The following is a 252,753-nucleotide window of genomic DNA, read 5'->3' as shown; positions in this document are numbered from 1 at the left end:
GAACTCGCGTTTTTAATTAAAATAATATTTGATAATAAATATAATTATTAAATTTTAATATAAGGACAATCACGATTTTGTACGATTTCCCCTACATATTGTATGTAGTTACTCATAAGTGTTATATGATAATAATTAATAATATTATGCTATATACCTACATAACAATTATAGTAGGCAAATTTTTTTTTGTTTTTCATTTTTTTGTTATTTTTATTCAAACGTTTAATACATTATTAATTTTTGGTTTAATATTTATTTGGTTAAGAGGTTAAAAACTTAATATTATTCATTATTATATAAATGTTATAATGTAATTATTATTATTTAACTTATATTTTTAAATAGGAAACTATATAGCAATAACAAACAAAATAAAAATATACTAATTTTAAAAAAAATTGATTTTTTTTTTACTTTTATTACACCTGACTGTGTTGAGTACTTGAATGTTGACAATTTTTTACAGTTCATTTTAATATTATGCTTGTTTAACCAAAATCTAATTAAACTGTTTATACTATGTCCTTTAAAAGTATATGATTATATACTTCGTACATAAAAGGTTAGTTCAGATTTTTGTGTATTACATGAGTTTTCCATGTTTTAATTGTTAAATATGAAGACATATTTTTTTGTCATTCAAAAGGTAGTTGGAAAAAAACAATATTGGCTTACATGACCCCCGTCACTCAGGTTTAGTTAACGGCCGCCATTTACATCTCGCGTTTTCAGTATTCTAATGATTTGTTATAAAATGTATAAAATTCAAATAAAAAAAGATATGTAAATTATAAATGTTAGATAAGTATAATAAAGGGTATCATCTATAATATTATGGAGTACTTACCTCAGTTATTCAGTCGCCATTACTGTTTGTAGTACTAAAACAAAAAACATGAACTTTCGATAAATTTTTAGTGATGTGTATGACAATAATTTTTTTGCACTATTATTCATTTAACTATAGGATTTGTGACGGTGAACACAAAATGGTTACAGATCTTCAAAGGGGTCGCTTACAATGTCATTTAAGATTATGTCAAGCATAAAAAAGTGTTGAGACCAATAATTGGATGCAAAGTGCTAAGATAAAATTAAGTTCTATTGTTCACTTAATTTATGATTGGTCCCATGAACTAACATCACTGGAATTTTATAAACTCAAATTTGAAATGACTAATGAGCAAATCGACCGTAGGTAGTAGATTAAATTAATTTTATTAGAGAAGTCATCAGTGTATGGAAACTTTCTTAAGACGGTTCAAAAATATAAGGTACTAGTTCCTTTGATCAGATCAATGAGAGTTATTTGTCAGGCGTAAAAATAATGCAGATCGAGTACTGCCGCAGCAACGAGTATTTGACGGTACCTAGATATATATGTCGTGAGAACAATGATCGTCAAATTCGTTGCATGATTACCCGAATGATCGGAAATACGTTACCTATTACCAATAATTTTTGAACGTAAACAAGTTGAATCAATTATTTTATCTGACTCTTGGCGAACCTAAATCATATTTAAAAAACCGGCCTTTATAATCACTCTTAGTAAACCACAAATTTAACTTTATGGATCTAATAAGTGAAGCTCATACAAATAATATTGAAATAATGTGGGAAAGTACTAAATGAGGCAACAAGAAACAAAGAAAAACTTCTTAAATTCTTATTTAGCAGGTTTTATGTAAAACGAAGTAAATTAAACATTTAAACGGATCACATCCGTTTATTGAAATATCGAAAGATCTAGCAGAATTTTAACCACCTGTATAATTTATTATAAAATATGTTTTTTAGTTCAATAGTGTGATCTATAAATACAGTATAATAAATGCTTTAAATAATTGTTGTACCTTTTTTGTTCATAGTATATACTATATACATTTTATAACAAATTATTAGAACATCGAAAACGCGAAAGATGTAAATGGTGGGCCTCAAGCCGTCAACTAGGTCTAGTTTACGGCCAATACTAAAAAACTTTATGACTGACTATTGTTTAAAAAAAAAATAAGTCATATGTATTATATAGTATAGTAGTTTTATTGTAATATTATTTCATGTAGGTAGGTATCTATTATAAATAGCTATTGCCTATTAGTAACTTTTAAATCAAAAATACCGTAGATCGGTGTGAACTTTACACTGTGAAAAATAAGTTCGTGGCAATAACATCTTAAAATTAATCGGTATATTTTTTAAATTTAACTGTGTAGTAAATAGTAAATACACGTAATGATGTTTTTGGATATTATTTTAATACTCATAAGTCATAAGACTATAACAGAATAGATAATTACAATTCGTTTGTTTCCGTTAATGTGGTTACTTTACTAGAAACTTAATTTATTACAATGAAGTGATTGATACAATTTACAATTTATCCTAGCCACTAGGTATTTAGGATTGCGATTGTCGAGTGATGAGTGGTCCGGTAGGTAACAGTACTATTATTATACTTTAAAATGTTCTAAAATCTATTGATACGTATTACGTACCATTCGGGAAATGTTTTGTTTTTGACTGAACGAGTACTGAGTTGATAGTAGATACCTTAGATACCTACTTAGTATCTAAGAACCAACGGTTGAACTCATGTAGTCGTGTACGTAAGTACGTTCCACGTATATATTTGATATATCCGAATCATTTTTAATTGAAAAATGTATTCAAAGTATCCGACCTTTGTCGCCAATTTATTAACTTATTGTTATCTTACCAGATTTCATTAATTACAGTTTAATAATTATTAGGTATGTAACCTGTTACATATCCCCGGAGGGGGGGCATAATCGACATAATCCAAAATGCAGTGATAATTTTAGGGAGTTATTTTCTTGTTCACAATTATAATACTTGTTACTATTATTTGAATTAATAAGATCTAACTTAGGTCAATGCTTCAAGGTAGATTTATTTTTTTAGGTACAGTTAAGTCAATTATTTAACTTATAGTATCTATTACGTTAGTATAGTTTCCAGTGGCGTAACTACGGGATGGCAATGCCCCGGAGCTTTGGACTTGGTGGGCCCCGGAGGGGCCTTCGACCCTCGTACATACAATTTGTATTATAAAAAATGATGTACAAACATTTTAATTTTATTTTAAAATTCATGAGACATGTACTGTTATTACTTATTAGGATAGGAAAAAAGTGCAAAACAGCCTATTATTGGAAAACAAAAGATGTTTATTTTTTATATTAATATCACGATGTGTATAATGTATATAGAATCTTGAATCTTGAATTATTTTGCGATAAAAATAATAATCGTCGTACCACTCGTACACATAACACATACTATCCAGTATCCACTAACATAGATTAAATATACTAGTATATTTTATCTATGCCACTCATCACTAATGGTAATTGTCAGAACCGTGCCGTTAAGATTTGGCACCCAGGGCAAAATTAAAAGTATTCACCCCTATTTTAGTTATCATTATGCATTTTATTCCTATTTAATTCATATTTTATTTTATAAATATGAATATAAAATTATATTTTTTTTTACAACGTATTTTGAACATAAATTTGATGAAAAACTGAAGTTGATTACAATAGTAATTATTAAACAAAATAATTAGGTATAAAATAATTAAAAATTAATACAAATCACAAATTATACTATATTATACATGTTATATTTACAAACGTATATGATACGTATCATATAGGTTCATAATTTAAGACTTAATTTTCCTAGACTTTTTTGAAGCAAAATCTTCAATCATATCTTCAAAATCAATATTTTTTGTTATTTCATTCTCAATTGACAATATTGCTGAATTGGTTAATCTTTCTTGAGACATGGTTGAACGTAAATACAAAATATGTCTTAATTAATTTCAATTTACAAAAAGAGCGTCCCCCGGAAGCGACGGTAACAGGCATGGTAAGAAACTATATATATGCAGTTATTAAATTTGGTCAAATTGAATCAAGTTCATATTTTTTAATTGCATTTAAAATATTTAAAGCTGTTTTGTTTGAGTCTGGTAGAATTGCTTTTGCTTGATATTTAAAAAATTGGATTTCGTTTATTATTTCCTGGTCAATATCTTCGTTGTATTTGATTGCTAAATCAGCTGCATATTTTTTCAATGTTTCAACTGGTGCTAAAGATAGTGAATGACCAGAAAGGAATTGAAAATCATCAGCAATATTTGATAATTTTTCAAATCTCCATTTCATTTGAACTATAATAATAGTATAAATGTTATTACTTGATTCTAGTCGGCAATGTGTTCAGAAAAAATGTATAATGGTCCAAAATAATTGTAAAACAATAATTTTTCTCATATATTTTATTTATGTATAGTTTAAAATATTATAAAAAAAATTGTTTAACGCCTCTTTAAACCATACGCCCGGGGCACATGCCCCTTAGCCCCCCCCCCCCCGGAACGGCTCTGGTAATCGTACAACGATTATTATTATTGTCGTAATATTAATATTAACATCGTCTTTTTTTCGTTTTGTTCATCTACACGTCATTTTACATTTGATTGTCGAATCTTCTGGACAACTTGCATAGAACAAGTAAGTTTAACTTTTAAGTTATAATGTTTGTTATACCGTGTGTTTAAAAAGTTTGGAAACACTTAAATTATTGTTTAAAAATTGTAATACCTACCTACTATACAGTAATAAAGTGGCTATTTTTTTTTTAACTTTGGTATTATAAATATACGGAGGCCAACATTTTATACTGCCCCGGGGACCCAAATTTATAGTTACGCCACTGATAGGTTCACATAATTTTTTTCAAAAATATCTTATTTATTTTATTATTTATATATATTTATAATTTGTACCAAGAACTATTCACATTATTTTACGATAAGGTGTTATCGACCCAGAAGTCAAAAGTTAATAACAATAGTCAATAATATAAACAATGCAAGATTGTTTGCAATACCTAATTAAACTTACCGTAAACGAAAATTCCTACCGTACTACTTTTAAGTAGGTAAAATAAATTATTTTATAGCAAATAAGTTTCAACATGTTATCTATATAATAGTTTATAAACCATCTCTGGCTCAAAATATTTTTTTGTGTAAAATTATATATCAATGCAATCAAATTTAACACACCCATAATAGTGACTCACTCAACAACTATATAATGTACATACATCAGAATTATAGATACCCACTTACCTATTGTAGGAAATCATTTATAAACTTGTGACCAGAACTTGTATATTGATGTCAGGATTTGATGTAGAACAATTATACAATTATGTGTGATAATTACGGTATAAGTATATTAATTAACGCAGAAATCGTAGTCACAGTTTAAATACGATATTCAATCGAACAAAAGACAATATTTAAAAACTTAATGCGGGAGAGTGGCAAACACAATATCGTCGCGTTGCAAGAACGTGTATAATTAAAAACAGAATAACAATAATAATGCTATGGTATGGCAGTAGAATCAGTAGATAGCTGATAATTTAATAAATATTAATACACCATCTTTTTACTTTTGACCCACCCCCCCACCAAAAAATATAAACTACATCAAATTTTGCTACCAGAATACACCCTCAAAGTTGAAAATGTTATTTCTACATTTTTTATTGCTCCAAGAGAAGGTAATATATTAAATATATACAGAAAAAACATACCTATCATTGTAAAATCAATAGGTACCTACATTTATCGCTCCGCTTAGAATTTATATTTTTAAAAACATTAATATTTGTCTAAATAATATGAATAATTTGTATTTTTTGCTAAAACGTTTATTTTATTTTTATATACCTATGACATAAATTATTTTACTCTGTAAAGAAATTAATTATGATTATGGTTTATATTCACATGAATTAATAACTATGGTAAGTACCTATAAATAATAATTGTAGTTTCTAACAGTTATTTAATTAGTAACATATTAACTTACAGTTTGATAAGTAACTTAATTTATACACTGTTATCTATTCAAATAATCTATTACCATTGATTATAGAATAATCTATTCATTCTATTATATTATCAATGCTATTACCATAGGATAATAATTTGATTTTCATCAATTTGTCACCTATTGGATCCATAATGGGTTACCTATATTATTTTAAACCAATTTGTTATAAGTATTAAATAACAATATAAATTAATGTGCTATAGATATCTACCAATTAAGTACTTAATTAATTAAATTTAGTGTATTGTTAAAGACTACAGCTATACAAAATATTATTAATTTATACATATAAGTTATAACATTTAAGTTAAAAATAAATGAGATTTTTGAAATTGGCTGAAATTACAGTACGTATAGGTATGCTACCTAAGGTAACCTAGGTACATTTAATATCTATCTAGATGTCCACTATATCGAAGTAGACAAGTCTACCTAAATGATAAGTACTATATAAAAATAAAAATAGGTGTTTCTTTAGCACAATATTTTTATTGATTATATTTAAGTACAGAAACAGCATATATACAACTTAGTATTATATTTTACAATTATTCATATTACATGCATCTATTAACCTTCATAGGAGTATCGTACATAATACATCAATGACTAAATATTAAAATAATTTAGATTTTTTATTTTACTAATAATTAATTGTCATAATATTAAAATTATATAACTTTTTGATTGGCTGAATTCCAATTAATTTATAAATGTATGATAGTTATAAAGTATACGTCATAACACTCAAAGTCTCAAATGGGCTTATTTAAAATTGTATACACATTATATCTGTAGTTCTATACATTATTACATATTTACATTAATTTATCTTAACAAGTATTAATTTTATTTTTGTAACCAAGAGTCAAGACTTCAATGAAGAGTTATCATACTTCAATACTTATTATCTCTCTATTAAATTCTGTATACAATATTATTCAGACTATTTTTAATCCTGAAATATTATTTTATTTTGACTGCTTAGAAGAAGAATATTGATACGTACAATTTTATGCTGAAGAATTTTGATTTTTACTTACAAAAAAAAGTAATGTAAAATATTTTAAAATTACTATTTATTTATTTTTTCATTATATTATATTATCATTTACTCATCATAGAAAGTTGGCATTACAAACTATGTTGTTACACATGCTGATAGACGTCTCACAATCAGCTGATTAGGGTTCCACCCATTATTTTTTAAGTCGCGGTCGCTCCATTCACCGCCAGTAGCAGCACTATATGAGTTGTGGCTTTCGGAGTGGTCTTTTAAAGTTTCAATCGAAAAAGGATACGCCCGTGCAGATATTCAAGTGAGTATAATTTTTAATAATTAATTTTCCTACCAAAGTATTTCCTTTCTTTTTATTTCGATTGTACGGCTGTTTATACCAACTCAATGATTATCCATATTTTTGACGTTGCACCCTTAACCTCCCGTTATCAATACTTATCAACCCTTTGATGTTACCCTCCCAGTTTTGACGTCGTTGGCGGCAGCTACGGCCAACACCCTCAGGTTTATACTAACAAAATATTGTAATCTAAAGCTTAATTTTTCCTCAAATCATATTTTAAATATCAAAATATCAAAAATATTTCTCCCAGTTTATTGTCAATCCTAACCTAATTAATGTGGGATCCGCCTTATTTTTGGATAATTATGAATTAACTAAATGGTAATTGTGTTTAATTAAATACACTAATGGTACTGATTCATTTGTTCATAAGATTGTAAACTGTATTTAAAGCATATCTATTTATATTTATAACTACAAATAAAAATTATGTAATTTATTAAAAATATATTTTTTATGTAAATAACAAGAACTTAGATAATGGACTAAATTCATGTTAAAACATTTACAGTGATTTATGGTTTACATCTATAAATTCTTGTTGCTCTATGTATCTTACATAACATTTTCTAAGCTAAACTACAATATTTTTAATTTAAACTATTCCTTTATGCCAGTTCATGTATCACTTGTTACATTGTATGTATATTTATTTTTCTAATAAATTATAATTACATACTTAATTCACATCATTTGCTTATATTTTAATTTCATATACATTATAAAGTATGTGGAATTCTATTGTATCTTGTTGTGGATCATTAGGTAAAACATTTTATTTGTATATAAATATTATTGAATTCACATAAAAAATTGATATTTTATTGAAGAATTTTATTCAACTTAGTATACTTAATATTCTTAATTAGTAAAATATTTAGTACTTTTAATTATGTGTATTTACTTATTGATTATTATTTATTATTTTTAAATCATTTTTTGTTAACTATTTGTATTTTGAACCTCAATTTATAAATATAATTATCTACATTATCTTTTAATTATTATTTTTATTAAATTTTAATTGTACATTAATATTAAATGTTACCAAAAATAAAACAGATTTTTAATATTTTAATATTAAAAATGTATTTGCATAATTATGTTTATATTATAATTTAATAATAGGTTTATTATTATAATTTTATTTATTAAGCAATTTAGGAGTAAATAATTAATCTTAAAACACCTTGTTAGCCCTTCACAACATTCCTACTTACATAAATAATTTAATTTTCAATATTTTCATTGATTTTTATCAAGCATTATAAATATTTGTCTATCTTACTAAACTTTTTCTTTACAATTCAGACAAAAATAGTGCGAAAATGACTTCGTTAAAGACATTTGAGGATGAAGACCATGAAAGTGCATATGGATTTGTGTTTGCTGTGTCTGGACCAGGTTAGTATTATTACTTAATACTTTTGATTAATTGATCTGCATTTTTATGTACATTATTTTTTACTGACTATATCTTATCTTTGTTTTTAGTCGTTACTGCTGAAAAGATGTCTGGTTCAGCTATGTACGAACTGGTTCGTGTAGGTTACTTTCAATTGGTTGGTGAAATTATTCGTTTAGAAGGTGACATGGCTACAATCCAGGTTGGTAATATTAAAATTATTTTATTTTCTAAAACAATTAGATATCTAATTATACAATATATTCTAGGTTTATGAAGATACATCTGGTGTTACTGTTGGTGATCCGGTGTTAAGGACTGGAAAACCACTTTCTGTAGAATTAGGACCTGGCATATTGGGAAGTATATTTGATGGTATTCAACGACCATTAAAAGATATTAATGAGCTCACCCAAAACATCTACATTCCCAAGGGTGTTAATATACCTGCTTTAGGTCGTAATGGTACTTGGGATTACAACCCATCCAACATTAAAATTGGAAGCCATATAACTGGAGGAGACCTCTTTGGACTTGTTCATGAAAATACTCTGGTTAAACATAAGTTAATGTTGCCACCTAAAGCAAAGGGAACAGTTGTATTCCAAGCTGCACCGGGAAACTATAAAGTTGATGTAAATATAATTTATAACTTTATTCTTATGGTAAAAAATTCAGTTATTATTTTGTTTCTTAGGATATTATATTAGAAACAGAATTTGATGGAGAAAAATCATCATTTACAATGTTGCAAGTTTGGCCTGTACGTCAGCCACGCCCAGTTACTGAAAAGTTGCCTGCCAATTATCCACTTCTAACAGGACAACGAGTACTTGATTCTCTATTTCCGTATGTTAAATGTTACCTAAACTTCATATTTTTTTTGTATAATATTTTTGTTGTATCTGTTTAGTTGTGTACAAGGTGGAACAACTGCCATTCCTGGAGCTTTTGGTTGTGGAAAAACTGTTATATCTCAAGCCTTATCTAAATATTCAAACTCTGATGTCATTATTTATGTTGGTTGTGGAGAACGTGGTAATGAAATGGCTGAGGTAAAATTATTTATAAATTAATAAAAAAAAAAGATTAATTCAATACATATAATAATTGTATAATTATTTATTAGGTTTTGGGAGATTTCCCAGAATTGTCTATTGAAGTTGATGGTGTAACTGAATCCATCATGAAGAGAACTGCATTAGTTGCTAATACTTCTAACATGCCTGTAGCTGCTCGAGAAGCTTCAATTTATACTGGTAATAACTTAAATAAATAAAATATCATTATTTAAATCCCATCATAATTGTTTTAACACTTATTTAATGTTATATAAAAACAAAAATATTCTTTTAGGTATTACTTTATCCGAGTACTTTAGAGATATGGGATATAATGTATCTATGATGGCTGATTCAACATCACGTTGGGCTGAAGCCTTGCGTGAAATTTCTGGTCGTCTTGCTGAAATGCCTGCTGATAGGTATATTAAGGAAATATATTTATTTATTTATTTATTTATTTATTTAATGTTAATATTATATATTAGTGGTTATCCTGCATATTTGGGTGCTCGTTTGGCTTCATTCTACGAAAGAGCTGGCCGAGTAAAATGTCTAGGTAATCCTGAACGAGAAGGGTCAGTAAGTATTGTTGGAGCTGTCAGTCCTCCAGGTGGTGACTTCTCTGATCCGGTTACATCAGCTACTTTAGGTATTGTGCAAGTGTTTTGGGGGTTGGATAAGAAATTGGCTCAACGTAAACACTTTCCTTCCATTAATTGGCTTATTTCATACAGGTATTAAAAAAAATTATTAAGTATGTTAAGAATATTTTTGAACAATAGTTGATGATTTTTAGCAAATATACAAGAGCTTTGGACGATTTTTATGACAAGAACTTCCCTGAATTTGTGCCTTTAAGAACTAAAGTTAAGGAGATTTTACAAGAAGAAGAAGATTTATCTGAAATAGTGCAGTTAGTTGGTAAAGCATCACTAGCTGAATCTGACAAAATTACATTAGAAGTTGCTAAACTATTAAAAGATGACTTCTTACAACAAAACAGGTAATTTATTTGACTGACAGTTAAAGTATTCACATATAATTTTGAATATTCTTTCAGTTATTCACCATATGATCGTTTTTGTCCATTTTACAAAACCGTTGGAATGTTACGAAATACTATTGCTTTCTATGACATGGCACGTCATGTTGTTGAGTCAACAGCCCAATCTGAAAACAAGATAACTTGGTCTGTAATCAGGGACAGTATGGGAAATATACTTTACCAATTATCATCCATGAAATTTAAGGTAAAATACATTATTTTTTTTATTACATTAATTATTTTACTAAATGTGTTTAATTAATAGGACCCAGTTAAAGACGGCGAAGCTAAAATCCGTGCCGACTTTGATCAATTATATGATGACATCCAGCAAGCTTTTAGAAATTTGGAGGATTAAAAGTATTTTTCACATTAATATATCGTTATTCAAAAACAAAACAAAAGTTTGTAAAAAAAAAAAAATATATATTATAATGAATTGTTGTTGTTTACTCCAGCTTAAGTAAAATTAGCGCACATCATAGAATGAAACTGTGGTGACGGATGTAAGATTCTTTTTGTTTTTAAACTTGTTGTTTATGTGTGTCACCATCATAAATTTTTTATTCATTTTATTCGTCATTCCATTCTTGTAGATTTCTTTCACAATAAGTGAACTATTATTTTATAATTTAATTTTAATTCGACAATAATCAACCATACCATGTGAATTTTATAAATTCATTTCTGTTTCAATTAATCATTATTTAAAGATATGAATACACTCATTATCATGTAAATATAAATAATTTATTATGAAATTGCCTACTATAATAATAATCTAAAAAATAGTTGAATCTGTGCTATTTTAATTATTTTTATCATTTGGGCAATACAAAAAATTTAAATATTTTGAAATATTACATTTTAAAAACGGTTTCCCGCCATATTAAAAAATAAAATATTAGTAATCTAAATATTCAAGAATACTATTTATATTTTCTTAAAACTCAAATAATTATTGACAATGTATTTTTTTTTGGATAGCCAAATATGGTTTTTCGTCATGAATGATTGTTTTGTTGTTTTTAATTATATTATAATTATATTATAGTCTATGAATTATATTAAATTACGTAGGGGTTTATTCTTATGAAAAAGAATTATAGTGTACTCGGTAAATTTAATATTTGTAAAATATTATTAGGTAATCTGTTATCAATGATAATTAACAAATACATTCCAAATTTATTGTAAAATTGTATTTATTTGTTTAATTTGAATATCCTTTACTTTAAGTAATATCATATTATCTTTCCCAATGAATAAAATTTTGTTTATATTTTAGTATTGATAATTTTTCAAGTATCCAATAACATGAAATTATGTCCTTATTGTTTTCTATTACTAAAAGTACTTAATTTATATGAGTTTTGTAACAACTAACAATAACTAAAAAAATCTCTAATTACCAAATACACTCGGTCACCAACAATTTTTCTACAATTAAAGGTGGTGAAGGAGTAAATAAAAATATGATACATGTATGCATATTTATATGTACGAGTCTACTTTTATATAATACAATTTAAAATAAAATCAGTTACCAAATAAGATGGTCATTTTCTACAGTGAATAAGATAAGCTATAATTATGGTAAAAATTATTTAGATTTTTCCAAAAATAAACAATGAAAATATTCTAGTTTTCCAAATAAATATCTGTTATTTAGAGGTATTAAGGGAGATTTTACTGTATTGTTATATATCAATAAGAATTGAGAAAAAAAGAATTCAACAAAATTAATGTCAAAAAATAGTTACATCATACACAGTATGTCCAGAAAGTAAGTTCCGTTGGGCAATAAAAACATGTAAATGTGTAAATTTTATTATAAATTTTATTTGAATATAAAATACATGTATTACTCTATTTTTCAACATAGTTACCACCATTATTTAAGCACTTATCTGTCGAGTACTAGTTTTGTATCCATCATAGAAGATGCCTGTGATTGTGACGTAAGCTATGCCTTTTCACCTCATCATCTTCGTTGAAATTCTGGCCACCATAAATGATTCATGTGTAAAAAGATGAAAATCACTGGTGCCAAATCTGAACTGTAGGTGATGATTAAATTGTTCCCATGCCACAATGCCATCTAACAAATTGTAAAACAACTTGCAGATTTTGCATGGGAACAATTTAATCATCCACCACAGTCAGATTTGGCACAGTGATTTTCATCTTTTTACACTGAAATCATTTATGGGTGAGAACTAACTGAAATGATGAGTGAAAAAGGCTATTACGTAGTTACAATCGATATCTTTCTATGATGAGATACAAAACTAGTACCTAGATATAAGTGCTTAAATAATGTTATATATGTTGAAAATAGAGTAATACGTATTTTATATTAAATAAATTTACATTTACTATTTTATTGTAGCAACTTACTTTCTGACATACCTAGTAATTACTATAATTATAGAATTAACAAGTATATTATGTTTGTGCAGAAATAATTAGTTTGTAACAACATAATTATTACATAAATACATACAAATAACAGTGAATTAGTCATTAAACTATTGTATTTATGTCAATACAATTTTATTTTTATAGTTAATAATTATATTATTACAAATCTAAAATACATAAAAATAATTTAAGGAAAATAACATTTGAGTATATTCTAAAAATTAATAAGTCATTGATGACATCAATATTCATTGATGTAGATTTATTTTACAGTTATTACTTCTAAGTCATATTATTTTAATTCAAATGTAATAATTTATTGTATTTAATGTATGCTAATTAAATGATAAAAATTAATTTGATCAGACTATAAGCTTCTTCACAATTTCTGAAAACATACTTTGTAAGGTAAAGTAAAAAAAACATATAACTAAAAATAAAATGAAAATTCATTTAAATTGCATAAGTATATTTATTTTATTTGAATTGTAACAAAAACAAATATTAACTAAAATTATTTATTAATAATAGAAATCATTTTCAGTAAAACATATAATAATTGTCAATAGAATAGATACCTTTATTTTATTTTAAAATAAGTATACATATAAATTAAACTGATATTTACTTTTATAAAAGTATAATATATAAATGTAATATTAATACATTTAAAATGACTAGAAACCAAATATTTTAATAATTTATAAGTACATAATATAAGAACTGCTACAATAAAAGGAACCAATAAATAGAATAGTATTATGATAATGGAATGCTTAAAAATATAACACACTAGTGTATTAATATTTAAACTATATCATTTTTTTTTTTTTTTTTGTTACACATACTAGCAACCTATTGTTTTTCTTTACGTTCATTCATATCAATAATAGACAAATTTATACTAGCCACATAACAATGAATTAATGATATTAATGTTTTAACGAGCATTATTGGACTTGAAAACCAGCATAATAACTTAAATAAGCCATGACCTACAACTAAAAAGAAAAAAAAATGTAATAATGTAAGTATAATTTATATTATTATATTTGTATTAGTACTTACTCATTGGTCCTGTAATAAAATGGCACAGATATAATGATGCAAAAAATAGTTCATTTCCAGCACACATAAAAAACAGTATGGGTTTTGATGTATAATACCATTTCATTATCGGATTTCCAGACATATCTACAAATTTATGACTAGTTTTACCTTGCAAAATTGATCTATTAAAAAAAATAAATATAATTATATTAACAGAAAATGTTCTTAAAATTGTGTATGTATTACGAGTGCAAATAGATCCAATGACAAGCGATATCTATAATACAGCTAAGTTGAAACAAAAACATATATTTTGGATAAAAATTAGACAATGCAATACATAAACTCATAGTTCCACAGCGATCGGTCAGTTGATCCAGTATAGCTCCAAACTTAGTACCTAAAAAATTATACACTTACATCATAAGGTACTATTTGAATTATAAAATATATATTTAATAGTTGGCAATAGTAGACTAACTATAAACTGATGGTATTTAAGTTATTAAACTTTGTGGTTTACTCACTTTGGTTAAATGCTCGAGCTGCATGACCATCAAAAGCATCCAATAATGCACTTATTACATAACAACTACATGCAACTTTGTAATTGGTTGGCATAAAGTAAATTGAAACAATAGCTAGAATTATTCTGGCATATCCTACAAAATCAAGTAAAAACCAAATTTACCAACTAATTGTTTGTACATAATTTTAATTTCAAATCTTAATGATACAGGTATAAATATGTTGAATATATATATCCGTATTTTATAGTTATTTATTAAAAAAAAAAAAAAAACTATGTATCTGTATTGTGAATTATGAATTAATTAAAAATTTACTGATAAGAAAGTACCTATTTTAAAATAAATTACCTTTTTAAATTAAAAAGGAATATTTCTCTAATAAATAAAATAGTAAAGTAATCCATTTAATAAATTAATAACTAGAATTTAACACAAAGTCTATGGAATTTATAGATAGGTGTAACACAACACAGTACACCTACTGTGTGACAATGTGGCATTAATATTACTAGTTAGTTTAAATTGATTCAATGTAAACAATAATTTATGGTAACTTACCAATTAAATTTGGCACAAACAAAAAAATATTTTCTTGTTTACCCATTTTAAACTGAAAGTAGATATTTAATATAATATTATTAAAAGTATTACAATTATAAATATTAAAAATTTAAGCTTAAATAAATTTAAAACGCTTTGACAGTTAGATATAAGCAGTCACTATATGATATTAAAAAACTCAATTGTATTGAATCGCAATAAATAGGTGTTAAAGCGAACTACAATAGGTAAAGGCAAACAGTATAGCACGCAAAAGATATTATCGTATTGTAAGTGCAACACTACTGCTGTCTGTTGGCTTATGAGTTGTAAGTAGCCAGTTGGTACTTTAATGCTTGACACTTGTACAACTTCAAACTTGGCAGAGTATTGACGAATAGAAATACACATACACAAAATAATAAATAAATTATATTAATTTTGGTATTGATATAAATATAATAATATGTGATAATGTAACAACATAATAAATATTGATATTGATAACACGGAACAGAAATTACAAACATTTATTATTTAATATTTATTGTTCTATGTTCTATCATGGTTGATCTGTGGAACGAGTAACAATTATGTGTTTATATTTTATATATCACAGTTAAGAAGTTATGTTCCTTAAACTCCGTTAACTCAAAACCGCGAATCTTTTAAATTGTATGGATGAATTTATAATTCCTGTGCACGATATTTTATATATTTACATATTTATTCATTGACGACTTAGACCGCTAAAGTTCGTTTTTTATACAACTTCGTATCTGTACTGCACAGTTGGTATTCCTATTTTATCGGCTGATACACAGTTTGCACCAGCTAATTAAATTCTTGAAAAGTATAATTTGTAATATTTTAGAACCTAAAATGGCTTGTTCATTGTTACTAGTACTGAACTTTAAAGCTAACAATATTATAGTTTATAATCTTACAAAATGATGTGAACTAAATAAACTAGTGACGACATATAAACATAAATAACACTTGAATAGATATAAAATATTCTGACTTTTTATACTTCACCCTTATATGTTTAATGTTTATTCTCAAGGACTATAAAATTATTATATTTTAATAGTTGTAGTAATATTAAGTAGATATCTACGACCTACTTAAACAATATAAACAAATCAATAAACAATAATATAATATTTATATTGTACAATTTTGACAAAAAAATACCAATTTTCATATTACCATTTAATAGATAATTTATTAAATTACTTATATTATAAAATATCTTAATAAATAAAATCTGACGTTTGGTCCCCGTTCAAAATAATTTTTTTTCGTAGTTTAATATTAAATAACGATTTATTATTTAATCACATTTAACATGGCTATTAGTGACCTATTCAATGATGATTGGTAGCCAAGTAGTAACAGATACAATACAAATCTGGGACTCAGATATATTAAGTATACTAGCCACTAGGACTACGTATGTCACTTGATTCCCACTTTTTAATTCCTACCGATACACAAATTACAATAATTAGATAGCACCTAGTGGTTTGTAATTTGTATCTGTTATATAGTCAGTAGTAACATTTCTCACATTACACACTATCGTATCTATTGTCTCATAGATAACAGATATGCATGTGTACTGTGTAGCCTTACTAATTAGTAATTACTATGAGTTTAAGTCATATATTTTATTGATACAGACGTACAATAAATTTAAATGATTTAAGACCGGCAGCAAAAAAGTTGATGACATAATATTTTGGCGGTTGTTTGTATGTTTGAAGTTACGGCCAAAAAAAATTAAAAACATTTTTTTTTTAAATAAAATATTAAAATTTAGTATAAATACTTTAGTGTTATGTTGAATGAATAACTGTTAGAAATAAATAATAATACTTTAAATCGTCAAATATCGAATAAAAATAATTAAACTTTAATTATTACTGTTGCTGTTTTTTAAAAGTCAAATAAATTTTGTATAAAATTGTTATTTCATGGAAAACAAATATCAAAGACAATGTATAAAGATATTTATCATTTTATTTTAATGTTTCTAACTTCTTGTTCAACTGTATTTATGATTTCTCTAAAAAAGTGTTATGAAAATTCTCACGAGGATCGTCTTTCTCAATTAATAATTTTTAAACCTTTTTGTAGTGCCAGCAATTTTAAAAATTTGTCTTTTTAAGGTACTGATTGAAATAATTAAGAAAAATGCCATCGAGTCAACCTTTACCTCCAAAAGAAAATTCCTTATTCAAACGAATTTTAGTAAGTATTATATTACTTTTCAATTAGATAAACATTAAATAAGTTTCATGTTAAAATAAGTATTCTTGTTTTTATCTTTTCTAAATTTTTTTTTTTTATGTTATTATTTTAATATCACTTAATTTTAATTATTCCAGTTGTACTTAATAGTAATAATTTATACCTACTTCATTTATTTTATTTTAGAGATGCTACGAACAGAAACAATATAAAAATGGACTTAAATTTGCAAAACAGATTCTGTCACATCCAAAGTTTTCTGAACATGGAGGTAAATAACTTTTCATGTCAATTAAAACTCAATTAAACATTTTGTATATAATTTATTTAGAAACTTTGGCTATGAAAGGACTTACTTTAAATTTTCTTGGTCGAAAAGATGAAGCTTATGAACATGTTCGACGAGGTCTTCGTAATGATCTCACTTCTCATGTTTGCTGGCATGTTTATGGTCTATTACAGAGATCAGATAAAAAGTTAGTTTAAAATTATTATAGATTATGCACTCTTAAATTCTTAGTAGTATGCAATTTATTATTAAATGTTTTTTTAGGTATGATGAAGCTATTAAATGTTATAGAAATGCATTGAAATGGGAAAAAGACAATATACAAATTTTACGAGATTTATCACTGCTTCAAATTCAAATGAGAGATTTGGAAGGATATCGAGTAAATAATATAATAAATATAATTATTGTATAATGAACAATTCTTTTCAAATAATACTTATTATTTCAAGTTCTATTAACAATTGTTGGAAATATTCTTTTAATTTAACTTCTAATAGAAGTAAAACATTTTTTTTTTTTTAACATTTTTACCATCATTTTTAAAAAATTTTACTTTCTGAAATAACATAGATTTTTAATTTCATTTTCTGAGAAAAAATAGTTTTTGTGGTGTTCCCAATCATAAAAGTCGAAATTCAGACCAATAGTTTATGACTTCATAAGAATTTAAAGTTTAACTAAGTAGAATGGGGAAATTAAATTTAGGTCTATTACTCCACTCACCTAATCTTTAAATACTTAAAATTCATTAACTACACATAATGTACTAAAATACTCCTAAAAATATTCTGCTTCAGAATATGAATTTAAAAATATAAATTGTTCAAAAAGAGTAAAATAAACTTAAAAAATATATCAAAAAAATTATTTTTTAAAAAAGTTAATAGATTTTGAAATTAAGAATAACACTTGATAAAAAAATCACATAGTTTACATATATTTTAGACTTGGTTAATTTTTTTTGGAACATTGATTATTATTTTTTTTTTTTATATATTTGAATTAGGCTTATCAATTATTATTTATTTATATAATTTTTATTAATATTATAAATTAAATGTGTAGTATATGTTATAAATTTAGGATTATATTGGATTGAATCAGTCATGACTATTAAATGTTATATATATTACAGACAATGTGGTCTAGTACTACTCCTGCCTAGGCAATGTAAAATTTTAAACTATGAATTTTTTTTTTTTATTAATCAACTAATATTATTTTTTATTTTTACTTTAAAATATAATTTTATTTATATATCATAATACAACGAATGTTTTAATAGAATAACAAAACAAATTAACAAATATTGTTATTTTATTATAAATAGGTAATGATAACATTAAAATTTATAATAAATATAAAAAATAATAGTAGTTGGTTAAAAAAAAAAAAAATTGTGGTTCACTATTTTACATTGTCCGTAACATATACATTTACATATATAACAATTTAAAATATTTTACTTTTTTTTTTAACATAAATACACAAATTACATTATTTTGACTTGACAACCATAGGACTAAAATTTAATTCGATTAAATAATAGTCATTTCAAATAAAGCCATAATTATAATAAAATGTATACATTTATATGTTTTGTCCATTTTTTATGTTCATATTAAGTATTTGTGAGTTGTAGGAGGCACTAAATAATTATTATTAAAAACATAAGTTTTTATCAAAAAATTACAATCACAGCAATAATTATTAAAAAATAACATTAGAAATATTTTGCGATAAAAATTCAACATTTTAGTAAATTACAAAAAAATAATTTATAATTTTATTAAATGGTTTTATTCAATTTTTATTTTTTTAGCCACATAAATATGATATTAAAAAAAAAAATTAATTTATATTTCTCTTTTGAGTACTGGGAGCTTACAACTTGATGTAGTCCTATAATAGGTTACTTTAATTATTCAGTCCAGAGTGTTATATTTGAGTGTTCACTAAATAGATTAGGTTAGGTTAGGTTAAACATGCTATATATTAAAAAAAAAAGTTAATTTTGCTGCCTTAATTTTTCCATTAGTGTAATAGAATCATTGAAAAAGTTTTCATCAAAATCCATGCAACAAATTTTAATTAATTCTTATGATTTGAAAAGATTGATTTTTCATTAATAATTTCATATTACTTCATGATATATTATTTGCGAATTAATCAAATTTAATGCTATCCATATGTTAGTAATTTATAAAAAAAATTCAATTCTGTGCTTCATATTAGATTCTAAGCCGAGCAATGAATATCTTGTTTTTATCGTAATGTTTTTTTTTTTATTTATATGAATACACAATTAGTTATTAATAAAAGTTTTAATTTTTAAAAATGAGGGTGGTTTTAAATATAAAATATGTATAAAGTAATTATGTGTAGGTCAAGTTTAAAAATTCCTGTTATTTATTTTTACAATCAGGAAAACAAAATTTTAAGGAAAACCGTAAATTGTTGAGTTATCCCAATTTTTGAAGAAATTGATTTTGTAGTTATAACTTATTAGTGAATAAGTGTAAATACTTGTAATTTATACCAAATATTTATATAATCGTTTTTTTTATCTATGATGAAATTTTCAAAATATTTATAGGCATAAGAAATCTTTAGTTTCTTTTAGTATCATTCATATAAATATTGATTAATAATTATTTTCTGGGTAGAAATATTTGAAAATGTAATTTTAATTGCTACGGAAGTATTTTTATATACATTGAAAGTTAAAATGTCAAAATTGCAGAAAATACCAGCAATCTATTTTGTAGTTAAATTTTATAGAAACTTTTTTTTATGTCCAAGTCTTGAAAATTTTATACAAGATTTTTTAAACACAGTTTTTACTGAACCCTATAACCTAAAGAACGTACTAAAAAAATTATTTTTTAAGACTTTTTAAATATAAATTTGACCAAAATTACTAATTAAAATGGCTTTTAACGATATGTTAATTATTTTGTTAAAATTTAGAAACATTTTTCGTAGGAACTTCTCGAAAAAAATTTATTGTATCTTTTATTATTCCAATCATCTTATAAACTTTTATTGACTTTTTATTCATACAACCACTTTTAATTTTTTATATTTACATTAAAATAATTTAAAAAAAATTTCTGACAAGCAAGGGAGAGGAAAGTCCCCCAGCTACCCTTTCTAGGCATCTATAGTTTAAATATATTTTGTGATTAATTATAAAATAATAATATAAGTAAAAAATTTCTAATTTTCAAGTAACAAAAAAACTTTAATTCATAGCTTTTAATGTTTTCTTTATTATATTAATTTATCAAAGATAAGAAACAGTACAATTGTTTGTATTTTGGTTTTCAACTTGTTGATTGCCACATGCCCACTTGTGACCTAAGTGGATATCTTTTATTGTGATGCCATTTAAGTTGCCTGCTGCCCAAGTTAACTTTAACATTAAATGCATATAATTCTTCATGGCTTGAGATAATAGTATTTATATTAAACTATGGCGTAGACAAGAAGAATTTGAACATAAAAAAAAACAATGAAATCCTTCAACTGGTCCTAAAAATATTAATTTTATTAAAATTGAACAACTGAAGCTATTTTTATAAGTGTAAACATTTATGACAGACCACATAAAAATGATAAGGCCTGACACGCGCTGATATGATTTGGATCGCTAGCTGGCAAATGGCAGTCAACATGTTAAGAAACATTTGGTTAATAAAGCTATCTATAATATTGAAAAATTTAATTTATTATATTAACAATATTAATTTTTGTATTTTTGTAAATTATTTAGAACTATAGATTACTTTTGAGTTAAAAACTGTTTGCAAAACATTATATTTATTTGACTTGACTTTGATATTTATTGCTGTATTCTGTTTTGAATAACTTACTTAAAAGTTTTTAACGTATCTTTAATAGTTTTATTTTTTCTAAGGACACAAGATATCAATTGTTCATGTTGCGTCCAACTCAAAGAGCTTCGTGGATAGGATATGCAATGGCATATCATCTATTAAACGATCATGATATGGCTTTGAAAATCTTGGAAACATTTAGAAAAACACAAATGGTTTCTGTAAGTTATTATTTGTATTGAGTCTATGTAAATTAAACGTTTAAGCCATAATAATCAATAAATAAAATAATAATATATTGGAATAATATTATTATTAATTTAATTTATTTATAAATGATTACTATGAATTTTAAATTGTTATAATAAATTACAAGATCATATTTTAAAATGTATTAATGAGTATGCTCAATATTTAATACTTTATTATTTTTATTTTAATCTTTGACTAAATTATAGTAATTTATATAATAAAAATGATAGTGAAATATGAAAAATAGTAGTAATATATTTAATTATTGTATTTAGGCTCCATTTGATTTTGAGTATAGTGAACTTCTTTTGTATCAAAATATGGTTATTCAAGAATCTGGCGGAGTGTTGGATGCCATCAAACATTTAGATATGTATAAAGAAAATATTTTTGATAAATTAACAGTTCTAGAGATTTATGGTAAGTTAATTTCAGTATTTTGCAAAGTTTAATTTATATTAATAGAGAAATTTCATCATTAAAGTTTAAAATATATGACTTATTTTAGGTTCATTATACTTAAAAATTGGAGAATACCATTTAGCTACATTGTGTTATGAAAAATTATTACGAAGAAACCAAGAAAATACACCTTACTATTTAATGATTAAAGAAGCTAAGCAATTGCATAATGATGAATGTGTTTATAATATGCTATGTGGTTATCGAAAAAAGTTTCCTAAAGCACTGGCTCCTAAGCGATTATGTTTAACTTTTGCATCAGGTATATTGATTGTATTAATCATTAAAATATTTTAATAACTGTTATTTATTATATTATTTGTGTTATGTTACATTTAGGAAGTGTATTCCAAACTGAAGTTGATTCTTATTTAAGAGCTGGTTTCCATAAAGGTGTTCCACCATTGTTTGTAGATTTACGGTCATTATATAAAAATAAACAAAAAGTACAAATAATCGAAAGTCTATTAGAATCGTATGTAAATAATTTGACTAAGTTCAACTCATTTGATAGTGAAGGTATGGTATTATTTTTTTTCAGTAAATTGAACAATAATAATCAGTCTATTTTTATTTAAAATAATAATATAAAGTTGAGTTTACTTCTTATCATTGATTATACATATTGTAGTATTTATAATCAATGTTTTTTTTTTAAATAATTAGCTTAAATCTATCAAATTTCACTGATAAGAGTTTAAAGTTCAATTCTTCCCTAAATTAAATAAATAATATTATAATATAGTAATATAATATAATATCATGAAACATATCTTTATGTTTAATCATTTTCATTTGTTTGTTGATTCATTCTTGATTATATATAATATTAAAGCATTTTAAATTATTTCTTTAGATACATCCAATAAAGAACCTGCTTCTGCATTACTATGGGTGTATCACTATTTAGCTCAACACTATGATTACCTTGATGATATACAGAAAGCATTAACTTACATTGATTTGGCAATTGCACACACTCCAACTTTAATTGAACTATTTGTTACAAAAGGAAGAATATTTAAAGTATTATATTTTTATTTTATTTTTGCACTATGGAAAAAAAATTGAATTATTTAACAACTTTTTGTTAATTAGCATGCTGGTGATGCTTATGAGGCATATAAATGGCTAGATGAAGCACAAGGCTTGGACACAGCTGATAGATATATTAATTCAAAATGTGCAAAATACATGTTGCGTGCAAATCTTATTAAAGAAGCAGAAGAAACATGCTCTAAATTCACAAGGGTGAGACATTTATTAATATTTTTGGGTTTATACTTAAACTGTGATGGTTAATACTTTAAATTAATTTTATTAATTAAATTTTTATGTATTATTATTGTAATAACATCTATGACTGGCGTAATTTCAGCAAACAATTCATTGTTATCTTAAACCGTAAAGGTTTCTTAAATATGCTATTTTTAATATTTAGTAATTCATAAATCAAGCCATTTAATTTTATAAAATTAAGCAATCAAGTCCAATCTAACTCAAAGCCTTATCAAATCAAGATATTGTTACTTATACCTCGTGATACATTTGACATTTTGAAAAATAAGAATAAATTAATATGAATTTAAACTTCATCATAAATTTTTATCAGATCTGATCATACATTTTATCGAAAAACTTATATGAATAAACTTCCTGATGAATTTAAGTCATAGAACTTAAAGGATAAAAGTGATTTACCAACAAAATATGTTAAATGTGCTCCTGCAATTGTTTTAAAGGGTCACCATTCCACAAATCGGTTGAATAATTTTTTACATTAAATATTTTTAATAAAAATATGATATAATATTTATTATTTTAACATAAATGTATTTTATAATGCATGATGTAGAATTTGGTTGTGCAGTTTTTAATCTATTTAGAAATGACTTACAAGTTAGAGGAGGTGTTATATTTTCCATAAAATTTAAATAGAATGTGAAAAAATTAGTGTTACTTCAATCAATGGAATTGAACAACTATTTCTAAAATTTAGCTTGCCAAATAATATATTCATTGTTGTATATGTTTATTTATTCCCTCTATGACCGTTGAAAGATACTCTGAGCATTGTAATTTATGTAAATCTATAATTTTAAAGTTTATTGATGGTTATTTTCTTTTTCCCGAAATTCTAATATAGATTGACTTCTTCTCTCACATTGTCTGTCCTGATCTTTCTATAAATATTGACCCTCCCTTGTTCTTATTGTAAAAATTATTCTTAAAAGATTGTACCAAAAAAAAATAAATTATTTTCTTATAGCAAATAATTTTAATCTAAACTCATTTGTTTGAACAATGGAACACATAAGTTAAAAATAATTTAGCTAGTTGTATATTAAATTGCTACATAAACTTTTTAAAGTTAAAACAAGTGTATAATGTTATAATATTTATGATAAGCATCTTAATTATTTGTGTACTTACGTGGATATTATGTTAATGGCTATCTTGTCGTATGCGTTCTACAGTAAATCGCAGTCTACCTGCAATTATGGCACGCTTGTCGTATGCACTTTATTACCCAATTTATCTTTACTATCGTTACTTAATGCTAATAAAGATTATCACTCTCTTTTACTGCATGATATAATTTTTGATTGTGTATTTAGTCATTTGCTGACAGTTCTAAGCTTACACGGTTTTTATTTTCACTTTTCAATATGCTTCCAAAAGAATTATACTATATTTCAAAACGAAGAATCAGCTACTAATTTTTTAATTTCTAAAAATCTTTTAGTAAATGTAGAAAATATATTGTGCGATAAATGTATCTATATATAATCTATAAATTGTAATCATAATCCGTGCTGGCCCAGATAATATTATTATCTTCAAAATTATCTAAACTCCGATGTTTGTCGGAATAAAATAAATCTAAAAATACGGTTTTCAAATATTCCTATAGTTCGACTTATCTGTATAAAATTAATGCTTGTACCTATCACCTGTGTATGTATATATGGTGTAATAAAAATAATAATTACTTATATTACTTACAATAAAAGTGGTAAAAATGGTAATCAAACGGTAGAGCGCATACTGCAGTCGTAATATCACCAGTAGAGCACATACTGCAGTCGTAATATCACCGGTAGAGCGCATACAACAAGATAGCCATGTTAATAACTGATAACTCGGTTGTTCAAAAGGCCATTATCCATCACTTTTCTATTGTTTCATTTTTAAAAATTTATGTGCTTAATTTTATTAATCAATCCAAAAATAAATTAATCTATAGTTATAACAAATGTAATTATTATGTTATTTTCTCTAATATTAATTTTGAACTAAACAGTAAACAAAGTAAATATTTCCCTTTAAAACTCAATAAAAATATTTATGAAATAATTAATTAATTATTTTAGTACCTAAAATTATTATTAGTGAAAAGTTTTTCTCCCAAATTGGTTGATAAAAACCTTAAAAGTGTTATAACAAATAAAAAATTTACTCATATGAAATATACGATTAATGGTATATATTTAGATAATTTTAATTTTTCAAATTTTCAAAATTAATGTAAGCATCTAATATCTGCAACTAATTCAATATGTATCTCTAACATTGAAAGTAATGTTCATTTAAAGTTTTTTGGAAGTATATTAACTTTTTAAAAGAAATAATACAAATATTCCAGATATTGTATCATACAATTAAGTTCTGTCTTCTAACAATGAAGAAAAAGTTCAGTTTTTTATTGATTATTTTTTCAATGTATAAATTTATTCTGTTAAAACAAATTTCACAGTTCTAACTATTGTATCTAATAATATAGTTATCACTCTTAATGTCATAACAATTGTTAGTAAGTAATCAATATGATTTTAGACAAAATAAATCAATATTTACTAATCTAGTCTTATACCAATCTAAAATTATTTTTACTTTTAATGAGAGGTAGCAAGTTAATTTAATTTATACTACTTTTCAGAGAGCATTCAAAAAAGTTAGCCATCAACTCTTATCAGCAAAACTAGAATATTTTTGATTGAATTGCTCATTTTTAAGTTGGATATTTAGTAAATAGTTCTTAAATCATAAAATTGCTTTCTATAGTGTCAATTGATTTTAAAGTACCTGCCAGATTACCACAAAAGTCTCATTAAAGTCCTTTGTTATTCATTTTATTTATAGATAATTTTCTTAGTGTTTTCAACACTCTTATAAATATTCTATTGTGCTAAATTATTTTTGGTTATAAGCGCACAGCATGTTTGTATTTAATCACAGTTAAACATAGAAAAGCTAAATGAATGGAGTATTACAAATGAGTTATTTATAAATGTCAGATCATATTGTTTTTCTGTAAAAGAGAACCAATATTCTTTAACTATTAATTGGATAATTCCATTTTAATAAGAATTAATTTCATGAATGACTTGGGAAAATTTGTTGAGAATAATCTTTCCTTTTCTCGTCATACTAATTTATCTGCTAGTAAAGCTTTCATGATTTGGAATTTTGTAAATAAAAATATAAAAGGTTTTACAAATTTAAATATTTCAAACATTTTTCTCTTAGATCAAAGCTCAAGTTTAGTTTTTAGTTTATTCCCTGAATTATACTGATATCATTAATCTATTTAAAAATATTAACTACAAGTACACTAAATATATCTGTTTTAAATTAAATATAAGTCTATCTATAGATTATATCTACACTCCATTTAACTATATATTATATCTTGTAAATTTGGAAGAAAAGTTAGTGATTTAATATTTTTTTATGACTTACTAAATGGTAATATAGATAACCCAGATTTACTTTCAATGGTTGGCATTCATACTAGTATTTAAAGTTAAAACATTTTTTTATATTCTCTTTTTTTACAACTAATTATAGATTGGCATCATATTGAGTCCTAATGTTAGCAAATTAAATTGCAAATTTGTTAATTTTTCTTTTATATCTCTTGGAGTTTTTTAATTGAATGTTTGTAATACATTAACTAATTGTATTTTTAATTTTAATTATATAGTTTGTCCATATATCATCTAGATTTGATCAATAAAATCTAGTAACTAATGTATTTTATTTCAATTTTTTTTAGAGATTACTCTTATTTTGTAGCTTATGTAAAAATTAAATATGTATATGTATATTTTACAGGAAGGTGTTTCACCTATGGAAAACTTAAATGAGATGCAATGTATGTGGTTTCAAACTGAATGTGCATTGGCTTATCAACGACTTGGAAAATGGGGTGAAAGTTTAAAAAAATGTCACGAAGTTGATAGGGTAAATAATTATTTTTTTATTTTTTTATTTATACAGAAATGTATTTATGATATATTTTAGAGCTTAATTAGTTCCATAAAAGCTTAGTTGAGGTGCTACCTCACTTTCCTAAATAATTAAATTATAACTTATACATAATAACAGTGTTTTTCACTTTTTAGAATTTCATTCTCCTGAATGTCAAATTCCTTGTCAATAAAAAAACATATAGGTATTCAATAAGCTATGCAATATTATATTGCAATATTAAACACTACTATTTATTTAAAACTATTAATAATTTTGATAATATATTTTTCATAATTTTAAGCTTAAATATTTTTCATTTTTAAATTTTTATTTTTCGATTAACATATATTTTTCATTTCATTTTTAAAAGTAGAATAGTTTTTAGAATACTTAAATAAAGTATTATTAATACATATATTTTTTTAATTAAATTATTAAATTAATTGGTTTTCTGATTGTATTTAATTTTACAGCACTTTACTGAGATTATTGATGACCAATTTGACTTTCATACATACTGCATGCGTAAAATGACTTTAAGGTCATATGTGAATTTATTAAGGCTTGAAGACGTATTACGTTCTCATCCATTTTACTTCAGAGTGGCACGATGTGCAATCCAAGTATACTTACATATTCATGATAAACCTCCGACTGATGCATCATCTAGTAATGAATTAGATACAGGTGAGTTTATTTGATGATTAACTAGTTGTTATACTTGACAAATAAATTTATATATTAATTTGGTATAATATTCCTTTTAAGTTTTAGTAACTTATATTGTTATTAAATGCATATGAATATTTCATGAAAATTTTGTTTAAGTAGACTGATATTGAAAAAAAATTTTGTTAATTTTTCTTAGCCAAACTTTTTTATGATATGGTATTTCAAATTTATCGTGAACTTTAATTTATTTAAATTTCAAGAATTTAATGATGAATTGAAATCTATATTTGTACTCTATATTTGGATTGCTTGCTTTGTTAATTGGTATAATAGAAAAGAAAAATTTAAGACTTAATTATTTGAATAAATTAATATGTGTTGATATTTGTCCAATGATATCTGGAAATTAAAGTTTAAGCATGTATTTTAATATATATACTGACCCAATACCATTTGTACTTATATTTAAAAATGAATATTCCATAACCTTTTATCATTTTATTATTTTAATAGTATATAAACATTATAATCTAAGATATCAAAGTTATACTAAACTAGGAGTTTGCTACAAAATGAATTATTAAGAATTTATAAACAAATGATCAGTAGAAAAAAGACTTGCTATACATCAATAGATAACAAAAATAAATTCATTTTATAGATTTTAAGTATTAAAAGTACATAGTATTTTTAAAATACATTTTAATACCTACCGCATACGGTGTAGTTATAATTACAAGAACATCAATATTTAATTTTTGTATGAAACACTTGTATCCGAAAAATAGTTTTAAACTTATTAAATCCATTCAAGTTGTTAATATGTTTTATTTGCAATGTTACTTGCATGTCAGGATAAGGAGCATCATTATAATATAACTGTTAACTATATCTTCAAGAGATGATGTATTTCAATTTTATTTTCATTGTTATATTTTTATATTGACATAAGATTTCAATTTGCTATATTATAAGACGTATTATTTAATTATATACTTATTGTTTCATTAATAAATAATAAAAGTTTCTTATATGTATTCACAAAAATACAAACTGATGTTTGTTTAACTTATAATCTTATTTAGATAATTTTAATTATACATTCTTAGTTCATTAAAACTTATTTTACAACTTGAATTAAACAAAAATTAATAGTAAAATAGTTTCTCATATGTTTTAATTATGACACAATATTAAATTACTACATTGAAGTATACCTTAAACATATTTCAATTCCTATTAACTAAGAAGTGATACAATAATTTACTTTCACTATTACTAATAGATCTATTCCTTAAAGAATAATGTCATTAATCAAAAATAAGAAATGATTTAGTTCTATAATATGTCAAATTAATTAAACACTAATAATATTGTACCTTACATAAGAATTATTTCATATTACACAACGCAGTCTTTTATTTAACAGTATCAAATGTTTGATTGTATCAAATTTATCCACAGTATAAATGGTTCTGTTTTAACTTTTTGCAAATTTTAATGCTCAAATAAATTGTAATATAATTAGTATTAAACTTCTATTTGACATTTCTTTTGTAGTATTGATAGTTATGATTACCCAAATTATATTGTATTGGATGTCCAGTATGAGTTGTTAAAAAGAAAAAATGACTTCCGCTATTTCCAGGTAAGTTGTATGAAACTACACGATTTATTGGTCTTTGTGTTGAAACTATATATTCTGAATCAATATTTTTTATTGGCAGTGGTTGTTTATAGTTGACTTGAACATCATCAACTAAAGATTCTGGTGTCTGTAAGTATATAGATTTCGGTCTTTGAGTAAAATACTCTGTATCATGATTTCTCGTTGGCAACGGTCTTTTAAAATGAAATTGAGTATCATCAATCAGCGAAGTTTGAGGAAATTTAATACGTGGTCTCTTTTCTACTATTTCAATACTTGGATTTTGTTGAAATATTGTTTGTTGATAATTCACTTGCGCTTCTTCAAGGTGTTGGGTGTTAGGTACTTTAATATAGGGTTTTTGTGTGACTAATTCACTATTTGAATATTTTTGTGGCTTATAGTTTACTCGAATACCATCATGTATTGACATTTCTGGAACATTTATATATGGTTTTTGTGTAACCAGTTCTATGTTTGGATTGCTCGATGGATATGATTGCTTGTGGTGTTTGTTATTCATTTTAGTATCACTATAATATGGTGTTTGAGATATCTGCTTGTATAATTGTTGAGTAACATGTTCTGAATTTGGATTCTGTGTTACAAACGAAGAATCTAAATTATAATTAATATTTTCACGTATGGGAGATTGGGTTATTTGCATATGTGGTCTTTTTGTAATTTGTTCTGAATTTGGATTTTCAGTTCTTGAAGGCTGTTTATAGTTCACATTGGTGTCTTTGAATAATGTTGGTAATCTGTATAGTGGTATTTGAGTAATAATTTCAGCATTTAAATTTACTGCTGGTATCGGTTGTTTGTAATTTACTTGGGTATCATCAAAGAGTGATGGTTGATGTACATTTATGTATGGTCTTTGTGTAATTGGTTCTGAATTTAGATTTTTTGATAGTAAGGGTTGTTTATAATTTATTTGAGTGTTGCCTTGTAATGAAGTTTGAACAAAAGGTTTTTTAATTATTTGATCTGTGTTAATATTTTTAGGTGGTAATCGTTGATTATAGTTAATTTCAGCATCAATGGAATATGGATAATTTTCTTTAAAATCATTTGAATTTTGAGATATTATCTCAGCATCAGCATTGATCTGTGGATGGTTTTCTTTAAAGTTTACACTTACATCATCATGTAAAGAAATTTGAGGATAATTGTTTTGAGGTTTGACTGTTGTTATTTCTGAATCTGGCTGTTTAAAGTTAACTAGTCTGTCATTAGTTATTGATATCTTATTACCTTTTTTATTAGTTTGAAATTTTGATTGTGATGTAACTTGGGTTGGTTTCTCAGTTCTAACTTTTTGACCAAAAAGAGCAAAATATTTTTTTGTATTTTCATCTACTAAACTGGCATCATCTTGTGTGAAAAATGCATGATATGGATTATCAGTAGCAATATTGGGTTTTTCTGTTGGATACTCATAATCAATATCTGAGTATTGGTTATTTTGTTGTGCCCAAGATTGATATTTTTGCTTATCCATTTCATTATTGTATTGAGTATGTTTTGGTTTTTCTCCCCATCCTTGATATGAATGTCTTTCTTTTTGATATTCTGTCATTTGCTTTGGTTTATGAATTGGATTTTGAATTTGAGATTTAATATCATACTCTGAAGCGACATAACTATACTCATAATATGGCTTTATTGTAGTAGTCTTTTCATAATTATTTTGGAAATTAAATTGTTGACTTTTTATATTGGAGTCTTCATATTTATTGTGTTCAGCAGGTTTTTCCACATCATATTTATTATTTTCTTCGTAATAATAATATGAATCCGGATGATTTGTTGTATGTCCTACTGGATTTTCTAAGAAAAATTGGTGGCTAGGGAAATTGATTTGTTCATTATTATTTGAATTGTATTTATTACTACTTTCAGTTGTAGTGATAAGAATATTATTTTTGATTTTTAAACCTTCAATATAGTTTGGCTTGATGGATGGTATTGGAACCCATGCATTTTCTATAGTATTATGATTTCCTTTAGGAATTTTAAAGTATGGTTTTTGATTAAATCTTGGAATTGTCTTATTTGTATTTAAATTAATTTTCTTAGCTTTTTCTGACTTTTCTAAAGGACCAAAAAAATTTGGTGGTGGTGGCAAAACTATTCCAGGAACTAATGGACCTGGTGGAACTCTTGTAGAATTTTCCTGAGTATATACAAAATCATATTTTGGTGGATAAAATAATGACTGATCATCTTCATCAAATGTTGAATTTTGAAGTGGTGGGTTTTGAATTGACGGGAATGGAGGAGGAGGGAATGCTGGACTCCAAGTAGAACCATTAATTGATACAAAATCAATAGGTCCGTTGTCTTCTAGTTGTATTGGGAACGGTGGAGGTATTTTAGGGTTTTCTGGTATTTTTACTTGTCTTGGTGGAGCAATATAGTTATCTATGTATGCCCAATTCACTTTTTTATCACTAAAATTCCCTCCTCTTAATACAAGTAAATGATTCTCTGCTAACCATATTTCATCAGGATCTAATCCTCCTAAATTATTGATGTTGTCCTTTGGTACTTCTGGATTTATGTTATAACTTAAAATGCCTGGTTTTGGTGGTATATCATTAAACAGTTCTTTATGTATAAGACCATACTTGCCTTCAAAAATTTGCTGTGCTAGAGTTTTTTCATCATCATTGGCTGAATTTGATTGATCTACATTTGTTCGGGTTTGACCATTCTCTGCTGTTAATAAAATTTCTAACACAGGTTCTGCTACAGTGCTTGTTAATAGTATTATTTTTAATATCACATATGGCAGCAAATACATCTGTAAAGAAAATGTTATAGGTTAAAATTAGGTTATTTATGTAATTTTTTGATTATTTATATGAAACAACAGGAATCACGCACTTATGAGTCTTGAATTAATTGTTTAATTTCACAGTTACATAACATCAAATAACATTAAAAATACATATCATTATTACAATGCATTTTTATGATAATGAAAACCAAGACTTGAAGTATTTTAAAAGGAATCACTTTTACAGTAATATTTTTAAATTCTTAGAATGTTTAGATATAAAACTATTTAAAAATATGTTACTGTATTAATACTTTTTTTGATTTTAATATTTGATTTAATAACCTTTAACATTTTTACTAGCATTTGAAATTGAAATATAAACACTCAAACTCATTTTATGCTTTCAATTTTAATTTAAGTACTAAGATTTTGGATACTGAATTGAGCTAAATAATTAGTTTTACTTATGTTGTTCTACTAATAGATATAACTATTTTATATGCTACAATAAACAGGTCAGTTTTTAAATTTAACAATAATTCAAAGAACACATTATGATAAAATATAAGCTCGTCATTGTTTAACAAAGTCTTGAATACTAAAAGGGCTCAGAATTATTTTTTGAATGCTATTTAAAACAATAGATACTATCAAACATATATCGATTTTCGTCGAGGTGAGTTAACTGTATGTCAAGTGCCAAACACCTTAATTTAAAAATCCTGTCTATAATTTATATTATACTTTTTTTTACTTATTTCATAATTCCAATATACAATATTTTTTTATTTATTGCTACGCCCATATACTACTTCAGGAGAACCCGTAAATACATTGGAATTTTGTAGACAAAAGAGTTTATTATAACTGGTTAACCTTGCTCTGGTACAAGACACGATTTTATTGCTATTTGACCTACAGTAATAATAATCACGTAATTATTCTTGGACAAAATACAGTAACCGACTTTTTACCCGGGATTAAACGAATTTTTAAATATTGTTCTTGTATCTTATCATTTTCAGGACTGTATTATTATGTAAATTGTATAATATGACGCACAAATAATAAATTAGTCATCCACTAAAAATATACATATGGAAGTCCTTTATTAATTACCCGGTTTTCCTATGAATCATGGTAATATTCAACGAGAAAAAACCAATTTTATAAAATGTTGTATAAATGATAGGTACCTACTTTTTGACTCGACATATCAACCAATAGTATTTTGTATTGTAAAATTCAAAATAAAACAAATACACCCTATTTTGTATTTCGGTAAAATTCATAGAAATTATACTTCTATTAATAAATGTTTAATAAAAAATATTCACTTTTTAAACATACATAAATACATCATACATACATATATAAATACATACGTACGTACCTAATCGTATAAATGAATGATTATATAATGTGAAAAATACAATTTCCGTTACAATACTATCCAATTCATATATGGCGTCCTCGTGTGTCCAAATATAATCATTTGTATAATTGTGTCTTTTGTTAAAATACTTATATTACATTTGACATAACGGTATTAATTTATATTTTATTCATTTTTTTTCGTTCGTATTTCTCATGTTGCGTAACGTTTCATTTATTATTGTAACGATAAACGATTTATATATTAGAATGTTAGTTGACCAGTATTTTCGGATGTACTATTTTCCATTTATAGCCACTATTTCACTGGCATAGTGACATAATATAAAATAATATTCTTTGCTTAATTATTTGTTTCATTGAATAATGTGTGCAGGTACACGCATGTTAATTTAAATATAACATAATTTTCTTAGATACTTATAGTTAATGCTAATAGATCTTTAGATTACCGTGTTCAAAAAATACTACATATAAATGTTATATGTATAAATATAATTTAATTGTGATTTTATACTTTTTCAAAGATTAAGAAAAAGTTTTTAAGTAATTACTAATTATATTTTTGATTTCATCTTGTAAGTAACAATAGAATTTTAAAAAAACTTAATGAACGGATTGATCATTGTTTAATAATTTTAACAATTTAATTAATATTGATTAAAGTTAACAATTATAATAATAATCAATAAATAAAAATATTAAAATTACATCGGTATTATTGAAATATCTTTCTTAATCTATTGTTTTTGATTGTTTATTATACTAATTAGTTTCCTATCTGCAATATTAATTTGTATTAATTTAAAGTTGGTAAAAAGAAAAAACGGTTTTTAATATAGTTATAAAGTCCATTATTTATGATATTATCTGTTTTTAATGAAATAAAATAAAATACATTTACTAAATGAGGTTCATAAATGACAAATTTAATCAACCAACATAAATTATAATTACATCATCATAAATATCAATTTACTTAGGTAAATACTAAATTTTAAAACTTAACGTAATTATTGAGTTATTTTATTATTTGTTATTAAAAAAAAAATTATATATATAAATCTTAGTCATTAATAATTGTGGCTTTTCAATTGATAATATCATTAATATTATTAAACAAATTAGTTTTTGTCCTTGTAGATACTTTACACCTTTTCTATTATACACCTCTGTTCGATTGAGTAAAACAAATCATTTAAATCTTTGCATGTAGTGGGCAATATCCTTTTTGTATAACACCTCCTCATTAGATTATTATAAAATACAGAATTAGTCATTTATAGTTATAAATTATAAGATAATGCCTACTCAATCCATATTATGTATAATTTTACCATCTGCATATTAAACCCAATATTGATTACCACAAAACAGTCTGATTATATTATTTTAAAAAGATAAATAGTATCAACGAATCGAACTAATATTGTTAAAGAATAACTATACGTAATTGTGCATAATTATAATTCACATATAAATTATAATACTTTTTATTCATAAGCAGACTTTATAAATTAAAATATAATATGTAATAAATATGCAATCAAATTATTATTTATTTAATCGGTATATAGATATCCAACTCTGTAAGTCAGCAAACTTTATTACTATCATTAACAGAATACTAATCCATCTATTCAAAAACTAAAAAACTTATCACTAAATATCTATACCTATTACGTTTTTAATTAAATCTTCTACCACAACTTTTCATATCCTCTGTTACTAATGTTGCAAAAACACATAAATATTTTATGCTCATCTCCTTAATAATAAAAATCCACTAATGAACGATATATCCTCCTTGTCCATCCCTGGTAATCTCCCTCTAAATGGCTTTATCGTAAATAATATACCTAATCTAACCTTTTGACTGATTAAAATCTTCTCGAACCATAGGCATCATCAATAGATGGTTTCTTTGTTAGCATTATCTAAGCAAACTCCCAAATACTAATTGTAAAAATAAATTTATAGATTATATTTTACTTTTAAAATTAAAAAAAAAAATTATATTAATGTATATTTAGTCAGTTATGCTTATATTTAGATAATTCTTTTTTTTAATTTAGATTAAATAGTGATCAATTAATTTTAGTTAATAATACGTACGGTATTTATTTTCAAATATATAAATAATAATTGAATAAATGTCGTATATCATATAACTTTATAAGGTTTTTATTTATCAAACTACTTATTATTATTACGAATTTAATACAAAAAAATATTACCTAACACATTTAATGTAATATTAAAAAAGAAGAGTACTACAATATAAAATAATTTTAAATATTCATATTTATCTTTGTATGCTGTTTTTAAGACAACTATTTTTAAATCAGATTAATTATAACTAAATTTTCGCTGTACGTACCTTTTAATTTTTTAGATGTATATCCCAAATAAGCAATAATTGAAGTGCCCATTACACAAAAATTGTAAACTTTAACTTCGATTGTAAAACAAACTGATTTTTAAAAACATTCGTCATGCTACATTTACGTGGTGTAGCACGACTTTACAACATAAACTGAACACATGGAGTGCACGCAGAATACTAATACCATAATTCATTCATGTAGTTCTTGCTTTATCGGTAGGAGAAGTACCCTCTGGCCGAGGGAAAGTTAAGCGTTTAATTTTAGGAGATTATAATCCTTGTTTATCTTTTTGGATAATTATTATTTTATTTGAATAAACAAAACTTATAATATATTTGAAAAATCGGCGTTATTAACAAACAATAAAATTTGGATACTTTTTATAACTACCTATAATATTTATTTATATCTTAAAAATTCTTGTTACTCGTTTTTTTTTTAAGTTATATATTTTAATTAATACAATCAAATTGATTTCTTTGTTTATAAAGTAATATTAGATTTTCTTTCTTTAAAAGTATTATTGATGATTTGAAATAGTGAACTTGTGTTGTAATCGTGTAATATAATTTTTATCATAATCCTATGAGGTTATGCATAGCAGTAGTTAGAATAGAGCTGTGAAATAATGAAATTTACATTTGTATAATAAAGCATACAAGATTAAACTTAATTTATATTTGAAGAAAAAGTTAATTTCTGAATCAAAAATGTATTTGATTCGTGACATGATTCCTCTACATATTCATTGATAAAGTATAAATAGGTTTGTGTTTTTATTTTAAACCGATGACTTTAATTTTTTTTTTGTTTGTGTTTAATATAATTTTAGTTGTGGTAGGTAAAATTAAAACTTTTTATAAATAGTTAAAAAATAGCCCTAATTTAGAACTACTGTTAAATATAATTGTCTTATTGTATTTATATATAATGTAGTGGTGTTATAGTCAAAATTGGTCCATACACTAAGTGTAAGCATTCGTTTTGTATTGCAAACACTAAAGTATTATTATTTAATGAATTATTGCATTCGAATTTCGAATTTTCTTTAAAAAAATCTCTTTAAAAAAATATGATCAAGATTTAATTTAAAATTATTGTGTCTTACTAGTACATTTTTTATTAGTGATAAATTTATACTATATTACCTAATATATGTATATAGTTAAATTTTTATTTTTTTACAATTAATATGATCTGTATCGTTAAGTACAATAAGAATATAGGCTTCTACCCTTTCTTAATGTGTCTATAGCAAATATCTGTAGATAACTATCCTAATATTATTAAGTATATTAACACGCTGCATTATAATTTATTTTTTAACATTACAACAGACACATAACTGGCAAAAAAAACCGCAAAACAGGTGTGGTGAAAGTTTTACAAGAGGGCGCGGTAACTTTAAACTAGAGCAACTACCAGAATCGTGCAATGGGCCTCGAGCCATACACGCGACCAGCCTCCTTCTTTTTATTTTATCTGGATACATATCACCTTACAATGGTCAACTTGATTTTCTATATGTAATTGGCAATTTTCATAGTATATTGTAATGACTCGTCACGGGCTACCATTATTTATAATAGACTTAGTATAGTTTTAAACTTCGAATTAATTTTTAGACCAGAGGCGTACTTAGCAATAAACAAACAGGCAGGGAAAAAATGAAATTGTTATGTCTTTTATTTTGTTCTTTATGGGTGTATTAAACTCATTTTTTTGTTTTAAAGGTTACAATACAATTGCAACTTATCAGCTTATTATTTTAATAAAATGTATAAATATAAAGTATAAAGTATATCTCCGCTTGATAATGTATTTTAGATTGACAAATACATATATATTTTTTATTTTTCATTTTTTTTTTACTTAGCGATTATTTAAAAAATATATTTTTAAATATGTTCCATTAAAAAAAAAACTTAACAGGGGAAAGTTTTACATGTTTGATTAATTTATAACATTTTATAACAATTTAAATTTTATTATCTATTTTTTATTTATATATCTATATATATTTGTATAATGCACGATAACTTATGAGCTGTGGTTGTTGACAATATTAAGTATTTTTATGTGATAACTAAAACAATTTTATTGGTGATATTATGTTCAATGTTGTATCTTTTGGTACTGGCTTTTAGCTTACAGTAAGAAATCTCACAATACAATTTATTATATAATTTTTAAAGTAGATACTAAACTAGTATACTTATTATTTATGATAAACAAAGAATATTATGATCGTGCTAAATTTAATGATATTGCCTAGAATTTAGATATACTTCTAACCACTTTCGGATTTACTATGATAACACACCTACAACCCACTTGTGTAACCAACCCAAACCAGGAATTTGTACCCCCATACATTAGTTGTTTATTTTCTTGTTCTATATTTAATTTAGAAAAAAATGTATTTTATCTAATTTAGATATAAATCATCAATTTTATCATCTTATTAATAATATAATAGCATGCTTACGTTTGATTTGTTATCTGTATCTGAATGGTGTAAGCAGCATGTAATTTTAAATAAGTATTGTTCCAAAATAGTATTGACCTATGCCCTATTATAAAATGTAAGTATGATTTATTAATCATTTTACATTGATGATTTTTTTTTTTTAATAGTTAACTGAAACATAATAGCAAGGTATTTTAAATTTTCATTTTGACAATACTTATATCAGTTAGGTATCACTTTATTATAATAAATTAGAAATAAACATGACATATTATAATATTTCACTAATAACATATAATTTAAACATTTTTATAATTGCTTTTATTTTATTTAAAATCTGCCATTTTTTCTACTTGTATTGCATTAATATGATATACATATAGCAAATACTGAGAATAACATGGTATAGGTACTACCTTCTATACAAGCTACACTAACTATTGTAGAAAATATTTTAAACTTGGTTTTTTACTTATTTGTTTATAAATATTATTACCCATATTATTATTTAAATTGTTTGGATAAATATGAATAAGTTTCATAAAACTATGACACCTACCTAGTAGTAACCCGTAGAGCAGTAAAATAAAAAATTATTTTATACAGTAATTATTTATTTTATTACTATTTAACTTGTTTTTTTTTTTTAAATTGGTTAAATCGTGGACGATGGACCTTGTATACTTTTATAGAAAATCATACTCCGTATTATTTATTCTTATTATCGACACATTACATCTATTATCAGATTTAATTTTTTTTTGTAATTATTTAATTATTGTACTGTGGTAGGAGATCAATGAAATATATACCTAAAAATGAGTGATACATTTATCTCTATATAGTATATAGCATTAGATGTGTCCATGAGAAAAAAATTTAATTTTACTAATTGTAAAGTTATAATTAATGGCCATTTAACAAATAACAACTGAAAGTGTTGTTTATGTCCGTTAGTATTAAATATGTCATAATGTCATAAATATTAAAACTGTATAGTTTATTTTACCTAAACTAAATTTGTGTGAATCCTATTTATTCATGTCAACGTTTATTTAGAAGTTCCTCGTCTCTTATAACCCATTATGACGGGCGTCAGTTTCACTTGGAATATTCCCAACGTATATTGACCGCGAAATCTTGAGAAATCCCCTATTGTAATTGCAGGCAACCCAAGTTAATGTTTCTCCTGCGCAACATTTTCTAATTTGAATAAAACAATTTTAACTTTCTGTGCGGACCACCGTCGCGTTGCATTTGAGTGCCTTAGCCATACATATTCAATATTCATTGTTTGATTATGATAATAAAAATAAATACAATTTTGTTGTTTACGTGTGATTTTTCGATACTAGATGATGATGTCAATAATAATAATATTAAAAATACATTAGCGCCGCCGCAGATTTAGAAACAAAATGTCTCGGTCACGAGAAATGCATTAACTTATGGTCAAGGGGGCCGCCACCTTTTATTTATTAATATGACTATTAGACCGGTTTTTTTTTAAATTCATTTTATTATTATTATTATTATTATTGTACTTTTATTTTGTTCACGCGCATCTCGCACACACGTCTAACGTCGCATCGTCCAGCCACCGGCCGATCTCGGCGGCGCTATCGGTTTCGCGTCGTGATTCATCTATTTTAAATCCGTCTGCACGTCGTCACGACCCCGAGAGAGAGAGAGAGAGATAGAAATTAATCCATTAACGCGCACGCCGGACCACCGTATATGTCTTGTATATAATATATACCTGCGACAAGGTAGTACGATCGTTATTATAGATCTCTGGAGACGACGCGTCCTCCGCACTTCGCGTTTTGTCAGTCGTTGCAGTTCTGTTTGGGAAACGGCTAAGACTGACCGTTTAAGCAATAATAATAATTGTAATATGCGTATTTTGGCTGCTTGCGGCCAAGACCCAGTTCTCATACAAAGTCGTTTTTTTTTTATCATTTCTCTCGTCTCTTTATTTTTTTTTAATGACAACACATTTCAGATCTGTTATAAACTATAATATTATATTTATTATATATTATAAACCTGTCGTCGTCAGCGACGGCAGTAGAACAATGACCGCTCCACTAGATAATAATAATAATAATAATACACGGTTTGCAAATCAAAACAATGGACTATGTATATATCTATTACTATATGACTAATGTATACAAGAGAACTACGCGTGCCGCCGCTTAAATTTTTTTATTCTGCTTGTGTTCCCGGGAAACCAGTTATATATTTTATATTATGTATAATGTATACCTATCGTTATTCTCGATTTCGTTTTACAATTTTGTATTCATTTTTTCAGTACGTCTTGTGGGTGTAAGGCACTTTTTCCTTTTTTTTAACCAATAAAGTGATCATGGTCATTTGTACTTATCAAGTATACCTATATTTTCGTTGGTGTTTAAGCATTAGATCTACAATTATGATAATATAACATCATTGTGCCTACGCTCGTATTCGACAAAAAATCTATAAACATCCTATTCGCCTATATTATTATTATAATATTATCGAGGTTAAACGTACGTAAATCTTAGACGTTAATTAATTACTCCAAAATTTTGATTCACACGACATTGACTTGTTGAAGTAATTGACTGTTTTAATTAATGTTTAATTGTAAATAAACCACAAATATTATTATGTGAAAAATATACTTGTATTTAGATTTCTCCTGTGAAAAGACTTTACTTCGTGGTTTTATAGTTGAGAATATACGTATCTACGTGAAATTATAATTTCTTGAAGTTTAATCGACTTGTAGTTAACTCTTTTGGTTAAAGCGTTAAGCATGTTTAACATTATTAAGTGAGTCTCTGTTTTCATTTAGTTATTTTTTTGTTTTGTGTGTGTCTTAAAAAGCACGCTACAATTCAATTGTGTATATTGATGGTTTTTCAATTATTTTAACTTGAATGGGAACAATTGGGCTTGGACAAACGATTTTCAAGGGCTGATCAATAATGTGTATATGATCTCTAAAAACGTCTATAACGGATAATGAAAATTTGTATTAAAAAAACCCTGGACTGTCATTTGTCTATTTTAATGAAATGATAGGTGGGTGGTGGCGAAGGCTATTTGAATGCAGTTCTTGTACTGTTTAAAGTTATAATCTCGCGAAGCCAAAATATTTTAAATAAAATCTTGTTTCTTTTGAGTACTTTATTTCCTGCTGATATTTATAAAAGTTTGTTTATTGGTGTTCAAAAACAAAACTATTTTAGTTGATCCCGCCGTTATAATGATTTTTAAATATGTTTATTTATTTATTTATTTATTTATTGCCAATTTTCATTTAAATAAATACTATAGGTATATTTGTTTATTTAACAAAATACGTTGTCAATTATTAAAATTTATATTAACTGTTTTCCAGTATTTATATACTTGTTAATTGATTCTATTAAACAGTAATATTGAACAGTTTAAACATATTTCTTAAGAAATACAAAAATGTACTGACTAGTGGCTACTATGAATAATTGAGGCTGAGATTTTGAATAAATCTAGCCATATAATAAAAATAAGCAATACAATTTAATGTACTAATTGGTGTTACTAAAATATTTTCAAACATTATTTATATAATAACTTATTACTATTGTAAATGTACTAACTTTATGAGTACTTACTTATAATTTGACCACAGATAAAAATTATTATTACTGTCCTTGGCCTCGAACATAATTTCTAAATTTAAAATAGCTATTTTCGTGTTTTCAATTCGAATAGTTACGTGTTAAACAAAATATTATCTTATGAAGGTATACATTTGAAATTCTTAAAAAAATAATCAGCGAACCTAATCATACATTAGAGCAAAAAAATATAGATCATATTTTCCAATCTACACTTCCATTAACTTTGGACCGAGTTATGTAATTGTAATAATGATATTTCTGTCTGCTCATGTAATACTGCAAGGTCTCTCTTGTGGTTCAATTTCAACATTCTCGGACCAGTTGTTTTCCTGTTTCAATATTGACTTAGATATCAATCAATCTAAGTAATAGACATGGGGTGCTAGATACTCTTATAGGAACCGTCGCATTCAAACTAAAACACGTTACTACGTTAGTATTTTATATTTATTTATTATATAGACTACATTTACATTGTGGTCTACAATTACTTTCCTTATTATTTGAACAATAATCTTATTCTGTAAGCAAATACCATAAATTATTCATAGGCGCACACTCAAATATAAACATGCCTATTTATTTATATAGTTTTTACGTATTTTTTTTAAATTTTCTACTTGGATGAGGATGTAAAATGAACAAGAGTATATCTGTTATAACTTATAGACTAATAACTATATTATAATATATGTCATATCAGTGATGTTACATCATTTTTTATATTTTGACAATAGTAACACTTTTGATTAGATGTTTGACTGTCTATTGTTTCGGTTCACCTATTGCATTCCAATGACGACCTTAGACGTACTTATTTGTAATATTGTGCTGCATACAGGTGTGGCTCGAAGAAAATTAATTTGTAATTTTTCAGGCCAAGGAACCTCCCTAAAGTAATTCCGGCTTATTATAGTAACATTATATCTTTAAATAAATATTTATGTATATTACTCATATAAGTTAGGTGTTTAAAAAATGTATCTTAATTATGAAGTATTTAACTTTTTGTGGTCGTTTTTTTTTTGTATTAACAATATTTTGTATGTATAATGTTCTAGGGAACTTAGCTCCAGGACAATTGAAAAAAATGTTGAATAAGCAAAGAAAAGCGCAACGAAAAGCTCAAGAAGAAAAAGCTCAAGCGTTAGCAGCTCAAGAAAAACGTGATATGCATAAAAATCGACAACAGGTGACTAATACCAGCGATGAGGCTGATGCAATGCCGTTAGATGAACTACTTCCAGAAAAGTTGGAAAGAGTAAGTGTTGCAGATCTTATTCTATTTTTTATAAATATATTAAATATTACACTATTATGCTAATGTAGGTGGAAGACCCTTTGGAACAATCAATTAAGTTCTTAAAACCGCTTCAAGAACTTGCATCAGATAATATTGAAACTCATTTAATGGCATTTGAAATTTATTACAGAAAGGGTATTTTTTTACACATTTGTATTAATTTATTTAAAACTTCATTAATAATTATTGAAAATGTAATTTATCTAGATAAACTTTTGTTGATGTTGCAAAGTATCAAAAGAAGTCATCGTATCTGTCCAGATCATCCAATGTTTCACAGTTGCCTAATAAGATTTATGGAAAAACTATTGAAGCTCGACAATATTCAAGAAGAAATGCAATTGGTGCTTAATAAACAATTAGAACCAATATTGGGTGGAATGTCAGCTGCTGAAATCAATTTGCAGTTCCTCAATGAACACCACAAATCATTGCCAGCTTTAGTTCAGGGTGAATTAAATTAAATATTTGTATTATCATAGTATCATATGTACGTAATTATTAATTATTTTAAATTTTAGGTTTGAAAATGAAGTATAAACTTGATAATAGTTCACAAAAAGAAGTTCTTGACCAAATTACTAAGCTAGACGATTCCCTGGAGGATGTCAATATCCAAGTAAAATTCAATCATTTTGTTCTGTTTTAATTTTTATTAATAATAAACTCTATTTTTTAGACTTGTACTGATATTTTAAATTCATTAATCAATGGTGAATTTGGTGAAGTTGGTGATGTTGCTGAAGAATTTCGTAAAACATGCTATAAACGTTTCCCATTAGCTACTGCTTTCCACACAGATCAAGATCGTTCTCCAATGGCATTCTGGTCCAACACCTATAAAACGTTAAATGAAACGCATGAAAATTGTGTCAGTAACTGATTGAAGCCTGGACGTTAGATCAAAAATGTATTTTTTAATTTTGTTGAAAAGTTTTTTTTCTTATTTGTAATAATAAGTCTTTATTATAACTTTTAATATGGACTTATTATTTTTCTGTAGGAAAAACATTTGTTTTTGCCTTGAGTAACCTGTAAATAGTTGATAATATATTATAATTTCTTTTCTCGAATCTAACATTTCACTAATCAGCATACAGATTACAGTTTTGACTGAATATTTATAATTTATGTTTTTAGTTTTAATTGCTTAATGAAAAAAAAAAAACGCTATTTAACTTCAAACAACCCAAAATGTTTTCTGTGATACACCTTGAAATTTATGCTAATTATTAATTATTTAACTACTTTACAGGTTTGTTAAATATGAACTTGTAAAAGAAACGAAAATTGTAGCTCATTTACTAACCAAAGGTTGATCTCCAATCGTTTAAATTAAAGAAACATATTTATATTGTTAACAGTTAGTATATTATTGTTTACTATTAATTTGACATTAAGTAAATACTTAAAAACTATATAGAATATAAACAGTAATTGATATTCTTTTTTTAAGTAAAAAAAAAAATGTTTGTCAGAAAATCATACGGTGGTAATTGAGCTTAATTTTTATTTTTTTTTTTTTAAAGGAAAAGGTTAAACTTGCGTTTCTTATTGAATAATAAATAACAAAAAAAACAAAACAAAAAAAGCATTTTTATTAATTATTTTGCTGCCTGTGATAGTTAGGTATTTATTTTTATATTATTTACATTTAAAAACATCATAAAATGATAAAAACAATTTTGAAACGTGTTTAATCTGATCTCTTTAGAACAACTCTAACCACTTATGATGATGATACATTTATTCCAGTATCAAATATAGCTTCCCATGATATTCAATATTACTTAAACTAAATATTAAATTGGATAAACAAATAGAAACTAGAGACTAACCTGGGCTTAACATACAAAAAATACAAGAAAACAATCCTAACACTCATCTACACCTTTTTTGCATATTATTATCCTCTTCAATGAATCTAAAATACAAAATTTTAGTATATAAGACAATTATAACTCCTCTCTGGTCATATGTCACTCAAACCTGTGGCCAAACCAAACCTTTGAACACTACACTAATCTAAGTCTTTCAATCAATATGTCTTTGGAAAATCACTGGAGCTCCATGGTACATGACCAACTATGCTCTACATAATGATTTACAATTATCAACAGTTGACGAAGAAGCAATCCGTCGTTACAAAAATTTGTATTCCAAACTACTCTAACTAAAACTCATTAATCTCTCATATGTTATCATTTACATTCCCAGCAACACTGCACAGAGAAAATTTGAAAGAAAATGACCAAGACTAAGTGACGCCTTTAAAAATTAAAAAAAACGGTTCCCCTGTACGGGCTGTATCCGTCGTCTTAATTAGGAGGTGCTATTACTGAACAGATCTTTTTCTCAACCCAACAAGCCAACTTTATATTATATCCAAGCATTATATTATATAAAGCTAAATCTACGGGTTACAGGTTCCTAAATTGCATTGGCTGCACTGCCCAAATGTTTGTTATGGATCATACATAATATAGTAACTTTAATTATTGTTCCGCACCAGTACACAACCAGTGCAACAGTTTCCTATTAAAATAATTTCCAACGTAGAATACGATTGTCCATTACGATTTATTCTTAATATATTTACAAATAATACATATTATGTTAGTCATCTCATTGATATTCATTTATGTCGATGTCCGTAACAGGTAAACGATACGATCTTAATGTATTTACGGTTTTTGAGAGAGAGAGAAAAAATTAAAAAATAAAATTATAATTTATAGTAACAACATATCTCCATAGTTTAATATGTCCTATATACACATACAGTACATGACCACTATCAAGGACGTAAGTTTTATAAAAAAAAATATATATATGAACATAATTATATATACATTTAATATAATAGTATCCCGTTTAGTGGTTATTTCTATTCTAGTTAATTTTAAAATTGACCGTGTCACGCAATTTATTGGGCTTATCGTTTTACCATAATAATTTATATATATAATATATTATGTATATTAACTGTACAGTGTATTTATTATGTCTCATCTATGAACTGCGTGTCTGCGTGTTCATATCGCTCAGATTTCAAACGTTTGATGGTAATTTAAGAGAGAAAATGAAAGTCGGCCGATTCGTTATGATTAACTAACGTGTAATTTATTGAAATAAACTTATTTGATTGCTCCTTTGTAGTTAAAATAAATATACACGTTAATTGTATGGTCAATTAAATGTTGCATACAGGTATACCGTATACCTATAACTAAACTGTAATTGTAAAACGATTAATGTACTGAGTACTGTATATTTTACCTGAAGCAACATTTGATTGTCATGATATACGATTTATAATGTCTTGTATATAATCGACGTAGATACCGAATTCAGAGGCGTTTTAAGAATTTTTCAAGTAGGGCGTTATTTAACCGTGCTGCTGATAATATTTAAAATCTTATTATTATTAACTAACCTACGTGGTTACATGTTACATAATTTGTAAGCTCAAAAGTCAAAGGGGGGGATCAATTTTTATAGATATTCTTATTCTACCCTGTTTAGTTCCATTTACGATCGGTGCTGGTGCCTGGTATCATACTATCATATTCATTATTCATTCATCATTCTATAATATACCTAAATCATAATACATGACGTCATGAATTCATGATGGTATCTTTTTCAAATTGATAAGAATATATAATATAATTGTACATAAATTTATTTTAAACAACATAATAAAAGTTTAATTTAATAATGGGATGGTTACAGCTTACCAGCCTGTATCGCCGATATTCTCAACCATTTAATATTGGATTTTAAATTGACAGTTGACACTAGTTCGGTCGTCAAAAATAGAACCAAACTTTGACAATTGTATAATATAAATAAATACATGCCTATGTTTTAATACTTTTCTTGGAAAAGGACTTTTAAGGAGCGTGTATTAATACCATGTACTCTGTTATGGCGTTTATCAATTGTGCCGAAATGACCTTTTTACCTTTAAGAAATCTATCGATTGCATTGCATATCAACTTTACCAGTTTTTTTTACATATTGATTTTAACGCAAGGAGGTTTAAAAATTCAGTGATTATCTATGTCAGGGACGGTCAAACTTTTTTCGGCCGCAATCTACTAAAAATATACTTTACCTTTGAGGATCGACTTCGATAAAAAAGTTTTTATTATTATTAAGTTAATATACCACCATAATTAATTTTCGTGAGCGCAGCCTAAAAATAAATTCTAGCACGATCGACTGTTTGGCCGCCCCTGATCTATGTGATAATTATGTTGATGAAACATCAAAATTTAATTTAAAAATGTGAGCATCGTCTTCAATCTCTTCAGAAACTAACAGTTGTGAATCGTTCCATTCAAAACTTAACACGCAATTCACCAAAGCACATCCAAATATTTTTGTTTTCCCATGTATTCAATTTAAAAATACAAACTGATTCTTTTATAATAATAAAAGGGCTAATCAGTAATAAAATAAGCAAAAATAAAAATTATAGAATTGAAAAAATATGCAACAAAAAATTTAGACGATTATTTAAATAAAAAATTGATAGATTAACTTATGTAAAATTGGCATCAAACCATACTATTTTAAAAATAAATAAATTTACATCGTGGTTAATTACTTTTTTTTCCATAATATAATATGTCTACGTGTGCAATATTTTTTGTTGTGGACAACTATGTGTTGTTTTTCGAATTTTTTTTATAAAATATATATATATATATATATGGTAAACAGGGTGCGTCCTTATACTATAAATTAAAAAATATACTTTATATAATCAACATTAAAAAATATTCAGTGAGATCAATTTATATAGACAAGTATCGGGCGGGATCAATTTACACAACTATCAGGCATTCAGGTGGAATCTGTAGCCGGCGGAATTGATATTGAAACGTCGGATTTCCTAAATACAGTTTTAGATGAGAATATCTGAATTGGTTTAAAATTTAACAAGATCCCAGATTATAATTTTGTTGGATCAAACATACTTTGTAATTACCTTGTATACAAGAAGTTTGTTATGAAGTGATGTTTAGGAATTTACAATAGGATAAGACAGAACAAATTTTTCTGTTTTGTTATTATCTTAAGTCTGCTGTAGTTTAAAAAAGTCTCTTAAATATTTAGGTACAATTTTTTAGTGCGTATTTTAGATTTACAAGTATTCAGTTTTGGAGAAAAAAAAGAGTTGATTTGTAATGCATACTTATTGTGCTTAGGCATTGATTAAACATACGTATGTATGTATTGATTAAACATATGTATGTTTAATCAATGGCTTAGGTAATAGATTAATATTTAATACCATAGACGTTGGGTGGTCAAATTTTTTGAGGGACTGTAACCCTCTTGGGGTAGACATGTACCGACTCATGGAGGACTTCGTCTGTATTTTGGAAGAGCTATTTTCTGAACTGGGGGATTAGCCTACAATGCCTTCCCTCTAACTACGCCTATACTTAATACATAAATGATGTTCTAAAATTTAATAAAAGATACCTAAAATATAAAACAATCCTTTTTAGTTTATAACCACATTTTTTAAATTTATTGTCAAACAAACTAGCTTGACATAATGACATAACAATGATTGTTAATTAAATTTAGGTATTGCTTGTGGCATTGTGAAATGTGATAACTAGGGCCCGGATTTCAATGTAAAATGCATATTTTTTTGGTTGATCTTACACAATGCATTCCAAATACATAATCCGTTTCATGTAACGAGGGTTTCATAGCAACAAATTTTATATTGCATTTTTTTGCATATTTCGACGTTTTTTCATTTTTAGAGCATTTTTAGCATTTTTGGGTCATTTTGTTGGTTTTTAATGCATATGTGTTCAATATACCATACAAATTTAGCCAATTCAAAATATTATCTAAAAATAAATTATTTGATTCAGTTTTTCTTATTGTTTAATGCAATTCTCAAAATTTAGTAAGTACAATAGGCTTACTTAGAATTTAATTTTTAATATATACGTATTTTGGTATGTTTAGAATGAATAATATTTCTCCAGAACGATCAAAATACATACGAGTCAACATCAACCAAATGTTCAGTTTTTTTTTAATAAAATAATAAAAAATAATTAAATCTTATTTATAAATTACAAATTGTATAAAAAATATATGTCATTTTTAAAGTCATATTTTCATTTTTAAGGTCATTTTTGTAGAAAAATGCATTTTTTAAGGGCATTTTTGTCTATTTTTTAGAGCATATTTGTATGGTTTTAAGTGCATTTAAATACGGGCCCTAGTGATAACTATTTTTTTAAATATTATGATAAAAAAAAATTGATAATAGTTATATTATAGTACCTATACCTATAATGTATAATTTATAATAATATTTATGTTTTATATCTTTTAAATTTGTAAAAAAAAAGTAAAGCAAATTATAATTTATTCAATAAGAAAGAGCATTTTTGGTTACTACATGTGATATAACACTTGTAATTTGACATTATACATCTATAGATGAACGTATACATCTATACGTTGATATTTCATTTGATCATTAATTTAAAAAATAAATAAATTCAACATCTCTGTGAAAACATGTAACATTTATGCAGCCTGTATTAATGTTAAACTCATGCTATGTAAAATGTAAGCTTATAAGTTATAAGTTTATGACTCTGAGTCTCTGAATATATTAGAAAAAAGGTAAGTAAGCGGAGTACCACTTAGCGTTAGCTGTAAATTATGCGTCGACTGGGTCACTATTACAGCCGTGTTAAATTTTTATTTAATAATATATCATAGTAAACGATAAACGATTTTGAGCGGAAACTGTCTATTACCTTATAACACTAAGTGACCTGTTTTTTTTTTTTTTTGATATACTTAGCTATTAAAATAATTTATTTTACTATTAGGATAATAATAAACTGATATAATTTTTTCTGAAAATATTACATTTATTATATTATTTAGAGGCCGTTCTAGTAGAAGTGAAACGTGTACAATGCTCAAGAGATGATGTTAAATTTCATCTCGCTGCCGTGCGGTCGCGTGTAACCATGACTATTGTCCCCAAAGCGGGGGCCAGGGGCTACGCGCAATAGTCTCAGGAAAGATACATTTAGGGATGCTAAAACCAATGTCAAAATCGATATATCCCTATTTCAATATATCAATTTTTACAACATTGATATATTGATATTATTCTCCCTAAAGCAACGATATATATCGATATTGATATAATTAAATTTTTTTTTTATCAAAATAGTTTAATTTTGACAATTTTTTTAAAAAGTATTATAATTGAGTCGAAATGTTTTTTTTTTTTTGCTCTTTTTGTGCTTTTTTTAACTGACGATTTTTTTTCTCTAAAAAAAGGCCTTTTAAAAATACTTTATTATGAGGATTTTTTTTATCTATAAAAGTAAAATTGATGTTATTTGTTATAATGAATTTAAGGAGCTTTTCACTCTAACCTTGCTCCCAAATGTATACTTTATTTTTAACTAAAAGAAAAAAAATATGTTCAAAAAAATATTTTGAAATAAATAACAAATTCCAAATTCCGCAGTAGGAAAACAATGCAGGTTTTCACATAAAACGTGGCTATATAATAAAAAGATTTGTGAGTTAGAAATATGATTTAAATAAGCATATACGTATTAGGTATTTATTATATTAAATTATTTAAATTTATTGTTAAAGAAAAAGTCTAAAAAATAGAGGTTTCTCCATTTTATATCACGGTCTATTAAATATGTGGCGTAACGCGTAAATGAAAATGTCGTCTAGGTAAACAAAAGCTTTAACGACATTGATTCCAGTGAACACTTAATTCATAAAGCGTTAAAATGTATTGATCGTTCAAATCTTAAAAGCCCTTGTCCATAAAATATGAAGTTTTTTAAGTGATCTTCCAACCGTATTAGAACTTAATAATACCCGCTGACCAAATCCCATGTGGTATAATAACGAGAGCCACTTTGCTTGTCCAAAATGTTATTAATTTGGAGTATAATAAATCTATCCCCCTGTTATTTTCTATAGACGACAATATTTAGCACACATACACGATACCTATTGCGATATATATTGCACTTCCGGATTCTCTGATACATCGATAAGTAGCGCATTCTAAGATGAAACTGATAGCTAGATTATTTTGCTTTTTTTAATTATTTTGTTTGTTAATTATTTCTTATCTAGGGGCATAGGAAAGTCTATATATACATATATAAATACATAAATAATGTATTACATATTATCAACTAATTATGATTATAAACCTATCATTTATTGTATTTTTAAAGGCCTTTGGTCATTTAAATAAATATGCTTTAAAAATGTCAATTCGACATATTTTATATAATTGATGAGTACAACTTAATTTGGATAATTTTGTGATTATGATGATTTTGTATTAATTCAAATTTTCAGTTACTTTAAAAAAATTAGAGTGTTTTGTAAATTTAAAAGTTTTGAACTATCGTAAAAACAATTTATTTTATGTTTATAAAATAAATGAAAAATGCACATAAATATTAGAGCGTTATCAACTATATCAATTTATTTTCAATAATTACGTGTAGGTACTTTTGATATTTCTTCAGTCCAAGAAATATTCCATAAAAAATTTAAACAAATATTTGAAGGATTGGAAGGTGTTAATACATATTACATAAATAATAAAATAGTTTATGGTAGAAACAAGGAGTATAGCTATAGCACAATGGGAGACTGAGAAAAGTACACTTCAAATTGCAAGTGAGTGAAATGTAAAATTTAATAAATCAAAATGCAAATTTAGTGAAAATAAAGATTATTTTGCAGGACATGAAGTAACAAGTTTAGGACTTTAGGAGTAAAATCAGACTAAAAAATAATAAAAAAAATAAAAGAATTAACACCACCGAGAATAAATTGGAGCTACAACAAATATTGAGAGTTGTAAATTATGTTGGAAAGTTTTTACCTAATGTAGCATAAATAAGGGATTTAATAAAAAAAAAAAAATTTTTTTTTTTTTAATAGAAAAATCTACATAGTGACGCTTTAGATAAAATAAAATGAATTTTTATTAGTAAGCCAATTTTACAGAATTTTGATAGAAAACTACTCTAAATAGTATCTGGAATGCACCATAAAATGATTTAGGAACAGGCTATTACAAAATAATCCAATTATTTTGCACCCAAATCATTAGCTGATATTCGGAAAAAATATGTTCAAATTGAGAAGAAAGCTCTAAGTAGGTATTGCATTTGGATTTCGTAGATTTCATTAGTACATCTATAGTAGAAACTGACCGTCACCCACGAAAGTCCATGTTTAAAAAATCTCTAGTATTATATCCTTTGAGACTACAAAGGAGTTTAATAAAACTGCAACAGTATAAATTAGTTGTAAAATGAAAATCTGGTAAAGAGCTTTTAACAGCTAATAGATCAAAAAGAATAAAATCAAAAGGTGATAGTATATTTGACGATTGGGAGAAAAGAGAAGTCAAAATAATAATTGAAAAAAAGTATGTTCATCAGTTAGTTAACTACAGATTCAGATGAAGATTTTAATATCTTAAAAAGTAGTGTCATTAAAGATTGATCGGAAAAAATAAAACAATTACATAAGGAAATTAAAAAGTATTGAGATTCTAAAAAATTAATAGCAGTACATGAAGGCGTACTAAACAAAACGAATAGGATAATTTTACTAAAAAATTTTGAATAGGATTCATTTTAATCACATGAGAATTGAGAAATTTAGATAAAGAACTTGCTTTTATTGGTTAGGAATAAATAAAGACATAGAAGAAGTTGTAAATAAATGTTAAATTTGTTAAATGTATAGAAAAACAAACACAAATAAGGTGTTTGAATTTTCTGAAATACTAGATAAACCTCGACAGTTGATAAGAACAGATTTGTTTCATTTTCAAGAAAATAATTATATAATCTTCATGGATTGTTTCTTTAAATGTATAAAACTTGTAATGACACTAAAATTAACTAATCTGAAAACAAGTTATACAATGAAAAATAATTTTTCTATAAGCATAGTATATCAAAAATTATTAGGTCAGACTGGCGTATACTTAATATGCTGTAATGATTAGTACAGTATATTAATTAATGCGTATTATAATATTATGAATAATCTAAATTTAAAATAAAAATATTCTTATTATTCAAACTATTTACTACAACAAACTTGCATAGTTGCACTATTGAAATTCATCGTCATCACCCAAGTACCGAAACCTACATTGACAAGTCACTTTAATATCATCATGTTATATTGCCTATATTAATTTCCTTAAAACACGATCGACTGCAGCTCCCTTAAAAGAGTTACCTAAAGAATAATGGGATTCCATATCAATAAAATATATAAATTGCTATGAAGTACAAACTAATTTGCTTAATTTTGTGATTGTAATGGTTTTGTTATAATTCAAAGTTTCAGACATTTAAAAAAAATTGAGTTTTGTGTATATTTAAAAATTTTGAACTGCGTATGAACAATTTGTTTTATGCTTGTATATTACATGGAAAACACACATAAATATTAGAACGTTATAATCTATATCAATATATCTTCGATAATTATGTCATTTTCGTTGGATCAGGTATTGTTTTTTAGTTTTAAATCACATGCGATTTATAAAAATGCATTGTATTTTAATATAGATAAATATTTTAGTTTTAAGAAATTATAACAATTATAAATATTCATGCATAGACAGGTATAAATAAGCGCTATCAGGTTAAAACAACACAGTAGTCAATAATAATGTTATTTACTAGATAATAAAGACAGTGTGAATAGTGTCTCATTCTTTAAAACATAAGGTGTGGTAGGTTCTTAAAAGAGGGGTACCTACCACGCGAATTGAGTTAATGGAGACATGTCTCAATGTCTCATGAATGTATCATAAATTAATAAATGTACCCATATGGCTGGTTAGGTACATAGACAGTCTATCTCGCATTTCTAAACTATAATTTCTAAAATAACTTTATTGCAAAAAATGATTTATATTAAAGTTGCGAAAAATTATCAATTAATATGGAGAAGTCGTGTGCATGAGGAAAAAAAATTTTTAAAAGTCATGTCATTGAAAAATTAAAAATAAATCTTAATCGATTTGTAAAATGTACCTACGTCAGAATATTCCATGAAACATATTATATAGAGTGTTTCATAAAGTACGCAATTTTTGAACATGGAATAAATCAGCCAAAATCATAAATAATTTCTACGGTTTTGACCTGGACTTTTTTGTGTTTAAAGTTTCAACTGAATTAGTTTTTTCGAATTTCCGTACTAACCTCGGAACTTTTAATACACATGTCCAAAAATTATGCGAAGTATATGGACAGTCACAGATATACACTCACCGTTTTTGTAATGGTTTTCAGTATCAGTATATGTATATATGCTGATGGTAAGTGCCAAGTGGTAACTGAATATCTCCATGACAATTAAGTTCAATAAAAACGAAGTACCTTCTAATCGGAGTGATAATAGATGACAAAAATAATTAAATATGGTTGACAACCTTCAAACAAATAAATCCTACACATTTCGAAAATGGCGCACTTTATGAAACAATCTTTATTAGGAAGTAAAAATTATATGCAAAACGTTAAAGTAACGTGTAAGTTAGTTTATTTTACTTTTTTACGAATACTTAAATAATATTAAAAACTAAATTTTAATATATTTTATGCCATGCACTTTGGTTAGTGTGAGTTTAGCTACATGTTAATTTTATGTGGCTATGTTTATGGGCCTGTGTAAATTTCAGAATAATGATAAATTTTTAAATTTCATAATTCATATATTTATTTTATTTTTTATGTACCTAACCTATTTCATAATATAAAAGTCACCATTATTAAACTATGTTAGACATTAATACAAATGGAACAAAAATAAGATATAATATTCACTTATGTTAAGAATAATTTATAAGCGTTAGAAACAGTGCAAAAGTGATGATTTTCTATCTGAAGTTGGAAAAAACCGAATGAACATTTCTATAGACTCGATACCTACATAATAAATATAGTATTTTGCCATAATTATTTACAGTAAATTAACCATAATACGTCTATCAGGTGGCACGTCATTTAGGTTTAAAGAAAATACTGTCTGTAAATTAAATTCATGCAATTATGCAACTCAATAGTTAGGAATTTTGGATAATATGCTAACATAATATAATAGATAGATAAGTATTTAACAGTAAATGTTGTAGTGGCCGTGTTTGAAAACAAGATACGACGTTTCAAGGTTGTTCCAAATGTGTAAGTGAGTATGTAAGCTATCAATTATGATTGAAATTTCATTTTTTAATCATAGACAAAGTGTTATGCTTACGAATCTCTAAAGGGAAAAAAAACGATACAGAAAAATTACGACGTTTATAATTTTAAAATATGAAATAATTAAATTTTATGGTTTTTAAATAATAATTAATATTTATATAAATATATTTAAACAATATAATATGTATATAATAGCCGAGTTGGTTAATATTTCCAATAATAAGATAAAGTAGTCAAACTTATGAGATACACTATTTTTTAAATTTTAATATTTAATATAGGTACCTCTACTTATACCTTACTAAAATTCAAGAATCATTAAAAACCAACAAGAAACAATAGATAATGTTCTTATCCTTAAGTTTATTTGACTATTCGTTACATCAATCATCAATCATATATCTAGTATACATACTACAAATGCACCATTAGAGTAAGGTAGTATAAATTATAATAAATTTAATAACTATTGATTAAATTATCGAAATTCAAAATCTGCAATAATTAATAAATACAATACATTGATAATATACATACATAAAAACCATAAATTATTCATGATATTTTTCAAGTTTTAAAAATTATCTCGGAATCAAAAAAACTAAAGAAAATATTTTGGGCTAACTTTTTTCTTTCTTAGGTTTAGTTATAAATATCATTGTTAAAACTATAATATATACAGATTAAATTATGTTATGGCCTTATTTAGAGTTAAGATATTATTTATTAACCATGGGCTTTATTGGCATGTCATGTATTAATATATTATCCTTAATAAGACCAGTTTTAGATCTGAATAAGATTGTAAGACTAAAATGTAACAATTTAGGATTAGTAGCTTGCATGTAGTTGGATAAAGATTAACAAATTAGAAAAGTAAATCCTGGATCACACTATTATTGTGTCGTATTGAATTCAACTTCATATATTATAATGGCATAGACGCATAGCGGAAATTTAATTTCACTATGAATGAAAAACTTTAATGGATTTGTTAATTGATCAAGACATTTTTTTAGTAGGATATTCATATATTGATCCTTAGATTTTATGGTTTATGAAATAATTATTTTAATTTGATTAAAATATGGATAAACTTGACAAAGTTTATAATGATTTAAAATTTAATTGAAATTACAGTATTACAATTAAATGATAATTACTAAATATTAACTAAAAGTAGATACTTATACATTTTTAATTATTAAATATAAAAAACAATTATTTCATCAATAGTAAAAAATAATTTTCTATAATAGGATTACTTTATGACTCCACATAGTTTTAATGACAATTAATTTTAGTTACAACTTAAGAATCACAAAGCATTATAATAAATTTGAGACATTTCCTTTTAATTGTTCTTGATCCTGGAGATATTTATTTTTAGAACGTTCCAATTCTTTAACCCTACTTCTTGCATGTTCAAGACGATGCCAAGCCATCTGGAGAACTTTTTGTGATGCATACCCACTATTTTCATATGGCTGACCAGTAGATACTTGAGTCAAGTAATTTATTTGTTCAGTTAGCTTTGATTCAACATTACCTAAACTTTTTAAGAACTGGTGTGATTGGTTCTCTACTTGTTTTAAACTGGATTTTTCCTTACTAAGTTCTAATAATGCTTGACCAGCGCTTTGTAAACATGTTATTATGTCCTTTTCAATTAATTCTAGAGCTTGAATACGTTCCATTGGAGCAGCCATAATGAAATAAAAAACTAAAAAGATAGAAATCGATTTAAGACAAAAATTAAAATGAGTATGATCATAAACTTACTTACTAATATTACAACTTCTTTTAAAATTCAATGTAAAATCAAATATGTTTAAAAATCTTAGTTTGAACTAATCTGATAATTAAACAGTTAATAGTTTGAGAATATAAAATATTGTAATAAATATCGTCGTTAATAATAGCCAAAATGTAATAATTTATAAATTTATTAAGTATATAAATATAATGTAACTTATGTAACTAAGCAAAATATAAAGAATAATTTATTATTTAGTCATACGTTATACTATTGAGTATTGATTATAGAATAGATTATTTAATAATTTACACTATAAACAAATATGAGAAAAGATTATGTTATCACAACATGATATAAAAGACACAAGTTGGGAAATCACAATAAATACCAATATTACCAACAACCAACTCAATTTGATAATAAACATGAAATTTTGCTCGCAACAACTGCCATGTGTAAAACATACAAATTGAATAAAAAAAAATATATTTTCATCAGATAGAAATTTGTTTTTCTCTACAAAATAAAAACTACCATAATTGATAATACTATTTATATAAATTTTGTTTTAAATTAAATGTGTAACGATCGATATAAGCATACGTTATAAAAACTAAGCTTTAAATTTTAATGTTGACATGGGATTTTGGTATGAAGTCAAACATGAAATAAAAATTCAATTTTTAATTTATAATAATTTATAGTATATTATTGTGTAATATAGTTTATACTATAAAGATTTATAACAATTATACTAACATTTTAATTTAATATAATTTATACCAATATTTAAACAAAAGCTTCTTAAACACGTCTCAAATAAAAAAAAAACATATATATTTAGGCTCTTGGTAAATAGTTTATAGCACTTAAGTGTGTATAATGTATACTTTCCATTTAACATAATATAAATAACAATTTATTGAAAATATAATACGATAGCAGGTAATAATAATATGAAAGTAAGCAGATAAAAATGTAATATTAATTATATTATTACTTAAACTACATATTTTCTTGTTTCAGCACTGAAGATGTAAAAGCATATTTTTTCAATTTTCCTTTTCATGATAATAACATGAGATTTATAAGTCTATTTTGCATCATAGTGGATCTAATTCAAGTTTTAATTAATTTCATCTTCGACTTTCGAGAACAATCAATCACTTGCTGTAGATGTTGTAGGAATAGTGCATAAATATTTATATGCTAAAATTCTCAAGTATGTAATTTAAAAGCAATACATTTTACAAATCTACCATTACTATCACCATCAAAAATCAACAGAGCCGCGGTTCAAAAAAAAACTGCTTCGCCACGCTGCTGGATGGAATAATAACAAAATTAGGGTTAACAGAGCTTTAAATGATCAAATTTATTGCCATATTATGTGTTCTAATTTTATATAAAGCCATATAGGTAATAAAATATGGTAACTTTTATCAGTAATGTCATAAGTTGGAGATAAAATAACGAACTATTCAAGTATTTAATATTAAAATTCTAGTTTTTAGATATCTCAGTAGGCAACATATTTTTTTCGGAGTCTGTGCAGCTCGTGTATTTTTATGATATACGTAAATTACGACATTGGATATTTCGATTTCCGGTCGGTTGTACAATTCAAAGATTAGTAATAACTAATATTCTACGATGCAGATATCAGCTTGAGAAGTCAGAAAACAAAAAGCAAAAAAAAGACTGAAAAAGAAACATTTATACACGAAAAAGTGTATGAATTGCAAGCAAAAAAATTCTCGGTTGGACTATGTGTGGAAATTATCTTACAAATGTTTACCAGTTTCTTAATTAAAATTTTTCTTAGTGATATTTTTTTTAAGGATACACATTTTTACCTAGTACTTTATTATTAATTGTTAATAACACATTTTTTAATTATAAACAAAAAACAGCGAAACTAATATTTTTATCCATACCAATACTAAAACAGTGCTAAGACTGAAAAATTGGATGGAAAGTATAGGTACTGATTTTAATAAATAAATTTATTCCATACAAATTATTTATTTATTTATTTATTTATTTATTAATTAATTCACGGAATAAAATTCCTTATTTAGTACAGTACATAACAATAATTCAGTAAAATAAGATGCTAACATATACAAGGTGTGTTATACTTTTAAAAAAAAAAAAAAAAAATAATAATACAGCAGAATTACAGGCACAATAAATATAAACTAAAAATAATTAGGACACAAGTAAAATTACATACAATAAATGCGCACAAATAACACAATATTAAGGTAAACTGAGAAAGGAGGGGTCCTCGTTAGCCAACCGCATCATGCGGTCAATTGGTTTGTTTTTACCGTAATTGGTACAGTGGAGAGGTACAGCAAAAGGAACTCGAGACCTTGTGGCCCGATGAGGAACTTTAAAGTTTACTTGGACGAGCAGTGAAGGGGCGTTTAGGGAACCATCGATTAACTTTTTTAAAAAGGCCAGATTAGCTTTAACGCGCCTATCTGCTAAAGATGTAAGGCCAAGTGCGCGCAATACTGGAGTATAGTCATGAGGAGGATGGACAATTTTTAGCATGTAAGCTGCAGACGACAGAAAGCGCCTTTGTACTCGCTCTAAGTGGCAAGAATCAATTACCACAAATGGGTCCCAGAGCACAGACGCATACTCAAGCATGCTTCGGACTAAAGAGCAGTAGACAGTCTTGAGAGATTTAGACAGCTTGAACTCATTCATGGTGCGCATTACGAAGCCAAGCGATTTGAGGGCTCGGCAGCAGATGGAGTCAATGTGAGGGCGGAAGTTCAGATCGGCAGTGAAAAGAACTCCCAAGTCGCTATTGCTTGCAACTCTATCAATCACTGAACCATTGATAGTGTAAGAATGAACTAATTAATACCTTTTTAAAAAAAAAAAAAATTATACCTCGGCCACAGTTTACATAATATATACAAAATATACCTTGCCACAATTTACAGCGACCCATTTTTTTGAAACGATAAGATAAACATTTTATTTTGTACATATAATAATTATTAATGTAGGTACCTACATATGAGCTAATATTATACTTTTGATGAGAACTGAGAATTACCTAATAATGTAGTTGATAATTATTTGTCAAACATCAAATTTGTTGGATAAAACTTGGGATTTTTTTATCGTATGGAAAAGTGAATCGAAGTTAATGGGGATTTTGATTAATTTTATCAATTTTCTACACCTTAATACTTTCTTAGGTACCAAATACCAACCCATCTACGTATAAAAAAAAGGCTCAAGTGGGGCTTAAGCCCAATCAGCTCTACCCATGCGTATGTCTATGATGCTAAGTATACTATAAATCTAATACATAATGATCATAGTGTCATTCAATATTTTATAGAGAACTAATTCATCTGATTATATAATATTTATCATAACTTAGTTATGGCTTAATATTATTTTGTTACTACATTAATTAAATTAAAACTTTCAATAAAACAAAAATATTTAGAAATAAATAAATATATAATAAATATAACAAGGAATTTATTTGAAATTTCAATATAAATTCGTAAAATTATTAACCAAGAACTATTTTACATTTCTAACTGGAATTTTGTCAAACGTTTTATAAAAAAAATAACAATATAAATATTATTTTATTATGTTAAATATATTTTGTTTTGTCATGAACATATATAAGTCTTAATTAATGCCACTTAGACATTTTGTACAATTCAAAATAAAACATAATGATAACTATCAATAACAATATAACAGTTTCTTAAACTACATAAATTATATAATTATATATATAATTTATATTATAAATACAATATAAATATAGAACACAAGTTATTGCTATGTACAAATCAATAAGATAAACTTAGATAGAATTATACTATTGTACATTTTTTTTTTTAAATTGACTTGTTATCATAGTTTGGAAGCTAGTGTGTAAAATATACCAATAACACCAAAAATAAAATGCATTGGTAGTTTTTAAACTATTACATATTTATAATGAACCTTTCAGTCTCAAAAATAAATAAATAAATAAATAAATAAATAATAGTTATAAATTAATGAATCAGCACAGTCTTAATAAGGTCACTTAACAATGAATTGTAGATTATTTGGTTTAGAGCTTTCCAAATAATTCATTTTTAACAAAATTTATAAATCTAACCTACTTATATACCCATTTCTAGAAAAAAAAAAATCATATGTATAATTTAAAATTTTGAACAACTATTTTTAATTAATAATAAATATTATTAGTAAAACATGAAATTCTAAAAATAAATTATCGTCATTCAAATATACAATAATTATACACAACTTGAAATTTAAAGCAATAAATAAATAACAAGTAAAAAAATATGGCTATTTCGTGAACATTAAAGATTTCAAGTAATAAGGCCAATAAATTATTAATTACATTTGATTATGACCATTATCATTGAAATAAAAATATAAATTAATATGTAAAGTTTTATGAATACAATTAAAATTATTAAACTGAGCAACACGATAAATTGAATTAATATGTATTATTAAAATATGAAAATAGAATGTAATATATATGTGTAGAGTAACAGAAACTAATGAAACTAGATTTATTTGTAAGATAACATTTTAAAATTTTTTCATAGCATAGTGAGGGTCAAAAGTTGGGGTAAGATTGCCGGTGAGAAGGACAGAATTACTCTGTTACCAGTCAAAAGTCAAAATCGTATCAGAAATAATCTGCCCTCCAAACAGACAAACACGTGATTGTTGACCCTTCACTTAGTCTTGAGTATCAGTTTATTTTTAATAATTATTAATAATAATTTATAATAAAATAATTAAATTGGCCTAAAAGATTAATATGATTAAAATAAATTTAAAAAATATAATATATTTGACATTATAAAAGACAATTTGAACATTTTTATTTGATGAATAATTTAAAGTTTCATCCTTTAAAGCTAATAAAAGTCAATATAATTATTGGCAGTGCAAATTTTAAAATTGCTTTATTAATGATTAATTTATTAGTAATAAAAAAATTTTAAGGTAAATTTCACTAGATTAACGTGTACAGCTCAATATGCAAGCCAAGGATGATTGATCAGAGATTCTTTACTACGATCACCATAATCATAAGTTAATTCTTCATCTCGTTTAATATCACATTTTGCGATCAAAACAATTCTAGGTAACCCAGCTACTTCTACAACTTTAGGTACAAGATTACCAAATCTTGAATGATTTACAAGTCTGCCAAGTCTTGAACTTTCAGGTGTTGCATCAATACTACAACATTTAATAGATTATACTATATTAATATGCAATAGAATATAAATAAATTTGACTTAATATCTTACCAGTAATGTGTTGAACCATATTTAAAATAATACATGTAACAACCAGTTGAAGTATCTTGTGAATAAATGGCTTCTCTTTTACGAGCTTCTTGTATATAAATTAATTCTCCAGAATATTCAACAACATACTCACCACGAGCAAAATCTTTACCAGCAATTATGCCTCGACCTTTATTAGGAAATACAGTTATCTGTTAAAACAAAACAAACCATTAAATCATAAATACATTGTTATAAATATTTTATTTTTACTTTTAATCCATCTTCATTTTGGGAGGCAATAGCTTCTTTTAAGGCTATTTGTTTTTCTTCGTTGACTATATTTTTTGTTTTACGAGCACTTCTTCGGATAGGAAAAAATGCAGTGACTTTTTGTTGCTTATTATTAGATGTATCATTTATATGTTTTACATTTAAGCTATAAAAATACATATATATATTTTAATTTATATAATTTATTTTTTATGAGCACTCTTTAATAACCTTGTAATAATTGACGTGTTTAAAAAATATGAAAAAGAATTATAATAAAGAAGAATAAAAGCATCAATAATTTAAAAATATTACATAAATATTTAATAAGAGGGTAGTTTGTATAAAAATAATTAAAATTAATATTGAATTATTATAATACCTTATTTTATGACTACTATTTAATTTTGACGATAGAGGTGACTGATTAAAATCTGCTTCTAAAATAAAATAAATTAAACAATAATATAAATATATAAATATGTAAAACAATGAGGCATGAAGGTTTTACTTGAATTAAATGTAGTATCAGAAACAAGTGGCATATCCTTGATCACTTTTTCATTATTGTCAGATGTCTTCTGATAAAAATAAAATAACAATGTTTACTTAGTAATTAAAGAAATATGCAAAAATAAGATTAATAAAATATAGATAATACTAACCGACACCTTATTATCTATCCAGTCCTTTAAACAATAATTTAGTAGTGATACAGTTAAATACAAATTGAAAAATAATATAATTTGATTTCTACATTATATGCAATAGTAGGAAGAGAAGCAAATTTATTAAAGATAATAACATACAAGAAGAATTATTATTAACGAGTAATTAGTAAATTGCAGTATTTCGAATTGGTTACTTATGATTAGGTCTGGATTCAATACTAAGTGTATCTCAAGGCGCTCTTGGACAATGAATTCCAAGAATTTAATTAATTCTATATAACAGATACGTCAAAGATGAAATATAATTTAACATTTTTTTCTCCATACTTGGGTAATTTCAAATTTTTTTAGGGATTATATGAAAATATTGCACAAGCTTCAGTATAATAGGAAATAACAAAGTATCATACATAGAAATATTTTCAAAATATTTGTTTCAATAGTTTTTAGGTATTTTTTATCCAACAATTATTACATGTGGCCACACCAGAACTTAAAAACTAAGTTTTAAGTTGAAGGTTTATTGCGATTATATTTACTTTAAGTATAACTAGGGTTTATTTATTGTGTGTGAGTAGTCTGATATATTGTTTAGTTAAGTTAAAAAAGTATTAGAAAGGTTTAAAGTTAAATATTTGTGAATTATTGCTTGTTTAGTCACATGTTTAAGAAAAGAGGCTGTTTTAAAGGTATTATGCATTTAAAAAGCACTTGTGATTATTTTTTTAAAGTATTTTTAAATACTTATTTAAATATTTAAATCCATGCTTTATAAACAATTATTGAAAAGCCAGATTATATTAACATCTTTAAAAGTAATTAAAACACTAATTTAAGACAAGTTAAGTGACCTTACAAACATGAGTTAGTTAATCTAAGTATTGTTAAAAAAATTTTTTAATAAATACATAATTATAGAAAAAATACAAGTTTAATTTGAAACAAAGGTAAAGTAATACGCAATAAGTTAATTTTATCAAAAATTAACTTACACTTTTGTAAAAACGCTTAACAGATATTGAGAGAGCATTAACTGTAGATTTTGTTACTTGGTATTCTTCAACAAGATATTCATTTGTCTGAGTTTTATTCTTTTCTATTTCAAACCAATAAAAATAAATAAATGTAAATAAACTAAATTTTAAATATTTAATGTAGAAAACCTACTTTGTGATTGTAGAGAATTCAAATGAGTTTGATCATTCTCAAAGCCACTCTCTTTACTAATTATTTTCATAGATTCAGTTATATTAGATTTTTGTTTCTTTTTATACTGTTCTGTTAAAAAATAAATATATTATACATATGGAGATAATATATATATTTAGAGCTGATAGTGGTGCAGTTTGTGTAAATACTTTTTACTAACTTTAAATTATATGCATTTTGTTGTCATAAGATCTGTGGAATTTAGAATATTTTTTCAGTTGCTTATAAAATAGAATAATTGGAACAATTTTGAACCTCAAGTATTTTGTTTTACATTATAAATGAAACATATATTTGGTTTATTATACATATTATATATAGAGCAATCATTTAATGATTTTATGATTAAATTTCTGAAGGCCCATTTAATTATTATTACTAATTGTTTCAAAAAAAAAAAATTGTGAAAAAAACAATTTTTATATTTTTGTACGAAAAATAAATTTTTCAAATTTCAGACGAATAATAAATTAATTATGACTTACAAGTATTAAAAGTTTAGATGAGCACCCTGTTCTAGTGGAATAACATTTTTCAAGGTATTCCTGTCACCGCATAAAAATTTTTGAAATAATGAATGTACATCGATAAAAGGAATACTCGGTTTAAATAGATGTTTCAACAATATGTGCTAAGACAATGTTTAAATACACAGAATGTTATTTGAACGTTTAAAATTTAACATAATAATTTTACCTTTATTTAGTTGAGGGTTTAAATCATATGGTTTATGATAGTTCATATTTTTAAGCTTCTTTTTAGGTCTGCTGTAATTTTTTTCACAACTTAAAATATTTTTATGTTTGATATCTTTATTATCTATTATATTAAAATTTAAAAAAATTAATCAAAATTTTTTTAATATTATTATAAAATAAAATAAAATAATTGTATCAAAACCTTTATTTTTATTTGTATTAATAGTAATTGTTTCCTTAAAATGCACTGTATCATTTTTGTTGTATAAATGTAAATTTTCTTCATATTGTTTGAATTTATTCTGAATAAATACAACAAGAAAGTTATTAATATTATTAAATTATCATAAGTTAAAAAGTAGCATGCACAATATTTATTATATGTGTATGTACTTACATTATTGTAGAACTTTTTAACACTTATTGAAAGTTTTGTAGGACTTAATGGTTTGATTTCATATAACATTAGGTTATTTTGAATATTTTCCAAAGATTTTTTCTTTTTATTATCTTAAAAAATAAAATATTGTACTTAAAAATTATTTAATGTAAATGTATTGTTATGGTTTACATCTAGTTGTTTTTGTTTATCATACATAACAAATTTATATTTCAAATAATAAAAAATGGAGCAATCAACAATTCTATAAATTTGAATAAGGTATAACAATTTAAAAATCCAGTATGATATTGACAAGTAATATTTATTTTTAGATTGATTAGTATTGAATAATAGATAATATATAAAAACATATAATTAATAATGTTTTAATTATATTATATAACTAATTTGTAGTGTTGTATAATAGACAAAAACAAAGTACAAGATCCTATTATGACTATTGGAAATTCTAACATTTCTTTATAAATTTAATAAACAAATATTTGTTTATATTGAATTAATGTTATAAAAATTATTTTTATTAGAGATAATAATTTGAGTAAATGTAAAAATTGTGCATGTTATATGTATGTGATAATAAATATTTATTAAAAACTATAAGTACAATAATATTTTTTATTTTATTTAATATAGCGGAACAATGTAAGAGGATACAAATATTTTTGTGGAATAAATTTGAAATTGAATTATTACTTTAATAAGATAAGGGATAGAGTAATAAATTAATTTAGGGAATAACTAAAATTGTTGATGTTTGTAATATAACTATTTAATGCCAAAAACATTGTTAAAAAAAAAAATAATAATAATAATAAAAAGACCTATTAATTAAAGAAAGTATAAAATTTGACAAAATGGTAATTACATAAAAATAATCAAATTATATTAGTATGCTAATGCCAAGTTGTATAAATCCATTTTTTAAATATATTTAATAAATGGTTTTATCAAACTATTAAATATTTTTGTTGAGCTACTTGAGTTGCACAAACAGTTCAATAGAAATGTATTGGTTTTAAACACAATATCAAAATATACGTGAAGTTTGAACTTATCACAAGAAAAGTGACGATACACCGTGAATAAGTAAAAACACAAGGTGATAATGTGATAACAAGTTTAATGACTGGCTAAAATTTATAAGCCTAAATTGGGCTATTAGCTTAATTAACTGGTAATCAATAGTTTAATGATTCAATAAAGCTATTGAACATTTAGTGAATGAATAATTTTTAATTCATTCAATAACATGTTAGTGACTTATTAGATAGGTACCTAATGAATGTTTGTGTAACCCAGCATAATAATATTATAATAAAATTAACTGCTATTTACATAAAATACTGATAAATTTTAATATAATTTTTCTTGTAACTATATAAGATTATCGAAGAAATACTATAATGTCAACTTTTAGTCCTTCTCATTCATTTAATTTTGAAGCTACTTCAAAATTAAAATTAGATATTTAGGAAATATAGACAACTTTAAATTGTGGTTAAGTTATTTTTGACAAATAAAAATAGTTATACATTGCTAGTACTTGCCAATGAAAATGATACAAATTTGAATTTGCTTAAAAATATATCAGGTAATATTCCCTAGTCTTATCATAAGATCCTCATTCAAATTAGAATTTAAATTACAAAAATATTTAGTTTTACATTAAAACTGTATTTTAGCTTAAATCCAATAGTCTTAATATTGATATATGTACATATTATATATATATTAATTTTTAAATGAATTCATACTTTTATTATTCAAAATAATTGGAGTAGAATTAATTGCATTTTGATTATCTTTCCTCTTTATATTTTTCCTAAGTTTAACGCAAAGGTTATTTTTCTTGTTGATTTTCTAGAAGAATTAAAAATATTTATGCAATATCATAATTAATAACATTTAATTTGAAATCGGTTATTATTTATCTGTGAAAAAAAATATTAGAAAATATTTATTCAAGTTCATGCAATCTAAGCTACGTAAACTAATATTTTAACTTGTAAGCTTTTAATAAAAATAATTATGTATTCATTATTTATTAGTTACCGGAAAAGATGATCATTTAAAAATTATCATCATTCTCTAGTCATTGTTGATAATTACTGATGATGTTGAGCATTGTTAAATGTTTTAGGTTTGTACCTACATTTCCATATTAATTTAGGCAATGTTGTAAATTAACACTACTTATTGAACACATTATAGATAATCTCAACTAGGTTTTGTGTTATTGATTTCTTGATATTTATTTTTATTGCTCATAATAATAGATCATTGTATATCAAAACTTTATGTATCGTATCATTTCATAGGTTATAACAGTTTATGAAAACAACAGTAGAGACAATGCTGTGTTTAATTAATATTTTCAAAAATGGATTTAAATGAAATACAATTAAAATTCAACAACATAATTTCATTATTAAAAGAAAAAAAACGTAATGATAATAACTTTTTTTCAATCATAACAAATTGAAGAAATAAAGCTATCCACAGCCGAAAAAAAGAAGAGTACTAAAGATTATAGAATCACAAGGTTTTACGAGATGGAACTGTAAAACACCACAATGTAAAATTAATAGTTGTGCTTGTAGCACTTCTACAAAGTTATGTAACTCTAAATGCCATAGCAGTTTAACTTGTAATAAATAATTATTAATTTATTTAATATTTTTGCAATATTTAGTATCATTGGCTTCTTCTATTAGGAACTAACGTAAATTACTAGTCAATTATGATAATTCCTAGCTAAATCAATAATTGTCAACATTAAATGATTATCATCTTTTCTGGTAATACCAAACACTTAATATCATTGATTATAAATATTACCATTTATATACCACAAGATTCATCCAGCATGCTCATCTCTACTATGTTATTCAATGATGTATTTATTCAAAATATTCTTATTTTTAAAAACTTTCATAAACTTAATAATCAATCTTAAAAATTCTTTAGACTTTAATACTGCTAGAGGAGTTAGAGAAGTATTCTGTGACAATCAAATTTATACTTTTTTTTTTTTTTTTTTAATAAGAATCCTTTTTGTACTGTAAATTATTATTTAAATGTTTAGATGAAGGATAATAATCCTGACAAATAGTTTAACAAAAGTATAAAACAGATGTTCATAGTCAGATTTAGTATTTATCTTACTTGGGTAATTTTTATAAATTATATACTATATATAAATAAATAGATCAATAACATTTTCAAAAAACCCATTATCACAAACTTCTTATTCTTAATGTACTAAGTTAATTAATTTAAGTACTTGTTTGAATTTTTATTTCAATACATCAACATTAAATGAAAAATGATCTACTAAATAATATATTACATAAAAGGCTATCATTTGAAAATAGTAAATACAGTTTTTATGTATATTTAAACATTTTAAAAATCAAATTTTATAACTGTTGTATTAAAGAATAAAGGATAAGCATTCTTGAAGAATCACTCTGTATCTAAACTTTGAAAAATGTAATTTACTAAATAATTAATAAATGAGATGATTTCTAACTTTTAGGTACATTTATATTGCGAGTACTTAAAATAGATGTTGATTTAGTTAGTATTAGTATTATTGTAATTGAAAGGCATATTTGAGTGAAAGATTTTGGTAAAATGTTGATAGGACTACCAAATAAATAAAAAATTTATGGTATAAGTCAAATACCAGGAAATCACACATAATTAGGTACTCAAGTTTTAAGAATATAGATAGGGAAGTTTAAATATTAATAATCTAAAACTAGGCAACTTTGAATTTATAATTTTGAAATACATATAAAACAAATTTATAAAAATGAATCAAACTATTATATATTTTTTTATAATCATTAAACTGTGAAAAAATCATTTACTAACAATACACTAATATCTTATATGTCTTTTATCACTATCCCAAAAAACTGTCATGCAGATTAAAACATAAATGGTGTAAAGATCTATTAAATTAGCAAAAGAGAAGTTATTAATAGGTTTTTTCCTTAACATGTTTCTCATGTCATTTTTGATACTGTAAATATTAAATTTACTTATTGTAATAATTTGTATATAGACTGTAAATTGTCTTTAAATAAAAATAATAATAATAATTTGCTTACAAATAATACTTTATTATGAAAAGAAACTCAGACAAATGAATACACTATACCATAGTAAAATATTATAAAATAGTAGATACCTATAGTAAGATTTTGAATGTTGATTAATATTACCAACATTTTTTTAAAGTAAACTACCTACTGAATGTTTTAGGTGTAAATAAAGCATCAATTTTCAAATATTATTTTTAATTTATATGAACAATATTAAATAGTAATTAATTAATCCTTAAATCAATTTAATAAATAATATTAAAATCAAATGTAATTCGAATAAATATTACATTAAAAAAACCTCTATTTAAATAATTTGATTTTTACTTTTATTAATTAATTTATAATTATAAAAATTAATTTATTTATGGGCTTAGTCAAAAACCCTAGAAATATGATTGAACAACCTTTTTATAAAAATATTAGAACATAAGAACAAATTTTTTTATTTATGTATAAATAAATATTTAAAAGATAATTTAATCAAGATATTTTTCCCTATCAATACATATAAAATGGTTAAGTACATTATCAAATAATTATTTTAAAACTGACAATACACGACAAACTTCTGTCATTAATTTTGTTTAAGGTGGTTGAAATTAGATGCGTTTAATACTTATAAATTTTTATATTAAAGATATATTTTAGTTATAAAACAAATAATAAATTAAATACCTTTAATAAGATAAATCAAAAAAACATTAGAGAATCATTATGATTCATGGAAAATATATACTAGCACCAATGTTGTATACTACAATCTAACATGGGGTTAAAAAATATAGTTAGTTTAATATATCAGCCTATCTATGGTAAATAGTCATAAAAAGCAAAAATATTAAAGCTATTTATTATAATATGTAAATCAAAATAGCAAAATATAAATACAAAATAAATTAAAAATCTAGAAAAAATACAGAATCGATATATATATTTTATAGCAAGAATTACGGTACCACACCTTTAAAATAATTAATTAAATTTAAAAATGGCAAACAGAAAAAAAAAACGATACTAACTTTTTTGGTACAATATTTTTTAATTGATCCTTGAGAGCGTTTATTTGATACACTGCTGTTTTGTGAGGACGATTTATTACTTTTTTCTGAAATGATATAATTTTCAGTCAAACCATTAAAAACTTTACATCAGAATAGATTTTGGTAAAAATGCGATCAGTACGTAATACTTACTTTTAACCATTTTGGGGGTGTTTGGCACTTAATGCAAGTACTTAATTATTTAAAACAATTTTAAATCTATCTGACTAACTCATTTACATTACAAGGGGAAAAAATTGTCTAATGATAGTTTTTCAAACTTTATTTTATGGTTTTTTTTTTTTTTTTTTTTTTTGTTTAAAAAATGATCTGAACTACGGAGAAATGGTAGTAAGTAGTAATGCAGTATACAAATTATCTAATGCAAATCAAACGCCATAATGCGATGTTCCATTGGTCGATACCATGTTATCATTTTTTCAGTTAATTTTGACGCATTGCCAACATTGGAATTGCTAACGCCTTTCAAGGCTACGTTCTACGGTGAAAACTGAAAAGTGGAGAGCAAATAAAAATTAATTTTAAAATTCTTGATTAGGCATTTGAACGAGTTTTAAATAATTCATTCAGTTATTTTTTGTGATATTAAGAGATCCCCGATAAAACATTTCCGGGAACGAATATAATTTATATAGTATGATCCAATGATCGCAAGGTTTATCTTTTTCATAGTATCGCGCGAATTGAAATAGAGATAAAAATTAAAAATCATTGGTTTTAATCAGAGGTTCGTTAAGGAGCTCGGGACATTATTTTTTTGGAGATTTCTCGCATCATTCGTAACGTTTCCAAATTGTTTATTGTACAATATATTTAGACGATTTTTCTAGGAGCTCCGAGCCATGCCGTAACACTAAACAGTAAACACACATATTATAAGCATTATATTATATATATACACACACATATATAATATCGTAATATTATTGTGTACGGCTACTATCGGCACCTAGAAACGGGCGTTGTGTTGTTCACAGCATCTGGCAGCCTGCGTTATTTTTCTCTTTCCGGCGAAACTATTGTATTGATTCTAACCTGTATTCTTTTGTCCCACAACCGAATAAGTTGAAGTTTATATTTTTTCCCCGGGAGCCCCCGAAATTTGTAAACACCACCACAACAACAACAATCGCGGTTCTCGCCGTGCAAACGAACGCGACGTGCGCACCGCAATTCGTTTTCCCGGCCTAGTCGCCCGGTACGTACTGTTCGTTGCCCGACATAAAGTTCCCCGTACCGTCCCGGGGCGGTTCCACCAATAAGCTTGCAGCCGGATTTTTTATTATGATCCACTGCGGATAATCAATACTTACCGACGCCGACGCCGCCGAAATCTCGTACTCTGGCCACCCCTCCGTGAACCATTTCCAGCCGTGTCTCCGTGCCCTATGGACCCGTCTGATAAAATGGTTAGTAAACGCTGCCCGTAAACTTGCTGGCCGGCGAGCGTGTACGTTTTGTCCCCAGGTCGGCGGTCAGCAAGAGTTGAGTTTTCGCGCGTACGTATGTAAGCTGTTCCCAGCAACGGCTGTCTAAAGCCAATACGACGCATTCCTCTAGTAGTAATATTATGGTACCTATTTAAAGACTATTTAGTTGCACCTTACAGTAATACCTGCTCGAGTTTTCCAAATCAATTACCATTATCTGTATTATAATTCCATAATTCCATTTCTGTGTTTTCATAGTTCTCTTAAGAATATTTTCTTCAACTGTTAATTCTACACCAAATAGGTTTAGCTATAATACTGAAATGCAACATTGATTTTTTAGGCGTCTAAAGATATGATTGTGAAAACTGAGAAGAATCCAGATTCCGGAAGTGATTTTGATGATGATGATGATCCAGACAAAACTGAAGTTCCGGGTAATTAGATTACATTGCAACAATCCCTGGATGTCCATTTCCTTCATTTAATTTTTTTTTTTATTTATCAATAAAACAATTTCAAAATTTTCTTATTATTATTTTATTTTTTATGAAACTTTTTTATCCCTGTTTGTTTATTGAATTCTGGTATAATATTCTTATCAAAGTAATGATTTTTCTTATAATCAAAAATAAACATTAGTTTATGCTCAACAGACACAAAGTTATAATACATATGATAGCGTTTACACATATTTAAACTTTTACCAAATCTCAAATTATTATAATTGTATAATAAAATAAGTAATAGCTTGATATGCTACTTGCTTAAAAATAAATTATTTTTATCTTATTTTTTATTCAGCAAAAATCACCTTATTTCAGCTCTATTATACTATTATTTATTTGTTATTAAACAACATTGAAACATAGGCATCCTTTCATAATATCTTCTCTAAATAAATAAAATGATTTATAATAACTATAAATAACTCTATTTGATTTAATAAAATTTAAAATATTCAATTCCTTAGTCATTTTATTAGACCCAAAATCACTTATCATTATATTTTATTATTTTTTTGTTACTAGAAGGATTTATTTTTTTCACTTAGAATCTTGTTTTTCAAATACATTTTTAATATTATTTTTGATTCTATTTATTTTTTTCTATTTTCACATACTTTTAAACATTCGCAACAAAAATTTTAGGTAGCTCATCAATAAATGGTTTTCATATTTCAAGTCAAATTGACTTTATTTTACATATGATTTTGATAACTGAAAATAAATACTATTATCTACATAATTTTCTTTTTAGAGCATTTTTTTCATATTTAAATTTAGCAGGCTGTAAATTGATTTGAAGAAGAAAAATTATATTAATATATTTTCTAATTATTAATAATTCTAACATAAATGTTAAGTATTATTTTTTATACTTGTGATTCTATTACACTGTTATTTATGTATTTTATTTTGTAGTTTATATATAAATTCACTTGTAATTAAATTACTAATTATAAAAGTATTGTCAAAAATAATAATTTCTACTAACTTTTTGGAGTATAATAATACAATAAACAAATCAATGTTATTTTTTGAAAAAAATATAATTCTTCATAGAAATTAATCAGTAATGATAAACTTCATATTTTATTAAAAGTATTTAACAATGAAATGAATTGTTAATACTAGACTTGACTTTTGAAACATTATTTTTCTTTTCTTTTTTGCAGTTTAATATTAAATTAAAAATATATTTTATAGGTATATACAATAAATTATTTATTGAATATTAGCAAAACTATTATATTCTTTTAGTCTTTTACATGAAGTTAAAGTAAAATATTTTAATATTTAAAGAAGTTAAAAAATGTATTAATTATAAATGAATATATTACTGTATTATTTTTTATTTTTATGTATTTTAATTTTAATAAGAAAAATAATTATTGGATTTTATTATCAGGTGGTGGAAAAGACTTGGCAACTGCAGCAACTATTAAGTCAACTTTTATAGATGAAAAGCCGCCTAGTACCAGTATTAATACTAATTTAACCAAACCTTTAGAACCAACATCTAAAATGAATGCAAATAATATGGGTAATAATTAGTAATTTAAATATATTTCTGTGTAGAAGATATGTATCATATTCTTATAATAGATTCAGTGTGAAAAAAAAATTAGATGCTTTTAAAATGCTGTAATCACAAATCAACAAAATACAATGTTGCAATATAGTTATGTAAAATAATATGGTTTTTATTTTCGTTACTTTGAAATTTTTACATTTAAATTTATCATATTCATTTTCCTGGCTATCATTAAATGCCAAAAAAAAATTTATACGTTTTATATATTAATAGGATGAAATAATTTTTTTTTTACAAAATATGTTCATTTAAATTTAAATGTAAGCTGTAATCTTGGTGTTGTGATTTTAAATTTGAAGTAAAAGTATTATTATTTCCTGTTAAATTTTAAGTTTGTTTATTATTATTGTTTTTTTTAATACTACATTAAATATTTTTAATAATTGAAATTCATTATATTATAAATTATATAAAACATTGTTTTTAGGTTATCCCAAAAATATAGGTGGTATGAACAATTGGATGGGTGCCATGATGGGAAATCCTTTCATGAATTTGGCACAAGGCTCTTCAAATATGAATAATATGATGTTTCCTCAAAATATGCCTTATCCAGGAATGATGCCTCCTAGTATAAATCAAGCTCAATTTTTACAAGGTATTAACAATTAAAACATATAGGTATTTTATATAAATTATTTTTTTTAATTGTTAATTATATGTTACATGTTTTATTGTAATTATTTACTAGATAAGTAAATCCTTATTTGTTTGAAATATTCTTCTTAAAGGTGATCAATTATCTTTTGTATTTAGGCATGGGTAATGTTGGATCGGCTGGAATGATGGATGGCAATGCTGCTACAAATTTTCTTTTACAAGCTTTAATGAGTAATGGTGGGAATAATGCTGCCTTAATATCACAACTGCTGAGTTCAGGAGGTCCTGCTGCATCAATGCTATTACAAAATATCATGCAACAACCATTTACCCAACAAAGTTTTCCAATGGGACCTAAAAATGTATCTCCATATTGGTTCAATCAAACAATGAATAATAAAGTAATTAATGTTTTTAATGCGATACAGTGTTAAATAGTTAGTACAATAGTTAATAATATTTTTAATAACCATAAATGATAATTTTTTTATTATTATTATTATTATTTTTGCATTTATCATTATATTTATTTATGATTATCTAATAAATTAATCGTTGACATTTTTTTTAAATTTTCTTTGGCTTAGAGTTATTCCTGTTTTATTATAATATTTTTTTTTCATAAATTAAACATTTAAATTGTTAAAATAAATTGAAGGGTCGGCGGGAATAATGTACTATATAGCAATTTATATGTTTTACAACATCAAATAAAAACAAATAACTTATTCTAATTTCTTTTAAATATTATTTAGACAGCACGGAGCACGTTCTTTCAACTTAAAGCATAATTATTTTCATATATAATATAACATATATATAGCTTCATAGCATATTATTCCCACCGACCCTTTAATTGTTTAGTGTTTTTATTTGTCAAGTTATAGATTAGTAATGTAAATATGCAATTATGTATGAAAGCTTAGGAAAAAGTTAAAATTGTCTTAATAAATCAATGATTTTAGTAATTGCTAATCAAAATACTAAGTTTCAACAATATTATTTTGTTAATTATTATAGATGTCTAGTAGTGGACGTACTGGTGAAGATGAAGAAGAAAATGAGGATGAGGATATGGGAGTTGCTGAGACATATGCTGATTATATGCCTTCTAAATGTAAATTTTATAAATTAATTGAATATTAATAATAAAAACAATAATGTTAATAATAAAATTTTTAGTGAAACTTGGTAAAAAACATCCTGATCCAGTAGTAGAAACAGCATCATTGTCAAGTGTTGAACCTGCAGATGTGAAGTATGAATTATCAATACCAGCGGAAACCATAAATTCTGGATCTCTTTCAGCTCTTCAGTTAGAAGCCATCACTTATACATGCCAACAGCATGAACATATTTTACCTGATGGTTCAAGAGCTGGTTTTCTTATTGGAGATGGAGCTGGTGTTGGTAAAGGTCGAACAATTGCAGGTTTAATATTCGAGAACTTTGTAAAAGGTCGCAAGAAAGCCATTTGGGTGTCAGTATCTAATGACTTAAAATTTGATGCTGAACGAGATTTAGCAGATATTGGAACAACAAATATTAAAGTGTATTCTCTAAATAAGGTACATTAATTGTTACTTTTTAAGATTTTTTATGTCCAAAATTTTATTTTAATTTTTGTTGTAGTTTAAATATGCTAAAATTAACTGTCCAACAAATGGTAATGTATCTAGAGGAGTTATATTCTCTACTTATTCAGCTCTCATTGGTGAATCAAGTGGTGGCGGAAAATATAAAAGTCGCTTGAAGCAATTGTTAAATTGGTGTGGTGATGATTTTGATGGAGTTGTATCCTTTAAAAAATTATTTATTTAATGTATACCAAATTAATTAATTTGAATATACTTGTTCCTTAATTTTTAATGTAAGATTGTTTTTGATGAGTGCCACCGAGCAAAAAATCTTTGTCCAACTGGTTCCACAAAACCTACAAAAACCGGATTAACAGTGCTTGAGTTACAAAATAAATTACCCAATGCTCGAGTGGTTTATGCTTCAGCTACTGGTGCTTCAGAACCTCGAAATATGGCTTATATGGTGCGTTTAGGTATGTGGGGTCAAGGTACAACATTTCCAGAGTTTCTTGATTTTATTAATGCAGTTGAAAAACGGTAATTAATTTTTTTTCATAAAAATTAGTTTTAGTATACATTTACTGTTCTGATAATTATAATTTACTTCAGTGGTGTCGGTGCTATGGAAATAGTTGCAATGGATATGAAGCTCAGAGGCATGTATATTGCTAGACAGTTAAGTTTCCATGGAGTGACTTTTAAAATTGATGAAGTGCCATTATCACCAGAGTTTACTAATGTCTATGATAATGCTGTAAAATTGGTAAGTTAAAAATAAATTTCAATTTTATTTGTTCTATAAGTGTTTATTTATTTTATAATCAACACTAAACTATGATTAAATAATGTTCTATATTATTATCTGTCTCAAAAAAAAAAAATAGATGGAATAAAATTTTATTTTTTTAAAGATATTTATAATAATCTATATTAATAGTTATGTATTAAGTAAATTAAATACACATTAAGTCATTAAAAGCACTTTGATGTATGTTTGGGGGGGGGGGGGGGAATTAATTTTGTCTTTTGGCCAATATCTTTTAAATCTTAGAAGAATTTCCTGTATTTATTAAAGAGAAATATTAATAAGTAGAGGTCGGACTTTTATGATTTTACATAATATTTGTTTCTAGTGTATGTAGTTGAATGGGAGTAAGATATCATTACGATTCATAAAAAAAATGCATTTTGCATAAAAAAGCATATTTTGGGGGTTTGAAAATATTCAACTTATTGGAGAATATTTTTATTTTTGTAATATCGGCAAATGAACAATATTCACATTACAATTTCTGGTTTCTAATGAAAATTAATCACAAAATATATTCTCCAGTCAGGACTGGCGAGAACTTTTGTGGGCTCAGAGGCTGATCAATTTCAGGCCCCTTTACTTATAGTTATTTCATATTTGATTAAGATATACATAACACTTTAATATAGTAGTCTAACCGATTAGACAATTACACAGATCGAACTCGCATTGATGCGCGTATGTTTTATTATCTTTGTGCATACTGTTTCGTACTGTGTTGCATATGTGTATAATATAGTAGCTACATGTAGCTGTTTAATTTTGAGTGATTGGACATGAATGTTTACTAAATGTAATTCTAAATTATATAACGTATAATTTGTACAAAAATAATTTTTCTACTCAAAAAATGAGTAAAATTGACCGCCCGGGTCATAGGGCCTGTGCAAGTGTGCCTAAATACGCCTCAGACAACAGGCTCCCCTGGAGGCTCGGGCCCCACCTATCCCATCTTCTTGCCAGCCCTGTCACCAGTAACATTGGTTGACATCAAACAATTCTTGGCATATACCTAAACATTCTTACAAATCGATGTACTAAAATGACACCTAGAAACACATGAAACAATACATTATAATTATTAATTGTTATTGGAAAATTAATTAAATTTAAAACCAAATTATTAATACTTAATAGTTAATAAATAATACATTTAAATTGAATATATCTTTATTTTTTTGATATTGAAAGAATATTTTGTATTTTTAAAGACATAAACCATCATATATCTGGTATTTTGAAAAAAATTAAGAGAATATATTGCCTATTTTAAATGACATAAAAACTTCATATTTTAGGATTTTAAGAAAATATAAATCCGACCTCTATTAATATAACATTTAGGAGATAGGAGAATCCTTGTGATTTGTAAATTAGTTATGTTAACTATTATAATATTGGCAGGCTAGTTATTTAATTCTGGGAATATAAAGATCCTTTTGTAAATTTAGGTTACCTGTACCATGGGTATTGGGCATATCCAGTAATTAGTTGTATAATCGCGTAAAAAGTTTTCTTGCTTGGCCCCAGGTTTGAATGTCATTTGACCAAATAGAAGCTACCGAGCATTTTGTTTTTGAAGCTTAGCTTTGGGAGGCATAGTAATGAAGGCATGAGTTGCATGGTTTTCTTTTGTTTTTGGCATGATCTCTCCAGGTGAGTCGTTAATAATTTTTCCTTGATATTTTACTGCATTTAAATTAAACAAAGTTTTTATATAAAATTAGTGGAAGACATTTTTTTGATACTTAAGTTTACTTAAGTAAATTTAGCTTTATTTCATTTAATTTTCTATTCCTTGGTTGTTCAGAAGAAGATCAAGCCAAGGAAATGTTGAACTAGAGCTAGAAAGGTATTTAAAGTTTTGGGAATATAATAAGTGAACATATTGTATAATAATGGTAGATGACTGCTGCCTTGATTATCTGATAAATTGAGATAGATTTTTCAGGATTTATTTATTAGTATAGATTTTTTTAATTGAGTCATGTTTAGTAGCTATCTGTATTCCGTAGAGATTTTTTTTTAAGACATAGTGATGTTTTAGGATTAGTTGTAGTCTAAATTTAAAGAGTTATTTTTAAAATCAATTTGTTAAATTATTGAATTTATGTTTGTCACCGGGTTATCTTGTTTGTCGCCCTACAAATTTTATCCTACTGTTTTCAGTTATTGAACTTATAATAAAAGTGGAGGTTCCAAGCACTGATAATTTTTAAGATTTAGTGATAGATACATTGAGTTAAATTTAAAAAAAAGTATTGTAATTATTTCCACCTATAATTTTGTACGTAAAATACTTAGTTACTAAAAACTACAAATAAAAAATGTAATAAATTCTTAATATTTATAAAATGTAATTGTTTGTATTTTTCATATTATTAATTCCTATAAAAAAATCAATTTCAAAATAAAAGATCTGTACACAATTCAATTATGTTAAAGAATAATATTGGAATGTTTTTTAATATCTTGCATTTTCAACCATCGACAAGCTTAAGAAATTTTATTTTATTTAAGATAATTATTAACATATTAATTTGTAATGAATAGCAAAATACGTATAGTTGTAAAATTAGAATAGAAAAAAATTGTTCTTCTGTTTAAGTAGTTAGTGTTGATTATGAAAATTTAGTTATATAAAAAATGATAATTTAATAAATATTTGAATATTTCAAGTTTTTTTATCATTAATACTTTTTGAGCAATATTAAAATGACAAAAATTATCTTTAGACAAATTATTATTATATGTTTAAAAATTCTATATCATCAAAATTTGAATTTTAAAATGGCCGTGAAAAAAAATACACCATGTATAAATTTAAAACCCTTCATTTTAAAAAAAAACAGTTTTTTCAAAAATATTTTATTTTTTCATCTTTTCACTCATAAATAAAAATTTTTAATTAATACCCCGAAGAAAACTAAAAAAAATACAAATATACAAATTGGTATGAATACGTTTATCATTTTTTACACGTGTTTTCCAGATTATTTTTATTATTTCTGGAATTGCTTTTTACAAATTTATTCTGTTCAATGTACAAATTAAATCCAATTTTCTACCAGCTAAAACTACCCTATTGTTAAAAATTAAAACTTTTTTTGTATAAAAATATCTATAAACAAAATAATTTTGTTCTGGATCTAATTTATTTATCTATTTATTTTATTAGTAACAGATTTATGGTTTGTTTTGGATTTATTAATATTATACTACTAAAAAATATGGTAATGCTAAAAGTCTCGAGTCCCATTTATATCACATAAAATAAATATTTTTAGTGGGTGGATGCAATGCATATGTTTCAAGAAGCAGCTGAACTAATTGATGCAGAAAATCGGATGAGAAAAACTATGTGGGGTCAGTTTTGGTCATCCCATCAAAGATTTTTTAAATATTTGTGTATTGCAGCAAAAGTTAAACATGCAGTTGAAGTGGCTAGGTATATTATACTGAAAAATGTAGTTATTATTATTATTTTTAATTTTTAATTATTTGAATTTTATAGAGAAGCAATTAAACATGGAAAATGTGTAATTATTGGATTACAATCTACTGGGGAAGCTCGCACTCTTGAACAACTTGAAAAAGATGATGGAGAGTTAACTGATTTTGTATCCACTGCAAAGTAAACAATATATTTTTTTTATGAAACTATATTAAAAGAATCCTCTGGTCATTCTATACCTTAGTTTAATTTTTTGCTATTAAGCTTTTTTTGGACCAATTTTGTCTTATCCAAAGTTTACTTTACTGTGTTAATTTCACATATTAGCTTTTAAAGTGTTGGAAAAAAAATTAAATGGAGATGTTTCCAAAAACTGGACACTTGTTGCATGTTAGCCAACATTACTTCTATTGTTATATTTAATTCCTCGACCGTGCCACCAAAGGTTCTTTTTGTATAATTACATGTTTTTATTTTAGTTAAAAATTATAACTAATATACATTTATATGAATTATTATTTTAGAGGTGTTTTACAATCTTTAGTTGAAAAACATTTTCCTGCACCTGACCGTAATAGAATAAAAAAACTACTAGGAAATGTTGGTATTGAATTAAAACATTCCAAACATCATAATGGTGACTCCCAAGGACCTAGTGGTTCTAGTGGAAATGGAGAAAAAAGAAAATCGGGTATTAATTAGTCTATTTGATTATTAAATATTAATATTTTTATTTCTATAGTTTGCTGAATTAATTTTGATCTTTTTTATTTTAAAATTAGGCCGACAAGCATCTTCAAGACATGTAAAACGTGCCAAAGACTCTAGTGATTCTGATTCTAAATCTGATAATGATGATTCAGATTTTAAAATGTCAGAATCTGAGTCTGAAATTAGTGAAGAGCATAGTGATGATTCTGAAGCAAGTAGCGACTTTAATCCATTTGGTGAAGATGATACTGATAGTGATGGTAAATAATTATTATTATTACTATTGTTACTTTTACATTAATACAATTATAAAGTGAACATTTTACTTTAGAACCTTGGGCTGCGGGTAGAGCAAAAAAACGTAAAAATAAAGTTCCTGCAAAAAAGAAACAAACAGCAAAAGACAAGATTCATCAGATTGTATTAAAATCTAGCATGGCTAATAACAGTCACCAAAAAGATGCTATTGATCGTGCTTGTAGTATGAAAGAAGAATTGATGGAAAGGATTGAAAGATTAGGAGATAAATTACCACCAAATACTCTTGATCAGCTAATTGATGAACTTGGTGGGCCTGAAAATGTTGCTGAAGTAAGTACTTTTAAAAATTATTGTATTGGTTTTCAGTTTTTTAAATTATATTTATGAATAAAATTAGATGACGGGAAGGAAAGGTCGAGTTGTTCAGACAGATGGTGGTATACAGTATGAATCTCGTTCTGAAGTTGATGCCCCTTTGGAAACATTAAATGTTATTGGTAAATATTATTAATTAATTTTTATAAATTAGTGAATAGTTATTTATACAAAGCTAATAAATAGCGAGTTTATACAATTCCACTCCTAAACAGTATATTTAAAATAAAATAAACTTATAAAAGAATTTAATTCATTTTTATCTTGTGATTTCTATATTAATTTAATTTAAATGATAAAATAATTAATTCATAATAGTTATATTTATAAAGTCATAATAATTTGACAAATATCATGAAAAACATTCATCAATTCTAATTTCTTATTAATGTTAATTTGCAATTGATAACAACTGTGATTATATATTTTTCACTAATACCAAAACTTAATTTTAAATCTAAAACTTAGAAAAAGACATTTATGAATATTAGTCATATTTTTATATTGAATCTCTTGATGTATAAAGTTTTACTTGCATACAATAATGAAAATCTTTGGTAGTTTTTCATTTAAATTAAGTTTCTTTTAATATTTAAACTTATCAGGCTTCAAAATAATGCCCATGTCAAGTTCAAGTACTTTTATTTTTAAAACAAATATTTTTTTCTTTCATATTTAAGTACTTGACTTAGTCCTACCTTTTTATAGAAAAAATAAATATTATAACTTTAAATATTCCCACATTTCCATTATAATATTAATCAAAGAAGCAATTCAATTTTTGTCTTCAATATATTTTTAAATGTTCTAGTAATTTTAATTACTTTTATAATTTTGATATTGACTACTTGAAATCATTAATGTTTGAACTTCTGCTACACTAATATATCTATTAATATTTTTTTATTTTAATTAAAATAGAAAAACAAAGGTTTATGGATGGTGAAAAGGATGTAGCTATTATATCAGAAGCTGCCAGTTCTGGTATATCATTACAAAGTGACCGAAGGGCCCGAAATCAACGCCGTAGAGTACACATTACTTTAGAATTACCTTGGAGTGCTGATAGGGCTATTCAGCAATTTGGCCGTTCTCATCGTTCTAATCAAGTTAATGCTCCAGAGTATATTTTTCTAATATCTGATTTAGCTGGAGAAAGACGTTTTGCATCTATAGTAGCCAAGCGATTAGAAAGTCTTGTGAGTGCAAATTAATAAAAACAATATATATTATTTTTGAATTTATTAATTATTTATTGTTGCAATAATTTAGGGTGCTCTTACGCATGGTGATAGAAGAGCAACTGAAACACGAGATTTATCGAAATTTAATATTGATAATAAATATGGCCGAGCTGCTTTAGAAACCACAATGAAAACTATTATTGGTTATGAGAGCCCTATAGTACCACCCCCAGAAGACTATAAAGGACACTTCTTTGAAGGTGATGAATTTTTTAAAAATTATAGTTAATAAATGTAAGCTACTACTTACTTCTTACTAAATGTTAACAAGCACTGGTAATTTAACATTTTGTACTATCTTCAATTGTGTTTGTTATACTCATTTTATGTTTTTATAATTGTTATTTTGTTATTATTCAGGATAATTCTTAAATCAAACAGTACTCATTATTCCAAAATGTATTAAAATTTTGGAAAGTATTTTTCTTCTTATATAATAAACAGACAAAATTAAACAATATTTTTAAAAAAAATTATACATTTAATATTTACTTTTTTTAATGATATATTATACTTAAATCCATATTCTAAAACAAAATATTTCAATACTTATAAATTCAAATGAATAGTCTATTAGTTGATTAGCAGAGTAGATAGGTACTAGGTATTCCCTCACTTATAATGTTAGTCACCTATCTTGCTAACCTAAACTTTAAATAATAATAACTCAAAAACTATTCATCAGATTTTTGATTTTTATGTATCAAAAAATTCTGCTTCAAAATATGAATTTAAAATATATTTTCAAACATTTATAAATTATGAAATAATGAGTATTCAATGATAAAATATCGTCCTGTATGTAGTTTTCATATTTAATTTATTCCAATTATTTTATCAATTTAAAATGTGTTTTAAAATTTTAAAAAATACACAATATTAGAATTTTTTTTTTGACAGCAAATTTAAATTGTTTATCAATTTAATTTAAAGTTATTTATTAATTTTTTTCAATTATTTATTATCCTATTCATATTTAAAATTTATATTACTCTTAAGCTACTATATAGCAGAAGTGAGTTTCTTGTTTTTTATTATTTTAAATGAAATTTGTGTTTTTTTACAGTATCTTACCATGGCTTATATATTTTATACCAAAATATTTTTCACCTACTATGCAAATGTTTTGTAATTGTCCCTAAATATTTGAAGAAAAAAAACAGCATTTAACTTAACTTTATTCAGTTAAAATTAACAACATTGTTTTATTTCTTTAGATGTTGGTGGTGCTCTTGTTGGTGTTGGTATGATTATCAATAATGAAGCAAGTCCTGGTAATTTAACATTAGACAAGGATTACAACAACATAAGCAAGTTCCTAAACCGTATTCTTGGTATGCCAGTTGAGCTTCAAAACAGGCTATTTAAATATTTCACTGATGTACTACATCATATTATTACACAAGCAAAAAAATCTGGTCGTTTTGATTTGGGGATTTTAGGTATGTAATCTTAAGCATTTTACAAAACTTATTTCATGTGAATATTTTTTTTAGATTTGGGTACTGCTGGAGAAAATGTAAAACGAGTAAAAATGTATACGTTCCTTAGAAAACATGCCACTGGTCAAGCTACTACTGAGCTTCATATTGTACATGTTGAAAGAGGTATGAGTTGGGATGAATCTATAGAAAGGTGTAATGAAGCCAAAGCACCTACTGAAGGATATTATCTTTCACATCAGGTAAGAATTGATTTAATATTTTAAAGTATACTATTAATATATAACAAAACATTTAGATAAGAAACAATAAAAGTACTGCTGTACTTGCTTTGTTGGCTGATAATAGTGCTAATAAGAAAGGTGAAACAACAAAAACACCCTCTAAGAAAGATATTATGTTTACTATATTCCGTCCAAACACTGGATTACAGGTAAGAAAAATCTAAATAACTTCACATTTTTATTCAAAAATTGTTTATTTATTAATTGAAATTGAGTTTATTTAAATTTTTTGTCAATCATTGTAACATTCATTATTATTTATTTAGTTAAGACAAGAGTCACTAAGTGAACTAGAAAAGAAATATTTTAAAGTGGAGTCATCTAAAGCAGAAAAACATTGGAAAGAACAGTATGATTCATCTGAAACTGTTTGTTCACATGCTTATTGGTAGTTACATTTTTACATTTATTGATTTATGAATATTTAAATTCAACAGGATTTCTAAAAATATATAATTTTGTTTAGGCGTGGAAACTGTAAACTTGTTACAGTTGGTCAAGATTGTGAAGTAGGTTTGAGGCGCCGTACATATAATGTTTTGTCTGGATCAGTGTTGAGTGTATGGAGTAGAATAGAAAATGTGTTATTAGCTCGTACAGGTTCACATCACAAGATGCAAGTTGTAAGGTTAAAGACTGCAGAAGGATTAAAAATAGTTGGTATGTAATATTGATGTATTTTATTTTTCCAATTTTAAAATATTAATGTGCTTGTATTAAATAAAACTTAATATTTTATTATAGGTACCTTGATACCTAAATCATGCGTCGAAGCTTTAAAACAAGATCTTGGTTCTGATGCAGAAAAAACAGAAGAACATGTTTCTAATTTATAAGTGAAGTGTATAAATTACAATGTTTTAATTGAGATTCTTTCACTTTTAATGGGATTATTATGATCTAATTTTAAGGAAAAATTTAAATTCCTGAATCATAAAATGTCCAGAAAAGTCCTTAATTGAAATTAACCTGTAATTTCTCAATATTTTTTCTGAAATTTGATAGAACTGACGACAACATTTTGTTTATTAAAAATGTTTAATTTTTTATTAAAAAACAAAAAATGAAAAAAAACATAGTCATCCTTGTCAATATTACGATTTACAGATAATTTTTTTATATTTATAATTTATATTATATAATGTGTTCTCTATAATGTGAATGTTTAAAATCCCACCATATAATTTATATTTTCTTTTGTAGTTTATATTTTCCTTGACCTAGTCTCTTTTGTATTTTTATCCTCTAGCACTTTAATATAATACTACTTAAATAACTACTTTAGCGTTTAAAGAAACTTATATTTATTTTCTAAATTGAAAAACTTAATTTCTGATTATAATTAACTATCAGAACAAATTATATTTTGGTGTGACAAACACTTGAATTATAATATATAACAGTATTTTCTATCTCTATGCTTGCAGAATATAACATTTTCTATTTCTTTAGTGTGGTAGACTGGTATTTTATTGATTTATAATATTATTTGTATTTATAAATACTAATAATATTTTATAATTTTAACTGTAAGACATACTAAGTAAATTAATTAATAATTATAATTGTTAATTTATAATTTAACTTTTTAAAGAGTGCAGATACTTGATTTTCAATGTAAATTACATTACGCACATATTTTGTAATGCTAAAGTATAATGAACGGCAATTTTTATAATTTGTTAATTAGAATCGAAAATTAATTAATAAGACTAAATGATGTATTCATCATTAGAATTATATAATTTTAAAATTAGATTTCACAGGATTTTAATTCTTGGGAAATGCTCTCCGATTTTATATATTTTTTGTTACTGAATTTAGAACATAAATTTTAAAGTGTATCATCTCAATAGCATTAAGGTAGTTTGATAATATTGTTAAGGATATTTGTGAGTAATATTGTAAATAACTTTATTATAAGTTAGTTTGTAGGTAAATTTTATGTAGTTCTATAGTATTCCCCTTTTACTTCAAAAGCAATGTGTCTTGTTATGATTTTGATTTTATATAGTTACCTCAACAATGATCAGATGGTATCGTATTTTTAAATATTTTTTTAATTTTATTCCTAATGAATGACTTTTAAGGATTTGCGTTTATTTTTTTTAAATATTTACCTAATATCTAATACATTTCGAAGAATATACTAGTAATTGGTGTAATTTAATAAAACAGTGTAAGAAAAAATATTATCTAGTAATAATTCATCATAATTTTTATTGTTTGAATTTAGTTTTTTTTATAATGTGTAGAAGATATTTATTATTTAAAGATATTAATATGCTTGGAAATACATTAAATGTTGATAAATAATTTTAATTGTAAATTATAACTCAATAGATAAATTTCTTTTACTTACAAACTTGATTGATTGCAACTCAAGAACAGTAAATTATATCTCACATTTAAATGTATTTCTATGTTAACTAATCTTACTTTGTATACATATTAAGAAGTAATTTACAATGAATGCTCATTCGTGAATCTATATAATACATTTGATTTTTAATTCTTGAACAATTGAGAATTTATTTGAATTTAATTCAATGGAAGATTATTGTACATTCAGATAAATGCAGTAAATTAATACACTCATAATTTATTATGCATTTTAAAAAAATTTTTCCACAGTAATTTGTTTTCTTTATGTTATGATACTACTTCATTTTGTTTGCTTTAACATCTTCCTTATATCATACTAACTGCAATAAGGCAGATAAAATTTTTGAAACATTATTTATTACAATTTAAATTTTAAACCCGTTTTTATTTCTTATTTGATAAATTGTAATTTTTTAAGTTTTTATTGAGTGTTGCAGAAGAGGTTAAGTTCATCTTAACATTTTAAATTAACAAAAAAAGTAGGAGCATTTTGAATGGCATTAATAATAAAATGTTATCGAGTAATTGAACGATCATAAATTTAAACATGGCGTGTGCGTATATAATATATTTAGTAAGTATAATATTTTATTCTATACATTAATTTTGTTTATGCTCTATGGGATTGATAACCCATGACGTACATTAAATTATTTTTGATTTGATGTTTAAATGATAAGACTTATTAAACAATAACTGATAAGTTTCTTACATATATGTTTTAAATTCCAGAATCTTCTAGTGTTCTATAAAAGATTTTCGTTCTTGGCATACTTCCAAATAATTTGACTTATATAAAAGTTCGTGCATCTGTTTTTTACCTTTTTAAATTCGAACAAATTGTATTTAATCAGCTTACGTTTAAAACCTATAAGTAGTATAAAATGTCGGGAGACGTTGCAAAAGACTCTAATCTTTTGAAAGAACAAGGCAATACAGCATTCAAGATTGGAGACTGGTTAAATGCTTTGCAATATTACACTTCTGCATTGAACTTACTGAAAGAAAACACTCGGGAGAAATCAATTTTGTACAAAAACCGTGCTGCTGTGTACAATAAATTAGGTGAGTTTGAAAATGCGATCCGTGATTGTAGTGCATCATTGGACATAGTAGCAAATGATCCTAAAGCATTGTTCCGTCGTTGTTGTGCTTACGAACAGCTTGGAAAATATGAAGAAGCCTATATAGATGGTAAACAATGTTTGTCATCTGATCCAACAAATAAAGAAATTCAGCCTGTTTTGTCAAGATTGCATCCAATTGTACAAGAGAAGGTGAGAGAAAATGCTCAACTGTCTAATAAAATTGAAAGCATGTTCAAATATGCTTTTAAAATTGAAGAGAGTTTGGAAAAACGTACTACAGCTATTAAAAATTTATTGGTTTTATCTAAAGAATCAAGTAGTGGAAGTGTTGGTTTGTTAAAATTTGGTATTGTCAGCAAAATTAAAGGTCTCTTAAAGAATGAAAAAAATAATGAAGTACGAATAAATGCTTTAAGAATAATTGGTCAACTGTGCAAAAATGATGAGACTCGTACCAAGCAAGTTTTGGTTGAACTTGGTGTTCCTTGGTTTATAGATGCGTTAAATACTGAAAATCAAAATGAAATAAATGGTGTTACATTTATCATACAAGAAGCACTAAATAGTTTAACAGGCATGTCCAACACATTAGATAGTTCGCCAAATGAAGAAAAATGTGCAAAGAACTCTAAAGAAATAGATGCTATTTTAACTTGCTTAGTCTGTTCTGTGGACCGACATTCTATTAATAAGTTTGCAAGAGATTCCATTATAGAAATATTAACAAGAAATGTTCATTTTAACAATGTCAATTGGGCTGAACGTTTAATTGATATGAACGGATTACAAAGATTGTTGGAAGTAGCTGCTGAACTTACTGAAACCAGATATGAATCAAAAATGGAAATTACTGAATATTCACACACAAACGTTTCAGTCTGCTTATCAAAAATTTATGACAACATGACTTGTGATAAATCTAGAGAGAAATATGTAAGTGCTGTTGATGGGTTCCTGAATAGAATGCTTCTAGATCCAGATATAGAATCTAAAGTCCGAGCTATATCAACCATAACAGTATTACTTATGGGTCCAATAGATGTTGGAAATTCAATTATATCGAGAGATGGTATGTTTTGAATATTTTATTAATTAATTTTACACTATATGTTGGTATACCTATTTCAAGTATTAATATATTTTTTTTTATAGGTATTATTGAAATGATTCTTACAATGGCAACAACAAATGATAAAGTACAGCAAAAAATTGCATGTGAGTGTATTATTGCTGCTACATCAAAGAAAAGTAAGATCACACCAATTGTGAAACAAGGTACTCAAATACTTAAAAATCTATACAAGAGTGGTGATGATGATATACGTATTCGTGCATTGGTTGGCTTATGCAAACTTGGTAGTAGTGGTGGAAGTGATGCTTCTATCCGTCCATTCTCAGAAGGTTCTACTCTTAAATTAGCTGAAGCTTGTCGTAGATTTTTAATACATCCTGATACTAATCCAGATACAAAAAGATGGGCTGTAGAAGGGTTATCTTATTTAACATTAGATGCAGAGGTTAAAGAAAAGTTAATTGAAGATCAAGCAGCATTGGTAGCCATTATGGGATTAGCTAAATCAGAGAAAACATCAGCAATGTATGCTCTTGTGTCAATATTTGTCAATTTGTGTAATGCATATGAAAAACAAGAGGTTATTCCAGAAATGATTGAACTTGCAAAATTCTCCAAATGTCATGTACCTGAAGACCATGAATTAGATGATGTTGATTTTGTAAATAAGAGAATTACGTTGTTGTGTAAATATGGTGTCATCACAGTTCTTGTACAACTGTCCAAAACAGAAAGTTTAAACATCAAAGAACTTATTTCAAGGTTATTCAACTCTATTTGTGTCCTACCTGAAATCAGGGGTGAAGTAGCTAAATTGGGAGGTATAAAGTCGCTCTTGGAACTTGCTCATTCAGGTACATCCAAAGGCAAAAGACAAGCTTCACAAGCTTTAGCTAGAATAGGAATTTCCATCAATCCAGAAGTCTCGTTTAAAGAACAACGTTGTCTAGAATCCATACGGCCATTCCTTAGTTTATTGCATCCAGACTGTACAGCATTAGAGAATTTTGAGGCAATGATGGCACTTTGTAACATGGCGTCTGTGAATGAAAGAATACGAAAAAAGATAATAGATACTGGCGGTCTACCGCTCATTGAGAGTTATTTATTTGAAGAACACCTAATGCTTAGAAGAGCATCTGCCCAATGTTTTACCAATCTTATGATGTCTCATGATGTCATTAAGATAATTGAGGGCGAAAATGATAAACTAAAAATGTTATTTCTGTTATCTGAAGAAGAGGATGAAGATACATCATTAGCTGCTGCTGGTGCAGTTGCAATAGCTGTGTCAAATAGTAAACAATGTTGTCAAAAATTAATGAAGCTTAACAATTGGGAAGAATCTTTGAAGGCTTTATTAGCACATCCTAATAATGCAATGCAGCATAGAGCTTTGGTGATTGCACATAGTTTAATTGGTACAGATAAAGAAATTGCAGAAAAAATTTTTGCCACTGATATTATGGAAATATTAATGGCACTTTCAATAATGGAAGACGAGAAGAAAAAAGAGATAAGAGAAATGGCCAATAAATGTTTAAAACTAGCAGAAAGTTTAAAACTTATAAAAAAAGCTGATTTTGAAGAAGAATAAACTATTGAATTAGATTATTTACATCTTCAAAATCATTTTATTATTAACTAGTACAACTATCTAAAAAGTTTGAAAAACTACTTCACATTAAAAATAAACCTCGGTAGTATTACGACACTAATCTTTTGTTGTTCCCACTAAAAGTACCATCTATATGCATGCTCTACTGCAAAATACTGCCTCTGTGCGTAAGTTGATAACTTATGAACAAAAATGTAGTGTATCACAATGTTCTAACTCATTTAAATATAATTTCAATGTAAAATTGTCTAATTTCCATGATATACTGTGTATAGTATGTCATTACTTCTTTATAAATTAAAATTTAATGATTAATTATAATATGGTTTTATTCATATTTCTTCTTTTAATGTGACTTACTGTACTCTTATATTCTTTGTGAAAAAAATGTTTTGCTTTTGTTATTTTAAAAGTTATAATACAATATTTATTATTGTAATATTTTTATTTGGTCGTGTGAATACTACAAGTATAACTTATTAGAATTAAATAATATTTACAGGGTATTCAACTAGTATAGTTTTGATATATCATTAAATTTTAAAGAAAAGTATTATTTGGTTTATCTTTATATTTATGTTTTAATATATGAAACACTGCTTTCTAGTCATACAAACTTGTTTAATTTTGTTTTATACTTAACATTTATTTTATAAATTGTTTATGAATTTATTAACATGACATTATTTTATAATATTAACATTTATTTATTTATTTATTTTTATTGTATTTAAAAACTATTTTTGTAATGTTCAAGATGTTGAATTAAACTTTTTCTTTATAAATCATTTAACTCTTATTAATTATTGATTAGTATTTTATTTAAATTAATTAATGTTTATTAGTATTATTACTCTTGTCTTGTTTAGTGTATTCTTATAAAAAACCATATTGCTTATTAGCTAATCAAAATTGTTAATAGGTTGTGTTATTTTTATCTTCTAATATATTTTTGAAATGAGTTTTAAATACTTTTAAGTACCAAAGCATATATATACATTATACATATATAAATGTTTTCTGTTAGAACTAAGGATCATAAGCAAAACTGGGTACTGGCCATTAGCTTATAATTATTTACTTTTAACTTAAAATTACTTATTTTTGAAATTTTAAATATTTTGCACTTAGAAAATTGAAAATAGTAATAAAAATTAATAAGAATGTTTAACATTTTTTTGTCTGCGCTGATAATTATTCTTATGGTTGTAAAATTTTAACTTTTAATCAAAGTGTAATGTTAGTTTTATTTCATTATATTTATTGTATTGTATTATAATATGTATCTTCATTCTTAAATATTTCTTTATTAGATATTTGAAGTTTGAACATTAAATCTATTATTACCTAATTTTTAAACATTTATGAACATCATAATCATAATATGATAATTCTATCAAAAATTGTTCAGTATTTCAAGACAATTATGATTGATTTTAAACAAAATAAAATTATAGCAGGCAGATTGACACTATAGTTATCCTTATTCCAAAGACAGTATTTGAAATATAAATATTTATTAAGAATAATTTTGATAACATTTTTTGTAAAGCAGACTAATTGTTAATATTAGTGAATCAAGTTGGGAGTTTGAGATTATAAAAATAAAATTAAGAATATTCATACATTAAAATAGTGGTAAATTTCTTGTGTAACATCAAATTATTCTTTTTTTTACTTTTGTAGATTTGAGAATGGTACCTAAATAACTACAGAAGTCTGTAAATAGGTACCAAGTTGTAAATTATAAAGAAATTGGCATAGTTGTAATTATACCTAATGTTAGGGGACTTCGGGCCCTAGCCTTTTTAAAAATAAATAAACAAAGTAAAGGTCTTAACCCACCACATCTCCCACAAATATATTACTTACATTAATTGTTAATAATTGAACAATTGATCTAATATTTTTAATTTTATAGTGTATGTGATTTGTATATAATATGAATCACAAAAAAATGGTACCTACCTACCTATTAAGGCTTTTTAATAATAATCAATACTCTTTCCATTATAAATTCCCCTGATGATAATTAACCTTTTCTAATCGATAATTATAACAATTTCTTGCAACCAAAATTTCTGATTTTAATTCAAATTCATTTACATTTAATTAAGCTCGAAAGCATAAGAAATCAAAATTTAGTTTATCATAATATTAATATTAAAAATGCAGCTACTATTGGTGGAACTAGGAATTATGAAAGGGGGAGCTAAAATAAAATGTGGAAGTGTAGATTAATAGGAATAACTAAATGGAAGATTTAAAATCATCCCATGAACAAGATGTTTATCATCTACTTTCTGGCCTAGTAGGTTTAAATCTTTTATTTTTTAATGTTTCTATGCCATCATGCTGATCAAAGGTCAAAATTTATATAAATTAAATGAGGCTATTATGTTTATGTGTATTGTGTAATAACTAATAAGTAATAACACTAATAATATTGATTATGGAATAAGGATTCATATTTATCATTTATAATATTTAAGTATAATATCTGGACATTTTTGGTTATCAAAAAATCAAAATATTGTTATCTGCGTTATCAATATCATAAAAAAAAAACAACAGAAAAATATAAATTTCTGAATTACAGCAGATATGATTTTAATCGTGTTAACTGTTAATTGTAAATCAAGGTTTACTAAATACTTGGATTTTTGAAATTATAATTTATCAATAAATAATAACTATGTGTACTTTTACTTAAGTGCTTCTTAAATCATTGTGATATTAAAATTAAAAAATACTTTTGTAAGTATCTACTTAATTATTTTATATAATAACAATATTATAGATTTACACAAAAATAGTCACGTTAAGTTTTCTTTTTATCTTGGTGTTCCGACATTATTTTTGTTTTTTAATTTTTGCATACTCCATTTAAGAATACCACTGCTGGTATAACTGCTTTTGGGTTCTGATAGTTCAGCTGCCCAATAGTTGCTAATTTTTCTGAAGACTCCGGCCTTTGGTTTTGCTGTTGTTGTTGTAGTTGGAATTAGTTCATTATCAGATTCTTGATCTACCAAATTAACTTCGTCGTGATAAATAGTGTTTTGGTCTGCCGTATTTGATTGTTCAATGTTTTCAACATGTCCTTTTTTATTATTCCCCAATGATCCAAAACCAAAACTAGTACCCAAATATTTATCATAAATTTTATTGTGTACAATTTCCTGATCTTCTTTTCCATCACCGTTTTTTATCCTATATCCGCTTCCAAAATGAAATCCGATTCCAACATTTCCAGAAACACCAAATGAATTATGTAGTTCTGTAGAATGGTGGTTTACTGTGGATTGGATTTTAGTTTTAGGATAAAGAACTTTTTCCAACAGTGATTTTGCCACTCTATTTGATTCATTTTGTTCTGGTACAGTTATTGCTAGTATGTTTATAATTGTTGTTGTTTTTAATATCTGTTCAGATATAAAATATAATATATTAATTATACAACTTAATTTACAATAATTCAACAATTTGTTAGAAAGATTTTCGCTTAACAAAAGTAAATCTTAAGCTATGTTTAATTGGTTTAAATAAACATATTTTTTTAAATTTATTTAAATACTTTGATTTCTATAACTCTTTTTCTTCATATTTTAATAGTCTATTTATGTATTATTGTAACATGTTTTGGGAAAAAAATATCTATGAACATATTATATGTATTGTATCTTAAAATAAAAAATATTAAATATTTATTGAATACTATAGATAATGACGTCTTGATAACTTTTAAATATATTAAATTTATATTATTACTGCATAGATTTATTTGTTCAATTATATATACAGATATTATTAATACTTAATGTTCATGTTTTTCAATCTATTTTAATAATATTCAATAGTATATTGTATTAATTTTGGATCACATTCACATAAAACAATGCAGTAATAACATAACATCTAAAAAATAAACATAGATACTGTTTTTGTTATAAATAATCAATATTTTTATTTAAATTTACATAGAATTGTATGTACAGAAATGTTAGAAATTGAAAACCAGAATAGAGTTTATTTTTTCCTAATAGTGATTTAAAAGGAATTGTACAATTCATTGTATCATTTGTAATATTATAAAATATACCTAATATATTTAAAAAGAAAAGTTGTTCAAATTTTTTAGTTTTCACATATTGTTTATAAAAAATTGATTCTATTTTAAATATTGTTAAATATGTACCATATGTAAAAATAGGTATTATTTTTATAAATTATTTAATTTTATGAATACAATTTTAATCTAATCTAGGTCAAGAATAATTAAAGATTTATTATTTATACTTACTAAATAAACTAATAAGATCAATCCCATTTTCAATTTTTATTCGTCTGAAGGTATCTGTTGTAGAAAAACAACTATTGTTATGATGATGTGGGACTACTGAACTGTGTTTTAGTATTGTCTATTATTTAAAAAAAATATTAGAATATTTGAATTAAATATACACTTTCTCTATCCCTCATCCTGGTATTTTAAATGTGGGCTTTTAAAAGGTTGTATGTTATATTTTATCAATGAATTAAGATATATATAATTAAAACCTAATTTGATATGTATATAAATACATATTAAATTTACATTTTAGACTTTAAATTTGTAAAAGCCACTAATAAGTAATTGAGTATAGATGAATATTTATTATCATTTAAAAATTAGTTAATGATAAATGAATCTATTGTTATAATGTGTTATTATAATTTAAAATAATATTTATTTTTAGTGAATATAACTATTTGATATTGAAACATAAAATTTTTGTTTCTCTAAACTTATTTGGTAAATTTACAAATTATTAATTAGGATACCTACTAAAAGTTAGTGTTTTAGGTGAAATTTTTATATGGTTTTAATCAAAGTAATACATTTCATAAAATGTCTCATTATTAATATAGACTTATGATAGTTATAATTTATTTTAAAATAAATAAATAAATCAAATCAACAATATTCAATTATTATAACAGAATTTCAATTTAAGTAATAGAAATCATTACTTTTTTGAAATTAACTATATTTTTATTATTATAATATTAAATAATATAATTGTATTATGTATACTAATAAATAATTTCAAATAAATTAATTTTTTTATTTCAGATATAACAATCCAAACAATGACAAATCAATCCGATGAAAAATCTGAAATAGAAACAGTTGAAGAAGTTGAACCTAAACTTAAATATGTACGTCTCACTAATGATGTTCAAACTATTTTAACCAAAGACGGTGTTAGTTATCTTGCTGCTCATCCCAAATTTTTATGTATTGGTACTAATTGGGGTTCTATTCATTTATTGGATTTTGAAGGTAATATTGTAAATAATCGGCAACTACGTCCACATACAGTAGCAGTTAATCAAATAAGTATAGACAGTCGCGGTGAATTTATTGCTACTTGTTCAGATGATGGTAATGTATTTGTTTATGGTCTCTATACAACAGAAGATTCTCAGGAGATCTCATTAGGCCGTTGTGTTAAATCAGTTGCAATAGACCCGTTATATCATAAATCCGGCAATTATCGGCGTTTTATTACTGGAGATGATCGTCTTATGCTTCACGAGCGAACTTTTCTCGGACGTACAAAGTCTGTGTTTTTGTGTGACGTTGAAGGAGTCGTGCATAATATAAGGTGGCATAATCGTTTTGTAGCATGGGCTTCAAATATAGGTCTCAGAGTGTATGATATAATTTCTCGATGTTCACTAGGTCTCATTAAATGGGATAAAAGAAACAACATAATACCTAGTACTTATAGATGTAACTTGACGTGGAAGGATAGTGGAACATTACTTGTTGGTTGGGTTGATACAGTAAGGATTTGTGGTGTTAAACGTCGACTGCAAAGACTTAAAGACGTTCCCGAGTATATAGTAGAACCATTGTCTATGTTTCGCATAGATTACTTTATTTCTGGTATAGGACCACTTAATCATAATCAATTAGTAATACTATGCTATTCAAAAGAAAAGGATGAAAACGAAAAAGCAATGAGACCACAATTATATGTAGTTGAAGCAAAAGAATCAAAGTATGTTGAATTATGTACTGATAATTTGTCTTTACGTGATTTTCAAGATTTTGGTTGTAACGATTATGCCCTTGAAAGTTTAGTCGTGGAAAATCTATTCGTTATTGTTAGTCCAAAAGATATAGTGGTGGCGAATCCGTGCGATGCGGATGACAGAATTGAATGGCTTATTGAACATAACAAATACGCCGAAGCAATGGAAATAGTAAATTCTAAAAATATAGTTTTAAATCGAAATTCCCGAATATCTGTAGGCAAAAAATTTTTAGACCATTTATTGTTTGTTGAAGAATATGTAGAAGCTGGACAGTTGACTTCTGAACTTTTTGGAAACGATAAAAAACTTTGGCAAGAAGAAATATTTAAATTTGCACAAGTACATCAACTTCGTCAAGTAAGTGCTTACATACCAAGGGGTGAAGTAACTTTAGACCCTCATATTTATGAAATGGTGTTGTATGAGTACTTAAAACTGGAGCCTGAAGGATTTTTAAAAATCGTAAAACAATGGTCACCATCACTGTACAATGTATCTGCTGTTACGAACGCATTAATTGAACATTTAATCGTGAATTCAAGTTCGGAACTATTAGAAGCCTTGGCTATATTATATACTCATTCTGGCAAGTTTGACAAAGCCTTAGGAGCGTATTTGAAACTAAACCACAAGGGTATATTTCAGTTGATTACTAAACGAAATTTGTACCCTCTAATACACAACATGATTGAAGATCTAATGCAGTTGGACTGTGAACAGACAATCAAAATACTTTTGGAGAAGGACACAGTGCCCATTGATGTAGCTGTAGCAAAATTGCAGAACAATCGATTCTACTTGTACACGTATTTGGACGCCCTGGAGAAGAAAGACACGAGAGTGTTGGCCAAACGAAACTTGCACAAAGACTTGGTGTCGCTGTATGCGGCATTTGCACGGGAAAAGTTGTTGCCGTTGTTGAAGCGAAGCAATAATTATTCTATCGCCTTGGCACTGGATGAATGCAAGCGACTTGAGTACTATCCCGAAATGGTGTATTTGCTTGGTCGAATGGGCAACACCAAGGATGCGCTGAACTTAGTCATGTCTCAGCTACAGGACATCGAGCAGGCCATTGAGTTTTGTAAGGACCAAAATGATGTTGACCTGTGGCATGATCTGATCGGTTTGTCTTTGGATCAACCAAATTTTCTAAAAGTGCTTTTGCGGAAGATCGGCACTTACGTGGACCCGCGAATTTTGATCCGCCGGATCGGTAAACGCACGCAGATACCAGGTTTAAAAGACGCGCTCGTCAAGATGATGACCGACTACAATCTGCAAGTGTCCGTGGAAGAGGGATGCACAAAAATCGTCGTGTCCGATTGCTTCGATCTGCACGAACGGCTGTACGACGTCCGGAGGAAAGGTTGTGGTGTAGACGAGCAGCATTTATGCAGCGCTTGCCAAAAGTGCATCGTTGGCCAGGACACTGTGGGAAACGTATTAATATTTTGTTGTCAACACGTGTTCCACGAGCAGTGCATACCCGCTGACGGATTGGAGACGGCGTGCATAATTTGCACGGACAGCCGGACAAAGCAGACGGCATTCCAGTGAGTACCATGTATAAGGGACACGTGAAACGGAACACGTGAGTTAATCACTTTGTATAAGATCTTTCATTTGGATCTGCGACATGTATTATACTTATTACACATTATACTAGTATCGTGAGGTCTATACATGCGCTTTCATTCAGTTATTTTATTGTACGTTTGCGTACTTAGTGGCTACCTATATATGGTAGATAAGTTCGATGGATTTTTAATTATTGTTATACCTTTGTATGCAGATGGTTTATTTTTTTCAAAATATTATATTTAATTAAAATGTTTATATTACCATCATTGATATTCATTATTATATTTTTTGTAATAAACTAAACGTGGGTTTATACAAACAAAACCACAAATATATACCATGACATCAAATTTTTTTTTATGTATTATTAATGTTATATAATTTTGTATACTCAAACGATGGATAAAAAAAAAAATAGAAGCATATCATCTATCATGACGCGACTACACTAGTCAGATTGGCCAAAGTAGTTAGCAAGGTCAGCCACACTTCTATATTGAAGTTCATGTATTAGGAGAGGTAGTGAGCGTGTTTGGTTATATATTACTGCCGACTGGCCAACAGTAAACAATTCAGTGTTTGCCGAGGCCTCGTGGCAGTCGGAAAGTGATTTCTAAATACCCGAACCGTGCAATTCGTACACATTAGATATATAATATTATATATGTATTTTATTTTTAACGTCTTGAGTTTCGATAGTGTTATATTTATCAATATTCTTTGAAAGCTTTGAGTTGCTGTTTTGAAAATATTTCATTCGTTGTTCAAGTCGATTTTAGGTAAGTTTGAATAAAATTATTATTAAAATATAATTTTTAACCATGAATTTGTAGGCTTGTTTATTAATAACTAACGTTTATAAAACATTTATCTTAGAATTTCAATATAATTTATAAAATTAAAGAAAGTACCACGTATGTACATAACATAAATGTAAAGGGTTGAATTGAATATTTATATTAATTAAAAGATATTAACTTAATATTTATAATTAAAATTTAGGTTTTAAAGACTAAATAACTTCAAATTTGTGTTACAAAAATCAAAAAAAATTAAATGGAAAATAATTATGACAGTAATATATCTAAATTCTAAATCCAGTAAAAATAAAAATATTATTAATAATTTTTAATTCTCAAAATAATTTCATCTACGTATTTGTATAAAATACGAGTATAACTTAGTTTAAAAATTAAAATTCATAGTTTTTAATAGCTATCATTTTCTAGTACGTGCGTGTGTTACTGTGTTAAACATGAGGTGTATACCAATCGCTTAAGAAAAACATATTGGTAATCAAGTTTTTATGCGCAAGTGTCCATGTTTGTAATAATTTTCTTTGAAACTAATATTGAATTATATTTTCATGAATATACATAATTAAAAAGTAGTAAAATTATCAACTTAAAATAGGTATTATAGTTTTTATTTTTAAACTATGTTATTTCTTGTAAACTATTGTTATATAGAGCTATACGAATTTCTTTGATTTATTTTAACTTAGGAACTGAGTTTAATTTTCATAGTTGCATGTTAGTAGCTATACCAATAATATACTCATATATAAAAACAAATTAACCATGAAGAATGAATTCCACCATAATTAATATACTTGTGATCCACGATTAATAAATATAAATTATATAGCTAGCTTCTGTAAACTTTATATTTATTTTTGTAGGTACATATTAAAATAACAAGAATAAAATATAACTAATTTACTTTATTATAAGTATGTAATTATGGTTGGAGCATGATTTAATTCAAATCAGTGCTCTGGTTTATTGGTTACAACAGTCGACAACGTTATATATTTTAAGTTAAATAGTTAAAACTATTAAAGTTTAATTTGTAATTCAGGAAATATAAATAAATTTAGAATCTTCAAAGTTAAAATCACTTATTAAAAAAGATTAATTACATTAAAAACCACTGAAGTCAAGTAAATTACCTCACTGAAAAAATATTTTTTCAAAGCAACCGATACTTAATATTTTTACAACAAAAATAAAACAAATCTATCCACATATATAGGTAGTGTGTAAGTAATGATTCTTACAACTGATATACATTTTATATTTGTATCATATGTATATACCTGTGTATCACGCGTACGTTATTTGTCTTTAGTCTTAACTGTCTTGAGTCTGTTCTATAAGTATTTCGTATACTATATAAATATAACTGTAAATTAATTTCTGATGAATGATTCAGTAATTTAAAGATATACGTATATGTATCTGTTAACTATAATAATTTATCAAATATAAATAAATACTCATGACTCATAAAGAAAATTAAACAATACTTTTTATTACATTTTCATTATCACCTTTATTATTTATTGGTATTCCAGGCAAAGGCTATGAAACGACTTTTACACCCTCACACTTAAAAATGCAGGTTACTTGAAAATTCTCCTCCTATATTATATGTTATATAGTAATTCTTTACATGTCTTACCTAATTTTAGTTAATGATTATGTATATGAAGTAAAAACGTGATGTTTATCAATACATTAGTAGGTATCTATTATAATAGTATAATAATATTTACATCAAATTATAGTTTGTCTTGTTTGTATATTTTTATTTTGTAGATAATCAATAGGATTCTCCTATTGTATAATACAATATAAAATAAAATAAAATCGTATGGATGTGAAACTAAAAAGTCGGGTATTAACTTAACCCTAAAATATTGTAGATACCTAAGAACTAAAAACATAAGTACATGACTATTGTGAAATAATATAAGCGTAAAATGTTTGTTTTATAGTCTATTTATGATATATATACACTATGTTATAATTTTCGTGCATTACGATAAGCAGTTAAAAACTTTACACTATTGTAAAATAAAAATATTCATTAACGGTTGTAACTTAGGTAATAAGTACAATATTGTATATTTATAATTTTTTCTCGGAAAAATATTATACGTTTTTATAGGTATCTATATATTACTAGTTGCTACACAAAACCACATGCTTAATATTTAATAATTAAGAAGTTATAATTTCAAAAAAAAAAAAAAAAAATCTAGTCTTTTTAATCAATTGTATAATATATAACAATAGATCATATATAGTGGCGTTGTTCCTAGAGAGATAATCCAAACATGTAAAAAACACGTTAATTACAAAATTTATTTGGATTTCTTGGAAACTGAATTATTCTATATTTTTTCGGGTTTATAGTATTACCATCTTAGATTATATACTCGAAGTCTATAGCCTATACCTACGGATTACACACAAAACTACCTTCGTTTTCCTTATTTGTAATATTTTTAAATTAATATATCTTCGGGGGTTTATTTCATAATACTCATGTATCAAAATATGATAATACATGTTTAATCAGTGGCGTATTTACGGGGGGGGGGGGGGCCGGGTCTCTACCCTCCCCCAGAAAAAAATAATTAAAAAAATCATAATAAATTTGCTACGTGGTATCGAGAAAAATAATATTAATTTATATTATGTGCTTTTAATGTTTGTATTACAATATTTTTAAAAATATCTTGGGTTTAACTATTAATTGACATTTATTTTCATAATAATAGTGAAATATAATATAATATAAATAATATTAATATTAAATCATAACTCGTATGTATTTTATTATAATGTTATAAACTTATATTTAATATTAAGACCCTCTCCCACAAAAAAATTGAAAATACACCACTGTGTTTAATTATGCAGTTATATCCAAATTATTTTTATATAAACAACTATTCATTTACACAATTAAAACTGCTTACATAATAATTTAATGTTGATATTAACAAAATAATTTCGTCTATAAAATCTATTTTGTAGCAACGGTATTATAATTTTTAATGTATTTCGGTGTTTTATTTCTGCCGCAATTTGTATTATTCAAGTTGAATATCAATAACGTATAGACACAAAAAAATATCAGCAACAACAAGGGAATTGTCTTTTTTGTGAAACGACGCGGAGGTGTCGAGGTCGGCTCCATGACCTTTAGATAGTTAATATAGCTATAGTAGTATTATACCTACTTATATTTTATGGTATGTATGTGTGTGTGTGTGCTATCCCATACGTTTTTATCTGTTAGAGTGTTATATGTATATAATATGATACAAAACCTTAAACCTTGAAATTGTGTTAGATATTGAAATCCGCCAACACATGGGTTAATATACTTAAAGCATTATTATTATGAAATTTAGCCGTATTCACTTTTTTTTAAAGTTTTATAGTATTTCAGTAAATAGTGAGTGATTCTTTATTTAAAAAAGTTATTTTTATATCTCAATTTTTTATTTTCCATGATGTTAGTAGTATTAATATACTATAATACCTATATCGTAGTTAGGAAGATAAAATGTAATACACAAATATACCATCGTCCATCATAGAAATAGGAAAAATAGATACAGTTTTTGAGTGTGATATAATATGAAATATTGTTTAAGTGTATAACCTATTGATTATTAATAGTTCCTTAATTGTTTAACAAATTAATTTGAGCAGAGTAATAAGCATACAATTCTTCAATAATTGATTTAATGTAATTAACTAATTAATAAATAATATAAGATTTTAGATTATGAGCATAGCAATTTTTAAATGTTAACTTTAAAAGTAATTGCAGATAAAAATTAAAACTAATTGATTGTTTTGTTGGTTAAAAGATAAAATATCACAGTACTTTTAAAAATAATCTGTGATCAAACAAAAATAAAGTGTAGAAAAACGATAATTTTTACATAAAATTAGTTTTTAATAAAATTTATTTAAATATTGTATATTTTATAAAAAGAAATATCAATGACGTTTTGAAATTTTCTAAATAAATTTTATACTATAGTCCACAAACTAACTATCATTTTGTCGAATACAATGATTTACTATTGAATTTAGTTTAACACATCTATTACAGTGGCTTACTTAATGTAGGTACACTCTAAACTATGTATAATATAGGAGAGCGGTTATATATTTTCTTTTTTTTTTTAAATATTTTCTTTTTTTATATTTGATAAATAAAAACAAACAATTAAATAGGTACTACTTAAATATTATTGATGAATCGAGCGGAAACAAAATTACCATTGAAATAATTAAATGATAAATTCAATTTTGATAAATACCTAAATATTTATGTAATTTATTTAAAATTAAAAACTAACATTATTATCATATTTTTAAGACTAACAATGTGTATTCTTGATATTTTATAATATGAAGTAAATAAAATATTTTGATGAAAATCCATAAGTAATTAATCATGATCTTTTTCTCTACCCACTATAAAACCAATTTAATAAATAATAGTTAATAATTATATTAAAATAGTATTTTAAAATTATGCGTGTTTTTAACTGTGGCTGTGTACCTCTACACGATAAATAGTCGATAAAATACTTTAATTTTCATTTTGAGAATGGTTTTGGACATCAAATTAAATCTAATTTGTACTTCAGAAAGGTCATTAATGAAAAACGAGAAATTTACGTAAATCCATTATTATTATTAAAATAATTGTTTTATAATTTAAACAGTCTCCGCTTAAAAACTTTTTTATCGTAAATGGATTATAATTGAATTAAAAATTAACAAAATCCATTAAAATAATTTTTCTATATCAAGTTCCATTCGACACCTATGTGTATAGAGTATCCATTTTCCTACGTTTCTTAGGATATTTTTATTGATACATTCTAGTGGTTATTAAATCATTAGATATTTAGTTGCAGTAATAACGTAGCCTTAAGCTTTTCCAGATTATCAGATTTTTTTAAAATTAGTAATTAATTCTTTAGGCCGGTATAATTTAATTTAGTTTTTTAAGTTGTTATTTTTTATGAGTGTTAAAATAAAATAACCACAGGTGCATATAAATTTTGTTGTCAATTAGGTGAACATTTTGGCTGTAAATAATATTCGTATTTATAATAAATTACGGTTATTACGGAAATCCTCAAAAAAATAATTGTAAGGTATAAACAAATTTATTGTCTATTGTTAAATTAATAATCAAACTAATAAATATTTAATATCAATTAAATAAATACATAGAAAAAGTATAATACTTAATGTTTATTATACTATTTTAAATTATTTATCACATAATAAGACATAAGTTTACTACCTTTATATTACTTATCGGGGTATCTAGATAGGTAGGTAATAGGTACCTAAATGATATACATAATGTAAGTATCTATACAATTTATTATTTATCAATACTATAATTAATATATACGTGTACAAAAATGGTTCATTTTAGTAAAGCTTTGTTTCATATACATATTAAATCATATAAAATTATTCTTATTTTTTAAATCGACCGTGAAAAAAATACTAAAGAATCTATCAAAAATCGAATAACACATTAACATATTTAAAAATAACATTTTTCTTTAAAAATTAAGTCTTATTATCTAAAGTTAATCTTGTATACAGTTAAAATTTAATAGCCGCTCTAAATAACAGTTTTTGAATTTTAATAATTAGGTATTATCTATCAGAATGTTTCTTTTAATTGTTAATTCAGTTATTTTCATTTGAATTTATCTTTTCGAATTTTCAACAATAATTAAATTTATAAAAAAATCATTGCACACGAAAAACGATTTCGAATGAAAACAACTTATGTGGAATCTTATATTAAATTTTCAATCTTTTTTACTACCTAAGTCTAAACATTTTTTATTTACGCCAAAAAATAATCCAAATTTTAAATTCTGAGATCCTGTTAATGAGTAGTCTTTAATTCATATAATAATAATAATAATAATAAAAACAACTGAGTAAATATATTTAAAATGTAATTTGATAAATACAAAAATAAAAAAAAATGATATTTTTAGTAATAATTTAATATTTCTAGTTTCTGTGATTAATAATTTTTTAATTACTACAGAAAAGCTAAAATCGTTTGACGAGATATCGCTCTTTAACACATGCGTATATCTAATTTCGTTAAAAATTATACTTCAAATGCTTATAAAAAATGTTTGCAAAATTATACGTTATATCAGATTTCCGTTTTGATACTTTTGTAAATAGTAAATTATTATGTTTGTTATTGTTAACCATTATACATAAAGTAGAATCAATAGTAGGTAATTATAGTATTATATATTTATATGAAAATAAACATATTTATTTTTTAATGAAAATTATTTAATTACTATCTAGTTATGACTGATTATTAATATGTAATAGTAGGTATTAGGTAAATATATAATATTATATAGTAGCCTGCAGTAGGTACCTAATATTTATATTTATACAATATTCTTATATCTGTATAATGTTGTAATAGTAAAGGTTGATAGTCATTTTTAACAGTTGCGTAGTTATGTTGATGTTTTAGCCGTTTGGTTTTGGGGGGGGGGGGGGGGGGATAAATATATTGAAATTATCAAACCGAGATATCATATTGAATAACTTTTTTCTATCTCCCCCCTCCCTGTGTCTACGCCCATGATTTTTAACTAATATATAGTTAACTTTTTAAAGATAAAAATTATACATACCAATTACATTATAATATCAATACAGAATACTTTGGATTTTTGTGCGTATTCAATAAATGTTGATAAAAAAATATTTCTTATTTTCATACAATTGTTATAAAGTAATATATTCTATAATTTATTATTTAACACATTGTAGCATTTAATAGTCACGACACACTACGGTATACCTTGGTATATGTGCGATTGAGAAATATTTAATATTCAGTTGGACACAGTACCTAACCACAAAAACTGGGATTTTACGAGAACTTTTCCCGCTATTTCTATTGAATTTAATATAGTATGTTATGTTTTGAACGGAAAATTTTTGTTCAACATCAATTGTTGAAGGATACTCCGAGAAGTTATTAGTATAATTTAAATAAATAAAATGAACAACAAATGAAGAATATAGCTAATTTTATCTTAAGTATTGATTTATAATCTACTTTAATAAAGCTATTATATCTGGTGGCTGGTGTAGGTACCTACATAAAATAAATTATAGTCAGCAAATAAAGGTTAGTTTCATTTAATATTTATTCTTAGTAGATTGAGTAAAAACTCGATAAAAAAAAAAAAATGGTTTTTCTGTTACATTATATATAAGTATTTGAGAAGTTTAAACTCCTATAGGTACATGTAATATTTTATTTTGGGTTATTAATAATGATCATAATAAAAATGTATTAACACCTACATTATTATTTATCTAATGATTTTGACTATAACTAACTAAAAAAATTGAAACAATGAAACCTAATAATTGATAAACCGAAAATAAAATCAGTTTGTGGGTTTAAAACCTCTATAGTTTTTGAACAAAATATTTATTATCTATTTTTATGACTAAAAAGCTTTAACGAATACAGTAGGTAAGATTATTACAAACAAATCGGATATTTTAAACTGTTATGTATAATAATAATTTAATTAATTTAAATTGTATGAACTGTACATAATACATATAATTCATAGAACAATTATACCTATTGTTTGAGTTAATGTTAGATTAGATATATTCGATGTAGAAATAATTTAACTAAAGTAAAAAGTAAAAACTGACGAAATCAGCAGTGTGTCCATCATAACAAAAAAAAAACCAAGTCAAATACGATAACATTATTATTAGATACTTGTTTTATCCAATTAGATATACAAGATATAGTTTTATCCTACATAGGTATATTGTATCTATGTACTAATATTTTTTAAACATCAACTATTATACTCGGAAAATGATTTTTTTTGGAAGTGCGGAACTACGGACTTAAAATTAAATTAACATAATTATTTTTAAATTAATCAAACTATTAATAACAGATTGTTAAATTTTAAAAAAGGTAAGTAAGTAAGCCACAGTAGTGTACACAGTAGGTTTTAGTAGGTTATTAATTATTATTATTATAAGTATGTTAAATTTGAATTCAATAATACATCATTTTCAGCCTATATCATTAAGTACATTTCATGATAAGGTTTTTGATATTTTTATTAATATAAATTGTAATTGTTGTTATTATTAGTAGTATGGCAGGTAAAGAAAATAAAAATTTAAACACTTTATCAAAAGTTTAAATTTTTATGGTTATTCGTTTTTGAATTACAAAAAAAAATAAAAAATTTTTTTTTTGTTAAAACCTAAAACTGGTTTAGTAAAAATTCCTGTTCTTTCTTAATTTTTTGTTTTTTCCGATTATTAAGAAAAGTACTGGACAATTTTTACTTTTGATCCATTCCATCACCAAACTACCAACTAGATCCAATTGTCTAATAGAAACCATCCTCAAAGTTCAAAATCGAAGCATTTTTACTGTCTTAAAATATTATGATAGATACAAAAAATACATACACTTACGCATATATATTATTGTAAAATCAATAAGCTCAATATATAAAACTATTAGGCTACATCGTAAATAATTTCCTCATTGTCAAATTAGAAAATATGTAAATTATCTATATCTAAATATATTGACCTATAGCCCACAGTTTTGGTCCTATGAGAATATTTTTTTATGTTATATTATGTGTATATGATGGGCAGATAACAATTAACTAATGTATAATTTGTTCGCATTTAATTTATATAAAAAAAAACCTGTTAGGATACAGTTATACAGAACCGGCATCGAAATCTGTTTTCACTCACATACCTATCTCTTGATGCAGACTATAATATTATATAGTATATTATATTATATCAAATGTTTGCTAATAATTATTGAAATATCAAGTGATTGAATTTTAGTATCAATTTAATATACTATATCAGGGACGGTAAACTTTTTTCGGCCGCGATCTACTAAAAATATATTTCACCTTTGAGGATCGACTTCGATAAAAAAGTTTTTATTATTATTAAGTTACTATACCACCATAATTTCGCGAGCGCAGCCTAAAAATAAATTCTAGCACGATCGACTTTAAAATCGTTTGCGATCGACTGTTTGGCCGCCCCTGTACTATATAGTTCTATTATATTTATTTATTAAATACTAATAGTATATTTACCTTGTAAATTAAATGTTTTTAGGTCCTGAGCTGAACGACGAATATATTGATTTTACAAGAATGTGTGTGTATCGTTTTTTTTGTGTTTACGCACACAAATGTTTTTTAGTTAATAAATGTGTCGATCTTTGAGTGTTGTTTTTGGCATCAAATTGAAACTTGTTGACGGTACCTTTTATGATATTTTTACTCAAAACCACTTTTTGACAAAATCGTTTTTAAATTTTTGTTGCAATTAAAAAAAAAAAAATTACCGTAGAAACTATAGATTTATACCAAATTTTAATAATATAATTTATTAGACATGACATAGTATTCAAAATATTTTGGTTCTCTTTTAATATTAATCAAAGATATTTTAAATTATTTATTTATTTATTTTTTTTAATTTAAGTATAATAAAATCTTTATTTTTATGTAAAAAATTAATTCAATAGGTTCTTCATAAAAAGTTTATACTGCATACCTATATAAAATATAAATACTACTTATATTTTTTATAAGCTTTTAAGTTTAGTTTTTTATAAGACTGTGAACATTTTCAAATTATTTTGTAATTAATAATTCATAAAATTGTAAATTTTAACATTTTAGACTTTTTTTAAAAATTGGTTAAAAATATTTATTTGATTATTAAAAATATTGACCGGTTTTACAAATACAAATTGTTTTATTATTTTTTAAATTTTTTAATCTTGTTTGACAATTTTGTGGCACTTTATACTAGATTTCTTGTAAAAAAGCTCGACGGTGAAGTATAGATATCGATTGAAATACATAAATAGCTTCTAATAAATCAATTATTTTTTCTACTTTTTGAATATTTATCGTTAGATCAAATAGAACTCTGTTTAACTTATGAGCACAACAATGAATATATGGACATGCATTTTACATTAATTCCTTTATTTTTGGTTGAATACTATAGAAAAACTTCAAACATTTCTGATACGCCATCATAAAATTCTCTGACACAATTTGAAATATTCAAATCAGCATTATTTTAAAAAAAATATATGAAGCCATCAGTTTATTTAATTTGACAGAACCTAAAAATCTTTCTTTAATTCTTAAATTATGCAAAAATCGATCATAAATGTTCATTTATTAAATTTTGGACTGATCTTTAGCCTCATCTACAAATAAACTAAATACCTGACTTCCAAAATAAATTTATTTTATTTTAAATTGTAATACGAGCTTTGAGGTAGTTTTTATTATCTAATTTTGTATTTCAAGCAATGTATATTTGATATTTTTCGATAATAATTTACAATTTATTTCAAAATTTTCATTTTTAATAGCAAGTAGTTTTATCATTTCTAAAAAGTTACCCTTATTTATGTCATTATATAGCCATAAATTTGCATCAAAATTTTTACTTTTATATTCTTCTAAAAAACAAATTTTTTGATGTTATCGTATTCCTATATCTTACCATGTATAATATAAAGCACACCATTTCACACTTATTAAAATAGTTTGATATTTATAACTTTCTTCTAAACTTGTGATTTATTTGAGTTGAAACTGATCCGATTTTTTTTTTGGTTGATAGCCATGTGCCATATTTATATAGCTATGCCGCTATGGTGTTTTTATGTGAAGTAGTATTATCGTATTTTTAGTCATGTTACTTCAATTTGTCCAATCCGAATTATCCACCAGTAATTAGGACATCTATTTAAATTTGCGAATAATGATAAGAACAATGACGACAATTGTAACAAAATACGGCATTCATCTTAATTGAGTATTCCAACTCCTACCATGAATACTTAAGCCAACTGCTTTGAAAGCTGCGTTGCTTCCCAGATACAAAAGTAAGAGGTATAAGGTTGTACAGTGGTTTCATCACATGACACAAGTTACACTAATATCAACAATGTTTAAATTCAACTGTTTATTTTTATCTGATGTTTGTGTGCGCGAACTTGATGCGGGATCATCAGGTTCGGCTAACCGAAATGGTTGAAATAGAAATTGCTTTTAAATGGTCTGGTGTGACTAAAAAACATTTCATTTTTTTTAAATAGGCGACGTGACGGACCAAGCAAAAATAAAACCGAAAAATAATCAGTACGTCGTACTAATGGAGCGCAGTTCGATTAATATTAGACTCATAAATTTATAAGTACCTATCTATCTATCTGGCTACAGTCTACAATTTCTTATAAAAATTTCGTTTTTTGATATTAATAAAATAATTGTAAATTTAATGGACAATAAGATAAAATATGTGGTGACTTAAAACAATTCATGTAGGTGATATGATAACTGATATGTATCTAGTTGTCGGATGTCGATTAACAAGAATCGATCGATAATTGGAGCGCAACAATCAAAATAAATTAAGTTTGAGTTTAAAGAATGTGTTATCAACTAATAACAATATCATAGTTTTATCATTTAAAATGTTTAAACTCATATAGTTATATAAACGACATATTCAATACGATACTCTTAAAACACGTATTTTTGGAAACAAGTGTAGTGGTAAAATTTGTATAATTAAAAAATTTTAAAAGAGTTCAAACTCACAGGAAAATACTTATAAAATCCTCGAGAAACTGAAAAAGATTATAAAGGATCGACAACCAGGAAAACTGCCAAAAGATATTGGCTTTTCTATAACAACACAACTCTACATTCAGCAAACATTACGAAGAAACATCTCCGGAAATTCAAGCGGTAAATTTGGGAATCCTCCCTGTAATCTCGATTTGTTATCTTGTGAATTTCATGTGCTTGGTTGCATGAAAAATGAGCTAATTAATGAGCGATACCATTCAGACAAAGAAGTGAAAAATGTTTGAAGTGACTGGTGCTCACAAACTGGTTAGATATTATTCGAACAAAGCATTTTCAAACTCTTTCTGAGATATGAAAAATGTAGAAATTTGTTTGATGATTATGTAGAAAAGTATTTAAAAAAGAATAGGTATTTTCCATTAAAATAATATGTTTTAAAATTTTTTTATTATTATATTAATTATAACTTTAGGCAATTTTCTCTTTGATTGACTCTTGTATTTTCCTATCACGATTTTTCTCCATTTTTAATGCTTTGAAGATTTTATATTCTCATCAATCCCATCAATAGCCTCTACAGATTTTTAAATTTGACCAAATTAATTATTTGTTTTGTAAACACCTATTAAATAGAAACCTACTAGTTATTAGTCCCGACCAGTGGAGGAGGTGAAGCCGAGGTTGTAGTTCTGGAGCTCGATGCCCGGCCAAGTAAACCCGGTCTTATTCTTGACCTAATTTTAATTTTAATACATACTTACCGGTCCGGATTAGTTTGTCTTTGGGTGCCCTTGATTTTTCTCCATAGCCCTGCTAGTTATTAGTTACAATCACTACTTGTGTAAGTTATAGCCTTTAGCCCTCATAGATATAAATGCCTTTACTTATATCAATAAATTACATTAATATTTATATGATATTTACTTATTATATTTATGCACATAATCGTACATATTATATTAACGATAATAAGTATTAAGCATATTTTATTTTATTTTAAAAAGTTGAAATTATTTAAAGTTTTTTTTTTAAGAATTTAAGATGTTATTTACTTGTGACGTAAATGGATCGTGCCTTGGCTTGTAAATAAAACGTTGATGGTCTGAAAACATATTGATATGACCACGTGAATGCTTAATGAGTAGAAGCCATTAAGAAAAGGAATAAATAATAAAATAAATCGATTCCTCATTTTTTATTTTAGTCACGTTTTATTTTTTTTATTAAATTATCACTTTGTGTGAACAATGCGAATTCTTAAATTTATTATAAAACGTTTGAAATCTTATTTTTATATTTATATTTATTAGCAATATAATATGGCAAATAATATAGAAATAATATTGGATAGAATATAATTTTAGTTAATAAATATAAAAGTTTAAATAGTTTAGTTATCTTAATAAGTACAAATATACAATATAAAAAAATTAATTTGGACAAAATTTTATTAAGCTGTTTATAAATAAATAATAAGTATCAGCTTGTTAATAATTAGTACGAATGTTTATCTATAAAACAGCTACTTTCACATCACCTTTTTTTTTCATAATATGCAACAAATAGTGTAAGCAAAATCTCGGTCATTAAATTATATTCATAACAATCATAACGCATTAATAATAACATAATTTATAACTAATATTGCAAAAAGTATTCTCATTTTGAATATTTAATAACTTTCATAAAACAATTATATAGGTAATGCGCTAAACATAAAAATAATTTGAATAAGTATAGATATTATATTCTCTGACTTTTGATGTTGAAATACAATATAAATTATAATATTAACTATTATCTCAACATTTAAAAACTATTCATTTAAATCAAAAAATGTGCTTTCCATTTACCTAACGGCTCACACATTTTTTTTGAAATAGAAGAATATCTACTTTTCTTCAAGTATAAAAGTCATATATTAGTTTGAAATTCTAAGCGGAGCGATGAAAATATTGATTTTAGATTGATATGTGTTTTTTTTTCTTATGTTTGTGTATACGATTAGTAATCAATAAAATGTTTGAATTTTCGACTTTGAGGTTTGCTTCTGATTGAAAACTTTATGTTCACCAAACGCTTAAATAAGTATTTTAAACACATATACAATGTTTAGCTATGACCTTAAAATTAACCTATAACTGTATTAAAAATATAGATCATCAACTACTTCACTCCTAAAAGTTGTTATTAATAAATATTTATTAATGTATATTGTACTATATTATTAGGTATTTAGGCACATGTTATGTAATTATTATATTACTCGATGTTTTAAATTTTTAATGCTTAATATAATCTAATATTTGTTTCATATGTTTACAAAATGTATATAATTTGATATGTAGCGCACTATATAAATCTATAAAAATTATATAAGGTAAGTAGGTACCTATAATAGTAAAGTCATAACCTAATAATATTCATGATACTACTCATAATTTTATAATAAAATATTTATTTATATTATATTTTCAATAATGTAATAAATAATGATTTTAATTTTAACACTAAAATAAATATAATGAACAAATATGTTTACCTATTTTTACATAAACACGAATTATGAAAAATAAATTAAATTTTTATGTTATTTTACATTGAACATTTTTTAATTCGAACATAAGTAAATGAAATGCATAGCCAAATAAATCGCTTTAAGTTAGGTATAATTTATACATATTATTCTATTTTGAATTAAAATATTTTTATCAAGTTGAAACTTTGGAAACTATTTAACTTAGTTCAGATTATTGATAAAAATATTGTGAATTCAAATGAATATAAACAATGTTTATTAAACATATTAGATACCTACATATTGAGTAGACCTACAAATTTCAAAAATCAGTATTTGAATAAATATGTTATTAAATTAAAAATGGAGAGTTATCAATCAGAAATGATTCATTCTTTATACTAATTAAATGCAACTTTTTACCAATGACCAATCGTTAGATTTATACACATATTATTGTTGACGAAAAAATACAAATAATACCGCGTTTTAAGGGCGTTCATGCATACCTAAACGTATAATTATAAATTGTAATATTATGCTTGTAATAGGTATTCATTTTAAAACAACAACAAAAACAACCGGATTAGATTACATAAATATTACATATTTGTATGCGCATATATACACAATATAAATTCACGCGTATTATTGAAATATATATAATATTTGATCAAAGTCCGTTTTATTCGATGACAACGTAGTTTTAATGTACTTTTATTATTATTGCATCTGCTTGCAATAGCAGAGAACTTACTCATGGTGTTATCTTTCACGAAATAAAATAAAAATGTATTGTTTTGTGTGAAGTGTGTTATATAATATTTTGTGTTTTTTTTTTTTTTAATTTCAATACCATGCAGTTATTTTTTAAGGCTAACTGATAATTTTGTGTGTTACAGTGACGGACCACAAACCTGAAACATTATTATTGCACATATATCAACAACGGTAGTGGCTTGCATGCAACGCGACTCTATGACTACTGTACAAGGTATGATTATAATATAATGCGTATATTACAAAAAAAAATATCATTTTTTCTTTTCCAATTATTTTCACCTGTAGATAACAATGTAATAATAAATGTCTATACATATTTTGCAATCAGAGTTGAACATCGTAGTGTAAATTTAATAATACATTAATTTGCATAATAATTAATATTATAGTATATAACGCACATGATATATATATATAATATACAACGCCATTATATTATGTTAATAATTATTTTGTTTGCGAGATCGTCGCGACCCACTTTATGTTGTTATTTGCAATAGAATCAATTTTTAAATATATTGTGTTAGATTAGGGTAAGAATGTTTATAAAATTTATATTTATAACGTGAATAGTTTTTATTACATAAATACATGCATGTATAACGTATATATTCCATCATATAAACAAACATGAAACATTAAATATATTATATATACATACACATAAATAATATTATCTAGGTATCTAATGTATAGTAAACTATATAAGTGTCTAAATATACATAATATATATTAGTAAGTACATATTATTTTATATTATACTACCTATACTATATTATATTACTACATACTCGAGTGTTCGTCTCGGAAAACAAATTTCAGTGCTACTTAAATTATAAAATCAATTTTCTCTATCATGCAGACGTCAATTGCAGAGTCCGTTGATTTCAACGTTTCAGCATTGTATAAATTTTCGAATTACATTTATGACATATTGTTGAGTATAACTATACGAATCACTAGACATATCTAGTATTCTAGCTGTGTGCTTAAATGCTTAAATAGTATTTTGAATTTAAAATTATGAATATTATTCTATTAAAATATAGGTATAAGACATAAGTATTCACAAAATAAAATTTAAAAATCTTATAGTCTACAAAAATGAAAAAATATGAATATTATACTTTAGTTATAACTTATAAGTCTTTAAATTATAATACTATTTATATTTATATATTTATTATAAAGTACCTATAGCCAATAGGCTAAGCTATAGTTAATAGTATTTTAAATATTTAGTGTAGTTTTACATTTATTATAGTTACAAAATTTACTCGTGTACTTGATTAAAACTATTAAACGTAAAATATGTTATATACTTATAGGTATACCTAATTAATAAAATATAATATTAAATTATCATAAATTATTTTATTTTATTTTACAACAAATGAATAATATTAGGTAAGTACATTTATCACGTCATACTCGCATATAAGTACATAACATATATAATACACCGATAGGTAACTATCAATTATCAAGGTTTATTAATATAATAATATCTAATATATTATCGATAAACTTTGGATAACTACATCGTTAAATATACCTATTTTTATTGTTTACTTTAATAATTTTCCCAACATTTTTTATTTAATTACTCATACCTATTTTATCAATATGATTTTTTAAATTCTTAGATACATTTTTATTTATTAATTAAATATGAATCATAAATCTACATTTATATAAAAAGCTAAACGAGAAGAATTATTTTCATTGTCAAAATTCATAACTAAATTTAATATATATATAATATCAAATGACCTTAAAATAATTGTTTATCATTGTTTATTTTATTGATAATAACATGACGAACAAACTAAGATAACGTCATAATGACGCATACAATGTAATTGAAGTAATAATATGTATTTTTATTTATTATACATTTTGTTCGTTACGGTTATTATTATATTTATAATTTTTTTTTTAAGACTTTGTTATGAATATTAAAATAAAATTATCTATTCTACCTCAATCATAATAGTTGCGAATACATACGTACAGAATTACTATTGCTGATCCCCTGTTAACCTATATTGAAATAAAATTATTATTTTTAGTCATTACATTTAAAAAAAATTATTTTTATATATACATATAAACATAATTATCGTTATTCGCATGGACAAAATTGTACACATTAAAACATAATATCCAGTAGTAGTCCGCTATGGAAAGTTTATTTATAGTTATTATAAATATTATAATACCTATTATGCATGTACCTGGTTCAAATTACATTAACCCGAATATAATATAATATGGAGGATTGTGTTTTAAATCAAAAGTAATAATTATTTTAAGTGTTTGCGTATATTTTTTTACGATAAAACTATGCTATTTAGACTTTAATATAATATACTACTTATACTCGAGACCTAGCCTAAAAACACATTGCCCCAAGGGCTCCGAAATGCGTGACGTGTATACTGCATAGTCTGCTTATAGTACATGAACACATTGCATACAAATACGGCTATTACGTAGGTACATAGGTACAACAGGTCATTGGTAGTGGGCCTCAATATATTATAATTTATAATGTTATTAGTTTTTATTATTTTTGAATGGATCAGCGTGAACACAAATATATTCGTGTTTTATTAATTTATTTTATTAATAATAATACATTATTGACGCAAATTATCTTCCATGATATATTGCACACATAATATAATATGCATATTTTGTGGTGGCGTTCTGAGTGTCAATCATTCAGACGTATCTATAATCTCATATATGCTGTGCTATTTGCATAATGCTTATCAATTATTATTTAACTCTAACATTTAATTAACATATTTAAATATTAAATACAGTCATATTACGGTATTAGATATGTTGTATAAATATATAGGACATATAGGTACACTATCAGTCGGCGGCTACCCATCGTAAAACAATTACAGAAACATTGTGTGTTTTCTAATCATGTTTTTTATTATATGGCTAATTGAATATATGTATTGATAAAAACGAAAATTGTCCTATATAAAATATACCTACAAGCACAATATTGATCATAAGTACATATACCTATTATTATAAACGTGAAGTTAGACCTCCTACTTTATCCTATCCACATTTATCATATAATAATTTAATGTCTTCATTTTTTTTTTCTATAGAATTACATGTATATATATTTATAATATGATATTTTAATAAAAAAATAAAATACAAAATGTTAACAATAGTAATTATCATTATTCATTCTTTTTTTAATGAGTATATATGTAAATATAGTACATCCATATATATATTAAAAATAAATTGCTATGCAAGTAATTATTATTATGCAATATGTTATTCCAATAATTATTAAAAAAATAAATATTTTTGTTTTGTATGTTACAGCTACTTCGATAACAGGTTGGAAACCATCTACAGTAGATGTGGTTACTAGCTGTAGGTTAACGAGTAGTATTACTGCCTCCACAGATGCAATCAGGTAGGTACCTACACAGTTACCCACTGTTAAACATCGTACACGTCATAAAGCCTATATTATAATAATTGTTTGTGTTTCAATGTCATTTGATTTTTTTTCGTAGAACATTATTGTGTGTATTATAAGATGAGGTATATATATTATGTTGATTTTATTTCAAGTAGAAATTGTTGGGGTCATTTGAATGGTTGGATCGAAATACTTTGTAATATATTTGAATATATTGACAAGTTTAATTCATCAAAACCAGTAATACGTGTATTATTAGCACTTTACTAAAACGTCTTTACTAGAAAGTTATTATGCAAAGACACTCTTAATATTTCTGACGTATGTTTTTTTTAGCATTTTTATATGATTATATCTATTATAGCAAAAAAAAAATCGTTGACAGTGTATATCTTCAGTAAAAACTATAACCAGTGAATAAAAATTATCTTAAACAACAATAACGACTTTGAATTTAAAACTCTTTGTAATATATTTTTACATTAAAATACTTTAGTATGCATACAATTTATTATATTCTCAGTAGCTGATTCAAAAGTAATTTAAGAGGGAGAGGTGATTTTAGTTTTTAGTTTAAAATACAAAATTATCCTTTAGGAAATAGGAGGACTGACTTCTAATTCACAAATTTTTATCTTTATCATACAAATATATAAAAATTAACGTAGAAAATATTCTATTAGCTCAACCATATTGTACAAGTTTGTGTTGACTTAAATGTTTTAAATTTAGTTATTATCTAACCTAAATATCTGTGTTTGTACTTTGGGCTTTTACAATATTTTAATTTTTAGACAAGTTTTGAATACTTATATAAATTATTAACATGATATGAATATGTGATGTCCTCTAAAACACTTCTTCAGTAGAAGGAAAACTATTTACTTAACACAATGGGGGCGCTTATACCATAACCCCTACCCCCTGGCTCCTTGTCACCACCACTGCTTATACTAATCAGAGAGATATAACATTTTTTTTGTTCTTTTTTACTGTAATTGAAGATATATTTGAATAAGAATTAACGGAACATCATAATATAGAATATTTCATTAAACATTTACAACTCCTTGCATCAAAATTCTTGTTAATATTCACTACTCAATACTCACTACAGTATTAACCTTCTGTGGAAATTATGTATTCTCCTTTAACATATACAAAATAAACACAACTATCTAAATTAAAATGCTAACTATTAATTTCGGATTCTGGGTAAAGATTTAATAATAATGTGTTTTAATTTACTTTTTATTATTTGTCCGTAGATAATTAAATATTAAATCTTCAACTTTAATGGTGGTATTTTAAAATTAATTTCATCTTATTGAGTACTATTTTTTATTAATTAGAAAAAACTAATATAAAAAAAAAAAAAAAAAAAAAAACGCAAATTTAATAATATTTACTCGATACCAGTTTTTGGGAAAATCGATTGTTTTTTTATCTAACAACATCAACATATGTTTTAACATTCCTCAAAAATCTTACAGCATTTAAAAAATATATCATTTTTGTTTTCAAAAATTTTCAATAAGTTCAAATTTTGATAAAATATTTAATTTTTTTAACAAAATTTACTAATTTTCCTTTATAGATTTTAGTTAATTTATTGGAATTCAAAAAATTATTAATCGTAGACTTGACATTTTTTCATTACGTTTATTATAGTTTTACATTAAGAATGCATTTTAAAAATATTTAGATTAATTTTCAGATATTCATTCACCTATTCTGCGGTACATAACTATTAACTTATAAGTTATGTTTTTGGCAAAAATTAATTTAATCTTAATTAACTATTCAGTAAGTATTAATAATAATATTATTTACAAATTTTACTTGAAATAAATACTAATCCGTGATATTTTAATATTCTTCATTCAGATTCGTTTTTTCGTAAATAATGAATTATCATTTAATTCAAATTTAACACATTAATTACTGATAGTTACACTTAAAACATATCATAACAGCCAAACAAATTCCCTGTTATTTTATTTTTATTAATAAATATGTATGTATCGGTTCTCCTTTTCTTCTACATGAGTTGCCCGGAGTAGACTATCGCCCTCACCACCCCGTATATCTACATCATATTATTATTGTTATACTGACATGCGCATAATAGCTTTTAAGGGTAGTGACTATACTATACAGCTCATCGCTAAGGCATCGTACACAGCACAGTACCGTTTCGTTGTCTGAAACGTAACGTTGTGTCAAAACCTACAATGATAACGTCCGAATTTTTTCGATCCGATTCTAAAATCAATTTTTATGCTACAACTATATAATTTATTCGTGTATTGTGTATGATTACGGTATAACCTCGATTGATGTATCATTTTGGCATGTTTTATTCTAATTCGTATAGACTATACCACACAGTATAAGTACCTACTTCTATAAGCGTTGCCGTAAGAAATCAACAAATAAAAATAGGAAATTGGTAGAAATTTTATCGATATCCATCGACAAACATTTAAAAGTGTTTTAATAATTAGCTAATCGTATACACCTACTTACATTAGTATGTGACTATCGCACATGTGTATTTGGCTCCCAACTATCAAAACGGGCATTATAGCGTCACGTCTCATCAGCGCCCAAATAACGTAAGTAAAAACCATTGTTGTGTACATTTTAGGTACCAAGGTATTTCATATAGTTATTAAAGATACGTTGATTCAAAAAAATTAATATCAGTTACAAATTACAATAAAAATTATTATATTTATAGCTATTGAAATAGAGAAATGGAAACGAGTTTCAATAGTAATGTACTAGAGTAATTTGCTTAAAATTACAAAATGACTAAAAAAATAAAAATAAACATGTTATTATATTATTTTATTGAATGTACCTATCTCGCATGCCGTATTATACATTTGTATATAGTTATAAACGTATATCTGTGCAAAGGGTTATATTTTGGGAAAATCAAAAATTATCGTGACTTCATTAAGTAATAACCAAATATTATATTGTAATTACTTATAATATCAAATAAGTCTTCAATATAACATGAATTATCATTTTTTAAATCTATTAGTTCTTGATATTTTAAACATTTCATTTTTATAAAAGTTGCATACATATAAATTCCTATTATATGTATTATACCTATTAGTATATTATAATTTATTTATTTCTTATTCATTTATAATGAATATCATTAATATTATTATTTAAAATTAGATATTCTTGATAGTGTCATAGTATACTATTTATAATATCTGATATTATTTTGACTATGTATTAGATGTTGTATACTTTTTATTAAATAACTAGTTTTAATATGATATACTATAGATACATAGATGATAGATTTAATTTAACTTGTATAAGCTAAAAACACAATTTGAATCTTAGTATTAGATGCTAAATTTAATGTAAAATGAAGTACTTGCGTGTAAAGGATTATTCGTCGATTTTATTTAAATAGTTTAATATTCTTTATTTTTATTCTAAATTTGTTTTTATTAAATGCATATACTGATATACTTATATTAATATTACATAACCTTTTATAAAGAATTTATGATTTACTAAACTAATTTGACACATATGTTTACATAATAATAAGCTATTGGGCCTGAAATAAATTAAAGGAATTTAATATGATGTATGATCCTATGACTCCTACGCATATTAAATTTGTAACATTACAAACATACATTTATATACATAGATTCTACTTATGCTGCAGTAGTCCTGTACAAAACATACCTCTTCAAATTAAATTGGTAGGCAATACTGACATATTGTCTCACTCTATTAGAATAAATATTCAATTTATATATTAATTTTGGTTTTGATTCATATTCCTATTATAATTAATTGTAAATAAAATAAAATAAAAAAGCCAAAAAAACAAACTTAAGTAATTTAAAAAAACATTTTTATAAATTACTCTTAAATAAGTTTTTAATACATTTTTTTTAAATAATAGGAAATATACAATTACAAATTTATATTATTTAGAGTTACGACTAGTGGCGTAGACAGGAGGGATTTTGGTTGTTTAACTCCTCCCCCCGCTATCATCTTTCCACATCTAATAAATGTATTATTTATATTATTGTATATTTCATTAATTCTATTTTCATATTAAGATGTTTATAATATATTATTATAGTATTATATATATTCATAAGTTTACAACTAAACTTTGTTCTTGAATAGTTCAATTGGACAACAAACATAACGAAATAGAAAAAAACTAAGTTTAATTTTCACTTAAACCCCCCCACCCCCACCTACCCCACCTATCAAAATTCTGGCTACGCCACTGGGTACGACAACAATTAAGTTTTATTATAGGTAATATTATTATAATTATTAAATATAATTTAATGAATAGATAATTTAATATTTATGATTAACTTATAAGTACCTAAATAAAAATAACCTATTATTAGAAAAATAATATTTGCAAATTACAATCAATTTTGTTTGGTATTACAACATGCAAAATAATAAGATTTAAAATCCTTTTATATATATCAAGGACACTTCACGTGTTACTCAAATCGTGCTCATTTCAAACTGACTCCTTTTCTAATTGTACTCTTTAAAAGTCTCTTTAAATAAAAACTAAATAAATTATGACAATAGCTCATAAAGAAATGGACATATATTTATAATTTTTTGTTCCTGTATATGACATTGCTTTTTCATTGGCAATGACGATGAAAATAAAATAAAATGTCCTTGCAGATAATCAAGTTAAGAAAGAAATACAAAACTAGGGATATTTTAATTTAATTTTTTGTATTTTAGAGACTACATAGAGTAATATATTTACTCTAAAAACTATAAGTGATACTTAGACTATAGTTTTAACCCTCCTCATCTAATTCTGCCTACTTTTGTATAAATAGTTATTAAATTCTTCTTTTATAATCTGTATGTAGGATATAAAATTGTACAACTTCTTAAATTATGTATTGTTTATTGTTTACAACATTTATTATGTGATCTATTTCTATAGGTTATAGTCAATCATCTAATATAATACAATAAGGTTTTATGGTTAATTTTTTCTCATTTACTAAATATACAGCTCATATCAAATGATAATTTATTTGTGTAGACGCGTATAGTTGTATTTAAATAATTAACCTAGCTTTAAAATGTATTGTACTGTACAAAATCGATCAACAGTTACTAGCTTATGTATATTTTAATACCCAATTTTTAAACCATTGAAAACGTTATCATAAACAAATGTTGTTTTTTTTTTTTATTCTAATACTATGTAAAATGCTTTCGATAGAATTAATCAATCAAATTATGACTTATTTCAATTTCTACACCAAAATTATTTATAGCATGGGTTTTACAGATTTGGTAAAAGATCTTAATAGTGCTGCATAACTATATACATCACCATTTTTACTTCATTGTGTGGTCCTATGGGCTATGATAGTGATAACTGATAACACTCAAACATCAAAATAGTTGATTTGAGTACAAAGAATACAGAGAATATACATCATAATTTATTTTCCCATAGAGTTATTTAAAATAATATTTTTGTAATAATGAGTGTTTACTGTTAAAAAATGATCGTTCAATTTTCTCAATTTGAACATTTATGATAAACGAAACAGCAAAAAAAAAAAAAAAAATTATCTCCTTTAATATTTGTTTTCCGTTTTGCAGTAGACATGCGACCGTGTCAGTGGACGCAAATCCATCGGTGTCGCCAGAGAGATTAGCGACCACGACGGTTGCTGCCGCCGTGGTCGGTGACAATCAACAGCAGCAATGTACCGCGGCGGTAACTGTAAGCGACCACCACCTGTGCGATGTGCAACAACCGGCTGCGGGAACCACTGCGTCTACTGATAGTCCGCGAGATTTGCAAGTGGTTTCCTGCATCAAGACTGAATCTGCGACGACGACGGTGGTGACGACCTCCCCGCGACCAATATGTCCAAACTTACCTTACTCGCCTGCGTGTTCACCACGGTTAGCCAGACGCCGGCCGCCGTTGCGTGAGTGTCGCGTGTCCGTCAACGTACAAAGCTTAGACGATCCGAATGCTCATCAAAAGCTCAACCAGTACAAACTCATCGACTCCATTGGACAGGTATATTTTATGAACCCACGACAGTTATTGATCTTACACCGTACGACTTAACACTATATAATTTGTATTCATTAGTTATTGATACATCAAACAATAAACATACTATACACTTGTGTAATCATATATGACGGAATATAGAAATATATTTCAGGTTACATAATAGTATCTGTTTGAATTCCACAATGATGGTGTTTAAATTATTTTTGATTTTTGAATACGTACTATTTATATATATTTTTACGATTTTGTAGGTAATTTTTAAGTATATATAAGTACCAAATACCTATAGAAAGTATTTCAGGATTACTTATTATAGGTAATTGTGACATGATTATTAATTATTATATTTTAAAATTCCAATAAAATAAAAATTTATTTCTGCCAATTTAAAGTAATTTGTTCTGAATCACTAACTTAGCTTATACTCAATATGAAACTGGTTTAGAAAAATTAGTTAGAGACTAAATTGCGTTCGTCCCTAGCAAAAAATATTTTCAAAATAATGAAAGACTCAGTAATTTTGGGTGACTTAATGAAGTAGCTGATGTTTTTAAATTTAAAATATTAACTCCATAAATATATTATATTTTATTCTACTACAATCACTGACTCATACATGGACAATCACCAGTATGGTAAGCAATTAAATAAAAGTATAGGTACTTACTGAACAATTTATTTTTGTATAAGTTTAAAAGTATTATAAATATGAACGAATTTAAAATTTAAAATCATTTTAAAAATGTGTTTTCTTTCAATAAAAAAAAAATTTATTTTTATCAAAAATTGTTTATTTTAACTGTCTTTAATTATCTTGTCGATCTTTATTTATACAAATTAACAAATTGTTTAAGCATTACAGTAGTTATAATAAGGTTTTTAATTTATTATTAATTAAACATATCCCATATGACCATATTATAATAATAATAATCATTATTTTTACTTACCCGTCGAATAAAGTATGCAAATCATTAATTTATTTCTTTATTTCTAATATAAAAACTCTCATAATGTTTATACATTTAATAAAGAAATACAAATTAAAATATAAGTTTGAAAATTAATTATCTACGTTTTCTCTTTTGTTTTTTAGAAACAATAAACCTTACGTACGTGTATAAATTTTTGATTTTGAAATTGATCTTTTTGTGAATAATTCATTATATGTTGCCTTTATAGAAGAAGTATTTTCCCGTTAGATTTTATAACGGTTCAAATCACCGATGCCACGACTTAATGATTAGGTATTATTGTTTATTTAGATAATATATGATTTCTCGTATAACACATTCGATACACATATAAATATGTAATATATTATAGTATACAATTTTTAAGAATTGTAATGTCTGTACTCGCTACTCATGCATTTTTGATATGTACCATTACTGAATTTAGTAAATTAACGTTGAGTAACTGGTTTTCAATATTATAGTTAACCCCCGTCAACTTTTTACTGAATTTTAGATATTTTTATTATAGCTTGTTAGTTGTTACTATAAACTTTTTATCGCATTTTATGAAAATTAAAATAATATCTAATGATATGTATATTATTGAATAACTGTTAAATACTTATTATTTATTAAATATATCGAAATCTAATAATTCGATAGTCAGTTGAATTGTAAATTGCAAAAAAAATTATATCACCTTAGTTAACACTCTCATATAAATAAAAAATGATATTTTTATTGAAATGAATGACGTGGAAAATAAATTCTGAACAATAACCCATTTAAAAAAAATAACATTTCTTTGATCAATTTAAACTAGAAACAATAAAAATGTTGTTTTCGAACGTCTACTAAATTGCCTCCTTAATATCAAGGTCGTGACGTTTTTTATCCTTTAAAAGTTAAATTTATTTTTACAGACAATATACAATAATAACCAAAATATTCATTACTATTATTTTGCTTGGTGCATTTAAAATTTGACTAAAAAATATTTTTTTTCAAATATTTAATAATTACATTTAAGATTTTATTACTATTTTATCTCATATTACTTCGTAAACTAGGAAATATTAATTATATATATATATATATATTAACTATATTCATCATTTTATCTATTTAGGGATCTTATGGACTTGTAAAATTGGCGTATAATGAGCTAGATGACAAACATTACGTAAGTATTTAAATAATATTATAATTTTTGCTTTTTGGAAAATTTTTAAATATTAGGTTATTAAATATGTATGTGATGAAAATGACAAGAGAATCAGGTATTAAGTTTTTAATCTTAATTTAAATTAGGTGGGTTTAGGATTTAGGGATACATTGACTTGTCCATGACTCGTAACATTATTTATTGGATGACATTATAATTTACTCTAATCGGTTTCAAAAGCATCCAGATGGAATTAATTTGAACGTAAACAATCAAGACTTGGTTAATTAAACGGAACTCTCCACAATAAATTGTTTTTGTGATTTGTTCATTAACTATACTTAATAATATCACAATCAATCAATTTAGATGGAACGATTATTTGATATTTATAAATTATTTTATTAAAATTGACAAATACAATTATTATTACTGCATTGATAGTATTGATAAATGATACGTAGTCAATTCATAAAATTACTTTTTTAAATTCATGTTTAAAACTTAGCTTTATAGTAATTATTTGCTATTTTCTAACTCATACTTAAATTTTAAACTTTAAAAAAGCTCAACTAAGAATTTAAGTATTACTGTTATTAATTATTTTTTATTTTTTAATTAAATTTCTATAAAATGTTAAGTTATACGAATAAGTTGGTACACAACACTTATAAGTATAATATAATTTTAGGCATTCTTTATAGGCAGGCAGCTTTAAATTTTTTTTAAATATTTACAACTTGAAAATGTTTTTGATATACTTTTAAAGATAGTTACAAGAAGTCTTTTGTCAGTAATAAATAAGCTTGTATAAAAATGATTGTAATATTCTTATTGTAGATTTTTGCTAGCATATTAAAATAGATTTACCCTTATAAATTTAGTTTGTAAAAAATTTAATTCATCGGTAATGCAATTTACACAATTAAATAATTTAAATGTTAAAATAATAAACTAATACTTGGTTTGAAAAGCTAATTTACAAGTTTTCAATTTTATAAACTATATATTCACGCTCATCCAATTTTGTCTCTTAAATGAAAAAAAATATTTATTCATATATTATATTAGAGAACTATTATAATAATAATTTAATATTTGCTTTTTATTATTTAATATTATTTAGTACTGATTTCAGTTTTTAAGTTGATGAATATACATAATATATTATGACATATTTTACTGCGAAGTACATATTTATTTCAAATTATTTTTAGGCTATGAAAATATTATCTAAGAAAAAATTAATGAAAAAGTCAGGCTGTTTTGGTAAGTTTCTTTTCATTAAATACAAAATATATAAATTCTAATAAATTAACCAAGATATATTTTAATTAATTGTTTTTATATATTTATTCTAAAGGTAAATTATATCATATAAATATAACCTAAATTATGGTTATTATCTTTTTAAGGATATTTTACGATTTGTATATAATGATTATATTCTAAATAATGTATTTTAATATAATTATAGAACTACATAGATTTTATATTTGTATAGGTTATCGTAATTATTTAACATTTTACTTACATTAGTTTTAGTATAACTATGTGTAATTTTATTTTAAGACTTATTTTAAAATAGGTATAAAAGGCTTGAATGTTAATTTTTTACAAGATATTTTAAAAATAAGGTATGTTATCATGGTACCACAAGGAAAATTTATTATCGTGAAAATTGTTTGGTATTTCGTTATATATTATGCAACAATTTATGACCACAAAAGAACCCTGGAAAACCACATTATAAGTTCCGGGTACTATGAAAACGTTACCCCATTACATAAACAGTTAAATTATTAATTTTTTTATTTAAAATTGTTTAGTATTATAAATTGATCATCATGTAACAATATGTAAACACAAAAATAAATTGCAATGCATCTTTAAAAATAACATACTAAAATTTTATATTAAATTTGATTTGATACAAATATATAAGTGCATTAAGATTATTTCGATAAAAACATTATGATCACTAAATTTTAATTAATATAAAAATATATAATCGTACATTTACATATTAATTAATCGTTATCATTTAGTACTAAATTAGTACTTTCAAAGATTTTCATTATTTTTCATTATTTTTGTGCAAGTTATGATCAATTTAACAGACAATTATATCTGATTTCTGACAAGATCAAAGAAATTTAAATTGGTTTTACATGACGTGTGTAATTTTTATTTTGTGTCTAATGTTACGTTTTTATGTAGGAAATTTACTTCAATCATCAACATTTATAGTGGTTTATGTATGCATGTTTAATTTTGTTTCTAGTAGGAAATTTAGGACAAGAGTAGGGAATTTTCAGTACTACTTATAATTTAAAAAAATAACGAAAAACAATAGTAAAACGGGAATTTTAAATATTTTCTGTATAATAATTTTTGATAAAGTGAATATAACTTATAGAAGTCATAGGTTCCTTATAAGTTATAAGTTATTCTTATAGTAATTTAAATTATAGAAACATAAAATGAAACTAAACTTAAATACATCAAAAATTTCAAATATACAAATTTCAATTATTTTTTTCCCTATAGAAAATGATAATATGAATGTTTAATGAAAATTGGCGTTGCATAAATATTCCGGTTTACCATTTTGTTTTTTGTTAGTTTTTCTAATCATTAAAAAAAAGTTCTAGAAATTGTATAATTATAGACCCTATAACTTCTAGTAACCACTGTCAATTTAATGATCGAAGCAAATTTTTAACTCCAAAATGTGGCGTTGGACAAAAATTAAATTAAATACATTAATGGAAAATTAATATTTGTCCCAGAATCAAAAACAAATCAAAGAAATTAATTAATATTTTGTATACGTTTCCCATAGGCACTTATATAAAACAAAAATATAATTAAATATAAACTATATCAATAATTAAAATTTTTTTTATATATTCATTGCATTTGCTCTATTATTTATTTTGAATAATTTTGAATACATTTAACTAATGTTCACAATTCAATGATACGATTATATAAGTTCAATAGATATCACAGCTTTTTAATATCTAATTTATTTATAGCATTTATTCCATTATTAACTGAAAAAAATTGAATAGATTTGATAGGATATTGAACTTTTCCTTTAAACAATTTCAAGCACATAGATGTTATCATAATTATTATACAATTTAACAAGTTAAAAATTCACTTTATTCCATTTTTGTTTTTTTTATGAATTTTTTCACATATTAACATTTATTTTATAAATATCAGAATCATATTTAGGGAATCTTTGAAAATAATACGTAGCTACAACTATAAATATAGCATATAAGCCTATATTATATTGGCTATAATATGGGCTGTATGACTATACATTTAATCATATTTATACATATATACTAAATATATCATTTTGTGAAGAAATTTTAAAATTCAAAAAGTTTTTCGAAACAACAATCTATTATTTTCGAGCCTACAATTTCAATTCATTTTAATCAAACTTAATTTGTAAATAGTTAGTACCTATATATTTTACATACTATGATGAATAATAAAATACCTATATTTGTTTTAAATTTTATCTTAAAATTAAAATAAACTATTAAATTTCCTATTAGTATTGTATTTAAAATACGATAATACCTAATATTACCTATCAATCATATTAAAAATATTAATTGAATATTTAAATTCTTATTCTTGTAGGAATAATAAAAGTATATCTGTTAAACAATCCAACGAATGACCGCATTTTTATAATTTTTTTATAATTCACATGATATGTAACTCAAATAACTCAATAATTTGTAAAAATAATGGTAGTCATTATACCCCGAAAGTACCAGACACATTGATCAATTATTTTATCAACATGACAACGTGTTATTATAAAATCATTAAATTACATCTATATAATATATACCTTGACCTTATTCTTTTCATATATAATATATAGGTTATACGATTGATTATTCAGTGTTGTTGATAATTTTATCTAAGAATTTAATTTAAATTCATAAAATATAATGGAAAAATAAACATTTGGTAATGAACACACATTTACAATGATTTTAACATATTGTAACTTGTGAGGGAGCTGTTGTTACCAAAAGATATAAAAATAAAACCATCAATACACATAGTCTATTCTTATAATAATTATAACTTGTATCCTGCTACAGTAAAAATACTACAAACTATATCTAAATGTATGGTATAATTAATGAAAAACAAATATGTGGTATTATGTTATATACAGAAATAATAGATTGAGTCTGTAATATTATTATATTCAAACTGTCTTAAACTATAAAATTATTAATACATCGGAACATATTATAATGATATTTAATTTTATGTTTATTATTTCTTATCTCTCGTTTTATTATAATTTATTATTATAACCATAAAAAAGCATATTATACCAAATAAAAGTAATAAAACAAACAAATACCACATAATTTAAAATGAATTTGTATAATATTTACATTACCTATGTAAACATAATTCCTAAATAATTTAAATGCCTCAACTTTTGTATTTATTACTCTACATCATACACGCAAATTCACAATATACTAAATGTTTGCTAATTTTAATATTCTCATTGTTGTTATTTTTCTTTCTAAGTAAAATACATAATAATGTATCTACTGTTTATACGAATAATGTGTAAACTAACAACTTAGACATTTGCAGTTTAAGTATTATATGTTAATTATAACTACTATGTCTTGTTTTGATAAACATTTTGTGTATAGTTTTGTTTATTATTAAGTGAAGCGTAATAATATATATTCAAGTATCCCCGTAAAGTTCAGTAAATATACTCTAACTATATATAATACATATAAATATATACGTATGTTCCAGACTAAAATCGATAATTTTGTTCTAATGAAAATGTTCGTATACACAGAAGAACGTTTATACTTTTAATTGAAGTCCAATGATAAAGGAAAATTTAAATTTAAATCATTTTCTAAAAGAATAAATTTATTCTTACGAATAATACAAAAAAATATATTTAAAATAAAAAACAGCACAAATACGTTTCAAAACCTATTTCTCTTTTTTAAATAAACATGTAGGTAATGTTGAACTATTTATAATATTAATATGTCTCTCTGAGGAATAAAGTTATTATGACTATGATTTACTATGCTACAACAATTTATAATTAAATTTAACTATTCATATTTATAATTTACTTGTAGATTGATTACTTTTACTGTAAACGTCATTCGACATAATTTGTTTACTTATATTTCTTTATGTGAATATTTTCGTAATCTAAAACATCTTATATTTAGAACATAATTATTATGTGGTTTTAATATGCAATTATACAGTGTAATAATTATATAGAATTATAAATTTTATACTACCGTAAAATCCTCAGAAAAAACATATTCCTACCTGTAGCTAATATAAATCATTATAAATATATATAAAATAACATGTATTATTTATTGTATATGATTACACTAATTACAATTTCATCATTACTATTTAATTATAGGGAGACTTAACGCCAGACGTAAAGGGGCCAATCCATTAGACAAAATATACAGGGAAATAGCTTTGTTAAAAAAACTTGATCATCCTAATGTAGTAAAACTAGTAGAAGTTTTAGAGGATCCAGATGAAGATCATCTTTATTTGGGTAAATGTTTCAATATCATTTATCGAATGTAATCAACTAAATTTTTTTTTATGTTGCAGTTTTTGAATTATTGGAGCGTGGAGAAGTGATGCAAGTTCCTGGTGATCCTCCAATGTCTGAATCAAAAGCCAGGTCATACTTTAGGGATATTTTATTGGGATTAGAATATTGTAAGTAATACGTAATTTAATGATAATTTATTATTTTTAAGAATGTGTCTTAACAATAATAACCAATAAATTTAATAATTTGGATATAAACGAGTGGATATAATTTATATTAATTCAATATTTATGTATTAGAATATTTAAAGAACGTTAAAATTTCAAGTTTCTGAAACAAAAATCTTGAAATTCTCTAAACGGTCGCCTAAAAATATTATGTAGGAAATTTTTAAAATAATAGTCATATTTACTGTTAAATCACTTGTTGTTATAATATTAGGTTTAATAAATAATACATCACATTTTATACTCAGCTTTTGTTTTTTTTTTCTTGTATGCATAGTACACTTTCAGCGGATCGTACACAGGGACATAAAACCTTCAAACTTATTGATTGACGCAAGCGGGCACGTAAAAATCGCTGACTTAGGCGTATGCAACGAGTTTGACGGAAGTGACGACCTGTTGAGTTCAAGTGCTGGCACGCCGGCGTTTACGGCTCCTGAAGTGCTGGACCCGTCTACGAAAACATACAGCGGTCGAGCGCTTGACGTGTGGGCACTGGGTTGCACATTGTATGCTTTCGTCTATGGTCGATTGCCGTACACCGCTGACACGGTGCTAGCGGTACACGAGCAAATCCGCACGCAACCTGTACAGTGGCCAGTCGAACCTGAAACATCTCCACAGTTAGTGCACCTGTTGCACCGCCTCCTGGACAAGGACCCAGACACTAGGATTACGTTACCAGCCGTCAAACAGCACGACTGGGTGACCAAGGCGGGGACCGAGATGCTGCCCACCGAGCAGGATAACTACTGTCGGGAGCCGGTCGAAGTTAGCGAGGAAGAAATGATGAACGTCGTCAAATCCATACCCAAACTTAACACCTTGATATTAATTAAGGCAATGCTAAAGAATCATTCGTTCCTTGTAAGTTCGCATAATATGCGTTATATTATGTTTATGTATAAATGTATAACATAAATACTACTGGTTGTAGGTATGTGTAATGATACTAAAACGATGATGACAGCTTTATAGTTACATACAAAGGCAGAGATTCAGTAGGTCAAATAAATGTCCATTTGTTCAAACAATAAGCATATTTTTCTGAACTTTTAGTTACATTTTTCCTCCATAAAATCGTCAGATTCTTTTTAAAAGGTTAGGTCAAAGTTAAAATTAAAATGGTAAGAAACAAATTTCAAACAATGTACAGGAAATGGGTCAAAAATGTCATCGTTGGAAATAACATGTAAAAGTATTTGTTACCGCTATTGGCACTATTAATTAATAATAATTATACCTATACAATATTACATTCATATAAGTAAAACAAAATGATCAAAATGTAGGTAAGTGCCAAGTGGGTACCGCCTTCAGCTTTGCTGTACAGTATGTATCAAGTGGGTCACTGTCCACTGACCACTGTGGTCTCTAATGGATATCGTTAAATTTGAATTCAATGATAAATAATTTTGTATACAAAATTTTGCTCTGAGCGGAGACAACCTACAATCAGTACAATCCAGCTATATCATTAACTTTTAAGTATATTTATGTCATGTTATATTCTCAGATATTTCTATTAGATAAAATAATGTACCTTACGTTAAGTTATATAGTAGGTTGAATTCATTTTTTTCCAAAAACAATGCATTTAAAAATGTTGTGTGTATAAAATATAATAATAAGCATAAAATGTTTAAGTCCCAAGAAATAATTTTTTTGAATTTTAACAAAATAATGATAGGTATTGTTAATCGTAGTTTAAATATATTATTTCATCTAAATTTGAACTACAAATGTGTATAAAAATAAATTGTGCCTATGTATTTTAAATATTTTTAAATACCTATCTATTCTTATGTAAGATCATTTATTGAATTTCAAGCTTTTTGATTGAATAAAAGTAATTTTTATTGATGTTTATAGAAATAAAATAAATTTCAAAATGTCTATAAATGACTTAAAAAGAATCAACAATTTTGAAAATTATATAATATTAATATTACTATATTATACGTCATATTATAATTATTATATAGATGAGTATAAAAAATTATAATATAATAATAATTTGGTGAAAATTACAAATCTCTACTTAGTACTAGGTATTATTTATTTATATATTTATTTTTTTTTTTTTTTTTTGAAATACAGCAAAGAACAAAAATCTTTGAGAAGAAATAATTGTTTTAAGGCATATATGTAACATAATATAAATTTTAACTTCAAACGCTCATAAAAATTACCTAATTAAATTATCGGGTAAAATTTTTTTTCTTATTTTTTTTTTTTCTTCTAAGTTCTAAAACTTATAAAAATCTTGTAATACATTTTCAAATCTTAGATATTGAGTAAAATAATTGTTTATAAATTTCTAACTATAAAAAGAAATTGAAAATACAACATTTAAATGTTCATACAAATATTGTGACTATAAATTTTCGATATTCTGTAATTTGTAAATGAACAACTTTACTTGTAAGGAATATTGTATTTAATTTTCGTTTTACCCATCGAATATTTTGTCAACATTTATTGAATATCTCTATACTACAAACTATTGATCCCCAATTTGATATTCTAAACGAACTAAATCACATTTTATTTTGAAAATCTAAAAAAAAAATAATAAAACCCATCATCGTAAAATCAGTACTCCTTTAAAACTTTTAAATATTATTACCTACTGTAAAGATACAATATTTTTTTTTAATTCGTCAAAAATTAATCGTTCTAAAATTAATTTATTTTAAGATTATTTATTACAATTCTTACCTAATATACCAACTTACATTGTATGTATTACTACAATCAAAAAAATTATTAAAATCTTGTTATAAACATATAAACATAAACTTAAGCTGTTAAAAGCTAGATTTTAAATATTTAAAAAGAATTTAAAATATGTCTATGATACTTTATGACTTATATGGTTACACTTCTAATTTCTATAATAAAAAAATTCTGTTTGAGTATTAATATACTTCACAGTTGTTTGTTTAAACTTTTGCCCCTACTCCAAAAAACATCAAGTTTTGCATAAATTGGTTTCGTTACTAATAAATATTTACTTATCTACATATATATGTATGTAGAGTATACTATAAGTATATTGTAAATTCCTAGATAATGTACTTGTATAATATATTTTAATATGTGTCATATTATCTACTAATGATGGTAGGACGCTATTCCTCTATTAAGTCTATTATTATGTTATATTGTTTTTGTATCGTTTTCAGAATCCGTTTGCAGCAGACGAGTCGAAACGAAAACTTCAATCATCTAACCGTTCACACTCGGCACCCGGAGCGTGCTCTTGGTTTAGGTCAAGGTATAAATTCGATTATTATTTTACTAAAACAATTAAATTATTTTCTTGGAAATATCAAATAATATAATGTAAATATGGGTAATTTTACAATCAAATAATCTTACATCGAATATAAGTGTAAATAATATATTAAACATTAAAAAAAAAATAATAACCCCACAATAACTACACAACTGTTGCTACTGTTTTAGAGTACAATTTATTTTGAAATTTTAATTATTCATTTACACACAAGTAAATATTCTTATTAGTTATTATCCTGTATACCTACACCTATTCAGTGCGTGTTTTGGGGTTTCTTTTTTAGGAGGAAGAGGGTTTGCCTTGACTAGGAATACTTTTTCTCCACAAATATTATCATAGTACCATCATGAAGTCATACTTGATAATGCACCTTATAATTGGTAATTTTGTAAAAAAATCTTAGGATTTCTACTTAAATTTACTGAGTAATTTCTCATATCAAGTTAATTAATTTTGTACATTCATAAATTATTATAAATAAATTTAGAAACACTTAATTTCACAATATTGAAGATAAATATCTTTTTTTACTGTCAATTCATCCAATAATTACTTTTATGCAATTTTTCGATTAATTTGAAAACATGACTAATCTATTTCGTCTTTTCTAAAAAAAATATACATTATTCAATTCTCAAAGCATTTTTAAAATATTTCATCATTCATCAACAATATTTTGTAATACTTCAATAATGAATAAAACAAGAAAGTTTAACCCCCAGAACACCCCCCTTAAATACGCCACTACGTATATTATATTATGTTACATAATTTATGACTTCAAAATGCACTTCCCATTACTCATACTCATAAATGAGTACAAATATACTTATGACTTATACATTTCTTTTTTAGATCGTTATCCATGGAGACAACCAATCTACAGCCTGTCAAAGAACATGTTGTAAAAGAAAAATGATAACCAGCTATGTTATTTTTGTACTTTAATTCTTTTTACTTAAATTATTAAATATTAAAAATTTGACCAAAAAAATATTGTTATATACTTATATTTATAATCTATATTGTAAAATAATCTTTGCAAAATCCATATTGTTGTAAGACGTTTGATCAATCATTTCAATTTTTAACAGTGTATTGCAGTGTGATTTACTTATTTTATATAATACAAATTTAACTATTAAACTATATTAGGTACTTTGTCCAAAAAATATATATGCTCTTATTATTTTTGTATTGATTTTGTTTATAAATTTAATTTCATCTATATTTATTCAATATTGTACTTGATTTTTTTTACTCTGTGTGAATATATAAAAATTAAATGAACAATAACAATTTTTTTATAATTTTTTTCTGAACCTAAACTATTAGGTATAATAACTAAAGTTTCCGAAAGATAGGGTTATTGTGTGACAATTATCTTGTAGCTAAAAATGTTATAATAGGCAAGTAGATACGTAATGGGTTTTGAAAAACTATTAGGTAGTTAATTTACATTTACACACAATATACTATGCTTAATTATAGTTTAGATCAAAACTTTGATAATAATTAATATTAATTTACTAACAAAGTTATGACTTTATATCAATACTAATAATAATATTGGCATATAAATTTACGTTCAATTATTTGTTATTTTGCCTTATTATTATATCCAGAAGTCTAAAATAAAAATTCAAAGTACATCAAAAAAGTCACATGATTAAGTGGATACTAAGTATCTAAGAACATTATTTGTTATCTCTCATCGGTTCATCAAAGTTCTTTAACGTTCCTGCGTCTAATAGCACATACGATTATACTACAAAAATTCATATTATAAGCAATTTAATTATATCACACGTTGACTTACTGAAGATCATTTTTAACTGTATAACTAATATTTCAGTTATGTCTGCAATCGAAATCAAGACATCTTTTCGATACTACATCAAAACATCAAAATGTAGACGTGGAATGACATCCTTGTTTTTTTTTTTTTTCATTAAGTTGCATGCTTATTGGCCATTGCTCAAAGTTGTATATAAGTATATTGTATCACTTATTCACAGTATCAATTCAAAAGCTTTATAAACTCATTCAAAATATACAAATCATAACATTTATAATAGATTAAATAATGAAATATTAGTATCTGAGTTTAAAAAAAAAAGGTTTATAAATTTTACCATTTTGGAAGCTGGGGTCCTGGGAATATTTAAATTTCTAGGGAATTTTATGATTATCAGAATAATTTAATAGTTTTTAGAAGGGCTGGAATTTTAATACAAAGACAACTTTTTCTCTGGTGTTTTATAACGTTGACCCGTAAGTATAAAATATGTTTTGGGCGATCCTAGTTATTTTAAAGTAACATTTTTTTGCAATTTTTGACGATTTTAGTGCATTTTCTTAGATTTCAGAGCATTTTTCACAATTTACTCTTAAAATGAACAAAAATTTTTACGATTAACAATAAAAAACTTTCAGCAAACTACCAACGGAACAAATAATACTATAACACGATATACGTACGAAATACGAGATATGTACGAAGGCTCACATTTTTTTTTTTTTTCACATAACTTACACCACGTTATTTTTTTGTTTTACATACTAACTAATTCTTTTTCTTCTCTCTTATATTAAGTTGGTATAATTTACGCATCTTATATATATTGTATATGATTTGTATACTGTTATCTATGTACTTCCTGTCTGTTATTTTGTAAAAGCCGTCTGGCGTTGATTATAATAAATAAATAAATAAATAAATATTACGTTAATGACGTTATCGTTGATAACAATTTCTTTTTTTTTAATTATTATTTTAGAATGAATGATTAAGAAAACAGTCAACAAAAGTATTACAGAACTAAACAAGTAACAACTAACAATACTATTAAAAAAAAAATGACTACTGAATAGTATAATTTTAAATTTTTTTTTCAATTTTTAAGCTATAATAAAAAATATAATTTAAATGAATTTTTTAAGATTTTTTAGAGCATTAAAATCTCAGCCCTATGATATCAGTTAATAAACATTTGGTATTTTTACAATAGTGCATTAAAGTTTTTAATACAATATTCTAAATTGTTTTCATTTTTAACTTTCAATTATTGATTCGAAAATTCAAAATTATATTATTTTGTTGTTTCACGATAATTTGAGAATCGTTATTTTGGCAGCACTGTTTACATTTTCACTTCCAGTTAACCATTTTGTTCTTGAACTCAGCAGATTGATTTTTTCTTTTTTTTTTTACACTATCATTTTTTTTTTCACTGCTTCATTCTGTGATCGTAATTTGTGAACTTTTCATACTGTCCGACTCGAAAATAGTTGAGTTTGTCTACAAATACTCAATAAAATTATCAATACTATTCTTCAGGTAATTAATTATATATTATATCTTAATAAGGTTATAGCGTATATAAGTATAAATGTATTATTTTATGTGCGTTTGGTTTGTGTAGGATGTACGCTATACCTACATCTAAAAACGCAATTTTTTCCTAATCTTTATACGTTATATTTTATAAACCCACCACTTAAATAATTCTATACAAATTACAGTATTCAAGTTTTACATAATGATTATTATAACCAACTAAATTCTATAGCTTAACCAATATGTCTCGAGGTTGTAAATCTAGAAGACCTTCAAAGGTCATCACAGTTTGAGATAAATTTGACTTATTATAGGTACAATTTAATGTATATGAGATGTATAATAATATTTATGTTGTATCTGTGGTTTTGAAATTTGTCCATTATTATTATGTCATATCAACCATTGATAAGAACAAATATTAACTATTACAGTAAACACACCTAGTGGTGTTCTATTCTAATATTTCATGTAATTTTTAAGTACCTATGTAAATATGAAATTGTTACCATGTGTTTATATTTATTTGTTAACCATAAGCTGGAGATGTTAACATTTTTTAAAACTGGGGATTTTGGCTTCCCTTTGGCTGTAGTAAAATTTAAGATTTTGGAACCGTAATGTGATGTGCGAGAGTTTCTTGATTATAGGTGTTGAGTGAAAAAGCTGATTACAAAGTGTGTTCACAATCATGGCAAGCTATAACAATCAACAAGCCCAAAATGCATTTAAAAATGATGGCTCATTCCTAGAAATATATCAACGTTTACAACAACAACAACAACAACAGCAGCAAAAAGCCAAATTAGCAGAACTACCAATACTTGATCTACAAGTATCTCAAACTTCATCTACTCCTTCTGCTGCTTCTAATTGTTCTACTACTACTACTACTACTTCTACTACTTCGGCAGTTGCCTCTGAAAAACGATCTGAAACTCTTAAAACAATGCCAATAATTGGCAAACGTAAAAATAAAGCGTTAAAAACAGGTGTGGTTAAAAAGATTAAACCGGACGATGAAAAAAAATTATCTAAACCTACGGACGCTTGGTCATTGTATTTAGATGAAGTTAAACGTTACCAAGAAACAGTGGGAGAACAGGATAATAAAACTAGACCTCTTGTAAAATAACTAGTAATAAAATCCTGCTGTATATAATATATTTGTAAATAAATACCATACTTTTGCAATAAAATACAAATTAATGATATGTCTATGTTTAATCAGAAATAATTACTTACCAAAGTTGTTAAACAGTTTTTAACAGAATTGCTTTGATTGTTACTTTTTTTAATAAGTTATAAAATTATATAATTGTACAACATAATAATTAAACTAGAATTTTTATTTTTAAGTTATTAAATGTATATGCATTTGATATTTTTACTATTTATAGTTTTATTTTATATTTAAGTATATACATAATTAATAATTTATATTTTAGATATGTAATAAACTATGCTGGTATTATATTTTAAGTTTATATTAATTTTGAATTAATATAATACACTCTAGTTTTTGTGTAAAAATTCAATACTATTGGATTTATTACCAGTTATAAAATAAATAGCGAATACTCCTAATTTTTGTCATGATATACTTTTAGTGTTATAAAATATAACAAAACTTTAGCAGCAAAAATGATGAGCTTTTAAGGGTTAAATGTGAACAAGGTTTCACTGTATCCTTAAATTTATGTACCTAGGTAGCTAAAATTATTAATTAATATTTACTTAATGGGAAAATTGAAAATAATGGAGTACTAATAATTTAAATAACAAACTTAACATTTAAGTGTACACAACTCATTTTAAATCATAAAATTATACTTAAAATATTAATAAAAAACAAATTTAAGGTAAATTATAATTTTAAAACCATATTAACATCATTTTATAGATCTGATTTTTTAAAATTAATTTATAATTCATTTTTAGCATTATTTACTTACATTAATTTGTTTAATTCTTTTATTTTTTTTATTAAATTCAAATTATATTATTCCAACCAGAAAAATATAACTTATTAAATATTTATCTCTTCAAAATAAATATTTCTTAATTTTTATTTTTTTAGCATATTCAAACCAAAATGGTTCTTGAAGTAGATGGAATCAAACTTGAAACTGCACCATGGGATCCTCGTTTCCCAAATACCAATCAAACCAAGTAATATTTTAAATAATATTCTATAATTTAGAAATTTGATATTATTTAAGTTTTTTTTTTTTGTTAGTATTATTTTCACTGTCAAATTAACAAGACTAATATAGACATATTTTAGATTAAGCATATCTTTTTTACCTTTTTATAGTTTTAATATGACATCCTAAATGTAAATAAATAAATAATTTTAACATTTATTATTTATAACATAAAGTTAAAGCTTATCCTTTACGATTCATCATTTGTTATAATAAATAGTTTTCAGCAATCATAGACGATACTAAACCCTCTTGGCAGAAAGGGCCAGGAAATATTTTAAGTAAAATATTGATACTTTTTTTGTCCAAATTTTTGAATCAGTAATATTAAAATAATGTTTTCTTTTGAACTAAAACTGTTATATTTCTTTATTACTTTTTAAATTTTTTAAAATAATAATATAAATTTCAAAAGAACTTTTTCAAAGTATACTTTGTATGCTAGTCTCTGTTCTATAAATATGGTCAAAAGGTTTTCTAAACATTCTTGTAACAAGTTACTTTCAATTAAGTTTTTATCGTGCTTAATTTTCAAAATTCATCACTACCGGTTTCTACTTTTAATAAATGACTCATGCTTTCCATCATCTTTAATATTTAAAATATATATTCTCTCATTTCATCTTTTGTTACTATGAACTGGAAAACTTAATCTGCTGTATAAGTAATAGGTTTCAATTGTAACTTGTCATTGAGTATAGTCACACAGTATAGTAACTTTTTTGAACAATTACTAGGGTAATTTTATAACCTCAAAAATACACGAGTATGGTTATATTTATAACTTTTAAGCATTTAAGTTCATATTTTATGAAATGAAATATTTAAAATTAAGATCACAAATTTCAGTCTTAATTATTTTGTTATAATTTAAAAAACTGCAATATTTGAAACTTTTTTTTCAATCTGTACATTATGTTATTATGTATATTATTATTTTCTTTACATATAAAAATTTTTAAAATGTTATATTAAAGTGTATTTTTTAATAGGTATAATATTTGTTTCATTCTATTCTATAACTTGTTGATAACATTATAGTTGTCAGTTATCGGTAGACAAATCATGGTCAATATCTTTTTTAAAAATATTTCAAATTAAGTCCTGGGTTAATTTATGTATCAGTCATTTATATTATACCAAATGTTAATATAATTTATACATTTAAAATATTTTATTATACAATTTTAATATATTATATAACCTACACGGACACTTAAATGAAGACCAAAGTGCAAATTCCTTCCATGAAATTTTATAACTGCATTATATCATTTATAATATACATAATGTGTAACATAAGTACTTACGTCTTAATAACTTATAAAATATTTCTAAAACGAAAACTATTTTAAACTAAGTAATGATAAAAAAAATAATTTTGCTTTAGGCTGATTTTTATTCTAGCAAATGGTAATAATTTAAAATAGATTAAAATTTCAAATCACATTTTTTTTGATACATTTATAAATGTTTAAAACTTATGAAATTATTTAATGTATTAATGTATTGAGATACATGATCAAGAATGAATTCTCAGGGAAGGGGCTTACATACTAATCCCCCCCCCAATTAATCACCTATGACAACACTAGATAAAATATCTAGAAGTATGTGTTAAAAACCCCATTGAAACGCACTGTTTTAATCCAAAGTTCTATTGAGAAATGGATTTTAAATAATGAAAATAGCACATTTTTAATTTGAATACTGGATAAAAATAATGATTAAGGCATAAAATAACAATAATCATAAAATAAAATCAAGTGCTCAAAATTCAAAATCATGAATAGTTATAATTTGAAAATACTTGCCTTATGCACAGAAAAACATACTATGTTAGTATGTATTAATATTTTTTTTTTATGTTCTAGGTACTGTTATCAAAGCTTTTTAGATTATCAACGTTGCAAAAAAATAAGAGGTGAAGAATTTGATGCATGCCAGTATTACAAACGTGTTTCCAAGTCCATATGCCCAAATGCATGGATTGATAAATGGAACACTCAAATCGAAGAAAATCGATTCCCTGGCAATATTTAATTTCTTGAATTAATAAAAATACTTGATAAACACTAGTGTTCTTTACAAATGTATTACTTATGTGTGACATATTTTCTTGTCTAAAGTTTTATGTTACTAATTATGTGAACAGTTAGGCATACAATAAATATTCATTGTTTTACAAATTTTTTTTTTTTTATTAAATTAATTAGTGATAATAAATACAAAAAATAAAACATTAATACGTTTATTTTCTTGTATTAATATTTAATAACTAATATTTTTATTTAGGTGATAAATGATAATCTATACAATCACTCAAATCAAATGTACAGCTGATGTTTACACAATGATGTAACAATAAATCCTCGTGTATAAAAATAAATAAATCTTTGTTTCTTTGCACTTGAGACTCATGGAGGGTTTATTGTTTTACAATCCAAATTAGGTCATTCTACGATAGCTTACAAATTAATTTTATTTTGGCTTATAAAAAATGAGTATTTTTTGTTTTTACATATGGTAGTTATTAGTTACAGATAATAAAATAATTTTTTATATTCAACTATATTTTATCATTCAGTCTAATATTATTCTGTATAATTGTAAAATTTAACAACAACTAGTAATTTATGAAAAAGAATGTATATTAATATGACCAATTTTGTCAAGAAGTATCTAAGAATTCAGAATATTTCAGTGTAAACAATAGATTTTTAAATTATTCTAGATAATCGGGAATATAGATACTATTCTGTTCATATTTAATTAACGTATATACAATTCCACAATTTTTAAACATATTGGGATCTTGGACGGATCGTAACTTATAAATTAAAATAGCAGTGTCAGAAAATGGCTATTATATATAAAAGGCATTTAGTTAACACTTATAAAATCAAAAATACTTGGTTGATTAGAAAATTCAAGAAGTTTAAATCAGTAGTCTCAAATATAAATTACAAACAAGGCAAATATTTAGGGGTAAACAATTTTGCAGGTCTTCAACCGATTTTCTTTATTTATCTTAATACTATATTCAAAATAAATAGAAAAAATATACTTCTTCTATTAAGTATAATTTTATTAAACTGTATTATATTTTAAACTACCTAATAGAAAAATGTTTAATATGGCAATATCAAAAACAGTTACCGATATTTTGCCCGAATCGAAATTCCTGAATGAATTTTTTCCCAAAAGTCCGAAAACCCGAAATCTTTTTTTTCGAACACCTTTTTCCCGAATGGTATTTTATCCGAAAAATTAAAATACATATAAAAATTAATAATTAATAATAATTTCGGTAATGTAATAATTGAATATTTTAAAATCGATAAATTATAATACGTATAAAATATAAAAATTAATTAAAGTAATACTTTAGTGATATATATAAATTGACCAATAATAAAAATAAAAAAATACAAAATAATTTCACAAAACAATATTATGCGCGATTGCCTTCAGAAATTCTAATTCTTGGTATAAATAATCAAAATCAGCAGTAATGGCCATAATTCGCATCTGAAAGTCTCGCCATTTTCTTTTTGGCTGAGTTCTCACTTTTCACCCTAGACTCAGCTCTGAGATCATTATCTCTACATCAGCTTGTTCTTTTTGGAACTCGCCGAGAGTAGAATAAAGGTCAGGATGATGTTTTCCAATGACGAGCTGGAAGCGATTTAACCATCCCTCTCTTACGTTGTTAGTCTTATGCGAATCAGTCAAAGCTGCTTGGTTCTGATGGATAACGTGAAAGAATATCTCGTCTTCTTCCTCGAGCTATTAATACAAGAACATAATTGTTTTCAAAATATTCAATAACTGGTGATAGAGCTTCAGGCGCATCATTTTTCAAGAGAGAAAATGCGAGATACTTCAGTTAAAGGAACGCATGCCAACGCTAGTATCATGAGTATAATATTTTAACGAACGATCTTCGGGGTCATCATAATATACATAATGCAAATCAATTAAATTTTCATGTGGCAAAGATGGTAATGATATATAAATTATACATATTATGTCGTAACGACGGTAAATTGCGATAAAGGCTAAATACCCATACTTTTTCGTACACTGTCTTTATTTTTCGCCTAATGATAATTGATAAAAATATTCACTGATCCAGTCAACATCTACTATACAGCAAGCGGTACCCACCTTTACAACATCTTCAAACATATCGGCTTTCATTTTTCAGTAATGCAGTAGTATATGAATATATCTGTATATTATTATTCGTGTCATTTCAGTTATGAGAATAAGACAACTATACAAATGTGTAAAATAGATTTAAATGGTTAGTTTTTAAATTTTAAGAGTACCTAAGGTAAAACTATATAGCACAATAATTCTATCATATGCTTTTTTTTGCAAAAGTAATGAATTACTAAAATCTCTAAAGTCTAAAGCCTTCTTAAAAACATATCATTTATTATACTACAGTGGATATTAAAAATCTATGACAAAAAAGGCAATTGAATTCTGATTGGGCTTATAAATAATTTAATAAAAATCAGTACTTCCAATTCTGAGTAGCGGAAATGATGTGTAGCTATAGCATTTCCATGATGGTAGGACATCAGTACAGGCACACTAATGACTAAGAGAAGTAATTACATAAGTTTTTTTTTTTTTACTTTTTGCGTGAGCAATCTAAAATAAATATTTTATTAAGTAAACATGCGATGTAGACACATTTTTTTCCAAGCGCACAAGTGCTTAACAATCTAAACATCATTTTTTATTCAACTCATTAAAAAGGTTAATATATAGATTCTTGCTGGTTAAACTAGTTACTAAGATTTGAAAAAAAATTCTTCAGTTTATTTATTTATCTAACTAAAAATTGTTAATAAATTTAATTTCATGAAGCTATAAATTATAATACATGTTTATTATTGACAGATCAGGATAGTCTAAGATTCATTAACCGAGTAAATCAATTTTTATTTTGAAATTTGATATTTATTTCATAAGCTTCAGAAATACAAAATAAAAATGAACTTTTAACATATATCAGTATAATTATAATTATTAAAAAAAAAAATGTTACTTTTAAGTAGAAAAAAAATAGTAATGATAATAATTAATAATGAGGTAATTTAACATAGATTCTTATTTTATGTTGTTATATCTTCTAGTAATTAAAATTGAAATCCACTTTGACCAAGTAACGAAGTTTAACCTGTGAAATATCATAGACAATAAATCTGATAAAGATGTAGTTAAAGAAATAAACCAAATTATTATTGAAATAAACCTATAATATAGTTAAACCTCTGTTTAATTCTACCTGAAACTCTTCCACAAATATTAAACAATATACATGGGAAAATAAATCATGATAATAGGTAATTCTAACTCATCTATAATGTGTGTTATAGAGTATTTTCACGTTAATTGTGCATTTAAACAATACACAAATCTATAAAATAAGAAAAATTTAATTTAAGTGTAAAAAAAAAAGGATACTCGTTGTATAACAATGAAGTATCATTGATATTGGAAGCAATCGGTTTGCCGAGGGGAACCTCAATCTTATCTTCAATGAATAATGATTGAGCAGGATCAGGCTGTGTTCTACCAATTCCCATACAGCTGTGCTTTCCAGGCGGTAATTTTTCAATGTATTCAGATGCTTTGTACTCAACCCTAAAATGAATAATATAACATAGTTAATTAAATTGTAAAACACACTAAATAATTAATACTTACATATTACCCAATGCAACTTCACATAATAATAATAAACCAGTATTATTGCCATGAGATGCCATACAATAATTGGCTGATTTTGACACCATGTCAGCAAAATATATACCTTTACCAAACATGTAACCAGTAACTGGAGCTTCTTTAGGAGCAATGCGTAGACCCTAAAAAAAAAATTATAATTTTTTTAAATATAATTTAAGATAAATAATAAATAATTTGTAAATTAAACATATAATATATTTCTATACTATGTTCAATATACTTTAATAAAAAGTAATATACTTGTGAAAGTATAGCTGCAAAATTAGTAATTCGTGAACCATGCCACAATAGTTTACGATTGTGCAGTTTTTTAAATGGCTTAAATCGTTTTTCTTCTCCAGATCTTGCTACTTTAAACACATCTTTGATACTTAAAGAATAAGAACTATGAGTTTCAGCATGAGTATTCATTATGAACTGTTGAATTATGTTGAATTCATTCATGTTCGAATCTAATACCTGAAGAATGTAATAAAAATATTAACATTTACACAAATTTAATACATTTGAATTTACTTCAATAATAATTGGAGATAATAACTGATAATTTATAACTTACATCAATAGCACAGTTTAATTTCAAATAATGAGTATCAAGAGGGTGTAAAACAGAGTCTTCAGAAGTTTTGTTGTCCATCATGCTGTATGCAATTTGGATTTCCATCAAACTTCCTATCATTTCTAACTTTGCCTACAAAAATATAATGTAAATTCAGTATTTCTACCTTCAATTTATTATTTCATTAACACTATATTACATACATTAATAATTTCTTTTGAATCAATAAGCTGAGGCGTTTTAATACCAAAGTCATGTGGTATCAAAGTATAAAACTTGTTGGTAGCAATGATCACATTGTCTCTTTTTTTTTTCTCATCACACAAATCTATAAAATTATTTAATTCATTCAATGTGGTGTATGCTTGTTGCAATTGATTGCGGCTCAATTTTCCTAATGGCATTTTTTGTAAATCCAACTAAAACATATAATAATTGGTTAAATGCAAATATTAATTTGTATGCTAAATCCAATAATCAGTGCTAATCTAGTTTGCAACAAAAACATACCAGCAAAAAAAAAAAACCAATAATTATAAAATCAACAAGTAACAACCAATAATTGCTATATTAATGTTAAGCTAGAAACAGTTTTTGACTATTGGCTAACAATAATAAAAATAATTATCTAAATAATTTCAAATTTTTTTTATATTTTTAAACCAGATTTTATGACCAAAATACATTCCTAAAAATAATTGTTTTATTAATAATATTTTATATGTCTGAATACTAAAAATAAAAAGTCCAGCACATATATTTAATATATATATATTTATTTATTTTAATTAAATTTACTATTATTTTTCATTTTAGAGTCTATAAGAAGCAATGAACATTGTTCAACATTTGTATACATTTTACAAAAAAAAAAAAAAGTTTGTTTTTTTATTTTATGCCTGTAAATACGATAAGGAGTTGATAAAATGCTTTAATTTTTAAAGGAGATAGTTTTTGGTAGCAATTGGATCTAGTTGGAACTTTGAGGAGGTAAAAATCAAAAAATGAAATTTCCATTTAATATAATCAGGAAAAAAAAACAAAATAAAATAAAAGAAACATGGACATTTTTAAACAAATTATTACATTAATTAATAAAATTCATTTAGTTTCTTTGGTGTATCTCAAAAAAAAAAATAACTGTAGATCTTAGATATTTCATAAAATTAAAATTAAATATTGTCTATTTATAATGAAATTTTCAATTTTTACATGAAATTCTTTGCTAGGTTAGAGTCCTAGAAAATGTAATATGAGATCCCACATAAGTTTTCTTATATCTGTATAAAAATATCAAAAATACAAACAATTTATTTGTATGCTTTTGAAGTTAGAATTTCAAAGAAATATGTCTAAATAACAAAAACTAGCAAACTATTTTTTTATTTTTTTTTTATATGCAAGTTTTAAATATATAATAAAAAGTTCTTAATAAGTAGTAGTCCGTACTAAAATCATTATATCTAAAAAATATATTATTTTTTATAGACATTTTAAGTTTAATTTTGGACAGAATTACTTACTTAAACAATAAATAATGATGTAAATTATTTTAAATTTTAAATATGACATTATTGATTTATTTTAAGATGTTATCTAAAATACATACCTGTTATATACATTAACCTATTTTTATCATTCTATGGTATGTACAATATTAAATATTATATAATTTAACATAAAATTGTATAAATAAAATAAATGACTTTAATAGCTATATCAGAAAAATATACTATGAAATATAATTAGTGATATAGGCTGATAGACAGCCTTCGTTCAGAATCATTTTTCGTATATGATATTATCACATTGAATTTACAAATTTAACACACCCATAGGCCATAATAGTAAGCTACTCAACGCTTTATGTACAAACAGAAAGGTACCCACTTGATTAATTTATAATTTAACTTAATTTTTAACTATGTTTATATTATTTTTTGCAATTTAAGTTAACCTAACTATATTATTTTAAACTTTTTATACATACTATCCAACGATAGAATGTCCTGCAGCTCATTATTAACTGCAATTCATATAAAACAGTACTGCAAATTCTAACACTACTCCTAGCTTAACACAAACATAACATGGCATATTAATTCCTGTAATCTATGATTTTTTTTATGAGTATACAACACATAAATATTTACCAATCTTCTAATTTTGTGTTAAGTAACAGAAATATTCTAAACTGTTTAATTTAAAAGATAATCATAAAGAAAATTTAAAAAAAAATTCTTGAGAAATAAATGGAAAATAAAAACATTAAAATGTTGAAAACAGTTTTAACCACTGACATGTAACCAAAATATGTACTAATAACTTTTAAATGATTAATAATGAACATTAAATTTAACTTGTAGAGAAATAGTTATTGATAATCATAATCCAATAATTTGTTTTGGAAACAGTTTTAAATTCTCCAGATAAATTAATTAAGATAACTCACCTCAAATTCATACATAACTTTCTTCATAGATTCTACATCAAAAAGTAAACGTATCAGTCTTTGTACTGTCTCAGATAACTTAGATGGTATATTACTAATAGAATCAAGAGCTTTGGCTTCATCCTAAAATACAAATTAATAATCATTACAACAAGTATAAATATGTAAGTTTTCAATATTATTTTTATATTCTAATACATGTTTATGCAAAAAAGTGATAAATCATAACACAAAATAACATGTTAGTACAGTTTATATTTAAATATATTTGTTGTGATATTAAAAAAATTAAATTAAAAAAAATTTTAAAATCTTAATAATATATATATATACCAATGAACAACTCACACATACTTATATATTATTTAATAACACTTGTAAGGTGATTAGCCTTGAGGAGTATCATAATATGAAAGGATTGGAGAATTATTAATAAATATGCTAGCAAATTTTTACCAATGGAACTGTAACATTGAAAAAAAAAGAGATAGAGCTAGAGAAATAATGTTTGGCAAACACAAAGAAGATTAATTGAGGAAGTTACAAAGTGTACACTAAATTATCTTAAGTATGCTGGATAGAATCAAGAAAAATATTAATATACTATGATCACTAGAAGTGGACAATGGAAGAGTGATGGTTACTGGTAGGGATTGATAGTGATCATAATTTAAAGTTAGAATAGTCTAAATTGAGCTTTAAAAAAGAAAAAAATACCTGTCCATAATCAGTTTCAACTGGAACTTTTTTACCCGGCATTTTTACAAAATTATGTCTATTTCTCCATGTATTCCCAGTCTGATCTTCATAATATAATTCAAAACTTTGTTTGGCCTCTTGTAACGATTTATACTCTTCTGTCTTAAAACCACCTATGGTGGTACCAATTCTTCCCCAAGAACGGAATACCCAATACCTGTGCAAAAAAATATAAGTAATAAACATGTATAAGTAATTACATTTATTTAAAATGTATAGAATACCTGTTATTATTGTCAGACTCTAATAATTGCAATTTATAATATGAATTTTTACCAGTCAGTACATCAGACAAACATAAATTTGCATTCCAAACTTCATTGTTTTGCTTATAGACATGAGCTTTGTGTTCAAGTGCAGACTGTGGTTCAACAGCAATGCCTCCTTTCAAAGTTAACTTCACACTTGTTGGGACACTTTTCTCATACATACTTTTTCCTGATACTTTACTCTTTAAATTGCTTTTATTTTTATAATCTAATTCCAATTCATTTTGCCTTTTTTCTATTCTTTCTTTGGCCTAAATTAAAATGATTATTTACATTTTATTATAAAATATAATGTAATAACAGTTATTACTTTTCCTCCCCATGGTGCAAAGTTTTGTTTAACTATCAATTCAATTGCATTGCCACCTTTATCAATAGCATCAAAAAATGTAGTAGGTTCAACAACTTCAATTTCTAAACTTTCAGCTTCTTTTATCTTCATACCCCTTTTTATTATGCTGTCTATTTGAAACAGAAATATAGTCTTATTTAAAAACAATATAAATTAATCTTAAAAAATTTTTTCTAACAACTATTAACTAAAAAATTAAAAAAAGTAGACGAGTGGTAACACTCGGCTATACATTACACTGTCTCAAAGTAAAATACACCAAGCAGCGATCAGTTTCTGTTCAACCGCACACATCTCTCTCATAATAGCATAAGTAGTGCTTGGTAGAAGAGGATAAGTGTGCAGAACTGGTGTATTTTACTTTGAGACAAAATAAAAGTATTAAGTAGGTGACTATTATAGTAGGTTAAATTAAAATTTAATCATATATCATTGTAAACGAAAAACATTCTGAGAGGAAACATTCTATTAGCCTATATTATTTAATGATATAATTTTATGAGAATTTTCAGAAAATATTGCATTTATTTATGATTAGTATTTGATTATAATAAAAATATTAATTTATAGTATATATCAAACAATGGTAAAAATAGGTTCATGATATGTATATTAGATAACATCTTAAAATAAATAATTTCATTGCATACAGTAAAATTTATAATAATTAACATCAAAATTTCAAGTTCCAACAAATGATGTTTTAAAATTACAACATAATAATTAACATATTATTTATTGTTTATGTCCAAATTTAGACTATACCCAATGTACTTTTGATATTTTTATACAGATTTTAAAAACAACTTAGGTATATTCAATTTTTTAGAATTTTTACCTAGAAAATAATTTTAAACATTTCTAGAAAAATAAGATTGGAAAAATTTGAAAATTTCTCATACCTATAAATAGCTTAAAGAAAGTTAAAATATTTTGAAAATGTTATCGTACATAGAAAATAATAATTTAATTATTTAGTGAAAATTTCAAGTATAGACTGTTACTGTCTTTTGAAATGCAATAAAATATTAAAAATTGTTTGAGATGAAATAATTATTTAACAAATGTAAATCCAATGCTTAAAAAATTTGAACTTCAAATGTTCATAAAAAATAAATTTGGCCTTCCAGTAGAATTTTTTTTTTAAGGTTGAAAAATTTAAAAAGAATCTTGTATTAAATGTTCAAACTTTTAAGTAAAAAATACAATTTTTATGAATTTCTAAATATAATATAATTTGTTTATTTTTGAGATTTTGGCTAATTTTACTAAACTATTAACTTTTAACACCAATAAAAATATATTGTTGATAGTAATATATTGTAGAAAAAAAAATAATGATAAGAAAATTAAATAAAAATTTCAAGAGTCTACTGTAATTCATTTTTGTGTTATACCAAACAATAAAATCAATCATGTCAAAAATTAAATTAGCCCTTAAGTCTTCGTGGTATTTTATTTTTTTTTTATAAAAAATAATGAACATTTTTTACTTTATTCCTAACCTAACCTCTCAAATATTGTATTGAACAAAAAAAAAGATAAAATTAAAATTAAAACACAAATCATTGTAAATCAATACATTAATTGATTTAATCAGAATCTAAAATGCCTAATACATTTAATAATGTTACATTACTTTAAATAACTCAATAAATTGTATTATTTCTACTGAATACTCATTATTTAATTTTAAACTATAAAATATATTGAAATTGACTATAATTTATCAAATTAGTACTTTTCTACTAGTTCTTTAGAATATAAAAGAATGGAAGATAAAGAAATTAGAATATTTTGTATTATAATAAGAATGCATTATACCTGGGTTTGCAAAAACAGCAGCAATATTATTAGTACAATGTGAAACTATTGTACCACCAAATTTAGCTACTTTAAGTTTTAATTGTTTGAGTTCTAAGCCTTTTAATAAAGTCGTAAACTCCATATTTTTTAATGGCAGAATACGTGTTACTTTAACTCTGAAATAAAAATTTATTACAAACACATACAATTTTATTATAATGAAATAGTTCATTTTAACTTACAAGCCCTTTTCGTTTTGTATTGTAGATGATTGCTTCATAGAAGTTCTATCAGATATTTCAAATAAACGATTCTGTATTTTGCATTTATACTTCTTCCTAAAAAAAAATTTTAATTACATATTGAAATAAAAAAGTAAATAATGAATTAAATCAAACATGTTATATTTATCTTACAGAAAATCATCACTTTCTAGAATATGAATAGGAACTTTGAATTCTGCACGAGATGGTTTTACCAGAACTTTTTCACATTTTAACCATTCATTTTTATATCCTAAACATTGATATCCAATACCACTTTTAAAAACCAATTGACCTCCACATTCATCACAAGGAAGTAAAGTACCAAAAGCCATTAAATCTGATAATCTATCATAGATCTAAAAAAAATTCCAAAATGGATAAATAACAACAACATTTTAAGTTATTATCAATTTTCCATCAATATATATATATATTAATAAATAAACATAAAGCCAATGTACTTAATAGAATGCAATTAAAACTAAAAATAAAGTTTAAAGTTCAGAATTTTTTTTTTATACTGTAAATTCAAATATAGCATTTGCCTAATTTATTTTCTTGTTTGCAAAATTTTTATTTAAGCCAAGCCTGATAAAGAGACTGACAGTCTCTCTAGACAGTTACCTGCCCAAAAAGAGGTGTAGCCTGTAACCTGGTTTGAACAAGTAACAATTCACATTGGAACTGCTACCTAGTCTATATGGCTATTTAGTCACAGTCAATAATATACAAAATAAAAGTTTTTCAAGCATAACTAATGTTATATTCTTTATAAGAGTTTCAAAAATAACTATTAAAAAAAAGTAATATAACATAAAATAAAAAATAATATGATCAATATAATATGAAATATTAAACACCAAATATACATTTCATTGTATTGAAATTAAAAATTTGAATAACATACCGCTCCAAGATTTGACTCTGGTATTTCTTGTTTATTGTATTCTAAGAGTTCTTTACATATTTTAACGGGACATGACTTTAAATAATCTCTGTATTTGAAAATCAATTTATTTTGTTTTTTTATTTCCGACTCTGAATGACTATTAGACTTGACTTTTTTACAAGAACTGGGTCCATCAGTTTCGTCTAAATTATCAGCACTTCACAACAATAACAAAACAAATAAACAACTATAAGATATATTATAAATAAATATGAATTAATCAGAAATATACTCACACAGTAGCAGTTGTCATCCTAGGCAACAGATTTTTAAGGTTAGTCCTATCTATTTCTTTTAAACTAAGATAGCCAGATAAAGAGGAAGCAAGATCCAAAAATCCTAATTCTTGCCTAAGTTTAACAAAACATTCTAAATGGTGCCATCTATTTATACCACCAAAACGTCGTCCTTCATCACTATCATAATCCATTTTACCTATACGAATATCCTCCTAGAAAAATACAAAATTAATGAATACAGTAGTAATTAAGTTAAAAATTAAAAATGAATTCCACTAATATTATTGAAATCGTATTATTTTATTTTATTTATTATATTAGTTGACATAAGTAATTTCTCTACGGTCAAATTCTTATAATAAATTTTTTTTCATATAGGTTTATTAAAGGTTTTATTATGTATTATAACATTTTTCTTAATTGTAAACCAAAGTTTCTTTTATATACAGAAATATAATTTATTTATTTTTATATAACAGTTAATTCAAGATATTATTAAAGTTTAGTAATTGAAAAATTATTGTTTGATAAATTATATAATTAAAATGAAAAAAAATGCATACTAATGTTCAACATAATGAAATTTAAGAATTATAATGCAATGATAAATTTTTCTGTCAACATTAAAATTTTAAAAGTAGAAAGTATCCAATTCTATTTTTTGAAATCTATTATACTTAAAATACTTATACTTAGAATTTAAGTATAAGTATTTAATTTTAAATTTATAATTTATTATACTTAGAATTGAATACTTAATAATATTAAATATTCTCAAGTACTTTAATAATTTTATCTTGACATCCACAACAAACAGCTCGTCCAGATTTTGCATATTCCACATTAAAGTTTGCATTCTCTTTTTTTTTTCCTGTTGATTTCTTTTTTGTTGATACAGGATCAGGAGTTCCAATAAGAGACTCTAAAATAAATTAAATTCAACATAAATACTACAATTTTGACACATGGCATTTATTGTTATTTCCTGATTTAATTTATAAATTATACCTTAAAAAAAAGTAGTGCATAAATCAGTAATTTTAACCGTTATGCCATGAGTCTTATTGTTTTTTTTTTCATAATAATTATAACTAATTAAGATATGATATAATATGATAAAATATAAATCAATCCATGTAAAAAAAATATATAGATGTGTTAAATTATTATGTTTATCTAATTTAAAAAAAAAAATTAAACAATGAGCTAAGTACCAAAGAATCTTATTTGAAAAAAAAGTAGATTATAGCTAAGACATACTATGATAATTAAATAAAAAGCAAAAAGTGTAGTACTTAAAAAAAGTTGAAAATCACTGACATACTTAGATTAAACAGTTATTTTACTCATCATACTCCAACTTTAATATTTACAGCTAGCTAACTTAATTCTCACAAAAAACATTACATTTAAAAATATCATTGCGAGTATAAATACAATAAACATAAGTTAAATAAAATAAATTTCAAATGTCTGAAAATAGCTTAAAAACAGTCAAAATATTTTTGAAACTTCATCATACTTCAAAAATGATCAAATAAATAATTGGTGAATGTACTAAGTATCTACAATTATTTATTTTGAATTAAAGTTTTCTTATAATACAGTGGTGGTGGCGGTGGCAATAAAATGAAGCTAGACATAATTTACATTCACTGTGAAATAAAATAGAATTTTATCATCGCCCCTATACATAAAAAAAAAAAAACAACATTGCTTTGTTAAAAACTAAAACTGCATAAAAATTCCCAATTTTTTTAGTTTTTTTGAAAAATGCTGAAAGTTTTTATTACAAAGTAACTTAAAATATTAACTAGATTCAATTTTTTATCTGAAACTCTCTCTAATTAAAATATATAGTATACAAAAAAAATAAAAATAATAAAATAAATAAATACTATTATAAAATCAATACATTTATCACTTTACTTTGAATCTATAAAAATAAAAATTTGTAGACCTAGTACATCTTAATTAATATTACCTAATTTAGTCTTGATTTTCTTTTGATCTTCCCATCTAATTGAATCAAAATTACCAATATCAGCAACTGTTTTAGGTCGCTGTTTAGCAAAAAAACAGTTAAAATGGTACCAATTTGGCTGTTTACCATCAAACATGGGAGACTGAAAATATAAATATAATTAAAACTTTAAATTATATGAATTATAATATCTCTTTTCAATTAAAAAGTTAAAATATTAAAATTTATAGCTATTATAAAACTTAAAATATTGAGTATTAATAAGATTCTTAAATATTTTATAATTTGTCATCAAAAACAAGTTATGTAATTTTAGTATTAAAAATTTAAAATATTCTTTTAATTGTACAGTTACTAATTTATATAAATTTAATACATAAATGTGATGGTGCCACATAGAAGATACCATATCCACATGTGTCTTACATACATACATGGCAAAATTTGGGTTAACAAAATTGCTAACTTGAAACGTAGAATCAAAATTAAAGTAAAAAACACAATTTAAATAATAATTACTTAAATTCTATTTTTAAATAAGTGATGTATTAATATTGTCATACTTGTATCATAACAGCAAGTCTAAGATGATCCTTTTCAATACCTTCTTTACATCCTTTACATTTTGATCTACCACTTTTAGCATATTCTACACGATATGGACTTTCTTCGAATTCCATTGTCAAAATTTTTGTTTAGAAAATTCAATCTTTCTTTAGTCGTCGTGAAGTTATTAAAAATCTGCGAAAAATTAGTATTATGTAAACGAAACTTTATATTGACCATGAAAATTGTTGCTTAAGATTGCGAATTTGTGAAGAAAATTACTATTTACATTTTAGCACATGTCATGTGTTAGTAAGAAATTTATAATGGGAGCTACAATTATCAATTACTACAATCGACCCATGATCTAAGATCAAGTGTGAACTTGTGAAATTTCAAATTTGTGAATTGCCTCTACTCTTTAGTAATAAATAATAATAGTACTATTTTTTCTATAATTAAAAATAAAACTAGAAAATACTAAATACTAAATAATAAGTAAACAATAAATTGGAGGCAAAATATCAGTAATACAATAACATTATTATCTGGGTAGAGGGTACAAATTTAGCAAACCAGTACGAACAGTTGTTCAATTGCGGAGAAAGGTAGTTGTCAGAAAAATGATAAGCAATTCATATCTCAAACTGTAGACAGTGACACCAACGTTGAAAACCAAAAAGTGTTATACAAAATAATTACAACTATCAGCAAATTGCCAAAAAAATTTAAATTTATTAATAATATTTATAACTGTATATTTTTAAAACATTTTAATACAAAAATTAATACAATTAAAAAATGGAAACAGTAATTCTAGATTATAATTATGTTCTACCACCACCCGAAGTTCAAGAAATTCAAGAAGCAGTAAAAAGCAACTTTGACAGGATTGTAGATGGTAATTTACACATTTAAAAATAAATAAATAATTACTAACTAATAAATATTTATTAAAGAGAATATTAAATTTTGACCCGTTACCCGTACAATTGATGATAATATTATATGTTGATAATAAACATACAAATTAGGTTAGGTCAAGGATATCGAATCTATGGCATTCGTGGGTACCTTGCGGTTTGCACTTTGATCATATTTTGAATTTTCACTATGAGCAAAAATATTATTTTTCATTATTTAATCTCGTGTTTAGTAAATAAAAAAAGTAATGAATAAAATTATTAATTAATTCTTAAAAATTCAACCATCAATTATAAATTTTTAGAACTCGTTACTTTCAGACATAATAGCTATTGATATTCATTAATCAAAATGTTTTAAAATTTAAAAAGTGCAAAAAAAAAATACTGGGACACAGTTGAGAGAATTTTTAATATTAAGTATATATTAAGCACACATTACCACTAACAATAATGAATGTGGAATGTAGAGATATTACACATAACAAACTAATATTTATAATTTACGCTAATTTTAAAGTTGTATAGGTAACTCAAAAATTTTGATCGCCTGATTCAGATGAATCTGTCATTTACTGCGTAAAAAACTACATCCATTTGGTAAAAAAATGCATGGATGCTTAACTAAATTTATACTACATTATTTTATATGTTTTTTAATTATGATTTTATAAATTACAATTCTATATGCATATATATATATATATATATACAACATAAACATACAGTTTAAGTCTATGATTTTGTGATATGAATTTAGATAAAATTAAGTAAGAAGATTTTAACTCATGATGTTAGTCAATGTTCATGTGCCATACCTCCGTTGACCGTACAATAGTTCACGTTTTGATGTTTTGTTATTATTATTAATTAATAATTATTCTACTCATTATTCCACTATTTTGATTATCTATATATTATTATTAAATCTGTGGTCTGGTGGTGAATAAGTAAAAATCTAATTGGTTTCAATACCAAGGTTGAAAATAAACATAATAATTGTTATCAACATAGACCGTGGTTGATTGCCAATAATCTTTAGTTTTTACCACTTTTATTTTTATTTTTTATGCTCATTACTCGTTGGTCGATAAAAAGATAACGCTACACGAATGTAATGATAGACTGAACAATTCAAAACAGCGACGAGTAAATAATAAATATTAAATGCCGAATAACTAAATCATTTTTTGATGTACACTTAGTGTAGAATAACTGTTGGGGATGCCAATTGCGGATTCGTTGTATTGTTGTGCTACATTGAATGGGCTCTAGGCAGCGAACGTCCGTCGCTTGATGGTGTAACGACACGTGATACATTCAGTAATTTTGTTCTCAAATTTTGCAATATGACTGTAGAGTGCAGTGTGTAGACTATAAAATCCATTAAGTTGTTAACTTCAGTTAATAAATTGTATTTGTGTGTTTTAAGAATTTAAATAAATACAAATCTTCTTTATTTGTTTCTATACAATCCACAATATTATGTTGTTTGGCTACGTTTTATGAATCTAGTTTAATTAACTATGTTGAAACTGAAGGACATTTTAAAGTTATAATTAATTTTTTTATCAATGACATTTATATTACTGTATGTAATACTAATGTAGAAATTTAATAACTGCAATTATAATACTCGGTATTTCATAAGCTTCTTGATGAAAATCTTATTATCGTACAACTTAAAATTTTAATATACGCTTTAGGATTCATAATGTTTATGTTCTTTAAATGTTTTGAATAGTATACATACTAGTTAAGTATAAAATAAAATGTAGTTCTTGTAGCTTCAATTATTAATTTAATAATAATATACCAAGTATCATAAAAATCAATTTTTAATATTTAATTGTTGAAATATTTTTTTCATATTAATATTTGTTATGAATATTCATAACTATTTAAAACAACACATCAAATACCCATAATATACATTTTTCGCTAGGTTTACAATGTTAAGCCTGACAAATAAAATGTATATATAAACAATTTTTATTTGCATTATTCTTCACTTTTTTTGTAAGTATAATGAAATATATATATGTATATTCATAGCTTGTAAAATAATACTTTTTTTTAAAAAGATGACATGCTGTTATAATATATATATTTCTACACCAAAAATAATTTTATAAAGTTGTTTATCCTAACAGTTCTTTTTAATTTTTCGTTTTAAGCTCCATTATTTATTGCCTTGTTTAAATATTAACATAATAAAATATGTATTATATGAATTTTACTTTAAAGGATTTAAATTATTTATTTATTATTTATATTCTTTTATTTGTCTTTTAGTCACACTAAATTTAAACATAAATACTTTTATATCAAATTAAAGGGAAAAGAGTTTATTGACATATGGACATTAACCTATTATAGAACAATTAATGGATTTTTAAACTACGCTTATGTATAAACTTATATTGATTTTAATAGAAACCTGGGCTTATAAATAGAAAAAAAGTTTTAACAATAAACAATAATATCACCATTAGTAACAGAAAAGGCAAACAACTCTCATAAGTTTGTATCAAATGTCTCTATATAGTATGTCCCTTTCTATTAAAAGTCAGTCACTTAAAACTTCTAATTAGCTATTATATTTTAAATTTTATGTTTTTATTTACAAATACACATAATATTAATCTTATTTAATGTAGGTGTGTTGTGTGTGAAAGTTCATTAATATTATTATTATGGCAACATTGGTGGAAATAGATGATAGTTCATCATCATATGACAAACTTAAAGACTTATGTAAAGAAAATGTTATTTTTTTTACTAATAATGAAAGAAATGGTTCAATTGCCATAGCCAATTCTTTTGAACAGTTGTTTGAAAATATTTGTAACATAAAACCATTGGTTGATAAATTGCGTAATGTCTATCATTTGTATGATTTTGATCCATCTGTACCTGGCAATGGATATCGAAGTTATGTTACTGTTGTTAATTTATTTATTGCTCATTGCATTAAAATTTGCAATCAAATGACTGCCAATCGTGATTCATTTTTCTTCCGTAAAACATTTTATGCAAAGTATGTACCTCACCATATTATATAATGTTTAATTTAATTAATATTACAATGAATGAAAATATTTTTACAGAGAAATCGAATCATGTAATCAAGTAATGAGTGCATTGGTATTGTGCTTAGAAAACTTATGTCTTTTAATTGGTTGGAGTGAACCAGGCATGTTATTTGCTGGAAATGATACCGCAGCATTAGAACTCATGATGAAAATTGAACCATCTAAACTATGCCCTTTTTATGGACGCTGTTTGGCTTTCCAAGTAAATGTTTTAAGTATTAAAAATATGAATTTATTTGCATTTTTAACTTTTATAATTAATATAATTAACTCGTCTATGTTCTTTGTCCACAAATTTTTATCTAGAACCCAAATTGAATTACTTGATGTGATTTTATTATTCATATCTTATTAAAAAAAAATCTTTTTATGTTTTGATTATTTATATTAAAAAGTATTGTCAACACATACATAGAATACATATTAAATATCACATAATTTACAATCTATTCTTCTTTTGAAAATAATTAATTCTTCATTAATCTGACACTACCTTCCTATTGAATGTTTGGCACTTTAAATAAATTAAATAATTTACTAATAAAGTGATAATTATAGTTGTATAATTGTATGGAAGAAGATTATACTTTATTTGTTTGTTTTTCTATTCACTGCTTTAATCTCAGAAAGACATACATAAATTATTTATTCATTGGCTGATTTTTACATATAGATTAAAAAGTTATTTCATGTACCTAAAAAAGTTAAAAAAATCTATAATTTTTGGAAAAAAATATTATTTTGTCCTTAAAAATTATGATGAATTAAAAATGTATTAAATTTCATACATGTAACTAATACATTTAAAACTAATTTAAATGCTTGAATTAATTTTATGATATTATGGTGTTTATTAAGTTTAATGAGTCACTACAGCCTGCTTTGAAAACTATTGCTATAATGATGGCTGCTTTTAGTGAAGTATACTATAATGAAAATGGAATGTTAGCTAGGGCTAATACTGCATGGAATTGTAAGTTTTTTAAATTGAGTATATTGGATTATATTTTATAATTTATATAATATATATAGGTAGCAAATATATGTTAAATCCGGAATTGAGAGCTCGTAGAATTGTTAATGTCATTCAGTATTCTTCAATAGAGTTTTACAAAGCATTTTTATTCCTTGGTGAAACTGGTAATTTATTTTAAATAATTTATCACAAAAATTAAAGTTCTTACATTAAAATAATTTCCGATATGTTACTTCTGATTTTAGAACTATTAAAAAGTTTACCAAACCTAGTTTCTCCTGCAGTTGCAATAAATCGGCTAATAGCAATTCCTAGTAAACCATTTTTATACTTGAAACCAGATGGAAAAATGTTTGAAATCCAGCCTCCTTTATGTCATATTGGACCAGCTTCCTTAAATGCTCGATTAATTGCAAAAACTAAGCGTGAAGGCATGGTAAAGAATATTTTAATATTTTAAATTATTTTATTGATATATTAATAGCTATTAGTTGGCAGAAAATCCTGGTAGCGGGATACTACCAGAACCATGTGAAAATCTTATCATACATTGTCATGGTGGTGGTTTTGTATCTCAAAGTTCGAGTTCTCACGAATCATATTTAAGAGATTGGGCAGTACGTCTAGACATTCCCATATTGTCTATTGATTATTCTTTAGCCCCGAGAGCACCATACCCTAGAGCTATGGAAGAACTATTATTTGCTTACATTTGGGCATTAAGTAATGCAGCTTACTTGGGTTCTACTGCTAAACGTGTTATAATGGCAGGTAAAAATAAAATAACAATTGATTAAAACATACATTTTACAATAAATTGATAAATTTAGTAACAAATTTGAAATACAAAGTGCATTTGATTAAAGTAAAATAATTTGTTTTAATTTTAAATCAGGTGATTCTGCTGGAGGAAATTTAAGTGCTTGTGTAGCATTAAAATGCATAGAAATGGGTTTCAGGATACCTGATAGCTTATTTTTAGCATATTTCCCTTGTGCAATTGCTTGGTCTCCAACACCTGCAAGATTTTTGAGTTTAATAGATCCACTCATACCTCTAGGTTTTATGACTAACTGTTTAAAGGGTGATTATTAGTTTACTGTTTTATTCTTAATTTTTATGCTTTTATAAATATTTCCATGTGTATTATAGCCTATGCTTGTTCTCCTGATATCTACCAAGATAGTTTATATGAGTATAAATTGAAAAATATTGCAAAACCTAAAGATGGTACAAATGAAGAATTTGTAGAAAACATTGAATCTAGCGAAGAAGCTCTAGAGTTAATACAAAACACCAATGATGATAGTCAATCTGAAATAACTCCAGTTGAAGAAGTTATTATGGCTGCACATGAACGAAGACAATCCAGACGATTTTCTACGATGTTGACAGAAACGGCAGAAAATATAAGTTCTGCTATTACTACTACATTCATTACACTGACTGGAGGGACAGCTGAAGAAGATATTAGGTAATATAATAAAACCTTTTGTTTATTTATAATTCAAAGATATATATTATTAGTAAATTAGCTTTAAAAACTCTAACCTTTGCAATTATTTTAAATAGTAACCCAATAAATGCAACCATTATATAATTATGAAAGATAAGATATTTTTTAATTGTTTCAAAATTTTAACTTTTTCTATTAAATAACTTAATAATTTTGATTGAGCATTACCCATACTAAAAAGTAAAAATATGGCATTTTATGCAGTATGTACCAGGGTGGCCAGAAGTCGTATAACAAAATTTGCCGTATTAAAAAAAAGTGATATAAAAATTAACATTAGCTCTAGACAATTATAATAAACACGATAACAAGACCACAGTTGCAATTAGACGAAACGAAAACAACGTGAAAAGGAGTAACTGTACAGTAGACTAGCTACTATTAATTTTTAGTTAGATATTTTAAAGTAATTTTCTTGAACATTTTGAAAAAAATTACTTGAACTTCATGAAACCTTGGAGTTCCACGGAACACATTTTAAGAAACACTGGTTTAGATTATAACAATAAATGTTACAATTATTTTTGAAAACTTAAAATAAACTGTAAAAAACTTATTTAAAATTTATTAAAAAATTCTAAATAAAAATATAATTAGAATAAGAATCCCTGAAAATATTTTCCGCTCATAAGTTTCAGAACGCCAGAAAAAATAAAAGTAACATTGCATAAACATTAACATGTCAATTCTATTAATTACCTATTTTATAATTATTTCTTCTATAATAGTTAAATTTATATTCTTCTTAAGAAACAAAACAATTACTTATTATTTTTTATTAAAATTATATTTTACTGTTTTGGGTTTAGTGACAGTGAAGATGCATTGAATGAAGTAATAGAAGAAACACCATTACCAATAGATTTACCAATGTTACCAGAAGATCCATTTTTATCACCCTATTTTGCAAATGATGATATTTTTAAACAGCTACCACCTGTTCATATTGTGGTATGATATCATGTTTAATGATCATAAATTGTTAAAGTAATACTTATTGGTATTATACTCAAGTTTTGGGATACATTTTATTGAACGAATAAAAATTATGTATTTTGCTTTTTAAAAAATATAAAGTATTTTAATTATTTATGATCTATCCATAAAACTATATTTTTAGTTCTTGAAAATTCATCTAAAAATATATATAAAATAGCTAATGTAACTTTTTATAAAATAATAATTTAATTAGGTATTTATTAAAATTATAACAATATACCTATTTCAAAGCATAATTTGCTATATTAAAATTGTTCAATCAGTTAAACTAATTATTATTAGATTCTTTAATATTATATATTTACAAAAATTAGTAAATTACTAATTCAATAATTATCAGCTTAGTATAGGAATAATTTTATATTATCTAATAAATTATTAGTTTTAAAATAGTCTACTTTTTATTATTAAAATATAAAGTACATATTATGTTATAATAATATACTTATAAATAGAACTAATTTTCTATGATTATTTATTATCATTATTATTAGGCCATTATAAGATCTAACATTTAAAAATCAAAAACTTAAATTAATTTATATTGTATATTTTAAATCTATTTCAGACAGTACATATGGATCCATGTTTAGATGATTGTGTTATGTTTGCTAAACGATTAAAAGAACTCGGAAAAAAAGTGAATATGGATATTCTAAATGGATTACCTCATGGTTTTTTAAATTTGGCTATTGTAATTTTTTAATATTTAATGCTTTAATATATTACCTACTTATTGTGTTTGTATTTTTTAATAGACCTGTAAAGAAGCGCATGAAGGATCAATATTGTGTGCTCAACGTATCGCAAATTTGTTTAAAGAAATTGAATTATGTGAATGTTGATAATGTTTTTGAATTTCATTTTAACTATTTTTGTAAATTAAACATGTGTTCCAAATTTTTATTTTTAGGTTACTTTCATGGTGTAAAATATTTAAAACCATGAAGTTAAAATATTAAATTATAATATTTTGTTGTGTGTATTAATTATATTAAGTATTGATTAGTATATAATACTATAATGCTGTCATTTAAAAGAAGAGGATGCCATATCCGCCCACAAATGTCATCTCCGTCTTATGAATATACAATATAGCAAATTTGTATTCAACAGTTCCAATTTTGTGCAGTATCCTTTAATAAGAGTGAATTAACTTATCAAACTTAAAGGTAAAGTTATTATTTGTCATTTTTTGTGAGTTTTATACAATATTAAAAAGTTTTAATCTAGCTATAAGAATTTTTAAATTGTAAATATTTTATATATTTATGATTTGTTTAAAAGCTTAAACAACTTAAGGAACTCACATGTAAACACATAATAACTTTACTTTAGAATTTCGGTTAATTCACTATTTTATTGAGACAACATACAAGAATGTGGTATCCTCTTAAGATACCATAAAAAACTAGTCTTGAGACTATCTCAAAAGTATTTAAATAACAATACAATATTTTGTGTTTTTTATACTGTATATATATTTACAGTATATGTTCTATTATTATAATGTATTAATACAATAAACAATTAAGAAATCTAGTCGGTGTTTAATCTTTTTTGATGTTATTTGAATGATGATCATTTTTCCCATTTATAGTTTTAGGCCGTAGACGTTTTTCCAGCACATAAGCATCTGCTGGTTCTATTCTCTTATAATAATGCTCTTTAGTTTCAACTATCTCAAATCCAAATTTTTTGTAAAACTTTATGGCACTGTCATTATTCAATTGAACATGTCTAAAAAAAATTAAAAAAATTTCAAAATACAATCTTAAAATTTATTACCTATACTAAATATACTTACAAGTAAACACTATCAAATGTACCATCACTTTCAACATAATTTAAGACATGTTCAACCATCATACTTCCTATACCAAGTCTTCTATATTGTGATAAGCACCCTAAAGTCATTATATAAAGTCGACGACCAACTTCTTGGTCTATTCGACAACATACAGCTCCGACCACAATGTCATTATAGTACGCTAAATGTACACACAAAAATATATAAACAGATAGCAACAAGTAATAGAAATTAAATAAGATATATACCTAATTTAGCTAATTCGCCAGCTTCTAGGACATCTTTATAGAACTTCTCATTATATGAAACAGGAAAAACCACAGTATTTAATCGTTTAAGTTGCTTAATATTATGATGAGTAATTTCGCCCAATTCCAACTTGGCTCTATAAAATTAATCACATAGTTAAACTTTATTCAAATAATCAAAGAAATAGGTTGTAATAGATTTAACAATTTTATAAATGTTAACTATTTAACAATGATATGAATGCAGTAAATATTTTAATGGAAAACTAGCAGAACATATTCATAGTTAAGTTACATAAAACAAATTATTATTTTTTAACCAAACTGAGTCATATATAATGAACAGAGCAGAAACAGGTAAATTGGTAAAAAATTATCTTCAACAAACATTTCCTTATAATGGCATCATCAAAATGTATGGATATTGGTAAGTTATCATCAATCAACAATTTATAAAAAGTATTTAGAGTAATAAAATAACAGATATTTGCCTGCTCAAAGAAACACTTTTAAAAATCAAATGTTATAATCAGTTAGATTAAATTAACTATTATACATAAAATATTAAGGAATGCTCTTATTAGTTAAAATAAAAAAAAAAATATTATCAATATATCTATTACAGAATTTATGTTCTATTATCAAATCATAAGAAACAAAAAAAGGTTTTTTTCCTAATTCAATCATTATAACAAATTATTTTTATACTTGTTAGTAGTTTTTTTTTGATTTTTTTTGTAATTTAAAGATATCCAATTAAATAATAAAAAAAAATAATAATAATTATGTTCTAACTTAAAACACACATTGAATAACTTTAAATATTAATAATTAAAAAAGGTGAAATTTTTACGTACAAAACCAAATATAACATTAAATTGTTTACCTCGTCATGATGGTTTTGGTATAATTCCAATAAATATTTTATAATTCCACTGAACACTGGAAAGTGGAAATTGTCTGAACAGTCGTGGTTTGACTATTAAAATCTAAAATTCTAAAATAGTTATTCTTTGATAATACATTTTTAAATGATAACGCTAAAGATAAACAGTAGCACCACCCTTGGGATTTATTAGTAGTTTCATAAAATATTTGTTCCAATGGTCTTTTATTCCCAAAAATCATTTGTTTCAAAAATATATAGATTAAATTACTTGGCATTGAAGGCAGAAGCAAATGTTTAATCGAAAAAATAATTAATTCAAGATATATTTTTTCGAATAAATAATCCTCCGTAAAATTACTATTCAATTTTACGCTCACTCATTATTACATTCTATGGTATTACTTCTTTAGCTGACAATGTGTAGGATTACTATAATTTCATCAAGCAAATCCAGGACAAACAGCAAAAATAACAAAATTAAAAAAATTATTATTAAACATAAAAAAAAATAGGGAAGTATTTAATATTTATTTGCTTGTATTTAGTGTAGGTTCTTCTCTCAAGTGGTGTAACCAGTACCTGATAGAGCTTACGCATTTTTCTTCAAAATTAAAAGTTTCATATCGTATTGAATGTGTCGTCTATATGACCATATGTATATAAAAAATTTAAATAATAAAATTATTATATTGTAAAAACGGTTTTTAATCGATTCTACAAATCGGTCGATTACACGTTTTTTTTTTTTCAATTCAGACTTGTTTTATTTTGAATGTTGCGGTTCTATAACCAATCAATGCAGTTAATCGACATCCGACATAATGTATTAGGTGATCCAACTATCCAAGCAGATACATTTATATTCTTGAATCAACTCTACTGGATAATGGATACGTTATAAATTATATATCACCACCACCACTACGAGTAAAGTCGCGATATTGTCAACTCACCCGCCAACGCTGTAAATTGTAAAGGCCTAGGCAGGACAGGAAAACAAATTGCACTAGACGAGTCCCCGGCTCTCGTTACTTTTTTATAGACCACGTCAACGGTACTGTCTATTGCTCCGGGCACAGTTTTGATTGTTTTTTTCTTTTGACCCATATACGTTATTTGTTAACCGTGTTTTACCGAAAATAAACGGTACCAATTCTTTACCGTAATCACAGGTATTCGTTTCTTTTTTTTCCTCTTTTCGAATAGTTTTTTATTTACACCAAATTTTGGTCGAGAGTGTCTACCGCCAATTCCGCAAGACACGTAATCGGCTGTCCGCAGTCTTCTGATCAACAACATCCGCCGAAGCCGTGTCAAATTTATGTCATTATACTCGTAATATTTTTATTATTATTATTATTATTTCTAAGTTTTGGAAGTTAGTTTTTAAAATTAAGAATTTATACATTTTGTATGTATTTAACAATTTAAAATACATACATTAAATATGCGTATATATGTATAATATATAGTATTATGATGTTAATTTTTTATTCAATAAAAATATTTATTAGTAAATTCTTTCATTAAACTAACAAGCCTACCCAGAAAAAATATGAAGGTATGCCACTGATTCTCTCTCCTTTCTTTATCACACCATTCATATTTAGTAGATGATTTAACTGATACAAGTTAAGATGACTGAGTTTTAACACACTCACAATTCGTAAAATTCGTAGTAAGTATTTTTGTAGTTATAATTACAAATCAAAATACTTTTCACAATATAAAGCTCATATATTTACAATCTAATTATTAGACTGCCTTATTTTCCACTATTGTGGAATTATCATGATCTAAAAACCAAATAAGCCACTTGATTTAATCTCATCCTACAGACTAATAAGTCTTCTTCTCTTCATTGCAAAAATACTAGAAAAACTAATAATTGAACGCGGGCCACTGATTCAACGTATTCTACATTTCTACCCATCATTGCTGACAAAAAAGTTTTGCCAAACTATCAGTTTGGTTTTTGTTCTTCACATTCGACGATCCATCAAATGTACAGTGTAGGGACGTAATATCCTTACTCCCTCAAAAATAAAAATTTATTTTCACATAAACATTCTTAGATATCTCACAAGCGTTCGATAGAGTATGACACGAGGGTCTCCTACATAAACTAAAAGCATTTTATCCTCCAATATTCTATTTACTTATTAAATCATATCGGATTGAAGGAACCTTTCAAATACAATACCCCTCTGTCATGACAAGTATTAGAAATATAAGTTTTCTAGAGCAGCATATTATTCGCTATCCTCGTTTATATATTCGTTTCAGATCAACCAATCACAACAAATACATTAGTAGTAGTGGCAGACTATGCTGATGCTGAGGTAATTTATCTCTATAAATAACGATCCACTCATAACCTCTATAAACTTTCAAACTCACCTAGACTTATGGGAGGACTAGTATGCCAAATGGAGATTTAAAATAAACCATAGCAAATTTATTATTCACACCAAAAGTAACTCTCAACAAAATTTCAATTCTATCCTCTCCTACAACTAAATACTCTGGTCTTACACTAGATAAACGACTAACATGGGCTCACCATATTAGAGATAAAAGACTATCTCTAAATAACCTTCTTCGTATTCTTAAACTTCTAATCTCTAATAAACACACCTCCCTTAATATTAAACTCTTCATCTACAAAACATTACTGAAACCAATTTGGACATATTATAACCTTCAGCTATAGGAAAGTGAAAAAAAGTCAAACTTAAATAAAATCCAATCCTTCCAAACCATAGCCCTGAGAAAATTAAGAAATCCTCCACCATACATATCAAACCATACTCTCCACACAGACTTAAAATTAAAAGTAATCCACGAAGAAGCTAAATGCTTCTATAAGCAGTTTCATGACCGTCTTTTCCCCCATTCAAAACTTTTAATTAAAAATCTAAAATCTTTCAGCTCTCACTAGTTCAAATAGCCCTCTAAAACGCTTAAAACGCAAATGGTGCAGAGATGTATTACAGTAATAAACAAATTAAAACAATTAATAAAAAATTTAAAAAAAAAAACATGTCTGAATAAATTGTTTTGGTAAATTTATCTTATCAGTTATCGTTAAAATTGTATACCTACCATAAATTTACAAGATAGTAAGATACATAATTGAATTTGGCACGAGTCTTGGAAAAAAAATACATTGGTACTTGTGAGTTGTGATATAAAAACTGTCGTACAACTGGTCATTGGAACAAATATTTCTTGGAATAAATAAACATCGGAACCACGTTTATAGATACTATATAACCTAATTTGTGCTAGAGTGTCACAAAATAACTTTTATTAATATTATATTAATTTTGTCTATAATATCCATAAATTAATAAATTAATTTAATCTGCGGTAACGTCCATAATTGTAGGGCAGTCGTAGTAGATTGCTACTTTCTAGGACTTGACTTTTTTATAGTTTGCTTTGGTTATGTTATTGGTGATAATATGATAACTGATAAGATTGGCTAGGACCACGAATAAAGATACTAACTTTTTAGTACAGATTTAAACTATTTTTTAACACTGGTATCAGACGTACACTACACGTCTTAGGCAGTCAATCACATTATTCAAACCAAATATCAATATTCCATATTTTCAATTTTTTTCAATTTCTATTCCATTATTAGAAATCTCGTGCTACATTGCCGTCGAGTTCGATCAGACTAGATCATTTAAAATTTTATCATTTTTACTTTTTAGGTGTATGAAATTTATGTGTCATGACGGTGAGTTGAACGAATCTACCTACATTATTGTAATAAACTAATAACGTTTTTTTTTTTTTTTTTTTTTTTTTTATTCAAATTTAATATTAAGTATTTTTTTGTTTTGAAAAATACCTACTAATTAAAAGTAATATTCATTAACATTTAAACTGAAGATCAATTCAAAATATAGGTATTGTTTTTAAACTAGGGATCCCATACGTCCTGTAATTGAATGAAGTGTCCTGACCCAAGTTTAAAAATAACACTTATCCTGTATTTTGGATAATTTTTCTTGTATCTACTTTATTATAAAAATTAAATTTTTTCATATTATTTGCTTTTTAAATTTTAAATTATTGATAAACTATAAATCTAAATCAAATGATAATTAATAATTATTATTTGATTATGATTATGTTTAACTTTAATTTATAGTATATTTAGTAACTGTGAGGAAAATGAAATGTTTCATTGAGGTCAATTGTAATTTTAGCTACCAAATGTTTTCAAAGAATTTGTAAAACAGACACATCACATATTTAATTTTGTAATATTTTATTATTACTAATATAAGTCCCCCTCACCAAATTAACACTAATGTAAATTACAAATATAGGTATGATTTAAAATGTTCCATATTTTTAAAATAAATTTGGGATCTTATTCAAAACTAAAAAATAATTATTATTAATAGAATCCGCTTGTGATTAATATTATAACTACCTTATTTAGACAAATGTATTTAATTAAATGATATCAACTTTTTATTTTTACCAACCCAAAACAAATTATTAACTTAGGTATGTTTCATTATGTAGAAATTAGTATTTTTACTATTTAATGAATTGTAGTCAGGGTCACCTTCTATGACTGATCATACACTTGGATCAATTTTGGATATTGGGGTACCAAGAATATTGTAATTGTAAAAGGGCATTCTAATTTGACAATGTAATATGCATTATCTCATTTATTGACAACCCATAACTATAATTTTTTATAGATCCAATATAAAAACTTTACTAATACATGTGATTTATAAAATTATTTATCAATAGATTAATAATAGTGTTGTATCTTATAGTATTTGAATGTTTTAGGAATTATTAGAAGACGATATTGATACTGGACCTTCAGAACTAGATAGAACATTTGTTTTTGAAGATGAAGGACATACACTGGGTTCACTTTTAACCTATATTTTAGAAAGTTTTCCTGAAACAGATTTTTGTGCTTATTCCATAAGGCATCCATCAGAAAATAAAATTTATTTACGGTTAAAAGTAAAAAATGGTCACACTGTTGAAGATATTTTCAAACGTGGTTTTCAAGAGCTTAATCAAATGTTAAATCATGTTAAAAAAACATTTAATGTATGTAACATGTTTAGTTATGTTATTGTAGAATTATGTACTAATAATACTTTCTTTTGTTTATGTATAGAAAGCCATTTCAGCTTATGAAGAAATTAGAACTACTGAATAAGACTCAAGTTTTATTTAAAACCATATGAATAAAAATTAAAAATTGTACTTGACTAATATAAAAAAAAATACAATAGTGATTATAAGACTTTATATCGAGCTTTATTGACCATGTGATGTGCAGAAGTCTGCATTTTTAATAATTCTTCCTTGATAAGACGAGTGATTTCTATTTTAGCTTTAGAGACTGCTAACTCATCAGTACTTTCAATAGCTAAAAATAGCTTACGTTCTCCTTCTGGAGGATTTTTAGGTGGTGGATAATAAGTACCTCTGACAGTTATTCCTGCTTCTGAATATTCTGATATTTGTGCTAAGGCCTCCTAAAATAACATTTTACAGGTTAATTACAAATTAACATATCATATAAATCTTTTTAACTGACCTTAGAAGTAACTCTCCACCTAGCTTGCTGAGGGAAGTCATTTATTTCTAATTCTTCTTCATATTTTCTAAATACTTCTTCTACACCTGCTTCAGGACTATCTCCACATTCACTCTCACCATCATCATCTTTTGGTTGATAATTCAGTCGAGTATTTAATTTAGCTGCTAATTGTTCAGCAACAGTCTTAGCAGTAATAACAGGTTGAGAACTAGCAAGACCCCCTTTTAATATAGCCTCTGCAGTTTGTTGCGATGCACCTTTGGCGTCTGGACCAAGGTTTTTAGCAATATGGATACGCGAGGCTAAACGTTTGGCTAATTCAAGTCGTTCTGATGCTTGAGGAACTCCATTTACTTCCACTAAAACATATTTGAAAAAAGTAACCTTATTAACTATTTCAACATTTAAGCTTAATTAGCTTTGAAAAAGTGTAGATTGTAAATAAATATTAAAAATAAATAACAATAAGATTACTTAATCCAGTTAAGTTAGGGAGCCCTATAGAACTGGCTTTGACTTCTTTCACAATTCTTTTAGGTGCAAGCATTGTTTCAATTTGTTGATCAATATCTCCTTCTATGTCTTCATCATCAGAATCTTGAAGACCAAGAGCAGCCTTTTGTAATTTTTTCTTTTCATTAGCCATAACAGCTTCTGTTTCATCAAATTTAAATCCTTTTCCACTAAAACCACCACCTGTATGAACTTGTTTTCCTTCCTAAAAATATTATAATTGTTAAAAGGTTGTCATACCCACATGTCTTTGTCTTACTAACATTATGTAAATTTGCATACAGCAGAATCTATTTTATTCTGTTAGCATTAAGAGTTAATTTTACTTATTATCAAACTAAAAAATTAGAATATTATCTAAGGGATCATGAAGGCTTATATTAATATTTGAATTTTCAAGTGAGTTATAGCTAAATAGAATATTAAAACTGTACTCGTAGTTCACTTTAAAACAAAAATATCAATTAAAACCTATACTATGCCCTAAAAAGTATTCTTATCTTTAAGTTTAATACTAAGTAAATTGACTTTATTAAAGCTAACAGCATAAAATGGATTTCATTAAACACAAATTTGTTTTGCATTAGTAAAACAGAGACAACACACGCAGGTATAATGTTCTCTTATTAAGGTATTCTCCATGTATATGGGATGGATATTGGTTAATTATTTAAATTAAAAGTTACTACTTTTGATGGTAAAGTATAATATGTAATTTAAAAATAATATTAATTTAGGTATAAAAATGTTCCTAGCAACTAAAAGTAAAATTTATAGACAAAAAACATATTTTATACTAAACATATAATTTAATATTAAATTAATTTTAATACTAGTAAAATTAACTTTTGAATTAAAAGATTTCTAATCAATCAATAGCCTGTAAATTCTAGGCTGTGAGAGTATTCAAAAATTTATATTTTGATCAGAAAAAAATTTAAGTAAAAATAAAAATGTTCATTGATTAACTATTACCATATTTAATTAATATTGTTTAGTTAATTTATTAAGTTTTAGAAAAGTAATTAAATAAAAAAGGATATTATAAAATAATTTAATATTTCTCATAGTATGTTCAGTATATAGTTACTATGAGAAATATTACCTATGTTCAGTATATAGTTAGGTAAAGAAGCAGATAAAACAAATTTTATTAAATTTTAAATATTTAAAATTAGCACAGGACAACATTTTGTTGGAATTGTTATAATTACCTATTTTATACATTTTTAAAAGTTACTCACTTTGCATAATGATTTACTAACCAAAAATTTTATTTTAAATGTTCAATTTATATAAAATGAGTGATTTTTTAAAATATTAAGTGAGATATCTGAATCACTATGGCATGGCAATATAAAATTTTAAATATTTTAAAAAACCAAACATTTTAGAAAAACTCTGATTCCACTTATGTCTCCTAGGCGTGAAAAAACAAAAATTTCAAAATATACATTATAGGTAGGTAAACTATAGTATGAAGCAAATAACTTTTACATATATAAGACATTTATGACAAACTTTATTGAAAGACGTGAAGTATATTTTTTCAATTCCATATAACATATTAAATAATGAAAGTAAAATTGTTAGACCTTTATCATTTTTTTTTTTTTTTTTGTATACTGAAAACATCAAATAATAATAAAAAAAAAAGTTTTAACATACTTTAATATAAAAATACTATTTTAAAATGTTATATTTGTATGTGACTTATTTATGAAAGTATTAATAATATGAATAACTTGTAAACCAATTTATTAAAACTATAATTTTTTCTTATTAAAATCTTTTTGTAGTAATTTTAATTTTAGATGAATCAATAATATACTATACAACATATTAAAGTTACTTACTGCAGCTTGTTTTGCTTGGTAACGTAGCCACATGGTACGTAATGATTCTGGCACAGATACATTAGATGTTTCCAAAGCTCTTATTAAATCACCAGCAAATCTTTCTTGGTCTGGTGAAACCAATGTGTATGCAAATCCTTTATTGCCTGCCCTAATTTTATATTATATTTCAAATAAATTAATTAAAAAATTAAAAGTAGTATTATAACTATAATCTGCAACATGAAAAGTGGCCGATTTGTACCGTGACCCGTTGCGGCTTCCCTACGTATTAGCCATTGGTTCTCAACCTACACCACAACCTGCCCATTGCCGGGGGTCGCAATGCACGCATCGTTTAGGAGTTGAAATGATTAATTCAAAAAAACGCAGTAATTAATTTAATTACATTATGAACCACTGAGGCGAAATGGCCGCTAGGTTCGCGACGGTAATCGGCCACTTTTCATGTTGGGGACTATAAACATTTTAATGAATGATAAACTTTAATTTAATTGTTTAATAAATACAAGTAGTAACTACTAATTACCTTCCAGTTCTCCCACATCGATGAACATAATCTTCGTAATGATTAGGACAATCATAATTAACTACTAATATTAAATCTTTAACATCTAATCCTCTAGCAGCAACAGATGTAGCAACTAACAATTTGATTTGACCACTTTTAAAGTCAACTATAGTACTATCTCTGTCATACTGATCTATAGCACCATGTAATGCCATACATGGGTAGGATGCTTTTAATAATTTTTGTAGAAGTGTATCTGCATTTTCATGAGTATCTACAAACACAATACAACTTCCTTTTTCATAATAGACACCTAAAACTTCAAGCAACTTCATGAATTTCTGTTCTTCTTCAACAATAATTACATGCTGTTCGACTTCTTTGGCAACAACACTTCTACCTCCAATCTATAAACGTATTTAAATTAACATTTTTACGTAAGTGACTATTGTCTTTAAGAAAACATACTTGGACTTCAATAGGTTTTTGTAATATTCTTCTAGCTAAAGCTTCCATCTGACGAGGGAATGTAGCACTAAACATAACAGTTTGACGATCTGGGCGTATATTATCAATTACTCGCATTACTTGAGGCTCAAATCCCATGTCAAACATACGATCAGCCTCATCTAATACTACATATGTTACTCGTCTTAAATTGGTAACTCTGCCTGTATAGCAATAAAAATAATTTAGTAATGAATCTACACAATAGTTATTTATTTAATTATTTCAGTTATTGGAAAATATAACTTAGACCTTACCATTATTTGCAGCTAACATATCAATCATTCGACCAGGAGTACACACAATAATTTCTGCACCACGTTTTAATTCTGCTATTTGTTCAGATATTCCAGTACCACCATAAACCGATACAACTCTTAATCCTAAGCTCTTTGTAAACTTGCGCGCTTCTTTTCCAGTCTGCATGCAAAGTTCCCTTGTAGGTGCCATAACAATAGCTAAATTAAAAAATAATGAAACAAATTTTTAAATTTTTTTCAAAAACGAACTATTATTAAAAGTTTAGTAAAGAAAATAATTTATGGTAATTATGTTAAATTTTAAATCATAAGATAATTTTTTCAAAAATAATAAAACATTTATGTATAAAAGTATATAATAGAATATGTTATTTTATATAGTATATTATGTTTTAGAAAATAAAATCTGAAACATCAATTTATTATACTTCCCATATATTTTCAAAAAAAATGTACTAGTCTGCAGTTTTTATTTAAAATCTAAATTGTTTATCCTTTAATAAATCGAGTATAGACCAAAAATAATTTAAATAGTAAATATAACTGAAAACTCAATAAGTAAGTACTAACCTATTGGTCCATCAGTATCTTCTAAAGGTGGTTGATCCATAATGTGCCTAAACATCGGCAATAAAAACGCTAGAGTTTTGCCACTGCCAGTTTTTGCAATACCGATAAGATCACGACCAGCCATTATAGCAGGAATAGCTTGTGTTTGTATCGGAGTAGGTTTTTCATAATTATGTTTTTTTAAATTATCCATTATTTTTTTGCTTACACCACAATGAGCCCATACTTTTATTGGCCGAGGGCATCCTTTACCTTTTACTCGAACACCTTCTAATTCCTGATGAAAATAAACAAAATATATTAAACTATCATATGTATTAATTTTAAATTACCTCTTTGTATTTTTCAACTTCTTCAGGAGTCATGCGAGCTATTTCTGGTACTTCAACATAAAAATTTTTTCTAAATGGTAAATAACTCATTTCAGCGTGATCAATTTTTGGTAATTCTTTTTTTTGTTTATTGGCTAAACTAGCTGCAGCTATATTCAAATCTTCTTGTTCTTCTTCAGATGAATACTAGAACATTAATGAAACATATCATGTAGTATTTAATAATTTAGAAATGATTTATTTTATACTTCTAAGGCATCTTGATTTTGCTCAATGAGTTCACCTCTAGAGTTATTATCTTTTTTCTTTGCTACTCCAGATACAATTACAACACCTGAACTAGTAGTGTCAACTCCAAGATTTTGCTTGAGGTCAATCAAAGAATTTTTTTCTGATAAATTACTTCGATGCCCATCTACTTTATTAACTTTACGTACTTCTTCTTGAACACCCTAAAATTTTTGATTTTTATAAAAATTAATACAATTTTAATATACATTAAAATTTGACTACAACATCAAAATATTCATATTTTACAAATTTTAAATAAATTAAATAGTTACAATTAATTTAAATTATTTGATGTACCGCAAAAATGTTTTTTAAAAGTACATAATAAAGGAGATTTAATTTTTGGGGATGTTATAATATTTTAAGAACACAACTATGATATTAAAATTATTTGCTAGTCAAAATATCTAAATCATTGATATAGTGCAACAGGAAAAAAGTTATGTTCTATCAACAATTATTATAAAATTTTAAAAAAGTTACTCCCTATTTCTGTGTTAGACTTAGTGTATTGGAAAAAGCAATTCTCTCAATCATGTAGGTTCAAATTATAGCATGTTTATGACACATTGAAAATATTATTTGTCTACACATTTATTTTATTTTTGGATTTAATATTAATATAAAACTGTAAATATATAGTTTTTTCTTTCAGAACTAAAAATGTCTTGTTTAAAGTTTGACTGGACAACACAATAAAATACTTAAAAAGGGATGTATGATCTCAAGTTAACCCCTTTAATGATAAATATCTATTGCTAATCAATAATAAATTTAAACTAATAATTGTTATAATTATTTTTAATATTTTTACTCTTAAAACTAGTTACTTTATGTTAATAGTTAACATTAAATTTCAACAAAAAATTGTTGGCAATTTAAATTTAATACTTAACTTATGTTTAATAATATAAGAACAGTAAAATGAGAAAACAATTTTAACCTGCATAAATGCATCTAATGGATCAATTTCTTCTTCTTCAATTATTTTCTCCGCATTATTTTTTGCTTCCTCTTCTTCGTCACTATCATCTTCTAAATTCCATTTTTTTGAAGGTATTTGTAGGTTGGCTAAAATTAAGTTATTAATTAACTTTATTTTTTTTGTTTAAACTGACAGCACCGCGGGGACTACTTTTGCATTACTACCGCGACGCTTCAAGTTATTAATTAACTAAAATATGAAAATATAACTCGATTATCTTATAATGAGAAATAATATCAAAATTTTTTTGGAAAAATACTTCATATACTTTTGAGATTTCTGAAAATGTCAATTATTTAAACTAATGAATTATGTCTTCAAAATTTATAAATATTTAAATATAAATAAAAAATAAAGCACTTATATCATGTTGTATACCAGAAAAAAAATACAGGAAATACCTAATTTTGTCATTTATTTAATGGTATAAATATTATCTTATACTTTATTTTAAAATGGCCATATTATTATTTACTACTTCCAGCAGTATTTAACAACTAGAACTAGTAGATGTAGTAATGCCTGTTGCACAGCAACGCATAATACTAAAATACTGTTTTATTTTAAAGTATTGTAACACAAAAGCAATAATGTTCAATAGTAATGTAAAAATATTGAAACAAATATACATTACAAAGATACATTATAGACTTACACATAATTGTAGTTCGAACATCCTTTTTTACACTATCTAATTCTTTTTTTTTGCGTTCTGCTCTCCAGCGTTCAATACGTTCTCGACGCTTTTGCATTTCTAATTCAAGTTTTTTCTGTTCAGTTTCCTAAAATTAAACATTTAATTATTATTATTTAAACAGAATTTATTATTTAAATTATTACCATATACTTAAGAAAAAAAAAGTTTGCTTAAATTTAGTTTAGCCATCATTCAATGAACAAAATGAACAAAATATCTGTATATTCAATTTTGACTGACTGACTGCCATCAAATGATCTGTTAAAAAGACATTTTAGTTTAAATAAAAAAAAACTAATGTTGGCTAAAGTAAATTTTTGAACATACTTTTTTTTTTTAATTAATTAATATTGAATATCTAACTAAACCTTATCTGGATTGGTTGGATCAAAAGGTACTTCTTCAGGTTTACGTTCTGGTGATTTTCTTTTGTTACGTGGTGATCGGGAACGACGAGGAGATCTAGACTTTTTTCTGTCTCTTCTATATTAATACATATAGCATTATAGTTTAGTTTAATTTATGTATAAATTCGGTGCTTAAAACTAGTCATCTTATTTTATGTTAGGTTACTATACAAGAGGACTTATATTAATTATGTGCAATGTAATTTAGATGAAATAAAAAGTTTACAAAATATTGATTTATCATGTTAATACAACTTATCTATCAATTTTATTTAATCAGTCCCTAATTAATCAAATTATATATGAAATGAATTGATTTATATTGACAAATCTACAGTTCTCTGACCTCCTACTAGTATTCAGAACATTTAAATATTAAAAAAAAAATTAATTATTTTAAGCATATGTTTTGATATTTTATCTAATATTTTACTATTATTAATATGAATGTAAGTTTAATATCATATAATAATTTACAAACCTTTTATTTCTAAAAAAAAAAAAAAAATTTCTATTAACAGTTATTCTCAATATTATAATTGTATGTACATTACTTTTCATAGAAATTTATTTTTATCTGCCTATTAATTATTTACATGTATATATCAAAATATAGTTAAAATTTTAATCAAAATACAATTATTTACAAACCTTTTAGACCTAGAAAAAAAAATATACATATTAAGTATTGCAATTTGTAAAGGTATATGTATATTTTATTTAAATTGAACCAAAATATATAAAATTAATTTGTTTCAATAATTTTTATTTTGAAAGTATTTAACATTTAATTTGATTAATTAATTTACATCAATAGGTACACATAAAAATAGTATAAATATTTTATTACAATATTATATAATATGAGTATTTACAAACCTTTTATTTCTAGAAAACAAAAGTAGATATTTATAATTAAAAACTAGGTACATCTCAAGTGAATTTAAAATTTAATAAATAGATGCTTACATTGATTTATGTATTTTATGACGAGGTGATCGTGACCGAGATCTACTACTACGGCGATGGCGACGAGGACTTCTTGAACGACTTCTTGAGCGTTTACGATGGACTCTATCACTAAAATTACAAATTAACTATTATTCAAATCTTATTCTGGTTAATAAAAATAGCTTACCTTCCACTTCGAACCATATTAAATTATTTTAAAATAATTAAATCAATTTCAATTATAATTCCGTGCTATGCATAGATTCGTTAGTATATGTTGTTTAATTTACAACAGTAGGTAACAAATTATTATAGCAGTTAACAGTACAAACCATTCGATATTTAATACTATTTACTCTAGAAATTTACATACACTCGTTTATGCAAATCGATGAGATAAGTAATAACATTGATTATAGAATCAATGGTAATAAGTATAATATATAAATAATAATTCACAGTGAGAATAAAGTTTACACTTAACTATCCCGAAATTTTAGAAAATAGGATTTAATTAAGAAAGTAAGAAATAAGAATTAAAAATTAAGTTATCATTTATCAAACAGTTACGATTTGTGAATTAACAACAATTGAAAACGTTTTCGTGTTCCAGTAATTTTTTTTTTAAATGTAAAAATATTATCGAAAAAGGCCACACTGAGTTCTTAATACAATTCGTCATCTATTTCGTGATTGCACTGTATAATTTTATTTATCTGTGCATATAGTTCACCCATTCACCGTGATAAAGCAAATTTCTATTTAGTTCTTATTACTCACGATTAAGTAATAGTATTAATACATTTATACACATTATACTGCATTAGTGCAATTGCAATTGCATCGTATTATAAGTTTCCTGACAAGTGATTGTTAAATATTTTTAATTAAATTTAAATTTTAGTTCACTTTGTTTTAAATATTTTCAAAATTACTAAAACAATGTCTGGAGCAACTGCACTTTTTGGAAATACGGCTGGTAGAAATCAGTCAAAGAATCTTGTTGAGTTTAAAGCTGGAAAAATGAATATGAGAGGTAAAATGGTGTACCCAGACAAAAGAAAGGGATTATTATACATTCATCAATCAGATGACTCTTTAATTCATTTCTGCTGGAAGGATCGTTCATCGGGTGTTGTAGAAGATGTAAGTTGTTACTTGTCTGAATTAATTTATCTTGTAAAATTATAGCTTTTTTATTTAAAATACTGATTATGTATTTGTATATAGAAATATGCTTATTACTTAGTATATTTGGTTGTCAGTTATTAATTTTTATTGTCATTTCTTAGTATTTATTTTAGGTTATGTTTAAATATCTTAATTTATTTTCCCTAATCATCATAAAATAAATTGAGATAATTTAATAATATTTTAAACTAATTTAATTAATTATACTAATTAATATATTTGTTTTAAAAAGAATAGTGGATACAGCACCACTCTATTTTTTATTCTAAAGTTCCTTTGTTATATTAGTCAATTTACTTAAAGGTGTATAAATTAATTCTATATAGTCAGTATTAGTATATTTATGGCTATCGCTTTTTAAGACAGAGTGCTTAACTTATATTTGTATGATATATACATCTTCCATCATACTATAAATATTATATTATTTCTAAAAATGTATATTACATTTTAAATATATATTATCTTAAAATTACTTATAATAAAACTAGGTTAAAATAAATGTATATCATACCTAGTTGTTATTAATTTAAATAGTGACTTAAATTTATGTAATCTATGTTGATTTGTTTTATTCAAACATCTTTTTCCATTAAAATTATGTTACAGGATTTAATTATTTTCCCTGATGATTGTGAATTTAAGTTTGTGCCACAATGTAATACGGGAAGGGTTTATGTGCTAAAGTTCAAGTCATCAAACAAAAAGTCTTTTTTTTGGTTACAGGTTATACACATTTTGTAATAAATTCATAATAATTGTTTTATATTTTATTTATTATTTATAGTATAGTTATATATTTTATAGGAAGCAAAAACTGACAAAGATGATGAAAACTGTCGCCGTATTAATGATGTCATGAACAATCCTCCAGCACCTGGTTCAAATCGTAGTGGTGGCACTACCCCTGGTTTGTTTACCAGTCTTAAATATCTTAAATAGTATATCTCATATTTATTCATATAGAAATTTAACAATTAACTTTTATTTTTTATCAATATATTTTTGATATATAATAAGGAAATATTTATTAATTCTATGTTCATAAAGACCAAAATTTGTATGTAAGAGAAATAGAAAACCATATTTAAGTATTATCTAAATACTGATTGTCTCACCATATTTGTCCTCGTACATACCTGTCTTTTGATTTTATTTATATAATTCTCTGGTCTCTTCTACTAATAGTTTAAAACATACATAATAATATATTTAAAAAATTTAAATAATTTTTCAATTTTCAAAATATTTATATACTTCTTGTTGTTAAAAAATAAATGAAAACGATTTTTTTTTTCTTTTTTGAACCAAGTTAAGCTAAAAAAATTATAGATTATAATTTTTGTGGTTTTACAATACCAAAATTTTACTTAAAAAATAAATTAATAAAAGGGAATACACAGAGTGAGACATTATTACAAATTTAAATATATATAACTATTTTACCTATTTATATAGATGGTGATTTGCAAAATTTATTAAGCAATATGTCTCAACAACAATTAATGCAGTTGTTTGGAGGAGTTGGTCAAATTGGAGGCTTATCATCGTTGCTCGGTACAATGAGGTAATTATTAAACAATAGTTTTGTAATTATAATTCTTGGGCATTTAATATTTTATTTAGATCTAGTCAAACTGGGCGCTCAACATCATCAACTCATTCGTCTAGTGCTCAACCCGCAAATACTAGCAGCACTACAAATACAAATAGTGGCAGTAATCGAACAACTAGCACTAGTAGTTCTCCTCCTCCTACAAATAATGTTACTACTGGACCAACAGGTAACAAAAAATATAATTTTATATATTTTGTAGTATAATTAATAAAATCATTAATAACTTTTAGAAAATCAAGAACAAAGAGCTACTGGTATACAACTGAGAGACCTTCAATCTATGTTATCTGGATTGACTGGTGCTCAAGGAACAACTGAAAAACCACCAGGTTATACAAAAACTTTATTTTATTTAATAACCAACTGTATTTTTTGTTTTTAATATTATTTTTTTCTTATTTAAAATTACAGTGGATCTATCAGCTGCCATGGATATGGAAAATTTACAAAGTGTAATCGAAAATACAGGTGCATTAAGTCAATTAGCACAACATTTACCAACACCTGAAAGTGCTTCAGATTCAACACCAACAAGTCAATCGACTCCTGATAATTTGAAAGACACAATTACTTCCCCACAGTTTAGACAAGTAAGTGTTACTATTTAAAACAAAATGTATAGCGAGTGGTAAGTAGGGAGTTAAGTTCTCTTAAATATATAATTAATCACCTTTAAATTCACTCTATACTTACTATGTATGGATAAATTAATATATATTTATTTGATATTCGACATTTTCATTATAATAACATTAATTATAATTTATAACACAACAGTTAAAGATTTATGATATAATCTAATTTCTTGTTTTGTTGTAATTCAACGATGAATAACCCTAGATGTTTAAACACCATACTTACTAAATATTTTAACTAATAATTATTTATAGTTGATGATATTAAGCATAATATTGCTATATAATTAATAAAAAGTCACATGGAATCTATTATAATTTTCTTGCTATGAATACAATCATATTGAAGTGATATTAGTTTGTTACAAATGCTACAGTTAGGTTATTTTATTTGCATAACAAAAGATACAATGAAGATAAATCTAGTCTATTTAAAACAAAGTATATGTACAACAATCACTTGACAATTCAAAAAATTCCATAAATCAAAATTAAACGCTTGGTCCCCTAAAAAAACCTCTATAATCAAAAAAAAAGTACATGTATTTCGTTTCTTTCGATGATTCAAATTTTCTTTTGGTGAGAAACACTACAATTTTTGTTTTGCCAATACCTCTATAATTTGAATTTCTTTGTTATGTATAAGCTCATGATTAATTGATGTACCCCTATTCAAACTATGTATGTAATAACGAGGGCAATAAAACATTATCGCAGTTTATTACCTTATTTACCTAATCTAGACTTTATGTCCTGTAAAGTATAAGTGTTTTGTCGATCGCTAGTAAAAAAAAGTGATCACAGCATTTGAGGCTGGTGAGAAAAAAAAAGGTGTTGCTTTACGTTTTTGTACCCCAGTGTCTATGCTTTCAATTATAATAAAACAGATAATCATCTTACATTAACACTTTACTCATCAAGGATCAAACAGAGAAAACGTAAATACCCTGATCTGGAAGAGTGTTTTATGGTCTGATTTATTCAATGCAGGTAAAATAATACTCTGATAACAGAACTTATTTTACAACAGAAAGCAAAGTCGTGTTTGCAACCAGTTTAGGTATCACACATTTCCAAATTAGTGAGGGTAAGTTGAAAAATCAAATTTGTAGCTTGGTGCTCAGAATTTCAAATTATCAAGTGAATACTTTATATAACTACTTTTACTTTCCATAAAAATGTGTTAAAATATATTTATTTAGCAACCATGTCCCACGTTATATTTATACTTTCCCGGGCACAATGAATCAAACAAGTAATGATATGAAGCTTAATGTTACTTTTTTTATAAGTATAGCTATCACATAAGACACTGAATATAACAATATTTATTATCATACTGATATATTAATATATAATTTATTAATGTATATGATGCTGTTAAATTTATTTTTTTCAACTTAAATTGTTTGTTAACATGTAATATAATTGTATAAGTAATAAAATAATGTAGACAAATTAAATAGTAAGTATAATATTATAAAAATAAAATTCATACTTAAATATTCATAGTGAACGTAATTCCCAGTCGTATAAATAACAAAAAGACTTTAATTTAATTTGCACATTAGTATACCCACTTCAGAATACTTACATTTAAAACATTTCATTTTTATAGTTTATTAAAATATATTTTTTTAAATATTGATGTTATTTTTAGGCTGTAAGTATGTTTAGTAACGCTTTACAAACTGGTCAGTTGGGATCTGTAGTTCAACAATTTGATCTTGGAGAAGGAGCAGTAAGTGCAGCTAATCAAGGAAACATGGAAGAATTTGTACGAGCTCTTCAACAAGCAAATATTAGTACTGAAGAGTCAGATGATGCTTGTCCAACTAACCCAGAAAAACGCAAAAAACCAGATAATGATGATATTGGGTCAAAATAATATTAATACCAATGTTTTATGATTTATTTTAAATTAAGATGAAGTTAGGCATTTATTACAGTTTTCTTATTCAATTAAATTTATAATATACTTATAATAAATAAACAATAAAAATTAATCCAGGTAATTTATTGTTATTAAATTTTTTTTTAACCATTAAAAAGAGGTTTTAAATCCTCGAATAAAAATATGTCATATTATTCTCCAGTCATCATTTCCATAAACTCTGAAAATAAAATGTTATTTCAAGGTAAGTATTAAATATAGAACTTATTAGTTTTTAATGTTTTTATATTTACCATCGAAGTCAACTGTGCCAGATCCATCTGTGTCAATTTCAGCTATTATGCCATCCAAGTCTTCTGGACCTAATTTGTCATCTAATGCTGCTAATATTTCTCTTAATGTAGCAGTAGTGATATATCCATTACCCTCACGATCATAAAGTCGGAAAGCTTCTTTTAGTTCTTCTTGCATAGCTTCAGCATCATCTTCTTCTAGAAAATGTGCAGCAATTTCACAAAATCCGTCAAAGTTAACTTTTCCTGTCGCTATAACAAAATATATTAGTTATTATAAATATATTCTTATTGGTACAATTATAAGAAATAATTTACCATTTGGATCAACTTCTTCTATAAGTTCGTTTAATTCTGAATCATCGAATAATTGACCCATAGTATTAAGTATGGTACTAATTTTTAATGTGTCAATAAATCCAGATTTAGAAGTGTCGAACATTTGAAATGCCTTTCGCATGACTTAAAAACAAATAAAATTATTAACTTTTAAACTAGTTATCATTTGAAAATAGGCACAAATGGGGGGTGCTTGGGTATGATCTTAGCACCCCTAAATTGTTTTATATTAATTTAGATTTTAATAGTAACATGTATTCATAATCTTAAAATAACAATAAAAATAGATAATGGAGTATAAGCACCCCCAGTTTTTTCATTGAAATTGCTCCCCTGCATTTGAAAACTTAAAAAGTACAAATACAAAAATCCAGAATGCGTTTGTTTTTGTAAATTTTAGTTCAACTACTTTTTTTTTTTTACTTTAAAAATAATTTAGTTATTTCTCAATTTGTTGTATTGATATAACATTATTTAAAATTAAAATTAAAAAAATTAAATATTGCACTCAAATAGTTCATAATCTTAAATATTTTAGTGCAATTTGTATACAGTGAAGCCTGTCAATAGTATAACCTGCATAGTTTTTTAATTTATATGAAAACTGTTTGTTGAGATTAAGGCTGTAAACAACATTTTTGATCATATTTCATCCACTACATATCAAATATTATATTCTAATTTACAAATCGGGTTCTCAGAATTTAAATAAGGGGATTGGAAGCGGCGATTTTCTGTCTTTGTTTAACACACGTGTAACATAAGATTATAGACGTATTCTATTTCCAACGTGGAAATAGAAAATAAAACAAAGTGGCTGTCGATATTTATATATAATTCTATCCAGTTAAGGAGTAGTTGGTTAGCTATTCCCACTACACGAACCGGTCTTAAGGACCGGGTTGTTGAACTGATACAAATAAAGTTTTCTAAGTTATATTTTACAGGTCCTAGAAACTTATGACCTGCGCTCATAAACTAATACAATAGAAACGATACTATAGCAACGTATTACAAGGTTTATTTAAATGACTCAATATTCATATAATTACACAGTACACTATCACCTGAGTAACCCTGTTCTTGAAGGTAGTAATTGAAGATCACAGGTGTAGCGGAGTACGAGTTGAAGCAATTGAATAAATTACGATTTATCTATAAGGTAGGTTATTTTACCTATAGTAAATCAAATTAAAAATATCACTTAAAAATACAGAGATGACTATTGTCTCTATCTCACGAACTAAACTCGACTGACTAGCTATTTCAATGATTTGCATATACTCGTATTCTACGTTCCTGTGTTCTTCTGACTTGATATTAGGAATCTAAAAATTTTTCGCGGGCCATCAAAAATTTTAAGTACATATTTTTAACATTTACTTGGTATTATTTTAAAATTGAATATAATGAGAACATAATTTTTATATTTATTATTTCATATTGTTTATAAACATTAGAACATAATTAATATTACCTACAAATGTTTGAAAAAAATATTCTTTGTCTGCGGGGCAGATAAAATTTGTTCGCGGACCGCCATTTGATGACCCCTGGTCTTAAATATCTAAACTTAAATAAAAAAATTATCACGACTTTAAATTATTTTATTCTTAATAAAATATGAATTAATATAACTTTTTATATATAATTGTGGTTTAATCAAACTAATATATTTTTTTTAACTACACAATATTCTAAAATAATGCTTGTGTAAAAAATGATAATTTTAATAATTTAATTGGTAGGTAATATTTTTAATATGTGAAATATTATTTTTATACTTTTTAAATATAAATTATTCATTTCAAAACTAATAAAAATTGAGCGCATTTTGTCATTTGATGTTGATGCATAAGTACATTTATGTATTTAAGTTTTTAAGTATTTTTAATTTAATTAATTCAAACAATTTTACTATAATTAAAAATGTAAAATTAAAACTAACTAGAAATATTTTTTTCATAAATGCAATATAGAGTAGTACTTATGTATTATGTATCGCATAGGTAGGTTACTACCTATAGTAAGTAATTACTACCTACTGCTCGTTGAAGTCAAACAATAGGTAAATTATTTAATCGTATACTTACTGGCTACTTTTTGGTCATCTTCGTCCTGCAATAAAATACATTTTCAATAAGTTTAAGCACATCTTTATTATAATTTGTCTTAAATATTTATTTTATATAGATATTGCACTTACCATTTTGGTATCTGTCTGTGACGTTAGTGTATAGTGATGCTGATGAAGTTTGTAGTCCGAATCCCTAGGTAAATAGCTGTTTGTTGCTTGTGTTCTAATTGGAGGGGAAAGCTTAGAAGACCCATGAAAGAAATATGGTAAAAATAGATAGACATTCCGCTGGCCTATTCTTGCACCTCTACGATTATGAAATTTATGATATTACACCCTATCGTACTAGTAAAGAAAATACTTAACGCTAATTTACACTTCACCAACGATTCTCTAATAAATTGATCATTTCAAGCGAGTAATAACAGAAATTCTTTCATGTAACATTAAATTAATTTTATTTAATACATTCATATGTTATAAAATTTCATTATTTCAACAAAAACGACCAGAAAAAGTAATTTTCCGTTTAGTTAGTTTTTGATATAATTTAAAAAATAAATAGATTCATATTATGCATATCTTATATATTTTAATTTCAGTTTACTTGAGTTTACACGTGATGACGAGTTGATGTAATAATAGGATACTATCTATATAGATGCATTTGCAAAGTATGTTGTCATGCAGGTATCGTGGAAACGAACCATAACTAGCAAATCATGAAAATAGCTAATGAGCCATAACTAAACATTATCCTAATACGCCCACTGCTAAACATATTTTTGTACTACAATATAAATAAGCTTCATTATTTAGTCTTGATGTCAACGTATTTAGGAAATGTATCATAAAACTTACAGTAAATACGAATAATTAGGTAAACAATAGATTATGCTAGGTATTAAGAGAATATTTTATTACATGATTTATATAAAGAACATTATTTAATTATCTATCGACTTAACTTGCATAACAACCTATATGCCCTAATATATTATATTAGTTATGAAAGTATTTACCTACAGATATACAAAGAGTATTGATAATTTTATAAATAATTTATGTTAAAAACCATAATATATTGAAGTTTAAAAATTTTGTTATACGAGAATTTGTCAAAGAAATTGATTAATAAACCAGAAAAGTGGTTTAATTTTAAAATCTTAGCAAAGCAATGGAAATCTGGTTTCATGCAATAACAATGGAAAATTATGCTAACTTTTAGATTTTAAAGGAACCGAAGAATGTTTTGTAGGTTTTACAATAAAAGTATTTAAATCTATTATAGGTATCGATAGTAGTTTCTGGTAGCAAATTGTATCTAATTTATACTTAATACTAAGAAATCGGAAGTAAGCGTTATTAAGTAGCTACTTTTCAAAATAATTGGGGGAAAAAGTAACAAGAATATTTACATCACACCAGTTTTTGATTATATCGATTTGTTTTTCCTGCGTTGTAATTTGTAAATGAATGATCGTAGGTATTTAAAATTTTCAAAACATTATTTTTGTCTAGACATTATATAATTTTCAAAATATTTTGTTATCAAAAATTTCTCAAATTTTCAATTTTACAGTTAATTTTGAGGGGTGTTTTAACATCTAAAACACCCCGCTGTGTACGTCTCTGCTACCCTTAAACCCTTAAATTATCTCAAGCAAAATGCATAATTTATCTTCAACCAAATATACCAGTTGCTCTCACAAATAATTATAATATGTATGATTATAATACTAACCTGTAAAATAGGGGAGGTCAATAAATAAATAATAATAATATTATGTATGGGTAACTGTATAAATATTACAAAAGAATAGATACAAATAATACAATAATTATGATTAAAAACGGCACATCTAGGTTATAATTGTATTAGTTAAAAGAGTAAAATAAATAAAATAATTTTGATATACTATTGATATGTTGTGCTGTATTATGTAGGTACCTATTATATTTTTAAAAAATGACTGATGACCAACATATTTAAAAAAATCTTATTTATTAATATTTTTATGTAAATAATAAATGAAATACAAAGCTTATAAGAAAAGGTATTATGAATAAGTATAATAAGAATAATAAGAGAATAAATACAATAATTGTAATTATACGCAATGTACAATATGATTTGTTAAAAAATTAAAATAGGATAAATTATAAAATGATAAAAAAAAAAAAAAAACATTTACTTACTAATAAAGTATACAACAAATAATTTCTAATAACGATAAAACTACATATTATTATATAGGTAGGTACTAATAAAATAACATAAATTATAATAGTTGGCGTATTGCGATAAAGCCTAATATAATTACTGTCGTTATTTGTTACCTAGCCATGTATCAGATATTTACTTAGACACGTCTAAAATTACATATTCTAGTAAAATTCCCTCTTTGCACTAGATGAGCTATTATTATTAATATAATTTTTTTATTTTAAATATTATTTACTCTTTGTGTTTACATATTTACCTCCCCTATTTTACGGATTGATATTATAATCGAGTATATAATGATATGTGAGGGCAACTAGTACATTTCCTAAATGCCAAAACCAATGGTTGAGAGCAATAATTGGTCAACATCCACTATTTATTCTACAAAATCTTTTATTTTTATGATACATCAGAATCGCTTCCTAGGTTTTTTTCTTTGTATTGGTAAGTGTAGATATTTTAATATTATTGATTCCTAATTCCTTATATATATATATGTTACAGGCAAAGGCCAAAGACGCAAAGTATATAATTTGGACATTTTCTACAACGCCCGGGCATTATATAAAATGGCCATCTTATGTTGGGCAATATAGATAATATAATATTTAATAGTAAATTATCGTCAAAGTATTAGAGCAAGAATTAACACTGATTATTATTTGTAGATTTTGATTAGCAAGTGTGTTTTTTTCGTTTTTCGTTTTCGATTTTCTTACAATAGAAACATTTTAGAGGTCTAGTAGCGCCTATGAGGTTAATCCTCGCATAAATCTTTTTAGTAACCACGATTCATTTGTATAGCATAGTTCAATAATGACTTATTAAATTATAATTAAAATATGGAAAAATTTAATGTAGATTTAAATGATTTGTTAAAAAAAAGTTCAAATAATTTGTTTTTTAATAAGTAAAAAATTCCACGGAAGTAATACATACAAAAATAAATGATATAAAAATAAAAAAAATTATTATATTTTCTAATAACATTAACATTATAGTATAAATATATTTTATTCATTATATTTTGATAATACTTTACAAATAAATTTATTATAATATCTATATTTATCAATTTACTTATGTTGCCAAATTTATATATAATGCTCGGACATTATAGAAAATGCTCAAATTGTATACTTCGCCCGTAACATATATATTATATATATAACATTATAATTTCACGTTATATTTTTTTATAAACATAAATTAACAAATTATTGATTATAAACCTAATTATATTTGTAAAATTTAAAAAATTCAAAAATCCCCAGTATTTCAGTCATTTTAGAAGTAATAATTAATTCGTATAATTTATTCGTTTGAATAAAACGGACAAAAACCCAATTTTTAATGCTTAACAAATGATATAGGTACTCAATATTCAAATGATAATTAACAGGTATAGAGTTCACAATATAAAATTAATGTAAAATAGGAATATGCATTATTATTTATTGCATTACAGGAAATGAGAAATAAAAATAAAACAAGAGTATAAATACTTAATTTGTATTTTATTATAATAAATATAGTGATAATAGACAATAAAATGATAATTATTTTAGTAAGATTATAGAAAACAATATCGTGTATAAGAACTTTAAATGTTGCTTAGTTATCATATGATATATGTTCATATTTAATGGATATAAGGGTTAGTTTCTTGTGAAATTAAAAACGTGGTAAAAGATATTTCTGTCGTTATGCTATTTAAATTTAGGGTATACCTACATAGGCTATATTACCTAACATTTTGTTTGAGATCATTCCAATATTTTTAAATAAGTTTTGGTGTAAAATTAAACAAAACATAATTTTTGAGGTCGAATATAAATACCTATATAACTAGAAAAATGTTGTAAATATAACAAATGTATTTGTATGTATTTTTAGTAGCATTAGTACTGCAGTAGGTATCTATCGTATCGTATAGATATGATATCTAGATGTCTAGATATGAGATATCTAGCTATAAATTATTGTGTAAAATGTTTAATATGTATAGATTTTAGGTATAGGTAACTTAGTTGTATTTGAGTAGGTACTACAATTACATAATATTATTATTTATATTTTAATTTTATAATTCCATAAAGTAATATTAGACATTTTAATCTACTTTTTCAAATGAAACAATACTTAGCTGTAACTCGTATAGTCTAAAAAAGTTTTTTTTTCATTAAATAGCTACGTCTTTAACATGTTATTTCATAAAGATATTTAACTCATAATTAAAAAAAAATAAGTTTGTGCAGTGCCAAATTTTTCTACAATATAATTATAATGGTTATGGTTCGATGATTGATTCGTTTCTTTTTTTATTTATTGTATAGTAGGTATCAAGGAGTATTATCGATGACAATTTGGCTCAGTTCTTAAAATGTGTGATCTCATGCAACACGTCCGGCGCTTGTACATCAGGAATCTAATAACTATTTTATAAACCGTTGAAAAATATTTTTAAATTCTCCCGGTTACCACACCTATTAGACAAAATGTTTGTGGGTCGACCACTTGGATTGTTTCCATGTATTGTTTTTTCTGTTTGTGGTTCATCACTCCATCATGCTCTAGTCCTAAACATACACAGATTACGTAATCATGGATTCATGGATATTCGGACCGAAATGTTTTTATACCCGAAAACAATAATGGCTAAATTTATCAATAAATATATATTATGTAAATCATTATGTTACTTAGTCTTCAGTTATCATTGATGATTGTCATTAACCTATAATTAATTCAGTAAAATTTTACAAGTTAATTGTAATGTACAATTACTATAGTCTATAATAATATTTAATAGATACCTATTTAATGTTTTATTGTATTTAAAAAAAATAAATAATAGACATTTGAAATTATCGTTTTCATATCATTAATATAGTAAATAAATAATGATAATAATACGATAACATTTTCAAGTTTTTTTAAAAATTTTTTATTTAAATATTGATAAAAAAATTATTCACTGGGGTAAAAGTTTTTAAACAATTAATTCAAGATCCTACAAAAATTATTCTTATACCTGTATAAAAATATTAAAAATACATAGGTAGGTAAAAATGTATTTTATATGTATTTTAGTTTAAATTTTTGGTGAAATTTGTCAAAATCGCAAAAGATTATAAACTATTTGGTTGTTAAAAATTCATAAAAACTTTTTTTTTGTATCTAAGTTTTGAAAATTTAGTATAAGATTCTTCATATTTAAGTATTTCATACTAAAATCATAAACTCTAAAAAATGCATAAGAAAAACTATTTTTTGTACACATTTTTAATTTTAACAAAATATTTATTAAAAATTTTAAACGATAAATAACGATATGTTTATATTATTTTATTATAATTGAAAAACATTAATTTACATTGTTTGAGGAAAATTTTATGTATTTTATATTACTAAGTTTTACTATGCGCAATAACATTTTTGATTTAACTAAAAATATTATCTATTTATACGAGTAGATAGGTACCTACTATAAATCTATTTTTAATATTTTACGATATTTACAGAAAGGATTTATTGATTTTTGAGTTATATAATTTGGTTTAACATAGTATAAATATGTATTAATATACAATTATAATAACAAATGTAATGTAATGTTTTTAGAAAAAATGATATCATTCTGCTATAATATTGAAAGTAAAAAATAATGACCTTTATAACTGTACTTATATCTCAGTAAATATAACACTTTGTGATGTAAGCTGTTGACCGATTCCGCTAAGAATCAATTTTCTTAAACAAATATACAATGACATATCATTGTATTCAAATTTAACAGACATAATATAATAGTGATCCACTCGATACAACGATACACAATGTACATACATTAGAACCGTACACATTAACCTACCATTTATTTATTTTTTTTTTATCTTAAAATACATTGATAACTTAGGTATTAGTATATTATATAGGTATATTTTATTATTTACATTTTTTATTTAAATTTACTTATATAATTTGGTTCTTTTAAGAACGAAATTAAGTTCTTGGCATTTTAAAGATTCGGTCCTAAAGTTAGGCAGATTTGTTCTGATATGTGGAATTGGTTGCAGTAATATAGACATTTTTGACAATCGATGATGGTGTAGTTAATAGTTAGAAAAATACCGCACGAGTCATTTAATGGAGGTTCGTCTTAACTCATTAAGAGGTTGTGGATTATGTAATATGTGTATGTCCAATTATTGAAATTTTTGCATTGTGAGCTTCTTGGTCAGCTTTTTACCAATTTTTTTTTTTTTTTTTGTCATTATTAAATATGAATGATAAGCACTTGTCTGAAAAATAATAAGGACCCGAGATATGATAATCGAAAATCATTAAAACCATTGTTAGCAAAATTATGGGCATTGTTTTTTAACCATATGACCTACCTTAAGTAGTTAGGTGGTGTTGCATAGCAAATCGAGGGATATTTTCGTTTTGAATGTCTGAGCGAGTGGCAACGCCGGCCCTTAATTCCCTTTGAAAATTTTATATTGGCATATTATCCTTATCATTTTCGGACGACTGCGCCCACCATAGAGTAAATAATATTACTCTATGACTGTACCCAACTTAGATCATATGATCTAAGGTACCAAACTCATTAGATATATGATATAGATCTATGATGAGAGTAGATACCCTATGGCCTATACCCAAGGTACTATCTATAAACTATGCTCTATACTGGTTACTATACCAATTACCAATACTTTAAAAATAAATTTCTGAGTTTTGACCATGATAGTTAAGATTTAATTGAAAAATATGTAAACCTACACATCTGATTACAATTCGATTCATTCAGTTTTTTTTTGTGACCAATTCATAAATAAAAAAATAAAACTTAAGTTTAGATACTTCTGTAAATCACTGAGCTACAATCTAAATTGAAAAAAATATTTTTTATTTCTTTTTTTGTTAGGTATCATATATTCCATAAAGCATAAAGTATATTATATTTTATATTTTAAAACACTCACCACTAATAGAAATTCATTCTTCCAACCTAATCTTTTAAATTATTATCAATAATTTAATACTTATTAGTTATTATATATATTGTTCAATTATTATATGGGTAGTTCCCTTATTGTTACTAAATTAAAAACATATGCGAAATGTAAAATTATTTTTTTAATTTAAATATTTTTAGGACCTGTCTTGTCCATCCTTATTGTGCCAAACACCAATCGTAAAGTCTAAAGTTTATTTTCAATAAACCATGACGGCGTAGTTGATTTAAACTGAAAAATAATAAAAAAATAAGTACCTACGTTTTTTTGTAAATTGTAAAACATAAAAAATATTTTTATTATTAACATTTATCCAATTTTTCTTTTATTAATGCGTTTATTTAAATTATGATTTTTGGATTTATTTTGCATAAATACTTTAAGAATAACCATGCATTTAAATTTTAAGTTGTTTCTACTAGCTTAGAAGTGTTATGCAGCAATAAAATTGTAATTTTTTTCAAATAAAAACTACCCTTTTTTACTGTAAATTATTAAGCTTAAACAGATGATTTAATTGAAAATGTTGATATATCTAAACATAAATAAAAATATAAATGTGTAGGTAGTTATCTACTTCCCTAGTAATTAAAATATACTTAGTACTAGATAATAAAAAAAATGGTTCTACATTAACAATAAAATAGATTTAATATTTATTTTAATTTCAGTAATTACTTATTTATATTTGATTATAATTTTTGTTTCATCATAGCCCCTTTTCTTATTTTCTAAACTTATTTCAATATGTATAACTATTTTTTATTACCTATAATAATTAATACTTAATTGTTTAATATCTATACAGCTTTATACACTTTATAAACTCAAAAGCTACGAGCTTGAATATAAATTTAAGCTAGTACGAGCAACACCAAAATTTAAAAAAATTGTTTAAAAATTCATCATAAAAGATAAAAGACAAATGTATTATTTGAAAAAAAACAAGTTGAGTTATTAAATGGCATCATGAAACAGTAATTGAAAATAAAATGAATTCCATGTATCCTTAATAATTTAATAAATAAATGTAGAATATATGGAAAAAAATTGAAATGAGCATATTTAGTAAATTAGGTACCCAGTGTTGCTGTTTATTTAGTATATATAATATACTTATCAGCTATCTGCTTCATAAAGTAATATTAAGTCAAGATCTATATAATGTATAAATACAAACCAGGGATGGCCTGGGATAACATTCAGACCAGGAAAATGTGTTACCCAGTCCATATTTTTTTATTTATGCCATTGGTCTTACTAAGGGGGACTAAACTTATGTTGTACCTTTTCCCACTTTCCTTAAACACTACCAATTTATTTTATAATTATTTATTTACATAACTTTTTAGTTTATATTATATTATGTAAGAAGACAATACAATAAAATAGATTTTCAAACAGTATCAATATTTAGCGAGACTGTTCATCTCAATTCAATTTCAAAGCAGTTTAATTAACTATTAAATATAATAATAAATAAGCAAAAATAAAAATTATGAACTTAAAAAAAAATTTGTAACAAAAATGTTTAGCAATACTTTAAATGAAAAAAATAAAAAAATTTATAGATTAATTTATGTAAAACTGGCATCAAATCACTAATTTAAAAACTAAATAACTTACAATGTATTTATAATTACTTTTTTTGCTATAATATAATATATATACTTGTGTTATATTTTTCATTGTGGGCGGTAACAAATTGGTTTTTAAAATGTTTTTTTATATATGTATAAAAAAAAAATTATTGTAAACTAGATGTACTTATAGGCTATACTGTTTATTAAAAAATAATACTTTATACAACCTACATTAACATTCGGCGGAATCAATATAGACAAATATTGGAATTGATAAAACCCCACATACACAATACTAATAATCCATGTATACATTCCAAAAATCAAAATACCTATGTTAAATGAGCAATTTTATTCCAGTTATTACTTATTAATAATAAACTAGTAACTATATTACAGCCAACAGGTGTTTGAATTGGAATTTTCTCATTGTGGTGTAGCTTATGAATATAAATATATTTTCTTTAATGTAAAGAAATTAAAAACAATCTACTTATTTTAAAAAAATGCCATCAAACCAATGACGACAAATCCTAAAAGACTATCCTGGCAGACCAGGTCGTCTCAGATACAAACCAAATATAAATAATAATCACCATTAAAAGAGCCGTTTTAATTGATCCAAAATATTTTTTATTTAATATTCAACAGTAAAAAGATTAAATCAACCACTAACCAGACCTCTTGTTCTAATATTTTTTATTAGAAAGGTGAAAATTAATAATTTGTCATATTTGTGAATAAAGAGCAATTAATTTTTAATAAATTTAAGTGGAATGACATTCATGCTTAATTGTTTCACTTTTCATACTGTACATTTAAAATATTTTCTATTCAACTTATGCTCCAGATTATAATTTAAATATATTTTGATGTTATTAGTGTATTATACTATTGTAATGCTACATGTAAAAAGTGAAAACTTGTGATATAAAATATTAAGCTTCTCAAGATTATGAATAGGTTGCTATTTATTATTTTATAATACATGTATAAAAAATTAATCATTTAAGTATAATCAAAATAATTTTAATTTATAAGTAACTAAAAATCATCAGTACATTATTTTTTTACAAAAAAAAATAATAAATTAGTATCCTTAAAATCAGAAAAAAAAGTTAACTAATAGCCACTAATAACATATAAATAAATTGATGAAGAAATTAATACAAAAAAAAAAAAAAATTGTATAACTACATTTTTAAATATCTGAATCATCTTTAGATAGTGCACGAGCTCTAACTAAATCCAATCGTCCTGCTTTGATCATATCATTTTCCCACTTAAGAAGTGCATTTCTATAATTATCATTATCTATAGCTGCTAATTCAATATATTTTGATTTTTGATTTTCATCCATTTCTTTCCATTTATTTGCAACTTTTATCATATAAGTTTGTACTGGCTCATTTCCATGATTTTTTATTTGTTCAGTTACAAACTTTAAATATGCAGTAAGAGGTTTACGAGGTTTACCTAATTCTTTTAATTCCTGAAATAAATTTTAATATTATTTAGTGAATTAAAATATATTTTTCAACATACTTTTTTGAGTTTGCGTTTTGTTCTTTGTTCTATCTGTTCATATTTCAGTCGAAACAACTCATTTTTTTGGTCAACAGTCAAGCTATGATTGAAAACTTTTATATTTTCTTTGTATTGTTCAAGTTCTTTGTTATAAATATCAGTCATTTTTTTTTTAGTATCTTCATCAAAGTCCTTCCATGATTCACTTAGAAAACGGATTGCATCTAAAATAAAAAAAGTTAAATAAATCAATAAAAAAATTTAAAATTACAATTATTTTTTTTTTTAGATTGAAAGAAATAATTTGCACTGTAATAAAGAATTGCAAATTGTAATAAGAAGAGATTTTTTTTCAAGTGTCTACATTGTATTAGAAATACATAATTTATCAATTAAAAGATAAATCTATAATTTTAAAATATATTTTACTTAAAATCATGATAATAAAATATATTTATCTTTATTTTGGATAAGTTGGGGATAGAAAATTTTTTATCATCATGGTTTCAATTATTCTACCTTGGTAATAAATTATAATTTGTTAACTTACTTAATATCTAATGGCATCAACTAACATTGTTTGCATATTAATAATTTTTTTTCTAAATAAGATAAATGAATGATGCTATTCATTTACTTAAGAGGTCTCATTTTATGTACCTAGGATAGTTTTAAAATATGGAATGTTTAAAATTAACATTTATAAAACTAATTAAATATGCAATGACCAAATAGAAAGAGAAATGCTTCTATTTAACTCAGATTCTAGTCTCTTAAACTATTAATTTCAATGATTGCTATTAGTGGTGCACAGTATATTTTACACAAAGGTGTCAACATTTACATCTCGAGGTATCTACCCATCCCACCCACTAGTCAAATCTAAATTTAGGCATAATATAAATCTTATTTTTGGTATAAAATTGAACAAATATTCATCAAAATAACATCCAAATTCACAAATAACCAGTCACCCACTCATCTACCAATTCTCTATGGGATGTCAGTCGATACGACAATACCCCTGACCCTCTCTTTGTGCAATTGAATTTGCTATATAATAAAAATCTCAGTGGACCATAAAAGTTTGTTTTAAATTATTTATATCTATACTAATCACTTAAATTTATACATTTTAAATGTTAACTTTACTAATATAAATTATCAATGCTCAGAGTGGTAATTTTTTTTTTTATTATGCCACTTCTAACACATTTGTTCAAATGTAGTACATTACTTTAATCTAGATTTTTTTTAAATAGTTTTGACTAAATAAATCATTTATTGAGTATTTTATTATTTGTTTAAGCACATCGTAATTTTCTTGTTTTATCAGCTTTTAATAAAACAGAAAAACTTTTAATATATTATTCATTAGTAATACAACATAAAAGTTCTAAATAGCAATTAATAACATTTTAAATACTTTAATCATAATTTATAAGTTATTTAATTACATAGTGTATACTTTACTACTACAAATAATGTAGAATACAACTCTCAAATTATAAACACTAATAATTACCATATTTTTCTATAAAAAAGGTGTTAAACAAAGTAATGAAAAATAAAATAAATTGAAATATTTACCCTTGAAATTTAAATTATGTTTTTCAATTACTTCTTGTTTCCTTTCTTTAAGATATTGAAAGAATGGAGGACTAGGTTTCTTTGGTTTCAAAGGTAATTGTAACTTATTTACCACTGATTTTTGAGCATATCCTATGTTATGAGATTCCAAAACAGAATTTGCACATCTGACAAAAATAAATTTATATTTTATCAAAAATATTAAAGAATACAGGTTACAGCTAAATAAATTTAAATTTTTAAGTATCTTAACCTGTTGATAAACAAATTATTCGAATTGACTAATCGCCAATGATTTGTGAGAAACTGTTTGAAACCCATTTTATATAATTTTCTATTCGTTTTTTAAGATTATATCGTGAAACTATTAAATTTTGGAATAATGAAATCTGAAAACTTTTAAGTATAATAAAACGATTGAAAAACCATAACATTGATTGTTGTTTTAGTGAAGAGATACCGTGACAATGACAATGTGACAAATTAACAATCGTCAATCTGTATTCGCCATTCAGCAGCATGAGTGTTGAAATAATGAAATGTTGAATACTTCAAATACTTGAATGTTGATTTATAATCGTGATTCGTGATCACCATACAGTACATAATTTAATAAAAACGTATAACCTCAAAATATATTATTTTTTTAATTTTATGTTGGCAACAAATTCTAAGCCCCAAGCCACTTAATCTAGCCGCGCTAAAATAAAAAGATAAGTAGTATGTTTTTATCAACAGATAACAGCCCTTTAGCGCCAAATATACTTACGCCTTGGCCTTATGAAAATATGGAGTTGTTGGTTTATAGATTCTACAAACCTTGGTATAATAATACTTTATGGTTTGATAATTAATAATATTATAAAAGTATTAAAAATTAATCTATAAATAATTCATTCAAAAATAATTAATAAAAAAAAAAATTAAATTACATAATATACTAATAAATAATAATCAATACTTTATTTTAATAACTATGAAATAAAAATAATACATATAATTTTAAAATAATAGTCGATAATGAATTTTTTTGTTTTAAATAATATTCGATCATGACTGATACATTGCAGTAGGTACTATATAGGTATGCATACTTACCGATTTTTATTTTAAATTTAAGTTGACACTAAGACAAGTAATTGTTTTAATTTTATAACATATTTAAGTGAACATTTTTATCAATCTTCGAATCGGGATGATAATTTAAACAAAAATTCAAAATTTGAATTTAATACTGTGAAAATAACTTATTAATTATATGTTTCATATAGTACTTTTTTTTAAAACTTAAAATCATTTTTTTGAATTTAAGTCACGTACAGTCACTTATTTTGAAAAAAGGTTAGGTTAGGTTACTCATCCAAATTTTTCGAATTTCAAATAATTTTTGTTATTTATTAATTATTAGTACGTGTTTATAAATAAGTGTTTTTAGTATAAAGTATTATCATTGACTTTAAAGTTAAAATCAATGGTATTATTCTGTTAAAAAATATATCCTACAAATATTTATTCTGATAGACTTTTATTTTATATACTAGTTAAGGAAATATTTAAAAAAATATATTGTGGAACAAACGATACGTTTTACAAAAATAAGTAGGTAAGTAAGAATCAATTAAATAATATTTAGATAAAATAAAGTAGTAAATATTGTTATGAAACAATTATTATTTATATAAATCGTTTTTACAATTAATTGCAGTCACCTGGTGTTCAAAAAGTTTGGAAACTTATACCCTTAATATTATTATTTATAGGAGTTATGAGTGACTTAAATTCATGGATAAATGATGATAAGTTGTTAGAGATGGATGTTTAAGAAAGAAGTTATGATCAAAAAAAATGTTTTTACGTGTACCTATGTCTACAGGAGTAGTAATTTAATATTGTTGGTGGAGGAGGAAGAAATTCGTTTGTTGATTCATAGATCATTTTGTTGCTGTCATCACTTCCCGTGTTATTTAGCGGCTCAAAGCGATTTGACATGGCACAAAAAGATTTCATTAAAAGTTTTTGGTTCTTTAGCTTTGGAAGAATAGTCTGGCAAAGAAAGACGTTTACCATGATTAATGGGCCACGACTGATCACCAAAGTCCTCGTTAAAGTTAAGAGTACTTTTAATGACTAGATTTTTTAATATATTTTTATTAGACTTTGTTTCTTTCGTATTTATCAGCTGTATTTGTGAAATTTTTTTATTCAGTGGGGTTATAAGTAGAAGAGACGTCGGAAAAATGGTACTAGTCTTGCTAGACTCTCTTCCTATTTTAATTATCTATATTGCAAAAAATATATGATCAAAAACTAAAAACAAAATGAAACTTTTAAAAATAAAAATACAAAAACTAATTAGACAAAAAAATATGTTTACAAAAGAAAATAATATTCAAAACGTATTAACATGTGATGTGTATTAACAAAATAATTTTTAAAAATAAATTTTTGTACTTTTATTCATTAAATTAGTGTTTCTCAACCTTTGTGTTATTAAAATATTCCATACTTTGCGACACGCAATAAAAATATAAGAATGGATAATATTTAATTTTAATTTGTAATATAAAATACATAAAATATGTCGATAACAAATAATTTATTTTTAATCATCATAAAAATTATATCAAATACCTATTAGCTTTTATAAATTGTGTTAAAAATGTTAAAAATATTTATATATGTTGTGTCATTTAATATAATTTGTTAGTGGTGTATCCATGGGGTGGTTTGGTGGTCAGAATTCTCCTTTCCATAAACCTGAGTTGGTAAATTAACTTTAATATAAAACACAGTTTTAGAATTTTGAGTTGGATATCATATTAAATTTTTCAAAAAGTTTCAACGTATATTATATTTTTATGATAAAATTAAGTATTCGTTATCATGAAGTAAAGTGTGATAGGTACCTAAGTTAAAATTTGCTTACTCCCCCTTTTCCCCCATAAAAAGTTCTTGAGTACATCACTGTATTTCGCGATATATTTGAATTTACTTGGCGACACACGAGTTGAGAAAAATATATCAAATCAATCTTTTTATTTTTGTCTTCGAAAACAAGTCAGTGGCCATTTGATCAACAATTTTTATAATACGATTACCTACGCAACAAGCTAACAACGACTATGGAAAATACTAAACAAAAATATAAAACAGCTAGACGCGTCTTATAACGTAATGATAATCCCCACTAACTTTTAAATTTTTCAAACACACTGCGTCAGAAAACTAAGACTTCTTAGATTTATTTTTATATTGTTTTAGTCGTTTTAGGGTGTTAACTGGAATGGCCTAGCACCGATTGTTCTTGTGCGCGGCCCGAACTAATCTATTCTAGGAATACTAGGTGAATTAAATAATAAAAAAAAGATTATGACTAACATTGAAACATAATAAATATATTTTTATTATGACATTCAAACTTGTAAAGTAAATATTTTATTAAATTTATTATATAAAAATTAGTTGTCAGATTCTAACTTTAAATGGGTAGACTACATCTTTTTATCTGTTGTGTAGCCTTGCCTCTGTTAATGAGACAGGTATACTCGTATACTTATAGATAAGAGACAGTTATCTACATTATTATTATCATTTCTTAACAAAAATCATTTCAAAATGTTAACATCAAATATCAAAACGTTTTAATATTTGTTTAATTTATAATTAATCAATAAATAATTGTAGTTCCGCGTTAAATAGTATAACCAAATGACAAATACCAATATAGAATAAAATGTACACTTTTAATCGATTAGAGTTTTAATAGTTACATCTTATAATAAATTAACTAACTATCAAATACAATGATTGAATTTAATACTCTATTTTTTTGTGTATTTTTCATCTTATTGTATTCTTTAAAATGGTAAGTTAATCCCAATTTTATTGTCTGATCATTGATTAATTTTTATCTATGCATTAAACATTTTCAATTTAGGTTGTTACCCAAAGCCATTAGTGTATATCTCAAGTATAAATACTGCTTGAATGTAAAAATTGGCACAGCTGGAATATTCTCATTGCAAGATATAGTTTTCTTAAAAAATGGTTATTCAGTAGTATGTTGCTAATTATAAAGTACAATTCTAGTTGATATTTTAATGGATTATTATTTTTGATAGCACATTGATAATATTGGTTTTCGGAGTAGCTTTATTAGCAGTGAAGTCAATAAATTGGTATGCCTTGTAGCTCGCGATGTGAGAATAGAGAAAAACATAGAATGGAATAGTTCTACTGTTAAAAAACAAAACCAAAGCAAAAATAAAATTGAAGATATATTGCCTATTGTCATGAAATTTGCTCAAGTACACAACATTATATCATTTTATTAAACATAATTTTAACTTTTCTTTTTAGTTTTTAGCTGTTCGAATTAGTCGAATATCAATTATGTCTTTACAACCAAATACTCCAGAATGGCTCTTTATAGTATCAGTTATAGACCTCCACTTGGATGCATCTGTCATTGGATCATCCAGGCAATTATTAGCAAATGTTAACGCTCCATATGCAGAAGCAAAATTACTTCGTCATCCTATGAATCCAAATTCATGTTGTTTAGCAAAGATCACTGTTAATGTATGCGCTGAAAGCATATTAGATACACATGAACCTTTATCAATTCAGTCTTTAATGTTGAAACTCGACAAATCAAAAATTGTATTAAATAAAGGTTTGTATAGTTTTATTCAGAATAATAGTGCCAGTTCTACATTGTCTAATAAAAATAAGGAACATAGTAGTTTGGATATGATTGCAAAAGATATTCCATTTTCTATACCACCATTGGTACCTAAGGTTAGTATAATAATTTATATTGATTTGCTAGTTTTTAATATTTAATTTTGTTGTTTGTATAGAAAATAAAAATACATCTAGAGGAGCTTACAATTGTTGATGTAAAAGAGAATTTAGTTACAGAGATGAAAGGAGAATTGAAATTATTAACTATAGAAAATATTATCATCCTTGATGACAATAATTATTCAATAAAACAAAGTAACATAATATAAAACTGATAAAGTATAATAATATTTTATAATAAAATCAATAATTTTGAAGGTAATCTTTCATTAAAAGTAAATTTTGAAAGTTTGTGTTTAATTGGTCATGAAGAAACGTACATATCACTAGAAAAGTTTGCATTTGAAACTAAGGTATATTTGTTCAAAATAGAATATTGTAATTTTGTTATCAATTTTTACTTTTAATTTATTTTTCTCGTTTTTCTAGTACTTTAAGAAATCATTGAAGTTTGATCTAAAGATAAATAATGTTTATACTTTATATTCACATGATGATATTTTTCAATGGTATACTTCTTACACTGATCAAATGTTGAATCCACATCAGGTAAAATGTGATTTCCTTTTTATACATGTCCAATATCTATTTGTATATGCTCAGTCATACTATTCTTAATACAAAAAAATAAATATAATATAGTTGTTGTGGAGCAATATTTCTTTATGCCTTTATTAATATTATTTTGTTATTTTATCACTATAGACCCAATTGTCATACTAGTTATTATTATTATTATTATTATTATTTTGTATGGCTAATATATGACATTCAAGGTTTAACATAATTAACAAAGTATAGAATTGGTACAAGTAGTAAAACAGATAAATTAATAAAAGATAACTAAGTGATAACAGGTTATATATGTAATACGTTGACTAGAATTTATGTTTTGCATTGGTCTTCTATTAGATTTGTATGTCTAGGGAGTTCAGCCATTGCACTGCATCTGTTGTGACTGTGTAGTTTTTTCATTCCTCCTTGAAATCTGCGAATACTACATTCATCAGTGATGTGTGTAGTAGTTTGTTTTTCGTGCCCACAGTCACATCCTGGCGAGGGTTTAATCCCCATTTAAAGAGCATAATCCTGTTCTACCATGGTCTATTTAATGCTTTCCAATCCCTACTCGGAAGGTCAGTGCCCGCTACTCCTTTCGTTGGGTTATTAATTAGGTTGAGTTTGTCAAGATTGTTGCTTTTCTAATCATTGTTCCATTCTGTGTTTATATTGAATTTCCCTCATTAATTTTTGAGCAAGTCTCCAGGTAGGTTTCTTAGATTTCAGTCTTATGTTAGGACCAGTGTTTATATCATATTGTATAAAGAGCATAGTATTCGAAAAGCATTTAGCCCATTCTCGTATTAGTAAGTTGTATTGATGTAGGTGTGGTGGACTTAGGTTACTAAGTACAGGCAGCCAGTCTGTGGGAGTAGATTTAACTGTTCCAGTAATAATTCTCATAGCAGAATTGAGTTGAGTATCTATTTTATTTGTGTGGACACTTTGTAGCCATACTGGTAAGTAATAATCAGCTACCGATCGTGTAAGTGCTATTGTTGATATTCTGAGGGTATTGGTATCTGCTCCCCATTAGTTTTTGAATAATATTATTCCTTGTTTTCAGTTTTTTAGCAGTATTTGTCAGGTGTTCCTTGTAGGTAAGAGTTCTGTCCAAGGTTACCCCAGTTTTTATACTAACTATTTGACTTGTTCAAAATTAAAACTGTTGTTCAAGTAGCTTAACATAATTTTAAAAGTTAAAATATTTAACTAATATTGATTAGATGTATGTCAGTGATGGTTTCGTTGATCTAAAGATTAGATATTAATGCGTAGTAATTATGTGTAATGTTTAGCTAAATAGTTGTGATCATAGAGCCTCAAATAACTATAAAGTTTTATTGTACATCCCATACCTTCTGGTGCCTAACATTATTTCTTAGATAAGTTATTATTATAAATATGTATTTTTTTAGTTAAAATCAACTTCATCTTTACCAGCAAATAAATTGTTAATATCACATAACAGTCCAATGGATGACATCAGTATAGATTTATTGGTTCAGTTTTTAAATGTTACTACAACATTTAGACTTGGTTCCGAATGTGCATCTGTTAGTTTAAATAAATTTAAGCTAATGTTATCTTGTAATCCAGTTCTAAGTTTGTATTTATTAAATTAATCTATAATGTATTCTAAGATAATATAAACGTAATCTACTTGTTTAATTAGGGAAGGAAAATCACACTGAAGTATTTACAAATTGGCATATTGGATTGTATCATAGAAAATGGACTAGTGATTTAATGTTAGAAACTGTGCGTTGTTGGTTAAAACCATTTACAAACACTGAATACAGTCCGGGTATGAAAAAATGTCATTCTTGGGGTACACCCTTGTTCATTGGCCTAGTTTTAATACAGGTAACTTATATAATTATAATTTTAAGACTCAATACATTTATTCTGGTTTTTTGTTAATTACTAGATTAAAAATTCTATCCCATCAAATGCACCAAAACTTAATGTTTTACTTGATACTGTACGTTTAGAATGGAGTCCACCTCTTGCTCAGTTCATATTAAGGGCACATAATTCAATACAGCAGTAAGTTATATATCATGTGTTTATTCAAAATGTAGGGTTTTATTATTATTTTATATATTGATTGAAAAGTATTCATTTCTGTTAATGATTATGTATTTTAAACTTTTAAAGAGTTGTTTCTGCTTTGGAAATAAATTTTAAATCTGAAAGTAATCGATCTGATCAACAATTTTCTATATCTAAGACAATTGCAACTAGTATTTCTGTAACAAATGCAAATATTTTCCTCATAGCAGATAAAAAAAGTATGTTTTTAATCAAATTTCAAAATAAACATATTATAAATTTCTTACTTATTTGGTATATAGTTTGTGTTTTAGTGCGTGTAGATACTATTTCTGTGGACATTGGAACTACTAGGATAATTTCTGTAATTGAAGGTTTCAAATGTGATTCATTAGTGCCAACTAAATACCATTATGTTTGCACATCTTCTGATGATATCAAGGTATATTTAATTTTTAATTTTATTATTTATTTGAATTCATAGAAAATATATTTTGTTCAACATTTAAAACTAATATAGAGCTGGTGGCTTCACATAAAATCATTAAAATTGGAAAAAATACTGGAAACTAAAGAAATATTGATTGAAATTAATGAAATATTTGAATGTCGATGGAGTACAAATGTTCACCTTAAGTTATTAACTATATTTACTGACATATCTGATTTAAAAAATCATTTGGGTAATATTACAATTTAATAAGAATAATATGTTTTTTTTTTTTTTTAATTTGTAATTTCTTACAGGTATTTGTTCTATTAAAGATCCAAATAATTCAACATTTGTTAACACTAAATTATATGTCAAATCAAAATTCAAATTTTTGATGAAAGTTTCCTCTGCTCATTATTTGTTATTCTCGACAGGTAAACTATATTATCACAATTTATATTTTTTATTTATGCTTGGTAATTTTGATTTTCAGAGAATTTAACTTATGTTAAACAAGATGGCAAAGTACGTCATCTTGAAAGCAAAAGTTTCAAAGTTGCCGTTGATCAGTTTAATATATTTACTGTAAAAGGTTTTAAATTGTTGAAAACAAATTTTAATAAGGAAGTTCAAGCTGAGAGACAAAATTCTGAAGGGTTATTAACTGAAGCAAACAATATTTGGTGACTAAAAAAATAAGAATGAAAATATTAAATATTGATTTACAACATTAAAATTATTAATTACATTTTTTTTTTTTTTTATAGGGATGTATCTATTGAAAACTTAAAAATGGTGTTTCCTTATGGTTTTGAATTTTACAGTATTTTTCAAGGTGAATTCATCAGTATTTTTAAATGGTTAAAATTAATTCATAAAAAACCAAAACTCCAACCTGAACCACTTCCAAGCGATATAGTTCTAAAAGTAATTCAATAATTAGATTATTGAGTAAATTTGTATTTATTATATGGTTATATTAAAAATTATAGGTTCAAGAATTCATTTTTGAATTAAGTGATGATGATTTCGAAGTAAAACTCAGAGATAATTATGAATTACTTGAAGATGAATATCAAGAGAGTTTAAAACGTCAGAAAATGCTTGAAACTAAAGTGTCTGAAGTGGTCAAAGATCGTTTACTTTTACCAGCAGGCAAAGTTGAAGAGTTGTTAACTAGTTTGCAAAAGATGAATGCTCAAATATACATACAACGTTCAAAGCAAATGAAACAACAAGCACCTGTACGAACTCGTTTATTTTCTTGGACTATGTGTGATCTTTGTATTGTTATATTGGCTGATGAGTCTATGCACACTCCTCAAAAAGTTGTCAATCATATATGTGAAATGGATGCAGACAGTTTATGGCCTGAGGAAGGTTTAGAATTTTGTATTCTTTGGTGTCGAATGATTTTTGCAAGTTGTGCTGAATGGAAATTTCAACTTAGAGATTTTCCTCAAACATGGCTTGACATTAGAAAATTACAACTTTGGGGAAAATTAGCTGGTGCCGAACAAGAACCAACAGCTCGAGGTAATTTAATTAATAATAAAAATTATTATAATATAATATTTTAAGTATTTGATTATTTTTATAGCTAAAAGAAGTGTAACTATTGAATTAAGTGATCCTTTTGGTGATGTGACAATTGAAAGAGGAATGACTTCATTGAAATATTACTATGACTTAAACTGTGAAGTTGATAAATATACATATTCATTTGGTCCATGTTGGGAACCTGTCATTGCACAATGCAAATTATGTATTTATATAATATTAATGTTGTATATTTAAAATTTAATTCACAATTTAAAATTTAAATTGTTTTATGTAGGTTTAGAAAAAGTATTAGGTTCTAGTAGAGATCCAAGTCCTCCATTACCATTTTGGGATAAAATCAGATTAATATATCATGGACGCTTGACAATGATTGTGAATGAATTAAAAGTGAAATTGCATGCATCTCTTGATCCATACAACACAACAGAAGAAATGGAATTGAATTGGTATAATACTGCTATGGATTGGACCAATGGTAATTTAATTTTTAGTTATACATTTAATGTTTTTAACTTTAAATTTTTTTTCTAGCCAAGTTTATTTTCAAAGGTCATTTAAAAGTTCTTGTACGAACAGCTTCTAAGTATGATGATGTATGTTTATTAAATCTCCCTAATTTAAAATTAAGCATCAAGTTAAAATGGTCTTGTCTGGGTGATCCTAATGATCACTATTCTGTTATGCCTTGTGCACCAGATAAATTACCAGAATATTCTAGTAATCAAGTAAGTTTTCATAAAAATTATTTTTTAAAAATTAAACATTTAATATGAAACTTTTTTATTTAGGAACATGATTCTTTTAGAGCATTCCGTTCACAAAATCTCAATGTTAGTCTTTCTATTGAAACTAAACCAGAGCCAAACACTGGATCTCCATACACAGATACAGATTATCCTGTTGCTCTCTTATATGGCAGTACATTAAAGTAAACAAACAACTGTATATAATATATAAAATAAATACTAATTTTTATGTCCATGTTATGTAATTTTTGTTATTTCAGGTGGTTTGAAAATTTAAAATTGATATTATCAGGTGTTACAAGGCCTACAAGACGTGGTCCATTATTTAATAACAACAGACACCGAAAATTAACATTGAGTCGACACTACAGAAAAGTTAATTTGTGTGTATCTTTACAACATTTTCAAGTACACTATTGGATGTCATTTGCTTTACAACGAGGATTTGAACTATTTGGTCAGCGAATATCTACAAGTTCGGAACATACTCTTAACTTAGTGTCAAATTTTGAAGATGACTTGAAGCATCGTTCACGACCTGTTTGGTCTGTTGGTTATATGAATTGTGAATTGATGGATACAGAAATATGGTTAAAAAGTGCCCTACAATCTGAACAAGAAGAAGAAGAAGTAAAAGCAATATAGTTATTTAAAAAAATAAGCAACTAACATATATTATTTTATAATTTAGGCTGAAATTAAGGAAAAACCTGTTGAAAAATGTTATTTATTAAGTGTAAGCAAAGTTTCATATGGAAGAGAAACTACAGGTACATGCGAAGCTGATGGTAGTCCAACTCCAATTCATAGATTAGTTGTGTATCATTTAAAAGGAGCTTGGACAACAAGAAATAGAGATGTAGCTTTTGCATTATTCAACTCTTTAGTAAAAAATCAGGTGCTCCATTTTATTTTTAAATAGTGAAATTATTAAGATATTTAAGTATTTAACACACTAACTCAGATGTATTCATGTTACAGAAATTAAAAAAAAATCTATCTACAGAAGCATTGAAAGGGTTTTGTTTGAATGACAATGGATGTACACCAATGAAGAATCGTACAAGAAATGCTGATTCTACAGAGCAAACTACACCATTATCATCAGTTACATCTGTTGCATCGTCTACTTGTCAAGCTAGTCCATCTCCAATGTCCAAACTTCAATGTGGTGGTCAAGCTGCTACCATGCTTCAACAACTTATATCTGAGGTAGACAATAAACCTGTTGTTTTCAGTGATGACCTTTCTATGCAAGTAACTAGGGAACGGAGATTGCAAGGATTATCTGGATGCCAGCAAGATGATGTTCTTTATAAGAATTGGTTAAGTAAGTTTTGTTTGTAAAACTCATATTTTTATTTATGATTTAATTAATCCATCTAAAATTATTACTTTAGTTGCCTTAATAAATAGCCAAGTGTTGCTTAAAGGATGTGAAACTAAAGGATATGTAATAGTGAGTGCAGCTAAAGCTGAAATATTACAAAGAATTCATTGTCCAGTATGGAAAGATCATTCATTAGTATCTAAAACTACTTGGGTTGGAACTTTAGATAGTATGCAGTATTATGCTACAGTTAGTGCTGGGAAAACTGATTTTATTGATGGTAAAATATAATATTAAAAATTAATTAAGTTTTATATTAAAATAAAAATATGTATTTAATATTTTAATAGAAAATATTATGTGGTTAAATGTTGAGAATATACAAGAAAAAGATATAGACAGTACAGTAATATCTGACCTTCCTGACTTACCACATCTCGTTGGAAGTGGTCATAGTGTTGGAGGTGTAGTCAGCGAAACTGTTGGTGCAAGTAATGTCGGGGAAAATTCTCCATTACAGGTAAATCAGGGTTAAAAATTACTGATGCTATGTAATATATTACATTATTATATTTTGTATATTATTGCTAGCTTCAAAGAATTGTTTCACGATGTAAATGTGAATTTTTTTATGCTGGTCATGGTGAGAGTAGTTTAAATCCGACACATTTAACTGAAGTACCACCACCACCAACAGCTACACCTGATGTTGTTGGTGATCCAGATTTACATGAACCAGTGGATGCATTTACTCTTATGCATCATGATTTAGATGTTTGCACTAATTCTCTTCAGGTATTAAACCTAAGAAAAAAATAAATACTTATTAACTAATTTGCAATTATTGTCTCTTATAAACTTTTAATTACAGTATGCTATGATCTTGGATATTGTGAATAACTTGTTGTTATATGTGGAACCACGTAGAAAAGAAGCTTATGAACGTTTGCAAAGAATGCGTTTTCAACTACAACTTCAAAGTAGTCAAGATCATAGACAACCTATTCAACAGTTACAAAATCATGTTCGGTAAATTTTCTCTTTTTAAAAATAATGAAGAATTAAATTACCAATTTAATTTTACTAAAGGTGTCTGGTTGCAAAATTACGAAGATTAGAAAAAGAAATATTTTTATTAAAAAAAGAAGAAGATTGGCAAAATGAAGAATTGCTATCTTTAGAAATTAGAAGTTCAGAAAAACAAGTAAGTAAAAAAATTAACTATTTTTCTTAAGAAAATCTAAAAAGAAACATATTAGTTTATAAATTAACATTTTAAATTACTAGATGAATGAATTAAAAGATCAATTAAACTCTGAAAGTGAAGAATTAGATATGATGGTTTCTTGTTACAAAGAAACACAACTTAGAGCAACTCAAAAATTAGCTACATTACGTGGTGATAAACCAAGTGTTGTACCTTCAAGAGCCAACGAAATATGCTTTAAACATGCACAGTGGAGATTAACAGAAAATGATGGTCAACTGGGAATTGCAGACTTAGTACTTAGTAATTTCTTGTATGTCTAGAAATATTATATACCAATCAATAAGTATTTTTAACATTCTTACCTCTTATACAGATACACAAAAAATTCTAAAAGTGACGATTCAGTTGAGCATTTATTAGAATTAGGATATATTAGAATGACAAATCTTCTTGCCAATGAATTGTACAAAGAAGTAATTGTACCTACAGAAATTCAAAACAACATGCCGGTTGATGATAGAAAGGTCAAATATTTTATTTTTTTTAAATTATACAACTTTTTTTCAAAATTATATTATATTATATGTTTAGAGAGCAGTAAGAATATTTTGCAGAGAAAAAGCTCCTGTAGGAGGTATATCAGTCAAAGAACATTTTGAAATAAATGTGGTTCCATTGACAATTGGTAAATACCAACGCATTTGGTTAATTATTAAAAATATTAATGCTATAATTATTTAAATAGGCATGACCAAAAAATTTTATAGTACTATGATGAGATTTTGTTTTTCTGAAAGAGATCCAGAAAATATAGATGCTGAAACAGACGAAAAAAATTCATCTAAAGGGAAAAAGAACAAAGAAAGTAATTTTTATGTTCCGATTGAACATAAAGATGACGTTGAAAAAATGAAGGTAAAATTACTTAGAATACATTTTTGATTGAGTATAATAATTCTCTAATAGTTTAATGCAATTCCTAATTCTTAACTTAGGAAAGAGCTGAAAAAAATAAATTATTCATTTACATTAAAATACCAGAAGTACCTGTCAAAGTTAGTTATAAAGGTAACAAAGAAAAAAATTTGGAAGACATAAGAGATTTTAGTTTAGTAATTCCCACAATTGAATACCATAATGTTACGTGGACATGGTTAGATCTTTGCCAAGCTATGAAAACTGATAGTAGAAGAGTAATACTATCTCAGGTTAGTTTTTAGTACTTTTATATTATTTTCAGATAGTCTTATAATCATCAAATACGAAAAAAAATGTTGACACAATTTTAAGGTATTAATTCATAAATTATATGTAGGCTATTAAACACAAATTGCAAATAAAGACTAACAAAGCAATAGCAGATGGTGGTGCATCACCACAAGAAGAAGATAAAGCTCGAATGCTGTTTGGCAATAAATTAGTGGTAAATATAATACATTATTATATATTATCACAATATTATATTGTTAATTAATTGAACTTTTGATAATATATTAAATATTATTTTTTCATTTCTAGCGCAATGAACATAGAAATTCAAAACGTGGTATATTAAAATTTCCTAAATAGAAATAGTATAAATTTATTTTATATATTTTGTATAAACTGTGATATTGAATTTTGTTACCTAAAAATATATTAATTTAAGAAACATTTAAAATATATTTATTTTATAACAAAAATAATTAATGATACTACTAGAGCTTTGAAGTTATGCATGTTTTTTGAAGAAAGACTAAAATTTATTTTTTTGCAAAGTACAAATATATTCAAGAATGTGGTACTTGATATTTGGTTATTATAAATATTGTATTTTATCAATTTTTATTATAAATTTTACCAATATTTATGAATTTTCGAAATTTTATTTATAAAAACATAAATCAAGTGCTGTACTGTTTTCACCAAATTGACATTATTTCTATTAACATGTGAAATTCAATAATGAGATGTATTGGACTTCAACAATATAGCAGAGTAATTACATGACCACTTTTTTTATAATTAAGTTAGTGTACAATAACTCCTAATGCTTAATTATTATCAAACAAAATACTGTTGTATTAGTAATAATTACAACTTTTAGACAGGTAGTATTAGCTATTAAGTAGATGAAAGACAAAATATTTTTTTATTATAAGTACTTAATTTTTTTTAATAATTTTATCCAAAAATGTCATCTAGCAGTTATAATATGTTTTAATAATTAAAACAATTATTGTTAGTCTTAATGAATATTTAAACTTAATTTTGTTTAATTTATTGATTTAATTTAAATCACTTCATTTTATGCATACCTATTTATGTATAATTATACAATAATTATTGAAATTTAAATAGTTTAGCTTAAATAAACTTATAATGTATATATAAATGTAGTTACATAGAATTAGTAAGCAGATTTTCTTTAAATTTTACTTATTTTTCAATACATTATAATATTAGCTATTTTAAGATATAAATTAATTACATTTAATATTTTAAACATTTTATAATTAATTCATAAAATCATAACATTTTCAAAGATTTTTATTCAAATACAATATTTTATGATAGATTTTTTTTTTTTATTGAAAATATTAGAATATCTATGATATTTTACTTATTTAAATTAAATTACTGGGATCACTGGGAACACTTCACTGATTAAATTTGTTATACTTGTAACTATTGTAAAATAGTTGGGGTATTTCTAATAATTTAACTATCCTAATAGAACAATAGAACAGGTAAGTTTAAGTATTGTATATAAAGTAAATTTTGTATAATAAATTGGTTCTTTAAAATAAAGTATAGTTTAATACAATAAATACAAATTGTATTCATTTTAAAATGACATCAACTGTTATGTCAAATAACAATTTTAAATAATTCAAATTATTATTAGTGTCAATGTTTATAGTAATAGGTATATTATTATGAAAGTTCTTATGATGACATAAAATAATAAATAAATACTAAAATCTAAATACTTGTTAAATTTAATTGATATTATTTTAAGTGCTTAATTGTTTATCATCACAAAGTAGTTACTGGTTGTTGAATAATTACCTTCAAATTTGATCAATATTTATGTAGATAACTATTAGATTAGGGAATTCACTCTTTTGGACTCAAAGAAGTATCTATGATGAGAATAATATAACATAGGCTTAGTTATAGATTGTTAGATGAGTAGTGGTTCCGATATGCATTTCATTTGATGGGGCAAAGTATAAAAATTAGTTACCACCACCATCATTCAAAAACATATTGTCATCATTTAATTTTTTTAATAAAGATCATATTGAAAATTCTACCATTACAAATCCACACAATTATTTTATTCCTGAAATTTATTAACTTGCATGTTGATTACCTAATTCACCAGCTTGTCTAATCATCTGGCACCCACCACTATAATTAAATACAGAGACAAACCGCTTTATAAAAGTATGTATTCATTATCATTGTAGATAAGATATTTTCCACATAACATTTTGAAGCCTCAAATATTAGTCCTAAAGCAACTCTACAACTAAAAGTCTTAATTAATATAACCTAACATAATTATACATAATAATTAATAATAGCTATACCTATAAAATATATTCAAAATCTATCAAAAATACTTAAAGTTTACAACTTGTTTTAAAACTCAAGATTTTATCCTGAAATCCTGTATACAAATGTAAAATAAATTAAAATTTCTATTGATATTTATTTGCTAATATTTAAATATAAAAAGAATTAAATAAAATTTTTTTTATAGTTTTTAAAATAAGATCCTTAATAAAGAACCGGCAAATGTTTTTGATACAGGAAAAATGCATAGTGGTAAACTACAATAAATATTTTTATTTTTGTTAAAAAAAAAGACTCGCCAATATTAAGCATACCTTAATAGGTAAAATTTAAAACAAAATTTTGATTGAGTAAATAAATTAAAATGCAATTTTTTATTTTTCAAATTAAATACATAATTTATGAGTGGTGTTATATATTTAAAATAAACATTTCTACCTACTGTTACTTTGAAGTTTATAAAACACATGCTGCATATTTATGTGATTAAAATCAATTAAAATGCTTATGTTTACAAATTATATATATATAAAAAATATATGATTTGTCTTAAGTTTTGAAAATAATGAAGTCCTACAAAGTTATATTAAAAATCATGTCACCTATGTAAATATTGAATTACTGTACTGCAATAATTATTCATAATTATTAAATATGTAAGTTTTAACAATGAAACCAATTAGCATTTGTTATGTCACAGGAAAAATAAATATCATATAAAACATATACAAGTCAATCAATAACATCTACTATTTACTTTTAACATTCTTCTAAAAATTATAGTACAAAATAATTTTAATCTTTATAATCATAAGGAGATAAAGTAGTAAATCCTTTGTATTTCTTTTTAGTTTTTAGACCAGTAACCAAGTTTGAACTGCGTGGAAATGCAGTAACACCATCAAACATTAAATCTGTCTCTGGATGGAACCTATGATAGTTGGCTAAAATATGGAGATTAGGCGGTAATTCACGATTCTGAAGTGCATCATATGGTATAACTGTGTCTACAGGTGTCTCATAAAACTCAAAAACATCACCTATGAAAAAAATAATAAATTATACTGAGCATTAAAACTTAATTTTTAATTTACCTAAAGTATTCACAGTATGTAAAAGTGAATTTGGTACTTTATGGTTAACCAATTCTTCACATTTTTTTAGTAAACGGATTTTTTCGTGTTTATCTAGTGTGTATGACACTTTAGTTTGATTTACTGTATTGTTTGCTATTTTAATTATAACGTTCCTGATGTCTAATGGAGGATCATACTCTTTAAGAGGCCTTAAAAATCTGAACATATAAAACATATTATCAATTACAATTTTTGATTATTATTTTAAAATATATGGACCAACCCTCTTGATGCTAAAGTTTTAGCATTTCCTTCAAATTTGCTTCGTGGAGGTACCCATGGTATACTTCTTTTTACTTTTTTGTGTAAATGTCTAACCTGTAAATAATCAAAATAAATAAATTAATTAAATAACAATTGTTCTTACTTAATAAGAACATATAATTTATATTTTAAGTTTTTTTTTTTTGGAATATTTATATGTTATATTATATTACATCATTATAACATTTTGGAAATATTAAGAAATACAATTTAATATACTGAAATTAATATTATTTTACATGTTAAAAATCCTATTTTGGAGAACTATTTTTTAATTAACTATATATTTAGACCTAGGTACTAAATTTCAAGTTGACAATATATAGCTCAGTGGTGTACTGATGGAGGGGGGAGGGTAAGGGCTTAACCCCCCATAAGTAAAACATGTATAATGATTTCTTTTATGATATATTACAATTAACAGAGGTTTTTTAAACACATGTATGTATATAAATGGTAACCCCCCATAAACGTATTTTGTGTACGCCACTGATATAGCTATTAATTTAATTATGTATTCAGATTAAGTATGCAAACTAGCTTGAATACTAGTTTGCTTACTACAACTACTAGTTTAAGAAAAAAAGGAAAATTAATATCTATTATCCATAAGCTAATTGACACGAAGTGCTAAGGCGAATTGAAATCATTAACCCACGATAACATTATTAGTAGTTGTGTACGTTAGTAATCAATCTGAAAATAATATTAGTAGAAATGTTAAGTTGTTGAATAAATTATTAAGGTACGAGGACACTAAAATGACTAAAGAACACAATAGAGTATTGACTTTCAAACAAGAATAAAAAGGTTTAAAGTTTAAGCTTAATGCTATAAACACTTTATTCTATAAAACATGAACGGTTCATCTTAATTCCTAACGGTAAAATATAAATTTTAAATATTTCAATTATAATTAATAATATCTGCTGGCACAGAGTTCAAGCGGGAAATTCGTGCCTGTCACATCAGTTGGCACTGGCAGAAGCGCCAACCAAAACAATTATTTTATCAATTCATCAGATTTGATAATAATTTTTTTTTTTATATACACACCGCTAACACGGAATATTTATTCTATGCCACTACCACTATTAAGAATTAAAATGATAAAATTGCATCATAATAATAATACGATTACAACTTTCATGTAAAACCACACTCATCTTGTATCATCATAATATTTTTATTATCACTACATCGTTATTGTTGGTTGGCCGGCAAAAACAGATTAAAATCAATTTTGTAATCGTCCGCGCGTCTTATACGAAAACTATGGTCATAACCTTTAAAAAGTTACATCGTCAGACACTTTTGACAGGATGATAACAATTAAAGAACGTACAATATCGTTAAGACGAAAATATTCGGATTTGCGTTGCTAAATTAACCTAACATCATAAATGCGATCACATGAAATGTAACGCGATTACGATTGTCGTGAATTTCTATAGTTTACCTGGATGGCGAATAGGTCGCGCAAAGTCGTAGCGGCAGCATTGTTGTTGGCATTCGCAGATAACAATAATCGTAGTGAGGCGCCCGGACGATTTAATACGTAACCAGCCATCATCGTTGCTGTCATTGTAGCTTTGAAAAACTTAAATCTAAAACATTATTGTCGATTTGTTATCATCAATTGCATACATATCGTTAATCCGTGATATACCTTCTCCGGTGGTTCGGTGGCGGCGTATGTTTTTACCGCAGTGGCCGCAATTCTGGTTACCACTGTGTTAACCATGTGACGGGTGTTGAGCCAATCGGGTAAGCGGGTCCTTCGGGTAGTGAGTGCGTGCGTGAGCGAGTGCGTGCGTGCGTGCGCGAGTGTGTGTTGGTGTGTCCGCCATTTTACGCGACTCGTCGCCGTCGAACATGAACAACAACGCAGCTCCGGGCGCATCGGATAATGATTGTCGCGTTTCCGGCCTGTGATTATGTCCGTACTCGTTATTGACGCACGTCCGTCGTTCGGCCGAAACTGTTTCGCGTATACCGTCGCGTCGTCGTGGTCGTGGTGTCCGCGGTCCGCCGGCGCCTCAGCCGTGGTGTTTGTGTGACGTCCAAGACGTCGCCTTCGTCGTCGCAGCAGCCGTCGTACCGGGCAAAATGTCCAATGAAAAATGACTCACTCCAACCATCAGACCAACGGGGCCAGCTTGGAGGATTGCCACACAAACTTCTTCGCCCTGGTTAGTACTTAGTTTTCATTAGTGGTGTCCGTTTTACATCATTGTCTCTTTAAAGTCGCGTAGTCAATAGCTTATACGCATATACGTATTTTATGTATACGATATATATCTGTTGGTTAACGCCACAAGTAGTAAACTCAAATATACACAATTTTTTAACGTTAGCAGCCCCTATCTTCCGCCACTCGATCATACCCATTCAAACAATCTTCTAAATTATGTAATCTGGGGACAAGTATCCACTGGATTTTAAACTATTGTATTTATTTTCGCTAGTCATTTTCTTGGTGTAATTGCATGTCATATTTATTTTTTCACCAATAGATTACTTAATTAAATGTTTAAATGTCTTATTACAATTCTATGTTCATTGGCTTTTCCTGGCCGTTTGTATGGTGCATAATACATATCTTAATCAGTCTGTGAAAACTGAGTGGAACTTATTTTCAACATTTACCCATTGACTACATACTGACCTATTTAGAAAACACAACTTTCAATTATTTTCTATTTTTATTGAAGCTTAAGGTTTAGAGTTTTCAATATTTTGTTAGGCAATAAAACTAGGTTAATTAAGTCAGATTATACATTATATTTTATTCAAATTCAATCAATATTAGTATGATGATACTCGAAAGGTTAAGATGATGTTTCAATTCCAGCTTAATTGCTGTTTATTTTAAACAAAATCAAGATATTTTTTAAGAAAATGACGTTTACATATTAGCTTTGAAAAATACAAATACAATACTATATTAAATTTCATTAATCTTTTAATATGTTATTTAAATTAAAATTTTTATGTTTTGTTCATTTATATTCTTAAGAATTATTTCTTTTTGCTCTAATAATCTATAAATTATTTTTATTTACCTAGATATTTTTAGTTCAAAACTTGATATTTATATAAATGTCTAGTTAGGATTTCATTAGTCCTTATTTCTAAATGATAGACAGGTCATATGTTCTTAGGTCATCATTGATAATAGATAAATATTTCTCAACTTTATTTTAAATTTAAACTGTTTTCCTGTTTCATTTTAGCTACCTAAAGATTATTTCTTTTACTCGTGAAATTTGATATAAGTATATTAGAACATATAATATGTAGATGTACCTTGATATATTAATTTTCTGCAATTACATTCAAAATGAAATATGACATTATGATACATTTCAAATAAATTTTCATCTTTATTAGGTATTAAAGTATGTACCTAGTTCCTACAAAGATAGTACGAATATATTTATATCAAGCTAGAATTTTATACATAAGTATGAAAATTCAAAAAATATTGTTTAAGTGTTATTTAATTAAATGTTATATTAGAAAGTTTTAGATATAGGTTTTTACTTAATGTTCTTCATTTTTTTTTTTTCAATAATTCATTGTCAATCATAGTTGTCTTAGTGATTTTAGGTAAGTCTATCAATCTATAATGATTACTCTTTTTTTTATTGCCAATTTAGATAAGACAGCAAATAATTTACTTTTCAAATCATTAATATTAATCACAAAATTGATGTATTAAACTGTAACACAAAAAAAAAAATTCTTCTGAAATCGTTTTTAGATAGGTAGTAATATATTAATGTTAGTTTAAAGTAGGAGAAGACAATATTGTCGTCCGTAGTCTAACTTTTTACTATAGAAGGGTAATAAATTAACTGTTAAAATAACTTAAATGCTTTAATAAAGATTTTTTTGTTAGTTTTCTCTATATAAACTCAAAATTACTTAATAAACAAAAAAAGTTTTCACGGATCTTTTTTTTATTATTTATCCAAAATCTTTAAAAAATGTGTTGTGAACCTCAGGTAAAGGGTTAAAATTTGAGTTTTATCTTTCATAGCAACTTTAAATCAGTGCTTTTAAAATTTGTTGTCAAATAATCTACCTTGCAATTTTGAATTTATAATTTTCATATTTTTAAATAAATTTTTAGTTATTATTTGGAGTATTTTCTTTTCTATTTACTTTGAAAACAAATTATTTTATATTTATAAAGTTAAATATTTTATTTTGGTTATATCTATTGTATTTAATTTTTAATTTTACATTATTGTTTTTAAATATTTATAAAAAAAATGTATTTATATTTACTTTGGAAAGTGTAATTGTACCTACCTATATTTAATAATTATATGTGGAACGTATAGACTTTTATTTTCAAAAATAAAATATGAAATAACAATGTAATTTGCATTCCAAACAGATGTCTATTTTTCTACTTTTATTATTGTAAATTATGTATCTGTGCTCTATTTTTCGGTTTTTATATACTAATACTTGCCATTTAAATTTACACAGGTTTTAAATGCAAATGATCTTCAAAAGTTTCCTGTTAATACAATATTTACATTAATTAATAATAAGAAATTGTGAATTAATACAAATTTGAAAGTTACGAAATGTATTTTATTATTAAGTTTATTTTTAATGTTGTAGGTACTTAATTTATTTATTATATTTTAATTCAGGTTTTCAGTTTTTAGATTTTTTTAAATATTATAAATAATAACTAGTTAAAAATGAATAAACTCGCTATATCTAATCTAGTTTGTACCTATTAAAAAAAAGTATAATAAAAAAGTATTTATCATTTATACTTTTATGTATAAAAATTGAAAATAAATCACTTTTTAAATCATTCATATTTATTTGGTTATTTAGAGTAATATTGAACATTATCTAGTTGCATTTATTGGCCAGTGTCCAGAGGATTAAATTTTTCAATGTTATTGTTTTGACCAAGTCGATTTTCCTACGTTTCTAAGTACCATTATAGAAATGCTAGTGATAATGTTAACAACTGATTAGGTATTCGCAATCAAATTTGTTTGGCCATAAATTAAGATTTAAACTACCACTGGATCGAGTAAGATACCATCACTACTATCTGTCAACGAATTATGTCTTATCATACAAAAATGTATTACATCGTCTATTAATATCTACGAAATCTCACATAGTGAGATAGTACCTTGATCGAAAACGTATTTCCTAATAATATTGTGCTTATCGTTAATAACAATATTAGTCTGTAACTTTCGTTGTTGTTATTATTATTATTATTATTATTATTGACTATTTCTTTATCAAAACTCGACGTCGAGACGCGTGCACGTAGATAAGCGGACGCATGGCAGTAGTTGGCTTAAGCATTCACCCCGTGAAGACAATATTGACCCGTGTATTCACAAACTTAATCAGTAGTTTGAAATCTGCAAACTTTGATTCGTTCGATACAACTATAAATATAATATCTACTTATATACTAATCTGTTTTAAAAAAATACAATTCCCTGAATATTTTTTCCCCTGTAAGATACACATTATAATATAATATATCCTTGCTATTACTATAAGTATATACGCGCGCACGCGCACGCACATACACACACAGAGGCAATGTCCTGCGTATTTTCAAACCGCTTTCAGTGGTTCCTAAAAGCGGACTGCCGACATTATCAGTTTTTATTTTCGTTTTTTTCCTCAGTCGAAAATTTTGTAAACATTTCCGTATCGGTTAAATATTGATTTTTCCCGCGCCCGCCGTAAGACCTCCGTTACCACCTCCACCGCTACCGTCAATTCGTCTGCCTTATAGTTTTACGCGCGCGTTTTTCTTTTCTAACCGATGATGTCCTCGTGAAAAATACACATTTGCTGCTTTTGGATGCGTTCCGGCACTTCGTTTGTGGTCCACAATGTTATTTGTGGTAAACGCAAGGCGGCGGCGATGAAATACATAATATTTTTATTGTTTAACTGTTTACTGTACACGACACGACTCCGTTGTGTAACGTGTCGCTTGCTTATATGTAATACAAATCGTTAATTATAGTATATTTCTGACTATGATTTCATTATTTATAATGCTTAACAGGTTTGTCAATATTCCGCTCCGTTGTCTTTTTTTTTTCGTGATAGACTATTGTCCGTATCATGTATTAAATATTTACTACTATTTATTACTGATACTAATATTACTACTCTTTTTTTTATACATTTAGAAGATTCCTCTTTAATAATATGTATCTTTCGGTTTTCTCCACAGTTCACGTCCTCTTAGTATAAGTCATATAGACAAGTATTAATTTTGTTCTGTTAGTCACACGCATAGCAGATAGCCACATGGCTATCGATTGATTTTCTCTCTCTTTTAAATCATTGCATATAAACTACAATAATATGAATAATATCTGTTTGTGTGAGCACTCTCGTTCTATTTTTCGACCTGATCTTTCTTCTAGTTAAATGCGGTCGTAGCGGCGATAATGACTAGTTGATATACTCGAGAATTCCATGGGTCTGCATTTGCGTCGTTAATGTTGCACACATCTTATATATTATAAAATATTAATATTATATTATGCTATTTCATGCCGGATAGTTTTTAAAATGTGTATTGTCAAAAAAATAAAAATAAACTGGATTATTGTCTGCCGGTAGGGAGGGTTATATCGTCTGTAGAGGTGTTTCACCCTTACGGAAAAAAACGAGTCTAAGGGATAATAGTATGATTTCGTTAGGGTGATTAATGGTGGTGGCAGTGTGGTCTTGTCGTCAGAGCGGTAGCGTTTACCCGATAATGAACAAGTTTGTAATGAGCGTCGGTACCCGCGCCTTTACCCACTCCATAGTTCCGTAGTGAAAATTAACACTGCTATCATTGTAACCCGCTATCAGTGAGCTCTGCGGCAGGCTGTCACCGCTCTAAAAAGTGACCTGGCCGCAAAATAGGTGTTCACCCCTCTACCGTTTCGTCTGTCTAGTGGAACGTCTAATGCACTCTTAAACACTATTGACGGTTTCGTCAAACGCTAACAGAGGAAACCACCTTTGGCGGCGCTCGATTGTCTAGACATTTTTTTTTAATTTATTCCGACATCGGATAATAATCGACGGTTTGACCACTGGCTATTTTCTCACCCATTCGCCGCCCCCTCCACCAGTCGACAAGTACTTCCTTGTCGCATCGCCCAATTTTCAGTCTCGTTTATGTTTGCATGGGGGGGGGGGGTTACTTTTCTCTCTTCGGTCGCGGGGAAGCCAACTTGCTATCACCTCTTTATCCCACCTCTCACCATTAGGTTTGGCGCGTACTCGTATACCATACAATAAGCTTAATACTTTTATAATAATATTATACACATAAATATTATTGTTTGTAACGTGCGCGTTCCCTCGGAGTTTCACCTCCGACAGATGTTCCTTTTCGGGTCGACGGGACTGCCATCGTGCGGACACGGTGGGAAAACGCGGCTATGTTTTACAATAGTATACTGATAGGGTGGTGTTGGTGATGCGGTAGCGGTGTAGCACGACTATAGTGGGACGACTAGAGTAGCAGAACTGTTGTTGATGGCGGGGGGCAACGTTGCCGCTCGTTCGGTCACGGTCGGCGATCGTCTTGCGCAAAAATCCGACCGGCTCCGACCTCTTTCACTTCGGCCGGTGTCGTTACGCCGTACGATTTACATGCAGTTTCTTTTGATCGTATTGTTATGTCCCGGTAGAGGGGACCCCGCTGCCGCCGCAACTACTATACCTCCGTCGTCGCCGACACCTCTGTAATTCCGCGTACCGTAACAACCGGACGTGTGCAGTGGTTACCAAAATATTGGAAAACATCAGGATAACACGATTGTTTTATTTTTACGATATTGTTATCGTTTTAACCCTAATTGTTTTATTTTTTAACGGCGCAAAATACAACAAATGTTTAATACACATTAGTTTTTATCAGGCTATCAATCATCATCTATGACGGTCATCATTTATTCGACTGTATATTCTATTGGTATTTTTTTTACGAACGAGGTCACATACTCTCATTTTATGTGAATGTATTTATTTCTTTTTCTTTTGCCCCCCACCTAAAACTACAATGATTTCTACCCGGTATAAACGCTGCTCGTTCTAATAATCCAAAACCTAATACTTATTATTTTCTGTACATTTGTACACTTAATTTTTCTCTCCTCGACCCTCGTATCCTCTGTTTTCTCCATTTTATGCTTTCCCCCCTCCCCCCTTTGCCAAGTGTTGCCAACTATTCTTCCATCGAAGTTCACTACTACTAATTTTATTCTACTATATTATTATGATATGTCGTGGGTGGCATCCGTATCCTGTGTGTAGTGTGTACGGACGATGACCGTGTCGAGAAAAAAAAGGAGAAACAATCGTGTCCGATAGACATCATTTAGGTTATTAACACCAGTCGGCTGTCGCCCGCCCCCAACACAGGTCTACCTGCAAGGGTTAACGGTGTCTTCTTGCAGTGTTCTCCAGTAACTAGTTTTCGTCAAATCTATAGTAAATCTAGAACGTCACCCATTCATACACTAAATATGATATTATTACAATTTATTGGCAATATCTGTGTTTGGGAATCTCTGGAGTTGTGTATTATTTGCTTATTGCGGTACCTAAAAAAGCATTCCGCTTAACAAGTTATCGATAATAATATTTAATGTATAAGTATGTGTAGACCGTAGACATCAGAAACTTTTGCATACAAATGTGATGGTGTTTGGTGAATATTTGGATATACAAAACAATGTTTCTACATTTATTGAAACTCTCATAGGCTTGTCTACTTACTACTACCTAAAATTATTATTTATTTTTTACTCCTTCAGGAAAAAAGTCAGTTTATAAAAGCACTTGTCGGAACACTCGTTAGTTTCATTGGTAAAAAGGCCACATCAGGTTTTTTAATCCGAATTTCACTGAGTAACGAAGGAGTAAAGAGGTTGATATAAACGTTATAAAAAAATTATTACTAATGTATATGTCGTTTGTGCGCATATACGTACCTACACCTACCCGTCTTCCATATTATTGTATATCATATCGTTTGGCGCCCACTGGAATGTGACGATCCGCCGCACGCACATTGAACGTCTGCCGCAACATACACCGGCCGCGGCGTCGATAACGACCTCCACCGTTACGGTTTGGTATTGTGGTAGTAGTGTATGGTCTAATTGAACTGGTCCGTCTCAGAGGGTGCCGTAGACGGCTGTCCCCTTCAGGAGTGTCTCATAATCTGCCACTTAAGAAATATTTAACGTGTACAACCAGTGCTGGATTTACAGGGGTTGCAATGCACCGGGGTATCTGGGTTAAGTTTGTTTTAGGGGAATCATTTTGATGTCCCTGATTTTGTAAAGTCTTAAATTCCTTAGAATATTGAATAATGTTTAAAAAAATGTATTTCATTAAATAATTCTATCCTTTTATTTTAAACTTTTATGGACTCGGTTTTATGCCTAATTTGATTTAAAAAAATACATGAGTCATAGATGTATCTAGTTGTGAAATGTTTTCTTTTTTAAATCTATCTTCACTTTTATATTTTTATCAAATACCAAAAAAAAAGTAAATGCTTAATTAAAGCATCAAATGACTTTTATATAGTTATGTTTTTTTATAATAGGTCTCTAATATTAGTAATTGCGCCTTTTAAAAGAAATTCGGCACTGTGTGCAATGTTATTGTATATCTACGCATTCTCCGAAATGGACTTGCGAGTTACAAGGATCGTCAAGTATAAAGTGGATGTATTATATTGGTGTTTAATGTGAATACACGAGTGCGCTCGCGAAGGGGGTATATCGGCGTGACGCCACAGGGTCGTGTCTCGGCCACCAGCGGATATTGATTTCGTGACTAACGCATGGAAGTGGGGTGGCGGGTCCATGTCTTTGGGAAGACGAGGATGCATAGTCGATAATGCCCCCTTGCCGCCATGCACTACTTCATGAGAACGCGCACTCTTGCCTTTCGCCGTCGTTCTCGCGCCTTTTGTCGCTCTACCTTTGCCAAAATCTGTGTATTTGTTTCTTGACTTCGTTTTTTGTTTCGTTACTCTATAAAGTACAGCATATTTACACGTACATTTTACATCACATAATCATGTATTAAATGTTTGTTTTACAAATATCGCGTATATGTACATATTATCGGCGACAATGTTCGTCTAGGATATATCATTTTGTAATAAATACTTATATAATAATTCCTTAGAAAATAATACATTTCCCCCCCCTTTACTTGTCGTCGTATCAACTCTTATCGGACAAACTTGCAGCGACCACACGTGTGGCATTTACACCGGTCGATTGTTGGCACAACTAACTTTCCACTAACCCTACCATCATCTCGTTCCACCCTCTAGCAGCCGCGTTTTGTACCACCGTCGTTATGGCTGTTTATATTTAGGAGAAACGTCATCACCACGTGCCTTTGTAACCGTGTGAGTGGTGGTAAAGTGTAGACTAGTTAGGTATATTATTTAAGTCCACAATATCACTGTCACTTCCTTTCAGCGTTTTATTTTATGAGCCATGTTCATATTTTTTTAGATTATTTATATTTTCTATCTAGCTAACTATTGAAGAATACATCTCCGTGATTAAACGGTCAACGCGTACTAACAGACTAAACATTTGTATTAGCATCATACATCGTCATTCCATGGCTTAGACAAATAATTTAGAAAATAATTCGGTGCAGTGTGTATAATATCAAAAAATTACATTCACGTTTAGAAAAAAAAAACATATTACCTACTTGTGACAAATTAGTAGGGACGGACTTGTATACTGTTTAGACAATTCTTGATAATATTATGTTTTTTTTCAAGTGTAAGAGATATATTATAAACAACAATATGTTGAACTTTCAGCGTTTTAGCGTCGAACGTTTTAGGTGCGAAATGGTAACAAATACTGATTTTCTACATTCAATCTATTTTTTATTTTTAAAAGCCCTTAATATTAAAACTATGAATAGCTCAAAAATTATAAAGAGTGAAAACATGGAATATTAATTACAATATATAAGTATTATTAATGTTGATTCCGTTAAATTTTAAGATTTTTATATGGATGCGTACAACAGTCACAAGTTATATCGTGTCCAGATATAGCAAATTCATATTTCAGGAAAATAAATTGAGAATCATTGTTATAGGATTGGATTTCAATCTTCAGATTGTGATTACAATAATATATAAAATTCGAGAAAAAAAAATTCTCATTAGTTATGTATGATTTCTTGCGATACATGTTTGATACATACCTTTTATCTTTGTTTTTTTTTCGACGAAATAAAACTAATATAGTTTTCACTTTTTTATAGCTAAAAAAGCACAAGATTTACTTCTTAAGAGTTAGTACAGGATTGAGAATTATTTATATTCACGATATGAAATTCGAAAGGATAATTTTGAAAACATTTTTTAAAATTTTTTATTTTAAAACTATTAATATTGTTTATTCTTTGATAAACATGTGTTTAATAAATAAATAGTTTCTCGCGCGTATTTCATAATTGTATGTGATTATAACATTTTCAAAGAAATGCTACAAAATATTTACAAAATGATAAATTAAAGACTATAGACCAAGTATTAAAAAACTTAAGTAAGTAACGGAATTCCGGATTATGATTATAGACTTGACAATACTTATCTTATACTTTTATCTTAGACTGGTGAATGCTAGATCAGATTTATGAATGAAACATCGCATAGTATGGCCCTTAGATTTTTAATTTAACTTATTTAGTTTATAACAATTTTGAAATCGAAAAAATTTTATTTCCAAGTATTTTGGATTATTAATTAATGATCATATAAATCATTTACCACAGTTAAAAGTTGTTTTGTTTTTTATAGTTTGAGCATTGAAATAAATAATGATAAATACCTAATTATTTTATTAAATTACTTAAAGTTAAATTAAACAAACTAAATTATAAATTTATAATTTTAGACTGACTTATGCGGCATAAAATGGCGTAAGTTTGTACACTGTTCAGCTGGTCCAGAAGGACCGCCTGATTGGGGAGGTGGTCCTGGTGGCGGAACCAATGCCTGTGGCTCGGTGCTTGAGGATCCTGTGTTATCCAGTTATACAAGATGTTTAACACATGATATGTTGGCTGTATGGCGACGTGTTTCATTACCGCCTGCCAACTCTCAACAGACATCACTTGATCCTTTGGTTCCTGCACCACCAACACCCATACCAGCTCTTCCACCTGCACTTTCTTTGAAGGCATCAAAAGAGTTGTGGATATTTTGGTATGGTGAAGAACCAGATCTGACTGGACTTGTTTCTCCTCAACTTTTACATAATGGTAAAATTTATATTACTAAATTTAATAAATGTGCTGATTAAAATTTTAATAAATTATTATTTTTTTTACAGAAGGTGATAATGGATCATGGGAAAGTGGTCTATCTTATGAATGCCGTTCACTTTTATTTAAGGCACTTCATAACTTAATAGAAAGGTAAATTTGTTTAAAATTGTCCATTATAAAATGTGTTTTAATTTTTGTTTGTATGATTTCAGATGTTTAATGTCTAGAGAATTTATTCGATTAGGAAAATGGTTTGTACAACCTTATTCATCTTCTGAGAAGTTAGATAATTCGAGGTAGCATTTCTTAGTAAATATATTTAACCATAATTTATGATTAAATTAATGTTAAAATTTTTGTAGTGCAAGTCATTTGTCATTTTCTTTTGCATTTTTTGTCCACGGAGAAAGCACTGTTTGTGCTAGCATAGATGTACGACAACATTCTATAGTACGAACTTTATCAAAAGAACACTTGGCACAAGCGTCCTCTCAACCTCAAAGTGGAACAAATATTCAAGGTAATTTTTGTTACTTATTTATTTATTATTAATATTTAATTATTTTAAATAAAATTCAATAATTCTAGTTATGCTTGCACCATTTGGCCTTGCTGGTACATTAACTGGTCATGTATATAAGAATATGGATTCTGAAACTAGCCGTATGATGGATGAATGGAGTCATTTTTATCCAGTTGTTAATAATAATGGACCTAATGAATTAACTCCTGCAGTAGAAGTTTTAGTTGGTAAGTTCAGTATTTTTTACTTTATTATCTAAAATGTTAAAACTTATTAGTTTTTTATTGTGTATTTTTATAGGTGGCGTAAAAATGAGATATCCATCATGTTATGTTTTGGTAACTGATTTAGATGACAGTACTGCTGAGTTATATAAAAATCAGAATACTCATCAAACAAATCCCCAATCACAACAGCAGCAGCAGCAGCAACAACAACAACAACCACAACAACAATCACCACCACAGCTGCATCAACAACAACAGCAACAAAGTATTTATTTTATTTTTTTAAATATTATAATTATTTTAAACTTAATTTTGTTATTTTTAAGTAGTGCCTAAACAACAATTGTTTCCATCTAAACATCAACATCATCCAGATACAATAATATATGCTTTGGATAATGCAGCATCAGCTATACCTGAACGAGCATGGCAAGATTGTGTGTTGGGGCCACTACACACAGAACAGAATCCTCCATCCAGACCTGAATCACCAACTTTAGGTCAATGGCACTTATCCGATCCATTACAAAAATTAACATGTTCCTGTACAAGGTAAGATCATTTGTATTAATATATTGTAAGTGAGATGTTAGTGTGATGTTTGTCTTTTGGAAACTTTGGAAGTCGATTGGTTTTTGTTATTTGGCTGGCTATTTACAGGTGTAGAAAAACGAGTTCCAAGCACCAGACACAGCCAATCGGCACACCATTCCATAGACGCACTCCCCTCCCTGATATTTTCATCACTCAGCAGCCGCCACCCGATGCAAACAATGCCACCCTCAGGTTTGTCTATTGATGAGACGCTTGGGAGGTGAAATGGTTTTAAAAATTAAATAAATCTTATATTTCTAAACAAGATTTTAGTTTATTAATTTATTTCAAAGGCCTTAAAATAACAACTGATGGTCTATTTTATAAATTTCTAATCCACATTAACAATTTTTTATGACTGGTTTTTTTTTAAATTTATTTGATGAATAAATTAACTTTTAATTGTTTTGGAATTATGATAGGGAGTATTTTATAATAATTAATTAATTGTGAATGTTTGAATTGTATTATTTAATAATTATTGGATATTCAGTATAATATATAATAAATTTATATTATAGCATAATATAAAAATAAATGGCATGAAATGGTGGTGGTGTTGGGTTATATAATTAAAATATATACATTTCTTATAATTTAAAAATATATGTACATAATTGCATGAACTATTATATTAAAAACAACTAATATAAATGGTTTTTGTCCCCTATATATATTCCAAATAACAAGATTTGTATAACTTAATTAAATTTTAATTTGTAAATTTTTTTTAGGTCATCGCGTGTTTGTCCTACAGATAGTCCTTGTGGGCTAGATTCTGTGCCACCTTTGCCTTCAGTACCAACTCCTCCATCAGCTGGACAACCAGCTCCACTTTCAATTCCTCCTCCAATGCTTAGTCCACATGATGAAAAAATTCCTATTACACCTCTTTCAGTTGACTTTCAGCCTAAGTCAGTATCATCTGTCTCCAATCAAGTATTTTCACCTTATCCTTCATCTGCTCCTGCTAGCCAGGAACCGGTTAAATCTGGACGAGAAAGTAACTCTGGCACACCTGCACCACCTAGTAATACTGTAAGCATCCCAGCAACTACGCCAACTGCAACAACACCAGTTCCAATGCAAACGCAAAGTTCGAGTGCTTATATTACATTAAAACGACCACAGCTCTCATCTAAAGATTATGAATCAAATTTGGTCGAAGAAGAAATAATGCCGTCTAAACTTTTATATGATTATTCTTCTATTGATGCTTGGTTATATCATCCAGTTAAAAAATTTAAACCAATTGTACCCAAACAAGAGCCAATTACACGAATAAATAATGTTATGGATAATCCAGCATCCCCACCACAAGTATATATTAGAAGAGATACTTGTGTACCTATTCTTCCAGTAATTTAAAATTATTATATTATTTTAGATGACTTTATTAATTAATATTTTCTTTTAAGGTTGAATCATCTGAAATTTCAATAAATAATTTTAGCAGCTTTGAAGAATTAAGAAATAATGCTCTCAGATTTAAAGGTGGTCGTTCAGATCCATACGAATTTGATGAAGAAAGTGGGGCTTGTTCTAGCAATAATATCATGATTTCCAATGATTATAAACTTAATACTTCTATGGCTGTGATGAAGGTAAAATATAATTTTTGTTAAGGATCTTCAACAATATATATTTTTTTTTAATAAAAAATATTGTTTTTTTTCCATATTATTGAATCACCATATTAAAAAAAAAATGTATTATCATTTATCAATATCTTATTTCTAGCAAACTAATTTTTCTTAGATATATGGTTTTTGGCATTAAAACCTTTAAAATCATTTAGCTTTTAAAACACGCAAACTGTGTTTTTATTATCACTATAATCAAGTCATATTTCAATTTTGCAAGATAGTTATGAAATAAAAATAAAAATATTATATTCATTAATTGTTCTATTTATTTGAATAATCAATATTGAAATTATTTCCTAGAAAAGCTTACAATATTGGATCAAAATATAAATTTCATTAAAAATCCTTATTGATATACTACTTTTTAAATGTTATAAAAGTCTCTTTATTTGATCAAATTTTTTTTTTTTAGAACGATGATATCAAAAAAGAATATGATCCTGGGTTAATGAATGGAAATAGGTGTACGAGTGATAATATACGAGATATTGATCACATATTTGACAATTCTGATGATTTGTCTAGTGATGAGGCAGTGGCATCTGTAAGTATTACTAAATTTATTTTCCTTTTCAAATTTGATTTTCATTAATAATAATAACATTTATAGCTACAAATGCAAACACCTCCTGGCTCAAATAAACCAGATGATTGTCTTGGAGGAGGATTGACTACACTTTTAGTGCGACCACCAAGAGGTAGTGGTGGTGGCAGTGGCGGTGGTGTCTTAAGGCCAGAAGAATTAGTAAAAATGTTTCCAACTCCTCCATCGTTAGAACACAATCCTATAGCATCTCCATGTCCTGACATAGATCTACTTCCACCTCGTACTTACCAAACAAATTCTTATATGGGAAGTCCTCAACATGATCACATAGATGTGGGTAATTCTAATTAATTTAATTGGTGTTTTATTAATATTTTTTTGTTTTTTGTTTAATAGGATTGGTCGTATGTGTACAAACCTCCAACTATTGCAAAAATGGTTGGTTCGTCAAAATATGCACCTCTCACAAATCTTCCGAGCCAAAACCTACCCCCATTAATAATACCTTCCAATTGTGTTTATAAACCTTCCTCTTTTGTTTACCACGCCTCATCACAACCTCAACAAATTCAACATCATCCACCACAGCCTGAAAAACCAAATCAGTAAGTTCAGCATTTTTTCCAATACATTAATTTTTAATTCTATTTATATATTAAGTAATAGTGTATTATTATTGATTATAAAATTAAATTTGTAAGATATTATAATTTAGAGAGTGGAACATTTCAACGTTATTTTGGTGCAAAGTTTTTTTTACTTTTTAAATATTAACTATGGATAAGAATGAATTTATACATTAAAAATATATAGTATGAATAATAAGCAGTAATATTTTATAGTATAATTTATTTGTATAGTTGAATGATATAATTGTATATACATGTTAAGTAATTTAAAAATAGCTATATTATAAAAAAATATTTGGCTATAATTAATATTTACAAAACAGAAATCAAAAAAAATCAATTTATAAAACAATCCATATAACAAATTTTAATAAATAATATTATGATATGAATTACCTATATCAAACAAAATATATAGAATATACATCAGTTAGAAAATTATGATTATTTTTTTATTTAAAAATAAATACAAATGTATTTGGATTATGATTATCTTACTTTTGATTACTGTATAAGCTACTAATAATTAAAAAATCTTACTTGGATTACCTTAATAATACTTAAAGAGACATTTATTAGCAATCCTATATGTTTTAGGAATTTATTTAATTATGTTTTTTTTTCAAAATAATGCTGAAATTCCAGTTTCTATTCATCTTTTAGGTAAAATTTCGAATAGCTAATCTGAAGTGGCAAATTAATTTAACGAATGGTTTTCATCGGTATATTAGAAACCTTTTTTATTTAATGATTTTATGTTAAGTAATATGCAAGACCGGTGTTAATATGTTTTTATTTTTTGTTAGCAAGGATTTTGATTTCCTATAAAATTTATATGCACCTCTTTATTAGGTTCCGATTTTGTCCCTTCAATTTAGCATATATTGCCATTGGGTAAACCAATCTATCATTTATATATATTTTCCTTAAAAATTGGTACATCTCCTAAAGCCTGGAATGTCAGTTTTGTCATCCTAGTCTGGTAATCTGGTGATAAATCTTTGGATATTAAACAATAGACCATTACCAAAATTAAGTATTATCATTCCATAAGCCATAACTTTTCAAAAAATTTTCAATTTCGCTTGTTTTATAATATTAAAATCTCTAAAAATTAGATGGTTATTATTTAATATCATTAATTTTGTGTATAAAATCTTAAATAATGTTATCAACTGTTCTGAATTTTTACAAAAAATTGAACTAACTTTGATTGTTATTATTTTTTTTTTTGTCAATTCCTGTTCTAAGCTAAAATGTTGTATTTATAATTTGTATTTTATATGTAGTCCATTATTCTCTTTAAATGTTAATTTAACAATAATTTTGCTTTTCACTTACTCTAATCATACTCTTTGAGGTATTACTATTTTATGTTTATCATCCACAAGTATTTTAATCAAAAAAAAAAATGAATTAATTAATATATACACAGCTTATACTGTACAGTAAAAAATTGATAAAGCAAATTGTTAATAATAATTACAAATTAGCAATAATCACAAAAAAAAGTTACAATCATTATTTATAAATGGAAATTATTTTTCTGTTCCTAAATAAATTCACTATATTGTTTTTTGTCTTGATGATCAGAGTTATGAATTATTTGTTTTATGATGACATTAATTTTTATTTTAGCTCTAACTATAAAATGGCATGATAAGCTTAATGGTAAAAATACTTAAAAATAGATTTAAATATTTTTAAAATTTCATTATTTATAGTGAATAATATATAATGTAGTAAAAATATCTATAAACAATTTATATATTTTTAATTAGAACTAAATAACTAAAATTTGTTATGTATTATTCAAGTATTCAATTATATAAAAATTAAACTTAAAATGTTAAATAAAAATGCTTTCTAATTTATTTTTATATTTTTAAATTGCTATAAGAACATCCTATGTGGCATTTTGAATAAAATGTTTGAATATTTTAGTTGGTCCTAAAACCTTAAACTAATATTTAATTAAAAATATTTCAAAATTAATTAAATATTTTAAAATTGTATTGTATATTGAAAATAATTAACGGAAACTTTCAAGCTTAAAGAACTGTAAACTTAACTTAATTGTATGTTTATCATTAATATAATTTTAAATTTGTTTTATTTTAGGATTGTACCTCCACCAGCATCTTCAGCTAATAACAATTTATTACCAAATGTAAATCGAAATAATCATTATCATCATCCAATAATGATGAGTCCATCACCCCATAATAGTACACCGTGGCCTGGAGGAGGAAATCAATATCATCGACCTCCACAACAACAAATACAACAACATCAACAAGTGCCCCCTCCACCATATAGTCCTGCACTTTCACAGCATCATAATATGAATGTTGTACCGACAAATATGTCTCCACCTGTACCTGAAGCTAACTCAATAGTTGTGAATGTCTTGCTAACTGACTCATTACTAAATGTCTTCCGAGATCATAATTTTGACAGTTGCACATTGTGTGTTTGTAATGCTGGTCCAAAAGTGGTCGGTAATATCAAAGGTACAGATGCAGCTGTTTATCTCACTCATACTTTAACTCCTAATGGATTTTCATCTCAATATCAACAACATCATATGTCTGTTGGAATTCCTGGTAATTATTATAATTTTTATAACCATGTGTAATTTATTTGAATTTATTTATTTTAAATTACTTTAGGTGATGAGGATGGAATTCGATGTAGTTGTGGTTTCAGTGCTGTTGTGAACCGCAGATTATCTCATAAATCGGGATTATTTCCTGAAGATGAGGCTGAAATCACTGGACTTATTGAAGATAGTCCTGTGCGTGCTGATGATAATTCTATGAACCCTGATGTATTAGAATTAGTTAGGGAACAATGTGCTGCTGTGATTTATAGTTCTTGTAGTTCCCTAGTACGGGCAGCCGCAAAGTTTCCCATAAATAATCCACCACAGACTGCAACTGTAAATATGTTAGAATTTACTGATACTAATCAAGTGGCTCTATTAGCTCTTGAACAAGGGAGATTAGCTAAGGTTTGTACAACAATTTATTTCACAGTGTACTTTTTTTTTTTTGTAGATTATGAAGTATTTGTTTATTATTTTGTACAGCTGGAAGGTGGAATGAATAATCATTGGCAAGTTGAACACCACCGATGGCCTGGTAATCATCAACAATCATTGCCACCATTAAATAATAGTTCTCCCCCTGTACATAGATGGGCTTATAGTCAAGCATCAGGACCACGTAGTAGTAGACAGCTTATAAGAGTTATGAGAACATTACAACCACTTTTACAAGAAGCTATTCAAAGAAGAAGTGTTACTACCAGGTTATGGGAACCCTATACTGTCACCGGACCATTAACTTGGCGACAATTCCATCGATTGGCTGGTAGGGGTACTGATGATAGATGTGAACCCCAACCAATCCCTCCAATTCTTGTTGGACATGACAAAGATTGGGTAGCTGTTGCTCCATTAGCTCTTCATTATTGGGATAAATTACTGCTAGAACCATTTTCATATTCACGTGATGTTGCATACATTGTTGTTAGTCCAGATAATGAATTTATTTTACAAAGAACAAGAGCATTTTTCAAAGAATTAAGTGCAGCTTATGAAATCAATAGATTAGGTCGTCATTGTCCTATCACAAAAGTGTTACGAGATGGTATTCTTAGAGTTGGCAAATCAGCTGCAGCAAAATTAGCTAAAGAACCTGTAGACGAATGGTTCTCAATGTTGGGTGAAAACCATCAATCATCCATGTTAAAATTATATGCCCAAGTTTGTCGCCATTATTTAGCACCACAACTCTCTCAATTTTCTATGGATAAGACTTTATTAGACCCACCGGAAGGTAGTGTTCCAAGACCTCCACCTTCTCCAATGCCACCACCAACATCCTCAATGACTCCTAACTCGGTGGAATCGCCTGTTTCATCCAATGAACGTGCACCTACTCCTAAGAATGATGGATTGGATGATTCTTCTAGTGGTTCACAGGCAGATAAAAGTTTTAATAGTAATGGAGATAACAGTCACTGTGAAGAAGATGATGGAGAAGTACCAGCCATTGTTATTTATTTAGTTGAACCTTTTTCAATTGGCAAGGATAGTAGTAACCTCGCAAGGATTGCTTGCCATGGTCTTTTACGATGTTATAATACAGTTTTGGCTACTCTTCCAGAAACTATACGATCAAATATATCTGTCCAGGTAATTGTTATTGAGTTATAGCAAAAAAATAAATATTTTAATGATAATGTATTAAAATATGTGAATTTCAATTTTCAGTTAATATCTTTAGAAAGTGTTTTGGAACTTGGCCGATCCTCAGATCATCTTAAAATGAGTGATAACATGAGAACCTTAGCTCTGTCAGTGTTTAGTCAATGTAGGCGATACTTAACTCACACAGCTAACATAAAAGCCTTAACTGGATTTGGTACAGCAGCCATGACCGAATTGTTCTTAAAAAATAAAGATGTTAGTATATTGGAAAATTCTATAGTTGGATTTTAGTTTTTTAATTATTTTTTTAATGTGTTTTGTTACAGGAAAAAAGCAGAACAGCATATAAAGCATATACTCCTCCTTTTATTTTAGCCGGTTATAGAAATAATAAAACTGGCCGACCCGATAGTGGAATAGCTGGTGATAGTAGTAGTGGTGGTGGTGATTCATTATCAAACATTGGTGGACTCAATGGAACTGGTTCTCCTTCAGGTACTGATCAACAATGTTCAGTACTTTATGCTAGTTATTGTATATCTGAAGATCAAAGATGGATATTAGCTACAGCAACTGATGAGCAAGGCATTCTATTAGAAACTGCTACAATTAATATTTATGTACCAAACAAGTAAGATATATAACTTTTATATCATGTTAATGAAGTTGTGTAATATGTACTTAATATATAGTAGGCGAAGAAAATCTCCAGCTAGAAGAATTGGTCTACAGAAGTTAATGGATTTCATCTTAGGTGTAATGAGTCAAAGTGTAACACCTTGGCGATTAGTTGTAGGTCGTGTGGGAAGAATTGGACACGGAGAACTTAAAGGTAATAAAACAATATAAAATTATTTTTATTTATCATTAAATAAATATGTGTAACATGTGTATTTTAGGTTGGTCGTGGCTATTAAGTCGTAAAGCGTTGATGAAAGCATCACGTCACTTAAAAGAATCTTGTGGCCAATGCAGTCTGTTATACCAAAAATCTGATGTACCTTCTGTAGTTAGCGCTTGCTTAGTTTCTTTAGAACCAGATTCTTCCTTAAGACTGATGACAGATCAATTCACACCTGATGAACGCTTTAGTCAAGCATCTGTTGCTTGTCAACTCTCTACACCCCGTGATGTATCGTCAACTCATATACTAGTTTTTCCAACATCTGCTACAACACAGGTAGTTACTTATAATTTTAGGGTATTATTAAAAATTTATCTTACATGAATATTTTTTATGTTTTAGTCCTCACAAACTGCGTTTCAAGAACAACAAATTAATGGTCCTGAACTTGGTGATGATGAATTATTCAGTGCATTTAATGAAGAAGATATGCAAAGTATGGAGGGCATGGGTGATTTCAATGACATATTTAGCACATGGAATGATTCGGATGCTGTGGGAAATACAAGCTTAGGACTTCCTAGTGGTGGTGTTTCTGGGGTTTTAGGTGGTCCAAGCAATAATGTCATAGGAGGCGTTTTGGGTTCTGGATCTTTGGGTGGTTCCATAGGAATGAGTCGAGGATCAATGGGGCCCAGAGGAGACTGTTCTTCTCAGCCTGGTAGTCCACCATCTTCTCAACCTTGTAGTCCTTATACTTGTGGATCATCTTCATATAGAGTAAGAATATTATTCTTATGATACAAATACAGTTACTTATATGTGCTTTTATTTTATTTACAGAATGGTGGTAGTTGTATTGATGGCCATGAAGAAGTGGGAGCATTACTTCAACAACCATTAGCTTTAGGCTATCTAGTATCTACTGCACCTACAGGACGTATGCCCACTTGGTTTTGGGCATCATGTGCACCTGACATAGAGAAATGTAGTCCTGCATTCCTTAAAAGTGCATTGCACATGCATACTGTGCAATTACCTAATAATGCTGATCCTGCAGCTGCAGATCTTCTTCATCCTACATCTGCAGTTTCAGCACATCCACTAGATTCACAATATACCACAGACGTCCTTAGGTAATAACTAATAATTTTTTATATTAAATAGCAATTATTGATATTAATTTAATATTCACACAGGTATGTTTTGGAGGGGTACAATGCATTATCATGGTTATCATTAGACTCAAACACTCATGACCGAATGTCTTGTTTGCCAATACACATGCAAGTGCTAATGCAGCTTTATCACACTATGAATGCTCTTATATGACGGTAACATGTTTTTCGAATAACATAATTAAATTTTCGTGAAACATTTCCTCTATTGTTTCAGTTAATTTTAGGTCAATTAAGGTGATATTTAATTATTGTAAATTTTTAGCTTTATTTTAAGGAAAATATACATAAAAAAAAAAAAAAAAAATACAAAAACAAAATGAAAAATAACTGGACACCATTTTAGTGTAGATGAAATGTTACAAATTTTTAACAAATAACATATATGTAATATCTAGGTACCAATGGATAGTAAAAATTTTTAGGGCAATTTTATTTTAAACAGTGCGTTATAGGCGAATTGTGAATGTAATAATATTATTATTGTTCTTGATACATTATTTTTTTCTTTTTTTTAACGACAATTTTTGTTTAATTGTCAAGGAACGAGTTACCATAAAATATTGTATCGTTTTAATGGTTGTTCATATTTAAGTTTTTTTTTTTTTTTGCATAATATAATTTATTTCTCCTTTTTTTATTATCTTACTAAATTATTATATATTTTTTTTAGTAAATGTCAATTTTAGTCACATTTAAATGTGATTGTTGTTGTGTTTTAATGTCTTAGCTTTATATATTCTTTTTTTTTTTTTTGGGCTTTTATTTCCCCTCCCTTTTCCGTTTTGAAACCGGACTACTTGTATTATATTTATTTATAAATGTATTTTGGTTTATTATCGTATATTATTATTATTATTGAATTGTACATATATACATATATATATATATATATATATTTTATTAACTATTTGTGTAAAATATTTATCAAATTGACCAAAAAAGAAAAAAAAATCCTGTAGAAACTCCAACAGAATTGTAGCCAATTTGAACAAATTAAATTATATATTTATTCTAACCAAAGTCAATATTTATACATGTAAAACATTTTCAAATAATAATGCAATTAATATTATAATTAAATCTTTTTAGTTTTTTTTTTTTTTTTTTGTTTTGTACAGGTATATAGCATGTAAAAAAATAATATTAATAAATTATTAATGTTACAAAAATTATTATTAAATTACACATTTTAAGGTTTGTACAAACATAACAAAGGAATACAGGCAGTTTTTAATATTATTATTGTGAATATTATATAATATATGAAATATTAATAACTTGTACGCAGGCAATGTTAATGTTATTCCATTGAAAAACAACATTTGAAAAAAAAAATTATATGTGTTTTTATTTATTCAATTATTTATAATGAATATTTCCTTCCTATAGTTGTACAAAAAAAGACTAATATCTATTGAATTTTTATGTGATAAATTAGGATAAAAGTGAAGATAAAATTATGTGTTAATTGTACATTGTTTATTTATTATTTTTAGATTTTGAATGATATTTATATATGGAATGTATTAGTTAAACAACAATGTTTTTAATTTCATTAATTATTATTTTTGTTTTGTAAATACTCGAATAATATCTGGATAAAGGGCTCAAAATGTTTAAATTTTCCCATTTTTAAGCGTTATTTTTTAATTTTTTTTTCAATGATTTCTGTTAGCTTAAAAAAAGATTGATTTATACAGTTTTACTATTCAACTTATCTTAAATAAAATTGCAAATTTTTGTTCAGATGTGTAACTACTAAATCAATGATTGTTGACCTTAATCATAAATTTTGGTTACTATTGATATTTATTATAAATACAAAAATAATGAATATATAATATTGTAAAATATTCAAAATTCTTTTTAAAAAAAAAACATCTAATGTTATGCACAAAAACAATTATAAAATGTAGAAAAATAAATATATATTTAGGTATTAGGACTAATAAATAATATTTAAAACATGGCTAAAATCTAGTTAGCAATTTGACTTTAAAATGTCAATTATGTACAACAATTTCTCTAATGAAAAAACAATTTATGGATGAGTTTAGTTGATGACTTATTGATAATAAGATAATATTTTGGCATATTAGCATTATCACAATAGAGATTATAATGTGTACTGTACCATTATCTTACAAACAATAGGTATTTGACTATGACAATGACAATAAATACATACATTAATTAATATTCAATTTTATTTTTAATATTATTTAAAATATAAAGGTTGATAAAAAAATAAAAATAATAGTATTTTTCATACTAAAATATATAATAAACATGTAAAACTTCATATATAAACTCCTATTAAGCATAATGGTTGAGGTTAGTACTCAAAAAAGTTTGAGTTTATTGCAATCAAAGTTTTTACAAAATATATCCCAGTTAATTTAGAAAGAATTCCTTTGGAATAAATTATATTATTAAAGTTTACAATAAGTGAATCTTTGAAAAGTCTAGTGTTTTTAGAAATACTTGAACATGTTTAAATAGTAACAGATATACAACTTTTGATTCTGATTTGCTTTTTAAAATATTGAGAAATTATATTAATGTTTTCTTTATAATTGCATCATATGAATGTATTATGGTAGGCAATGTCTGAATATTAATAAGGTAAGTATTACTAAAATATGACTTAATCTATGGGCAGCACTTTAAGTTTAAAATACCTATGCAATATTATTCTCATAATACATAAGTGTTAGTAATAAGAATGTAATTATTACTCAATTTAAGATGATTTATAGATTATAAATATGTTGATATATAGGCCATAATATTAGGCATATTATGCCTGACCCCAAATACATACTCCATAGCAGATAAAGGACTGCATTAATGAAATACAGTAAACACTTAGTTTCAATTTTTAAAAATTTTATTTTTTTTTTAAAAAATTTTAAATGTGCAAACAATTTTTAATAGAAATTAAATTCAAAAAATAATTATGTCTCCTCAATAAATTTTGATATTTTATTGAATTTTGAAAAAAACATATCAGATGATTGAAATTTTCACCGAATGTTTGTTTACCTATTATTTTCATTATACAAAAAATAATTTTTTAGTTTTTTTTTTTTCCATAAATGTCGATAAAATATTAGTCGGGTCAAAATTTTTAAAAATGTAATGCATCATCACACAAAAGTTATTCTCATATCTGTTCAAAAAGCTTGAAAATTTATTACAAAACCCCAAATAAATGATATTTATTCCTTACAATTGTAATAGTTTAAAAATATTCTACATGAGTATAATTTTATTTCATACGCGTTTGAAGTTTAATTTTTTTAAACTTTAATAAAAATCGTTTGAATCACGAATATTTAAAATTGTTTTATAGCCAAAAATGTATAACTAATAACTAACACTTAAACATTTAATAGAAGACATCTCGTAAGTTGTCTTTACAGAAATTTACAAATCTCAGAAAAAAATGTTCATATTTTTTTTTATAAATATTTAAAGTAAAATATCAACCTTTGTTTAATTCATTGAAGGTAATTCAAAAATAATATTAATAGATTTTTCAAAATATTTAGATTAATATTAAGCCGGTTGCTTTGTACATGCATACAGTTACAGTATACCACGAAACTATTTACACCAGTTTACGATGAGTCTGTATTGACTCTAAAGTGAATAAATTTCATAAATACTGGTGCCTACTGTAATATAAAATATTAATACGAATAGTACAGTAAATCAATTTTAAAATAATATCAAAAAACATAATATTTTAAAATATGTACTTTTAGAGTAATAGGTATAAGCTGATGTGCCTTCTTAGTTCAGTATCGTTTTTCATGAGCAATAATTAAAAAGTTAAAATTTAATTTAAATTTAACACATCTATTACAGTGACCTACTCTATGACGAGATACACTCGATGCATACCATATTATGGCAAAGTGATTACTTATTTTCCTACCTTTTTTATAAATCTTTTTTGCAATGAAGTAAAAATTAATATGCATTGAAAAATTTTTGTTTTTTACTTATACGATCAAAAATAACTTCAACGATATTTTATAATATGAAGGTAAAATAAAATACAATTATATGCTAGTGAATAATACTATTTTTTTTTTTAATTAACTATTTCTATTTGAGGCCAGTTTAAATTCTTGTCTCATAATTTTTTTCCGACCTTATACACAACTTACACAGATTTAAATGTATTCACTACGGGATTTTTTAGCCGGAATTTCTCAAAAGTCAAAAATCGAGAATATAATATATACCAGAGTGCTAAGACTAACATATTCACAACGTCGCCGAGGAAAATGAAAAATTGTATTAGTGGCTAAGAAGCATGTAGTTATAACCTAGCAAGTATGGAATTACGTTAGGTAATATTGTAGACCGAACGATAGAAAATAAAATAAATAGATTAGGTTATATAAATTATAAATATTTTTTATAGACAAAACATTTAAAACATATCAGAAAATTTCATTTGGTAACATTTAAAAAAAGTGGTTTAAAATTAGATGTTAATATAGAACAAGTTAAAATTTATCAAAAAAAAAGTACGAGTAGAGATCGTTATTTCACTCTTCTTGCAATTATTGAACTCTCTGAACTTAAAGTTATTACGAATGGTTATATTTATTGTCTGTACTTTTCATAAGCCTTAAAAATATTTTATTGTTATTACTCATTACTGAAATACCTAGGTAGATTGCGAGTTTACCACATAGCCTGTCTCGGTTACCCATTTACAACATTACCCATTGGCCAGTAGGTATAAAGATTAAAGAGATGGTTAATACCTGATCAAGGGATCTAAAGCATACACTATATTTTTCGTTGAGCATTGTTATTTTTGTTATTAAAAATATTAAATATTTTAATGTCTCTGGTTGTAATAATAGTATGGTGCTTATACACAGATTCGTTCAGTAAAAAATAAATGCAGTAGAAACCGTTTGTAATAATGGCATCGATTATAATGACAAACTGGGTTTAATGACTGTATAGGTTCCGGAAAAACATCTATACTGTATGTACTAATATTAATGTCGATTATTACGACGACTGAGTAAAGATTAATCGGATGTCATGACGATTATTTACAGATAAATTGGAAAACAATGTTTGATTGATAAAATTATATAAATATATGATATGAGTAATATATGATTTTTGTACAAATTAAGACAATTTTTTTTAATAAATACAAATGTATAGTGTAGAACAATAATACAACTTTTTTTTTTCTTTTTTATGTATGTAGGTATTGAAGTAAGTAATGATTTAGTGGTAATAATAAAACATATTAATTTTAGTTCAATATTATGTTTATATACATTTATAATCCAGTTTTAAATTTTATTTATCATTTTAGTTATAATGACAATCGGTTAAGACTAATTTCGACTAATACTCTGAATGTCATAAACTATTTCTACTGTATGTTCTTCCCCATTTTTTCATTTTATATTAAATTTATTTTAATTTGAAATTTTTAAAATTTTTAAATACTATTTTAAAATTATTGAAACTTACTTAGGTATATGCTGTGGCGATAGGTACTATCCATTATTTTTCAAATGAAACTCCTCTTATGTATTGTATATTATTGTTAGTAGATCATTTTTTTTTAATTATTCATTTAAGCAGTAAACACATAATTTAAAATTTTTATAATTAGTTTTTTAGTTAATGAATTGATTTAATTAAGATTAAGAATAAAATCCCTTAAAAATTAATTTACAAAAATACTAAATTTTATATGTAATATTGGATCGAGTATTTATTATAGGTACCTATTTGAACAATTTTTATATATTAGAAATATTAAATATTTATAGATTTATCAAATCCATTATCCTTGCTACATAAAGTCAATTTTGATTTAAATACGTTAAAATAATGTTAAATAATTTAGGTACTGTTTTAAAGGGTTATTGTCATTTAAAAAACTGATGGTATTGTATCTTCACAAAATTTACTTTAGTATTATAAACTATTTCAAACACTTAAAAATATAATCTTTAAATATGTCTAAAGTTTTAAACTCCAGATTTAAAGAAAAACTACATTATTGAAGAAAAAAGGGATACATGGCTGCTGCTTGATGAATTAATCTGTATTTTTTATACCCTTTATTGCGTTGACAAATATCATCAAGGAGTCTTATCACGCGTGAATGTGTGATTATTATTGTTTATTTTGTGATTATACAATATTATTATCAATTTCAGTGTTATCTTAGTATTTAGATAGTCCACCCCAATACCTCATAAATAATATAGACAATATAGTTGGAAATGGTTTTAATTTCTTTCTATTAGAATGGATTTTTGTTTATCTATCTGTCTAATAACTTTAAAATTTGATTATTTTTAATATTATTCATGGTAAAATGTTATACAATCTGTGGTTTGTATAAGCAAACAGTATTGTAAGGTATGTCAAAAAACTGTTTCGTTATGGTGTTGTCGGAAAGCGATCTAAAAAGAAATGATGGTGAACAAATTGTTAATGATACATTCTATTGCCCTGTCTTGGGTTGTAAATATAACTTGCATTTTGGCCAATCTATGAAATCTTTTAAAACTCAAAAACTTCTCAAACAAGTAAGTTTAATAGCTTGTAAAATATGTTATACAAATTCTACTGTTAATATATTTTTGTTTTTTTTTCAATTTTATAGCACTGTATCAAAGTGCATTCTGATAAAAAATACAAATGTGATAATTGTGAAAAAGGTTTTCCTTTAGAATCAACATTAAAGTCTCATCGTATAACATGTGGAGTAATATATTCTTGTTATTGTGGGGTTCAATACAAATCTCCAGAAGCATTTCTTACTCATACAAAACGAAAACAACATAACATTGGATTAGGATATTCAACTATTATGAAGTTTGATATATTTTATAAATCGTTTGTAAAATTTTTTGTTTATTCTTATGTTTTTTGTAAATAGATTTTTGAAGACAAGAAAATTATTGCCAAACACAGAAGATTTACAAGAATTAGAATCTAGTAAAAGATCTACTCAGACTCAGACTGTTACTGATATTCAAACTCTATCAGATTCATCAACTCAGACTACATTTGAAAATAAGGATTGCATGTTAAGATACAATGATCCAAAACTCTCTTCTGCTACTTCTAGTCCTATAAGACGGTTATGTGCGCAGACTCAAACTGATCCTATGGGTGATTCTATTAAAAATGATCCAGATCCAATGTTTTTAGATTCAGAAACACAAACCAATTTTGAATTTTTAGACATCTATACTCAAACTGCTGAGTCTGAATGCTTATTTGGTGATTTAGAATTTACAAATATTCAAACACAGACACCTTGTAGTTCTTTATTTCACGATGATTTCGTTGGCACGAGAAATGATAATTCTATACACACAAATGTGATATGATTTAATTAAAATCAGAAATCAAATTTTTGTGGGTAACATACCAAATAGGTTTTAAGTTTTAAATTTAATTGAATTTTCTTATAGACAGTGTATAAACCATTGCTTGATTAGTGCAATAATTAGTCATTTTATTTTTGATAATAACCTAACCTAACCTATAGTTTTGTAGTTTTGAAATTTCTAGTATGTTAATTGCATATTATATAAATGCATATGTGTGAGCAGACATTATTAAAAAAATGCAAGTTAAATGCATTCTTCTCTTGTCATTTGCTTACCTCTCTAAAGTAATCATATATATTTATACAATTTTTTTATTTTCTAATGATTATTTTGAGGTTTTAATATTACTGGTACTTTGTTGTCATTTATATTGACACATATTACATATGATTATTAAGCTGCTGTTATTTTAAATCATTATTTCAAATAACAATAATCCTTTATTAACATATTGAATATTCTTTTGTATAAAATATATTTTTTTTTAAATTCTATAAAATGGCTAATGATTAATTATTTATAATAATGTATCAAATAATAAATAATTATTTTAAAAACAAATTTAATAATTGTTTGTTAAAAATGTACCGAAGAAATTTTTAATAATGGTATTTAAGGGACCAAGAAAAACAGGTAGTATTAACTGATAGTTAATCAAAATTCAATAATGTTATTACAAAAAATTATATATATTATTATTATATTTTAATCAAAAGTCATTCCAACTATATATTACTGTTATTAAAAAAAAGAAATATTTTTATTTATATTAAAAAATTTATTATTTTTGCTAACATATTTTTATTTTTTTTTATTGTGCAGTATTTTTGTTTCTAATTTTTTCTAATTGTTTTTAGATCTTATATTATTAATAAATAATAACTATACAAATGACACTGGTTGTTCAATATATATTTTTTTTTATTTTAAAATTTATTATTGTCATAAATTGTCAATAATATGGACTATATATTTCATAAACATTATATATATGCTGTTTGTTTAAATTCATTTATACCATATTATGTTATATGAGTTTTTTTGGGATCTTTAATTTTACATCTTTAAACCCAGCATGTTACTATCAGTGCCATTTTAAATATTTTTTTTTGTTTATAAGTATAAACAACTATTATTATTGCTTATAAATATTTCATTAAAATTATCTATTTACCTACCTATGTATAAACATTTGAATTATTTATAATTTATGTTATATTTATTGATGAAATATTTGTGGTTTTTTCATAATAATAATATATTATGTAATTAGATATGATCATAAAAAGTATTTATAATATTTAAAAGAGTTAATGACATACTCGTTGCCCGTTGGTTTAAATTATCATTATTAGAGAACTAGATATTTTTAAAAATAATTGTTTAATTTAAAGTGTAATACTAATAATACTAATAATATAATAATATAAAATATTATTATTATTTCAAAAAATAGATTGACATAGTGATACACTTTTTCTGCTCATAATTTATTTTTGTATGTATATTAATTAATATTAAATATATAAAACTTACTTTTTTGGCCATGCTTCTAACAAATTGTATAATATACATACTAAATAATCAATTTAACTTAATCAGAATTAATTAACCTATTATTAAACTTAAAATTAAGAATACTATTCAGCAAATTTCTTAGGTTTTATATTTTGATTTTAAAGCTAAAGATGATGAGAATGTCAGGATGCTATCGAGGAAATGTAAGACAGTAGGTGGAATCGGGGAGGCAACTATTGAGATATTATTTTGTATTTGGTTTTGGTACAATAAAATCCTAAGAGGATTATTTTTAATCGATATTATACTACTGTCGATGCTTTGCATTGAAGACTACTCTAACAATAAAGTTTCTACCAGATGTATTGTGTTATTAAAACATTTCATTTGAATAACTATCATCTGTCTAACCGTTGGGTTTATAGCTTATACTCATATAATATTGATACATAATTTATTTAATCATGTTCAGTATAATTTGGTTATTTCAATGTATTTAAAAAACTGGTTTGAGTTTTTAATTGAATTACAAATATGCAGAAAATAATTTTTTAATTTTAAATAATTCATTTGATATGAATAGAATATTTTGGATATACGAGTATACCATTGAAACATTGCACAGCTTCGACATAATATATGAAGAAAATCGACGAACCAGAATCACAATTGTCTGTAAAGAGTTTATTGCTTATGTCTACCCGAAGTGAAATATTTTTCTTTTATTTTGTAAGAAGTAGGTACTTAATTAAAATATCGAATTAATTTTTTATGTTGGTTTACATTAAAATTAATTGATTGATAATTAATTTTATTTATATTTAAAAAAAAAAAAATTGTATAGGTAAACATACTGAAAAATGAAATATAAATCTTATCTATGGATTACCTATGTCACTTTAATTCATCCAATATTGTTTCAAAATGAAAAAGCTTAATAATACATTGAGTTCTCATTATTAAGAAGAGCTTGTTTTTTAATTCATTAAATCCTCTAGAATTTGTGCATTTGTACTTATATGTTTCATCATACTTATATAATATGATTGTTTAAATAGCTTATTTTTTATAAAAAGTATAAAGTAAAATAGCCATACGGCATTATCGACATTTTTTATTGGATAATTTTATAAACGGTTTATTTTGTAGTATACCTGATGAGTAGGATATATAAAATGAATAAGATATTTTTTTTGTGTTCAACAAAAATATAATATTTATTTGACTATATATAGGAATAATATTGCGAACAATA

The 252,753-nt window shown here is 25.5% G+C and overlaps 25 protein-coding genes and 1 pseudogene across 39 annotated transcripts; 13 read left to right on the top strand and 13 right to left on the bottom strand.

Annotated features, from left to right (window-relative positions):
* Positions 1-7,162: 7,162 nt before the first annotated feature.
* On the top strand, positions 7,163-11,564 carry LOC112602244 (V-type proton ATPase catalytic subunit A). 2 transcript variants are annotated; one of them, XM_025350213.1, is made up of 12 exons: positions 7,163-7,270; positions 8,627-8,719; positions 8,810-8,922; positions 8,990-9,355; positions 9,418-9,569; positions 9,634-9,775; positions 9,850-9,979; positions 10,077-10,203; positions 10,270-10,518; positions 10,581-10,787; positions 10,845-11,034; positions 11,095-11,564. In XM_025350213.1, the coding sequence occupies exons 2-12, from the start codon at positions 8,644-8,646 to the stop codon at positions 11,185-11,187; spliced, it is 1,845 nt and encodes a 614-aa protein (XP_025205998.1). In that variant the 5' UTR covers positions 7,163-7,270; positions 8,627-8,643; the 3' UTR covers positions 11,188-11,564. The 2 variants fall into 2 exon arrangements, with proteins under 2 accessions (XP_025205998.1, XP_025205997.1); XM_025350212.1 differs by lacking the exon at positions 7,163-7,270 and adding an exon at positions 7,539-7,636 and having other exon boundaries at positions 11,095-11,187.
* A 2,509-nt stretch (positions 11,565-14,073) lies between these two features.
* Positions 14,074-15,836, bottom strand: LOC112602278 (CDP-diacylglycerol--inositol 3-phosphatidyltransferase). Its single transcript, XM_025350267.1, has 6 exons — positions 15,680-15,836; positions 15,392-15,443; positions 14,831-14,965; positions 14,550-14,703; positions 14,322-14,485; positions 14,074-14,254 (listed from the first exon to the last, which is right to left on the bottom strand). The coding sequence occupies exons 1-6, from the start codon at positions 15,782-15,784 to the stop codon at positions 14,109-14,111; spliced, it is 756 nt and encodes a 251-aa protein (XP_025206052.1). The 5' UTR covers positions 15,785-15,836; the 3' UTR covers positions 14,074-14,108.
* A 1,609-nt stretch (positions 15,837-17,445) lies between these two features.
* On the top strand, positions 17,446-45,416 carry LOC112602321 (N-alpha-acetyltransferase 15, NatA auxiliary subunit). Its single transcript, XM_025350341.1, has 17 exons — positions 17,446-17,629; positions 17,816-17,900; positions 17,961-18,105; positions 18,183-18,300; positions 21,841-21,981; positions 22,288-22,432; positions 22,521-22,736; positions 22,814-22,993; positions 23,331-23,500; positions 23,573-23,725; positions 27,593-27,721; positions 28,204-28,417; positions 43,814-44,013; positions 44,082-44,190; positions 44,263-44,505; positions 44,577-44,674; positions 44,735-45,416. Exons 1-17 carry the CDS (start codon positions 17,573-17,575, stop codon positions 44,936-44,938), a joined length of 2,607 nt encoding a protein of 868 aa, XP_025206126.1. The 5' UTR covers positions 17,446-17,572; the 3' UTR covers positions 44,939-45,416.
* LOC112602320 lies at positions 29,650-36,806 on the bottom strand. Its single transcript, XM_025350339.1, has 2 exons — positions 36,614-36,806; positions 29,650-32,859 (listed from the first exon to the last, which is right to left on the bottom strand). The coding sequence occupies exon 2, from the start codon at positions 32,857-32,859 to the stop codon at positions 29,941-29,943; it is 2,919 nt and encodes a 972-aa protein (XP_025206124.1). The 5' UTR covers positions 36,614-36,806; the 3' UTR covers positions 29,650-29,940.
* Positions 45,417-57,569: 12,153 nt separating the features above from the next.
* On the bottom strand, positions 57,570-58,308 carry LOC112602288 (mediator of RNA polymerase II transcription subunit 11). Of its 2 annotated transcripts, none has more exons than XM_025350284.1 (2): positions 58,144-58,308; positions 57,570-58,080 (listed from the first exon to the last, which is right to left on the bottom strand). In XM_025350284.1, exon 2 carries the CDS (start codon positions 58,064-58,066, stop codon positions 57,686-57,688), a length of 381 nt encoding a protein of 126 aa, XP_025206069.1. In that variant the 5' UTR covers positions 58,067-58,080; positions 58,144-58,308; the 3' UTR covers positions 57,570-57,685. The 2 variants fall into 2 exon arrangements, with proteins under 2 accessions (XP_025206069.1, XP_025206067.1); XM_025350282.1 differs by having other exon boundaries at positions 57,571-58,080; positions 58,140-58,308.
* A 2,070-nt stretch (positions 58,309-60,378) lies between these two features.
* Positions 60,379-61,087, bottom strand: LOC112602213. Its single transcript, XM_025350164.1, has 2 exons — positions 61,063-61,087; positions 60,379-60,962 (listed from the first exon to the last, which is right to left on the bottom strand). Exons 1-2 carry the CDS (start codon positions 61,085-61,087, stop codon positions 60,379-60,381), a joined length of 609 nt encoding a protein of 202 aa, XP_025205949.1.
* Positions 61,088-63,073: 1,986 nt separating this feature from the next.
* LOC112602301 (N-lysine methyltransferase KMT5A-B) lies at positions 63,074-72,170 on the bottom strand. Of its 3 annotated transcripts, XM_025350306.1 has the most exons (14): positions 72,000-72,170; positions 71,826-71,911; positions 68,446-68,551; positions 66,686-66,798; positions 66,491-66,590; positions 66,287-66,409; positions 65,549-65,659; positions 65,374-65,477; positions 64,376-64,399; positions 64,222-64,291; positions 64,093-64,150; positions 63,711-63,876; positions 63,459-63,649; positions 63,074-63,387 (listed from the first exon to the last, which is right to left on the bottom strand). In XM_025350306.1, the coding sequence occupies exons 1-14, from the start codon at positions 72,007-72,009 to the stop codon at positions 63,177-63,179; spliced, it is 1,473 nt and encodes a 490-aa protein (XP_025206091.1). In that variant the 5' UTR covers positions 72,010-72,170; the 3' UTR covers positions 63,074-63,176. The 3 variants fall into 3 exon arrangements, with proteins under 3 accessions (XP_025206091.1, XP_025206092.1, XP_025206093.1); XM_025350307.1 differs by lacking the exon at positions 64,376-64,399 and having other exon boundaries at positions 72,000-72,169; XM_025350308.1 differs by lacking the exons at positions 68,446-68,551; positions 72,000-72,170 and having other exon boundaries at positions 71,826-71,885.
* Positions 72,171-72,904: 734 nt separating this feature from the next.
* Positions 72,905-88,246, top strand: LOC112602218 (protein strawberry notch). 2 transcript variants are annotated; one of them, XM_025350169.1, is made up of 24 exons: positions 72,905-73,276; positions 73,641-73,734; positions 75,209-75,343; positions 75,822-75,992; positions 76,151-76,395; positions 77,015-77,111; positions 77,177-77,562; positions 77,627-77,788; positions 77,870-78,111; positions 78,184-78,337; positions 81,673-81,833; positions 81,900-82,019; positions 82,364-82,530; positions 82,622-82,810; positions 82,882-83,141; positions 83,209-83,308; positions 84,108-84,385; positions 84,459-84,630; positions 85,648-85,872; positions 85,927-86,114; positions 86,171-86,305; positions 86,423-86,544; positions 86,623-86,816; positions 86,901-88,246. In XM_025350169.1, the coding sequence occupies exons 1-24, from the start codon at positions 73,256-73,258 to the stop codon at positions 86,990-86,992; spliced, it is 4,110 nt and encodes a 1,369-aa protein (XP_025205954.1). In that variant the 5' UTR covers positions 72,905-73,255; the 3' UTR covers positions 86,993-88,246. The 2 variants fall into 2 exon arrangements, with proteins under 2 accessions (XP_025205954.1, XP_025205955.1); XM_025350170.1 differs by lacking the exon at positions 72,905-73,276 and adding an exon at positions 73,318-73,440.
* A 1,019-nt stretch (positions 88,247-89,265) lies between these two features.
* LOC112602271 (protein unc-45 homolog A) lies at positions 89,266-92,859 on the top strand. Its single transcript, XM_025350248.1, has 2 exons — positions 89,266-90,698; positions 90,782-92,859. Exons 1-2 carry the CDS (start codon positions 89,426-89,428, stop codon positions 92,296-92,298), a joined length of 2,790 nt encoding a protein of 929 aa, XP_025206033.1. The 5' UTR covers positions 89,266-89,425; the 3' UTR covers positions 92,299-92,859.
* Positions 92,860-94,934: 2,075 nt separating this feature from the next.
* Positions 94,935-100,242, top strand: LOC112602314 (vacuolar protein sorting-associated protein 41 homolog). The gene is made up of 2 exons (XM_025350330.1): positions 94,935-95,076; positions 97,436-100,242. Exon 2 carries the CDS (start codon positions 97,453-97,455, stop codon positions 99,964-99,966), a length of 2,514 nt encoding a protein of 837 aa, XP_025206115.1. The 5' UTR covers positions 94,935-95,076; positions 97,436-97,452; the 3' UTR covers positions 99,967-100,242.
* Positions 95,124-96,724, bottom strand: LOC112602316. Its single transcript, XM_025350333.1, has 2 exons — positions 96,623-96,724; positions 95,124-95,744 (listed from the first exon to the last, which is right to left on the bottom strand). Exons 1-2 carry the CDS (start codon positions 96,647-96,649, stop codon positions 95,154-95,156), a joined length of 618 nt encoding a protein of 205 aa, XP_025206118.1. The 5' UTR covers positions 96,650-96,724; the 3' UTR covers positions 95,124-95,153.
* A 312-nt stretch (positions 100,243-100,554) lies between the features above and the next one.
* On the top strand, positions 100,555-137,824 carry LOC112602315 (calcium/calmodulin-dependent protein kinase kinase 1). 2 transcript variants are annotated; one of them, XM_025350331.1, is made up of 11 exons: positions 100,555-100,769; positions 115,964-116,055; positions 119,214-119,307; positions 124,987-125,416; positions 127,502-127,555; positions 128,755-128,806; positions 133,023-133,166; positions 133,226-133,336; positions 133,674-134,263; positions 136,585-136,676; positions 137,556-137,824. In XM_025350331.1, exons 2-11 carry the CDS (start codon positions 116,025-116,027, stop codon positions 137,617-137,619), a joined length of 1,662 nt encoding a protein of 553 aa, XP_025206116.1. In that variant the 5' UTR covers positions 100,555-100,769; positions 115,964-116,024; the 3' UTR covers positions 137,620-137,824. The 2 variants fall into 2 exon arrangements, with proteins under 2 accessions (XP_025206116.1, XP_025206117.1); XM_025350332.1 differs by lacking the exons at positions 100,555-100,769; positions 115,964-116,055; positions 119,214-119,307 and adding an exon at positions 121,494-121,934.
* A 2,049-nt stretch (positions 137,825-139,873) lies between these two features.
* On the top strand, positions 139,874-144,436 carry LOC112602302 (cytochrome c oxidase subunit 6B2-like). Of its 2 annotated transcripts, XM_025350310.1 has the most exons (3): positions 139,911-140,040; positions 142,121-142,212; positions 144,122-144,436. In XM_025350310.1, the coding sequence occupies exons 2-3, from the start codon at positions 142,136-142,138 to the stop codon at positions 144,288-144,290; spliced, it is 246 nt and encodes an 81-aa protein (XP_025206095.1). In that variant the 5' UTR covers positions 139,911-140,040; positions 142,121-142,135; the 3' UTR covers positions 144,291-144,436. The 2 variants fall into 2 exon arrangements, with proteins under 2 accessions (XP_025206094.1, XP_025206095.1); XM_025350309.1 differs by lacking the exons at positions 142,121-142,212; positions 144,122-144,436 and adding an exon at positions 140,691-141,365 and having other exon boundaries at positions 139,874-140,040.
* A 1,252-nt stretch (positions 144,437-145,688) lies between these two features.
* Positions 145,689-146,450, bottom strand: LOC112602212 (annotated as a pseudogene).
* Positions 146,451-147,344: 894 nt separating this feature from the next.
* LOC112602283 (poly [ADP-ribose] polymerase) lies at positions 147,345-158,662 on the bottom strand. The gene is made up of 19 exons (XM_025350277.1): positions 158,487-158,662; positions 158,215-158,392; positions 157,652-157,793; positions 156,450-156,589; positions 155,665-155,879; positions 155,387-155,585; positions 154,630-154,835; positions 154,456-154,551; positions 154,232-154,389; positions 152,366-152,517; positions 152,011-152,306; positions 151,745-151,943; positions 151,028-151,150; positions 148,779-148,994; positions 148,576-148,707; positions 148,257-148,475; positions 147,975-148,135; positions 147,732-147,911; positions 147,345-147,469 (listed from the first exon to the last, which is right to left on the bottom strand). The coding sequence occupies exons 2-19, from the start codon at positions 158,329-158,331 to the stop codon at positions 147,397-147,399; spliced, it is 3,024 nt and encodes a 1,007-aa protein (XP_025206062.1). The 5' UTR covers positions 158,332-158,392; positions 158,487-158,662; the 3' UTR covers positions 147,345-147,396.
* Positions 158,663-160,079: 1,417 nt separating this feature from the next.
* Positions 160,080-166,625, top strand: LOC112602253 (hormone-sensitive lipase). 3 transcript variants are annotated; one of them, XM_025350226.1, is made up of 12 exons: positions 160,080-160,443; positions 161,781-162,160; positions 162,231-162,417; positions 163,074-163,188; positions 163,248-163,355; positions 163,437-163,627; positions 163,683-163,962; positions 164,087-164,275; positions 164,344-164,665; positions 165,517-165,658; positions 166,275-166,400; positions 166,465-166,557. In XM_025350226.1, the coding sequence occupies exons 2-12, from the start codon at positions 161,817-161,819 to the stop codon at positions 166,549-166,551; spliced, it is 2,091 nt and encodes a 696-aa protein (XP_025206011.1). In that variant the 5' UTR covers positions 160,080-160,443; positions 161,781-161,816; the 3' UTR covers positions 166,552-166,557. The 3 variants fall into 3 exon arrangements, with proteins under 3 accessions (XP_025206011.1, XP_025206012.1, XP_025206013.1); XM_025350227.1 differs by lacking the exon at positions 160,080-160,443 and adding an exon at positions 161,041-161,139; XM_025350228.1 differs by lacking the exon at positions 160,080-160,443 and having other exon boundaries at positions 161,817-162,160; positions 166,465-166,625.
* Positions 166,626-167,164: 539 nt separating this feature from the next.
* Positions 167,165-168,773, bottom strand: LOC112602252 (probable N-acetyltransferase san). The gene is made up of 4 exons (XM_025350225.1): positions 168,651-168,773; positions 167,765-167,901; positions 167,514-167,697; positions 167,165-167,446 (listed from the first exon to the last, which is right to left on the bottom strand). Exons 1-4 carry the CDS (start codon positions 168,656-168,658, stop codon positions 167,257-167,259), a joined length of 519 nt encoding a protein of 172 aa, XP_025206010.1. The 5' UTR covers positions 168,659-168,773; the 3' UTR covers positions 167,165-167,256.
* Positions 168,774-172,103: 3,330 nt separating this feature from the next.
* On the top strand, positions 172,104-174,042 carry LOC112602232 (DNA-directed RNA polymerases I and III subunit RPAC2). The gene is made up of 3 exons (XM_025350193.1): positions 172,104-172,404; positions 173,487-173,759; positions 173,830-174,042. Exons 1-3 carry the CDS (start codon positions 172,399-172,401, stop codon positions 173,869-173,871), a joined length of 321 nt encoding a protein of 106 aa, XP_025205978.1. The 5' UTR covers positions 172,104-172,398; the 3' UTR covers positions 173,872-174,042.
* Positions 173,951-182,637, bottom strand: LOC112602230 (probable ATP-dependent RNA helicase DDX46). 2 transcript variants are annotated; one of them, XM_025350190.1, is made up of 16 exons: positions 182,326-182,637; positions 182,157-182,267; positions 182,067-182,075; positions 181,149-181,263; positions 180,739-180,865; positions 180,042-180,169; positions 179,056-179,259; positions 178,808-178,993; positions 178,476-178,752; positions 177,903-178,103; positions 177,607-177,809; positions 177,157-177,545; positions 176,628-176,778; positions 174,733-174,976; positions 174,256-174,617; positions 173,951-174,193 (listed from the first exon to the last, which is right to left on the bottom strand). In XM_025350190.1, exons 1-16 carry the CDS (start codon positions 182,340-182,342, stop codon positions 173,951-173,953), a joined length of 2,967 nt encoding a protein of 988 aa, XP_025205975.1. In that variant the 5' UTR covers positions 182,343-182,637. The 2 variants fall into 2 exon arrangements, with proteins under 2 accessions (XP_025205975.1, XP_025205977.1); XM_025350192.1 differs by lacking the exon at positions 182,067-182,075 and having other exon boundaries at positions 182,326-182,342.
* Positions 182,638-182,912: 275 nt separating this feature from the next.
* On the top strand, positions 182,913-187,588 carry LOC112602226 (proteasomal ubiquitin receptor ADRM1 homolog). Its single transcript, XM_025350185.1, has 8 exons — positions 182,913-183,284; positions 183,939-184,055; positions 184,137-184,239; positions 184,788-184,896; positions 184,956-185,113; positions 185,178-185,276; positions 185,359-185,537; positions 187,243-187,588. Exons 1-8 carry the CDS (start codon positions 183,081-183,083, stop codon positions 187,468-187,470), a joined length of 1,197 nt encoding a protein of 398 aa, XP_025205970.1. The 5' UTR covers positions 182,913-183,080; the 3' UTR covers positions 187,471-187,588.
* On the bottom strand, positions 187,493-190,484 carry LOC112602227 (troponin C-like). Its single transcript, XM_025350186.1, is given in 6 exon segments — positions 187,493-187,696; positions 187,770-188,021; positions 188,088-188,231; positions 190,202-190,226; positions 190,315-190,433; positions 190,436-190,484. Coding segments are annotated over 6 exon segments (603 nt in total). The 5' UTR covers positions 190,470-190,484; the 3' UTR covers positions 187,493-187,667.
* Positions 190,485-200,156: 9,672 nt separating this feature from the next.
* LOC112602258 (transcription factor A, mitochondrial) lies at positions 200,157-202,747 on the bottom strand. 3 transcript variants are annotated; one of them, XM_025350234.1, is made up of 5 exons: positions 202,600-202,747; positions 202,393-202,535; positions 202,140-202,306; positions 200,568-200,773; positions 200,157-200,514 (listed from the first exon to the last, which is right to left on the bottom strand). In XM_025350234.1, exons 2-5 carry the CDS (start codon positions 202,458-202,460, stop codon positions 200,224-200,226), a joined length of 732 nt encoding a protein of 243 aa, XP_025206019.1. In that variant the 5' UTR covers positions 202,461-202,535; positions 202,600-202,747; the 3' UTR covers positions 200,157-200,223. The 3 variants fall into 3 exon arrangements, with proteins under 3 accessions (XP_025206019.1, XP_025206020.1, XP_025206018.1); XM_025350235.1 differs by having other exon boundaries at positions 202,393-202,528; XM_025350233.1 differs by having other exon boundaries at positions 202,393-202,747.
* A 3,073-nt stretch (positions 202,748-205,820) lies between these two features.
* LOC112602323 (protein KIAA0100) lies at positions 205,821-216,465 on the top strand. The gene is made up of 36 exons (XM_025350343.1): positions 205,821-206,004; positions 206,077-206,197; positions 206,261-206,446; positions 206,499-206,939; positions 207,002-207,140; positions 207,204-207,298; positions 207,375-207,494; positions 208,925-209,111; positions 209,182-209,372; positions 209,437-209,555; positions 209,667-209,800; positions 209,864-210,003; positions 210,082-210,244; positions 210,309-210,428; positions 210,488-210,677; positions 210,762-210,921; positions 210,987-211,530; positions 211,595-211,759; positions 211,832-212,032; positions 212,089-212,282; positions 212,346-212,485; positions 212,564-212,933; positions 212,995-213,201; positions 213,285-213,633; positions 213,704-213,913; positions 213,984-214,153; positions 214,225-214,428; positions 214,505-214,662; positions 214,723-214,837; positions 214,921-215,153; positions 215,217-215,367; positions 215,435-215,528; positions 215,589-215,758; positions 215,839-216,051; positions 216,159-216,266; positions 216,362-216,465. The coding sequence occupies exons 1-36, from the start codon at positions 205,943-205,945 to the stop codon at positions 216,410-216,412; spliced, it is 6,615 nt and encodes a 2,204-aa protein (XP_025206128.1). The 5' UTR covers positions 205,821-205,942; the 3' UTR covers positions 216,413-216,465.
* Positions 216,466-219,133: 2,668 nt separating this feature from the next.
* LOC112602325 lies at positions 219,134-221,586 on the bottom strand. 2 transcript variants are annotated; one of them, XM_025350346.1, is made up of 5 exons: positions 221,477-221,586; positions 221,267-221,414; positions 219,767-219,861; positions 219,502-219,701; positions 219,134-219,447 (listed from the first exon to the last, which is right to left on the bottom strand). In XM_025350346.1, exons 2-5 carry the CDS (start codon positions 221,390-221,392, stop codon positions 219,203-219,205), a joined length of 666 nt encoding a protein of 221 aa, XP_025206131.1. In that variant the 5' UTR covers positions 221,393-221,414; positions 221,477-221,586; the 3' UTR covers positions 219,134-219,202. The 2 variants fall into 2 exon arrangements, with proteins under 2 accessions (XP_025206131.1, XP_025206132.1); XM_025350347.1 differs by lacking the exon at positions 221,477-221,586 and having other exon boundaries at positions 221,267-221,470.
* A 344-nt stretch (positions 221,587-221,930) lies between these two features.
* On the top strand, positions 221,931-242,722 carry LOC112602324 (mediator of RNA polymerase II transcription subunit 13). Of its 2 annotated transcripts, none has more exons than XM_025350345.1 (24): positions 221,931-221,999; positions 231,792-232,158; positions 232,230-232,314; positions 232,377-232,460; positions 232,527-232,684; positions 232,753-232,914; positions 232,988-233,179; positions 233,244-233,466; positions 233,575-233,700; positions 234,243-234,867; positions 234,927-235,112; positions 235,567-235,698; positions 235,765-236,034; positions 236,098-236,306; positions 238,452-238,936; positions 239,003-239,343; positions 239,422-240,531; positions 240,610-240,801; positions 240,873-241,177; positions 241,239-241,378; positions 241,446-241,726; positions 241,793-242,170; positions 242,234-242,526; positions 242,590-242,722. In XM_025350345.1, the coding sequence occupies exons 1-24, from the start codon at positions 221,931-221,933 to the stop codon at positions 242,720-242,722; spliced, it is 6,546 nt and encodes a 2,181-aa protein (XP_025206130.1). The 2 variants fall into 2 exon arrangements, with proteins under 2 accessions (XP_025206130.1, XP_025206129.1); XM_025350344.1 differs by having other exon boundaries at positions 233,241-233,466.
* A 6,151-nt stretch (positions 242,723-248,873) lies between these two features.
* Positions 248,874-250,382, top strand: LOC112602284 (ATM interactor). The gene is made up of 3 exons (XM_025350278.1): positions 248,874-249,167; positions 249,245-249,456; positions 249,521-250,382. Exons 1-3 carry the CDS (start codon positions 249,000-249,002, stop codon positions 249,975-249,977), a joined length of 837 nt encoding a protein of 278 aa, XP_025206063.1. The 5' UTR covers positions 248,874-248,999; the 3' UTR covers positions 249,978-250,382.
* The last annotated feature ends 2,371 nt before the right edge of the window (positions 250,383-252,753 follow it).

This window comes from Melanaphis sacchari, unplaced genomic scaffold (genome assembly GCF_002803265.2).
Source record: "Melanaphis sacchari strain LSU unplaced genomic scaffold, SCAv2.0 Contig85_pilon_pilon, whole genome shotgun sequence".
Taxonomy (NCBI): domain Eukaryota; kingdom Metazoa; phylum Arthropoda; class Insecta; order Hemiptera; family Aphididae; genus Melanaphis; species Melanaphis sacchari.
The sequence above is the reverse complement of the archived record's forward strand: the minus strand, read 5'-3'. Positions and strand labels throughout refer to the sequence as shown.

Coding starts and splice junctions, on each gene's coding strand:
- LOC112602324 (XM_025350344.1), top strand. CDS start 221,931: ATGACTCACTCCAACCATCAGACCAACGGGGCCAGCTTGGAGGATTGC. Junction 233,701..234,242: donor GCAAACAATGCCACCCTCAG/GTTTGTCTATTG, acceptor AATTTTTTTTAG/GTCATCGCGTGTTTGTCCTA. Junction 236,307..238,451: donor CAGCCTGAAAAACCAAATCA/GTAAGTTCAGCA, acceptor GTTTTATTTTAG/GATTGTACCTCCACCAGCAT.
- LOC112602320 (XM_025350339.1), bottom strand. CDS start 32,859: ATGTATTTGCTGCCATATGTGATATTAAAAATAATACTATTAACAAGC.
- LOC112602213 (XM_025350164.1), bottom strand. CDS start 61,087: ATGGGTCGCTGTAAATTGTGGCAAG. Junction 60,963..61,062: donor TCGCTGTAAATTGTGGCAAG/GTATATTTTGTA, acceptor TCAATGGTTCAG/TGATTGATAGAGTTGCAAGC.
- LOC112602321 (XM_025350341.1), top strand. CDS start 17,573: ATGCCATCGAGTCAACCTTTACCTCCAAAAGAAAATTCCTTATTCAAA. Junction 22,433..22,520: donor AACAGTTCTAGAGATTTATG/GTAAGTTAATTT, acceptor GACTTATTTTAG/GTTCATTATACTTAAAAATT. Junction 44,675..44,734: donor TGGAGGATGTCAATATCCAA/GTAAAATTCAAT, acceptor TCTATTTTTTAG/ACTTGTACTGATATTTTAAA.
- LOC112602284 (XM_025350278.1), top strand. CDS start 249,000: ATGTCAAAAAACTGTTTCGTTATGGTGTTGTCGGAAAGCGATCTAAAA. Junction 249,168..249,244: donor CTCAAAAACTTCTCAAACAA/GTAAGTTTAATA, acceptor TCAATTTTATAG/CACTGTATCAAAGTGCATTC. Junction 249,457..249,520: donor GGATATTCAACTATTATGAA/GTTTGATATATT, acceptor TTTTGTAAATAG/ATTTTTGAAGACAAGAAAAT.
- LOC112602325 (XM_025350346.1), bottom strand. CDS start 221,392: ATGACAGCAACGATGATGGCTGGTTACGTATTAAATCGTCCGGGCGCC. Junction 219,862..221,266: donor GCGACCTATTCGCCATCCAG/GTAAACTATAGA, acceptor GATTATTTACAG/GTTAGACATTTACACAAAAA. Junction 219,448..219,501: donor ACATACTGTGAATACTTTAG/GTAAATTAAAAA, acceptor TTTTTTTCATAG/GTGATGTTTTTGAGTTTTAT.
- LOC112602314 (XM_025350330.1), top strand. CDS start 97,453: ATGACAAATCAATCCGATGAAAAATCTGAAATAGAAACAGTTGAAGAA.
- LOC112602252 (XM_025350225.1), bottom strand. Junction 167,698..167,764: donor TGGCGAATTAGCTAAATTAG/GTATATATCTTA, acceptor GTGTACATTTAG/CGTACTATAATGACATTGTG. Junction 167,447..167,513: donor ACATTTGATAGTGTTTACTT/GTAAGTATATTT, acceptor AATTTTTTTTAG/ACATGTTCAATTGAATAATG.
- LOC112602283 (XM_025350277.1), bottom strand. CDS start 158,331: ATGGAATTCGAAGAAAGTCCATATCGTGTAGAATATGCTAAAAGTGGT. Junction 148,708..148,778: donor ATTCAAAAGAAATTATTAAT/GTATGTAATATA, acceptor ATATTTTTGTAG/GCAAAGTTAGAAATGATAGG. Junction 148,476..148,575: donor AATTAAACTGTGCTATTGAT/GTAAGTTATAAA, acceptor TACATTCTTCAG/GTATTAGATTCGAACATGAA.
- LOC112602226 (XM_025350185.1), top strand. CDS start 183,081: ATGTCTGGAGCAACTGCACTTTTTGGAAATACGGCTGGTAGAAATCAG. Junction 184,897..184,955: donor TCGTTGCTCGGTACAATGAG/GTAATTATTAAA, acceptor TATTTTATTTAG/ATCTAGTCAAACTGGGCGCT. Junction 185,114..185,177: donor TGTTACTACTGGACCAACAG/GTAACAAAAAAT, acceptor AATAACTTTTAG/AAAATCAAGAACAAAGAGCT.
- LOC112602244 (XM_025350213.1), top strand. CDS start 8,644: ATGACTTCGTTAAAGACATTTGAGGATGAAGACCATGAAAGTGCATAT. Junction 9,570..9,633: donor GTACTTGATTCTCTATTTCC/GTATGTTAAATG, acceptor GTATCTGTTTAG/TTGTGTACAAGGTGGAACAA. Junction 10,204..10,269: donor GCTGAAATGCCTGCTGATAG/GTATATTAAGGA, acceptor ATTATATATTAG/TGGTTATCCTGCATATTTGG.
- LOC112602288 (XM_025350284.1), bottom strand. CDS start 58,066: ATGGCTGCTCCAATGGAACGTATTCAAGCTCTAGAATTAATTGAAAAG.
- LOC112602323 (XM_025350343.1), top strand. CDS start 205,943: ATGATTGAATTTAATACTCTATTTTTTTGTGTATTTTTCATCTTATTG. Junction 210,678..210,761: donor ACTGAAGCAAACAATATTTG/GTGACTAAAAAA, acceptor TTTTTTTTATAG/GGATGTATCTATTGAAAACT. Junction 212,283..212,345: donor CAGAATATTCTAGTAATCAA/GTAAGTTTTCAT, acceptor TTTTTTATTTAG/GAACATGATTCTTTTAGAGC.
- LOC112602278 (XM_025350267.1), bottom strand. CDS start 15,784: ATGTGTATTTCTATTCGTCAATACTCTGCCAAGTTTGAAGTTGTACAA. Junction 14,966..15,391: donor GTTTGTGCCAAATTTAATTG/GTAAGTTACCAT, acceptor TTGATTTTGTAG/GATATGCCAGAATAATTCTA. Junction 14,255..14,321: donor TTTTATTACAGGACCAATGA/GTAAGTACTAAT, acceptor TTTTCTTTTTAG/TTGTAGGTCATGGCTTATTT.
- LOC112602271 (XM_025350248.1), top strand. CDS start 89,426: ATGTCGGGAGACGTTGCAAAAGACTCTAATCTTTTGAAAGAACAAGGC. Junction 90,699..90,781: donor TTCAATTATATCGAGAGATG/GTATGTTTTGAA, acceptor TTTTTTTTATAG/GTATTATTGAAATGATTCTT.
- LOC112602230 (XM_025350190.1), bottom strand. Junction 180,170..180,738: donor TGTTCGAACTACAATTATGT/GTAAGTCTATAA, acceptor ACTTAATTTTAG/CCAACCTACAAATACCTTCA. Junction 178,994..179,055: donor AAAATCAAGATGCCTTAGAA/GTATAAAATAAA, acceptor TTAATGTTCTAG/TATTCATCTGAAGAAGAACA.
- LOC112602315 (XM_025350331.1), top strand. CDS start 116,025: ATGCAACGCGACTCTATGACTACTGTACAAG. Junction 133,167..133,225: donor TGAAGATCATCTTTATTTGG/GTAAATGTTTCA, acceptor TTTATGTTGCAG/TTTTTGAATTATTGGAGCGT. Junction 133,337..133,673: donor TTTATTGGGATTAGAATATT/GTAAGTAATACG, acceptor TTGTATGCATAG/TACACTTTCAGCGGATCGTA.
- LOC112602316 (XM_025350333.1), bottom strand. CDS start 96,649: ATGGGATTGATCTTATTAGTTTATTTA. Junction 95,745..96,622: donor TGATCTTATTAGTTTATTTA/GTAAGTATAAAT, acceptor ATATCTGAACAG/ATATTAAAAACAACAACAAT.
- LOC112602258 (XM_025350233.1), bottom strand. CDS start 202,460: ATGGGTTTCAAACAGTTTCTCACAAATCATTGGCGATTAGTCAATTCG. Junction 202,307..202,392: donor AATAATTTGTTTATCAACAG/GTTAAGATACTT, acceptor TATTTTTGTCAG/ATGTGCAAATTCTGTTTTGG. Junction 200,515..200,567: donor CAAAACGCAAACTCAAAAAA/GTATGTTGAAAA, acceptor AATTTATTTCAG/GAATTAAAAGAATTAGGTAA.
- LOC112602232 (XM_025350193.1), top strand. Junction 173,760..173,829: donor ATGTTAAAAAAACATTTAAT/GTATGTAACATG, acceptor GTTTATGTATAG/AAAGCCATTTCAGCTTATGA.
- LOC112602218 (XM_025350169.1), top strand. CDS start 73,256: ATGGACCCGTCTGATAAAATG. Junction 83,142..83,208: donor GGCCTGAAAATGTTGCTGAA/GTAAGTACTTTT, acceptor GAATAAAATTAG/ATGACGGGAAGGAAAGGTCG. Junction 83,309..84,107: donor GGAAACATTAAATGTTATTG/GTAAATATTATT, acceptor TAATTAAAATAG/AAAAACAAAGGTTTATGGAT.
- LOC112602302 (XM_025350309.1), top strand. CDS start 140,732: ATGGCAAGCTATAACAATCAACAAGCCCAAAATGCATTTAAAAATGAT.
- LOC112602253 (XM_025350228.1), top strand. CDS start 161,817: ATGGCAACATTGGTGGAAATAGATGATAGTTCATCATCATATGACAAA. Junction 164,276..164,343: donor TATGACTAACTGTTTAAAGG/GTGATTATTAGT, acceptor TGTGTATTATAG/CCTATGCTTGTTCTCCTGAT. Junction 165,659..166,274: donor TACCACCTGTTCATATTGTG/GTATGATATCAT, acceptor AATCTATTTCAG/ACAGTACATATGGATCCATG.
- LOC112602301 (XM_025350306.1), bottom strand. Junction 68,552..71,825: donor AAAAATATTGTACCAAAAAA/GTTAGTATCGTT, acceptor TAATTCTTCTAG/AAAATCAACAAGAAAAATAA. Junction 64,400..65,373: donor TTAAGCGTTTTTACAAAAGT/GTAAGTTAATTT, acceptor TATTGTTTAAAG/GACTGGATAGATAATAAGGT.